This window comes from Podarcis pityusensis (assembly GCF_964106645.2).
Source record: "Podarcis pityusensis genome assembly, chromosome: 10".
In the NCBI taxonomy this organism is placed as follows: domain Eukaryota; kingdom Metazoa; phylum Chordata; class Lepidosauria; order Squamata; family Lacertidae; genus Podarcis; species Podarcis pityusensis.
The window spans coordinates 45,157,247-45,445,604 of NC_138035.1; the positions used below are offsets into that span (position 1 = coordinate 45,157,247).

At 41.4% G+C, this 288,358-nt stretch overlaps 7 protein-coding genes across 15 annotated transcripts; 1 reads left to right on the forward strand and 6 right to left on the reverse strand.

Moving 5' to 3' along the window:
* Positions 1-19,075: 19,075 nt before the first annotated feature.
* TPH2 (tryptophan hydroxylase 2) lies at positions 19,076-85,244 on the reverse strand. Its single transcript, XM_080971203.1, has 11 exons — positions 85,068-85,244; positions 77,656-77,808; positions 75,053-75,236; positions 74,848-74,948; positions 67,221-67,288; positions 58,942-59,138; positions 54,401-54,536; positions 50,283-50,409; positions 23,147-23,242; positions 20,795-20,928; positions 19,076-20,681 (listed from the first exon to the last, which is right to left on the reverse strand). Exons 1-11 carry the CDS (start codon positions 85,170-85,172, stop codon positions 20,507-20,509), a joined length of 1,476 nt encoding a protein of 491 aa, XP_080827329.1. The 5' UTR covers positions 85,173-85,244; the 3' UTR covers positions 19,076-20,506.
* A 2,585-nt stretch (positions 85,245-87,829) lies between these two features.
* TBC1D15 (TBC1 domain family member 15) lies at positions 87,830-111,247 on the reverse strand. The gene is made up of 17 exons (XM_080971162.1): positions 111,096-111,247; positions 105,694-105,792; positions 105,428-105,502; positions 103,905-104,043; positions 102,659-102,869; positions 100,574-100,667; positions 99,953-100,150; positions 99,737-99,865; positions 97,953-98,056; positions 97,754-97,848; positions 95,373-95,489; positions 94,755-94,855; positions 94,033-94,132; positions 92,490-92,587; positions 90,466-90,582; positions 89,604-89,690; positions 87,830-89,207 (listed from the first exon to the last, which is right to left on the reverse strand). The coding sequence occupies exons 1-17, from the start codon at positions 111,117-111,119 to the stop codon at positions 89,004-89,006; spliced, it is 1,992 nt and encodes a 663-aa protein (XP_080827288.1). The 5' UTR covers positions 111,120-111,247; the 3' UTR covers positions 87,830-89,003.
* Positions 111,248-114,256: 3,009 nt separating this feature from the next.
* Positions 114,257-126,526, reverse strand: RAB21 (RAB21, member RAS oncogene family). The gene is made up of 7 exons (XM_080971197.1): positions 126,145-126,526; positions 122,056-122,115; positions 121,802-121,909; positions 121,348-121,411; positions 120,475-120,529; positions 117,878-117,966; positions 114,257-116,102 (listed from the first exon to the last, which is right to left on the reverse strand). Exons 1-7 carry the CDS (start codon positions 126,310-126,312, stop codon positions 115,963-115,965), a joined length of 684 nt encoding a protein of 227 aa, XP_080827323.1. The 5' UTR covers positions 126,313-126,526; the 3' UTR covers positions 114,257-115,962.
* A 244-nt stretch (positions 126,527-126,770) lies between these two features.
* On the reverse strand, positions 126,771-135,764 carry LOC308457404 (uncharacterized protein). Of its 2 annotated transcripts, none has more exons than XM_080971202.1 (4): positions 135,319-135,764; positions 132,669-132,741; positions 130,968-131,045; positions 126,771-128,324 (listed from the first exon to the last, which is right to left on the reverse strand). In XM_080971202.1, the coding sequence occupies exons 1-4, from the start codon at positions 135,547-135,549 to the stop codon at positions 128,290-128,292; spliced, it is 417 nt and encodes a 138-aa protein (XP_080827328.1). In that variant the 5' UTR covers positions 135,550-135,764; the 3' UTR covers positions 126,771-128,289. The 2 variants fall into 2 exon arrangements, with proteins under 2 accessions (XP_080827328.1, XP_080827327.1); XM_080971201.1 differs by lacking the exon at positions 126,771-128,324 and adding an exon at positions 128,347-129,352.
* A 126-nt stretch (positions 135,765-135,890) lies between these two features.
* On the reverse strand, positions 135,891-166,322 carry TMEM19 (transmembrane protein 19). 4 transcript variants are annotated; one of them, XM_080971182.1, is made up of 8 exons: positions 165,811-166,322; positions 162,533-162,605; positions 143,243-143,396; positions 142,626-142,739; positions 141,176-141,313; positions 140,607-140,858; positions 138,881-139,090; positions 135,891-138,224 (listed from the first exon to the last, which is right to left on the reverse strand). In XM_080971182.1, the coding sequence occupies exons 3-8, from the start codon at positions 143,373-143,375 to the stop codon at positions 138,061-138,063; spliced, it is 1,011 nt and encodes a 336-aa protein (XP_080827308.1). In that variant the 5' UTR covers positions 143,376-143,396; positions 162,533-162,605; positions 165,811-166,322; the 3' UTR covers positions 135,891-138,060. The 4 variants fall into 4 exon arrangements, with proteins under 4 accessions (XP_080827308.1, XP_080827309.1, XP_080827307.1 ...); XM_080971183.1 differs by lacking the exon at positions 165,811-166,322 and having other exon boundaries at positions 162,533-162,793; XM_080971181.1 differs by lacking the exons at positions 162,533-162,605; positions 165,811-166,322 and adding an exon at positions 147,090-147,187.
* A 172-nt stretch (positions 166,323-166,494) lies between these two features.
* ZFC3H1 (zinc finger C3H1-type containing) lies at positions 166,495-201,167 on the forward strand. 5 transcript variants are annotated; one of them, XR_013976883.1, is made up of 35 exons: positions 166,495-167,241; positions 171,235-171,654; positions 172,710-172,771; positions 173,073-173,271; positions 173,411-173,637; positions 175,519-175,642; positions 176,581-176,678; positions 177,310-177,513; positions 178,020-178,184; positions 178,435-178,572; positions 180,117-180,235; positions 180,513-180,659; positions 181,467-181,641; positions 181,808-181,939; positions 183,184-183,732; positions 183,834-183,943; positions 184,831-184,962; positions 186,590-186,711; positions 187,117-187,218; positions 187,373-187,492; positions 188,167-188,350; positions 189,012-189,198; positions 190,147-190,338; positions 190,984-191,221; positions 192,444-192,549; positions 192,946-193,144; positions 193,780-193,874; positions 195,238-195,348; positions 196,120-196,224; positions 196,306-196,471; positions 197,112-197,212; positions 198,278-198,379; positions 198,736-199,027; positions 200,189-200,251; positions 200,377-200,398. XR_013976883.1 is itself a non-coding variant. In XM_080971156.1 (35 exons), the coding sequence occupies exons 1-35, from the start codon at positions 166,638-166,640 to the stop codon at positions 200,512-200,514; spliced, it is 5,976 nt and encodes a 1,991-aa protein (XP_080827282.1). In that variant the 5' UTR covers positions 166,495-166,637; the 3' UTR covers positions 200,515-201,167. The 5 variants fall into 5 exon arrangements, 2 of the variants coding, with proteins under 2 accessions (XP_080827282.1, XP_080827283.1); XR_013976884.1 differs by lacking the exon at positions 200,377-200,398 and having other exon boundaries at positions 198,736-198,812; positions 198,988-199,027; positions 200,189-200,257; XM_080971156.1 differs by having other exon boundaries at positions 198,988-199,027; positions 200,377-201,167.
* A 10,127-nt stretch (positions 201,168-211,294) lies between these two features.
* Positions 211,295-281,115, reverse strand: LGR5 (leucine rich repeat containing G protein-coupled receptor 5). Its single transcript, XM_080971161.1, has 18 exons — positions 280,564-281,115; positions 255,273-255,344; positions 248,017-248,088; positions 245,949-246,020; positions 235,480-235,695; positions 233,147-233,218; positions 232,346-232,414; positions 226,198-226,269; positions 225,229-225,300; positions 225,057-225,125; positions 224,625-224,696; positions 221,281-221,346; positions 220,375-220,446; positions 218,450-218,521; positions 216,783-216,908; positions 215,287-215,432; positions 214,090-214,173; positions 211,295-213,351 (listed from the first exon to the last, which is right to left on the reverse strand). Exons 1-18 carry the CDS (start codon positions 280,794-280,796, stop codon positions 212,261-212,263), a joined length of 2,748 nt encoding a protein of 915 aa, XP_080827287.1. The 5' UTR covers positions 280,797-281,115; the 3' UTR covers positions 211,295-212,260.
* Between the last annotated feature and the right edge of the window lie 7,243 nt (positions 281,116-288,358).

Consider the following 288,358-nt stretch of genomic DNA (forward strand, 5'->3'; position numbering starts at 1 on the left):
GTCTGAATTGCCTGGCAGTGAGCAAATGCCCTTTTGAACACATGGAATGGAACACGTTCTTTCTGTTGTTTCTTCCATATTAAGGGCCCATGTGATAGAGCAGCTAGAGTGTTGAACTGGGAGACTCAGGTTCAAATCTCCACCCAGCCATGAAGCTGGGTGTCTTTGGGCTATTCAGCCTCACACACATCACAGGGCTGCAATGAAAATGAGATGGGAGGGAAGAGCAATGGACACTTCCTTGGGCCTCTTGGAGGAGGGTGGGTTATAAATGTAGTAAATGAACTTTTCTCCATCCATTTTTGTGCAACAACACAATATAGCACAACACATTTTTGCAGAATAAGTTACCAGTGCTGTTGCACCAGTCTATCCAGTTAAGCGGCCCAAACAGCCCTTGTTGTCTCATGTAGGGTTGATAGCAAAGCTCCTGGTCACAATCATGTTTCTATGATACTACGCTGGTGTAGCTGTCATTGGATTCTGTTCCTGATGCTGGCACAGAGACCCACTGGTCTTGGACCTTGAATCCCCATAAAATGTAAGTGATCCGTTTTTGTAGGCTTGAGAGTACTAACTGTAAAGCACACAAATTAGGTGGTAGGGTGGGTGGAGGAAATTAGGCGATGTCATGATTGCTACCACTACAGTACTATGAAACAAATAAACTGCTCATTCAGCAAGAATGTGAAAAGTTTGGCTGTGGTTTTAAAAAAAAACCTATATTGTGCAGAGATCTAATAAGCATTTGTCTAAAGCTGTTAGCTCTTTCTAATTGGTTGCCATCCTTCTGTTATATGATGAGCGAAATGATAGGATGTGTTGGATGTAAAGATGCCACAAAAAAACCCATTGTCCATCTGTCCCTATGATTGTGGAGCAGGATGCCTTGATTTGCAGCAAGGACACAAAACAACATATCGGAGGGAAAATGTCAAAAAGTGGTGAAACAGTTCCTGCTCATAGCTAGCTACCACAAGTCTGCTACACTTCTAGGCATATGGTAGTCAATACGGGTTAGTTAAATAATGTCAACTCTGCTTTCTGCTTGATAATCCCATGAGCAATTTTTACAGAACCTTGGGCTGCAATTACCGCAAGGAGATTTGAAAATCAAGCTAGCCTTGTTCAATTAAATATCTCTAAGTTAAATCTCAATAGCCTTGCCATATTTAAGAGCCCCAAGGTGAGTTTAATAACTAATGAAAGGCCTGCCACTATGACAGATAGGGAGTGGGCGAGGAGGCAAGGCCTGGATGCTCTAGGGAGCCCTTAGCAGCAGTGATGGAAGCAGGTGACAAGGCTTGGCTTGGTTTTGCCCTGAACTCTGTCCTATTTACCTTCTTTCACAGAACTGAATGGGAGACTCTAATAATCTAGCATGCTGCAGCTTTGTGGGTTCTATTTCTTGGTCGTGTTAGACTGTGACAAACAGACAAAACACTGGTCTGTGGATATTTAGTATTTATACAGTGCTTCTTCTAAATGTCCAAAGCACTTCCCAAACATCTCAGTGGTTCTTATAATAACCCTATAAAGCAGGCCACCTTTTTAATCCCCATATTATATATGCACTTGGAATGAAGTCTGAGGGCCAAACAACCAAGTGCTAAATGTGTCAGTGTACTCCATTCATAGCTCCATTCATAGCAGTTCATAGCTCATACTCTGACCTAGTAGGCAAGCTAGCTCATCAACATACATGTATTTATGTGCATCCAACTTTTCCTTCAAGATAATCAAGGTAACATTTTAGCAACACAGCACTCCATGAAGTATAATCAACCAAGGGTTTTGTGGCACCTTAAAGACTAACCAATTTTATTATGACAAAGTTTTGTGGAATAGAGTCCAACCCATCAGAAGCATCTGCCCTGTGGTAGGTTAGACTGAGACATACCAAGTGGTTCAGATACAGAATTCTAGCCTTGGCTTCACATTGGTAGGTAATTAAGATAACTTACACCAAAGAAGGTTCTTGGTTCCAAATGTTTGATCATAATGTGACCAATGACTCTAAGGATTTTATTTCCCAGCAGTCTTTGTCTCTTGACTGTGACTTGGAGGGGAGGGGAGAGTTGCCCTTCCCCAGGGCAAGGAAGGGAGAAAAGTGGCTGTGAAAAGCAGTGGCAGCAGCCCCTGTCCAGGCATTCTCTACTTATTGAGCTTCTACTTGGAAAAGTGGGCTGTGGGACCACTTTGCTGGCTTGACACCGATAACCTGCTTCCTGGATATCTGATCACTGGCTATTAAGGAGACAAGGCCAACATCATGTAGAATGACCAGGGCGAGGTCAGCTTTGTGATACGACTCAACCTTTCTCTGGTCATGGGCTTGGTGCCTGGAGACACCAGAACAGGGCTTTTGAGAAAAGACTGCAAGTGTTGGTGAAATGCTCCGAGAGATGGAGTTGATTATGTCTGCAGACTGAAACCAAAGATCGCTCTAGGGTCATTACATAAGCTGAATGTTCTGGGAAAGCCCTGAAACCAGTCATTCCCCCCTTAGTAGCTGCCAAAAATGTCCCCCGTTGCCTCAACTGGGATTAAGAGAAGCCTTCCCTTGGCTACGGTAAAAGAGTCCTTTCGAGCCTGATTGCAGCAGGTGAGGTGTATTTTAGGGATGCCACAAATGGGGCAACCACCTAGATATACCAATTTGCATGGCTTGTATCTGGAGCGTATTCCTGCTTCAGCACATAATGCATAGGTCTGAAAACATTTACACATTGAAATCTGAAATGAGGATTAGCCTGAGTGGCTTCCAATTGTCAGGAAAGCTGGCAATACAGCGCAAGTCACAGAGGTGGCTTTCTAAGGCAGCCGCGCTGTATCAGTGCCCCTTGGGATCACTGTTCAGTTCCCCTAAAAGCTTTGCATTGTCAGTTCGCTTCTGTAATAGGGCCCCACGTACACCCCTGGCAGCTGGCCAAGTGACCTCAAACACAAAACACTTTGTGATTCTCATTGACAAACTAGGCAGAGGAGGGAGGGAGGCATTTCAATGCTGAACAGAAATGGAAAAACAAGTTCCCATACATACCTACACTTCCCCTCTGGATTGATATTGCTGGGGGTCCAGGCAGGTCCTTTGCCTTTGTTGCTGCGCCAGTATTGCTGTTCTGACTTCAATATTATCTGATAAGGTTTTATGGTGGGCTGCCACCTAAGTTATAATATATTGTAATTTTGAAAAATAAGTTTAAAGGTAAATTAAAGCTGTTCAAATTTCAGTTACAGAGGTGCTTAACAGGCGTGGATTCCCTTGTCTACACAAACATAATTTTGCCTCTAACAGCAAGGATTTATGTTTGTTTTTCTTATTCCGTGTCCAATCCATCCCTGTTTATAACACTCGACAGATAGGCAGGTAATTGTACTATTGCACTGTAAAACAAGGCGCTGAATGTGAAACAGGGCACAGAAATTGAAACCTTGTCAGTTGGAGTGCTAGTGAATCATCATATGAAACAAATTGTTCACTTTTTCCCTTCTTCAGTCCATTAGCTCCACAGCTAGAAAGAATTGCTCTCCCAACACTTAGCATCTCCCAATATTCATTTAGCATTTCCCTTTCTGCAAACACAGGGACATTTACATTATAGACTTAATGCACTCCTTTTGGACCAGGTTTTCATTTTTAACGGGAAGTGGGTGGGGAGGGAGAGACTGAAGTTGCTTTGTGAAATGGAGCATTATGAGTACAACAGCCTTTTCATAATATTGTGAATACCAATTTCCACCCTCCCCCAGTCTCATGTGCTACCACCTCCCTTTTTTGGTAACTGAGGAGAGGCAAGGGGAAAGACATAGCCTAGTATGATATTTCATATACTAGAATGGCTACAAATGTCACCCATTCAGATTCTCCTGGGCTTTAAAGGAATGACATGTGAAAAATGAAAACACACTGACCTTAGCACATAAATGGATTAAAATGTCAGCCAATAGTTTAAAAGCCATCCAGTCTGCCAGCCATGATGAGACTGTTTGTTATACACTTTGTGTTTATGAGGGCTGTTGGTTTTTTTAGTGCTTTCAATTGTAAGTCTGCTGAATAAACCCATTTTGTAATGCTATATTTAATTTTAAGTGAGTGTTATAAAATTACTTGCTTGGCAAATATGCTGGAGAATGCCCTGGATATGGAAGCAGATTTTTCAAAGAGGCCTACCGGGCATGTCATGAAAATGCAAGGCTGTATTGTTTTCTACCAGTTTATCAATTAACTGTCACATACTTATTTGTTCACATCCTAACAACAGAGGATGAATATCACTTTGCCATCATGCCCCACTTCTCAATAGGAACATAGGAAACAACTTATACCAAGTCAGCTGCTATGTGGACAGACAGTGACTCTCTAAGATTTCAGACAGGGGCTTTCCCATCCTCAGCTGAAGATGCCAGGAAGTGAAAATGGGATTTTCTGCATGCCAAGTGTGTGTCTGCCACAGAGCTATAGTCTTTGAGCTAATTCACTCATGCATGTGCATTTCTTAATACTAATTGCATTTACTTTTAAAATGAGTGAAAAGTGAAATGAACTTGGCCCATTTATTTCAGTTAGACTAACAAACTAATAGGAATTCCAATATATGATCTCCTCTATATAATAATTAATTTGTCATTGTTCCCCCATGAGATAAAAATGAAAAGAAAAAAACAGTTTGAAATGTCTCATAAAGGTTGCACAGAGGAGAGTGAGGTAGATTAGGCTGGGAGACAGTGACTGGCCCAAGGTTACCCAGTGAGCTTCATGGCTGAGTGGGGACTGGAATTCCTTGTTATGTGTTCAGTGGTCTGTGTTTGCCTGAGCTTGAGTCTGGACTAAGGATTCTGAGCCCCCGTGTTCTGATTCGATACATGATATCCAATCACAGAACATTTCAGGAGTTGGGCCTCTGCCATTGGCCCTTGAATTCTGAGTTAGGATTCGCAGATTGGAAGTTCAGACAGCCAGTCACGTTGGGAGTGGGAGTGGCCCAGGCTTTCAGAAATGTATATAAGCAGTTGCTTTGCCCCTGTTGTCCAGTTCTGTTAGTTCAATAAAGGTTCTTGCTGTTATCACTGTGTCTTGCCTCATGGGAACCCACCTATACTTCACTCCTAGTGCTGATTCCAAAGCTCTAACCATGACACCACACTGGCTCTCGACAGAACATACTTCTGATTACACATGGATAGGGTGGTTCTTTCATTGGATAGAACCACTGGTACTTCCAGGAGGCTAGGGAAGGATCTTGTGACCATGGTAGTCCCCAACATTTGCCCTTTGCTGCTGTCAGCCTCCTCTGGAGCAAGGATATGGTAGTCAGCTGCAGGTCACCGACTACCCGCCACGTCTGAACTGTATTTAAGCCACGATCCCTGGAGTGTGGCAAGACCAGTACCAGAAACACTATTGTTGGTTAACTTTTGTTTTTGCTTTGTATTTATGTACTTAAGCCTAGATTGTGTGGACTCTTTTTGCAAGATTGAATTTGTTCTGTGTTTGCTCAATGGTTGATTTTTGTTGTTTTGAATTATTTACTGATATTTACAGATATGTTCTTTGGGGACCTAACAACTCTGGCCAAAGCCTCTAGGAAAAGCATACTGTGTGGCTCTTTAGAATCCATTTCCTCCATCCCTGCTTCTTTAGAGGAAGAACATTTTTTTTATTTTAATGCCCCAAGAGATCGGAATAAGTTTGGTTTGGCAGATAAATTATGGCTCAGATTAAAATCCATCTCTCGAACCAAAACCAGAATGCAATGGCCAAATCTAAAAGAGCTTTTTCAAGCAAATTTTAATTTAATTGATCAGCCTTCAAAATAAAATGCATTGCGGAATATGTGCTGCCCTTGCAAGGCTGAGATTTTCATCCTAAGCACATGTCTGATTTTGAGAAGCTTGTGCTCTCATAGTTCCATAGATAATGATCAATCAGATATAATTATCAGAAGGGAATTCATCCAAATTGATTCTCAGGAGTGCTTTCTGCTGTGCCGACATATCCAATGTGTTCTTAGACTTAGACACATTTACCAATAATTGGCCTCATTAGCTATTCATTGGAATCAGGGAACATATACAAAAAGCTTTCATTAGTTTGCAAATTCTAAGGATGGATAATGCCACTGACTCAGCAGGGTTCCGAGTCTCTGCTAATTAGCAGGAGTTAATAGAATAAAGTGACCACAAGCGTGCCTTCAGGGAAATGAGGGACAAGCATTTCCACACATGCAGGAGAAGCATAAATGTCCCAAGGCAATGTAGGGACAAGGGATGCACGCACACAAATAAATAAATTCCACTTTTATAAAAAAAGAAAGAGCTAATTAATCTGAACCATGCTATGTAATTTTTACAGACAAGACTGTTCAGTGATAACATGGACCCTAACTAAGAAACTGTGCATGTGGCAAAAATGTATAGGACAAGTTCAAATATCTGCTGGAAATGTAAAGGAAAAGAATGTACCTTTTGTCATATGTGGTGGACTTGTAAGGTGGTAAAAGCTTTCTGGGAGATGATATATGATGAAATGGGGTGGTGGTGTTTAAAATAACTCTTGTTTAAAAACCAGAAGCCTTTTTATGAGGAATTACCTATATCCCAGAGGACCAGAAAAGACTTTTTATGTATGGAACAACAGCCGCTCAGATGCTACTAGCCCAGAGATGGAAAGAAGATGAAGTCCCTACCAGAGAAGAATGGCAAACCAAACTGATGGACTATGCCGAAATGGCAAAGTTGACTGGAAAACTCAGGAACCAAGACGACAAAAGAATGGGACACATTTATAAATTATTTAAAGGACTATTGTAAGCAGATGTAGCGTAACAATTGCCATGGAAAGCATGGATTGATATAATAGTTAGAGTATGGAGAAAGATGCAGTTTTAATGTTTAAAATTGGACTCGGCGGGGGGGGGGAGTCCTTAGATTTAGAGGAATCTCTGTATATATGGATATGCATTTGAAATTTGTACTGTAAAATTAAAAAAAAGGATTTCAAAAAAAAGGAAAAGAAACTGTGCAGAGTCAGAGGGGGCCGCTAGGGGCGCATTGGAAGATGGCCAACAATAACATCTCTCTGGCTCACACGAGGTACTTAAGAGGCTGATATGGGAGTATGCAGCCTCCCTTGTTACCCCAAGGAATGGGGAACACTGCCTTGCCTGCTGTTGCCATAAATCACCCCCGGATTCGAAAGAAGGGGGTGTAGGCACTAGGCACAAAGCCCTTGTGTGGGTCTGGCTCTCCCGGACGCTGTCTCTGATTGCGCAGCTAGTTGCAGCAGCTCAAAATAAACAATTAGAAAAGAAGCAAATGCACATACTTTGAGTGAAGATCGAGAGTAAAGACTGCTAATTAAAGGGATCTCTGTGAAATGGAGCAATGGGCTGGATAATAAATCAAGAAGAAGACTCATCAAAGGATTGGTATGTCGGAGTGAAACTGAAAAGGGGGGGGAGGAAAAAACTTTTCTTTTTTTGTCTTATGTGAGTACCCAATAACCCTCCCCCCCAGAGAAAGAATCGTTACAATTACTGATCACAAGCAGGAGATTAATAACTGTGTGGAAATAAATTACTAATCAAAGATATGGCTTGTGGGAACATCGGGAAAGGAATGAAAGCTTTGTGACGCAGTTATAAATAGAGACTTGTTACGGCAGACCTGCCCACAGGAGGACGAGGGGGAGGAGGACCATGGTTGGTTATTATATCGGAATGTGGGTTTGACCTGGCAGGGCCCCCTGAGAAAATTGATGACAGACTGGCAGGCCTGTGGAAATCAACGGACAGACTGGGAATGTTTTGTACGGAGGAGTGGAAATGGCGTCTGTCTTTTTTTGATATGGGTCTTGGAGAAGCGTAAAATCCACACAGGATATAACAACGTTTGTTTTCAACCCGCTTGTGGAGACTATCAGAGATCACAAAGAAAGGAATATATGATAACAACAACAAGATGAGGAAAATAACAAAGAGACTATCTGGACAGAACTGTGTAATTAAAGCAGCAGCAAAAGAGATGTTTGGATCCCTTTCGGAGCTCGAAGTATGGGTACCCCCAACAAAAATTTAAAAATTTGGCTGTGTAATTTGGAACTAATGTGATTTGGAATTAATGTGATTTGATGAATGCAGGGTTGCTCAGGGGAGGCATCTGCTAGCAGAAACCTAGTTAGGACCCAAGCCATTAAATCCTTCAACAGAGAGTGACTCCATATTATGTGCTCTGTTTGTTTACTGATTTTTTTTAGTTAGTTTGTTTTCTTTTCTTTACTAATTTTTTTGCAGGCCAGCACAGCAACGATAACACCTTTTAAAAACACATTATAATAAAACAGTTTATAATATAATGTCGCCCACTGATCTCCAAGTTGCCCAGAAAAGGCATTTTAACACCATTTGTTTTTTTAAAAAATGGTTTTAAAAACACGCTGTCTTTACAAGCAATGCTATTTTAGCACCATTACATTTGAAGATGTTTTAATTGGTGCTGAAACACTTTTTAGCCTACCCTTGAAAAATTAAATTAAATTCAAATCATCGCTTCAGTTAAAAATGACGTGAGCAGATTAAATAATTGATGGGGGAAATGATGGGGGGTGGGGAAGGAGGTGGACTGAAAAAATGGCAAGCTCATAATTGTCCCCTCCCCACCTGGACAATATGCCATGCCCACTATACTGTGGAAAGAACATAGCAAAATGACAAACTGATAAATGGTGAGGACTAAAACAGATGGAGAGAGGTAAATATAAAGGAGAGTAGGGAAGGCAGGGTAGAAAAGGGCACTTAATCCACAAATTTATTACAGATACATTTCATTTGCACAGGACCTCTTAAGCTTGGGGTTCAGTACTCCAGTACTAAAGCATTAACACAGAAAGTAGCCACAGAAAAAGGTAACTGATTAGCACTGCAATTCTAAACATGTCTACTCAGAAGTAAATCCTATAAAAGTCAGTGGGGCTTACTCCCAAATCAGTGAGATTCAGAAATGCAGTCCAGTGTTATTGATGGCTACTAGCATGGTGGCTATGTATTATCATCAGCGCTGGAGGCAGAATGCCTCTGAAATGCAATTCCTGGGAATCACAAATGGAGACAGGGCTGTAATGCTCATGTCTTGCTTGTGGGCTTCTGTTGGGCATCTGGTTGGCCAATGTGAGGACATAACACTGGACTAAATGGTCCGATTCAGTGGGGCTCTTTTGCGTCCTTTTGACTTTTCATAAGTGTGAGGATGTCCTCATACTTGGTAATGTGTGTAATGGCTCTTAGGCATGCTTAGTATGGATGGGGAGATGGTGGACTTCCCGTGTGCAGTTCATCCCTAGGTTATGCTCTCCAGAAAACACACAAGAATCCAAAGTACAATCGCAGGGGTTTATCTATGACTACCATATACAAATCTCTACCAAGCTGTAGACACATTCATAGCACACCAACTAGGCAGGATGCCAGACTTTTCATGTGCCTTGCCTTGATATGATAAACTCAAGGTCCTCCGATGAAACAAATTAGTAGGCGATTCAGGATAGACAAAAGGGTTTGTACCTTCTTCTCACAGCCCTTAATTAATTGATGGGATTTGTTTCCACAATATGTGGGCGATTGGCAATGGATCGCTTAGATGGCTTTCAATTCATGGAGGATGTGTCTATCAGTGACTACCAATCATTATGAGTAGATGCAACCTCCAGATTCAGAAGTTGTTTGTCTGCTGAGGAGCAACAACTGGAGAGGCTCTTGTCTTCGTGACCTGCTTGTGGGCTGCTCAGAGGCATATGGTTGACCCCTGTGCAGAACGGGATGCTGAACAAAGCAGAACAGGCTTTCAGTCTGATCCTCCTGCAGGGTTTTCCTTGATGCCATGTTCTTGATGCTGAGCACCTCAGTGTTTTAGATCTTCCTTCTCCTAGAAAAAGGGACACTTGACTCCTCCATATAAAAGTGACTGGCTGCCCCGTTTTGGTCTGTAAGAAATCTGAGAGTCTTTTATTGGGGAATGTGGGATTTGAACAAAGAAATCTAATTGACCTGAGGCTAGAACCTAGCTACTGGGCTTCAACTTCAGAGTTTTCTCTGGCACTGAAGGAAATAGATTTGTGCTCCTGAAATCAGCAGACATGATTGGAATTACCAAATCTTCCAGAAGATCCTTTCAAAGCCACCCTGTGAAAGGAAAAAGGGGTTTTTGTTCGCTTGCTTGTTTTGCTGGTATCCATGTAGATTTTCTTTTGCTATATCATTTCATAACGAAGTAAACAGAGACATAAAAATGGAGTGACATTGGCAAGTAATGGAAAGTTTACTCCTACTGACTTTACTTGGCTATTGATCTGGCTCCAAATGAAGAGAGCATGAATTACAGGAGACCAGAAAGGATCCAGCACAGCCCTTTAGTTTTTTGCAATGGCCCCTTTAGGTACTGTTGTTTGAAATTCCTGGGAAACGTTACAGTATTTGGATAAAATTGGTGTATCTGAAGAAGTGTGCTTGCACACGAAAGCTCATACCAAGAACTAACTTAGTTGGTCTTAAAGGTGCTACTGGAAGGATTTTTTTTATTTTGGATAAAATTGAGAAGAACTCAGGATATGGAGCTAGGGGAGCCAGGGGTACTGCTTCACAGACAACATGCCTTTTCTGGAGGGGTGTCCTGTCCAGGTCCAAGTTATAAATTAAAAAACATAAGAAGGGAGAACAGGGGCCTTGAAGTTGTCCATCAGCTGTTAGTTCCTGGATAGCAGACTGAGCAGGTACACATGTCATCTGCTCATAGTCTTCTCCACTGTGGTGAGATGTATCTTCCTTAGTGATTATTTCTAAATACCCACCTATACAGTGGTACCTCGGGTTACATACGCTTCAGGTTACAGATTCCACTAACCCAGAAATAGTGCTTCAGGTTAAGAACTTTGCTTCAGGATAAGAACAGAAATCGGGCTCCAGTGGTGCTGCGGCAACAGGAGGCCCCATTAGCTAAAGTGGTGCTTCAGGTTAAGAACAGTTTCAGGTTAAGAACGGACCTCCGGAAGGAATTAAGTACTTAACCCGAGGTACCACTGTACATATAAAGTTAGCATTTGTAAATCTGTATCGTCTCTGGTCCTCTTTCCTCCTGATACATTTCCACCTTGGCAATGTGTAAGTAGCCATCCTAAATGGATCTTGTGGATTTCATTAAGGTCTCCCGACCATTTCCCCCATAGTTCATTTCACAGGCACTCAGACGGAGAGGAGCTAAGGAGCATTGCCTGCTAATGACTTTTTCCAACAAAAGAAACAAAAACGTGGCACACCATCTCTTTGTTTGCAAATGCAATTTGGTGTGCATCCCTTTGATAATACGCCGGTGTTCATTTTAGACATTGTACGGCTGTAAACGTTGCAATCCTTTACATTCATTAAGCCCAGGACCATTTGCTATGTGCGAGCAAAGCAAGTGCCTGCCTATATCTCATACCCGTGAAGCATCCATTCTGAGTTACGCAGTAAATAAATGAGTCTGAGCCAGAAACCCAATTTCCAGAGTCCAGATCACTAAAGCTAAGTGAAACACCTTAGATAAATGTAACCTATTTCCAAAGGAATGAGAGTGCAATTTGATAACTGTCGATAATTCCCTCATTATGCCAAATGAGTTTGTCAACCAAGACGACTACTGGATGGTTGATCTTAATTTGTTAATAAAAAGTCTGAGGAGATATTGCAACTAAGATAAAACTATCTGAGTCATAAAGGCACAGCACACTTTTTTTTAAAAAGCATACTTGCCACCTTTAGAACGGTTAGTTTTTCTCTAAGAGCACATGGATAGGACTTAACATTCTGAGACAGCATGCAGGGCCTAAACATAGGTGGAAAGGTACACTTCACTGGAGTTCAGAGATCAGATCAGAGAGTCCTGGCCCAGGCTGCAATCTCATTTACTATAATGGGGGCCGAAGGGAGACGAGACAATTGTAGACTATGTTCCAGAAAGTTTGTGTTATCTATGTTCCTGTTGTTCCAAATATTATGAGATTTGTTGGAGTCAGTGGAGAACAAGCAATATTCCGAACAGTGAGCTGGTGGCCCAGGCATTTTCTAGAACAGAGTGTGCTTGAATAGTAAAACTAGGACTTGTACTGTGAAAGACAGATAAATTTCTGCTTCTCTATTTGACATGGTAGCTCAGTTGCTACCAGAATCAGAGTTATTTGTGCCTAGTCAGGAAGGATAGACAGCTAATGGGAGGGACAAAGTGCCATAATAATCAGGGACCTTGATCCCTGGGAGAGTGGGAGTCACAGATCCTGTATATAAGCCCCAATTATATGTGATTAATGTATAGCATTTGCTTGTTTGCTTATTTGTGGCCTATCTTTTACCAGGACCAACCAGGGTAGAGTACAACATAGTTCACATGCACACATGATAACAAACTCCAGCAATACCTGCCCAGAAATACAAAGAATAGAACTCTCTATATGTCTACAAATGTCCTACAGATCATTTTGAGAATTTTCCTTGTGAAATGTTCCATATTTGTGGGGGGTGGGGGATCTTCCAAGTCTACATCAGGAAAAGAGTACGAACTGCTCCATTTAGTTTATTAAATCAGATTTACACAAACACACAAAAGCAACTGCAACTAGCCTTCATTGCCCTACTGATTTTTAGCACACTGTCTGTGACTACGGCAGAAGCTGAAAGACGTTTCCATAAGCCTGCACACATCAGAAACTATATACATTTAACTGTTTGGTGAAAAAATGGTTTACAGTACAATCAGAACAATGTCTACTCAGAAGTAAGTCCTAGTGAATTCAGTGGGGCTTACTCCTGGGTAAGTGGGGTTAGAATTTCATCCTTAGGCAACTTTGTCTATCAAATATGAATTTGTCTTTGGTGGAGATAATTCCTGATGTCACAATGAAATAGGCCAGAAAAATGATGCTTGGGGAAAAATTGGTCTATTTGTACAGTTGCAGTGCTTCAATAGAATGACAATTTTTAAAAAATTAAAACTTCAGTGGAATCTTTCCTTAATTAGGATCAACCAAAATGTTGCAAAATAACCAGCAAGCTTCATATGACTCTTCCTCAGGGTAGGTGCATCACAATCAGAGCAAAAAGAGGAGGGTGTTTGGCACAAAAGTCCCCAAGGGAACCAGCATGGTGTCCTTTCAGAAATGTAGAAAACATAAATTCAGAATTAAAATAGAAACTTTTCTTTCTGCTCACAACTCACAAGGCTGTACATTAAAGATGGCAGTGTGGTAGGCCTGTGGCTTAAACTACAAATTTGAAATTTGGACCGTGGTGAGATGCCCTATTTCAGTCTTCTTGATCCTTACCCTCTCTTTTGGGTGGGGAGGGATGACTTTTGCTGCTCTCCCTCCAATCCACAAGATGGAGACATAAAGAGGGTAACAACAGCACACACATTATGAAAGGAACCCATGACATGACTAATGCTTGGTTGGTAACACTTGCATGGATGAATCCGCCGGGTTAACCCTGCACTTGCCTGCCATTTTTCGGTGCAGTACCACTCCGCAAAGCAGGGTCGTTGTTTATCCCCTGCTGAACTCCCATTGGAAGTGATCACAGCAAAGAGATAAATGACCGCAATTGCAGGGGGCAGGGAGATAGAAGATGTGGGAGGAGTCAAGCACCACTTCTGCCCCCATTTTTCTCCTGCATCATAGAGTCATAGAATTGTACAATTGGAAGGGACCCTGAGGATCATCGATTTCTCCCTCCCATCTCTCCCCCCCCCCCCTTGTTATATCATTAAACATTTGGCACCATACATTTGCCAAGACAACATCTAGTTTGGCCAAAATAAGATTGCAGTCTTCCATCTGGACGCATCCTACACGTATCATCCCTAAGCATTTGAATATGGAAAAGAGTAAGCAATCATCTCACAGCATCCCATAACATTTCATTAATTGTTATTGCATTCTAATTAAATCAAACCATTGCATTAAGTATGCTTTTTTAGGAGCAGGAATCCTTTATGCTTCCACAATGGTCCATTTTCAGTGACAACACTCCATCCTCACAGAAGACAGCTTTGTTGACTTCATCTGTCCTAAACTGTCTGTGGGATTTCAATTGCTGGTCTCTAATCCATACTAAGATTTACTTCTTAACTATTTGCAATTAAGATGTGCTACTTCTTTAGAGAAAAGCAAAAGGCTGTGGACACTTTCAGAATAGCTTAGAACGAATCCTGGCGATATAATTATTAGTCCAGGCTTTTCTTTGCATAATGCCAAAGTCACAGTCCCAGGGTCTCAGAACTGAGGGCAGCAGTACAAGGACAGGCTGCCCTCCCCTCAGTCACCAGTGAGTGTGTGGAGTAGATATTCCAGTCTTCCACACCTCATCAGCTCCTTTATCATCCCTCAAGCAGCAGCTTCTGGATTCCTCCAGACAACCTGTTTCTTGTGCATCCATCCCGATTTGCTTGCACACGGCATATACAGAGGTTATACTACGTCCTGTCTTCATTGAGATATTTTTTTTCTGATTTGCTTGTGAGAGGATTATATGACAATGAACATTTACCCTGAATTCATCCTAATCCGCTTGTGTGGTAGTCAGACATCTTCCCATTAATCATTCATTCATCCCACACTTCTCCATGCATCTCCCCATTTGTTTCCTAACTGCAAAACCCTCCAGGGGGGTGTTGATTTTTGTAAGCGGATTTGTTGCACCACCACAACAGAGCACTTTCATTTATCTTTAATGGCGCAGACCTGGGCAATTGAATCCCTGCTGCAAAATACTGAGGGTGGAATTCAACACTGTGTTAAGAGGATAGTTGCATCAGTGCAAGCATTTCCACTTGCCAGATGGAATAGTTTTCCCTCTCTCTGCATGCTGTTCTTTCTACATGCTGTCCCACCCAAGCATATTTGGGGCAGAGATGAGCAAGAGTGCTCTTGTGTTAGCATTCAACCCTGGCTCTCTGGAGGCAACCTTCCTTCCTTTTAGGACTCCCTCTGAGGCTTACAGTGGTACCTCGGGTTAAGTACTTAATTCATTCCGGAGGTCCGTTCTTAACCTGAAACTGTTCTTAACCTGAAGCACCACTTTAGCTAATGGGGCCTCCTCCTGCTGCTGCACCACCAGAGCACGATTTCTCTTCTCATCCTGAAGCAAAGTTCTTAACCTGAGGTACTATTTCTGGGTTAGCGGAGTCTGTAACCTGAAGTGTATGTAACCCGAGGTACCACTGTATAACCTTTCAGGGAGGAGTCTGAAGGCTTATAGCCTCTCATCAACCTCTACCCTACTTCACCAGAGCCCATCTATGATAATTAGTGCTGAGGCTACTCATGAGCAAGCAGCCAGCCTGCCAGCTTCTTCCTCACAACTACTTTTTAAAAGAGGAGAAAGCATCAAGGACAGCTTGACCCTAGTTGTTTTCAGAGTGGAGGTAGGTTGCTTTACGGTCATTATTCTTTTGTGTTTGATTACCTGATGAAGTCAAGTAAATCCTATTATTTCTGTCATAGAGGTTTTGAGAGCCACTGAAGTAAATCTCGATAACCTGCAATTTCCTGGTGAAGAGCTACAAGAGAGTTGTTAGGTGCTCTTTAAGCGTGGCACACAACAAAATCCGCAAAACCTCTGGCCAAGGCTCGCTTGCTCCTTTTCAGTGGCTGCTCCTGGTGTGAGGACTAAAACAGTGCTGCCTGCCACCCCAGTCTCCAAACGATATGAGATTCCAGGGGATCCAGGCCATGTTTCCTTTTGGAATGAGGCACAGCAGAGACAGTGGTGTCTTTATGATATATGGCTTACTTATACATATATAAAACCTGAGCCTACAGTGGAGGGGTTCCCAACATCAACACTCCCAAAGCATTTTATTTTTCCCATAGTCACAGCCTTGGATTCAAACAGACATCATTATTCTGTCTCTCTGCATTCTTCCAGCTTGTTGGTTCACATCTGGCCTACATCACTGCAACTCTCTACTCCAAATTCTAGCTTTGTTTGTCCACCCATTCACCACCTCACACCAAGCCCCTTAATCACCTCACCAAGAAGCTAGTTTGGCTATTCCAGCCTTAGACTGAGTCAGGCAACTGTTCCATCTAGCTCAGTATTGCCTATGTCAGCCATGCTGCCCTCCAGATGCTTTTGAGTACAACTCCCATCATCCCTGAATGTCTTGAACCCCTGACCTACCTGGCAGCAAGTCAGTATATCAAGTCCGAAGTTCAAACTCTGAGGATCAATCCACACAAGCAAAGTCCAAGGTCCGAAGGTCAGGAAACACAGTACAGGGTCAATCCAAGTAGGCCAAATATGAAGTCCAGCAGTCAGGATACAGTCCAGAGTCAAACCCAAAGCACAGTCCCATAGAGGTCCAGGAGCATCCAAGCCAAGGTCCATCAACATGGGCAGTTGAGCAGACACAGCACCTCAGCTCTGTTTCCCCTTTGCACTTTGCATGCTGATTGCAGCTTCTGTGCTTGATGAGGCAGGTGAGCCTCACCTGTCCTCAGCCTACTTCAGCTGAGGAATCACACACCTCCTCCCAGAGCTAGCAATCTCCACCTGGCCAGCTAGGGACCTGGGGTGTGGGCCCTTGCCTGCCTCAGCCTCCTAGAGCGCCCCTCTCGGTCCTCCCTCTGCCTCAGAGCCCACGGTGTTTGTGGAGACAGGGGCCCGTCTGGCTCTGGGTCCTGCTGCTCTGGTTCCTGTGCACTGACACCCATCTCCTTGCCATCCTTCATCACCCCGCGAGTACTTCCTTCCCCATTCCTCTGCTTGCCCTAGTTGCCCCAGTCCTGGCTATACCTGGCACTGGGATTCTCCTCCTCCTCTCCCACCTCCCCTGTATCCTGCCAGTTCATGACACTGAATGACTGTAGCCCAGAACATTTGGAGGGCACCAGTATGGCCTACACTGATTGGCCACAGGTTTCTGAGGTTTTGGACTAGAGTATTTCCAACCCCACCTGCAGATGCCAGGGATGTGTCGGAGCCAGCCGTTACAAATGGTGCAGTTTAGCATAAAATAAAGACACAGAGAGCCAGCAATATTTTCATGATGGTATGAGCAGCTCCTTTCGAACTTCTCTCTCCCCCATGCAGTTTCTTTTTTATCCTTTCTCTCTCTCCAGCCGCATGGCCGTTTGCCAATGTCTCACGTTACCTCATCCGGTCAAGGCTTTTATTGCCCCCATCACCATATAGGGTCATCACTGCCCAGAGGAAATACAACTCCCTTTAAGGTCAACACATTCCAATACATTGTAAAGCTCAGAGTGCTGGTCAGCCGAGGTCAGGGGGCACCCTGCAATATTACAAGCCTTTACCGTGGCTTTATGACTCCCACAGGGATGGACTTTAAGATGTATCATGAGTTTGTGGGTGCCAGTTTCCTATAATCCCTGAATCTAGCAAGTGTTAGAATTTAATCAAGGCTTGGGGTGTTAAACTAGGTGCCAGACCTCTCTAATCTGTGGATCCAGCAAGTGTTAAAATCTAATTAAGCCAGTCTAGTTTCCTGTGAGCACCTGGGTGAACGGCCATTAAGAGAACAAAGGGATCAAGAAGGCTCAGCAGGCGATGGCAAATGGGTGAGGGGGCCCTCCCTCAACAGGTAAAGCCAGAGTTTAGAGTAGAGAGGTGAGAATTAGCAATAATGTGACCTAGAAGTAAAGTAGCAAGCTAGAAAGCCAGAGAGACAGAGCATAATGTTTGTTCATTAGGGTCTTGTCAGTCTTCCCAAAAGTTAGCTGTATGGTACTAATATTACTTTTGATGTTTGTTTTAGTGCATGAGCACTTATTCTAATCTGAACAAGCAATTTCAAAAAATATCATTGATCCATCCCTGAAGTGCTACTGTTCCTACTAACCTAGGCTGCCCAGACTGCTTTCATTTCAGAAATTAGACCGCAATTGTTACAAAAAGATGACTTCCATGCTCATCCGTTTACTTGTAAGGAATCGGAATTTCCTCAGCTTTAACAGCCCTCTTTTGTGCATGTGAAAGTGACCCACTAAATAAACACCACTTACACACATCTAGAAAAATCCATTGGAATATTCTGGATAATGCAGCAAGGAGTATATGATGGCCCCAGATAATTTGCAAGCAAGAGAAAATCATGTCAGGATTTCCACAGCTAATTTAGAATCTACAATTTCTCTAGAGCCAAGTGCATTTTGTGATTAATTTGTCACATTCAATTACAAATTAAGATTTCCTTATTTATTTTTTTTAAAAAAGCTGTTTGTAGTCATAGCTTGCCCCCTGTGAAAGACAGATGCTTTCTTTATAGCTAATCATACACATGGACACACAGAGTTATCATAAATTATATCTCTTGATTTAGGCTATGATTTAAGAAGAATTTTAAACTAGCAACTAGATATCTCCTATTTAGTTGAGAAAAATTGTGCCTGATTAAACATCCTACTAAGGCGTTACTACTATCGATTGACGCATTGTAATAATTCTTTTCATATAACAATTAGTTAAGAATTACAGAGATAACTAAGTGCATATTTACTCTGAAGCAAGCTTGCTGAGTTCAAAAGATTGCAGCCTTTAATTTCTTATGTGCCATCTTTCAAGAAAAATATATGAAGAACGATGTTGTGCATCTTTTTACTATTTGGTGGGATCTATAAATTAGGGATTTCTGTATGATATGCAAGTGGAACAGGGCTACACACACAAAATGAAAAGGTGCTTCAATGTTTGGAAATAACTGTCCATTATGTATATTATACCCCAAAGGCCATTTAACAGAGACATATTATGTTCTTCACCATGTCACATAAACCACAGTTGAATCTAAAGGCGCAGGGACAAAAACAGTCATCACCAGCCAAGCAAGAAATATGTCTCCACTGAACATGGAAAACAAAAAAGATTGCAGTTCTTTGCTGCTCAAGTTCTGGTGGGAACCCAGTGGTTGTAAAAATGTGAGGGAAGAGGGGAATGTGCATTGCTAACAAAAAAGAGGAGACATTTGTTACATTTTCCTTTAAAACAAAAAACAACCACCACGTCATAAAGAAAACAAAATCAATTCCAAGTCAGGTTTTTCAATACCACATTTATGTATGGTGTTAAGGGTGGCCTCGCATATCTCTGTACATCACTTTATTACTCAACACTCAATGACCTACAGCTGAAAGTGAGGGCTGCACTGTAAAGCATTGTGGTTGAGCTCATGATGAGGTGTTCATTTGGGTCAGACATGCAAATCAACACTCAAAGCTGAAGTAGCAAAGTGATGAATGAGCGAACGTGTGTAAACCAGCTCATAAACACGTCTGAACTTCTGGCTATATCAGGGCTTTGCAGGCTTATATCAAGGAAGTATATTCTTAGACAGTCTCCTGGACCTTATTGTGCTCCCAGAGACCCAAGTTCCTTTCAGCAGCTTCATCTGTGCAACCAGTTCTAGAGGAGAGTGACGTGGCCATGGATTCCTTGATAACCTCAAAACTGGAACTGTTGTAATGTACTGTGCATGGCACTACCTTTAAGAACTTTCCAGAAACATCAACTGGTTCAGAAGGTGGCAGAGCGCTGGGTGCAGTAGTGCATCTGCCAATGTCCCCCACTGTGCTTCTCCTTGTCAAGGTTTTGGATCGCTCGGTGGCACATTATGCCTATGTGGAAAGAATCACACTAATTCCCAGTTTGTTTCAGGACACAATTTAAAGTGTTGGACTAAACTTTTAGATCTTTAAATAGGTTGATTCCCAGGTACTCTCTGCATGAACTTCCCCATTCTGGCCCTGCTTTAAGTACAGGGCCGGCCCACCCATGAGGCTAGGGGAGGTGATCATCTCAGGCGGCAGATCCACAAAGGCAGCAGATCCCAGTGTCAATCTTTCTCTCCTTTGCCCCCTGTTCCTGATTTTCACTCGTCCCTTCCTCGCTGGTGGGAAATGGAGTGCCATTTTGAGGCATGCTTGGGCCAGCATTGCCTGAGATCAAGGTGGCTGGTACAAGGGACAGTGCCTTTTTTGTTGTGGTGTCACATTTATGGTACAATCCCCTCAACTGAAGTCATCAGATCTGCCTGCTAGGCTAGTGAGAACCATTTAGTATCAGAGAACATAAACTTTTTTTAAAATGCAGTTCTTATTGTAATTTTGTTTACAGCTGCTATTGCTTGATGATGATGATGATGGATGCTTTTTTTGTCTTTGATATGTGCATTTTTATTGACGTATTTGCTTTTTATTGAAGTGTATTCATTTTATGTGCTTGTAAGCTGCCCTGGGAGCTTTTTAAAAGCTGCGTGGCAAGCTAAACATTTAAACAAATAAGCAAAGGATACATGTTCCACTTCCTTGCGGATCTGCATGTTAGCACTGGCGTATCTGAAGCTACAGTCGGATAATATCACACACTAAGGAAGTGTAACGGTCATGCAACAGAGAAGGAACAGACATCGCATCGTATAATGGTGTTAAGGTAGCTACACTCCAAATCCCGCAACACTGGATAACTCATATCCCCAAGTATCTGTTCATTTTGCTTAAAGCGTCACACACTGTGTTCAGGTCACTCCGAAGATCCTGGACAACGTTTTCAATACTTCTGGTGTCTTTCAGAATTTCAATGCTTTGGGTGTATGGGTTGAAATATACTGAAAAGGGACGGTTGATTGATTTTGCAAAGTCCCTGAAAGTTTAAAAAAAAAGAAAAGAAAGAAAATTAACTCCTATTTCTGTGCCTTCAGATAAGAGAAAATTAGATTTGGGGGTTGTTTTTAAGGGTCAAGTGAGAGAACTTGCCTCATTTTTTCTTTGGCTTCTTCAAAACTTTCAGAGACAAAGTAAGCTTCCTGGAAAGTCGTGATAAGGCATTCTTGCAAGCAGGTTGTCTTTGGATCAAATGTTTTCACATTGGCTTTATCAGACAGAGCGTGCTGCAAAACACACGACATCATCTGTTAAATTATATTACAGAATGCTCAAGTGTTTCTGTACACCCAGCTTTTATAGCATAGTATGCTCTCAAACACAGTTGCTAGTCTCACCCATTTTATGTAGAGTGGCCTTTAATCATCAGTAGGATGAATCAATTTTTATTCAAAAAATTGTTAGTTGCTGTAAGAGCCTTTCCCCCAAATGATGACATAATCGAAAACAACTAAGAGCTATCTCTGCCCCATATGCATAAGCGGCTTAAATCATCAACCTTGAAGAGACAGTTATCAATAAATATTCCAAGCAGAATTACTGGGGTAGCGCAAATTACCAGCTTCTCCAGGCAATAAACGTTTGCCCATTTTACAAGTAAAATTTAATCTTACGATGTTATTCACACAACTTATGCCATTTGTGTGACAGTCAATATCGTATCTTGAAAATGCATTTCAGTCTACAAGTGAAATAGATATATGGCGAACAGTTGATAATTTTTTAAAAATTGTATGTTGATAGAAGACATTATTACCCTTTCACACAAATACTGCTAGGGAAGGACTATGCAAACAGATAGATAGATTATAGTGATAAGAGGAAGCAAAGGAGGACATGCATGTATTTCCAAAAGAGCAATTGAACAGCATCCTTGTGATAAGAGAGAGAAATGAATTTGCTGTGTTTGGACACCATATTAAACTATAGTTTAGCGGAGCGTGAACAGGCCCAGCCTCTTTCAGGGTCCCCACAGTCTGATCCCAGATGCTCCTATGCGTGGCTTCACCACAGTCAGCAGGGCCAGAATAGTGTTTGACATTTAACTATGCTGACTTTAAAGAGGCCAGATTTGGAAACTATAGTTTGAAATTGGCTTGTTTGAAACAAAGCACAATCACTTTCATTGGTTCAGACAATACGATAAACTGTAAGCTAGCCAAAAGCGGGGCATAACGGGCTTATACATTCTCTGCCGTCATGCAAAATGACCTAGAACACAACCCCTGTGCAGATAGGGGGTTGTCTGTATATATATGTTTTTAAGTGTTCAATATCAAAGGCAGGCACACTTTAAATCAGACATTCCCACACTTGTTCCTCTCCAGACGTGTTGTTCAAAACATGTGGAGATGCAGATGGGATAGAAATTCAACTCAGTTCTAATTTAAAGGTGAATCTATTAAATTCACACTTTCTAAAACAATATGCAAACAACACAGCTATCTGTTTGCAATTCACACATACCCAGTTTTTGCAATTCAGTTCTCCAACCGATAATGTTTATAAAAATGCTTATATTAGCAGAAAGTGTGTGTTGAAATGAATATATTGGTAAAAATAGCAGCAGCACTGGCAAGAGGAATAGAGACATTCCAGGATCAAATCCGAAACTGGGATGGTTTTTGTAATTCCGGGACTGTCCCTGAAAAATCGGGACACTTAGAGGGTATTCCCAATTCCCTTCACAGAGCTACAACTCTCAGAGTTACATGTGAAGAGAGATTGATTGTTAAACCACGCTGCAAGTTGCTAGCCTCACTACACTGTAGGTTTCTTCATTGTGAGGTTTTTTTTTAATTCTGCTTAAGAAAATAAACCTTCTGGAAAAGACACACTTAAATATTGGAAGGTTGCCTATGGCAACAGGCATTTTCGGATGGCGTGTTTTCAGATTGCCAGAAATGTTTTACAACATCAATAGAATTATTTTTAAATAAAATTTAGACCGATGTAATGTTATAGATTGTTTACACAAATGGAAGGAGTTTTTAAAGATCAAGAACCCCCAAAATATATCCCCGGCCTCAAGTTTATGTCTTTTACCAGTATCATTTCAATGTGCTTTTGGCAAAAGCCCACACGTTGGCAGAGCCCTGCTTCTGGTAGAGCCTGGAAGAGAGGTATTTCTGCTTCATTCAAACACTCTCCAATGGCTTTGCTTGGAGGTTAGGACTGCACTGCCCATTTTGCCACTCTGTTTCTTTCAAATCCATGCACTTGTGGAAAAGGAATGAATGCTTTATTTGGAATCGGGCACCTTTTTGAAATGTGTTTTTCAAGCACTCCAAAACACATGTACTAACGGTTACCAGGGCCGTTTAGAAAGAGGTAAATACAATCAGCCTCGAATTACACAAGAAATATGTATCTTTATGCAGCAGAGAGCTGGTTATTAGCCATAAATAATGCAGGCTTATGTATATTTATTGTTTACATTCCTACCTTGAGTTCTCCAATGGAAGACAGAAGCCCTGCTCCGTAAGCCCGGAGTTGCCCGTCTTGCTTACAAAGGCCAAATTCAATAGTGAAAAAATAGCACTGTAAGAAAGAGAAATAGATGCCCCTGAGTCCGGATGTGTGCACAAGTTCAAAGAAAGCATGTCATCAGGGCTTTCGCTTGCGTACACCACTACTTCAGAATTTCATGTTTTTTAAATAAGTTCAATCAAGGACATACACATTTCAGTACTTTAAATGTAATTTTCCCACAAAGGGCAAAATCAGGGACGCTCTGATTTATTTCCTCCGGCTCCGTCCTAAATCTGTTTAAGAAGTGTTGCCATTAGAATCAGCATGATTCATGGAAGGAAGCACCTATGGTTGAGGCAGTACACGTGCACCTTTGTAGCAGCCAGTAAGTATGAAGTGTTTGCTTGAATATGTTAAATTATTCCAAACCATCTTCGCCCACATACACACAAAATCAACAAAAAAGGCACAGGTTATATATACATATACATACACTTATATACAGTTTTGAAATGCAGGCATATCATGAAATGCTACAAAGAAAGAATCCAAAATGCAGGCAGCTGTATTGATCCATATATATAATATTAATGCACACACACATCCAAAACAACTGCAGTGCATGGTGTAATACCCAGTTATTAGAATTAACTGACAGTCATATATTAGGAAGCTGAAAATGGCCAAGTAGTGGCTGGCTACAATGCTGAAGTTTAGGTAGGGAGTCCCAGGTTCACATCCCTGATCAGTCAAGTGGCATGGCTGCAATCCTATACGTAGTTGCCTGGGAGTAAGCTCCATTGAACTCAGTTGTGCTACCTTCTTACTGCATAGCCACCTTATGGAGCATATTTAAAGGAAAAGGTAAAGGGACCCCTGACAGTTAAGTCCAGTCGCGAACAACTGTGGGGTTGTGGAGCTCATCTCGCTTTACAGGCGAGGGAGCTGGCGTTTGTCCGCTCCACAGACAGTTTTTCCAGGTCATGTGGCCAGCATGACTAAGCCGCTTCTGGTGAAACCAGAGCAGCAAAAGGAAACACTGTTTTACCTTCCCGCCAGAGTGGTACCTATTAATCTACTTGCACTTTTTTGGCGTGCTTTCAAACTGCTAGGTTGGCAGGAGCTGGGACAGAGCAACGGGAGCTCACCCTGTCATGGGGATTTGAACCGCCAACCTTTTGATTGGCAAGCCCTAGGTTCTGTGGTTTATTTAGACCACAGCGCCACCTGTGTCCCTATGGAGCACATTTAGCTTTATTAACATATCTGCAACCTTTAGCTTTTAATTCAACAATGCAAACAATTCTGCAAAGTTAAGCTTTTACTGCTAGCAGGAAATAGTAACCCCCTAAATGGAAAAGAGTGTCGAGCCTCTGCTTGATTCTTTTCCTCCTTCTCAGAGTTCTTCTATGGAGTGACAAACAATAAACAATAGAAACACCTGAAGGCCTCAGTCACTTGCCCATGCCAGGAGGGGCCATCGCTTAGCCTGGTGCATCCTGCTCTGAAAATGCTTCCATTCCTTCCCACCCACCCTTTCCTACTCCATTAGTTTTTGGTGGCATTACTGCAACCATCCAGGGATTTTTTTCTAGAAAAAGAGGTGCCGGAACTGGTTGAGCTTTTTGGGGAGGAGCACCCCAAAAAACACCGTGATGCCTGCCACCTCTGTCATGCTGCCCCAAGCGCCATGCAGGGAAATGGCACAGCAACACTACAGAGGTGACAGAATGCAGCAAAGAGGTGCCAGGACTCAGTTCCGGTGAGTTCCGCCTGAAATAAGCCCTGCAGCCATGGAAATAATCAAGTATTGAAAGACCTACATTGGCTCCCAGTACGTTTCCAAGCACAATTCAAAGTGTTGGTGCTGACCTTTAAAGCCCTAAACAGCATCAGTCCTGTATACCTGAAGGAGCATCTCAAACTCCCATCGTTCAGCCTGAACACTGAGGTCCAGCGTCGAGGGCCTTCTGGCTGTTCGCTCACTGTGAGAAGCAAGGTTACAGGGAACCAGACAGAGGGCCTTCTCGGTAGTGGCACCTGCCCTGTGGAATGCCCTCCCATCAGATGTCAAGGAAATAAACAACTATCTGACTTTTAGAAGGCATCTGAAGGCAGACCTGTTTAGGGAAGTTTTTAATGACTGATGTTTTAATGTACTTTTAATCTTTTGTTGGAAGACACCCAGAGTGGCTGGGGAAACCCAGGCACATGGGCGGGGTATAAATAATAAATTGCTGTTGTTGTTTACCTATGTGAAAAATGAGATGCAAAAAGACCTTCTGTAGGAGAGTTGTGAAAGAACCTGCAGGTTTGAATTTGTAATCTTAGTCAAGACGAATGTGTAGGTATTCTTGAAAACCCGAAAGCCTGAATTAGCACCAGTTTATTTAACAGAATGGTCAAGCTGCACATAATCTGAAAGTTAGCCTGATAGTATAGTATGATTACCACCAGGTGGTGTTTCTGCAGTACATTAGGAAGAAACACAAGGTTGCAAGGCTGTTTTGCTGTTGATTTTAACCACCTTCTCCATGTGATCCACTGTTGGCAGGGATCCCAAAAGCCATTTAAAGCACACGTACGGGACTTGCACTAGCCAAGTGGAATAATGGACTTTTCATGGAACAGCTGACTTCCATTGCTTATCAGAAAGTGCTTTTTAGAATGCTTCTATCAGTTTGCCACGAGGCATCGGGAGCTGCTGTTTGAGGAAAACAAACCTAAAAAGTCCTCAGGCCCACAGAGCTAGTTCCACATTCTCCATAGATCATGGCCTTTATCTCCTGTGGTTTTCAAGATATAGGAATTACTCATATTACTCTGAATACAGTTGACTCACAATTTACACTCCTTTAACTGGTGCAAATTCAGCTTGTATGTGCTTGGCCAAAAATAAATTTAAAAATGAAAGGGAGTGGTTGTCATCGGGGACAATGGCCATTGCACTCATCTTAGCATCTGGAGGTACAGGGAGCGTGTGTTTTGACTCTGTGTGATTAAGTCATCTATAAACACAGGGAGACAAACAAATTAGCACAGGCTAATGAATAATGGCATATTTCTGGAGAGGGATACATGGTTGTATAGTCATGGTGTTAATTCCTGTTCTATCTGATGTCACTATTTCTGTTGCAGAGAGAATGCAATCTAAGCCAGGAATAGCCAGTGTTGAGCCCTCTAGATGTTGTACAATGACAATACACAACAGCAAAACCAATGGCCAAGAATAATGGGAACTGCGGTTCAAGAACATCTGGAATGCAAAATTGATGATCTAAGCCATCTCAGGTTTAATGCCAGCAGCCAAGGTAACTAAGGTAGGTGACAGCATTTTCTCTTCCTTTCATTTTGACTAGCCCCCTCCCTCATTTTATAGATTTTAAAGGATCTAGAAATAACATGGGCATGGGTCCTACCTAGGCTTCATCTAGCATTAGTATGCTCCCAGCAATGGAAGCAACTTCCATCAATTTCCCCTTTCACCTCTTCTGCCCTTTGAAAATCTTCTCTGGAGAGTTAGGGGACCCTCTGGAACAACACAAGAGGCCGTGCAGGAGCCAGGAGAAAAGAGAATTGGCAAATACCTCCCCCAGTTCTGTTAGCAGGATGCTAGTGATCCCAGTTCTCTTTGTGAACAGTAGAAGCCCTTCTCTTTGTGGATGCCTAGTTAAGATCCAAGCCATTGTGTGGAATAGTTTGCAATCTTCTTGTCACATCTATTCATTTGTAGAAATGGGGTATTATTTACCTGTCTGCCAAAGATGCTCTAGAATTTAATTCACTTATGCTTATGCGTAAGGTTGCCGATAACAGAGAACTAGTGGAATTAGTGTTTTAAAAGGGATGTATTCCATCACCGTATATACATGCCAAAATAACTCATTTTCATTTTATAAGGGATAACAGTCTTTGAAAAGCCTGAGTTTTGAGAATATATATATAGATAAACTAAAGATAAAATGTCCAGATGGTAAAATGTAATTTGTATCTGCCAAGTTCTAATTTTTATCAATACCGTATATTTAGAACAACTCTTCATATGAATAATAAGAAAAAGCTACTGCAAATGTAATTTATTTCCTGTATGCAGCATCTATGGTAGATTCTGATTCACAAAGCTTTTGTTAGGATAAAGAATGAAGTATCTCGCCCAATGCTGCCATCTTCAGATCATTAGTCCTTAATACAATTATTTTAACCTTTGCAGAATATTCTGTTGATTTCACTGCTTTGGAGAACTATTCTGGCAATAAATCCATTCTAATTAAGAAAAGATAAACTAAAAATAGAGGATTCACATTTTAAATAAGAATAGGCTCCCATCAGGCTTCACTCTGTTTTCTTTAATTTCTTTAACATATACTGAGTTATTCTCTGCTAAGCCTTTTAAAGTTTTTTTTAAAAAGTATTCTTAAATTAAAAGGGGGTAATTAAAAGCATTCCTCAAACCAATTCAATTATCTGAGATTCTCCTTTCTTTGGTTATATTTATTGCTTCCTTTCACAGCTACTAAAACAATGTAGTAGAGAAATAAATAGTGATTCTCAGTTTAGATGCCTTTCAACATACAAAGGTATTCTGAAATACTGGCTCCCTGTCCATCAAAAGTGCACAAACACATCAGGTGTGCAGCTCGTAGAGTTCCTATTAAACTTAATAGTTTCAGTAACTGAGATAACAGCAGATGCACCTATCATATCCCATCAGAAAATGCTTTTACAAATGCTCATTCTTGTTCCTTTAACTGAAGTCAAGGGCCTTTGCCCAAATTCACCTAAACAGGAGCATAAGTGATGCTTCCTCATACATGAAGGCATCTTTACACCTTCAAATGTCTCTTGAATATGGGCCAGTGGAAATTGCCCCATTAATGTCAGCAGGAACCAGAGGAAGCCCTAGAAATACACAATCGGCAGGGAGTTTATTCTGTCGAGCCATTAAATTGGGGCCTCCTGTGGAAATGATCAATGCAACTCGCTGGGCCAGGAGAAGCTCACCTGATAAAAGGAAACAAAGTTTCTTACTCTACTATGCATTTATTTGATAGAGGCTGGAAGGCATTTACTTGAAGCAGCATTTTGGGGCTACAGATCATTATTAAAAATATATATACCGTTGGATCTCAAATGGCTTGCTAGTCAAATGTTTTGGCTCCCGAACACCACAAACCCAAAAGTGAGTGTTCCAGTTTGTGAATGTTCTTTGGAACCTGAATGTCCGACACAGCTTCCAATTGGCTGCAGGAGCTCCCTGCAGCCAATCAGAAGCCACACCTTGGTTTCTGAACATTTTGGAAGTCAAACGGACTTCCGAGGTACCATTGTATATATGAAGATGATTATTTCAAAGATGAGTGTGTGTGACAGAAATCCACACACCTTCATAACAGCATAGGAGCTTCCCAGATCATTTACTGATTTAGTATCTATGCTAAGCATATATTCTAGAAATAAGTCGACCCACTGATATCAATGGTGTAACTTTGGGTGGAAGAGGACAAGAGCTGGACACAGTTTACAACCCCTTATGTCTAATACAAAGCTAACTGTGGCCACTCATCTAAAGATACAAAATACCTGTAATTTTAAAGCACTAAGAAACAGTAGCAATTCAATTGCTGGCATTGCCAGATCCCTAGCTCTAGCAGAATTGTGTCCCCTCCCATCCTAAACAGAAGAGGGAAGCTTACCTTGACCTTTCATGTATCCTTGGCCTCTTCCACTTTTATATCTCCACAGCATCACCCTCTCTTCTCATAGGGAGTCCTGTCTGTGTCACTTCTGAACTAGAAGCACACAGCACAAGAGATGGCTACAAACACTATTCATGCTACATTCATTGCTGAAGTCACGGAAATGGGTTGGCGCCAGTACAGCAGCCATGGTGCGGCAATAACAGCAATTCTCCACCTGGTCTCCACAGGAGGTGTTTTTTTTTGGGGGGGGGGTCAAAGTTGTAGCTGAGGCTAAAAATAATTGGTACTACTGAGAGAAAAGAAGTTTCACTGTCTTGACCATAGGTCATAAGAGAAAGCATGTAAAATACATGTGTAAGCAAATAAAAATTTGTGGCACAATAAAAAATAAATTCAATAGTATGCAATAAAGCAAATAGAAACATATACATTCAGATGTAGTTAAGATTTGCTGGGTTATCCAATTGGTGTCCCACCCTCTGATGGAAAGCTCTTTGATCCAGCAGAGCCTTCTGTTAGTGAAAGGAGGAGTGAGGGAACCTTTAGCAACTCCTTCCCCCATCACCTCCAGAGCAGGTGGGCATAGTGTAGGAGGGAGACTCACTCACTAAAGGCCTTCTTGAACCCTGTTCCACTGACAGATCACTCCATTGGATCAAAGAGTCTCCCATCAGCAACTGGATACTGTGGGAACTGCAACAGGAAGGATCATTCAGTTTGTAACTCACAAGTTAATTCTGTTATCACTGAGTGGAGGTGTTGCTTAGGCCAGTCCCAATGTGACTGCAGCTTAATAGCCAAATGGATATGCTGCTCCCTGCAAGCAACATTCCCTTCAAATGAGTAGAAACTTTGCTTATCTCTTCTATACAATATATTCTACATCAGTTCCAAATTACAATAAATATAATGTTGATACCTATGGTATTAATAGTGCCGAGACATGGTCCAAAGATCTGTTGGCTGCAATAACTAATTAACTGCTTACAAAATATTATGATACGCACATCTTTGTGACTGGAATTTACCATCTTAACATAAAGAAAACCTTTCCCCAAATGAATATAGTAGCAAAACAGATATAAATTGTCCAGAATCTCATGACATTTTACAGAGCCATGGATGAAATAGTTCATGAAGCACACACTGTTTGAGCTTAAGTGGCCGTCTACACTGACAAACTAAAGCTGAAAATGTGTAGGAGTGTTAAAAAACTCTCTTGAGTAGTATGCTACTGCTACTTGTTGAAAATCAGCCACAGTAGTTTTCTAATGTTTACTTTATTCCAATACATTTACCAGTGCCTTTAAACATTACTTACAAAAGATTATTCTCAAGTGTCTCATATTCCTAAACGTCTGTGGCAATGTCATGCTTGAACAATAATGCACACTTCTTTTGGAGAGGACACACAAGACCTCCAGAGTTACTCTGCAATCTACTCTACTATTATCTTCAATCTATTCTATTATCAGTCAGACATTACATTGTCATAAATATGACTGCCTCTCCCAAGAGTACAACCGTGTATTTTCAACATAACATTAGAGGCAGTCCTCAATTTTACCTAACATGGCTAGCAGGAATGCATGTGGCAGTGGTTTAATCATTGCTTTTCACATTAGAATCTTAAATGCCTGTAGTATTTGCATATTGAAAGGCATGTGGATTGCAGTAAAAATCTGGAAGTGTTAAATTAATTATGGGTATTTTGGTGGTTTGCATAATCATGAAGAGAAAATTTCCATACTGTCATATTGTGGAGGAAACTAATCAATACGCCATAGGTTGTGAAATATTTAAATCTGAAAAATGTGCCCAGTCTCTCTCTTTGTCTGTCTGTCTCTTACCCACTCACTCACTCACTCTGTATCTCATATACATCCAGGAGTAATCCTGAATAATAGTCATTCATTAACAGAGTGAACTACAGTGGTACCTTGGTTTAAGAACAGTTTAGTTTATGAACAACTTGGATTAAGAACGCTGCAAACCCAGAAGTAGGTGGTTTGGTCTGTGAACTTTGCCTTGGAATGAGAACATGTTTCGCTTCCTATTGAGTGTGTTCAATTTGTAAATTGACTCCCCCACTGCTATGGGAAAGCACACCTTGGTTTAAGAACGCTATGGTTTAAGAACGGACTTCCGGAATGGATTAAATTCGTAAACCAAGGTACCACTGTAATCAGAACTTGACAATATTCACTTGTAAATAAAATCACTTAAAACACAAACTTGGTTTCTAAATAAAACAAATGAAATAGAGCATGTTTTCATAACATTCTTTCGTTCAACCATTTTCTGCAAATTACTACCGTAAAAGGTGTTTAGGCTTCTTTTGTGATTCCCCAAACACAACTCATTTCGTAACAGCACTGCATTTCTCTCCATTCTCCCTCAACTTTGCACAGGGCTTTTGCTAACACACACTTTGGAAGAGTTCATTTGTTAAAAAAAACAAAAAACAGCAACCAAAAAACAGAACACTGAGCAAGTGTGGCGTTGTTTTCTTGTATTTTATAATTCAGGCGTTCAGTTGGCTACTGTGAGAACAGGATGCTGGACTAAATAGGCCACAGGCCTGCTCCAGCAGCTTCTTCTCAGACCCTCCAAGTGTCCCTATTTTCTAGGGATGTCCCTGATTTAGAGAAGTCATCCTGGTTTTTATTTGATCCCAGAATGTCCCACTTTTCCTTAGGGTGCCCCTATTTTCACTGGAGAAATGTTGGAGGGTATGGAGTTATCTGACCCCCGGGCCATCCAAAGGCAATCCTGTATAGGGAAGTTTTTTAATGTTTAATTATGTTTTTATGTATGTTGGAAGGCGCCCAGAATGGCCGAGGTTACACAGTAAGACGTGTGAGGTATAAATAGTAAAATTATCATTATGTTCTTCGGAGAAATGTCGGGAGGTATGTCTTCTTACATTCTTATATAAACAAAGCCAGAATGATTACTTTTCACACTGACATTGAAGCATGTGGATTTTTCTATGTACATACCTCTTTTTTTATCTATAATCTGTTTTAGAGTCATGTGTAACTCTCAGCAGAACTTTCCAAACTCTCATTATGCAAAAGTAATTAAAATTCTTGAAAGGAAATTATAAGGAAGAAAAAAATAAAAGATAAACACATTGGAAACTGTAACATGAGCAGAATAAAAATTGCCCATAAAATTCTGTTGACGCAACTAAGACACACGATCAACTCACAGGCCACATTCTCATGGAGTGTTTGGCAGTGGTGTTGTGTGTTCTCATGCTGCCTTGGGTGCTTGTGCACCGGGGAGGCAGGGCACGGGCTGTGGAGGGCAAACAGAGTCTGCCATGTGCCAGCCCAGCCCTCACCGCCAATGCCACCAGCGCAACACCAATCCTGAGCCGCTTTGCAAGGCTAGACTGAGCCCAGCCTTGGAAGGCAGCTCAGTGAGGAAAGCATAAGAAAGAGGCCATGCATCCTTTGATCCCAGCCTCACCCTCAAGCATGGCTGTTGGATCCCAGCCTCCATTAATTAAAAGTTTCCTGTGGAACCTCTGCTTTAATTGTGCTTCCAACTAACTTCAGAAAAGCAGTGTCGCAGAAGAGCGAAGGGACTCTGGTATGAAATGAACCATATTTAAAAATGAATAACTGGGATAGACAGACACTGTCAATGGACTTTGTATTTGGTAGAAATGGAGTGAGCTGTTTTTGTTTTGTTTTTTGTATTGTAGCAGAAGTGGGCGAGGGTAATCATTCAAACTTATTTTGATCTTTTTTTTAATGTTATTTTTATAGCAAGACTTGGTAAAATAATAGGAAAGGGAAAAGAAAGGGAAAGGGAGTTTCCATTATGCTTCTTCAGCAGAATTTCCTCCAGGTAGCTAAAACTTATATACTGGCATTAGCTATTGCTGCACAAGTATTTGTAGTGCCTCAGCTAAAGTGAAGAACAATGCCTAACATCATTTCTCAGGCAATCTTCCAGTGCAACTTCTGTTAGGAATGACCGGTGCCTGTTTGGGATAGCTTCTGCAGCTTCTAAACAATCAAAATATATATTATATAATTTGGAGGCTGATTCCCAAGTGTGTAGTATCGCATGGCTTTGGGAAAGGGTACTCACCATGTGAAGAAACCTTGCAATGAGTCTGCCCTAATGCTAGGAAGCTGGAGAAGTTCAGCAGCAGTTCTTTATGGACAACAGAACAGCATAGCAGTTAGGACTTGCTACATAGGTAAGACTAAAGTTCCAATGAATTCCCACTCAGCTACAGAGGGAGCAACAGCCAGAGAGGAGAGAGGAGTTTCTATTACATACTAGAGACATGTCTCTTAAAGAAACTAACCACAAACTATACTTAAAATTAAACAACAGGGTGCCTCTGAGCACATTATGAATTTGTTTCCAGTACCAGAACTGAACTGAGTGCATAGTTCCTTCACACAGAAGTCCACACTTTGCTAGCTTTCTTACTTTCAGCAACTTAATTTAGGTGGGGGAAAGCCATTTTGTTGTTGTCATTCTTATACAATTCAGTGTCAGAAACCCTCATGGATGTACTGCAAACCTGCCAGAGATCTCCCAGTAAAGCTCGGATCAATCTTCTGCCTGCCCCTTGGTACAACCTTCTTTTAACAAACAAACAAACACTGTGTAAAGTCAATAATGTTCCTTATTACAAGATCAAGATCATTCAGCCTATGAAAGGATGCAAAATCACAACGCAGTGGATACAACTCTCCATTCAACATGGCCAAACAGTCATTTCCCTCAACCTCAATGACTTTGAGCATGCTGTTTAAACCAGCCCGGTGACTTGGGCTTTTTAACAAAAAGGGAAGGGCTGTAGCTCAGTGGTAGAGCATCTGTTTTGTATGCCAGAGTCCCCAGGTTCAACCCCTGGCATCTCCAGGTGAGAATGTCCCTTGTCTGAAACCCAGGAGCTAGCTGAACCTGCTCTCTGACTCAGTATAATGCCATTCTCACCATTTTGGAGAGACAAAGTTGCCATACCCCTCCACCCCTGTAGGAAGAGGAGAGATGGTATCTCCTTAGAGGAGAATGTGATGACCTGAGGACGATTTTGCCCAATGGGGAGAAGTGGTGACAGGCTATTTAAGCTTGCTCTGCCCCACATGCTTTAAATATGTACAGTGGTACCTCTGGTTGCGAACGGGATCCGTTCAGGAGGCCCGTTTGCAACATGAAAAGAGGGCAACCTGCAGCAGCGCGTCTGCGCATGCACGGGTTGCAATTCACTGCTTCTGCACATGTGCGTGGTGTCATTTTGCGCTTCTGCGCATGCGTGAGCGGTGAAACCCGGAAGTAACCCTTTCCGGTACTTCCGGGTCTCCGCGGGACGTAACCTGAAAGAACGTAACATGAAGCAAATGTAACATGAGGTATGACTGTATAAGGTCTGAAGCACAAGTATACTTTTCTTAGGATAATCTGGTAATAGCCACTTCTGAGGGCCAGCACATTACATCTAGCAACTGCTGTGTGATATTTTTACAGTGGTGCCTCGCAAGACGAAATTAATTCGTTCCGCAAGTTTTTTCTTCTTGCGAGTTTTTCGTCTTGCGAAGCACGGTTTCCCATAGGAATGCATTGAAAATCAATTAATGCGTTCCTAGGGAAACCGCTTGCCAGGCTGGTGGTGCGGAGAAGGGCTTTTCTCCCCACCGCAAGCCTTCAGGACAGGTACGGGAACAGAGGGGAAGGCGCGCAGCGCTTTCCCTCTGTTCCCGGGGCTTGCGTGGGAGGAGGGTTTTTCCTCCCCACCGCCAACATTCAGAACAGCATTCTGAATGTTGGCGGTGGGAAGGAAAACCCTCCTCCCACCCCAAGTCTTCAGGAAAGCCATCCGAAGCTGGGCGGCGGGAGAAGGTGTCCCCGCTCCCCCGCCCGGCATCGGAGCTTCGTTCCGATGCCGGGCGGCGGGAGGAGGTGTCCCCCGCCGCCCGGCATCGGAGCTTCGTTCCGATGCCGGGCGGCGGGAGGAGGTCCGAGGACAGTGGGGAAGACGCGCTGCGCTTCCCCGCTGTCCTGGAGATTTCCCTATGGGCTGTCGTCTTGCGAAGCAAGCCCATAGGGAAATTCGTTTTGCGAAGCGCCTCCAAAACGGAAAACCCTTTCGTCTAGCGGGTTTTCCGTCTTGCGAGGCGTTCGTCTTGCGGGGTACCACTGTATTTTTATTATTTCTCCAATGCTTTGATTTTTAAAGGCAAAACAACTATAAGTAGTTTGGGGTTTAGCGGAAAACCTGTAGTGGAAGTGACTGCTGAGAAGAAGGGGGCATGTTTAACCATTTCCATGTCAGCTCAAAAGTGCCCCACCACTGGTGCAGGAGAAAACATTTAAAAAAACAACCTAGAGAGAATAGCAGGTGGCAGGTGCTTTTGAGTAGATAATACCTGGCAAGAAAATGAGTTACACACACATTTCCTCCTCACTCAAGCCACTCAACAATGCAGCTTCGCATTTGATGAGTGGTGGGAGGGGAAACCAGTCGCAAAACGATGTATCTGGCTTTCCTGGGCCAGACCACCCCAGTGCAGATATTTGAAAGCTTTTGTAAGTCCTGTTTTCATTCCCTAACCATTTGTTTCTTTATCTCTGTCAGGTTCAAAGATTTGGAATTTAATGTCATTAATTTATCCTGGCATTCCAAAGCAAGAACAATATGCTGTGAAAACAACTCCCCTTCCAATTGACATTAAAAAGTGTGTCACATTCATTTATATTCAAAGTTCTCTTGAGTAGCTTAAGTCGTTGCTTCTTCAAGCTGTTGCTCTAGTTTTGGCTGTCGAAAATAGTTCACACTTATCTCAAGGGAAGCAGAATCAGCCTTTTGACATTCTTTCCGGGGCTCCTAAAGAAGGGATCCTCTGAATGCCAAACTACAAAATAAAAGCAGGGTAAACATGCATCATCCTTGTCCTCCCACGCCCTTCACTGGGGGATTCTGCTTTCCATAAAATTATTGAAACATCACTTCCCTTTTGCAGGGCAGGGGTAAGAATCATTCAACTGACTTTGGAGGGCTTTGTTGCGCTCTCTCGGTTGTGAAAAATACAAGCTGCCATCGTTCCTTTCCGAGGACAACAACAATACCCCATGCAAAGTAAACTGAAATGAATACATTAGGAGCCAGAATTGTGCCTCATGAATGCCCACCCCACCCCCATTCTTCAATTTGCATTACATATATAAACCACAGAGCCTTGCCAATCAGAAGGTCGGCGGTTCAAATCCCCGCGACGGGGTGAGCTCCCGTTTCTCGGTCCCTTCTCCTGCCAACCTAGCAGTTCAAAAGCACGTCAAAACGCAAGTAGATAAATAGATACCACTCTGGCGGGAAGGTAAACGGCGTTTTCATGTGCTGCTCTGGTTTTCCAGAAGCGGCTTAGTCATGGTGGCTACATGACCCAGAAGCTGTATGCCGGCTCCCTCGGCCAATAAAGCGAGATGAGCGCTGCAACCCTAGAGTCGTCTGCGACTGGACCTAACGGTCAGGGGTGCATTTACCTTTACCCATTACCCACTCTAGCTGGCATCAATATGGAAATATAACATATAAGATGTCACCATGGGACACATTGTCATCAAGTGTTATATGTATCGCTGCCCTACTCAGCAACTACCATTGACAAGGAGAATATTCGGGGGGGGGGTTGTCACTGTTTTAGTTTCTTGCTACAAGGGCAAAGCTAGATGCTACAGCCCTTCTCATGCAACATATGAGCATTATCAAGATGCAACTCCATGTTAGGATTAAGCTTTTTAAATTTGTCAATAGGGCAACTCCATTAGCATTAACTCTATTTTGTTAATCCCTTCTGGACTAATACAGGTATCAATATGCCCCCATGCAATAGGCATGTGGGCAGGTTATAAAATGAAGGAAGGCACATACAAGAAATAAAAAATGTAAATTTTCATGGGCATTCAGATTCTACAGTAAAGTTGGTACCATCTAGAAGTTTAAGTTTCACAGTTAGGAAGCAGATGTGCTCAGACATAACTAGAGCTTTGCATATCAAACCCAAAAGAAAAACAAGGCGTTAATGTGTGGAATCTTGCCTTCACAGCCATTGTGATAGTATACACAAAACATAATAGCCATGTTCATGTTGCTGCTTAGGAAGTTACGCCCAGGGGAACAATGTCAAGAGGATTTCAGAATCTGCTGAATGTGTCACCTGACACCGGGTCATGAATAGTGAGTTCATTTGGGTGATCTCATGAGACCTAATTTAGCTGCTAACAAGGAAAAACCACCTTGTCAGTTGTTTGAGCTGCATCTTATGGCCCTGTTTCTACAAATACACGCACATTTAAAAAAAAAAACCATGATGCCTCCGACAAAAACAATATAAGCAAGTGCTCATTTTAATTAAATTTGGTAAGGTATACATTTTAATGATAAGTTCTAGGACACTGTCCAACAAAGTTGCAAGTATCAGGGTATGTGTTTATAATGGTAACATTAATCTAATCCTGTTTTAAGTAATTGCAGGTTAATTAAAATGATTTCACTTTGTTTAAACAACTGTTTCTAATATATATATTGTATCATGGTCGAGACATTATTCTTCTGGAACAATTTTTTTTATCGTTCAAACAAAATTTGATGGACTAAGTAAGGCATCTGACGATTCAAGGAGGGAGGTGAGCCCTGAGGAGACGAAGGGTAAGTGCTGGCAACAGCTTTGTGGCTAGACGCAGTAGAATGGATGGATAAATGGAAGATATTTTATCTGGGTTGGAAGCACTGCAAGTGAATTCTACTGCATTGTAAATCATCTGGAAGTACGCTGTTCCCGTTATATGCATGCTCCTGCTATATGTTTTATGCAGCCTGGGGAGGGCTTTGCTCTGAAAGATGGTAAACCATATACCATACTTTTCCATGTATAAGACTATGTTTTTTTTGCTCCAAAATTGTGTTCAAAAACGTGCCTCGTCTTATACAAGGATAGTGAATGGGGTGGACGGGTGACTGCCTGCAGCTGCAAGCAGGAGCTTGTCAGCGACAATTGTTGGCTGCTAGAAGGGCTGCTTTGGATTGGCTGCTGCTTCTCTAATTGGGTTGGTGATTGGCTTCTGCAGCAAACACTGCTGTTGATTGGCTGTCGCTGCCATGATTGGTGGCTGCTGTTCTGGGGCCTTCTGGGGAAGGGTCTGTTTGTGATTGGCTATAAAAACTGGGAGGCTTCTGGATCAAGATATAAGTTTCCTGATTTGAACCTGAACAATACATTAACAGAGTAACTCGTGGGTTGTGAGGAGAAGAGAGGATGGATCTTTTTAAATGCACCTTCTAATTATGCTATTAAGAAAATCCGCCAAACTGACACCTCTAATACAAAACATTTTTTTCAAAGAGAATTTAAAATCTGCTGGGATGTTTTTCAACAGCAAATGTATGCCTGAAATAATGTGCCATAAATACAGATTTGAGTATTTCACCATTGAGTTACCTGTCAGAATCTGTAAACATGTTATAAAGGAGCTGAACAAACAAAATAAAAAGCAAAAGCAAAGATAAGATTTTCATGACAAAGTTTGCACCTGGTCTATCATCAGTGGTCATCTCAATTATGAAAAGCAGACAGTCAAAAATGTTTCTTGAGGTTAGGAGGAGATCATTAATTTGACCAGTATTTTCATTAGTGACAATGAAAAGTCCAACATTTGAGTGTCAAGAAGTCCTGTTGAGGCAACGTTGAAAGTAGGATGAGGAGTGTTTGTATGTACCACGTTGGGCAAGTTAATGGAGTACTGTAAACTCTCAGAAACAAACAAATAAATCTTGTGGACAAAAGGATCTATTCAGTATCTTGGTAGAATCAATATCATGGGGAAACAGAGAGGTACATTTATTTAGAAAACAAATCATTCATTGGTCAGAAACTGCTATTGAGTTTCATACATTACATTTAGTCATCATGGCCCTGGGGGTCCCTTGCCCTGGCCACTCCCCAACCACCAGCACTCACCACCGAGGCTGATCTTCCATCTACTCCCATGCCAACTGGTTGCTTTGCTCTTGTCTGACCAATTTTTATTTAAAAAAAAAGAATCTTGCAGTTCGACCAAAATCAGCCCAAGCTAGATACTGACACCCTGATCTGTTTTGCACTGCTTCCCTTCATCTTCTGCCCCCTCTGTGTCCTCTTCTGGCACTGACTGGGGTAGGGACAGGCTGAAGAGTCCTATACTTACACATCAAAGTCTAGCTCTATGAGCTCCATCTCCCTAGTTTTGACGAAAACCTTCCAGTGATTCACATTTCAGCCAGCTAGGGATGTGTGTAAATGCCCCTAATGTTGTCAATTGATTGCTTTCACTCATGGTGCTGGATGTTCACACATGTGTCTCACATCATTGATTTTATAGAAACACAATGATACACAAATAACCATTCTTGGGTCTGTGTGTTTTGGTGTGCCATGAAAGGCTTAAATGTGGTGAAACTGCAAATGTTTCGGCTCAGCAACAGACAATACACACTGCTTGTTCAATATATCCATGACCAAAACCCTTCCAAGGTTCAGGAGAACAAGTCTTCGATTCGTCAAAGCATGGTTGAATTTAGGAATGGCTGTCACAATTTTTGGAGCTAGATATAGATATTACCCTTCTCTTCTAGCAGAAATATATCCACAGATCTGTTTAACTAAGCCTGCTTAATTAACATAGCATTAGGAAATAAATGCACATTAACCTGGAAAAGATAAGACTGAGAGGTGATATGATAGCTATCTTCAAATGTGTGAAGGGCGGTTGCAATGAATGGTGGCAAGCTTGTTTTCTGCTGCTCCAGAGGGTAGAACCTGAACCAATGGATTCAAATTACAGGAAAGGAGATTCCAGCTAAACATAAGGAAGAACTTTCTGATAGTAAGAGCTGTTTGACAGTGCAAGAGTCTACATCTCCTTCATTGGAGGTTTTTGAACAGAGGTGGGGGACCATTTGTCAGGGATTCTTTCTCTGTGATTCTTACATTGCAGAGGATTGCACTAGATGACTCTTGGGGTTCCTTCCAACTCTAGGATTCTCTAATTCTATGCCATGATTATCCATTAGTTTTCAGTAGTTGTATATCAGAGCCTTAAAAAAAAAACCCAGGTTTTTCCCACCTAAGCCTAAAGTGACATTCTCTCTCAGCTGTTTTCCAATGACATTGTATCTCTCTTTGCATGTTTGTAAGAAGTGAAGGCTGGTCGCCGAAGAATCAATGCTTTTGAATTGTGGTTCTGGAGGAGACTCTTGAGAGTCCCATGGACTGCAAAAAGATCAAACCTATCCATTCTGAAGGAAATCAGCCCCAAGTGCTCACTGGAAGGACAGATCCTGAAGCTGAGACTCCAATACTTTGGCCACCGCATGAGAAGAGAAGACTCCCTGGAAAAGACCCTGATGCTGGGAAAGATTGAGGGCACAAGGAGAAGGGGACGACAGAGGACGAGGTGGTTGGACAGTGTTCTCGAAGTTACCAACATGAGTTTGACCAAACTGTGGGAGGCAGTGGAAGACAGGAGTGCCTGGCGTGCTCTGGTCCATGGGGTCACAAAGAGTCAGACACGACTAAACGACTAAATGACTAAATAACAACAGGAAGAAGTTCGAATTTAAGGCACCTGCTCCAGATCATTTCAGTGCTGCGAATACCAAACATTATAGCTTTAGTAAGGTATTCTTTGCTATAAATAAGGATGTTGTGGTGCTGAGTAAGATGATAAAGCAGCTTTCTTTCAGCTCTAAAAATATATACATGAAGTTCTGAGAACAGAACAACAAAGAATGCAGGGTTGTGTTCTGCTTTCATTTATATATGTATAGTTTACTATTATGCAGCTACTAAATGTAAATGAAGATAATATTTGCTCCAAAGGGAACTCACGACAATGGCAAAATTCCTCTTTGGTTCTGGGCAGGGACAGCTGGGTTTATAAAAATTTCATTAAGCCGTTCTTACAAAGAGATCATATCACACCTCCATTAAAATTTTTGAAGATTATATTCCATTATCCATCCCTGGTGCCCTTTAATGCTAAGATGCCAATCCTTCTAAGCTGCATCATCAAATAATTAATTAAGCCATACCCTAGACAAATAGTTAGCTTTTTTCTGGTTATTATGTCCAATTTTCATTCATTCGTTCAGCTACCCAGAGAAACAAAAGCACCCTGCCCAGCATCAAGCAGAGAGAAAGAATCAGGTTGCACAAATTTGATTTGGTTGTTCACAGTGGAAAGTGATTAATACAATTTCCTATAATATACAGCAACACTGAATACTAAGAGGAGTCTATTTTCCACCGAAAAGAAAAATAGCTTTGATTCACATGGCTGAAAAGAACCATAACTGCTTGAATCTTTCTTTGCAGACCCGAATGTTTGAAGCCGTACTGCTATACAGGAATTATAAAATTATTTCTTTGGTCTGATCTCTTGTTTCAATTTTATAAGTTTTCAAACATTCACATTATTAACTCAGATGAGACCGCCCACTGACTAAAAGCAGCCACGCTCTCGTCTTAGCATTCTGTCTCTAACAAAGGGGCATAAAAAGTTACTTTCTGGATTAGTCCAAAGACAGCATCCTGCCTTTACAGTAGCCAGCCAAATGCCTATGGGAAACCTTCAAGCAGAATCCAAGCACAGCAGGGCTCTCTCTCTCTCTCTCTCTCTCTCTCTCTCTCTCTACTGGTATTCAGAGGTGTGCTGCCTCTGGTACTGGAGAAATTAAGCACTGATAGCTTCAAATCCTCCAGGAATGTTCAAATCCTTTTTCAAACCACAACAAGCTGGTGACCTTCACCATACATGGGAGAGAATGGTATAGCTTACCTATGTGCTATGTGAAAAAAGCACTTCGTTTTGTCTTTCGTGATCACTAGATGATCATGAGTTCTAGTATTTCGACTAAAGAAGGAAACATCTCTCTCGGGCTCATCCACACTTCTGCTTCTCCTGTGCCTAGAAAGCCCAGGTCCAATATGTTTCCCACTTGTCCTGTGCTTTATAGGAATAGTTCCAGGCAGTTTTTCATGTGTCCCACCACTTTCCCCAGGAAAACCTGTTCTTTGCTGCTGAATGGGAACAAATCACATTATCTGCAGAAAAACCAATTGGTGCTTGTTCCGATTCAGTGTTCAACAGTGAGTTTTCCCAGAGGGAAGCAGCGGGACAAGTGGAAGTGCAGACAAGCTCTCTCATCAGTTTCTCCACACAATGCAAACCTCTGTCATATCCCGTCTTACTTGAAAAACAACAGTCAGTGACCCTGTCAGATTAAGAGGTCTATGGGCAAGGGGACTCTGTTTCCCCACTGTGGGTATCCTTACTTTGCTGTTCATCACCCTGGCTGCTTCATCACTGCCACCTTCTCTCCCCACCCCATTATACTGGGCATCCTAGATGCTCCTTCCTCACTGCCTGGTCCTTCCACTCTTACACCTCTCCTCCACACCCCCAAGCTGGTAAAGAAAAGCTAGAAGAGGTCCCTTTTAAATAGGTAGGTAGGTAGATAGAGTCAGGTGGGTACCCTGCACCATAAAAAGTCTAGTGCTGAGGCTCCAGGTGTGCATACCATCGTAATTTCTACAGAGTCCTTCAGGGTCAGGTTCTGGGCACTGTGGGAAAATTAAGATGGCAAACATGTCTGGAGCCTTAGCAGCAGGTATTGTGCTATGCAGGGCACCTGCCTGGCTTCATTTTAAAGAAAAGGAATAGTGGAGTAACTGGTGTCTGCCCTGATATATCTGTTTCATGACAATCCCCCTCTGGGTCCACTACTGTGGTCTCCTCTGGCATTTATTTTTTGGGTGGTGGGAAGGTTCAGGCGACTGTGTCCTATGCTCTGAAGTCTAGCCCTAACATAGTCACTCAGCAGAGTCAATCTGGAGAATTCCAAAAAGGGGCAGGTTTTTAAATCCTGGAGAACAAACACATGCCAGCCTTCAAAGCAAGAGTGGGCAGCTTCCAGTTACACCGCTTTGCAAAGTTGTTGTTTCCTCTTCCTTTTTAAGTACGGCCATCCATTTTATACCTTTAAAACAGGTAAGAAATGCCGCATATTCATGTACAAATTGCCAGCTCCACTTTGGTTCAAAGAATTTATCCTGGTTTCTTTTTGACTATTTAAGCTAATCTGTTCTGGGGTTTTCTCCAACCTTCCAGAGCCGATTTGGGGACTTGGGGAAGAGGAAAGGAAGAAGAAGTTATGTTGCACAGCCAAAAGTCCTTGTGCTAGCAGAAGTACTTTGTTGCATACCGTCCATGGTAATTATAAACTCAGAATGGCTATGAACCAATACATTTTTGGTAGTTTAATGCAGAACAGTAGTTAATCTTTCATCTGGTCTTTTTCTTTTTTAAAGAGCTTGATTGTGTTAATGAGGGTCACTCTTTCACTCACACGTATTTCCTTGCTAGTTTGATATCTACTCCATATGTAACAATAGAAAACAAGCAAATGAAAACAAGGCGAAATGTTCCTACAAGAGCTGAATGCTAGGGGTATGACCTTAGTTACTCAACTAATTACTTCAGTTACTCCTGACAACTGAAGAACTCATCAAGCTCATTTTAAGAGCTTTTCTTTTTCTTTCCTCCCCTCCTCTCGCAGCCGCACTCCGACAGATCACAGATTCACAGCATGAGCGATTGAACTTCAACCGAGGGCTGTGATTGCCGATTCGGCAATTTCTTAATGATGATGATGATGCTTCCCCCTGAAAACAGCAGACATAATGAGCATGCAAATGCTTTGTCAGGCTCACATTATTCTCTTATTAACTCGAATATCAAGATCTATTGCGTTTTTGTGCCTGAAAGTTGACATGCAGGCTAATGCTCATTATAGGGGGCCCTCGGAAAACATCGCCATAAAACATCAAGAAAATGCGTGCTGAATACTGCTAAATTTCTGGGTAGCTTTCGTGTCTTTCCCCCCTGCACATCTCTCCAGTTTCGTGACTGGTGAAAGCCACTTTCTATTAGTGCAAGTGTGGTTTTAAACTATAAATAATATCACCCAGAGCTTTTAACAACTAAATGATCAAACCGTTCCTTTTGCATAACTGTAATTCCCAAACCTTGGCTGTGATAAGATGAGGAGAGCTAGATTCCAGCAACATCTGGAGGACCACAGATTCCCCAGCCCTGGTTTCAAAAAAAACTATTATTCAATAGCTGGATATCAGTACTGGCAGACTTACATGGTTGGTGTCAAGGTTAATGAGATAAAGTTATGTGAAGTATTTTAAGCATACAAAGTGCTATATAAATGCTAAGTAAGTCTACAGAATTCTGATTCACTTGACCTGGCATCTGCAGTCACTTGTGATCTGAGAAATGTTGCAGTGCCCTAGATGTTGCTTTCTGCTCTCATCTACCTGGAACTCTGAAGAATATAAATTGAGACATGCTCATCATAATGAATACATCACGCCTGCCCGGCTCCAAGTTCCAGGACTTCACACAGACTTTACAAATGATGTCTAGTTTCCATGTGCGTGGTGGACTCCTACCAATTCAAATACTGCAGTCATTACTGAGAGGATAGTATTTTGACATCAAGACTATGTCTACATAGCAGAGGAAATTGCATTGCTACAGAATAGGGAGGTTTGCCAGTCTTGGCTGTTCAACAAAAACCAATTATGTTGCCCAAATTGGAACTGGCTTGCAAATAGTGGGTTCTTCAAAAACAGATCCACTGTTGATATCTGTTCAACCTAGCCTTGAATTATCAGTCTTTTGCTGGTGAAAGGAAGCAGATGCTCTTGTGCTTTAAAGACGAAAAGAGGGGCACACTATTGTCAGGCCAAAGATCACACCCTGATACACATTTCTGAATTACATACGCTGGGATTACATATGCCAGAAACTTCCACTTCAAAACAGGGAACTGAAAACATTACAGATTTAGGGTTTACATCCACTTCTGAAAAGCCACAACAGGCACTGTAGTATAAACCCATTGCCACACACACACACCCAGACAAACATGTTAGTGTAACTGAGAACATTTACTGCCACCTGGGGTGAAAGGCCAGGGACAGGAAATTTGCCAGCAGGTAGACTGAGTCAGAAATGGCAGTGAGCAGGATCAGAACTACTTCACACTCTTGATCTCCTAGTCATCTTTTCCCTGGTGGGCAACCCTTTCTCAGCTGCTAAAATCTTCACTCCCCTGCAATTGCCATGATTATTGACTCCATGCTGTTGAGTTTGATAGAAAGAGGGGTCATTTCCATCAGAATTGAGGGAAGGTGTAAAATGTTCCTCTCCCTACAATCCCACTTGACTGGGGAATAGCAGAGAGCACTTCCTGTTTTACGCACTCTGCAGCAAAAGGCATGTTTTGGGTGGTGGTATTATTGATTGATTGATTGATTGATTGATATTTCATAAAATTTTGCATACTACTAGATAGTAGGAAAACCTCAAAGTGGTTTACAAAGAAGAAGAAGATCACTAAAAGATTTGTAACCGTCATTCAAAATGCCAGTGCTTGGATGCAGTGGCAGAATGGATGAGGGGAAACAAGCTGAGCTTGAATCCTGGCAAAGATGGAGGCATTGTGGGTGAGGGGCTCCCGGGCTGGATAATTTGGCCTACCCTGGACAGGGTTGCACTCTCCCTGAAGGAGCAGGCTCACAGTCTGGAAGTGCTTCTGAACTCAGCTCTGTCCCTGGAGAAGGCCCAGATAGCTTCAGTAGCTGCTACTAGCAAAAGCTATGGCCGTTCCTGGGCCGGAAAAGCTTGGCCACAGTAGTCTATGCATTGCTTCATTCAAGGTTGGATTGCTGCAATGGGGCTTTCTGTGTGGGGCTTCCTTTGGGCTTGATCCAGAAGCTGTTGTTAGTGCAGGATGCTGTGGTACGACTGCGGACAGGAGTCTTGTCAGCAAAGACGTGCACTGGTTGCCAATTTGCTACCAGGCGAACTTCAAGGTGTTGTTATTAGTATATGAAGCCCTTAACAACTAGGGACCAAGACTGATTTACACCGTAAACTGGCGTGGAACTGGCACTGTTACAGGTGCCACATAATACTTGTTCTCCAAAGGTGAGAAATTGATCTTTAAGTGTAGCAGCACCTGGACTTTAGAGCTCTCTGCAGGTGTCTTCCCCGTACTCTTTTCGCGTCCCCCTAAGAACATTTTTGCTCAGGCTAGCCTAGCCAGGCATGTGAAATGTTGACAAGTGTTTTAATCTGTTTTTTAGTTTATCGCTGGTTTTAGTAATTCTTAAATAATTAAGTTGCTTTTCACTGATAATTCCATTCCTTTTGTAAACCTCCTTTTGAGGTTGGCTATATATAGATATATGACATTCAAAATCATTCATATTAATAAATATGAACTTTATAAGCATTTTTTTAAACCCTCAATTTCTCCCAGCTTCAGGAGCAATTAATTTCTCCAGATTTCTGTACACAGTGCAGTGGCAAAAGAGCAAAAGTTGTTTGGTTTTCATTCCTCAGCAGTAGATTAAAATATCACAATAAATGTTACCAAGGAGAAGAGAAGACTGTAGTTTTTAGCACTTTAAAAACAGAGGTTGAAAAGCTACTTTAAAGATGGGGTGGGGGGACTTGAAAGAGTGTAATGAAACCAATTAGTTCCTGACAGCAATTCCTTAATTGGACAGATATTCAGATAGTTTTGTAACAGAAAAAGCCACAGAAGGCTTGTATACCAAATACTAACATCTTCATTTCCAGAGTAATGGGCACTGATACTTTTACCCAAATAGTGTAGACCAACCAAAAAAGGATGAAGATAGAACATACCAATCACTAAACAACCATCTTGTGAACTGTGGCAGTACACAGCAGACACTCATTTCCCCAAAATTATAAATACAGTTGTACCTTGGTTGTCAAATGCCTTGCGACTCAAATGTTTCTTTAGAACCTGAATGTCTGGCGCTGCTTCTGCAGCTTCCGATTGTGTGCAGGAAGCTCCTGCAGGCAATCAGAAGCCGTGCCTTGGTTTCTGAATGTTTTCGGAAGTCAAACAGACTTCTGGAACGGATTCCGTTTGAGAACCAAAGTATAACTGTACTGGGTGTTTCGGACACCTCATGACTCTGTGGGGCATATCCAGGCACATATATAGATTCTTCATTGCAAGAAAACACCAGTTATTTCTCGGCTCACTGAAGAAAACACTATGAAACATTTGCATGAGTGGAGTTGTGCATGTTCATCCAAGCTGCTAATTTTTGTCATGGTGTAAACAGAAAGTTCACACATCCAAATATCTAGTTTTTTGCTTGGGATAGACACAGTCCTTGTACATTAGCCACTTGTTTCCTGCATTGTTACACACTTTCAGAAATATTTCTGATTCCTCCTACCATGGTTTTTAAATCCCTTTTCTAAAACTACCTGGGAAGTAGCACTGGAGTTTTCTTTCAATATTTATAGTCTATCCAAACCCTCCATTTATAAATAACATTTTCTAGCAGCCAGTGCCATAAATTCAGCACTTAGAGGAATACTAGGGCTTTTGTCTTTATGTGAATCTCTGCAAAAAACAACAACCCAGTTTTGAAGGAGGGAGCTGCTTCTTTCCTGGTTCAGATGTTCTTTGTATAGAGCTCTGATCAGACATGGAGCTCCACACATGCAAGGCCTTTCCTCGTTCCTCATGCATGCAAATAATAATAATAATAATAATAATAATAATTTATTATTTGTACCCCGCCCATCTGGCTGGGTTTCCCCAGCCACTCTGGGCGGCTTCCATGGAAACCAAAAATACACTAAAATATCACACATTAAAAACTTCCCTGAACAGGGCTGCCTTAAGATGTCTTCTGAATGTCAGGTAGTTATTTATCGCTTTGACATCTGATGGGAGGGCGTTCCACAGGGCGGGCGCCACTACCGAGAAGGCCCTTCTGCCTGGTTCCCTGTAGCTTTGCTTCTCTCAATGAGGGAACCGCCAGAAGGCCCTCGGCGCTGGACCTCAGCGTCCGGGCAGAACGATGGGGGTGGAGACGCTCCTTCAGGTATACTGGGCCGAGGCCATTTAGGGCTTTAAAGGTCAACACCAGCGCTTTGAATTGTGCTCAGAAACGTACTGGGAGCCAATGTAGGTCTTTCAAGACCGGTGTTATGTGGTCTCGGCGGCCGCCCCCAGTCACCAGTCTAGCTACCACATTCTGGATTAGATGTAGTTTCCGAGTCACCTTCAAAGGTAGCCCCACGTAGAGCACATTGCAGTAGTCCAAGCGGGAGATAACTAGAGCACTCTGACGAGACAGTCCGCGGGCAGGAAGGGTCTCAGCCTGCGTACCAGGTGGAGTTGGTAGACAGCTGCCCTGGATACAGAATTGACCTGCGCCTCCATGGACAGCTGTGAGTCCAAAATGACTTCCAGGCTGCGCACCTGGTCCTTCAGGGGCACAGTTACCCTCTTCAGGACCAGGGAGTCCTCCACACCAGCCCGCCCCCTGTCCCCCCAAAAAAGTACTTCTGTCTTGTCAGGATTCAATTTCAATCCTTCAATGCAAAGATCTTTCAATGCAAAGATCGCTTACTATTTGATTGTGGCCCAACATGGGCACAGGAGGCAACCTGGGGGTGCAAATTGTTCCTCTCCTGCGCAGCCACCTGATGTCATCATTGCACTGGATATCTGCGCAGGAGGCTGGGAACTGCCTGTGAGATTTAAAGCCCTGTCAAACCAGTTGTGTGCTGGTTGTGGTGGTGGGAATGGTGGGGTGGTTCTGGTTGGCCAATGAGCCGACTGGCTTCAACCAGGTCTGCCCAATCTCTTTTAAATCAGCAGTGTGTGGCTTGGTCAGCGCAGTCAGCATAGGGTCTCCTCCCTCCTCTCTATAATTTTGCCTTTACCTGGGGTGGGAAGGCAGGATGTGCTTAAGACCTTGCTATGGAGCTGTTTGGAGTCAGAGATTAATTCTCTGGCAGACAAAACTGGGCCTTTCTGGAGGTTTTGCTTACCTAGTAGCAACTGTTACAACTTGTTGGCAAAAAAAAAAAAAAAAGGCATTGGGTTGGATCCTTAGCCCAGAAAAAGGGTGTAAGAGACCCCTCATCACTCCAGTCAAAGTATCAGGGTACCCCGGTAAAGGGGTCCAGGAGAAGGTTTCTGTCTGAAGGCCCAGATGAGGGTTAATGGGCCATAGAACTTCCCAAGTGGTGTCCTGGAAGGATTGCCCAGAATCGACTCTCATTGTAGAGTGATTCTTAAATCCAGAATTGACCCTGAAGGATTAATCAACTAGCAAATGGTCATGTTTATTCAGGATTTTTCCGGGGGGTTTCCAGGCCTTTCCTTCTCTGTTCAGGACCCATACCCAATGTCTATGCCAAAGCCTACTGACATCTGTTATAAACAAAGCTGTGGTTGTTTCGATCCCAAGACGCTATCCTGTTCTCATTCCACCCATCATACCCCTGTGCCCTGAGACCTTGGATCACTGCGCCTGAGGCCTTCCTCATTCTGGACAGTGTCAGATGGAACTTCCCTGAGTTCATCTCCTTGACATTCACGGTACTGCCCATGAAATGCAATAAATGAAGAAGCCGTGTTTCACAATTAGCTTGCTTTTCACCCATCTCCCCCATGTGGTATTGATGATAATAATAATAATCCTTTACGGCGATCTTTTCTAAAGGGGACACGGGTGGTGCTGCGGTTTAAACCACTGTGCCCCTTGGACTTCCCGATTGGAAGGTTGGTGGTTCAAGGCCCCGCGATGGGTTGAGCTCCCGTTGTTCGGTCCCAGCTTCTGCCAACCTAGCAGTTCGAAAGCACGTCAAAGTGCAAATAGATAAATAGGTACCACTCTGGCATTTCTGTGCGCATTTCTGTGCGCTGCTCTGGTTTTGGTGTTCCATTGCGCCAGAAGCGGCTTAGTCATGCTGGCCACATGATCCAGAAAAACTGTCTGCGGAAGCGGTCAAACGCTGGCTCCCTCGGCCTGTAAAGTGAGATGAGCGCCACAACCCCAAAGTCGTTCACGACTGGACTTAACTGTCAGGGGTCCCTTTACCTTTTCTAAAAGCACACTGAGACAAATAACACAGTGTAATGAGTGAAAACCTTGTCCCAAATCTTCATATTCTACAGGTACAAACCATTTCTGTATTTCAGAGATGTTAGGCGAAAGAAAGAGGGGAAAGTGTTAAAATCAATGTTCTCTCATTGCACCACTACCTTCAATCACACAACCACACACAGCTGTCAGGTCTTTCTGGGCCACTGAGGCTAGCCTGCATACCTCAGCCACAAACCAGTCAGAGGAGGTGTTGCCAAAGAAAGTGGGTGACTTGTTTTGTCATCACACTGAGAAACACTTCATTTTAGTAGACTTGACAGATTCTGAAGAATCAAGCAAAACTCACACTTTTAAAACTTAGTGACTCACAGTTGCAAGTTTTTGGACATCCTCATCAGAAGATCCCAGGGAGGCCAGTCCAATCTCTTGGGAAAACTGGGCAAATTTAGGGTCAGCAAGCAGAGGCACGTGCCCCAGAAGTTCATGGCATGTATCCCTGCAAGGGAATTAAGATGCAAAGTTAGTAGAAGTATAAAAGCATCACTGGACTCAGAGAACTGATGCATGCAAACCTCTTAGCCAAACCTGAAGCAGTTCAGTGGGCTTTAAAAAAAAAATGAATCTAGCTGTCATAAGTATTAAAAGGTTTGTTTACAAAAATAAAACTTTGACGCTAACTGGAGAATACTGTGGGGGTTTTTAAACTTTCCATGCAGACTCGCATTCAAGTATTTTTGGTCCAAATTTGACACTGTAAAGCAGCGCTAAAAAAAACCCCAATGTGTTTTTATTTTTGTGTTTTGCATGTTGTTAGTTGCTTTGAGCAACATCTTCAGGAGGGAAAAAGCAAGTTTGCATTTTTTTTGTACAAATAAAGAGAGCCCACTGCCTCTGTTTTCAGGCAAAACAATACTTGGAATATGTATTCCTATTTTTTTAATGCTATGCTCTGTTCCCCCATTATAATCCTGATACTGCCCATCAAAAGAGCACAGTACGTGCCTGAGTTATTCATGCCAGCCCTTCCACTATTGTTCACTGAATCACAGACATGCACACCAGGAATATGCTATGCATGGGCAGGACAATAGGAAGCAAGCAGGAGTTTCCCAGTTTGTCTGTTTTTCATATTCATATGTCTTGGACAATATGGAAACAGACATCATGGGGATTGTGAATGGAGCCGAAGTCTTAAAGACTCAGCATTCATTTTCAATTCAGAGCTGTCACCTTGCACTTCCTGTGAAAGGCTCGTCTGTTGGGAATAGGGCCACTTTGTTGCCAGGTGAACAATAATCCAAATTCTCCTGCAGGCGACAAGTTCATGTGTCAAGTTTCACATTACAATGCCCCCTTTTCACCCAGTGCCAAGCATTTCTCTAAAGAATATGTGAGAACACTCTTGAGTGGAACATGAGCGCCTCAATTGATTTCGGAACTTGACTTCCTGCTGTAACCTTTCTTTACAGGTGCAGCAGTCTCAATGGCAGAACAATTTCTTTATTTATTATTACTTTTTTATGGAACGAACATCCAACTAAGTCATAAAGTAGACCTACTGAAATTAATAGATAGAAGCCCATTGACTTCAATAGATCTACTCTGAGTATGACCAACACTGGCTTAGCAATCATGCTTTGCTGCAAGTTCAGTGTCGGGCATTGCCAGGAAAGGGTTTTCAACCAGCGGGGCTGAAAGAGACCTTTCTAAACGAGACCCTCTAAGATCTGCATGACTTGGGCAGGTCTTTCATTGGCAGAAATACAAATGAGAACCTCTTGGGAAACACCCCCAAAACAACCTAGCAAGTACTGAGCATGCTCAGCAGCCACAAAACACTGAGTGTTTGTTTGGGGCAGGTAAGTGTGGAATGGAGTGCCCTGAAAGTTGTGGCTGACTGGCTGGCTGGAACACTGAACAGGAGCACTCACACAGAGACATTTTGTTACAGGTCCCAGTGCTTTTTTGGTAAATGTGAACTCTGAAGGTCATGTCAGTTTGCATTTCTTGATGCAGAAAGTATTGATCTGATGTTTAGAAATCTTTCCTATTCTACTTAATTTAAAATGGTTCTGGAACAGCCACGGGTGAGTGGCTGTCTGGACAGAAAAGGTTCACTCAGGCAACCCAGCCAGGTGTCAGCACCGGCTTACGCACGAGCAACCCCTAGAACCATTACAGCACCAAACGTGATATCACAGAAATAACACCAATGCCAGTGCTCACTGGTGCAAGTCAAAAGACATTACAATAAAAAAGAAATAGAATAATTCAGTGCCAAAAACAGCAGATATTTCAACAAAGAGCCATCAATATTAATAGAATTCCCTTTGGGCTCATTTTCTCTATTTAAAAAAAAGATGGGAAAATAGAACGAAAGAATATTGAAACGCCAGCGAGAAAACAATGAACATGTAGAGCATGCATAGGCAAACTCCGGCCCTCCGGATATTTGGGACTACAATTCCCATCATCCCTGACCACTGGTCCTGTTAGCTAGGGATGGTGGGAATTGTAGTCCCAAACATCTGGAGGGTCGGAATTTGCCTATGCCTGATGTAGAGAATAAACAAAAAACTGTGGGCATAAGCTGAAACAATGATTGCAGAAGGACAGAGGGAGCAGCTCAATTTCCATCCCAGGTAGACTGTACATGATGATCAGTACTCAGGACTGGCGCCAGATGTGGGGGCCTATTTTTCTGGTTTTCTTTTCCAACTGACACTCATTATTCTGTGACTACTGAGCATGCTCAATCCTCATTGAGCTAAGGGTTTGCTTGCTTGCTTGCCCGATTCAGGGCTTTTTAAAAAAAATAATTTTCTGCTGCTGCAGACTTTAGAGTTCCCTTGAGCATGCTGGTACTGCTGTCTTATTTCTCAGGGTCTCCCATCTCACTCCATACCTGTTGGCTCTCACTATCTGAGTTTGCTAATAGAAGGCACTACAACAGAACCCCTTTGGTCACAGCCACACTATATATTTGAAGCGTGTTTATACCATGCCCCAAAGAATCCTGGGTACTCTAGTTTGCCCCTCAGCAAAATGCAGTTCCCAGGACTGGGTGGGATGGGGGGGGTGAAGCCATCTGAATGTTCATCACTTCCAGTCTTAAATACCAGGATTTGGTTTCAGGAAAGACTTGGCAGAGATTAATTGATCTAGAAATCCCTCGGAAGAGTTTGGAATTAGAATATTGGCTGCAAATGTGAGTCTGGGGTTCATGTAAGTCTGTAGATGGGTTTCTGTTCAGAGAAGGTGCCCTCCAGCAGTGGGGTTAGAATTAACGCACACAGAGTGACGCTCTTGAGGTGCTTGCTGTTACACAGATAAAAGCCAGATGACAACAAGCTCAAGCAACAAGGGATCATCTTGTTTATTAACCGATTGGCCTTCACAGCAGTCCTGAGCATTTGCTACAGAGAAAGAGGAAGCTGAGCGCTTTCAAAAACCCTTTACGCTCTGTGAATGTCCTGCATCCCTGGAGCCTGAGCACACCATTTGCTGCTTTGGACCTTCCCTCCTTTTGGTTAGATACAGGAAAGACACCATGGTGTAAAGGACAGGGGTCTGCCAATTGAACCTTTTCCTTCGCCAGGACAATGAGGATATTTTCTCTCCCCTCCTATACGAGAGTCCTTGGAATGTCAGGTGAGTTTCATGGAAGTTGCTTCTCTGTCATTACACACACCATTAACAGTGGCGGACCCAGAAGCAGCTGGCCCTTGCCCTGGAGAAAGGAGGCAGGTATTGTGCAAACGTACATGATTTTGGCAGGGTGTGCTGTAGCTGGTCCAGAAGCATGAAACAGTTCAAAGAGGCAGAACCACAGGCTTGAAATTAAATGGGATTTGTGGAACTGTGCAACATCTCTAACTGAAGAAGCCAAGTAGTGTTGTTACATTTTTTTTCATGTTGCCTTTCCTTTCCTCCAAGAGTTTGGATTTGATATCCCGCCTTTCACTCCCTTTAAGGAGTCTCAAAGTGGCTAACATTCTCCTTTCCCTTCCTCCCCCACAACAAACACTCTGTGAGGTGAGTGGGGCTGAGAGACTTCAGAGAAGTGTGACTAGCCCAAGGTCACCCACCAGCTGCATGTGGAGGAGTGGAGACGCGAACCCAGTTCCCCAGATTATGAGACTACCGCTCTTAACCACTACACCACACTGGCTCCAAGGGGATCAGGGCCTCTTAAGTGGTTTGCCTTTCCTTCCCATTTTATTCTCATGATAACCCTGTGAGGCAGGTTAAGCTGAGAGACAGGAACTTGCCCAAAGTCACCCTGTGGTCTTCATGGCCGTGAAACTCAGTGGGTAACCTTGGGACAGTCACTTTCTCCCAGCCTAACCTACCTCACAAGGCTGTTATGAGAAGAAAAAGTTGAGGGGAGGTAGAGAAGAGAACCATGCACCTCATCGTCACCTGCTTGGAGGAAACATGGAAAAAATAAATGTAATACATGCTAAGTTATGAAAAATTATACTCACGGTTCTGGAGTGTAGAGAGGATCAGAGCCATGGCGTATGTACTGAGTACAGTGGAAAACTCGATAGGCAAGGCCAGCTAAGAAATCACGAGGTGACAAATATCCAGCAACTGGTCTCACTGTGAATCCAGACCTTTCTGAAGTGGTAGAAAAACCAAAATTATCTGAGTATGTGTGTCAATCTACAGAAAACACAAACTATTCCATATTTTTCCTACAGAATCAAACGTCGTTTGTACCAGTTAGACATTCCTTAAGAAAATAAAATGGATGAATTGATGCAGATCATTTAGCTGAGGGGAAAACACCAAGGTTACAATGTGCCAATATCACTAATCACCTTCCTGTTTTATCTACAGCAGCAGATTAAAAGGGGAGGGGTGCAGGGCCACTTTATACAGGTTTGAACAAAGCATTTTATCTTTAGTATCCTCATAAAATTGACAACATTAAGGGGGAGCAAATACATGCTGCCAGCTGTGTGTATCATGCAGGTAGTATATGCAAAAATTATCTGAATGGCAAGCAATTTCGTGCTGGTTGGATACTTGGTGCAAACACTGATTTAACTCTATGTGTAATAGCCTCAGATCTTTCATGAAATCTGATGGCACATTATTCATTTGGAAATCATCGGCAAACATTTCTGTAACAGCAAAGAACCCTGTGGCATCTTAAAAGCTGACGATGTTATTATGGCATAAGCTTTTAAGGACCAAAGGCACAAAGTGTTATCCTGAGTGATGATGTGGGGTTGATTGTAAACACTGAGGTTGAAAGGAAAGGAAATGCCGAAAAGGTCAGATGAGGGAAGTTTACCTTATTATCTGTCTATCATTTCATTTCATTTATGAAGTGCTTCCTATAAAATTATCTCAAAACAATTTAACCATTAAAACAAATGTCATACAGCTAACAACCCCAGATCCAATACACGTTGGGATCTCCACTCAAAAGGCTTGTTGGAAAAAAGGAATGTCTTCAGCTGGCACCACTCCAAAACTTATGTTCACTTATGAGCAGGCTGGTTCTTTCTCAAGCTCTTTCTCATCTCATTAGTTACTGTTTAGAATTAAATGAGCTAAGCTTAGTCCTCTTCAGAAAAAAAATGTGACTGTTGTCTTTGGCTGAGAACACACATTTGAACCTTGGAGTGCTTTTCTAGCTTCAAGCAAAGAAAAGAAAAAGGAACTGTGTTTCAGTGCCCTTCCTTGGGGATCCAGAGAACAATGCAGGATACACCTTTGAAAGATGCAACCCAGCTCAAAGAGCAGTCAGCCAATTAATGTTAAGTGCTAGTAGCCATAAAGTAAGAATAAAGGAAGGAATGGGAGCTGGGGCAGGTTAGCTTTTCAAGCCATACACAATATTTTATTTTTGATCAGAAAAATCTTTCTCAGGTTCTTAGGACTATATTTTGCTGTGACTTTTCTGCGGTCATAGTGGGAACTTGTTTTGGTGTGGGGGCGGCGGTCTTTCCCCTGCCCCCGATTTAAACGTTTAATATTTGTAAGAAATATCGGCACTCCAAATAACTGGAAAAGGCAGCCCTAATAATAACTCCCTGAAACTCAAAAGAGATCTTCCAGGGCCTGGAACAATGAGAAGACATAAGCAACCAGGTCAAATTGAACCCCGAGATAAGGGGCAAATAAGTCTGACATCTGCCTCATCTTCTTTGACAAAAACTGTGTCAGCATCAGAGACTTCCCACAGCAATTCCTGCAGACTGCAGCACATGCGACCTCAGTGATGTTTGCCCTGGCTAAAACTAACATGCCCACATTGCATCTCCAGAAGGATAAGGGAAGAATATGGCCTTGGTGGGATCATTCAACACAGGCTGTGTCTACACACACACACACACACACACACACACACCATTTACTGTGCACCTGGTATGCTCCCACCAGTGGTCTGGGAAGCAGCGTACATGTGATATTAGCCAAAAGCCATGTCTATCCTTTGGTTTCCTATTAAATACTGTGTGTGGTGAAGTGTGACTACCCAAGCCAGTTTCAATCCAAACGGAGAGAAAGAACAGCTGCAAATAAATCCCCCTTTGACTCGTTTTAAAATGGCTTTTTACGTAGGGTTCTGGGTGCAGTCTTCCTGAGAGGAAAAAATGACTCCGTTTAATTAGTTCATCCTGCCACCTGTGTGCCTCATGCAGGGTTGCATCAAGGTCACAATGGCTGTGCAGAAATCCACCGAGAAATCCCGCATGTACACTGTCCTTGGGGTGAGGAAATATACCCCAAGGCCCTGATTGGATGATGGAAAATCTACACTTCTGTATCCAGGACTTTTAGTACAAAACCTGGTCTCTGACCTGCATTGAAGGCCTTCATTCAGATGAAGGATCATGCACTGCAATAACCTTGTGTCTGGATGAAGCTTGCTGGTGGGTTCCATGATTTAGGCAAGCTAGCTTTGTTGTTTTGTTCTGTCCTCTCATTCCCAAAGGTTTGCTTTACACTATTAGCCTTTCTTAACTGTCTTTTATTGGTCAAGGGTTCGTATTCTGTGCTTGGCCATATGCTACTGAGTAAGGGCTCATTCACACTTCCCTTTTTGCTTCATTTCTAAGCACAGGTCTGGGCTTTTCAGGTTGTGTCTGAGTGTCATCGTTGGTGTGTTTCCCCTCCAGTACTTTCCCTGGGAAAACCCACATTTTACTGCTGAATCAGCACAAGCAGCAATCAGGTTTTCTGAATCTTTCCAGGAAGAAAAGCACCAGAACAAAACAAAACAAAACAAGACACACACCTGAAAAACCCACACCTGTGCCTAGAAGAGACCTAAGTTATGTGCTTGGAGCTCAAAAGACAGTGAGCGGACTGTTTGGCTCTTGTCTTTGTGAATCCCAAGAACATCCAGAAACAACCTGAGCTTCCCTTAGTTCAGGATTGGGAGACTACAGAGATTTGGGCAGTGCTACAGGGCAGGTTGGTTTTCCCTGGGCTATCTTACATGGTTTGCAGTACGTAATGAGAATAATAATAATAATAAGAGCAGCCCACCATGAGCAAAATGCTTTACAATGACCTAGCAGTGTTTCAAGCCAGATAATGTATACACAACCACAATCAATTTATTATGCAGTGGGCTGGATGAGGAGGCAACCAAAACGGTGCCCTCCAGATGTTGCTGGACCACAACTCCCAGCTACAACCAGAGGGCACCATATTGGCTACCTCCTGCTGAGAGTGTCAGACCAGAACTGCAGAAACCTTGGTTCAAATTCCCACTTATCCATGAAGTTCAGCGGGTGTCTTTGGATCAATTCTTCTCAGCCTAATTTTCCTCACAGGGTATTTTTTTTGTTTATTTTTTATTTTTTTTATTTTTTTTTTGTGGAATGCAAGGAAGCAAGAGACTAGTTTGTCACTCTGGCCAACTTGGAGAGAGAATAGGGTTAAAGTGAAATAAATAAATAAATGAGACTCCAAAACAGAGGTCTCCAAAAGATGGATGAGGAGGAGAGGAGAGGCCTTCTGTTATTGCTCTGTAGTGCTACGGGACAAATGTCATCTCCATACTAGAGGAGTTGATGAGGATACACAGAATGCAGCTATAATTAGACTGTCTCTCAGCCTGCTCCAGTCTTGACCCTGAACTGGAAGGCAAGGAAGTCTGGTGATACTCATGGGTACGCAGTACCGGCACCTTTCCCCAAAAATGTTAAAAGTGTGGCACATACTGTAACAACTTCCTGGTGAGTACTAGCACCTTTTTTTTCTTTTTTCTTTTTTAAAAAAGCACTGCAAAGGAGCAATGCATTTGGGAGGATTAGAAAGAGAGGATTACAGAAGATGAGTCATGAGTAACGCAACTGGCAGATGATCAACATTACCATCTGAGAAGGAGGCTTGGAGCAGACCAACTGGTGCACCTTCCAGCCAAGTTCAGTGTTGTCGCTGGAAGAGTGCAAACTTCCAGATCAGTTATGACTTCAGGAAAGGCAGCTGGGAACATCTGGCGACAGGCCCATTTTGGAGGAGAAGCTTGACCCCACTACCTCCAGCTGCTTTACAAACATTCAACCATGCAAACCTTACTGTCCAGGACATATGGAGTCCCTATCTTGAAAATACAAAATGTATTGAATAAGGAGGCATTGTTCATACTCCATTTAAGATTTCAGTGCACTGGTTTGTTCCAAGCACAGAGCTGACTGCTTTGCTTTGTATTCAGATGGGTTTAGGCATGTATAGTCAAAAAGACACATGTCATAATAGAGACATTCTCAGAGGATTGGGGGTCAGCCAGGACTTTTGTGCAAAACTCCCTCAACACAGCGAGAATTTTCTCAGCTGTAACAATTCCCCAAAGGGGAGACGGTAGAGATTCATGGTGGGTATTTTTCCCCTCCCTGCATACAGATTTGTTCCATAACTACTTATTCAACGCACAGAATTGTCGTGCGAAGAATAAAGGTATAAACAGCTCTCATTACTTGGCCAATTGTGCAACACTTGAAATGCGACACAATTATTTTTACAGCACCCTGTTCCGCTAGAAGCCAGATTTGATCCTTACCTTTAAGAAACATAGAAACATCCTCCAGCTGAGGGACATTATCCTCTCGGTAGCCACAATGCTTGGTCAACAAAGGGAAGTTCTTCAAATACTCTCGACAGGCGTGAGTGGGATACAGCTTGGTCAGTTCCCTGAACACCACTCCCCAAGTTTTTATTTCTTCAGGTGTATAGTCCACTCTAGGGATTGGCTGGCCACTAAGAAAAAAAATACAAAAGACAAAGGTTTTGAAAACAATTACCTCTCGGTTATATGCTCCCACCAACCCATCATAAGCCCCTTCCAAACCCCCCTAATATAGACAGGCACTAGTACCTCAAAAGAAGGAATAACTATTTTTCAGATAGCCCATTGACAAGTTACCTCCAATGCCTGCTATTATCTCCAGCAAAAGCCTGGTGTGGCTGTTGTCTCATCCCCCAGGCATGTCCTAGTGTTAGTCCCAAAACAGATCTTAAAGTCATGCTCTCTTCAGCTAGAGCAGTGGGTCAGACGCAGAAGAAGAGTAAGGGGCAGGGGTAGAATGCAGCCCTCCAGATCTCTTTATCTTGCTCTCTCCACAGGCCACACAACTCACTGCCCTGTGTCACAGCCTTCCCAGATGCTTTTACCTGAGTGGAATGTGTCTTCCTTGAATTATGCTAATAATAAGTTTTGCTTGCTTGCTTGGATGGAGGATAGAGAGTTGCGCACATCTGGAATGCAGCCTGCTGTACAAAAGTCAAGTGTTATATCCATTGCGCCACCTACTTCTGCATCTTCCCTCACCTGCCCCTGGTATGTGGCCCCCATAACACTGTTCAGGAGGTAATGTGGCCCTTGTGCTGAAAAGGTTCCCCAGCCCTCTTTAAGAAGAATCTTTTCCCTTCCACTCCTAGTTCTTCACATAGTCTTCATGTAACAGATTCACCCGTCAAACGCACTTCTTAGAAACAGCTGGGTTTTCTGTAAAAGCCAGACATACACAGAGAGAAGGTGGAGATAAGGGCCTGCCCATGACATTTTGCTGCCTGAATCATCTATGCCCTCAGGATCTGAGATCAACTGTGAACAATCCAAAGGGGTTTTTAAAAAGTTACAATATAGAACATTTTTCCCCAAGCTGGTCTCTCTAGTTAATTTGAACTGCCGTCAGTCCTAGCTGGCATGGGCAATGGTCAAGGATGATGGGGTTGTAATCCAAAACATATAGAGGGCAAGAGGTTGGGGAAGGCTGATACAGTGGTTTTCCTACATATTTGGAGTATGCCATACACGTTAATTTCAGTAATCTCAATGATATGTACAGTTTGTAAGGCAGATCAGTATTATTACAGAGAGAGAAAGAGAAAGACCCAAATAGATGCAGGAAGTAGTTTCAAAATAATATAACACATCTGGAGCAATACATTTTAATAGAATATCTTCTTAGGGGGCAATAGATTAACATTCTTCTTTTGCTTGCTCTGAAAGGCTATTCTAATGCTATCCTTGTGCCTGTAAATGGTTATTCTCTGTTTTAAACACAAGGGCAGGATCGGAGGAGAAAAAAAAAAGAATTCTAAAACACTGACTTCTTGATATTTCCAGCTGGAGATGACCGCACTGTGGATGGATGCCATAGCTGCCAACGTTTCCCTTTTTTTAAGGGAAATTCCCTTATTCTGAATAGGATTCCTCGCAAGAAAAGGGGAAAGTTGATAGCTATGATGGATGCTTCCATACAACCCACATGGAGTAACATAGGAGAACCCTGTAGAAAACTAAAAGGGCAATGAATATTACAAGGACATGAATACTACTAGGTAGCTGGCAAAATTCGGGGGGGGGGAGGGAGGGAGAAGTGTTATGATCATAGCTGTCAACTTTTCCCTTTTCTTGCGAGGAATCCTATTCAGAATAAGGGAATTTCCCTTAAAAAAAGGAAAACATTGACAGCTATGGTTATGATTTGGTTTAGTTGGCTACCTGTATTTTGCTATGCATCTAAACAAACCAATAAAAACTATATTGTTTCCTCAAAGAATCCTGGGAGCTGTTCTGGGTGCTGGGAACTGTAGCTCTGAGGGGAGGGGGTAAACTATACAGTTCTCCAGATTCTTTGGGGAAGCCGTAACTTAAAGTGGTATAAGCATGGTTTTAGATGCATCGTGTGGTTGTGACCTTAGTCTCCTACCTAGAAAATGACATTTCTCAGAAGGCTATTGTGAATGTGATAACAATCATAAAGCACTTTGAATACTGAAAGGCCCGTTGCTGCCTAGACGAACCCTCTACTCTCCTCTCCTTTCAAGACCTTCTCTCAACTCCAGTAAAGCAGGATTTATTCAGTATGTTTCTTAGATGCAGGAACTGATACCAATCCTCACTATAGAAGCTGCTCCAATAATAAGTATCCTCTGTGGAGAAAGAATCATCTGGAATTAATGTGCTTTGAGGCTGCCTATTCAGCCTGGAAATTCTCATTAAGCACAATCGTCTTCCTTTCTTTTCTTCCCACCTTCACTTCTTTCTTTCACTAACAAACAATTACAACAAGGGTTTTGCTTAGCTGGGTGGGGGGCGGATGTTGTTAGCAAGCCGTGGTGGAACTGAATGGATAGTACACAGAAGGCCGAAATGAATCATAGAGTTGGGGGTCACAGAGCCTAAACTTCTTGCTCAATGCTCTTGTAATCACAGCATCTTTGGAAGATGGCTGCTCAGCAGCTGCTGCAATGCCTCTAGCAAAGGGGAACCTATCACCTCCTGAGGTTGTCTGTTCTGTGGCTGATCAATCCTTACCAGCTCTCCGCATGTTAGTTAGAATCTGCTCCCTGGTAATCTCCCACCCATAGATTATAGTATCCTCTGGAAGAGCAACGGAGACCAAGCCTTCTTCAGTATGGCTGTCCTTCAGAGGTTTGAAGGCATCTCTCATGTCTCTTCCCCCCACCTTTATCTTCTCTTCTCCAGGCTAAACATACCTGGGCCTTTCCATCGTACCTCCTAGGAGTTGAGTACTTCCATGCTGCCACTATTTCCGGGTGGGATTCAATTACATACCATAAAATTCAGGTCACTCAATTAAAGCTGATTGCGAAGCTATAAGCAACAAGCCCATTTCTACCAAACACTGGGCTTTTTGCAATAAAGAACTGAGAGGGGAAATGCACTGGGAAGTGTGAGAGAACGTGGTAATGCAAACATTGCCCAGCCTTCTCAACAAGAAATCAGAGTTTGGTCTGAAGCCACATGAAGCTACCACCTTGCTGAACCTAACTAGGTCTTTTTATGGCCAGTCCCTGGATGAGAGCCCTCATGCATGCTATCTTGGGTCTCATGTTGAAAGAAAGATGGGGTACAAATCAAAGATTCAACGCACAGGTTCTTACTATCAGTATAAATTCATCCAAGAAACCATTAAGGACAGTCAAAGAAGACATACTGTCCTCTAGAAATGACCAGTCACTGATGCTGATTGCATCTTATGGAGCAAGCAGAATTTCACGGCCAAAGCAACCTCAGAAATACAGTCTGGGTAAATAACAATAGCTGCCAACGATAGGCGTCCCCTACTCAGAAGCTGGGGGAGTCATGGCTCATTTGCATGCATTAATTAAGCTGAATTGCGTACACATTTAAACATTTCCCCATTTTCTTACACCAGCACAGCAGGGTAGAAGTGGAGGGGGGGAGGGGAATGGTTCGGGCTGGTTTGAAACTAGTCAAGTACAGCTGAAGCTGAGCAGAGATATGCAAAAGGTACTTGCAAAAAGGAACATTTAGGAGATCCATATCCATATAAAATGCTAATAGAACAGCAGTGATCTATCCAGAGAGAAAAACCGCTGCCTCTGCTCACAAGACACAAATGCCCTCCCTCTCCTTACTCTGAATTGATAGCGTGTGTGTGTGTGTGTGTGTATGTGTGTGTGTGTGTCTTTTTATGGGCTTTTAAGCATGCTCTTTTCCTGCCAAGTTTTACTGTTTGCTGAGGGGGAAATAAATGTTTTCATCCCCCCCCCCCCACTCCCTCCTTGTGCGCTTAGAGAACTCAAAGAAGTAGGCAGAAACCACAAACAGGGGAGGGAGGGGGAAACGAGAACTTTTAAAAAAGAAAGCATGAAACAGAAAAGTACATCAAATTAGCATGTGCCTTCTCGGGAATGTGAAGAGTTTGGCCCATTATGAGTAAAATGAGAATGTGATTGGAATTAGCTTGACTTGGAAGCTCGCGTGACAAGAAAATTGCAAAAAGCAGCAGGTATTTGTAGGTAGCGCTGAAAATTTACTAACTCCTGGGGATTGTAATGAATTCAAAATGTAGGCTTGATCTGCAAAGAATTTTTTTTAAAAAAGAAAAGAAAAATGCAAGTGTAGCATTTGGAGGTGGTATTATTAGTTACAGGGTAAGCCACTCGTGTAAAAGTGCAATCCTGTGGTAAATTTGCTCTAGCTGGAGCTCTTTAGGATTTTGGTTAGGTTCTAGAGCAGATAGGAGCTTAAATGGAAGCCAATATATAATCCAAAATGTGAAACCAATGCTCTTTTTCTAGAACAAGAAATGCTGGAACTCACCATGAACACCTCCCTTGTTCTTTTATAATGGCAATGGCATCCACCTGGGAGGTGCTGGAACTCAGTTCTGGTGAGTTCTGGCTGGAAAAAAATCCTTGTGTGGAAACCGCCCCCCCCACACACAGACAATTCTGTGAACTGAGTTAGCCTGACTCAAAGAGAAAGTGGGGAGGGGAGAGAAGGAGAGAGGAGCAGGCTTGCTCTTGGTAAGGAAAGTACATGACCTTTCATGTGGTGGCGGAAGCCATAAACCAGGGGTCAGCAAACTTTTTCAGCAGGGGGCCGGTCCACTGTCCCTCACACCTTATGGGGGGGCCAGACTGTATTTTGAAGGGGGGGAATGAGTGAATTCCTATGCCCCACAAATAACCCAGAGATGGATTTTAAATAAAAGGACACATTCTACTCATGTAAAAACACACTGATCCCTGGACTGTCAACGGGCCGGATTTAGAAGGCGATTGGGCCAGATCCCGCCCCCAGGCCTTAGTTTGCCTACCCATGCCATAAACCATTTAATGTGATTGGTGTGCCAAGCTAGCAGCTGAGGTGACAAGGCATGATAGCAACGCTTCTGAGAGTCCCACAGTGAGGGTGGGGCAAATGGTGCCCTCCCAGCTGGGTTTCGCCCTCCTAGCCCTCTGAATTTATTTCTTTTGATTGTCCTTTTAATTTGTGACATGGCAGACAATGAGATTGACCATTTTAAGAATGACATCTTGTTTGAGAACAGGAGCAATTTAGGAATAGAAGCCTCTGAAAAATTCAGTGAATAAGGCATGCTCACTCAGTACTTTCCCACATTCAGGGTGGGTTTTTCACGACAGCTACAGTTCTCCTTCATGGATCACTGCCTTGCCGTGGTGAAGGGGCTTGAATAACTCACAGAAGCTATGAACTATGCTGTGCAGGGCACCCAAGATGGACAGGTCATAGTGGAGAATTTTGACCAAACGTGATCCACCTGGAGGAGGAACCAGCAAGCCACTCCAGTATCCCTGCCAAGAAAACTGCATGGACAAAGACAACAGGCATATAAAAGTTATGACGCTGGAAGATGAGCCCCTCAGGTTGGAAGGCGTCCAACATGCTACTGAGGAAGAGCGGAGGACAAGTACAAGTAGATTCAGAGCTGAGGAAGCGGCTGGGCCAAAGCCGAAAGGACGCTCAGTTGCAGATATGCCTGGAAGCGAAAGGAAAGTCCCATGGCTGGATAGTGCTCTCGAAGCTACCAGCATGAGTTTGACCAAACTGCGGGAGGCAGTGGAAGACAGAAGTGCCTGGTGTGCTCTGATCCATGGGGTCACGAAGAGTCGGACACAACTAAACGACTAAACAACAACAACAACAACAACCCTTATGTTTGATGCATTTTTTTACATTAGTTTAATCCTGGGGGGCAGGGGGGGGACAAAGGCTGTCCTGTTCTAAAGTATGATTTCCAGGTGCTGTGCATTTGCGCTGTCTCTGAAAAGTTGCCCTTTGAACCCACTGTTCAGAAAGCTTTCTTGCGTATTTATCAAGCACTTTTGTACATTTGCAAAAGAAAGTCAACTATGCAGTAAATATTTTATCCAGTTAAGGACTTAATCTCATTGGCTCCAACAAGAAGCTTATGCATATTGTTCTCAGCATCACTCTCTCCAAATCACTCTCTCCAAATGCTCGTCTACAGTTGCATTGCAAGGTGCTCTTGCGCTGTTTCTAAACCTGCGTTTTTAAATTGGTGCTGTCAGGTTACAAGATTTAAATTGATTTTTTGAGAAAGCAAGCTGCATACTAGTTTTTAACTTCTTAGTCATAGCATAAAGCATTTTGCTTTTTTACAACTTTTGGTATCCCCTTGTTCACACTAGGATCCGTAACATCTTATGAAACAAAGAAACAAAAATGCCAGTCATTTAATTCCTGGTGTTAACTTTCTGTTAACTTGACCTTTACATAGCCCATTATGTGAGTTGACACACACACACTGCATGAAGGGGGGTGAGCAGGAAGGTCACTGTTCTTCCCCTTCCCCTGGCCCTTGCACACCTCTCTCAACCAGGTAAGCAAGAAGCATTATGAGAGTTCAAGGACACATGCTAGCTAGGTGAAAATTCTCAAGGAAGGTAATAGATATGGTTGGCATTCGTACCTATGGTACAACAAAGTAAAGGTACATAAAGGTTTTCTAAACCATGTGATTAGGAAATCTTTATATGAAGTATGGGATCGGAATAAAAACCTCCTGGAAAGAAAGACACCGTGGTGGATATCACCAACTGAGGTGCTGACAACAAAAAAAGTAAACATGGAAGGGGAAAGAGTAACATATGAGGATATTACTAGGAAAACAGTCCAAGGGATAAAGCTCAAACCATATGACCAAATTGAAAAGATGTTAACAGGGTGGCTGCAATACCATCAGATCAGTGACTTATTAAAGGAAGACAAAAAGAGAAATGGGTTCGAAGATAAAAAATTGAAATTCCAAATCGAGTTAATAGACTGTAAAGATAAAATTTTATCAAGAATGTATAGTTTATTGCTAGAATGGTATACAAAAGACAAAGAAGTAAAGGAATCAATGATAAAATGGGCAATTGATATTGGGCATAACATTGAATTGGATGCGTGGAAAAGATTATGGAAGGAGGGTTTGAGATTCACAGGATGCATGGCTTTAAAGGAAAGCTTGCTAAAAATGATGTATAGATGGCATTTGACGCCAGTAAAATTAGCTAAAATGTATAGGAAAAAAGAAAGAAAGTGTTGGAAATGCAAAAATGCAGATGGGGACTATTTCCATATGTGGTGGACCTGCGATAAGGTAAAAAAATTTTGGGAATCAATTTATAATGAACTCAAAAAAATATTTAGATATACTTTCCCCAAAAGACCGGAAGCGTGTCTATTAGGCTTAATAGGAACAGAAATTAAAATAGAAGATCAAAATTTGTTCATGTATGCTACAGCTGCCGCGAGGACCCTTCTGGCCCAAAGACGGAAAGTACAAGATATACCAACTATACAGGAGTGGCAGGCGAAGCTGACAGAATATGCAGAACTTGCCAAACTGTCAGGGAGGATCCGGGACCAGGGAGATCAAAGATACCAAAATAACTGGAGTAAATTTATTGAATATTTAAAGAAGAATTGTAAAGAGGTCAAGACACTAGCAGGATTGACATAATACCTTCAATGTATAATAGTACTAATATGAGAATGATGTGTGTGATGGAAAGAGGATAAATATACCAGTTGTGGGGAGGGAGGGGGGTCGTGACTCGGCAGAGTCAAGGGGAATGTATGGTGCTATTACAATTTGTTGGAAAAGAATATGTAAGGAAAACAATAAAAATTCACTTGGAAAATTCTCAAGGAAGGTTCAAAGCAGGAGTGTGGCTTAGGAAGAGTATAGCAAGTAGAGAGAGCCAGACAGAGAGGTTCTCCATTTCTGATAGGAACAAATCAATAAATAAAGTGATGACCAGAAGTGTCAAGGAGAAGGCTGTAGTTCAGTGGTAGAGCTCAGCCTTTGCATTCAAGTGGACAATGGCTTGATTTGGTAAAAGTCAACTTCCTACGTTCCACAACTCAACTCCAAATAAGCCCAGTTTAGAAGCTCACCCTACCAATTCAGTTGTGTAAATGGGCCAATTCTCATGGCTGCTGCTTGATTATCACCCAAGCAGATGGTGTCTTTTTTTTCTGAATCAGTAGCAATTCCACAACCACAAACAAAGTTCCGTACTCACTATTTATAATTCATGGCAACGTCGACAAAATATTTCCTTCTCTGCCGATACACATTGTCCTTAAATCCCTAAAGCAGATAAAAGAAAATGAATGCGTACCAAAGAGAATTAACAACAGAAGAAAAAAATCAATAATCAAAGTGGTTTCTAAAATAACGCTTATTAATATTGTAATTCATGCCATCTGTGGAACAGTTAGCAAACGTAATGATATTGTTACATGCCACTCCAATCTCTAAGTGGCAAGAGATTCCAGGGGTTCACGTTTCCTTTGGAAATGAGGCACAGCAGAGACTGTGGTGTCTTTATGATATATGGTTTATGTACACATATATATAACTTGCTTTGTTAAATCACCTTTCTTTTGCTCTCCATGATGGCTCTTCATCAGGTGATTTCCTGAGCATGAAAAAAACTGATTTGGCCTGTATTTTGACACTACTAAATTCAGTGTCTGGCAGCCCATCTTGATATTCCAAGCACTGATTAACTTCTAACACTTAGTAAATGCAGGAATTATTGGTGTCTTGCATCCACAAACTCATAACAAGATGTACAAGAACAGCCCTTTACTACAACAAAACTTGACTAAGACTATGCACAGCTTAAAATGCAGTTATATTGTTCTTTTTCTTATTTCCGATCAAAGCTAGTTTGGAGCGGGGAAAACATAAAAATGCAGCACTATACTGTATTTCCTAGTCAACAACAGGATAGGTATGGATTATGTGTCTGCCTTTATTAGTACTTTGCTGTGTGTGTGTGTGTGTGTGTGTGTGTGTGTGAGAGAGAGAGAGAGAGAGAGAGAGAGAGAGCCTTATGAGTGTATTGTTCATAGTCAGTGCACAAGCAGCACACATACAATGTAACATTCCATATACCCATGTAGTACAGTATTTAATTCCTTTTTTTAAAAGCAAGTTTTAGAGGTGGCTACCATGAAAACCTGTGGCTCTTTGGCAATCCCCTCTTAAGGAGCTAACATGTGTCCAAATTTCATGCACCTTTGTAAAAATACAAAAGGAGAAGGAGGAGGAGAAGAAGCTATAGCTTCCCAATGCAAGTCAGTGGGATTTCTGCAGATTTGCTTTTACCGGATCACAATCCAGATCCAGGGCTCGGGTCAGTTCAAGATTGTCTCGGATCTAAATTGGTGTATCAGGGCCCAAACTGGCTTGGTTTAACAGCAGGGATTTCCTGCTCAGGGCCAGCCCAAGGCAAGCTGAAGCTTGAGGTGAAGGACAATGTAGTCCCCACCCTCCACATACAAAATAGGATGGTCACATGCAAAAGGGGAAAGGGGGTCCCTTAGCTATAATCTGTTAAGATACCTCTTGCAGGAGCAGGACCCCATTTCCAGGCCCATGCAAAGCTTGTCTGAGGTGGGGAGTCTTGTTAGAATAAAGTTATAAACTAGAAGATGAAGAAGACAATGAAGAAGGAGGAGGAGGAGGAGGAGGAAGAGGAGGAGGAGGAGGAGGAGGAGGAGGAGGAGGAGGAGGAGGAGAAAGCGGTCAGTACATGGTGGGGGGCCTCTGGCTGGCTTAGCCCTCTGAGGCCCGAGCAAGTGTAGCCGGCTGCCCTCCCTCTCTGCACGGGCCTCCCCAATCCTCATTTACACCTGAGCACTCTAGGACAGAATCTGACAGTACAGTTGTACCTTGGTTCTCGAACAGAATGCATTTTGGGAGGCTGTTCAACTCCCGGAACCATTTGAAAACCAAAGTGTGGCTTCCAATAGGCTGCAGGAAGCTCCAGTTGGAAGCCACGGAAGCTGTGCTGGACATTCGGCTTCCGAAAATTGTTTGAAAACCAGAACACTCACTTCTGGGTTTCGATTGTTTGGGAGCCAATTTGTTTGGGAGCCAAGGCATTCAGCTTCCAAGGTACGACTATACTAGTAGTTAAATATTACTTCAATATTATCATCATCGGCACAGTACCCCACTGTATTTGAAGGCAGGAAGCTAGCTTCGAAGGGCAGGGCAGGGCAGGCCATACGGCCCACCCAGCTCCAACCTTCCAGCACCTCGCCACCACACAAGAGTAACTGATCTGCTAGTGCAGAGATAGAGAGCCCTCCAGATGTTGTTGGACTCTAACTCCCACCATCCCTAACTACTGGCAGTGCTGGCTGTGGCTGATGGGAGTCGTAGTGCAACAGCATCTGGAGGGCTACAAAAAAATCAAAGTGGAAGGAGTTTGCACTAGGCTTGTAAAAAGCAAGTCAATTTCTGAGTATTCCAAGCTTCCATTAGGCCTGGTGCTGATTTTGGTAATGATGCTCTAAATCATGAAGAGTTGGGATACCTTTGCCAGTCACAGAACAAAATCTATGGCATGTTCTTTCTTTCTTTTAATTCAATACCCATTGAATTACCAGAACGGCTTCAGTTTTCCCAAGTTGCGTGTCAAGACCCCGTAACCACCCTCTTGAAGATGAATAAAACACCAGGACACAGAATATTTGGTTAATGTTGTTGTTTAGTCGTTTAGTTGTGTCCGACTCTTCGTGACCCCATGGACCAGAGCATGCCAGGCACTCCTGTCTTCCACTGCCTCCTGTAGTTTGGTCAGACTCATGTTGGTAGCTTCGAGAACACTATCCGACCATCTAGTCCTCTGTCGTCCCCTTCTCCTTGTGTCCTCCATCTTTCCCAACATCTTCCAGGGAGTCTTCTCTTCTCATGAGGTGGCCAAAGTATTGGAGCCTCAGCTTCAGGATCTGTCCTTCTAGTGAGCACTCAGGGCTGATTTCCTTAAGAATGGATACGTTTGATCTTCTTGCAGTACATGGGACTCTCAAGAGTCTCCTCCAGCACCATAATTCAAAAGCATCAATTCTTCGGCGATCAGACTTCTTTATGGTCCAGCTCTCACTTCCATACATCACTACTGGGAAAACCATAGCTTTTACTGTATGGACCTTTGTTGGCAAGGTGATGTCTCTACTTTTTAAGATGCTGTCTAGGTTTGTCATTGCTTTTATCCCAAGAAGCAGGCGTCTTTTAATTTCGTGGGTGCTGTCACCATCTGCAGTGATCATGGAACCCAAGAAGGTAAAATCTCTCACTGCCTCCATTTCTTCCCCTTCTATTTGCCAGGAGGTGATGGGACCATCATTTGGTTAATGTTATTGGGCAAATATTGGCCACAACTTTATTGGTTACGGAATGTGAGCGATATTGGCTTAGGCATTGAATAGACCTGACTACATCTGACTCCTGCCCGTTGTGCAGGGAGTCCGATAAGGGTAAACCACCAGAAGGGACAGCCCCGTTGATGCAAACCAACTCGAGTTCCCCCAGGGCTCCCGCAGGGGTCGTGGCATGGCCCTAGCCCCGCCCCGGGCCTCAGACAAGATCCACACCCCCAGATTCCTTTAACGGAATACCCTTAAGCTTGGAGGAGCAGGTGATGGCTACACTTCCCCTCCCCATCATAAGGTCACCCAGTGCCTAACCACCACAAGAGCCCAAAGGCCCGCCGCCAAATACCCTCACACCTGCAAGCAATCCTTCACGCCCTCTGAAATATCAGCCAACCAGATATCATTTCCCCAATCGGAAAGGTGCTTGCCATCATCTCAAAATAGGGCCATCTTGCTGTAAACAATGGTGGGGTGTGCAATCACCTGGCCACCCAGCATGTGCACCTTCTGTGCCACTGAACGATTTAAGTGTTTTCAGGTATGATCTATTGCAGCTGGGCAATCACTGCCACACCAGACTGTCTCTCCAGAAGCTGTGACCAAATAAGAGTCATTTGTGGGAAGTTCAGAGCCATATAGTCCAAGTCCTTTTTTATATTTGAGAGCAAGTCCACGCCTTTCTGACTCGGCATATCGTTTTCTCCCAGCTGCAAAACCAAAGCATTGGGAGAGCTCTGCGCATCAGCCTTGGTCCTCACAATTGGCAGCATCTCCTTCCATTGCATCCCACACCTCAATATCCAAGAAATACAGATGTGCTCAGGAAAACCCAGCTGGCACCCCAGGCCTCTGGCAACCGCCCATGCACAGGCCCAATGGACGATACTGTGTCCCACGATCCAGATCTCAACACATTTTGCCCTTGAAACATAAAGTGACAGAGCAGTGTAAGCCATAGCCCTGCTGAAAATAAGGAGCTGCCACAGATATAACCTTTGTACGCATTGGATCGCCACCGCCCCATGTCTTTTATCTTGTCCACTGGCAAACCCCAATTGTAGCAGCCCCAATCCTAAATGTGTGAGTGGCATATTCCCTAGCCAGAAGACCACACGCTTCGATAACTCTCTGTATTACACGAGTAAACTGCTGTCTATCTAGACAGGTCCCATCCTCACGTACGAGGAAAGGACCTGGACGAGGGGGCCTAAGATAGAGAAACCTTTTAGCATCCTTCACTGGGCAAGGGCCCCTTTGCATGGTCGCTGGCAGCCACACAAGGGCACCCTTTCCTTTTTGGTCTGTTTTCAAGCGACGAATACAAACTACCAACTCTGTGTCAGAAAGCTGAATATCGTCTAGCTGCAAACCTCATGATGAAGGACCTGGCTCACCTTCATGGACCACTTCCCCCACTCTTAGGGTGCCAAAAAATGCAATGGAATAGGCAGCTGAAAACAATCAGGACTCGTATTTGGACCGGCAAATTGAATTTAATTTATTGCATATTCTACTAAGGAGATAAAATGTAACGAGCCTACGCCCATCCCCGCTTGGTGGTTGCAATCTACGTCAACCTTCAAGCACCCTGTGCACCACAAACTCAGCACATGGGTCCGTGAAATAAATGGATTTTGTAAAAAAGGAGATGGCAGCCGCCTGGATTCTTAAGGTTTTTGCTGCACAACCAAGGTTGCACAGATGAATCAAGTATTGCAGCACATGGTCAATTGTTGGGGGGCGTGTGATGCCTAATACCTGATGACTGCACACGATAGGCTAAGAAATTGGACCAAGCTCTTGTATAGGACCTAAGTGTAGAAGATGCAACTGAAGCCAATACTCCTTGCATCACATCTCGTTTCCAAGGCTCCAGAGATGCTCCAGGAATGGTTCTGGAACTGCTGTGCCTCTGGGGCTAACAACCGGAAGTGGTCCATCTGAAATCGAGATAGTGCATCCGCAACGTCATTATTAACTCCAGGAATGAGTTTTGCTGAAAATATAACGTTAAATTGGAGTCACTGCCAGACAAATGATCGAAGCAGAGTGGACACCCTTTCTGAGCGTGGTGATTGCCTGGCAAAAACATTGACTGCAGGCTACTTGTCGGTCCAAAAGCAGATGCGGTGATCCCTGAATTCCTCAGTCCAAAGGTGAAAAGCTACTAATATTGGGGAAAATTCCAAGAAGTTCAAATCACGGGTAATGGCCTTACCGCACCAGCTAGCAGGCCATTGCTGTGCACACCAGCGCCCCCTGAAGAATACACCAAAGCCCAAGCTTCGTCTGATTGCACCTGAAAATCTGTGGAACAGAAGCCAAACCTGGAGATCTCCTTTTACTGATTTTGGGAGGCGCGCCCTATGATGTGGTGATTGAAGTCCGGCAGATAGCCTTGCCAGCTGAGAGCAGAAAGAGCGCCCCGGCTCGCGCCTCCACTTAAATGGGTCCCAGCCACACACCCCCAGCCAGTGGATTGGCTGGCTGGTTGATGACGAGGCCAGGATCTTCCGGGCAAAGTGGGACTTCGTCCCCCGCCCCCAGAGGAGAGTGGGTGGCCATGTGGCCCACCGCAACTCCTCCCCACAGTTAAGTGGAGCAGACTTCCCTTCCTGAAGAGAGAGAGAGAAAAGGCAAGGCAAGAGGTTAATTTCCCCCAGCTTTGGAGTCGTGGCTTTTGGCAGTACGTGGGCCTTGAAGTGTGTGAGAAATATGAGCTGAAACAGTGCTGCCGTATTAAAAACAGGGATGAAACACAAGGAACCTGCATGGAGGCTGCATTCCTGCTGAGCCTAAAGGATGCTATGATTTCTACCTCATAATTATCTCCCAGAGTGTGAGCAGCTTTTCAATTGCCTTCTTCTTTCCCCTCCCACACCGCTAGGAATGCTCATTTAATATCTATATTCTTTAAGTGAAATAGCAGTGGGCATGACTTTAAGTACTCGGGTGATTTTGGAGAGCGACACTTATATGCACCATTTAAAAGGGGAGGGGGAGTAATCTAAAAGGTAAAAAAGAGGGGAAGAAAGCAATGGGATAGTTTGTCATTTTTATTTATTTATTTTGTAATGCCTTGTGTAGCTCTGTCATACTGAAAATACAGCATAATAGCTGGCAGGGGTGGGGAGCAGGCAGAAGAGGTCCATCCCAAGTCTTCTAAAGCATCTCTTTTAAGCAGAAGTTGTAGACCATGAAAACGACCTGAGTGGTTTTGCACCTTAATCTGAAATGCATTAGCTGAATATTTTTGGGATCAGCCTGTCATATCGAAGCACGTCAGGTGGCAGGACAAATCAGAGTGGTGAATCAGTCCTCACGGAGCAGAAAAGGGCAATAGCTTGTTTCCTGCTAGATCTAAGGAACTTGAGGTAGAGGATGGTAGATTTCAGCTGAACATTAGAAGCAGCTTTGTAAGAATATGAACAGGGAAAGAATGGCAGAGCAAATGCCCAGGGTCAATTTCTGGCATCTCCAGGTAGGTTTGGGAATGACTCCGGGCTAAATCCCTCTCTAGAGAGCCACTGTCAGTTGGCATAGACCACAGATGAGGAACATGTAGTTCTCCAGATGTTGCTGGAATGCAGCTCCCATTATCCCTGGCTATTGGCCATGCTGATGGGAGGCTGATTGGAGTTTCAGTCCAACAGCATCTGGAAGGTCATAGAATCTCCATCCCTGCAGTAAAAGATCATTCCCTATGTTCCTTCTAAAAGCAGTTCATCAACAGTACCATTTTACTAGGATGCTGGTGGACTTCTTATTGCTGGAGAACTCCAAGCAGAAGCTTGACAGCTCTAGATTTCCAGTATCAAGCAGAGAATTGAATTAGATAGCCTACAACAAATTTTACGACATTGGCCCATGCAACAAACTGTCATTGCAAAGGCACCGGTTCAAAGAAACTCCTGAAATATCTTCCGTATCATACGTTGTCACGAAAGATCCCTGGATTTCTAAAGAAACCCACCTCCCTCTTGCATTCAGTGAAGGTTGTTGGAATTAGCATCATGGTTATGAAATGAGCTGAAGGGATCAAGCATACCTAATAAAAAATTGCATCCAGTTCTAGGAAAATACCACTGCCTATTATATTGTACATCACATGGCTTGGCTTTGCCAACAAGACATTGTATTTCATCCTAAGCAATTTATCATTTCTACGACAGGAGTAAGTAAAAAACAACATGGGCTGCATAATGCACTGTATAACAACACTATAATGTTTTGTTCCATTGTTATTTTGTATTTTCTTCCAATTATAGTTATGGAACAGCCTTGGGTACCATTTGGTGGAAAGAAAGAATATAAATTAAGCTACTTAAGTTCTTTTGAATAATAATATTTAATAATAATTTGTTAATTATAGCAATAGTTCTAATTACTTGAAGAAGAAGAAAGTTCAGTTCTTTATCATCAAATTGTCACAAATGTTTACTTGACCAACCTTGGCTGTATTTACTGAACACTTACAGGGTGATCTGCATCCAGTTCAGAGCCGTACATTAGAACTCTTTGGGAACATTTGTCTAATTCAGCAATCTTCCTGGGGAACCAAGGAACACAGTCCAGCTCTGGAGGAAATACAGAGTGATTGGAGGCATCAGATTCTCACTGCTTCTTCACAAAGCTTTGCTAATTTCAAGATAAATTTTGAAAGAGAAAACAATAGCCTTGCCTTCCTCATCGGTCCAGATGTTTTCCGGTGGATTCAGAGTAACAATGTTCGTTTCATACTTTAACAACTGAATGAGCTCATTGAATTCTTTCTTGCTACAGTCACAGTCCACAAAAATTTCTACCTCTGAACTCCTTCTCTTGGATTTTCTTGATTCAATATGAACCATACTCACATGCTTCTCCTGTAGACAGAACAAAAGATTGGTTCATTGACTCACTGAATTCATTTAGAAGAGAAGTGGTTTAATGGGTGTTCTGAACAGGATGTAGTTTAATGTGCATATAAAGGCATTTGAGTTAAGAAAATCCTTCATCTGTATTAAATTACTTATTTGTTATTTTTAGTTCAATAAGTGTGCTGTAAAATTACGCCTGTATTAATTGCTCCATTTTATTAGATACCTGAAAACTGTAACTATTGTAGGATAATTAAAAGTGATTTACCATGGCCGTTTCTTATAAAACAGGTGTTCACTGTAAAAAAAATTATACTATTCAATGCCCAATTTATAGACAAGTTAAATTAATGGGCAAGAAATGAATTAGTGCGAAGATACAAGAAAAGTATTTATTGCAATCTACTTTAGTCTAACTGAACAATGTTACCTCAATTTGCTATCAGCAATAATCAAGATAACATGCCCAAATAGCATTCATAAACATATTACAAAAAAACAGCCACATCAACAGCATGGAAACAATATTCTGTTCTGCAACAAAGTACTTGCTTTTTCACATATTCACTTCAAGTGCCATGTGAAAAAGTTACTAATGATTGTCATGAACTGGCAGGGCAATGGGGAGGAGGAAGAGGATCCCGTCATGGGGTGTAGCCAAGACTGGGACACACCATGGAAAGCAGGGGATGGCGAAGGAAGTACTCACAGGATGCTGGAGGATGGTCAAGGAATGCAGTTCAATGCACAGGAACCAGAGCAGCAGGACCCATCACAAGATGCAGAGGGAGTAGCAAAAGGGATGCTATTGAAGGCTGAGCCAGGCAAGAGCCCACAGCCCAGCTCCCTAGCTGGCCAGGTGGAGCTTGCTAGCTCTGGGAGTAGGCGTGTGGTTCCTCCACTGGAGTAGGCTTGGAACAGGTGAGGGTCACATGTCTCATCAAGCACAGGTGCTGCAATCAGCATGCAAAGTATGAAAGGGCAGCAGAGCTAAGGTGCTGTGTCTGCTCTACTGCCCATGTTGATGGACTTTGGCTTGGGACTGTGTCTGGGTTTGACTCTGGACTGTATTCTGACTGCTGGACTTCAGACTTGGCTACTTGGATTGACCCTGGACTGTGTTTCCTGACCTTTGGACTTTGCTCGTGTGGCTTGACCCCCGGACATTGGACTTGACATACTGACCTGCTGCCAAATAGGCTGGGGGTTCAGGGCAATGGTGGAGCTAGGTGGATTGACAGCAGGAGGATATTGACACCTGTGATAATCTACAGAGTCCGCCCACCCTTGTACCTGCTGACCAAATATCAGAGGGAAAGAGCAAGGCCTCAAATGTCAACCTCACAATCCAGAAGATTCCTGCAGAAGGGGGAAGTTCTTAAAGTATTCTGTTCTCAGGCTGTTTAGAGTATTGGTAGGCAAACTAAGGCCCAGGGGCCGGATCCGGCCCAAGCACCTTCTAAATCCGGCCCACGGACGGTCCGGGAATCAACATGTTTTTACATGAGTAGAATGTGTGCTTTTATGTAAAATGCATCTCTGGGTTATTTGTGAGGCATAGGAATTTGTTCATCCCCCCCCAAAAAATATATATAGTCTTGCCCCCCACAAGGTCTGAGGGACAGTGGACCAGCCCCCTGCTGAAAAAGTTTGCTGGCCCCTGGCTTTAGAGCTTTCAGACCAGCAACAAATTGGTAGCCAGTGAAGGGAGGAGTGTGATCCAATCATTAGGCCCTGTAAAATTCCAATTGGAGACAGTCTGGAAACTCCAGAGGTATCTTCGCATATAGTAGTCTAATTGGGATATAACTACGGCATGAAAGGGCTGAAACCAGGTCTGTGTCTCTCTGAGAAAGGCTGCAGCCAGTGCACTAGGTGAAGTCAGCAAATGGCATATTTAGCTACTGGCCCCAGGATAGCACTGGGTCCAGGAGGACCCTCAAGCTGAGACCATGATCTTTCAGTTTCTTCTTCTTGTCTGGCTCAAGCTTCAAATTAACAGCTATCAATACACAAAGTGTCTTGGGATTTAAATAACCCAGGGCCAGTCCGATACATTTTGGCATGTTAGGCAAGCCACAAAATAGCAGGGGGCACCAGGGAAGAAGCGGGGAGTGAAGTTCTATATGGGGAAGACACCAACAGTGCATCCTATTCACCAATAGGTGTGGCATGAGGGGGCTTGCCATAGAGGCAGCGCACTTGGCCTCCAAGGAGTGTGCCACAGCCATCGATGCCACCACAGCGGCAGCACAAACAATACATTCCTTGGAGGCTGGGTCTGCTACCACTGTGGATCCTGCTACCCAAGGCGGTTGCCTCACCTTGCCTCATGGGAAGGCCGGGCCTGAAGTAAACATATAATAGATCCACACAATAGATTTTTCCAATCACCTGTTTTAAAAATATGGTTTTGTTTTTTTACCTGGAAAAGTCTGAGAGCTTTCACCAAGCCACCAACTTCATTTTTCAAAGAAAACACCACAGCGGTCTTTCCACCTTCTGATGTTGATTCATTCTTGCTTGTACCTTTATTGTCCTTTTTATCATCGTTTTTACCAGAACTGGTTCTGTTTAGCTGAAAGAAAATACATTGCAAAATAGAAGGGTTTCTGTGCACTCCTCAGAAAACGTTAAGCTTTCCTTTCAAGCAGACTATTCTTGCTTGATTTTAGTATTAAGATATCTCCTATAAGAGAGGTTCTTTTCCCTTTTGTAAGGTGTGCTCAGGAGAAGAATTGCAGGTTACAAGCTGACATGAATGATTACTCTTTCAGAAAAGATCAATGAAATAGCATCATGGAGCATGTTATCCTACCGCTACAACTTTGGTCATTATAATTCTTTAATAAAACTCCGGCTTGGATCTTCCAATGAGAAATCGAACTTCTCAAGCTTTGCAGAACAACTATGGTTCTTGAATTCTGCGTTATAAACTCAAATGTGAGTCACACATAGAACATTACAAAATTTCATGATTACACCTTTGCTTGATTACCTATTATTGGATGGAAATGAAAATTGCACTTTTATATCTTGTTCTCCCTTTGAAGCATTTCCACATCTGTGGGGGTTTTTTGGGGGGTGGGGGCTTTGGGTGAAGGTTAGAGGTTACTTTACAGCCCTTTTTGTCAAAAAGGAAAGTGGCACCATTTTGGATAAGCCAAATGAAAGACTAGCTATGATTTTCTAAATATAAAAAATAGTTGTGCTTTAGTTATGGCTTTGGAGTTTGGAAAGATCTTCCTCTTTAGAGCATGGAAAATTGGTAAATGGTCTAACGAGATTTGTGAGGCAAGGTGGCCTTTTGCAGTGGATGGTGAACCCTGAGAGATGCCTGCTATCTGCGTTTTGCCTTCATCTCAGAAGTATCCCTCTGGAACAATCCTGCCTTGCATATTTATGATAGTTTTGTTATTTAAATACTAATGATCCTAAGTGAAGAGGAGATGGCAGGTGAAAAGGGTTAAACAATACCAAATTATTCCATAGATATTCAATATATCTTTTGCCATCCTTGCAGAGATTCAATAGAAATGTAGCCTTATGGAGACTAAGGCTATAAATGCTAGTAGCCACAATGTCCTACCTCCACCGTCAGAAACTGTATGTCTCTGAATACAAGTTGCTGGAATCAAATCAAACATAAGAGCTTGCTGGATCAGACCAGTGGCCCATTTAGTCCAGCAATCTTTTTTCATGATGGCCAACCAGAAGCCTTTGGGAAGCCCCGCAAGCAGGACTGGACCTGAGCTGAACAACATTGTCCCCTCCCAGCAACCGGCATTCAGAAGCATACTGCCTCGGTGTCAGGAGTCCAGGTTCCCAGCTTGATAACACAGTAAGTGTAGATAATTAAAAAGGAGAATTTATTGCAGAAACAAACAGATAGCTTCAGACGCCTCTAACAAAGCCTCCAGCACCATTACTCAAGATGACCCTTCTGAAGATTCCTTCCTGTATCTACAGAATATATTGAATCAACGCTCCTTGTGTCTTTTGTTTTGTTTCCTGTCTAGAAGGCCTTCTATTCGCCGACTCCTCGGAGAGATTGGATTAGTACCAACCTCTTCCTTTTCCAGCGAACTGTCTCCTTGTGTATTCACGCCCATTTGAGCTTCCAGCGAGCTTTGGCTGTGTTCTAGCCTGCTCTCAGCTACTGTCTTATCAGCTCGCCCATCAAGGTCAGGAAGAACTAAATTCTGCAGCTGCCAGCTCTCCCTTGTCTGACTAACATCAAAGCCTCCCTGTTCCTAGCTGCTTTCTGCATTTGGCTGAAAATCTTCACTTGGAGCTGGCTCATTCCTGATACCCAGATAGTGGAGACAGAACATAATCATCAGAGTTAGTAGCCATTGACAACCTTATCCTCACAAATGGGGAGAGTGCTGCTATTGTGCTCAGGTCCTGTTTTCGGGTTTCTCATAGACCTTTGGTTGGCCCCTGCGAGGACAAGATGCTGCGCTATTTGGGCCATTTGCCTAATCTTGCAGACACTTTCTTAATGTTCTTGTGCTTACTTCTGTCGGGTGCTTCTCTTTGCCAACCGTTTAATAATCTTTGTGTGGATTTTGAAGCATCCCTTTTTCTGTGCAGGACCTAACGCAGCAAAGGAACCTGAACCTATTCACAGATTTCCCTTGTTTGATTGGGACATGTTTTCATAAAAGTAACACTTGGAAGATATATGAAGAACAGTTTTGCTTTAAAATGAGATTCCACATAGAAACATATAGCTGTTTGGGGGCGGGGCGGGGAAATCATTTCCTCACTGAAGTCAAAATAATGCAGAATTGTTGACAGTCAAGTCCTCAGCACTGAGTACTCTTCCTGAGGGACCTGCTTTGATTAAAACACAATTAACGCTAAACGTTTAATGAAGTGATTGTTTAATCATATGGATGACTTGCTAAATGTGTTTTCAGAGTTAGCAGCCTATAGCTGGAAGCTAGAAGGCACTCTTCAGGATAAATATGGAAGCAATGGCGGGGCAGCTCAGGACCTTGCTTAATTAGTCAGAGAGACACAATAAAGACTGAAATGGTGAAATTCGTGGTGATACAATTATTCAAAGCCTGCCTAACAGAGCTTCATGGCATGCCTACATGGCTGAAATATTCAGCACAGTCAAATATTTGTTGGAAGGAAATTTTAGAAATGAGGGGAACACTACTTAGCAGATCAAGAGAATTCAGCCTCACCTTTTTGCAATTGCCACTCACAACAAGAGCTTGCTGCTCTTTTTAATGCATAACATAGCTGCTAGTCACTATACTATAAACTAAAGGTAAAAGGGCGGGGGGGGGGGGGAGAACCCCTGGATGGTTAAGTCCAGTCAAAGGCGACTATGGGGCTGCAGCACTCATCTCGCTTTCAGGCTGAGGGAGCCGGTATTTGTCCACAGACAGCTTTCTGGGTCATGTGGCCAGCATGACTAAACCACTTCTGGTGCAACAGGACACTGTGACAAAAACCAGAGCACACAGAAACGTCGTTTACCTTCCCGCCACAGTGGCACCTATTTATCTATTTGCACAGGCATGCTTTCGACTGCTAGGTTGGCAGGAGAGCGGACAGATCAACGGGAGCTCACTCCGTCACAGGGATTCAAACTGCCGACCTTCTGATTGGCAAGCCCAAGAGGCTCAGTTTAGACCACAGCACCACCCGCGTTAAAATCACAACCACTGCCCACCAGATTGCAAGATTATGATGCTAGATTCATTCAAGGAGCGAAGAGGCACATATGGGAGATGTTATAATAATAAATAATAATAATTTATTATTTATACCCCGCCCATCTGGCTGGGTTTCCCCAGCCACTCTGGGCGGCTTTCAACAGAATATTAAAATACAATAGTCTATTAAACATTAAAAGCTTCCCTAGACAGGGCTGCCTTCAGATGTCTGCTAAAAGTTCCCTCACACATAGCCCAGGTCTAAACTATATGAGATTTTAAAGCTTTTAAATACTAGGCTTTAATCTAGGTGCTTTTACAACAATAGCGTAACATGCTCCACTACTCTGGTTACTACATTCTGGACAAACTGTAGTTTCCGGTCTGCTTTTAAGGACAATCCCGCCTATTACATTATACTACCAGTTAAGAGGTTATGAGGGCCTGTATAACTATGGTTATTGCAGAAGGCATCACTTCTGACATATCAGGTAAATTGATACAAAGCACTGATCATGGCTTCCAAAGAGCGGATGCAGATACAGGCTGCAAACCTGTTATTTTGTGGGCAGTGTGACTTCACCTAGAACAGTCATACATACCATGATCAACTCCTTGTTTTTGATACATCCCCTTCTGATCTCCTCCTGCCCTGTCCTATGGCAAATTTCATCCAATTCTGTTAAAGGGCTTTAAAATATATATATATCAAATTTTAAAGATGACCAACACAAATACCCCTGGATCTATTTGTCTATCTCAGCAGGCTTTAGTCCCTCTGAAAGGGCCACATGCCTGTAGATTTCAGCTAATTCTGCCAAAATGGAAAAAGTTACAACTTTTTAAATATCTTTTCCCATAATAATAAGTGGGGTGGGAATAAAGCTTCATTTTCCTGAAACAGATACAGCTTTTGACCCTGAGACAAATCAGGTAGTCTCCAAGGTGCTTTAGACAGGGGCATTTTCCAAAGCACCAAATCTGTGTTCCAGCTGAATATTGTGCTTAGCACACACCCCTACTTTGTGCCTATTTATTTTCCACTGTGTATTTATTCTCACATTGTGAAGAGAGGATATGTTGAATTAGCACTCTTTAGTGCAAGATGATAGGGATACTCAGCATCATTTAACTTGAGGGCACTCAGTAGGTTGTTTCTATTAAAGTCAATGAATGCACATTAATGTATGAGACAACTAATATGTGAAGTAGATAAAAAGCCTTAATACACTGAAAGCCACTCTTTACAATTGCTAATTGTTAGAAAATTGCAAGTATAATCAAAGAACGAAAGCAAACAAGAAAAAACACTTAATCAAAGGGTTCTCAGGGCCACATCAACCATGACAAACTTCCTAAACAGGTTATGATTTATTGTAAGATACTGTGTGGGGAAATGCTTTTACATATGACAGTGTAACAATGCTAGAGTTCCCAAACCCTCAGACTGAAACAAGTCCTAGAATCTGAGAACATAGTTTTAAGCAAAAACGGCCATATCAGAGGGACTCTGGGAGTGGAAATTTTCTGTCTATATATCGTTAGATATTCTACATGCTGTGAAGTTGGTCAATGCCCACTCTCTTGGAACCCCACCACAGGAAACACCTTGGGAATTAGAGAACTTGCCGCAACTTAGATGATTTAGCTAATACACAAACAATGACTATGTGTGGTGTGACATATAGAAAACGCAAGAGGTGTGATGAAGGTCATGTCTGGGGCAACCAGGATGCCTAAACCTACCAGGACACCTTGCTCAAAGCCACATGTGAAAGCTGCTGCTAGGAGAAATTGCTGTTGACATTTGTATATATTGGACTGTAAATGATGTTTAGCCTATAAGAACCAGCCAGGACTGAAATCAGGTGAGAGAATCAGGGAGGCATAAAAGCAGAGAGAGGAACCCTCATTAAAGGGGGGAGTATGAGCACTGGGCATTTATTTCCCTGCTCTCCACCACTGCAAAACCAAACAGCAGAAACAATGTTGGGTGTCTTTGAAGACCAGATCTAGCTTCATTTTCTGGTGCTGTGGTAAAAAGACTTGTCCCCTGTCTAACCCAGAGGGATGGCACATGATCTACATAAAATATAGATCATTTTATTATCTGTTTTCTGCTCCATGTGTTATGGTAATGTGCTAAAATAGAACGATCTGTTCATAAACTCTTGACCGGGCATTGCGTAATTTCATCTCCATTCAAGTGGGATCTAAAAGAACCTGTGGCTACTGTAATTGGCTTAAGGATGACAATACAGTTTCACTAGTAAGAGATTTTCCTATTTTGCTACATGTGCACATAATGTAGGCATGTTGAGATGCTGTGTCAAATTGTGGCTCCTCAGGGGGACCGGCAGCATATGCAGCTAAACCAGAATGATTTTCATTATTTCATGCACACAAGTGTTCTGTGTGGAAGATAGAAATTCATCACATTTGAAGAATCCCTGACAGAATGAAATGATGGAATTTGACCTACTGTACGTCTCTCTCTTTAAGTGTATCCAGTGATATTGCCACCAAACAAAACTAACAAAGGAATAAATTTTTCCTGCTTTGGCAGGAAACACATATAAGCATTTACTTTGGGAGTTTCCAGACATTGGCTTCCACTGCTGCAGAAGCTACAAATGTAAGGTCAAACTAGATTATATGTTTGCAGGTCCATTTACAAAAGATATACAGTGGTACCTCGGGTTACAGATGCTTCAGGTTACAGACTCTGCTACCCCAGAAATAATACCTTGGGTTAAGAACTCTGCTTCAGGATGAGAACAGAAATCGTGGGCGGCAGCAGGAGGCCCCATTAACTAAAGTGGTACCTCAGGTTAAGAACAGTTTCAGGTTAAGAACGGACCTCCGGAATGAATTACGTTCTTAACCCGAGGTACTACTGTACATCTACTAACAAATCACTGACACAATCAAAAAGTTATGCATTTCCAAGATCTGAATCACAAAATGTGAGTATCTCCAAAAACAAACAAACAAAAAACACTTGATAACAGAAAGGACTGACTTTCTTATATTCAATTGCTTTCGAATAACAGGTATGTATGTGCAGAATTCACTTAGATTAAGACATTTAACAGCTTGTTCTTCATTTTGTGTATTTTAGCTACATTTATTGGCATGTTCATTGTTGCAGGGGACTGCTTTGCTGTCGCCATCAAATATTCACCAGTCTTTTTAAAAAAAAGAAATCCCAAAGAAAGGTTCATTGCAGGGAAAGATGGATTACCCTTCGAATGCACAGCTATGGCAGAGACACTGGGTTGCACCTAATGGTCTTGCTTGGCTAGAGGAGCCCCAACCCTGTCAAGCCGATTACGGCTGTGCAGAGACTGCCATGAAGAGGGGAAATCGCTGAAAATAGTTTCCCTTCTCATTCCTTTGTCAGAAGCCTTACTGTCAGCTAAGGGACATTTATTATTTAAATCAGATCCTTTTATTAAATAAAAGAATTAAAGCTATGTCCACATAGCCCTAAATCATTCAGAAATTTACTTTGGTTTTAAATGACATCACCGGTGATGGCCAACAGTTATCATGCATGACATATCAATGCACCTGAACCACGACAGCTCACACACACCCTTTGAATTTCTGTAGGTATTACTGGTTTCAAAAATAAATCTAACACCTTAGTTCCATCAGCTTTACTTGGAGGAAACTCATTAATTCAAATGTGATTTCTTCTGAGCACATGTGCTTAGGATCATAGCCTTAGGCTGTCATAAGAGAAAAAAATAGACTTCACAAGTAAAAATTATTTTTAAAAAATCACCAAGCAGATATTGCAAATCCCAAGGTGAGGCAAGTGAGCTTTCAGTACAAAAGCGGATTAAATTCTGTATCTAGGCACAGAACTGAAGTCACTCAAAGGATGTATGTGAGAGACATCTCCTCCCTGCAAAGGCTTGTTTCCCATAAAATCCTTTCTTGATTACTTGTGCGTAAATAGGTTGAGCTAGCTATGGGATTGGCGGACAGGGGGCAGAAAACTGACAACCAACCCAGCATAGCTGTAGCCCGAGCAAGCAAATCTGTTTAAAGAAGAATCCTGCATGTGTTCCAAGAAGTTACTGGGAAATCCTGAAGATGTCTTAAACATCGGATTTATTCATCCTAGATTGACGCAGCTCATGATACTTACAGTTACGTTGCCATGTAGTGGGTGTTCCAGGGGCACAGCGGAATCCAGAGACAGGCCCCTTCTTGCCCAGTATTTACTGGAGAACATCATCATTGCTGGCTGCATAGTGGCCTGTGCAATTTTCTCTCTCCACAGCAGGGGGAAACGGGCTTCAAGTTTGCCTGCAGAGAGCTGTCCCCAGTTCCTGGTGCTGAACAAGGAGCAATCTCAGATTTCCCCCCTGGTGAAGGTTTTTATATGCCTAGGCAAGAACTGATGGAAGGCTGATTAGGAGAGCCTCGCTAGAGCTGGCACCTTTAAAGCCCCACAGCGGCAGGGAAATATTCTTTTCCACACACTGACCGTGCTCTCTTCCAAACGCAGGATATTAACCAGCAATCCCAGGCTGCTGGCTGCTTCTTCCAGATGCTCCTTTTGTCAGAAGTTGATAAGCTTTGAACATTAGCTGCAATGTTTTTAATAACTCATTGCAGGGTTGGAAATGTGTTTCTTTACCAAAGGAGGACAGTGCAACAAACTTGGATAAAACGTTGGTACTGGAGTTTGATATTTAAAGCAAGCTGGGGCACCTATATCTGATGCTGCCACAAACAACGTATCACCCAGATCACTCCATCCCAGAGTAAAGATTGCTGATATTTTATAAAAGGAATGAAAGGGGAAATCAATTTGCATTGTTTGTCTGCCGCTTTTCACAGTGGCACTCTCGATAGCTATATTCCACTCCTCCAAATGCTCTTAGGAACCAATTGATCTGGTCAATTCAATTAATCTGTGAAGATTAATGATGAAGTTGTACAAACAAGGCTGCTTCTCCACCACCTCTCCAGCTTGATTTGCCATGATCTTGCTACAAATGATAGTTTCAGTATGTCAATGAGAAATTGGACATTTTTTTTTTTTAAGGGAGGGGGAGATAGAGGTTTGCCATCAGTCATTATTAGACCAATGGCAGACTTTTACTGCTTTAGGATTAGCCTACCTGAAATGTAAATTGTTATCAGTTATAATGCAAGCATGCCTGTGCAAAATTACCTTCCATTATTTACATAAATGTAACACAGTCCGGAAGGGGTTGGGGGTGAGGAAAGGTTATTTTTACTCATTCCCCACCCCTCTGGCAGCTCTCTAAAAGGCTGCTCTGGAGGCCTTGGGGACCCCAGAAAAACGTGAGAGGTGTGGAAGGTTACAGGAGGGAGAATTGTCAAAACTGCCTCTCACATTATTGGCAGCAGATGTCTCACCTTTTATGACTGTTAAGTTTATCTTGTTGAATATGATCTTTTTTAATGAGGAAAACCATCCTGCACACTGTTTTAATAGGATAGACTAGTAATTTCAATAAATAACAATAAAATAAAATAAAAATAAACCCTACTGTGCACATACAAATGCTTGCTGATGCCTTTAGAAGCTCCCAGACCTGCTGTCGCACTTAGAGTGTCTAGCACATTTCTGTGAAAGTAACTTACACCAGTTCTACTGAAACTAAAAAAAAAAAATCACAACTAAGATCTAAAGAGAAATATACATACATGCATACACATGGAAGCCACACCATGTAATGCTCTCCCCATTTCCAGCAGCAACACATGTAGATATTCATTAAATTGTGTGAGGTTCTCAGTATCATAAAATGGTATTCATTAAAAAAAATTCTCAGAAGCATATTCTATGCTCTGTGTACAACATAATGCAAATGCCAAAGCTCTATGAGGGAACAAGGGCAAGTGGTTCAAAAATTATTTCCTGTAAGCAGGAAATTAAAGCCTACAGCTGCTGGGCCTTGAATTGTTGGCATTTGCAGAATGGGCTCTTTAGTTATTAACTGATAAAAGATAAGCACGCCGGTGATATTAAAGCCAAGGACTGAAGAGATTTCACCTTCTGATTTATGTGCTCATAACTGAAAGTTGCGCCAGTTCTTTCATGTTCATGCAGCAACAACTCACCTTTCTCTTCTAAAGTGACCAAGTCCATATATACAACATTTGCTTTTAACTCATTTCGGATTTTGGTTTTCCCCCCAGAAAGAGACATCTGAGAAAAACAATCCTTCACAAACCTTAGGAAGCAATTTCTGGCAATTCCCCACAGAAACATGAACACCCCTAAATCTGTTCCAGGGCCCCCACACCCTCTGAACCTAATTTTGAAGAGTTGTGGGGTGCTGTAGATGAGAGGAAAGAATTGCAAAAAAATAAGAATTAAAAAATCACATCCCTCCCCCACATGCTGATGAATTCACCTCTGGGAGAGAACTGTCACCCCTTAACATAATAATTTCCTTCCGCCCCTCCTGCAGCAACCCTGATTAGCCCAATTTACAGGCCAAACAAAGCCAAAACATGACTTGGCAAACGCAGGGGAATTCCTAGAGTCCAGTCATGGTTTGGCTTGTATGTTGTCTCCACCAGGGCTGTGATCTCTCCAGGAATGCTCAAATTAATACTCAGATTAGGCGGCTGCCTTACAAAGATGACTTTCAGCAGGAACCCACATTGCCAAACATGATGCAATTCTATTGAAATCACTGAAACGAAAGTGCTTTGGTTGCATACACAATTCCAACGATTTCAAGGGGACAAGACGATTCAACTCTCTCCTCATTTTTGCCACTGGTCAACTGCAAAGTGTTCTGCCAGAGGAAAGTTAGATAGCTCTTCACTGTATACTTGAAATCTGTGTGCAAATCACTGAAATCTAGGAAGGCTTTTCCCCACACAAGATTCTCTTAATTGTTTTAAATGAAAAACATTAAGTAATTTTTGCATTTTATTTCATAATATGTACAATGGTTCTCAGGAACAAATACAACTGAATCTATGTCAGATCCCACATTACTATAAAAATGGAAAGAATGGTATCATATAAGCATAGAGTTTTCTCATATGTAAGTCATTTATTAAGGACAATGGGCACAATCCGCCATAAGAATCTTCCGTTCTATCTGTGCCCTCCATGGGAGCTTATGCAGAACTACATGAGGGAAACACACCCAACATAATTAGTATTTTGCATTTATTTTTAACTGCTTTTATTTAATCAAGTAGTCTAGCATAAAGGCAGTTGAAGCTGATTTTTTTTAATCAGTTACTATACTAATCAGCAAAGAAACGTTATTTGTTAAGTAAGCGAGAAAGCCATTGTAAAAGTATTTCAGAACCTGAATATAGCTTTAAGAAAAAAAGATTTTTCAAAAATAGGCAGGTTTACAGTTATGTATTAAAATTCGGTCAAAATTGCCTGAATGAAAAGCCAAGTTTACTTAGTCAAAAATAGATTTATCCTTTAATACTCACAAGTTTGAATATGTATAAGTGAAGAGGTGTTAAAATGTAAAAATGTACTGTTCAGCCAACCCCCTGGATTACAAAATTCAAGATCAGGGAACTGCACATATGTAAATCTTCATTGCAAATCTACATTCAACAACCACAAATACTTAACAAGTGTTTTTGTAAACATTTGAGAAAGGACATAATCCTTTCATTTACAAAGCACTGTTTATGAAGTTAGCATCTTTTCACATAGGAAACAGTATAGAAGACTTTTGAATCTTATGATATCCAAGAACCATCCATGCTCAAGACTTCTCAAAGTCAAAGTGATACAGAAGCATTTATTTCCATGCCATTCACATTCATCTGATTTCCATTTTACCAAAAAGGAAAAAAATGCACTTGGCTACAAAAGTATTAAGGAATGTCATCTGGGGGAGGGGGGGAAGGCTACTTTGGTAGAAGAAACTACAAAAATAATTAGGTCATGTTGTAAAGCTTTGATGTAAGAGTATTACAGTACATGATCTGTTTTCCAAATCTTTAAAGCTTAATCAAAACAAAAACTTAAATATCCACCTCAAGTGCTTGAAAGAAACAAAACAGGTATAATAAAGTGTCTCTTCAAAAATGCAGACAAATAATTGTGCAAGATTCAATCTGTCAGCATGGTGGGGGTCACTTGCTCAATACTTTCACTTGTTCCATTGGCAGCAGCAACAGGCTTGGAGATATTTGGATAGGCTGGTGCAGAGTGACTTATTCCACCAGCAGTTTCATCTTCCCCAGTGTCTGAATCTGGTGTTGTTGCAGCACTGTTCTCTAATCCCAAGATCTCACAGACTGCTTGAGGCAATTCCTATGAAGAAGAAAAAATGTGGCACAGGTTGCTCTTTTAAGTTATTGCTGCTGTTCTTTGAAGTTAACATGCTAAGTACACAAGAAGCATATCCTTAAATGCATGTAAGTTTGAGCTAAAATATGCCCTTTCTTAATTCTAGAAGGAAAAGATGTTCAATAAGCAGTTTTAGGATGACTAGAAAATCCGTATCATTTAAAATTGGTATAGATAGATTTCATTTTATCTCTAGGCACAGTACCATTTTGAGTATTGCAGCAGTTTATGACATCATACCACCCTTCATTCGAAGGCATCAGAGGCGACACACACCGTAAAGGGTTTGTTTCAATAATTATCAACCTGGTTAAATCTCATTTGTTTATGCAAAGTTCATAAAATATGCTTGACTTTTACCTTGCAATTTATCATCTGCATAGAAACGGCTTCTGCTTTGCAAAGTACATCTTCAACATCCATTTTCATAGACAGTTCATTGATATGCTAAAACAGAACAAAAAGAATGACGAAGTGCAACCAAGGATGTCACGCTAAATGCACAGCTTTCTGAGCTATGGAACTTTGGCTCCTAGTGTTAGCATAACCTTAAGTAAAGAAATGCTAACTTGATTAATATACGCGCATAATTAGCATCTGGTTAAGATTGCAATATGTAAATTATGTCTGCTACTTGGATTTGTAGTTCCTCAGCACTGCACCTCCCCAGGCTCAGGGGCAACCACCCAACAAAACCACCATCTCTATGCAGCGATGCTGAGAAGAGTAGAAAAAGTCTGGAAGAGACTGCTATCTTCCTGCACAATCCTCAGTAGTCTGGGATAGTTTTGTCTTGAATTGTGGGTTGTTGTGTGTTTCTGTGTGTGGCCTCTCCTCACAACATAACCTGAAGCCAAATCACTAGGTCCAACTGGAGCTTCCTATTTCTACTGGAATCCTCTGACCTAGGATAGCTCACCGATTAAGCACTTAAAACAGCCTCAGTATAAAAAGTAAGCTCTTAGCTCTGAAAATCAAACAACCAGTCTATATAGTGTATGAAAACTCTGCTTCATATTACTTTCTCTCAACTTGATGAGTTAATAAATTACTAAGATCTACTAAGCTACACTGAGCATCTTTCATCACAGTAGAAATGTGGCCAAGAATTAACATTTGTTCCATCTCACATAAGATTGCATAATGAAATGCTAATAGTATTCAAATACAGGAAACAAAGGCTAGAACATAATTTGGATCTAGAGTAACATGCAACAGATACCTTCAGTATTTCATTGAAGCCATAATGCTTCTCCATAATTTGCTTCTTTTCGGATTCAAGGATAGCGCAACAGATGAGAAGGTGGAAGTTCTGACAAGGCAAGTCTGTCCACATTACCTAGCAGAATATTGAAGTTGCTGATAAATCAAGAACTTGAACATGATGCCACAAGTGTAAGGTACTAAAAGGTTTTAACAGTCTCCCCAAACACTTATTTTTCTGGCAACTTACAATTACATCAGAGGGGGGGGGGATAGTTTTCTAACTTATTATATATTTCAGTAGAGGTTGCCAGCTAATTAAACTATTATCTAGGCAGAAAAACATAATAGCTTGCTTAATAACTATCTATAATTAATTTCATGCTACATTCTGAAGCTCTTGACAAGGGCAAACGGTAGAGCTATGTCCTGATAGCATCTGTCACCCTCAATGAATTTCAGATATTTTGGGTGGATCCTTCAGATCTTCATGCCTCACTGAAAATCAGGATCAGAAAACCAGTACAGTCAAACCTTGGAAGTTGAACGGAATCAGTTCCAGAAGTTCATTCGACTTCCAAAACATTCAGAAACTAAATCACAGCTTCTGATTCGCTGCAGGAAGCTCTTGCTGCCAATCAGAAGCCGCAGAAGCCCCATCAGACTTTTGGGTTCCAAAAGAACGTTTGCAAACCAGAACAATCACTTCCAGGTTTGCGACGTCCGGGAGCCAAAACATCCACATTCCAGGACTTTTGGGATCCAAGGTCCGACTGTAGCAGTGCAGTGGAATAACTGGGTTGACTGACTTAACAGAATTATTCAGGAATAAGTAAGTTTTCAGGACTCTTAAAACTGGAATATGGAAATACACTCTATACTTCAGAAAAAAGGAAATACAAACTTTGCCTACAGTGACTAGGTTGTATTTGCCAGGAAACTGGGTCTGATGCCACCAGTTGATATTCTGGGCAAGTCACCTTCTTAGTGGTAGCAAAAGTGACAGACCCATGCAGTAGCAGATCAGGGAGTATTGGAGCAATTAAGTGGGTCCTAAGATTGTTATTCAAAGCTATAAGCCAGGTGTGGCTAGTTTTCTTTGGGCTAAGGGCTGCACTGATCCATAACCAACCCACAAGACTGGCAGCAATAAATATATTTTAGAAATTTAATGGACAAATTTGGGGAACAGCCAAAAACCTTTTGGCATAACAGTATCATAGCAGGGACCTATAATTTTAAACATTACTTGTAATTTAATTTTTTTTAATGGAAACATTTGAGGGGGCTGTGAGGGACCTACAGAAAGCCTTTTGGCATCATTGTGTGGGACCCATTGGAGTGGTCAATTAAAACACCATAACACATTGTTATATTTTAAAGGTAATAAATGGTGGAGGGAAATCTTGAGATGCCATGGGGAACAGACATATGGCCCATGGATTAGCCACCCTGTTGTAAGCAGAGACATTTCCTTTCACCCTGGTATGCTTTGTGCATTTTTCCAAGTTTACATGGTGCTGATAGTAATGAGAACTTGGGAACTATTATTCAATAGCACCTTATAAAATAGTGTGGATGCAGGAGAAAATCCTGAATAGGAATAAAAACATAACAGTTGAGAGGAATAAGGTGTTGCTAACTTCAAGCTGCTCTCCCTCGCTGGAGGTCCTCAAGCAGAGATAGGGCAACCATCTGTCAGATGGCATTATAATTTTTAAATTAAACTTTGCTTTAAATTAAACCTTGCAGTTTCTGCATCAAGCAGGGGATTAGACTAGTTCATCTACAAATGCTCCTCCAGTACCTAAGAGCAAACCAGAGAGGATAAGTCTCCCCTCTTGGTCAGCTATGAACTTCCTCACCCACACAGCCAGGTGGCAGACTCAAGGCCCAATAGCCACACTCTTGCCACCTCTAGATGCCACTGTTTATACATTGCTTTAACATGATTCAGTTTAGCTAAATTGTATGTATTTTCCTCCAGAACCATATTTTCAGCATTTGAGGCGGTAGGTGCTAAAATAAAAAGCTACTTCTTACCTCCCATAAGCGAAGAATATCTTGAAAACTGAATTCTCTTTTAAATCTTATTAGAAGCCACCGGAAACAAAAATAAAGGTATCCTGAATCTTGAGATTCTAAAACAGTTTTTAAAAAAGAAAATGAAAAAATACATCTTTGACAGAAATGCTGGTTGTGAATCGCTTAAAGTATGTTTAATATATTAATACATCTAACAGCTTTGCTGGCTACAATTGCTTACAAAAAGTTAGTTTGTTCTAGAGTTTTTTGGGGTGGAAAACTGAGGAAAATATGGACCATAATTTCATTTGTTTGCTTCATTTATATCCCACCTTCTTCTCCAAAGAGCTCAAAGTGGCACACATGGTTCCCTTCCTCCTCAGTGAATCCCTACAACAACCCTGTGAGGTAGGTTAGGCTGAGAGATTGTGGTCCTAGTCAAGTCTCTCTTGGAACAATAATTGTTAGTGGAAGTCTAATCATTGCTTCCTAAAGGGCTCTGAAAGTAAGGGTTAAAAACTGAGGATAGGCAAGACTGAAACAGTATCTAAGTAGCACAGAACTCTCTTTATAACAATTGAGAAAGTAATTGGTGTAGGAAAAGTATTTTAAGCAACTGGCTGTGTTTGAATGTCCCAAGTCAGCCTTTCTGGCTTACTGTGTTTACCAGGAATAGGAAGCTCCGGTTTACTGGAAATGCACACTGCCTGTTTGTTCCCATTCCTCTTCTGGCTTAAATGTGATGAACAAACCAGGAAGCCAATACATCTGAACCATGATCATGAGCCAATCTGAAGAAATTGTTTGTTGTTGGCTTGCTGATCATGGATCCCTGGTTCGGATATAATGTGAAACCAATGCTTCCTGATTTTTTTATTCTGGTCATGCCAGAGGCGAGAAGCGGGAGCAACTGGGCAGCATGCACATGCTGCTCATTCTCAGTAAACCACAACAAGCCAGAAAGTCTGACTTAACAGGCCATGCCAACACGGCCACTGTCTAGATTCTAGATAAGAACAGTGGTAAGTTTTCTCCTGGTGAAAGGTGGTTGTGGGGGAGACCCTCTGGTGCTGCAGGAGCTCTTTAGGAACTCCAGTTCAGCTCTGGAGTTTTTGAGGCAACGTGGAGCCCACACTTTCCCCCCACTTCCACGACAGCCTGATTTCCCTCGGAAGGAGAGCAATGAGCTACAGCTTTCCCTTTGCATGGCAAAACCAGAAGCCAGTGTGACAACTAAAATAAGAACTCAATATGATAAACGGCCGAGAAGTGAGTGGGGGTACTTGGGGGAATATTTACAGAAATATGACTTAAAATATAAATTCCAGGTAACTTTGTGACCAACAGCTGACAAGATTAAAGACATGAAAGCGTGGAAAATAAGGTGAAAAAAATAATGTATATGCAGCCAAACAAGATGGAAAAAGAACGGTCATGGAATGCTGGGTGGGAAGTCAAAAAGAACTACTGTATAAGAATGGGGAAATGTGTAAATGGAAAACATAATAATAATAATCATCATCATCATCAGTGGTAAGTTGTTCTGAGCTGTCATACATACCCAAGTAACTGCAAAATCCACTATCTAGCAAGCGAAGTAAAGTACTCAGATGAATCAGCTGTGTCTTCATACCCTGCATTTGCTCTTCAAAATTCTGGTGCTTGATGGGAAACAAATTGAAACAGCATCTAGAATATTTTTATTCTACATGAGGGCCAAGATGAGTATTAAATCAAAACAAATATATAATAACAAAACTAAACATTAATGTGATTTTGGTCCTGTTGGGATGCTAACAGCATTCCATGCAGCTCGCTTTAAAGATATGGGTTTGATAATTTTAATTTATTGAATTACGCAAATTAGAATAATCTGGAGTCCAATAAGACTGGACACCTTCATCTGCCCCACCTGCAATAAAATAGGTCTCTCTCATATTGGTCTCTACAGTCACAGCAGGCACTGTAATTCTTCAGCAATTTGACTTTACCCCCGAAGGCACACTCTTCCATTGTCTCTCGAGACAGATAGATGCCAAGAATAATTATTATTTACTTACCCTTCACCCTAAGGTCCCAGCACAGGTTACAACATTGAAACACAGCATTATCTTTATAATTATGGAACATACATTTCTTGCTTATATATCTGTTGCTACGCTGCAAGATAAACACTACATAAATTGCTAACAAAAGTTTAATGATAAACAGAAGTTACAGAAATAAGTTACACTTGAAACAGTAACTGAAGTTAACAACAGGAATGAAGATGAAAAGACTTACCATTTGATCCATGTACAATGCAAAGCACCAAAAGGCATCAACTTCATTCTCCATCACATATAAAATCGGAGAAAGCAGGTCACTCATTCCCTGAACATAGCCTTGTATTAGAGAGAGAGAGAGAGAGAAAGAGAAAACTGGTGATGTGGCAAACTGTACCCAAAAGATTGAAAAGTAACTACTTAGTTTCTCCCATCCTCTTCCTAAACTACCGTATTTTTCCGTGTATAAGACTAAGTTTTTTTTTACCAAAAATAGGTTTAAACTTGGGGCTCGTCATATACACGGGTAGTGCTGAGGGGTGTTTTCTTAATTTTTGGGAGTCCCCCAAAATAGGGGGTGTCTTATACATGGAAAAATACGGTATTTGTTCAAATAAGCATATGAGCAATGGAAACTTTTTGATACATTTATTTGATCTCCAAAATCAGGAGTACACAAGTACCAAAACTAAACAAGTTTTTTGCAGGCCCCACTTGTTGCAACCAATGGTAAAACACATAATTAATTTGGACGTCTAAGACAGAATGTACATCAGGTTTTCTCTGAGGGGTAATTACAATAAGTTCCACTAGATCAGATACAGTAGTACACATACATAAGTAGAATCCTACTTACCCAAATCAAAGTCATACATACAATAGGTCATCAAAATGTCATGAAGCAATATCAACCCAGGATTATCTTGACCTTCATAAAACTTGTTTGTTCGGTCTGTTCTATTTACATCTTTTTCTGAAAAACAGCACACAGATTTAATACATTTTCAAAACAGCTTCTGCTAAGCCTATATCTAAAAAATGCAGGATGCTCTTCAAATTTCCAATTTCTCAAACACTGTGCTGAGCTTTGAAGTGCCTAGTAAAGACAACTAAATTCAGAGGGTGTCATTTAAAATGCATTAAAGCAGCTTTTAAGAGTATTTAAGACAAATTCTTCCTGTCTCAAATAAGATGATTTCTTATAAGCAGATTTCCAAACACTTAGAAAACGGTATACTTTTTATAGAAACCTCCTGATTAAAATGTAAAACATTTTCATTGAATTAACACACGGCAGAGTCTATTTGAGATATGTTAAATGTAAAACGTCACTCAAATGTACTAGATATGTGGTGTTACATTAAATTTAATGGTGAGGAGTTGATATGTAATCAAGCCTTTTAAGGTTTAATTGCTTGGTTTAGCATGAGAATGTTTTAGTAGGACACTCCATTTCCCCATGTTTCTTTGTTACTGAAGTTAGTTTATCTCAGGGGTCGGCAAAGTTTTTGTGGCTTGGGCCGGTTCACGGTCCTGCAGACACCACGGTGGGCCAGTGTGTGCGCGCACACACATATGTGCAAACACTATTTCCAGCACTCCTTCTGGCGCGGAGGAGGCATGTACAGCTTCCCACTGGCTGCAGGAGCTTCCTGTAGCCAATGGGAAGCTGGCCAGAGTCACGGAAGGCGGGCCCCACTATGCTCTGCACCGGTTTAGCGCATCGCACGGGAGCCGAGCGAGTGGGCGGTGGGGGTCCCCAAGCGGGTGACGGGGGTCGTTGGGCTAGTTAAACGACCATGGGCCGCTTGTGGCCCATGGGCCTTGGGTTGCCAACCCCAGGTTTATCTGCTTAGTCTCTGAGTGTATACTGTATAGTTTTATGCTACTGTAACATCCCACAAACTATTAGAATCTGATTAAAATGCACTGACTAAGCTTCTTGTGCAAATCAAATCTAGCTATGCTTTACCAAACCTCAGAAGCATGTGAGGACACAGAGAGGATCTTGAAGCCGTTTTGCTCCTCTCTTGCCTTTTGTACTGCTGCATTGTGCTGAGCTAAACCAGGACTTTAAAGTTTGTGGTAAGTGAATGTGATCAACCATGAGTCCTGCCTTAGACTACATGCTAAGCCTAACCCTGGTTTAGCTCAGCACCGGAGCAAAAAGGACTGGACAGGAGCAAATTACCCTACTGTGCAAACTATAAGATCATTATAGTAAAGCTATGGGAGAATAAAGCTTCTTGTCTACATTCAACTCTGACACTTCTAATACGTTTTGTGTTGTATTAAAAGGCAAAAAATAAAAAAGCCTTCAAATGCCAAAGGCAAGAACATTAACTATTTCTCCCCTCAAAAGTATATCTCCAAGTTCAGTTTCAGTATTCTGAATGTGTGTCTGCTTTCAGTAGCAAAATACATGCTTGTCAGTAGGAGAAAAGTGGCTAAAGGAAAGAAATTTGGAAAAGCAGCAAGAAGGAAAAAGGTTAGATGCTCCTCCCTTTTTGCTGCTTTTAAACTAAAAATATTACTCTGCTTCTTACACTGGTGTGACTGCATGCCTGCTGTGATGCACATTAAACATACAACTTAGCTTTCTGGTCTCAAACTTTCCCTCTTGCCTTTAAGAGTTATTGCTAATGTTATAAAGCATTTTAAATGTTTGTCATTGCTTGTAAGAGCAGATAATAATAAAGTTTGATGTTAGTTTTAGTTTATAACAGGCTACTAAAGCATATGGTCAGCAACCTGTAGAAATTTATTTAAAGTGAAATCAAGTTCAGCACACACTCAGCTTTCCTTTATTTCAGTCAGCAGCAAAATAAAATTGCATCAACTACAAGGATCAGAAAAGAAATGGCTGCACAGCACACATGCTGACTTCAAGAGGAAATTAAAAACATTCCTGTTTATCCAGGCATTTGGTGACTAAAATACACTGTTTCATGGCAGCCCTGAGATCACTCGTTGAAAGAATGGTGAGTTTCTTTGTTTGGCTCATTTCTATTCATTATTAATCCTTTTATTATGATATTTGTCTTCTGTTCACAGTGTTAGGACATGAAAGAGAAAGAAGCCATGAACCTACACACTGAACCTAACGGGTCATAATTTTGTTACAGAAACAATGTCTAACAAACATCGTGGATAATTGAGGTCACCTCAATTTTTTAAAAAAGGAGTAAAAGTTTATCACTAACATATCTCTTTGCCTTCTATGTTTCTTAAAATTACCTATAAGACTTCTGTAGTCCCTCAATCTATAGTTTCTTTTTTCTTGTTCTTCACTGACAGATTTCCACTGAAGCTTCATCCTGAAATACTCATCTCTGAAGAAAAAATGATAGTAGTAATGATATTTGTAAGCAGTTGTCTTGCAAGTATGCAAAGTTTACTCCACATTATGACATTGTTTTAAGGGAGCCGTACTTACATTTTCCTTTTCTGTATATTTGTTCTTTCTTCCCTAGTACTGTGCCAAGGGTAATAACCCAAAAGAAACTTCCAGACCTCCTTTCTCAAAGCATGACAAAGGCCCTAAGTGGAACATAATAAAATAGCAATGGCAACATCAGGCGCTTTATAAGAACAACTTTATTCAAATCCTGTAGTTGTGCAGGAGCTAACATTACCTAATTTTATTGCCACTGTTTCCTACGTTTGATTTCCTCTGGTCACTTTTTTTTGGGAGGGTGGGGTTCTTTCCCCTGCTGTTAGATCACCTAGTTTCTTCAACTTCTTTTTAGGATGCTCATTAAGACCTAACCTTTTATGTTTGTTTCCCTACCTTAATATTTTTCTGCATTATGTTTATAAACGTATCATTGAAAAAAATGAAGTTATCAACCTGGAGGTTAATTAAATTACATGTTTTTCCGCAACACCTCCCTTTCTAAGCTCCCTGCCTCCTTCCCTCTCATGTCACATCTTATCAACATGCAGATTAATAGGTCTTTGGGCAGAAACTTACATTTTCTAAATTTATCTGAAAGCTTTAAGTGTAAATACTGAAAGCATTTGTCTTTTAAAGCTATTACTCCAAAATATCTATAACACACTGTTCAGGTTAAACTGAAGTCACTGTGGGAAGGCAAATCTTAGAACATTACAAGTAATTTCCAACAAGTTCTAAAGGTAGTTCTATTTGGCTTTACCTAGAGCCATCTAGAAAAGATTTAGGCAAGTGGCACTGTGCACAAGGATGCAATGTCTAGGTGTTGCTGGACTCCAACTCCCATCAGCCCCAGGCAGCATGGTCAAGAAAGAGGAGAGCTGTACTCCTACAGCAGCGGGAGGGTCATGAGTTGCCCATCTCAGCCTTAGGGCAAACTCCTTCAAGATGCCCATGTTCTATCAACGGCTATGGAGTAAAAAGCTAAGGCCATAGTGGACTTCATTTAAACCTTAAACTAAGGCTAGCACATCCTCATTTCTGTCCTAAAAGATTTGCATACTTTATTTGCTAAATTCTTATTTATGCATTGTTCACGCCAACGTATTTTCACATAACTCTGCCTTATTCAGTATTAGCCACTAAGGGACCAGTCCTGCAATTAGCAGTATCAACACACATGAAAAGTAGTGAGCTTCTCCAAACATGGCATTAGAAACCCACGGCGCGAAATCACTGCTTTCAAAACAGAACTTAAAGGGTTTATATAACAAGCATGGCTAGATGTGTGGTTGGACTAAAACTCCTATCATCCATGGTTATGGTCCATGTTGGATGGGGTGGGTGAGGGTTGGGATCCAACAACTTCCAGAGGAACACAGGTTAGCTACCCCTGATTTGATGGTCAGCCGCTTCGGAGTATTGCTATTTGAATGATTCATAATTTTAGTTAACCTTTTCTGGAGGAATAACCAAATACATGTACCTGCTAGCTACTGTCCTAGCAATAAGGAATCAAATACCGTATTGGCCAGAATATAAGCCACACTTTTTTTCCCCAAATTCCGACTGTGAAAAGTTAAAGTGCGGCTGAAATTCGTGACCTTACAAAAATTGGCTTTTAGGATATCGCTGCTGAAACAGACATATGGCAAAACAGAACAGGTGTGAGTGCCTGTGGAATTTTAAGAGAGCGGCTTATATTTGGGTATTGTCTTTTTTTTTCCTTTTCCCTCTTGAATTTTAAAGGTGCGGCTTATATTTGGGTACGGCTTATATTTGGGCGAATACGGTACAATTTTTAAAGAGATATTCTAAGATATTACCCCTCTGAATATCATTTGTTTCATGGTGTCAGCATTTAAGATTCTCCCTTCAGAATCCATATTCTTAGTCCATTCTTCAACCGACACTGGTTGTCTTCTGTTCACTTCGGGTCGCTTTCCTAAATCAATCTAAAACATGCACCAGAAAAGCTGTTAAATTATTACCAATGCACTAATTTGTATCTTAAAACCACCCTCGCTATCAAGAATGCTTACTCGTGTAATGACTTCAAATCCTGGTTCTTCCTGTTGATTTATTTTCAAGCCTGGTATAGCATCGCTAAAGAAGTCTGCCATTTCTGAGGGAGGCCGCTGCTGAGTTGCGGGGTCACTTCCTCGTAAACTATCAAATATATAGTTGGTCACTTTCGAAAATCTTCCCATTGTTGCTGTGTAAGGATCAGTCTTCAGTTTCTGAGAACAGCACAGGGGTAAACAAATTCTGAAATGGCTCACACAATTTTTTTTTGGGGGGGGGGAATTCTGATAGTACGACATTCATTCTCAAAAGCAAGCTGCCCAAAGAGTACACAACTGATACAAGTTGTGTCCAAAAGGCTACAGGAAGCAGAAAAAATGCATCTCCAAAATAATGCATTACAGCCTCTTTCACCAGTTCAGTGTTCCCACTGGGAAGAAGGGCAGGATACTGATAAGGACGTTTTTAAAAGAAATCAAATACATACTTCATTTTGTACAGAAAACATAGCAAAGAAAAATAAGGATCTGCCAGCATGAAAATTCCCAGGGTTGAAATTTGGTTTCCCTTCAAGAATTGGGCATTTTAAAATCTTGAATATTAAACTGAATATTAAACAATTAGGAAATCACACAAACCTCTAATAAACCATATGCTGGTTCATCAAGGAGATTTTCAAACGACTGTGAAATACTCTGGCAGTTCACAAGAATTCTCTTGTCCTGTGGAGATCTGTGAACAAAAACAAACCATTTCCCCTTCTAAAATCAAAGTCTTTCTTTTGGGAAATTCAACAATATAGCCATCACATTTGGGGAAAGTGAATTCATTGTGCAATATTTTAAGAGGATTATATGTGTGCATGTGCACACAGAAATATACAGAAAGAAGACATCACTATTAAAAAAGTTGAAAGTATTTGATTGCCACCTCAGGCTTATTCAGGAAATTAGCTGGTTGGATTCACTATTACTAGCTTCTGAAACAAAACACCATTACATTTATTCATTGTTACCTGGAACACCTACCACCTATTCTGTTATTAAAGATAAGACTTTTAATAAATGCTATCGCTTCCCAGTGCTGGCATGGAAAGATGCAGCATTTGTGCCAGAGGATATGAAATTCAACAACAGATTGCATCTTAAAGTCAGAAGAGGCGATATAATCAGTCTTGATGACACGGCTGTTAATAAACCAGAACTGAGGTTTGCTAATACAGCCCAGAAAGCAAAGGTTGTGATGCGTCATACTTAGCTAACCCATCAGAATAAAAAAAAACCTCTTAAAGATACTTCCATTTTAATTAAACTCATCCTGAGTAATATTCACGATAAATTAGCATCACTTTATTTGCTCTGAGCAGTTATTTATGATATTATACCAAGGAAATATGGATTTTTCAAGTAATATTAAACTGAATTTAGAGTCTTTTAAAAGAAACTTTGAAATCCTACTTACTCTCTTGTATACTTCAATTCTCTAATTAGGCATTATTTGCTTGAAATTAAAAAAGCTTCTGTCAGATTTGAGTGCCAACTAGAAAATGCCTACTCATTTAGAGTATATTTTTAAGAGAAGTTAGAAGCTGTCCAGTCATGGTCTGGGACTAAATACAAGATGTGGGCAACAATCTCAGTCAGTCAGATATTTATTGTTAGTAACCAATGACCTAGGTTTGTATTTGTTCAGGGCATCACAGAAATTCCCTCTTCCTCTCAGACCTCTGACTAGTTGGTACTGTGATCTTAGTTTATATACTACTGGAGAGCTTATCGTAGGTGAATTGTTTATTGCCAGTCTCCAAAAGAAATTATTTATTTCCTATTACCTGGATCACTTATTTTGATCCAGCAGAGCCAACAAAGAAAAATCATTGAAGAGATTAGTCCTGAAAGCAGGAAGGGTCAGATCTAGGAGATGCAAGTGGTAAGAGAGGGAAGACTTTAGGGGCCTGGTCAATTGCAAATTCAAGCCTAGCGCAGCTGCAGGGCTGCAGTGACTTCTCTATCGGATATTTTTACAATAAGGATGTTTTGTTTACAGAAGCCTGGCCACCAGCATCTGAAGAAGTGTCTCTGAACTAAGCTGCCATTCTTGGAAAACTAAGAAGTGCTGGATTTGGATTTTCTTGCAGCTTTTCTGCTAGCTACAGCCACTGGGCAGAGGGAGAAAGAATGCTGGGGTGTTGTATTTTGCATCTCACCTTCCCCCTACTGTAGACAGCCAGTAGGGGAAGGAGAATTCAGTATTTCAGGAGATTCTGTACCTGCCACTCCTTTCTCCCATATGTAGTGTTACCTGCTTGCTATAGCTTGGGCTGTCATCTTAAAATAATCTATGTATGAGTTTCTGTGCAAAATGTCAACTAAAAATGCACCTTTTTACCCTAGCTTTTGACACTTGAGGTGTTTATTTTTAATATTGTAACCTGCCCAGGGACCTTAGGGTGAAGGGCAGTTAATAAATAAATAAATAAATAAATAAATGCATCCTGTAGTAACATTACAGGTTCTTCGCAGAGTTGTGCTTGATAATTACAATTTAGTATTTCTTTTTAAAATCACAACTTGAGCCTATTGATGGGTTTAAAAACTATGACTAGAAGCATTATTTATTTACTGGCTGGCTTAAAAAAAAAGGTGATCAACTCATTATGATGGCTATGCAAACAGTAAAGCTAGAATAACTGACCAAATAGACTCTTCACAATGAATACTTACTCACAAAGCACCACATATTTTCTAAGGGAATGAATCAATAAGGTGCTGTCTCCATGATGGAAGTGAAGAGCTGGGAGGACAACATCATCCTTTAAGCAGAATACCAAATAGGACCATCCCATTCCTTCTTTGTTTTGCTTAATGGACTTCAGATCTGCTAAACTGAACAGGAAGGACCACTTGTTCTCTCCATTTGTGTGAACAGCAGCATCTAATGGGGAAAAGAGTATGTTATTTTCTTGATCTGAAGCCAATATGCAATGCATAGCACTGGAATATATTAAAACTACTTCCAAGAATAAGTGCACTTAACATCATGGTAGCACAAATTTCATCCAATACTTCAGTGTGGCTAGCTCCACCACTATTAGTGGTGGTATGCCTTCACAAAGTACCAGGCTTATTCTCTGGTTAAAAGAATTTGAAGTGGGAAGGCTGAGAAAATCCCCTGCCCAAGATCTTGGGGAATCATGTCCATTACTGTCTATCTCAATGAACAGGGATGGAGCAATGGTCTGAAAGTAAAACACAGTTGATATATTCCTATGCAACTTGACTAGGATCTGAAAAACTGAAGTATTTATTCATTCAGTTCTTCTCGCCGAACCAATAGCATATACCCTATCAAAGACATATGGTAAAAACTGTCATTATTAGAAAAGAACCGGCACTAATTTAGTTCATATTATAATATTAACACCCAAAAGGGAAAAAAACAAGTATGCTACATGCACAGCTGGCTCTGGAGGCGACTGAGAATTCCCAGGTAAGTTCCGCCCTCTATTGTGTGGGCAGGGTGGCCAAATCTCCTGGCAACGCCTCCCCAGCCGGGAAAGGATAACGGGCAGAGGTAGGCGGAGACCTCCAGGTGTCCAGCTGGGGGGGAGGCGAAGCCAGGCTGTACCGCCAGGTGCAGCATAGGTCCAGGGAAGCTGCGTGCAACCACACAAAAGGTGCCCCCATTTGATGTGGGGAGCAGTCATTACCTGCTACAGATGGAATATTTTCAGAGTGCATTATTTTACACAAATTCACCCCACTTCAGAGTGTTAAAGCCCACTACAGACAGATGATCAGCACTATCAGATGAGAGGAGCTCCACAAGCAGAACAAAAGTTTTGCAGCTTTCAGCTGCGCAAGAAAAGGGGCCCAACCCAGTGGTTTCTTCCACATGTAGAAACCTCAGTGTCTGGGATCATCCACTGGAATAGCTTATATGTTTTTATACACAGTATTCTTCATTTACCTCCATTTGACTGTGGTTTCTTTTTAAAAGAGACTGTGTTGACCATATCCCATTCTGCCTCGTAACTGTTCGGATGTTCTGTTCCTCGCAGAGTCTTCTCTTTAGGAGTCTGTGCCCACTCAACAACAGAACTGGAATCCTAAATAAGATATCGAAACAATCAAAAATAGTTTCACTTGCAGCTAGTGATTAATAAAAAAAGACACCCCCCAATATTCCTGTTGTTGTGGTTTTTTAAAAAAAAATTCTAAAGATCAATATAGGTACCTGTGCTTTTAAATTTGTTCATAAATGTTCTAGTATTAAGGGTGAGTAGTGCATTAGGCAAGCTTGCCGATGATAGCAACTTGTTCAGGGTGGTTAAAAAGGAATTATGAAGAGCTCCAAAAGGATCTCTCCAAACTGGGTGAATGGTGGGAAAAAAGGCAAATGCAATTCAATGTAAGCATGTGTAAAGTAATGTACATTGGGGCAGACAATCTATGTTTCACATATATGCTCATAGGGTCTTAACTGGTAGCAACTGACCAGGAATGAGACCTTGTGGTCATGGGGGATAGCTCAATGAAGATGATAAGCCACAGTCCAGCAGATGTGAGAAAGGCAAATTACATGCTAGGGATCATTAGGTAAAACTGTCAATATTGTTATACACATCTATGGTATAACCACACCTGGAATACGGTGTACAGTTTTTATCTCCTCACCTCAAAAAGGATTATAGAGTTGGGAAAAGATTCCAGAATGGGCAACCAAAGTGATTGAGAGAATGAAGCAACTACCCTTCCGGGAAAGATTGGGATTTTTTTTAGTTTAGAGATAAGATCAGCAAGAGATAACATGATAAATGTCATGTATACAGATTCTTAAGTTAGAAGGGGGAAGTCATAGTATAATAATTAAAGAACTTAAAAACGGCATACTCCTTGCCTTCACAGTTCTATTAAATTAAATTTAAAAACAAGAACCACCATCATATTTATCCTTCCTTATTAGGAGGGGAAGACTGGGACAAAACAACAGTATTTCTGGCGGAATCAAGGAACATGAGTTTGTAAAGCAACAGATTTGGATTGGTTATCTTTCACTGATCACTATCTAGAGAACATACAACATATTTTTATAGTTTTATACTAGCAAATGTATAAAAGTACTGTACAGGTCATAACCTACCTTCCATTCTTACTGATGGTCCCCATTAAGGCCATTTGAGCCAAATAAATGTCTCACCCCCATTTCTCAGTTATGTATATTTGCAATTTGCAATAGATGTATCTCAGCCAATACACTCAGTTTTATGTACCAATATTAATAATAGAATTTTTAAAAAGCATCCATCACATAAACAGATCAAAGATTTGTGGATCCTGTACCCCACAATCAGATAGTACAATTAGGCATTTATGTTACTTTACCATTTAACAACTATGGTTTCTGAGAATCAAAGAAAGATTTTGTTTTACTTTTTTTAAAATCAATTTTGCAAACCTTTCACAAAAGATTGCTGCAAGTTATCAACATACCTTTCTAGCATATAGTATATTAGACGAATCTAATGAATCATCCAGTGGTCTCCAATCTACTATCACCTCAGTATCCTACAACACAAATTATGCAATTATTCAAGTGACTCAATGCCATTAAGGTTTTACTTTTTTCTATTTACAAAAATAGCCTCCATTTACTTTGCACACTATGTATTTTGGTCAGTAAGACAATATCTTTGCAGGATAGAAAGGCAGAAGGTAAAGTCACAATAAACATAACAGAAAAAATATTGATTTAATACCTTTTCTATGACTCTCAGTATCCCAGATAACAAACAATCCTGATCATCACTGTTTCCACTGGAGGAGTGAATGAAAACTCCTTCCTGTTCATATACAACCTAAAAAAAAAAAAGTTAAGCAAAGTTGTTTCTTAAAAGCGTTTTCTGACAATTTGATATCCTGAACTGGTTCTGGGGGCCGGTCCAACCCAACCTGGGGACTTCCAATAGGGCAGGGGTGGGGAACCGGTGGTCCTCTATATGTTGTTGGACTCTTACTACAGCTACAGCCAATACTGATGATAGTCAGGGGTGATGGAAGTTTTGGTCCAACAACATCTAAAGTGCCACAGGTTCCCCACTTCTGAATTAGGGTGACAAGACCTGTTCTTCTCAATACGTGACACAATCATGCAAGAAACTGGGTAGGATTTCTGTTACAAGAGGCTATGGTCATGTCTCCTCATATGCTGATCCAGACAGGAGATTAAACAGAATTACATGTTTGCAATGAATACTGTATTAGAACTCAGAAACGGAGAAATAAATATCAAAATATTAATGCATCAATAACTACATCAGCTTCAATTACCTTCATTCACAAAGGGAGAAACCAATACTGGATAAATGGCAGGCAAAGTGTGGGTGAACTGGTCGCTTTTCAGATAAACCACAGATTTAGTGTTATATATAGAAGCAGCAACAAGCCTTGGACTCAAACTCCTCTTTCAAATTCTTCTCTTCCTCTAGCTCAGTCAATCATGACATCAGAAGCGTCCATTTCTACTTCTACAATAATCATCATTTTTCATTATGTTCAAATTGCAGGGAACTGCAGGGAATAGGTATAAGCTATGATTTGTTCCAACAACCCAGGATCAAACCACATTTTATTGTCCTGGCTTGTTAAAACACCCGTAATGTAAACCTGGGGCTATGAGAAAATATGCAACTCTCAAACTAACTTCATGCAGACTGCAAAGATGGGGTGGCAGAGAAACTGTACAATTTTCCAAATTCCACTCACTTTTGGCTCTGGCTATACCCAGTATTGACTATAGTCCTCCTGGTCAACTGGTCTTCATACAAAAATGTTCCACAAGCTCTGAATAGATTAAAATAATAACCAGGTGTTCTGATCTCCTCATGACCACACTGGAGGAGACAGCGTAGGGAAGTGTTTGAGTCGAAGGGTCACTATTGCTTGTGCATACAACACTGGACCGTTGCTTATATCTGAACCAGGAAACCAACAACTAAAGATGATGTGGTGGGGGAATAATGAAGGAAGGCAGGTGAGTGACTACTGAGTGTGTGAGTGACTAAGACAGAAAAGAAATAATTTTGCTGAAGCAAACTGAACAGAAGCCTGTAACAAAAATCAATGTGACTCTTCCTAAATAAACAAATGCAAAAAAAATCAAGAATACAACGTACAGTGGTACCTCGGGTTAAGTACTTAATTCGTTCTGGAGGTCCGTTCTTAACCTGAAATTGTTCTTAACCTGAAGCACCACGTTAGCTAATGGGGCCTCCTGCTGCCGCCAGAGCACGATTTCTGTTCTCATCATGAAGCAAAGTTCTTACCCTGAGGTACTATTTCTGGGTTAGCGGAGTCTGTAACCTGAAGCGTATGTAACCTGAAGTGTATGTAACCCAAGGTACCACTGTTATTTATATTATTAAATTTGTATCCCACTCTTTTTCTTCCTAAGGAGCTACCTCTATCCTATGTAGAAAAGCATCCAAAAGAGAGCCTGTTGGGCCATTGCAAAAAGCCCCAGCTTTCTGCCTACTACAAATACACACACGCACACAAATTTTTCAGCCTAGGAAGAAATCTGCATAACTCAGAAACTTGCTTATTGCCTGCATGTGACTTGGCAGTTGGTCCTATAAAGTTACTAACATACATACTGTTAACTTTGAATGTACGGGAAGGCTCAAATGCATGCTCAACTATGAAGGTCACTTTGACCAATCACTATCTCTGAGCCCAACTCATTCAAGGCAAGAATAAAATACATTTGGGAGTGAAAGACCACATATGCCACTCCAAGCTCCTTTCAGGAAAAGGATAAAAATGTAACAAATCAAAAAATAACAAGCAGAGCAAATTAAAAACACAAATTCTACAAATTTTGAAGCAGGCAGCCTCGGCTTTCACCATTACCACAACTGTATTATTTGTCACAACTGTTTTCAAAAGTATCTTTATTCTCCTTCGAAAGCATTACACTGATACTTTGTGTAACAAAACAGAACAAAATGAATCACTGCAACAATCCAGAATGGCAGTTTCAATGTAACAGTGATAGAAGGAAAAGCCAGCTTCTGCTCAAAATAGACAAATTGTCTCAAAATAGACAAATTATTAATTTAGTGTTCTTATTAAATTCACTTGCACCTCTGCTCAGGTAGGTACACTGTCAAAGCACTTGTAGGTGGGTGCATATGAACAAATATATCAGCTAATTAAACTATTCATGCAATAAACAGGAATTAAGTTTCGCTTAAACTTGCCGTTATTAGGATAGTGGGACGAACAAAGAAAATGTAGGAGACTACTTTTTAATTTCATTCTCCAGCACAAGGCACCAATCAGCTAATATACACAAGATTGCAGGCACAGATTGCAAGATAATTGAGAGTGGAAGCATGCATGCCTCAAGGAATTTAGAAGGAAAAAAGGTGTACATACAAAGAGCTAGGAAAGGTAATGTAAAATTAAAGTCCAATACAAAATTGGCCTTGGGGCAGCAAACTAAATTATACATATACCTGTACCTTCCCCATGTTTTTCAGTCTTGCTGCCCTGAGGAAAATGAACTTTTCTGTTATAATTTCCCTCATGTTAAATTAGGTATGGCAATGGTCCGATATAACATCCTGGATAAAGGTTTTTCACTAGGAAACATGTACAATCCTTTCTATCCTCTGTGTGTCTTAAACAGTTAGATCACTCATGGCTGATTCATTAAGGCAACAGGGGCACTGCCCCGCCAAACTCAGTCTGTTCTTAGCCAGCCCTACCTGCCTACCTTGTTACTTGCGACTAGTCCAGCTTATTCATTGGCACTGGTTATGATCTTCATTCTCCTTAGCCTCAGTGTTGCCCTTAGAGCAGTGGTTCCCAGTTAGGGGTCCAGGGACCCCTGGGGGTCCGCGGCACCATCCCCTGCCAGGGACTCACTTATCTTGTTAATTGCACAGTGAAAGCCACAATGGTGATCCATGGATCATCCAGCCTCTGCTAGCAACCAGTGCCTGCTTGCTGCCAGGGGAAAACTTGTGAAAGAGTTGCTGGATGGCAAGTGAGCTGGGATTACCTCTGACACAGTTTCTTCGGGCTCTTGCAATTAGAGGGGAGAGAGAGCGAGAGAGCGCAAATGGCTTGCTCCACAGGGCAGGTTCACATGCTTATTATTTTAAAAATGTAAGGGATCCCTTCCCCTTGCTCTCTACTTTTTAACGGAAAAGAACTTCTAACTGCAAATTTTATGGTCTTTTTTTTTACCTAAAATTCTTTGCTTATTAGGGGCCATCCCACATTTTCTTCAAAAAAATTGCTTTGCACAGGTAACTACCATAGAGTTATCAAAATTTTCAAAAGTAGCGGGTCTGTGGCTTAGCTTTTGAAAAATAGGGAATCCTCAGTAATTAGCTAATTGGGAACCACTGCTTTAGAGAATTCAACAGGAAGGATAAAGCAAAACTAGAATTTGCTCTGCTGAGCATTGGCTCTGGCTCCACCTACTGTCAATCTCCCTGCTTTCCATCCCATCAATACCATGGGCACCAGCCACCCCTGGGTTAAGTACAGAAATACACAGCTTTATCAATCTACAGCTACAAAAATCCTAACTTCACATCAACAGAGAGGGTCTGAATTTTGAGTGACTGATCAAGAAAGAGTTCCAGGGTTAGTGGTGGATAGCTCAACAAAAATGACAACTCATTGTGCAGCAGTAGGTTTTTTTTAAAGCTACAAATAAGAAAGGAAGTGAAAATAAGACAGCCATATCTCAATACCTTATATAGACCTACAGCACAGCCACATTTAGAATACTATATCCTTTTTTGAGACCACAATTGCACACAATAATAATTGAAAAAGTGAAGAACATGGCAGCCAAAATATTCAAGAGCCTGAAGCAGTTTCCCATCAAAAGGCTAAAGAATTTGGGGCTTTTTAAGTTTTGGGAGAAATGTGAATAATGGGGAACATTATAAAAGTTTATAAAATAATGCAGGGTATGGAGGAAGTGGAGCTATATTTATCTCACTTTTATAATACCAGAACTTACAAGTAATACAATGAAGTGAATTAGAGTAGATTTATGGTAAATAAAAGAAAGTACCTTTCCATATAACATGTAATTAGCATATGGAAGCCACTATGCTGAAGTCTCAATGCTGTCTTGGAAATGCAACACCAAATGTGTCTAAGTCACTTCTCCAAATCACACTGTTAAACCAATCATTGTGAAAAGTACATCACTGTAGTGAAAGATTACCTTCTATAAAAATGCCCCTGCTCCTTCAGTGTTTGACATCCTGACATTAAAATCACCACCAGGTCATCAACCTGCCATATTTCTCAGCTGCACTCTTGACTGCCCTGCCTCTTAAGAGCATTTCACTTTACAAGACAGCCAGTTAACCTCATGAATCATCTTACCAGAAAATAATAATGACACTGTGACAGTAAATGTCAACCACAGTAAATTTTAACAACGCAACAGCTGGTTCCTGATAACAGTAGTTCAAGAGCTTTTAGTGACACAAGACCGATTTAGTTTGGCTTCCTAATAGGCTTTAAAAAACAAAAACAAAAAAACTCCTCTTTTGGACACAGAGTACAAGAAGTGAGAAAGCAGCAAAAGGTTTGGACAGGTTCCCTCTCCGGGAATGCTGGTGTAAAGCGGCTATCTTGTAAAACAGGATTAATAATTTAAAAGTGTAAAAGGAGGAATGGCAGCGAAGGCTGTGTAAATTATTCAGCCTTAAGAGATGTTTTCTTCCGAGGAAACCCGCGTTGCCTGCCACCTCCAGACTGGAGGGTTTCACGCAGCCTCAGCGCAGTAGCACAACCCCCTGGCCTTACCAATTCCACGTGCAAGAATCTTACCTCTCTCAGCCAATCAGGTTAAGAAACAGCCCGCCTCCCGCCAAAGAAACCCCCCCCTTTCCTAACGGCCCACCGCCAGCCAAGCCAAAGGCCTTTCCCCGCACCGCCAGGCAGGAGCACCGAGTCATTCCCACCTTCTCTCCCCACCGCCCCCGTCAACTGTGCAGTATCTGGGGGTCAGCGAAGGGAGAAGCAGCCTCTCCCACCCCCGGAGCCCCTCAGGGAACCCTCCCAGCCGCCACTGCCTCCCCACAGCGGGTCAAAAACTCCCTTCATCCTCCCTTCCTCTTACCTTTCCGCTCCCAGGAGCCGCCATGTTGGCTACGAGTGTTTATGATGACGTTGCTCTCTTCACGTGCTCCCTAGCAGCTCCACAACAACTCCCCGCCCGGCCCCGCCTTGGAGGGACGCATGCGCACCGCGGCGGGAAGGGAAGGCGGGGGAAGCGGCGGGAAGGAAAGGAGAAAAGGGTTCTGCGCAGTAGGTACCGGCGGAAACTGACGGAATCCGGGCGGCGGAGGGAGGCTTCGATTGGATGACGTGGAGTGTGAGCGTTCCCTCTTAAGGCGGATCTAAAGTGTGGCTCGTATTAAGGCGGCGATCTTATCACGCGCGCTTTGGAAGCAATTCCGTGCTTTCTATGAGACATCGAGCCACACACATTCTCCAGTATCAGCGAGGTGATCCCTGCCTATTACTGGGATTTTATTCTGATTACTCGGGTTGCCTCTTTGTTTCCAGGCTCCATTTAAAAGTAATGGTTTCCCTCTTTTAATTGATTAATGGCCTGATTAATGGCCTGGGTCCATGCTGCCTTCAAAGGCCACCTGCATCATCCATATGAACCTGAAGATAAGTTTTGGAGGTTTTGCTTCCTGGCCTCCACATCGCCACGGCAACTACAGTTGGCAGGTGCCAGGGACAGGTGGCTATGTAGCAAAGATGGAAAGGGAGAGAGAAAAGAGGGCAAGAAAACCTACAAACTATGCATCTAGGGCGCCCAGAACAACAAATATTTTCAACTCACTTTCTCTCTGCCTTGCGCTAAATATTAGCAGCATGGTCATAAGCTGTTAACTAGTGCTCTGCCTAACCATTCACCTTAGGCACCTTGTTTCCTAAAGATTTGCTCAATGTGGTGACTGTACCAGGCAAGAGCCTGAACCAGTATGACATCACAAACCATGTCGCATGCTACTATCCTTTTCAGTGTGCAACCCTCCTTATCTCTTAACCTCTTCTTATAAGGCTTACTCTGCACTTTCTTCCTGCTGCACACAGCTACCACAACCCCACACCCCTCAGTTTGGCCATTCAGTAGTCCTGGTGAAACACAAAAGCACTGTACCTACCAGTAAATCAATGAACACATATTAAAATCACTAAAGATCAGCATCTAAAGATCCAGGCCTGCATACAGAGCACCTATTGTGTGTGTGCATTGTAAGTGCACACTGAAGTTGCACATCAGTGGGAAAATCCATACTACCTTCTTGGAAAATGTACAGTACATCTAAACAACCCCTTTATTAATCACAAGTGCTAGAAGTGCAGGGATCTTGCAGAATCTTGCATGGAGTATTAGTGAATCTGACACTGCTAAACTGTGTTTTTTTCAACTAGAAAATAATTACAGCTCTTAGCTGATAATAACTTGAAGTAATTATCCTGTCATTTATAGCAGCCATTTGGGTAACCTTTTTTATTTATTTATTTACACAACTATAGTATGAATGTCCAGAGTTCAATCAGCCAAGCACTCTGGCTGATGAGGTCAATGGCTATGGCCATGGCATTTATCTCTATTTTCTAAAGGGGAGAGATCGCTTCTAGAATATGGTTTCAACTTTCATGGGTCCATATTAGCATGTCTGAAGGACTTATAGTTCATGCACTTTCACACTAGAGTGTGCAGTGAGGAAGAGACTCAAATTCATTTCAGAACAGACAGCAATTGCAAAATCAAGTAGGAACATAACCACTTCTATTAGGACCTGCCCTAATTTACAAGGCAGTGCTTAATCATTCGTTTCAGAATGATTCTGTAACAGTGTATTGAACTGGGGAAAACAGGTGACTCATTTCACTTCAGCCCTGCCACTAGGACTCTAATATACTATCCTCTACTCAATTACCCCTCTGTATGTCTTTACTTCACACAAGCATGCATGACAGACCTCTTTATGCCTTCTATTTTTCCTTCCAACTGCAATGTGTTAAGAATCTGCACAAGTGAACTATTTTTGCAGTGACAAATGCCACCACAACCCCCAAATGCTATGCACAAATACAAGAGAACAGAACAAAAAATACAGAATGAAAAGTTAACATGGAGTAAACATTTGAACTGGCAGTAACTAAATTAATCTGAACTAGTGTTGGTTCCCTTTGAATAGTCCCCATTTGGTATATACTGACATTTAAAAAAACAAATAAAATTTCTAGGAAAAATAATTAATCCAAGGGACAACCAATCTGGACCCTGCATTTGTCATCTGAGGCCCTTTTCTGTGCTAAGGTTGGTGACACAAGTATGTGCCTTCTCAATGGTGGCTCCCCATTTATGGAATGCTTTCCCCAAAGAGGCACTCTTTGCACCATCATTATGTTTTTGACAGCAGGCAAAAAAGCTTTTTTATCACCTTTGCCAACATGGGAACAGACTTTCTCAGTGGTGGTAATGAAGTGGGGGGGCAGTCAGATGGAAAGCATAATAATATTTTTTAAAAATTATTATTATTATTATTAATGGAATAAAGTGTTACTGCGCATTCCTACATGGAAGCCCTACAAGTATGTAAAATGAAAAAATCTAATCAATCTAACCATTAAATGAACCCACAACTTTGTCTTACCCAATGTTCATCTGTGTTTGAGTTTGGAAAGTCTGGCACTTGTCAAAACATAAAGGGAATGCTGGTTTCTAAATTCATGCAACACTCCTGTGGACAAGTGTGATAAGCTTTGACAAATGCTTCTGAATGAAACTCACACCACCAACCAGCTGAAGGAGAGCAAGAATGCAGTAAACTAGGATCAAGGTGCAGTTATGTTAGGTGGCTCAGAATCGTACCTAAAATAGATTTCTGAAGATGGGTTCTGCTTCTGTTAAGGATCTAACTACCTTCAGGATTACAAAGACTTCCCAAACCCCAGTCCGAATTAAGTGACTGGTGAAGCAGGAAGGTGCTGCTTGAAGCATCTGGAATTATTCTTCCACCATAGGATTTTCAGACCGATACACTAATTTCTTATCCTACTTTGCAGTTTGATTTGAGATCGTCACAAGGGCCAAAGACTAACTTTTAGAGTCATTAACTTTAATGCAAATAAAGAACTGGCGGAAAGAAGCCTTACTTTCTCAAAAAACTTCAGACCCCTCTCTGTTTGAGCCTATGTCCATTTTGTTACTACCATGCTAAACAGTATCCACTAGAGAAAAGTAGTTGTAAGTAAAAGGTACTAAATATGAATATTTAATGAAGATAGAGTAGCTTACAGCAGCACATGGTTTAAGTCACAGTAACCAAACTAAACAGATGCACTTTAACAGATCATCTAACTTACAATTAAGGTCAAGGGTACAGAGTACAATGTACATATTAAATAGATTATAGCCATGTGTGGCAGCTAGTTTCTTCTCATAAGCCTCACCTGATTTTCATACAACTTGTGAAAGATAATAAATCCATGCAATGTTTTAGAAGACTAATAACCTTAAAGCTTATGTGCCAGGTTTTGGAGAGTGAAGTTAATAAGGTTGGTATCAAGTTCTCAGTGCACCTTTATTTTTAGGTTTGAATGTGAATATCGATCACTGCACTACTGAAAATTCAAAGCACCACGTGACATTAGTATGAGGATCACACAAGCCAGTTTTCTAAGGCTAAACCATGTACTCCATTTCCACACCAACATATACCCATTTACCAAATAATACCTTCAGTGAAATTTTCTTTAGCATTCTACTTTAGCTTTACTCTTCTAGTTCCAATACAAGAACAGTTCCAGGTTATTTTCCAAATCTCTGTCCCTTCAGAAGATACTTTCTATATTCTTATTTGTAATCCCTCCTATTCAAAAACCAAGTGGATTTCAACAAAGCTGATACAAAACACATTGCGTTCTTTCCAATCTGAATGGCCTATTAAAAAAACCCCCAAAGAAAACTGTTGCAGCCAAGTTATTTTTCACTTATTTTCATTTCTTTAACTGGAAGAAAAGCTTGACAAGAAGAAGCAAGGATAAAAGAACAGAAGTTTCGTGATCAGGTCTTGCTTAGTGATTATCAGATGGAAGCAGCCAAGTTTGTAAGATTCAATTCTTGTGTGACAAAAGCAGCTATAAAGCAGTTCAATATTTTAGGCATGTCAAACTTCTATTAGAAGAAACAAGTGTAGAAGCAAATCACAACATTCCAACTAGATGTTTAGACCTTATGTGTTTAGAGACCTATACTTGCCAGAAAGTTTCTCCCAAAATATGTGAACTTCAGAGCAAGCAAAAAGAATGGACATAATCTAGCAAGGATAAAAGTGAGCAGTCAATAATGAAATTTGTTTCTTTTTCACCAGCTGTTACTCACTTCACAATCACTGACAAGACTAATGTACATATTTCTGCACCTGCACTTGTAAAAGCAGATAAAATATTTAATATGTAATTTACAATTTATTTTTACCAGCATGGAGTACAGAATGAATATATCAAAGTAGTCAGACAGTTATAGGTTGACACCAACCCTGCAAAAATAGTATTCAGTATCTGCTAATTAAAAAGAAATCAATTTGCAATTTTGAAGTGATAACAGTTCAATCTACCACAAAATACAAAGGGCTGCAAAAAATGTCTCATTCCAATAGTGTATATAAGTTATTAAATAATGATCTCATTTAAAATATAAATGAAGCCATAAGTCTTTCCCACATGCAATATTATTCATTATTGAAGAACTATGTAAAAAGGCCATTGGTTTGCTTTGTTAACCATTGTAGAAAATGCCAATTCTCTGGTCACATACTCCACTAGTTTAGCACTTAATGGTACTGAATTGTTAGAAATGATTTTGAATACTGTTAATTCCGATTCTCCACTGATAAAGAATGAGACTTTGAATACGGCAGTCTTCACTAAGGGGCAAGATACACAGTCTTATACAATTATCCAGATGAGCAGCAGCCTCCACTGGTCTGAGCTGCTGGTTCATCATCAATTATCTGTACTCCCCGCCTTGCAGTTCCTGACTGACTGGAACCATTGCCTCGTGCTCTCTCATCGACTTGCGCTGTTTCTATCATTCCTAGAATTGAAGGATATTGCATTAGGTTAGATTAGTCACTCTGGTTCAGTTTAGCATATTCATAATGTTTTACAGAAGAAGCAGCAGCGAGAGACTTCTGACAGATTTGCAAGCTAGCCATCCTAATATTTATAAATGGAAGGCTAATGTTAAATGCCCAGTATGTTCTTAGGCCAAGATAAAGGGTTGGATTCAGATTAACTTATGCTTAGAGAAGGTCCACTGAAATGAATGGGACAACTTAATCATGACTATCTACTACAAAAGCGTAACCAATTCTAAATCCAACCCATAAGGTTCAGCAGCTAGGCTGCTGGAGGTTGTACAAGTTCAGATGCAATAATAGCTCACAAGTTTACCTACAAATTTATTCAATTAAAAATGCATTTTGTTACCCTGAGATAGTAAATGGGACCGGTAAATTACTATTTTACTGGAGATCACTAGCCATAGATAATTCAACACCAGCAGTCCCACCTGTCAGTGAGTATAGCAACAACTTTTCAGTATTGTTGGTTGTACAAAAAAATCCTCAGGCTTTGACTTGGGTGTCCATTGGGCATTACTTACAATACCATACCAGAGGAAAATTTCACCATCCAACTGGGACACAGTAACTCAAATATGGATGTTCTATGATGTAGAATGAAAAGTGTTGTAGCCCAGGGCAATTTTACCCAGGAAGTTGCCAACCTCCACTTTTGAAAAACTTGACTATCCAGCACAATTTTTTTTAAAATCCTGGGCCAAGAGGTGACAACACAACTTAAGTCTCAACGTTTTAACATAGATGTAGTTTTCATTGAAATACAATAATCCACCTGAGTAGGGCCCTTTACCTTTACCTTTTAGGAACTTAGATGTATAGATTAAGCAGATGTTATTTAAGAGAAAGATGGCCAATTCAATGTAGTAAGAGTTTAACATGCAATAAAATCCTACAATGTGCAGAAGTATTCAAAACTGCATAGTGACTAACATTCATGTAGCGCAAGGGTAGGGAATCTTTTCTGGCCAGATCCTTATTTCCACATTCCTGGAGACCAAATTTGACAAGTGGGCAAGGTCATCCACCTATTAAACACCCAGTGTCACAGTGGCATCAGATGCTGCTGTACTTGGAAGCCCTGACTGTCTGGACTTGTGCAACATGGGATTCTTTGAAAGCCCTTTTCCAAAAAGCCCCATGGTGCTCTATAGATTTCCAAAAGTGAGAGATTTAAACAGCAATGTATGGCTGTTTGCAAAAGGGCTTTTAAATAGCCTTGCACTGCACTCTGCAGTCCCAACAGTCAGGACTTCAAAACGGAATATCTGACATCAGCAGAAGAACAGGCACACACAGCAAAAATGAGCAGGATTTAATCTCCACTTGTCAGTTGATGAGCAGAGATTAAATCCTACTGTTTTTGCTGTGTACACCAGTTCCCAGTAGGGAAGCCAACATGCACGGTCAATGCAAAATCAAACCCTGCCCTTCTCTGCCCATCAGTCTACCTCCCCTCAGAGTGATAGCTTATTGGCAGATAGGCAGGTTTGACCCAGTGGTGGGCCAAGCTTAGCCTGTGTGCTAGAGGCTCCTCACCCTGATGTAGAGCAAAAACATCCATCTGGACAGAAATGCTGTGCTAGCTACATCTAAATAGATTAAATGTTTATGAAACACAAGTTATACCAGGTAGCCCTTTTTAATACTGGTTGCACTTGGGCTGCAATTAAAATTTCCCAATTTCACAGCAGTAACATAACTAGCAACTCAACACAAAATAACCTACTTTTACACAGGTCAAGAAAGAGTTCTTCTATGCCTTTGTTCTGTTTGGCTGATGTGTGATAGTGTTTTGCTCCCACCGATTCTGCATACCTGGAAATAAGGAAAGCCTTTAGCTCCCAACTAAAAAACAATAGCAATCTTCAAACATCATTCTACATTTTAAGGGAATGTTGTAGTTAAGTATAAAACTTATATTTCCTTCAGCATCCAGCATAGAGGAAATAGATGGAATATATGTACATTAGTAGCCTTGCAGGACATATTCAGGAGAAGAAAAGACGAAAGAGTAAACCCTACACAAATCTGACATGGAGTCCCTTAAGACGGTTGGATGGCATCTTGTATGCCTCATTCCAGTACTCCTGCAGCCAAGCTGGTGCCAAATATATTGCTCGGCTTTACGTTGGACCACATCAGCAAGACAGGGGTGGAGTGTCTTGTCATCTGGGCACCCTAGGACCTCCATACATACTGCCCAGGTTTGCGCTCCAGAGATGTCACTTCAGAGCTGCTATTGCAGCAAAAACAACATGGGAGGCATCAGTTACTGGTTTCTGCAACCACAGCGGGTGCTGTGATTCTCTGACAGCTTGACCTCACCCCCAGAGACACAGTCCATTGTCTCGAGACAGAAAATGCCAACATGGTAGTAAGTTGGGAGCCAATGTGATGTAATGTTCAGACTGATGGACTAACAGCTGGAAGGTTGCAGTTCTAATCCCCCCTCAGCCATAACACTCACTGAGTGGACTTTGGGCCAGTCACTGTCCCTCAGCCTAACCTACCTCAACAGGATGCTGTTGAGGATAAAATGGAGAGAGGGAGAAGGACACCACCTTGGAAGAATGCTGGGATATAAATGCAGTAAGTAAGTAGGTGCTGTTTGAAGTTGCAGTTAATTAATATGAAGGCTATTTGTTAAACTATCTTTCCACCAGATGGTTCTCAAAGTGACTTAATAGTAAGCTACAAAGGCTGGAACCCAACCAGCCCATGCAAAGGGACTTCCCTTTCAAACCTCCTCCCCGATCAGTTTTGGACCCATCCCCAATCATATAAAGCAGATTTTGGAAGGTATGCAGGACACTGTAGGCAGAAGAAAGAAAGGGGAAGTCCCACTGCATGAGCCAAAGCCCCATTCCATTGTGTAGTCACCACTAGCTTCAACCTAAAGAAAAATAGATATAGCAAAATGCAAAAATCAGGTAAAAACACATCAATAAAACCGATTAAGAACTACGTAAAAGCAGTTGAACAAATCATAGCATGTGGCTGCACAAGTCAGCTTACGGAGGCCCATGACCACTCTAAAAAATGGTTTTGCCGTTTGGCAGAAAGTCAGAAAAGGGGCTAGATGGACCTCTGTTGGGAAGGAAATCCAGAACCTGGAGCAGTCACACATGGGCAAGGGCTGAACTGCCAGAAGCTTAGCAAAGAAAAGGAGTGCAAGGAGCACTTAGAAAGATACAGGGCACCCTTCTGTATTATGAAGGGAGAGAGTAGTCTCAAGAACTAGGAATCCTTATGGTCAGTATCATTTGCTGAGAAATTAACATGTCAGGTCAGAGAGGCAAAGGGCAAAACAATTCCTGTTTGTTTTTATAACATAAGGCAAATGTTTACTGAATACATAAATTGTCCATACTGTGGCAAGAATGCACGCAACACTCATGGGAAAATGTGGTGGGATCTTTTAAAGTAACCCATGCTTTGTCATGCTTTATTACATAGCATGACAAAGTTTGTAATTTTATTGGGACAAGTTGCTTGTTGTTTGCTATTGTAACTATTGTTACTCAAAATGTGTCTTCTGTACCATGAAAAGTAAATAAGAACCTTATTTACCATGAAAAGTAAATAAGAACCTTATTAAAAAATTAAAAAGAACTAGAGCACTTCATCCCATGTTTCTATAAAGGAATATAAGCCAGCACTTCTCTCCCATGCCTGGGCACAGAAAACCAATAGGCTGTTGCGTTACTGTTAAACATTCACCAAAGCCAAGCCCAAAATAATTTACAGGGCAATCCTAACCATTTCTACTAACCATTTCTACTGAGAAGTCAGCCCTATTGGTCCTGACAAGTATTAACCGCTTTCAGTTTTAACCTGAGGATTGTCATTTGTCTGGTTTTAACTTTAATTTTAATTTATTTGAATTAATTTTGGGATGCATTTAATCGACTGATTGTTTGTTTTTATGCATATTGTATTATTTATATGACGTTAGCTGCTCTGAGCCTAACTCCGGCTGGGGTACAAATAATTTATTTTATTTTATTTTATTTTATTTTATTTTATTTATTTCTATTTTTATTATTATTATTATTTAATTCAATGGGGTTCATTCTCAGGGACTTGCAGTTTGGATTGCAGCAATCTGTTGAAAAAATTGATGATGCACCACAACCAGCAACATAATTTTAAAAATATATCATGGAATCCAGAAATTTAAATCTGAGAAAAACAGGAGTCACACTACCATGAAGAATACACTGTGCAAAGTTCAGGCAGAACTATTGTTAACCAAATGTAGTGCAGCTGGGAAAAGAATGATAATATCTTCAAAGTGCTATTAAAACTGAGACTTCAACTTACGTTTCTGCTTCTTGAATAGAGACATGTCTTTCCTTGTCCAAATCTATTTTGTTACCTGTCCAAAAAATGAGAAAGCACTTCTACTCAATATTTTCAGTATTTCTAGCCTCTTTTTTCCATTTCCAAGCCCATGAGACATTAGCTTCTTTGCTGCTACATCCACCCAATTGTTAGCCAGTTAACAACCTTTAGCTCAACAACCTCACACCACCCAAGATTGTTTATGAGATTGCTATGCAGTGGGAGTGGACAGAAAGATTTCAAGACCTTTCTGCAGCCCTTTACACTGCCGCTAAAAAAAGCAAAAAGCACATTCCTCCACTCTGAACAGTTTGTAGAGGCAAGAACTTTTCAAGATGCGCTCACTTTTGCAATTCCACAGGAAACTGTGGTTAATGCAACAGTGGTTGGCAGTTTTAAGGAGATACTGAAGTTTTTTACATGAAATGTCAGTATCACCTGTAGTATAATCCTACTTTTGGAAATCCTTCACCAATCTAAACATTTGCAATACTAAGTAAATTGTATCATGTTCCCAAAGAGGTTTTGCATTGTTTTCTTGGACACGGGTATCTAGGAAACAATTCCCTATCAGGATTACAAAATGTTTAGAAATGTGTCATCTTTTGCTCAAGGAAGCTTTTCGCATTATTGCTACCACCATTTAACCTTCTGCTTTACTATCACTTCACTTTTAAGGTGCACAAATATAGTTTCTTTTTACTGTGCAATAGTAAACACAACTGTGTACCCTTATGAAGCTGTAGAGAAACAGTTTGATAAGTGTTGCACAATAATTTAAAAGACAATTAGCACTTAAACTGAACAAGATTCCCTAGTCATAAAGTAAGGTGTGGAAAACCAAAAGCTTACCAACTATGCATAGACAAATTTCATTTCCCAACATTTTTCTTAATTCTTTGACCCAGTTTTTTACCTGCAAGAATGAAAAGAAATTTCTATTATTTCACTTCAGGATTATAGCAAGCACTAGGACAGAAAAGAATCTAGCATAAATCTATCTTACATTAAAATATAAGCAGGTAGAAGTTCCCATCTCGCCTGGTTTCCTACACTGAAAGCAATCCTATCCCTGTCTAATCAGCAGGTATGTAAGTGTATAGGACTGCAGCTCAAAGAGATTTTAGGTAAGTTGCACAACCGTTACATGAAACCAAACTGGTATGAAAAGTTCTTCAAATCCTACACTGTACTCATTTCCATAGCAAAAAATAAAAAAAAAAATGATTACAGTATTAGTTTCAAGAAAATCTGGTCAACATGGAAGCTTTTGAGTTTACTTCTTCAATGGAAAGGGTATAGTTACCTTCTGGAAAGAGTCTTCATCTGTTATATCATACACTAAAATAGCTCCATTAGAGTCTCTGTAGTAAATAGGACCCAGTGCATGAAATCTTTCTTGCCCTGCTGTATCCTGCATGAAGCAAATACATTTATGTTAGTTCTTTTTTAAGCTAGTAAAATTAAAGTCAGTGCTATTTTGATACGCCTTGATATTTTGGTATGATAAACAGAGTTCTATCTTTAGACACACAAGAAATGTAATCAATAAACACATACCCATATTGCAAGGTTTACTCTTTTTCCTCCAATATTTAGCTTCTTTGTTAGAAAAGATGCCTACAATAAAGAACATATGAACATTAAATACCTTATGCCAAAGTAAAACTGATTCATGATGTGTTGAAGAAATTCAGCAGAATTACAGTCATAAAAGTGCACTCAATGCATTATCTACAATGAGATAAAGATATCTATCTACTGCACAAATAGAATATAGTGAACAAGAGGCATATGTTTAAGGCAAGGCTAACAATACCAGTTTTTGGTGTTGCTAAAAACTTACTTTTTCTTCCAGGCCTTTGCTTATATTTAATACCAGCATGCCAAGTTTGTCCTAACCTGATTGCTGCTCTGTTTGTTTATTATTTATTTTTTATGTTTCATTGTTAACAACCATAATATACTTTTATGGAAGTCAATATAAGTATTTACAGAAGTAAACAGTTTTCTTACAAATAGTCAATTATGAAACTGTCATACCATGAAGACGGGTAACAGTAACAGCACAGAAAATCAGCTCAAATGGTAAAACTTCTTTTAACATTTTGTATCAGAGTATAGCTATCTAAGAAGAAAATGCAATCAGGAGCATCAATTTTAAGAGCTATACATGCATTTAAAAGCTTGGTTTCTCCACAATATACTTAGAAGCAACTCCAAAGACTGAACAAAATGTACTTGATAGATGCCCACAGCTTCACAATTGACTCCACGGGCCTTTCCTAACTTGGGGCCTCAACACATGTATGTGTTAGTTTCTGTTTGCCACTGAGGTATGCTGCTGGAGCTGTGATGGAAAAAAAATGTTTCCCCATCTCATTCTCTACCTCCTCCCCATCTCCCAAAAACTATTTTCTTCCATTTTTCCAGAAAGAAATTGGTGAGTGATATAATAATTTTTATATAGCTTGCAGCAGTTTGTATTTTTTAAAAAAAGTTAATTACAGTTCCTCTCTATTGTAGACTGATGGTACTTTTGCTTTATATATTTATATCCTGTTTTTCTGGGTGGTCTTATATTTATTCAGACTATAACCTGGGCCTTAACTGTATAAAAGTTATTGTTTGGTGTGTAAAGTGCTGCGGAAGGTATTACTGTGGATCATGCTGCTTCTAGAGATAATATTACTTAAGCCCAAATATAAGTTTTCTTTTGTTGACCACACCATCACTCCTTTTCTTCAAATGGAAAAACCCAACAGCAGTATGTTGAGGCAGGTCTGTGCAGAACTTATCTGAGGCTGGGGCAGGAGTTCCCAGTCGACTGGGAAACACAGAGCGTTCTTGGCGTGACAGCGTAAGTCTGGCAGGGCCCTCTGGCCAGCTTAGCCCTTCAAGGCCCAGGGCAATTGTACCCTGTTCCCCCACCCCTCTGCCCAGGCCAGGCCTGCCTTGAAGTAACTTGCTATTTCATCCTTGGTACAGTTGTACCTTGGTTCTTGAACAGAATGCATTCCAGGAGTCTGCTCGACTCCCGGAACTGTTCAAAAACCAAGGTGCAGCTTCCAATTGGCTACAAGAATGTCCTGCAGCCAATCAGAAGCCACACCGGACATTAGGCTTCCGAAAATCGTTCGAAAACCAGAAGACTCACTTCCAGGTTTCAATCATTCGGGAGCTGATTTGTTCAGGAGCCAAGGTGTTTGAGATCCAAGGTACGACTGTATTGTATTTTCAAATTGAAGGTTATCAGGGCAGTGTACAAACATTCCAATAAAAATACAACCTATCAATCAACACTAAATCATTACTCAAAATTACAAACCTGCCCTAAGCTCATTTATCCTGAAATGTCAGAAGCAACAGGTATGTTTTTACAGGCATTAGAAGGAGGTCAACAAAAGATTGTTGTGCCTTTAGTAAAAGAAAGTTGCAACAGAAGACAGTTCCACAACTTAGGTACCATAACTGCATCACCACAGAACAGACCACAGCCACTTATGGTAAAACCAACAGCAGGGTCTTTCTTGCTCAGCTTACAACATGGGCTAACAGATGATTAAACACTCCAACACCAGACATATTTACAGTTAATGTTTCACTAAAACCGTGACATTTACATTTAGTAACTATAGCACACAGTGCAGCTTTATATGCCAAATTATGCATAAACCATTTTAGGTTCTTAAATTGATGAAGTAAAAACAGTAAGAAAATAAATAGCGTGTCTCTTTCAATTTTCTATGTTCTCTCTACCTAGGTCTTCACTAGCAAACACAGCTGTTGAACTACAATAATTAATGTATGATTCCAAATTAAATCGTATTAGGTCAAAGGAGAGTGCAAAAGATGTACAGTATTTCCCTAACCAGAGAAACCAAGCTATCCTGGGCACTCATCTCTCCCTTGCTCCTAGTATTAATCACAGAGTAATATGAGACTACGTGGTCACATAATACTGGATTGATGGATGTTCCCTTGCTTGGGAAATAGCACTGAATCATGACACAGCTGCCTGTCCCTCTTCCCTCCCGCCCAGTCTTAACAACAGGAAACACAGAAGGTACATACCTGCAGGACTATGTTGGAAGGAGCATTTAAGCAAATATAAATAGTTTTGTTTCCCTGCTACTCACCACAAGTAGCACACTACAAAGTTACAGTACTCCCTTCAGATGTTGCTTTTAAAAGGAGGAGGCCACAAGTTAGTTCTAAGAAGTGAACTTCAAAAACCACCACTGTCAGTATGGTGGATCTTGTGATAACACATGACTTCACAGTAATTTAAGTGACAGGTTTGATCTTGCACTAATTGTACTGTAACTAAGTTACCACAAACTAATGAGTCAATGTACACGACGCAAAATATTTAAATTCAAAGGAACACAGAATTCTGGTGAACACCTCACTTGGAACTATGATTCAGCAAGTTTCCCTGGCCCTTAAAACGAGTGATTTTTTAAAGAATCAATAAACTTCTAATCAGATTTAAACCTTCTGAAACGGATGTGTTCATTTCAGAACAACAATTTCATTGACCCCCCTTCCTTTTAACTATTTCATTTTCTGTTCTCATTTGCCCCAAATACTTGTAACAAGATAGTATACAGGAACAGTTACTAAATCTTTGGGTTGTTGTTGTTGGTTGTTGTTTTTTTTGGGGGGGGGTTCCACAAAAGTTACTTTTGTTCAAAGAAACTGGAACAGCACATTATGAACCATGGAAAACACATTTCACATGTTTGGTGCACTTATGATTTACAGAAGCTGTTCATGTGACATGTGAAATCATTTCTATAAGTGATTCTGGAAGTGTATGGGGTACTCAGCCACCAAGTAAGCAGCCTTATTCAGTGTCCCTTGGCTACATATATTCTTTAAAAATCCACTGTAACCTATATGAAGACTAGATTTAAATAGGTTCAACTACGCATACAATGCTCCTAGATTTCACAACACACTGCTCTATATATAGTTAGTATATATAGAGCATGCAATGTGTTCATATTCCATGCCAGTTGTTTGCACCACAGAAACACATGCTCTTGTGGGGCACCTTAAAGACTAAGGGACTGCTTTTGTGAAGCAGAATCCACTTATCAAATATACTTCTGGTACCTGAAAAGAAAAAGGATTCCACAAGCGCCCATAAATCTGTCAAGCATCAAAGGTCCACACACACAATAAAAAAAACTTTTATGCTTCCATGTGTTCTCACTCATATTTCAGCATCACAAGAGATAACGCAAAATACCCTTCAGAGGAGAGAGGGCCACCCTGTGAATCAACACCACCATAAATTGTTTACTAGGTATTTGGTACTATTTGGCTTTGAGCTAGCTGTGGTAGGAAAAGGCTCGCGGCTTGTTCTGCGACACTTTCACGCCCTAAAAGCACCACTCCTCACTTCGGAAGAAAAGAGATTGAAGTCCCGTATAACCGAGAAGTGACAGCCCCGCCGAGGCGTACACACCCTTAGGACTCATCAAACCCAACCTCGACCCGGCAGCCTGCGAGAACTCGTGCCTGGAAAAGTGAAGCAGCAGCAGCGTCACCGCATTCAGACGAGCGTGTCGGGGTCAAGCCCCCGAAGCGGCCTCTCGCCGCCGCCGCCGCCGCCCCTCCTGCTGCTGCCGGGCTACCTACCTGTAGGGTGGTGATGTGCTTGTCATTGAACTTGTTCTCGCAGTAGCGGAGGACCAGCGAGGTCTTCCCCACGCAGCCTTCGCCCAGCAGGACCACCTTGAAGGAAAAGCTTCTCCCGCCGCCGGCAGCGCCGCCTCCCGCGCCAGAGGTCGCCGCCGACGCCGCCATCCGCAGCGAAGTGGCCGCCGACGCCGCGGCCTCACATCCGCAGCCCCGCTCCTCTCCTAGCAGGGTGGGGGAGGAGGCGAAGGGAAGGCAGGCCCCGCGCAGGAGGAGACGGGGACACCGGAGGAAAGAGACACCCACTTCCCTGTTACCGGACGGGGGGGGCGCCTCAGCCTGACTCCCTCTAATGGCGTCGCCTTCTTCCTCCTACGTCACGCGACGTGCGGTCACGCGACGCTCGCCGTTGGTGCCGCGGCCCTAAGAAGCCCCGCCCATTGTGGGTGGGGCGAAGCAGCCGGGGGCGGGGCCGGAGAAGAGCTTCTTGGGGTTCTGGCAGGATCTGCGGACGGGGACTTCCATGGGGGTGGGTGGAGGCGGTACATTGCCCCATCGCCCTGGCAGAGCTGCTTTTCAATCACGTTGATTTATAATAATAATGGTAATCTATAAATGCACTAAATAATAATAAGAATAAGTGCCACCGGCAGCAGCAGCTGCTGGGAAAGAGGAAGAGACTGATGTTTCGCTATGCGCTGTGCAGATCGTCAAGCCTCTGAACTGCATTGTAAACGTCGCTGGGCGTCTGGCTGGGGAAAATGGCGGGGAAGAGGGGTGTGTGGGCGCGTGTGTTGCATTTCTGAAACGCTTGCTCCGTGTAAGTCCAGCTGATTGTAACGAGGCGCAGTTGTAAGTACGGGTGCGCAGGATTGAGGCCATTGAAGATTTATTTCATTTTTTAAAAAAATTGCACCGCTTGACTGTAAAGAGAACCTCCAAGCGGTTTACAGAAGGAACAACAATAAAATAAAGAAAAATTAACAAAAACTTTCAAAAACTTAACAGATTAAATGCCCTGATAATAAATGAAGTTAGTCGATGAAGCAAGGAGTCCAGTCCCGATGCGGACGTTGATTCCAGCGCTAATTTGAAGTCGGTGACAAGGGGATTGGAGGGAGAGCTCTCGTGATTCATCGTTATAGCTTCAGAAGCGGCTTTTGGGATTTCGATCCTGAGGACACCCTCCCCCCCCCCCCGCACCGCTACTTCAAACGGAGATGCTGCTGCTGAAACCTGATTGCTAACGTGTGGGCAGTTAGATTTGCCTAGGACTTGTTTTCGAAGGCGCAAGCAAAATCCTTTGCCCTGTACTGCTCCCATCTGCTGCTATTTCCTACACTCCCCAAGATCTCTGCACTTGGCAAGGGGAGGACTTCAAGCCGAATTTGATCCAGAATCCACCTGTTGTCACCCACCTTTGTGATAAATGGCGGAATCCTATGATAAGTTTTGTAGAAGCCCTCTTGCATAAGAGCCAACTCTTAGAAGGGGCTTCGTCCCACCAATAAAATATTTGAGAGGGCCAGGCCTCCCCAAAGATAATGGGCATTGCCATTCAAATAGTGTGCATACGCCACGTCATGGGATCAATTATGTGGGGTGGGGCTTACCTGCCCCCCCCCTATTTTATTCAAGTTGGCACCCCTGCCCTGTCGAAACACATGTGATATAAAACTGCCTTAATATTATATGCTGGGGAGTGGATTGGGGTGGGGGTGGAGTGCAACTCTTATTAATTCTCCTGGACCTCTCAGCAGCACTGTGCCCTCCTAGGTCATGTAGCTGGACTGAGTTTACCGTACTTTTCTGTGTATAAGACTAGGTTTTTTTTTACTGAAAAATAATGTTTAAAAAGGGGGTAGTCTTATACACGGGGGCAATCTCCCCCCATTTTCTTAATTTTGAGTCTCCCAAAATAGGGGGCGTGTTTTACACGGGGGCGTGTTATACATAGAAAAATACGGTAAGTAGCATGGTATTGCAGTGGCTCTTGTCTTTAAAAGTATGGTCCTAAGGAGGAGACTTTTGCTTTGCTCCATGGTTTTTTGGGCTGCTGTAGGGCTCTGGTTCAGACCCGGTGCTATTTAATGTCTGCTTGAAATTGCTGGGGAAAACAGTACTGATGACATGCATCTTGATCTCTCATTTGCATCTAAAAGTCCCAGGGAGGCAGTGATCTGGATCAAAAGATACAACATATATTGGATGGTATTATACTCCCCCTGAAGGAGGACCACACATGCACACAGCTTGAGGCAGGAGACTGGGACCTGCCCTGCCCTAAGTAGTTTAGGGACAGCTTTTTCAAGGAGTGCCTTCACCCATGTTAACCTGGCTGTGTCTTAAGGGGGGGGGTGGAGGCAATGCTTGCTTGGCTCAGTTAAGTTGGTAGACATGAAAGGCGACATAGGAGATTTGAATCTGGCTCGTACAAAGCTGCTTTTACTGGGAGAAGAGGCGGGACTGAATTTGCTTGTAGAACTAGAATTGCCTGCCTCTCTAGTGCATTTCTTCCAACCATTTTTAGACTACTTTGTACCTTCTGCTATAAATTCCAGTATGAGTCTCTTCTGAGCTAAGACCTGGCCCTTGGATTACGTACTAATGTTCAGGTTTATCAGACCCTAACTTTGCACAGCTTTAACACCCAGCTTTTAAGCAGTTGCATCTGCTTGCTCACAGCGACTCATCTTTCTAGAGCAATATATCTATACTCACGCTTATAGAAACAAAAGAAACAGTTATATCAGACCCATCTATTTTAAATGAAAGTCATTCATCACAGAACCATTTTCAAAGCTTAAGGACCAGAAACAGATTGCGAAGAATCCATTTTTAGGAATGACCTTTAAATAATATGGTTAGATAGAACAGCCAGGTGCTCTGTCAGCTGGAGAAGCAAATTGATTTATATTGTTGCCTTTGCGCTGCATTGTTGCTAATGCGTTTTGAGAAGCAATCTAAAATGTTCCCTTTGCTACATATGGACAAATTGCTACTGAAAGAGACAGTGCATTTTATAATTAAATCTCTAATTTAAAAAATGCATTAACAAACAAGGAAAGTGCTCAAATGCCTTTGTAGATCTTTAAAAAGCCACTTATTTTATTTAAAGCATTTTTATCTGCTCTTTAGTCAAACACAGGCGACCAGAGCAGTTTGCAACTATGTGTAGTAAGATAGTCCCTGCTCTCAGATACATAATCTAAAAGACGGGACACAAAAGGAAAAGGGGTTTGATAAGGTAAGGAGGAGGAAATAAGCAAACTCAGTCAGTCAGATGACAATATCTGGAGGGCCACAGGTTCCCCACCACTGGTCTACATCTCTTGGGGGGTGGAGGTGGGGGTGGGGTGCTAGGTATGTAAAGACTAAATGGCTATGAAGTGGGGAAATGTGTCCTCAGCACCAGACCAAGGACAAATGGGTGTTAGTTTAATTCTTTATGGACAAAGCACACACTTAACAGTAGCTCCTAAGATGCACAGAACACACACACACTTCTGATGCCTAAGTAGCTGGCATCTGAGCTGGATTGTTGGAGCAACAGCAGAACCATGCCTCTACCCAAACCTAAGTACCCTTGTCTGACAGGGCAAGCGTAAGCAACCTGCAACATCTCCTACAGGGAAATTGCCGCTGTGCCTGTCACTTCAAACTTCCCCTCCCAGTCCTGGGGGACAGAGGAGATTCTGCTGACCCTCCCCTCAGGCACCACCTCTTTCTCTGCTCCTGGGCATTCTGCCTTCTTCCTGCCCCAGCTGCTGCCCCTCATCCTCCATCTCCTCCTGCTCAGACTCTTTGCTTCCCCCCAGCTCTGGTTCCTGCCTCGCAGGAGGCACAAAACCCCATATATCACTGCCCCCTTCCCCACTGCCTCCTCCACCCTCTCCTCAGTGCCCTGCCAGTCCCTGACAGAGGGGAGAATCATCTGAAAGGAGAACATTCTAAGGTTGTTCAGCTTAGGGTGCGCAGTGTTCACAGTTTCTTAGGTCTGCAATTCGAAAGGCAGGTCCTGTTCCAGGTACATGAAATGGTACCAGGTTCTGTTCCAGATGAAATGGCTACATGGCTGGAATTTGAGCCTTGAATGCTGTCTCTTTGGCCCGGGCATCGGAAAATATAGTAGCTGGTTTTCTAAGAACCCTCTTTGCCAGAATCTTTAACATGTGTTCTAGCTCACCCTGTGTATCAGGGATAGCAAAACAATGCCGTGTGCCCTTGTAGCAGTCTGGTGGATCATCAGAGATCACTACATGGCAGGTTGCCATACCTCAGATGCTCCCTGCCTCTCCCATCCACATGTAGGCCAGATTCTATAAATCTTCTATGTGTATGTAAGCTCCCTATGCATTTGTGACTATCCACAGATATGTCGGAATCACACCATATATCAGTTTGCCATCCTGAAGCAGAGAACAAAGTGTGGTACACTACTAAAGGTAAAGGTACCCCTGCCCGTACGGGCCAGTCTTGACAGACTCTAGGGTTGTGCGCTCATCTCACTCTAGAGGCCGGGAGCCAGCGCTGTCCGCAGACACTTCCGGGTCACGTGGCCAGCGTGACGAAGCTGCTCTGGCGAACCGGCACCAGAGCAGCACACGGAAACGCCGTTTACCTTCCCGCTGGAGCGGTATCTATTTATCTACTTGCACTTTGAGGTGCTTTCGAACTGCTAGGTGGGCAGGAGCAGGGACTGAGCAACGGGAGCTCACCCCGTCGCGGGGATTCGAACTGCCAACCTGATCGGCAAGTCCTACGCTCTGTGGTTTAACCCACAGCGCCACCCGCATCTCTAGTAATGAGAAGCAGAAGCATACCTGCTTTTATTCTCCTGCCAGTCAGCTTTATCCAATAACACAACAAAGGACCAAAGATCTGCAAATAAGGAAGTATCCCTGAGCAGACAAGAAACACAGCTATCAGAAGTAGGCTAGCAATGACACAGAATGCCATAAATTGCTTTAGAATCCTAGGGGTTTCAGTTTAAGATATCTATGGAGAATTTTATTTAGCTAGTTGCGTATCTATCTCCTCTGCACTATTGTTCATCTTTATGGGAATGGGAGTCTCGGCAGATGGCGGGAAATGTTCTGAAGGTGAAAATAGTTGGTAATTTCAGATAAACTGTATCACAGTTGCTATCTACAAATACAACACATAGCAGAACAAGAAGCAACTCCCAGTAAGAACACATTGGGGGGGGGAATCATTCATTTGAAAAACTCCAACTCTTAATCAAAAGCAATTTCCAAATTCTATCCAAAAATAACTGCTTCCCAGCTCACCATCTGAAGTATAGATCCAAAGTCGCTAAGGTGAAAAGGAAAAGCTCCCCATCAGAAACAAGAAGTGCTCAAGAATGTCTAATCTCCACAGCTTTTGACTGAGAAATTAATCTAAAAACCCAGAAAATATGACTGTACATCTCTCTCCAAGAGGCTAATTATGTTATTTTGAAGATTTTCACTTAAGTGCTGTTAATAATGCAGTCCTACATATGCACCTACATAAGCACATTGTTTTTCAATGGGCTTACTCCCAGGCAAATGCACGCAGGGCTTCAGCATACAATTCTTTTTTAAAAGTATATGCTTCTGACATAAAAGTGATGTATAGTTGGGCTGGGCCGGCTCCTGGTGGCGCCAGGAATCCGGCTCAGCTCCCATGGCAGCCCTGGCGCTTCTTCCCTTGTCCCTTCTCCTGCTGGGCCAGATGGTGTCTGGCTTTCCAGAGCCCGCCGTGACCCAGGCAGCCCTGGTGCTTCCTCAGCGTGTCGGAGGAAGGACAGTCCAAGCTGTAAGGTGAAGTTCACGACAGCATGCACTGCTCACCGAAAAGCTGTTTCTCAGAAGGTTGCCTTACCATGAGTGCTGTATGCCAGAGTGCAGTTGGGCAAATGTGCTCCCTTCAGCCCCAAAGAAAGAGACACGCTCACTGGGGAAATGGCGAGGTTCGTTCCAGCGTTGGTAGAGAGCGATGGCAAACTCCGTGCTCAGGTTCTATATACCTGAAGGAGCATCTTCACCCCCATCATTCAGCCCGGACACTGAGATCCAGCGCCGAGGGCCTTCTGGCGGTTCCCTCATTGCGAGAAGTGAGGTTACAGGGAACCAGACAGAGGGCCTTCTCGGTTGTGGCGCCCACCCTGTGGAATGCCCTCCCATCAGATGTCAAGGAAATAAGCAGCTGTCCTATTTTTAAAAGACATCTGAAGGCAGCCGTTTAGGGAAGTTTTTAATATTTAATGCTGTATTGTTTTTAACACTCGATTGGGAGCTTCCCAGAGTGGCTGGGGAAACTCAGCCAGATGGGTGGGGTATTATTATTATTATTAATTCTTATTCTTATTCTTATTATGTGGTTCATGGTGTCAGTATAAAAGCTGTTCTGCCCCTGCTCTCTCTCCAGGTCTTCAAATATTATGTCATCCAAATGGAAAAGAAGAGAAGGCTAGCAATTATAACTGTTTTAGGGACTTACTTATATACCCTGAACATATCCTTGGAAATAGACATTACCTTCATGTTTTCTTTGTTCTTTCTTCCTCCTGCCATCTTTCTCCAAATCAGATTGGCAGGAGGTCTGCAGAGCCTACAGGGAAACAAAGAGCCACATGGGATATGTTTATTTTCTGAACCTTGAAATAGGCCTCAAAGACAGTTACAGAGAGACCTTTCCTAAGAAACCTAGGGACTAAAATTACTTTGGAAGCAATATCTATATGCTGAAGGGTCTTATCTTTTGTGTCCTCTCAAAGAGGGGTCCACAGGCGGAAGGGGGGATTGTGGGCAAAGGGAAAGTCTCAGGGAGAGGGGAAAGTGTTTTTTTTTCTTCCCAGACGGGAAAAGACTTTTCTCAGCCTTAAAAGCCTAGAAAAGGAAATGGGGCTCACAGTTAGTACTCTCTAATGCCTCTAAGCTCAAGAGGAATTCAATATCACAGAATGCAGATGCTGAGAGAAATCCTACTTACATGTCTATCTTCTTCCTGTAACAAATGCGAAATGATCCAACCATAGCTCACCAGGCCTTTTAGCACTCTGGTGACCAGTGAGCCAGCAGAGGGAGGTGTCACAATGGCTTCTGTAAATCTGGGGCTGGTCCCTGGAAAATAGGGACACTTGGCAGGTCTCCTGAGGTACCCAGATGGGAGACCACCAGGGAACCCATGATATGGTGCTTAGAATTATACAGACAAAAAGTACTATGTAAATATATATATAGACACACATAAATGTAAAAAGCCCCACACTACCAGCATGCTATCTGCACTCTCATGCTGATCTCCTGAACAGCAGGCCCATTGTACAATGCAAAGCAAACATATTTTTAAAGCCTCGTGTCTTTTCTTTTTTCTTTTTTAAATTTATTTTTATTAAATATTTTCTTGGTTTACAAAAGTACACTCCTTGTCTCTTTTTTCAGGTTGTAGTCTTTCTTACAAATCAGTTACATTTGTTGTGAGACATAATGTTACGTACAGTATAAGGTTTCTTTGATCAAATTAGATTTCACACCTCAGTTTTCCAGCTCCAGGCCTGCCAGAAAATACATGAGAAAACCAGTAGGTGGCACTCCCCACTCTGAATCATTATAGAATTAATGTCTCTTCACAGTTTTTAAACAAAAGCATTCAATTCAACACTTCAAAAAAGGGCTTAAATCAGACCAGGGCATACAGGAAAATCAGCAATTATCAGTATTGCTGATTTTAACGCTGTTTTTATACCAGCAAATAAAATAATGGAAGTGGTATCGGTTTCCTTGGATCCTGTTTTCATTGAAGGAATGTGGTCTCTAGAACAAGTGAAATAATAAGGAAGAGGGTGCCCCAGAATAAGAGAACAGCTGGCGTTCTTCCTTGGAATCATTTGCCTCCAAAATATTGCCTCTCCTCTCCTCCTCATGCATATTTTCTCTGTTGTTCTTTCATCTCTGTCTGGTTTGTGTGGGTGTTGTTTTCCCTTAGGTAGAACATGCAGCAGGTGTGCAGTGAGAGCAGAGCAATCATGAAGAGACATGTCGAGACAGGCATGCACAACCCGGGATTAAGCAAACTAGGCACAGACCACTAGCCAAGGATTTTGGCTTCTCACATATAAGCTATTTCCCATAGTTAAAGTGAAAAATGTGCAGTCTTCCAAAATAATACTGGGAACGGGAGGAGACAGAAGAGAAGCAACTCTGCATTGTGGATGCTAACTGGTTCCCACAATGGGTGCAAGAAAATGCTTGTGTCTATTGCAGCAATCCTATTCCTGCTGCTGGAAGGCATTTTCAACTTGCCCTTCTGATATTTGATGAAGTGCAACAAAAACCTGTAAAGCCAGTTTAACAAGAGAATGTTACTGAGGGGGAAAGTGTGATCTCCATAGGCAATGTGTCTAAAGTGCAAGTTTAAAGGATTTCAAAAGCTATTATCCATCCACAAGCCAACAACATCCTAGTTTCTCTTGGGCAGGGAGTCTTTAACATAGGGTAAAAGATCAATTGGTCAGCATGCATACCCCTGAACCACATTCTCTCATTCATCATATATATGGTTATATTGAAGCAGGTTTTCAAAACTCAATGGATGCCACATAGGGTATAGGCCTATAAAAGCACAAAAAACCCAAATCCGTATCATAAGCTGACCTCATACAGTGACCTCTCTTAAATGGCATGCTGGAAACATTTCACCACTATTTAGCATTCACATGAGAGTTCATGTGAGTTCGCGAGTAGTGGCAAGGGGAAGTGACTTCTGCAGATTCCCCTTGCTCCCAAGGCCCCCACCACCTGCCAAAACTTTGGTCCAGACAGTTCCTCCAGAATAGTGTGGAACATGACACCAGCAATTGTCTCTTCCATTGGTGGAACCAAAATTCTCCCACAGGCAAGAGTGCTTCCACTAGTGGACAATGAAGCCTGGATTTAACCTAATGTTACACGTAAGTTACGGTAATATTACAAAGAGCATGTTCACAAAATGAACACAAGGGTGAAGAAAACCTTCAGTGCAAGATGATCCCAGCTTCTTCCCAACTCAGCACTTTTTCAAATGACAGGTGCGTATATTAAGAGTCAAAATCTGATTCATTTGCAAAGCATGTTCCCCCTGCCTGGCTTCTGAAAGGCTGCCTGTTTATTTTAGAAAATGTATTTATTTATCAATTCTTTAACTTACTGGCTTCTTTGTAACCTCACAAGCTACTTGCCAATCAGTACTGGGGGCAGCCATCTTCTGCAGCAAACTAACAGAACTGTTGTGTCCTCCGCATGTCTTTACCCAGACTGAGAAGCATTCCAGTGTAACGTCGTGGTATTCTTTCCATGAAGACATGCATATAGAAAATGTTATAATACTGAATTTAAAATGCACGTGACAGAACAGCTTAAAGCTCACTATACATGACATGTACAAACCTGGACTGATTTTTGTATAGATATTTTCCACTATTTATTTTGACTGTACACAGATGCAGAGTGCAAGAGAAAAATATTTTACAGACTTTAAAATGTATATCACAATTATCCATCCTTCAGAAGATAGATTTGCTTTGCTTTCCAATAATAATTTCAGGATAATGAAGAGCTGCCTTTTAAAAAGGTAAGGCAGAAACATTTATTAGTATAAAAGTAACTGATGCTGTCATATAATAATGTCTGAGTGTTCTCAAAGCAATTTGTCTTCAGTTTGGTTTTAATTATTTTTCTAAAGTTGTTGTAATGGCTAAACAATAAAAACAAAAAAACGGATTTAATTTTTAAGTCAGATTTATTCAAATGGGTATAATTTAATAAAGCAAGCTCTCATCTGGAAAAGAAATTACTGCTATATGCACTTTCAATACAAATAGCCCTATAGATCTCAAAGGAAGAGCCCTGAGGCAAAGAATATTAAAATGTATGTTCCCTCTTACGTAAAAAAAAAAAGAAAAAAGAAAATCATTCAAACTGTTAAATCTCAGCCCACTTATCCTCTCTCTCTCTCCACACCCCTTTCCTTTACAACTTGCTCACACTTTCCTGTGTTCTCACTCTTCTGACGATGGCTAGAATGTGTTCATCATCAGAGAGAGCTTTTCTCTGCCAGCTCTTTTTCCAGTTCCACCAATTTATTCTTGCCTTATTCCAAGTTCCAACTTTTAACCCCCCCTTTTTATATCTTTGCCATCTTCCCACAAACTTTAGACATCAATTATGTTGTAGTATTAGAACTATCTCGTGGCAATTATAACAAAAACAGCACAGATATTTTCTAAAGTGGACTTTTGTTGATGCATTCTACTATAAAATACAATAAATGTTTTTATCTAAGGTACCACTTTTTGCCTCCCTTTGCTGTCTCCTCTTTTTATACCTTTTCCATGTTCTCATAAAGCACAAACTTTTCACAATGGTTCTGTAACATTAGTGCAATTTACATGCTGCTTTGAGGTGTTATATTCACTTTATTGTGCCCAGTGTAATCCTATCTACACTATAAAAATCTTTCTACAATGAATGTTCACAAAGTCAAATGTCTGATTACTGTGTGAACGAGTGAAGTTCAAGGCATCCAGTGTTTTGCTGTCCAACTTTTGAAATATTCTTGTGATCTGCCTTGTAAGGCAATGACCCCTATTTTACCTTACAAGATCATGATCCCATTGACAAGTTAAATTTGTAACTACCAACTTGAAAATATTGACAACTCTGAATGGATACAGTCTTAAAAGTAGTTTGTGGGTCATAACAATAACATCCTACAGGTTTTCTTAAGTATTATATGCCAGATTGAAAGTGTTAGCATCTCTGACCAATATAAAACTGCTGTAAAACAACAAATATAAGAGTACAGAAAACACATCTGTTTGCAAACAAACTAGATAAATCAAAAGTATATTAGAGCCTATTTTACAATCATACTACCTGAAAGGTTTTCATTAGCACAAGAGAAATTTCACATCCTGAGAAGAGTTGCATTTAGTTATACAGAAGTACAACTTTTACCACAGTTCGTTTACTCTTTCTGTGTAAAGATGAGGTTTCTGAAAGATCAGAAATCCAGTTCCGGATTGTGCACCTTGCATGGTCAAGAAAAGAAACCTGCATTTATTGATGACTAAAGTGAATCTGCAGGCTGCCACCTCCTTCAGGTTTAAAAAGCAAAACATGCAACATTAAACAGAAGTAAATGAAATGAATGTAAAGAATGCTGTTTGTTCAATATGCTCGGGTAAAACCATAGCTAATAAGAATAGCTAAAGATATGGGCCAAAACAAGTCTTCTGCCAATTTTTAAACTTTAGACACCAATAGTTTAGTGTTATTAGAACAATCACATTTTAGTTCGAAGAGAAACGACACAGATTCTTTCAAAGGCTGGTTTTTGTTGATGTGTTCTATTAAAAGAAAGAAAGAAAAAAGGTTTTGATCTTATGAAGTCATTCAAACATTCGCGTCCTAACTGCCTCAACACCTTTTGATGGTGCACAGAGAAAACCACCTCAAAAGTGTTTTCCACATCCTGCAATACAATAAGAAGTTAGGAGATGTATAATGTTAAGTCCATTGCTTTGATTGTGAACACAGCTGTACTCAGTGACAGGTTAACACCTTAGTTTCCCATTTCCTTCAATAAATTACTAGATGGTAGAGAATGAATTGAGATCAAGCATACAACCTTGTAAGCAGCAGGTGAAGAAACTTCAGGCAGAACTGTATTCCATTACCAAAGCGATGTCAAATCAATACTGCCTCTTTCCAGTCTACTTTTCCTACAGTAACAGCAGCTGCTACAGAAGTGTAGCTTCAATAGCCTGATGATTCCTCGTGGCCTGTGTAGCAGTAGTAGGAAAACAGATTCCAGTCTAGAGTGCATTGTATAGACTCCTTTAGGTCATAGCTTGTTTTTATAAAATATATGGGAGTCAATGCTTTCACTTCAGCCTCTTGGCCAAAATCCCCATGCTGCTCCCGGCAACAACAAAGCAATGACTACGGAGGAGAAGAGATTCACCGCATTGTTATCTAGGATAGGTTTTCCAGATATGTGTTTTGCATCTTTTGTCTGATGGTTGACAACCATTCCAGTACTTGTGTCTAAACCTGAAGAATGAAATACAATATAGAAAACAATTGGATGGAGAAGTCCTTTTTACCCAATAACTAGAATGGGTGTCATCAAATGAACATCTACCAACACCCATAGATTAGAACTATTTGTGAACATTTATACACAACTTAAGACTGCAACCCTACATACAATTTCTTGTCCCTATTTACCTCAATGGCACAAATTGGTTTTTAGGTCATTCTGCTTCAAACAAACAAGATGTTACTCTTTTTAGGATTCAAGCATCATGTCTTGGAGTGAGTGGAACATGTTCCTTCTGGCTATGCAGTCTGGTTGTTTACATTTCCATTCCTCTCTGCCAAGTCAACAAAGGTTTACAGAATACAATTCCCCACAATATTTAATATTTCCACTGCTTATTTGTGGAATGGCAATTTCCCCAGTACTATCGTTAAATGATCTAAATTCAACTCGAAGCTGCAGAGATGAGACAAAATAAACGCACATAGAACAAGATTCTCAAAGTATGCCAAGTAATCAGAAATAGTTCAAGTCAATGCAAATGATGACATGCTTTGAAGTAAGCCTATTCTATCATTACCAAGAGCCATACCCACCCAATAGGGAAATTACAACACTTTCATACAAATCTCGAAACATTTTTTTTGGGGGGGGGGCGGGACCTTACCGCTGTATTGCATGGTTGCTCCTAAATAAGAATCAGTAATGGATCCCAGTAAACCAGCCATTCCACCAAACACAATAATGGGCCATTGTGGAGCAGATATATCCAGGTCATTCACAAACATCAACTGGGAAATGAAGTAAGCTACACCTACTGATGTGCCACCAAGCAAACTTGAGATTAGGCCCACTAAAGTAATGCCACCATTGGTACCTAAAAACAGAATTAAAAATCCAACGTAACTGGCATTCTAAACTTGTTAGAACATACATTTAATGAAGACTACAAAAACTAATGGTAGATTTATTACACACTTTTGGACTATGAGGAGAAATCTCCCCTTTTGCTTAAAATAAATAAATAAAACTGAATTAGAAATAATTTATCTTATACTCTTTTTGAAGCAGTGTTCCCAGTGTTAAAGAAACAAGGGGAAGCACAATGTTCTACAATCTGTTTAAATTACACTTATTAAAGTCGTCAGCAAACAAACTGCATTAAGTGCAGATACAACCATTGGGGGTTTTTTTAGTTGAGAGCATTAAGAGATTGGGAACTGGTCACAGGCTTCCAAGATCTCTCCCCATAAATTCTTCTCTGCTTTTCCTTGTTAGCATTAACTTGAATGTGGCATTACATTACCACCAATGTTGACAGTAACCATGGTCAGTGTCAGCTTCTAACTCTGGTTAAAAACCAACCCTGGTCATCACTGCAAAAGGAAGGATGGAATTCACATGAGGGGAGGAGGAAGCATGCAAACCAGCAAACCTGCTCCTGATCTCTTGCTATCATTATGAAACCTAGAATGTCATGTTTGTACCAGCATTTATTCTGATGACACGTTAAGTATTGTTACCTTAAAGAATCCAAACATGGACAATTTGTCTGAAGAAATAAGGGTAACTAAAATATAACTACCAAAATTCAGGGCAGATCTACTACATTTTGAACACAAAGGAAGGTATCAGGCTAGATGGAGAAGACAACAGGGCTCGCTCCATACAAAGCATGGCCCTTTTTGAATGAAAAAGTTAAGCAACTTTCATTAGAGAGGAAGAAATCAATACTGATGTCAACATTACTGTCTGTGCGACTGAACTACTGGACCAGAACCTCCCTCAGCTGTAATCTCAACTAACTGGCTAACTGGCTACTGTCATTTTCAAAAGCAGAATTTTTCAAAGCAACCCACTCTAGAATATATAATATATGCATACACAGTAAGTTCCAGTCAAGCTTAAGGAAGGACATTATTCACTTTTGGAATATGAGCATAAGCTTCAGATACTGTGCTTCTCTATCAAAAATTCAAAATATTTCCCTGTCCTAGAAGACAGATGAATTTTGAATACAGTAGTATTTCTAGTAAGGTTCTGATAAAAGACTAATGGGTTTTTCTGCAACAGGTTGCATAAAATCATGCCCAAATGGGACAGAATGACTCACAAGATGCCATAACTCTTATCATTTTTGGACAGTTTGACCAGTTACACTCAGTTGTCACTGAATCAAATGTAGAAGAATGTGATAAGAAAGGGCCAAGCTACAAATGAGCTAGCACAAAGCAGCCTTTTCAGGCCTAATTTAAGGCTACGTAAGCTATATTAAAAGTACACCTCCAAGGTTTCCCAGGCCACAAAAATGAATTTAGCAGGCTGCCCACAAACCATTCATCATTAAACTATGGTACTATTTTTTAAAAAAACAAAAGCAGAAATTTCCTTACCTACTGGAACTTTTTCCCAGGTTGTTATCAATCGGGGTTCACTACTCATGACAGTGCCAATCTCTGAAGCCCACGTGTCTCCAGCACAGCAGGCTAAAGCACCCAGTAGTGACAGGCACATCCAGGATGCTGTATATTGTTTGGAAAAGTCTATAGGAATTTCGCCTGGACCACTTTCAATCATGTATAGCAGAGCCAATTCTGCAGGTACACCACCATTGCAGAATACTTGTACCCAAGTTCTCTGCCCACCTATGTACAGAAAGGGAAGACACAAGTTCTTAAGAGGAATTTTAATATGCAATATCCTTGGAAGCACACAGAAAAAGAATAAAAGCTAGACTGTAAAGTGTTTTACATTTCAATCATTGAGGTTTTCCTTCGTAACTAGAAGTAAAGATCATTACTAGTGCAAAGTACTTCGTTCAGGTACTTGCAAGTCACCCACCAGAAAGAAAAGGGAGGCGAAAAATAAATTACATAGTGCATAGTCCGTTTATCGCCTTAATTAAAAGTCAAAATGCATTTTTTGTAATCAATTGGCTATAAAATTGATGTTTAATTCTCACCTTCTTTGTATTCAGAATCTATTTGCTTCTTTATTTCTCCTTTCCACTTGGTGAGTTTGGAGGAAGTAATAAAAAACATGAACATGGCAGCGAAAAAGCTGTAATTTGCCACAGTGAGGATAAATCCAACTACTAAACCTAAAAGAGGGAAGAGATGGTGTCACAAGTTATGTACTCTGGGAAAATTAGTTCAAAACCAGCCTAGACTAAGATGAAAATGTAAAGATAATATTGTTCTGTCTAAAGATTAAAGCAGCAGAAAAATCCCAACGATATTGCATCTTTTGTTTACCTATGCAAATGGTGAGATAAGAAAATAAAATTCCTAACATACAAGTGAAGATTGCAACAAACTGTTGCAATGTAGCCCGTGCATTTCCAGTATTCTAGCCAGTCATGATAGATTACTCCATTCCATTTCCCCTCCTGCTGCCACTGAACTTGCTTTAGGAGTGGGGTGAGGAATTTCTGCAACTCCCTGAAGTATCTTCCTCTTGTTTTTCAATAGCTTTGTTTTGGTTACACAGATAATAAACCTGAGCTCACTTTTAGTACATGAGTCCATAACTACTTCATCATCTTTGGGCAACAGGAGGAGTTTCCCCAAATATAGCACTTTTTGCATTTTTTAAAATAGTAAAGTTCTGTTCATGTCCTTTCTTCCAACTGTCCATTTCCATTCTTTATTCTCATTTCCTTTCCCTTTCTGGCACTGAACATACTGGTCACATGAGTCTCCCTCTGCCAAACCAACACCTGCATTAAATTTCCTTTCAGTTTTGATCTTCACAAGTCTTCATGCATGTCCCATCTATCAAATGTGGTTTTTTTCTTGCCTCAGTATTGCAATTTTCATTTTTCCACTTGCATAATAAATGCTGAATTGGCACAGCAGGTCAATAAATTAGATCCCATTCATACCTACTCCCTTCAGAAATCTTGGAGGATAATAAAATAGACAGTTTTAGCTTCTGCTAGATGAAATTATTATAAATAAGCACAGGACTACAGGTGCTGATTCCCTATTGGGAGTGAATCAATGAACATAAGCCTCTCCCCATCACCATCTTTTCCAGCTAATATAATCGGCAACTATTCTCCTTGGCAACCACACCTCATCAATGTTATACACCACACCTAGTCCATTGTGGGCAATAAATATACCATTTACATTAGCAAGGTTATGGTTGCTTTAAGTCAATTGGACGACATTTATATTGTTTTGTGAATGAATCTTCCCTGCAATGGAAATAACTTCAGAATGTGGTAGAGACACTACATTATTTGCAAAATAGCTCCTACAAAAAAGTAAGATGAAGTAGCACAAGAATATTAAAGCCAAAATTATGAATGGCAATACTGAACATTCCACTGAATGGGGGGGGGGGGGAATCAGGAAATTTCTAAAAATATATGTAAGCACAACCAAACTTAAGGCAGAAGAACATACCTCCTATTGCTCCACTATGATCAAGACTTTTTTTCTTAAATCCTCGTGAAGCTATTATCAGGGGAATTAAGATTGAAACAAGCCAACGCCATGGAGAAATAGGCCGCAAAGTACCTATAGAGTAGTTTAAAAACAGCAATATGTCAGAATAGCAATATGTCTTTCTACATTCTTTAGCATTCTTTTACTACATGTGTTATTATCATCTCGTTTCCTTATGTACACGACTGGACTGAGTTTTCTATAGGCTTTTCTTTCTGCACAAATATGGGTTAGGATGAAGGCTGAATAAGTAGCTGTGAGTTTTTATGCTCCTCTCCCACATAATTCCTTGCCAACATTTGGGATCCCTTCAGAGCAATACCCTGTAAAGCATCAATTGGAAGGAACTTTTACACTCCCAATTTTACATGCAAATATGCATTTCTTATCTAACAGTCACATGAAGTTATTTTTAGTTATGTAAATATGTATTAGGCAACAATCGAATTTGCTTGTGTTCTTTGAAAATGAAATATTAAGAAAATATTAGGATTAGCGACCAAGTTTAATAAAAGACTGTGTATGAGTGTTGTAAACTAAAATGTATCATGCATTAGTAGCAATCTAGACTTTACCATAATACGTGCTTGCAGTCATAGACACAATCCAAAAAGATAAAGAAATGCAAATAAGTACACTCAGTATGATAATATTTGTCATCATTTTGAAATAATCTTTGTTGGAGTCGTCCCAAGAAAACAATATCATGGAAAGTCCAAGGCTGATCACCTGTGTATAGAAGAAACAAGAACAAGCTTTCAGATAATTGTTTTTTAAAAAGTGTGCAAATTAAACAATGTGGGAAAAGGTAGCTTCCACATTCAATAAAGGCAGAAGAAGCTATAGTTAAATCAGCCAGCTTCATAAGCCAGTTTGAAGCTGGCTTCTTTGTCAAGTACCCATTGTTGGTTATATACCTGGGTTCCCATTTCAAATTCAATGGTAAGCCAAAATTCTTTGAAACGCAAAGTAATCATGGCAGGCATCCTCTTCCCAGTTAAGCCGGGGTAGAACAAAGGAAAGAGAATGCATGCCTAACATTTTGTTGGAGCTCATGGAGGCTCATCCAATACATACAAATAAATCCAATAAATAACAAATAAATCTGCATGTGAAGGCCTGCTGCACAGAATCCTACAGGCCTGACTAATGAACAATTCAAATGTCCTTAGTTAACAAGGCAACTTCTGCTGCAAGCAGCAGAATTTTGAAAAAGAGTCATTGTAAGGAGCCAGAGGGAGATATTATATTTTTTCCATATCATAGCGCCAACAGCTACTCAATAATCGTATGGAGAGAGAGTTGCAGCATGATCAGGCAGCAGTATGCCCAACAACTTAAACTCCACTTTCCTCTTCGGTGCAAAGCTACTAGAAATGCAATCAAATGCCAATAACAGGCTATTTTGTACCCAGATAATGGATTAGGAGATGAGGTAGAGCTTTAAAATAGAGGAAAGGCAATGACCTGCTTCTCTTCTTTTTTTTAAAAAAAACCCAGTGCTTCTTCACTAAATGCACACCAGTGTTACACAGTAGATGAAAAAGTATTAATGAAAAGTTTGCAAGATTGACATGGTAGGCAGGAGAACAACACTGTGTTGCGAATACTCTCAAATAAAATATCCAAACAGGTGACTGGAGCTCATATACACCAGTCAACACGGGAATCACAATGCCTGCACTTTCCTTATCTGGAGGATGTTCCATTCTTGGAAAATGCAAAGCATATGACACCCATTGTTGGAAAAACATAGTATCATTGGAACAGAGCATACTTGCAAGAGAAGTTGTATAGAGTGAACACACTCATGCATTGGCACTAAAAATGAATAAAGTGGGGCATATAAGTTAATTCACTCTTCAGCCCTCATATGGAGTTTGGCCCTTTCTGCTGCATTCTTCTTAGGTTGGTAGTCTAGCAACCAATCCTCTCATACTCTAGTAGCACATCCCAAACATCCAAACATTTTGGAATCAAGAGTATCGCTACATTTGATTGGTTTATTTGCTCTGTTCCGCTTTGCACACTACAGACATCCAAATAACAGTACAGTGGTAACTTGGGTTAAGAACTTAATTTGTTCTGGAGGTCCATTCTTTACCTGAGGTACCACTTTAGCTAATGGGGCCTCCCGCTGCCGCTGCGCCGCCACCAATTTCTATTCTCATCCTCAGGCAAAGTTCTTAACCCGAGGTACTATTTCTGGGTTAGCAGAGTCTCTAACCTGAAGCATATGTAACCCGAGGTATCACTGTACAAGGGAATGGAGGGCTAGAGCACTTATTCAAGGAGGGGTGCTGGACTGCCTTTTCAAAGAACAAGCTGAAGGAGCCACTGTTCCGTATATAACATCCACAGACATTAAAAAGAACAGGATCAGAAGGTTAGTACCTTTATAACATACTACAGACCCATGTAACTAGGACTGGAATGCCTAATCAATGAATTGCTTAGAGTGTGCCCCTGAATTGTGTTCATGCCTCTTTCTTACCTGGATGGACTATTCTCTATCACATGGCTGGAATGTACATGAGGCCAAAGGCCCATCTAGTCCAGCATCATGTTCTCATGGTAGTAAACCAAGTGTCCTTGGGAATGAAGGCCACAAGCACTCTCTCCACTTGTGATTCCCAGCATCTGGTATTCAGAGGCATATTGCCTCTAGCAACAAAGATAGAACATAGCCTTATTCCCATAATCCAGAGCAAAAGAACCTTTTCAGAATGTAAGGCTAGAACCTTAATTCTCCTACTGCCAGCCAACCACCTGTCCATCACCTGGTGTCACCATGACATCAGGTGACCCGTTTCCCCTTTGCAGCTCACCTTGACTGCAAAACACATTGCAAAGGAAGAGCCCAGCTGATGCTAGCTGGCTTGAAGTCACTACCAATCAGTTGATCAATGCTGACTTTGAGCTCTACTTTCAGCAGGGATTGGCTCCCCGCAGGAACTACAACTGGCAGCTGGGGAGCCAATCCCAGTGGGGCTTACATTTGAAAGGCATTAAATACAAGCCCCGCCTGCCAAGGAATAATCAGGAGCATATTTTAAAGCTCCTGATTGTTCCTCAACAACTGTGTCTTGCTTCATGCCCTAATGTCTTGCATGATGGTAGGTGTTGCATGGCTTAGGGAAACAACATTATGGGCCGGATTAGAACCCCTGTTGGGCCAACGGTGCCCCATCACTGCCACTGTCTCTTTGTATGCTGAGAACCATAACAGCTAGCAATTTCAAACCACAAATCTAGTGTCGCTTTAATCAGATTATTGTGGCATAAACATGGAGTATACTCCACACTTTGTGTTGATTTATTTCATTGATTTGCATCCCACCTTTTGGGGTACAAATCCTTCCAAGGGATCTCAAAAGTAAATGCATTACATAAAATAACAATAAGGAAGTATCCAACACATAACAATTCAGAAATACTGGCCCCGTGGGACAGTATGTGGTTCCTAGCCCTATACAGGTGTGGGGGTGGAGGAGAATCTGCCTGGAGGAGCCTGAAATGACCTTCTTTACCTGTCTCTCCTTTTCTGGCTCTGGAGCCAGTGTGGTATAGTGAGAGGCAGTGTAGTGTAGTGGTTAGAGTGCAAGAATAAGTCCTGGGAGTCCACGGCTCAAATCTCCAAATCAGCCATGAAGCTCACAGGGTGACATTGGGTCAGTCACTCATACTCAACCCAACCTGCCTCACAGGATTGTTGTGAGGACAAGCAGGGCTTTTTTTTCCAGCTGGAGCTCAACTCCAGCACCTCTCAGGTGGGCACCATTGCCATTCTAAGAAAACAAGGGAGAAATTCACGGTGAACTCTCGCACTCTTTTTCTAGAAAAATAGCACTGAGGAAAAGTATGTAGGCCACCTTGAGCTCCTTAGAGAAAAAGGGGGGAATCACCGAACTGTAGAGTTGGAGGAGACCCCCAAAGGCAATCTAGTCCAACCCTTGGAGGAAAATTTGGGATAGAAAGGCAGCGAAACAAACAATAGCCCACCTACTCTTGTGTGACAACTAAAAAGGTGACGTGGCTATGTATTTAATGCTTTTATACTCCGCCTTTCTCCATCCTAGAAGCCAAGGCTGCTTACACGGGAGGCTCCCTGGTGGTCTCCCCTCCAAGCACAGTTGTCACGTTTCGTGTTTTCAGACCGCCGGCCAGGACTCAGCAAACCCCCAAGACTTTGAGGCCGTGCAGGGCAAGCGCTTTCAGCCCGTCTACACGCATTACAAACAAGGAAGGGGCGAGGACCTCAACCTTGCGCGAAAACCGGACACGTCGGAAAGGAGCCGCGGGAGCTTCTAAGCCCGGACAGGGGTGCTCCTCCGGGGCTTTCTACGCACCTCAGCACCGCCGGGGCCTCCCTGCCTTCTGCTGACCGCGCTGGGGGTGTGGGAACCGCCGCATCTTCCTCACCCGCGCGCTGCCAAGACGCAGAACAGCAGCAGCGGCGGCCGCGGCGCTTGGAAGTCCCATGGCCGCCTCAGAACAGCGCCCCCCGCCCCGCGCAAAGGACGCTTTGGAGCTTGAAACCAGTGACCGTAGACTGACAACTGATAGACTGATACATGTTTTCAAGGTTCCGGGTTGGCACTGGACTGGCATTCTCTACCCGTCGCTCGCAGAAAGCAGTGGGCAAATCCAGGAGCGAGCTTAGCTTTGTGCTTAGCTGTATCCTTACATAAACCAATCCTGCACCCACTTACTTTGCACCCACTTACTGACCCTTTAAGTCAGTGGGACTTCCTTCCGCGTGGATCCGCCTAGGATTAATGCATTGTTGGGGGGGGAGGGGAATCCGACGTGCTAGCGGAAGCTCGAGGCCTCTGCATACAAATAAAACTCCGATTTTAGCTGGGAAGGATTAAGCGGACATGTCTTTGCTGTGTCCGCATTTGGAAATTCAAACTAGCCTTGGTACTGCTTTTAACCAGAAATATTGCCGGTGGATTAAATTCCAGGCTGGTCGTAAGGCACTAACCCTCTTCACTTTGCCGCATCAGCATAGTTAACAAACGAACGGCAGTTTTGCCCCAGGAGGAGGAAAGCGGGTGGGGGGGGGGGATCGAAATGAACCAGGAAGTTCTATCTCTAGGCAAAAAAACCCAAAAACCTATTGTCACTCTAAGCTTTTTCTATCTCTTTGTCCTCGAGCTCGCCACGTGTTCTTATCTCTATCCCTTAGCTCGCTCGTCTCTATCAATCTCTGAGGCCTCTAGCGCGATTAGTTGTCTTCTAGCGCGCATGTGCAACTGCTTGAGGGTTGAAGGCGAACCTCCCTTTTACTGCCCCGTGACCAGGGGCGTGGAGGTAACCGCGAGAAGCTTCTGCGTGGGCGGCTGAGCTTTGCTTTTTTCTGCCCTTGCTACAGGCACGAGTAATTACATCCGCCAACGACCCCCCTCCCCGTGCTTTGAACTCCTGCAGTGCCAACAGCTGCTTCTTGCCCACATCAGCCATGTGGACAATTCACCAATGGACGTTTGCAGAAACGCTTATTGAGCGTTCAACCCGATTTCTTCACAAGGGGAGCGTAGACAACGTTGGCTGTTGGAGCTTTTCGTGAAGAGGCTAGAGGACGTGCTGTCAACACAAGCATTGTCCTGCACTTTCCACTGCATTTTCTCATCACTTTCCTTATCCGAAAAAGGATAATTTTGGGGAGAAGCATAGTTGCTGCGCAAGAGCTCGAAGTTGGCTTTAATTGTGCATGCTGAATTTGCCAGACTATGATTGATTCACACCTCAAAATGCCAATACAGTCGTACCTTGGTTTTCGAACAGGAACTCCGTTCAACTTCCGAAATGTTTGGAAACCAAGGCGCAGCTTCTGATTGCGCAGGCATGCCAGAAACAATAGCAGAAGCCATATCGGATGTTCGGCTTCCAAAAAAAGTTCAAAAACTGGAACTCACTTCCCGGTTTCGATCATTTGGGAGCCGAAATGTACGGGTACCAAGGCGTTTGACAACCAAGGTGCGACCGTAGTCTGGAAGCGTCCGGAGACATGTTGCAGAACACAGCTGCAGAAAAGGCCCCGAGACATCAGTTTTATTAGCTGTTCTGTGATGCTTCCCCCGTACCATTGAATTGTTGCCATCTTGAGGGCCACTCTTGCACTATAGCACAACAGTAGCAGGACAAAAAAAACAAACTGGAACATTTGTAGTACAAAAAGTTGCGAGATTTCTGCAGGAGGTTACGGGACTTACACTGATTAAGAACAAAGCAGTATGTCCACCCCGAAATCTTTGCAGTTGCTACGAGTAATTGAAAGCAGGATTGCATGTAGCTGCCCCATAACATCATGAGCACAAATAATCATGAAAGCACACTGAAAAAAGACATGGAAGGACCTGCAGATGACACCTGGAATTAGTCCCCCCACCAAACAAGATAAACCCCCGCTTCCTCCACAAGCAGGAATCAATTTATTTCATGCTCTCATTTTCTTACAGCCCTGCCCTATTAGTCCTCTGTCTGCTTAGGCTCCACTGAAATCAATGAGACTCTCCCAAGCAATTGTATGGTAAAGGATTGTCTTTCCTGCTCCCCCCTTAAATACGAAAAAGCTTTGTATGTCTTGGTTTTATTTGTATTTCGGAATCTTTAGATTATCTGTGTGATCTAACATAATGTGCAAGACCATGTATCATATCTAAGAAAATTGACAATCCTGTACTTACTTACCAGTGATTAACTCAATGCGACTCAACAGTGCCTACCTTCTGTATAGTATTTGAACTTGCACTTTTATTAAAATAATTAGTATGTCTACTCAGAGGTAAGTTTCTTTGTGTTTCATGGGGTTACTCCCAGGTAAGTGGGTACAGGATAGCAGCTTATGGTTTATGGAGAAAAACAAGGTTTGTGTGCTTTGTAACAGCAGTATAGCTGGCAGAAATTCAACAGGTTAAGTATTTGCTATTATGGCAAATATTAGGAAAGCTTCACCATGGCTGTACACTTTCTAATTTTGTATTATGCTGCGTCCCCCATGGCATCTATTTTGTGACTGGTGCCCCCAGCACTCTCCCAAAATTCAAAATATGCCTTATAACCTTCACTCTTTCATGTCTATGGCAATAATGGTGGACAAATATGGTGTCATGGGGTTTTGGGGGGTGGCGGCTAAACCCTAGAAATTAATAAACGGTAGGATTTTGATTATTTGGGATATGAAGGGAGAAATACTGCAGAGGAATTCCTGAGCTAGCCTATCCAAAAAAAACAACGACCTGGTCATAGGACCATTGAGGGTCATTGGCAATGCAAGAGCACCTCTTGAGGTGTGAACAGAGACTGGGGATTTGGAAAGTTGCCAGGGTAACTGGGTGTGAGGTGACAAGTGTGCTGGGAGGGGATTTTCCCTTGAGCCCCTCCCGTGAAAGAAAATAAGAAAAGGAGAAGGGTCAAGGTGTGAATGAGGGATAAATGGTATGGTACTGCAGATGAGAGGCAAGGCCTTCACTTGTACTATGATTTCCCCCTCTTGGTGCAGAATATAAGACTTCCAATTATAATAGCAGAGGATAGGAGGAAGGCATTTTGAATGGGAATTTATTCCTTTTATGAATTGCTGTTATCTCCCCTGGACTCCCTATGATTTGGAGTGTTGAATATTTATTTGTACTGCACTCTGCTATTGTGCACTCTATATTTTATTGTGCTCTGTGGAAATTATTGTAGAAGCAATGTTTTATTTATTTAACAACATTTGCATATTGCTTACTTGATAAGAAAACCTATAAGGTTTTTATTTATTTTTGCCATGGTAGTTGTTATTGAACTGAATTATATTGCAGTTATGAAACGAATGGCTTTGAAACGTTGCAGTTATATTATGCACTATTTGTATTGGTAATATTACTAATTATTGAGTTAGCATTTATATTTGAATTATTGTATTGATGGATGTTGAGTGGTTGCTATGAAATAGTTACTGGATTTGTTTGAAACACTACTTTAGAGCAATATTTCAACTATTTATATAGTGCTTGATACCATAGTCTCTAAGCAATATGCAACGAGGCTACAAAAAAACCCACATCCCTCCATTACAATTACTTAAACATTTAAAGCTTACTTAAAATGTTGGCTGAAATGTTTAAAGCCTTCACCAAGCACCAGTAGTTCAGTAGAGAAGGTCCCTGTCTGATCTCAGTCAGGAGGAAGTTTCACAGAATTGGGCCCACAATACTGAATGCACAGTTCCTGGTAGATTCAAGCCATGTGACTGAGCCCTGGGGAGCCACTAATGTAAACTCCCCATAATACCTCAATGATGGGACAGGGATAGAAGCATAAGGTGGTCCTTAAGGGATCTTGGGCCAAAATCAGTAATACATAAATTAATACACAAACCTTGAAGTTGCATATTGGTAGCTGATACAAGTTTTTAAGTATGGGAGTTATGTGCTTGGGTTGTTTGTCTTCCTCAGCACTCTAATCAAGGTACAGTATTTTTAACAAACTGGTCTTCCAGGCAAATCCTAAGTATAGTGTCACATGTGTGCCACTGCTTTAGATAGGATGCAGTTTTTACTTTAGCTATGATGTGCTTTCATTTGTTGTAAAATGCAGCAACACTGAGTGTGGCTGTACTGCAAAAAAGCAGGATAGAAATAAATAAACTGATTGACGTGACAAATGCTAGAAATAAACCCTACTCATCATTTAATTTATGCTGAGCCTCAGGAAAAGCTGTATTATATGTAGGAAGGAATCACGGCTTCAGCAGAAAACTGAAAATAAAGAAAACCATGAGTGTGGGACTGATAACTCCAAATATTATTTCTGGGAATAGAAAACATGGTTTAGCACCAAGAGCAGAGGCTCCATATGATGGCAGATCATGCCAGTTTGTCAACCTCAGCAAGAATATGACAAAATAGTATATCACAGTGTCAGCAAAACAGCCAATAAAAAGTGTATTTCAGAGAGGTATACATGAATTGCAGAGAAGAAAATTACTAGGGAGTGTATTTTAATTATCGGGATGAGGTGTGGTTTAAAGACTTCAAGATGGGGTAGGAGACGAGGTTCTGCTTTTCCAAAGCATTTTTATAATTTCCAGGTAACCCTGCATCCTTGACACACCGCTTACAAAATATGCAGGTAAGCTTAGCTCTCAAGACTGCGGCTTAAGTCTTCAGAACCATTTTTTATTAATACAGTGCTATTGTTTTTGCTTTTGCTGTTTTTATTTGTCTGTCCTTTTAAATAGCAATTAATCTACTGGCTTATTTTGTGTGTCATTTATCAGTTCTTAAGCTTGTTTACTTGAACCGTTTTAAAGTTAATAGTTTAGACAGGAGAATTTGCAAGCCAACCTGAAAGTCATTGTGGTGGAAATGTGGGATTAAAACCTTAAGCAAAAGAAAGTATTAAATAGTAAGCATGTCATCTCATGTGTTCTGAACATCTTCTAACTTTTTAAGGCATTCAGAAATTAATATCTATAAATATTACTCTCCTATTTTTCAACATATATCCTGGAACTCCCATTGATTTTGAATGAGCTTTCAGAAGATGTGGTTAAGATCCATAACCTTGATGAAGTCCTCAGAAATCACAGCAAACTAAATTTAATGCAAATAATAAGTGATAATCAACCATGGCACTTTACGTTTCAAGTAGCATCATGCTACTTTAATCAGACACGGCTTCCCCCAAAGACTCCTGGGGGCTGTAGTTTGTTTAGCGTGCTGAGAGTTGTCAAGAGACTGCTGTGCCCATCACAGAGCTACAATTTTCAGAATGGTTTAACTACCAGTCCTTCTTCCGAGGGAACTCTGAGACTTGAAGGGAATAGTACACTAACATAGTGTGCATAGTACTAACGGGACTAAGTCACATACCCAAAATAGACCCACTGAAATCAGTGGAATTAAGTATGTATAACATTGGATATAACTCAAACTGACTGTGAGTTCATAGAATCATAGAGTTGGAAGAGACCACAAGGGCCATCGAGTCCAACCCCCTGCCAAGCAGGAAACACCATCAGAGCACTCCTGACATATGGTTGTCAAGCCTCTGCTTAAAGACCTCCAAAGAAGGAGACTCCACCACACTCCTTGGCAGCAAATTCCACTGTCGAACAGCTCTTACTGTCAGGAAGTTCTTCCTAATGTTTAGGTGGAATCTTCTTTCTTGTAGTTTGGATCCATTGCTCCGTGTCTGCTTCTCTGGAGCAGCAGAAAACAACCTTTCTCCCTCCTCTATGTGACGTCCTTTTATATATTTGAACATGGCTATCATATCACCCCTTAACCTCCTCTTCTCCAGGCTAAACATGCCCGGCTCCCTTAGCCGTTCCTCATAAGGCATCGTTTCCAGGCCTTTGACCATTTTGGTTGCCCTCCTCTGGACACGTTCCAGTTTGTCAGTGTCCTTCTTGAACTGTGGTGCCCAGAACTGGACACAGTACTCCAGGTGAGGTCTGACCAGAGCAGAATACAGTGGCACTATTACTTCCCTTGAAGTTAGTGGTGCGGTATCTACTCTCATGAAATGCCTTTACATTGCTTTGAACACAGGTGTAGGAGTGCGTTCCTATGCACATTTGCCAGGCCAGAAGCCCCACTGAAGTCTGCAAGACTTCTATCGAAATAAATAGCAATGCTCAATGGAGCTTCAGCCTTTCAAAAGGCATGCACTGGAGCAGATTAAGCACTATGATCAGAACCCTTAAGAAAGCATACTTCTTGTTATAATACTCTCCCATTCTGTTCCCCACTCCTTGCTCACTTTCCCAATTGGATAACAAGGGAGAATGCATCCTGCTTCTCATGCTAGTCCTTACACTCAACTGAAGACCATTGCACTCTGTTTCCATGTTTAATAAAAAACCTGCAAAGCCCTATCAGCTCTTGCCTTTCAGTTCCTTTAGTACAGGGAGATCATGTAGGGATATTTTAGAAATGTCCACTATTTATTTATTACATTTTTACGCTGCCCTTCTTTCGGGGAGTTCAGGGTGTGGGGTATGCACGGTCCTCCGCACTCCCATGATTCAACCTCCCAGGATTGTTGTGAAGATTAGTTAAACTGAGAGAAAGTTTAGATAGGAGGGAGGAATTTGAACTTTAGTTCTCTTGGTCTTTGTATGACATCCTTACCACAGTTTTTCCTATTCTAATGTAGGAAAAAGAAACAAGTGTTTCCAAGTATAGGAAAATAGAGAGGCTTCATTATCAGGCTATTGAAAATTGTTTTTTTTATTATACTGTACTCTCAGTCTGCATTTCACCCCATGATCCCAGGATAGGTTACAAAAATGTCACAATTAAAAGAAATGTAATTTACATTAAAAAGATAAAATAGCGAAACCAGTGACAAAATAACAGGGCAGCAGTGCTTATGAACACAGGAGAAGGGAATACTTCAATTCAGCAAAAGGCCTGGATAAGGAAACACATATTGACCAATCATTGAAAAGCATATAAGATGCATCTCAGAGGGGAGGTAATTCCACAACCTGATTGTTTGCATTACATGCTAGGATTTACCGCTTTATCACATTTGTGATCTTAAGCACATTCCCTCAAAAATAAGGGGGGGAGGGTAAATCCTCAAATCAGTGAGACTTACAAGAAACACATTCAGAATGGAAAGTGTAGTATTTTAAAATATTTTCTTGATGAGTCCCTTAAAAAGACAGATGTTCAGAACACATGTTATTATAGGCCCTTCCCAAAGATTGGAATGTTGACCTGAAATATCCTGAGTTAACACAACTCCATAAAACAGAGAGCAAGCTTCAAAGAACCTGTGCTCTGTTAAAATATGCTGATGAAAGGAAGCCAGTTAAAGCTTACTAAGAAGTATCCTATGTACCTATGCGTATTACTCACAATTAATATTTTCCCACATTATTTTTTGTCTGCCATGCAAAAGACATTTACAGTCCAATTCTATGCACATACTCTGAAAAAAGGCACATGGAATTCAGTGGAACGTGCTAACTGTACATGAGATTACAACTGCTTCCAGTTTCATTTAAAAACACAGGTGCAAATAGGAAAAAGGGAGTCTAGCTACTTTAAAATACCGTATTTTTCGCCCTATAGGATGCACTTTTCCCCCTCCAAAAATGAAGGGGAAATGTGGGTGCGTCCTATGGGGTGAATACAGGCTTTCGCTGAAGCCTGGAGAGCGAGAGGCTCTCGCTCTCCAGGCTTCAGGAAGCTCTGCGCAACCCTCCGGAGCCCGGCGCCAAGCCGCGCCGGGCTCCGAAGGGTTGCGCAGAGCTGCCTGCATTAGGAAGCCTCAGCACGCCCGGGCTTCGCACAGCTGTCCGCAAGCCTGGGTAGACCGGCGCGGCTCCCTAGGCTTGCGGATAGCAGGCTCTTCTGGGGGCTGGGGTCGGGGGAAGCTTGGGCTTCCCCCGCACCAGCCCCGTGCCTGGGGGGGAAATAATTTTTTTTCTTTATTTCCCCCCCCCAAAAAAAACTAGGTGCGTCCTATGGGGCGAAAAATACGGTACTTCAGGGATACAGTGGTACCTCGGTTTAAGAACAGCCCTGTTTACGACCTATTCAGTTTATGAATTCCACAAAACTGGAAGTGGTGTCCTGGTTTGCGAACTTTACCTCGGTCTAAAAACAGAAGCCGAAAGGTGGAAGGGCATCGGCGGTGGGAAGCCTCATTAGGGAAAGCACACCTCGGTTTAAGAACGGTTTCGGTTTAAGAACGGACTTCCGGAATGGATTATAAACCAAGGCACCACTGTACTGGGTTAAAATGCTGTAACTGGATACAAAATATCTTACTTCGGCCAGGAAGCTTTTTTATTTTCAAAACAATTTGGCTTTCATGCCTACCTTTCATATGTTTCTTGATGTTAGAATGTTATGGTTCAATCCCCGCGCCCCCCGGCAGAATTACTTCTATACTTGTAGAATTACCATTTCTGAAATAACATCTTTGGATTTTATTACTTCATTGTCTTTTCAAGACTGGGAAGTCAGTGACTGTCAGTATCTTAACCACCGGCCTATTTCTGAGCGTCTTTAATATAAATCAGTCACTATGTTTGTTTAAGCAGTAGAGCGAGAAATATTATATGGAAGAATGGGTTTAAGAACAGAGCTACAAAGCTGACAAGGATTGCTCCAAATTAACCTGAGTGAGATAAGGGAAATCTGGATTGCTTTGTAGGCATCCTGTGTTAAAGGGATTTATTGTGCATATAAACTTCCATTTAATAAAAGAGCTCACTTATTCATAAAACTGTCCTGCTCTTGTAAAGCTGATTAATCCTTATAGCACATCATGCGTGTACTGAACCATTAAAATTAATTGGGGGAGGGTGCATTTATATCAGTTGGATATTGTATGAATTCCATAGACTAGTAATATTGATGGCAGTTCTAATATTGAAGGGAACAATGCCTTAAAAAATTATGTACTTGGTCAAACTAAATGAGACCCATCCCATCCAGTTGTTATTTGCTCCACAAAGGAAAAGGATGGGATCCTCAAGCTCCCTCCCACCCATGGCTGTTATTGATTAATAAAAAGTGAAAGATCCTGATCATCATCATCTAACATAATGTGTTTTCCTTATTACATTTTGAAGTCTTTTAGTGAGCTCCCACAGACTATCTGCTTCTGATCATGCTTCCATATTGTTATCTGATTCTAACCAGGTTTACTTAGAAATAGGCCCTAAAATATTTAACTCAGACTTACTTTCATGAAAGAGCAAACACTGGGTAGATGTGATTCTACTCATGTACCATTCATTCTCTATAAAAGTGTGGGCCTAGAGCTTAGATTTTTTTGCACATTATGCACTTTTAAAATATTTAATATAAACTACATCGGAAAATTTGCCACATTACAGGGCAGAGATATGCCGTGCATACTAATAAACAACTAAGTACAAATGGTGACTCACTGCTTTCCACCCAAAGTCAGCAAGATAGAAACACATGACTGACCATCAAGTGACTAAGATTTGAATGGATGGGGGAGAGTGAAGGTCCATTTAAGGATATATTAAGAGATGCATTGCTGGTTTAGAATGTAATTCTGTACTGTCATGGACTGGATGGATGCAGAGGAGTGGTGGGAGGCAGCAGCCGGGAAACACCCTAGGGAACACCAAGGGGAGGAAGGCTCAGAGGCTGGGGATTAGTAGTGGGACAACGATGAGTGGTCAGAGGGAGAAGGAGCTGACTGGGAGGAGGAGGTATCAGCTGCAGGAGAGGTGACAGGGTTTAGTGAACATGAAGAAGCTGTGGCAGAGTGCAGTTCAGACTTTGAGGCTGAAGCAGAGGCGGGGGGGGGGGGTCAAGAGGCTGCTGAAGAATCCAAGGAGTCTCCGTCCCCTGGGTTCCAAGAATGCACAGAGAAATGAAAAGAACAGAAAACAGTTGCGAGCACAGTTTGACAATGTGTGGGGAAAACTCTGGAGGGGAGGAGCCTTAGAGAGTGGTGGGAAGGCGGGGACCTTCAGACCTCACAACAGCTTCACTGGGGCCAGACCAAGGAAAATTAACTTCACTGGCCTTGGGTGCTTTGTTTATGCTGCTGATCTACACCTGACTCAAGTCCTGACGTGTACACATTTGCATTGGAGTAAGTTTAATTGAATTCAGTTTGGACTTGTTTCCAAGTAGACATGCTTAAGATTACACTGTTAAGATTGTTCTAGTTTTTTGAACATATAGTGGCTGCTTCTTCTTGTGGTTTAACATCATACATCACTGTGGGCGGCTAGGCTGTCACTAATTACTGTACTCTGATACTGCTTCTTGCTTTCCTGGATGGAGGATAGGGAAGTCGTGTCAGGCTGTGAACAGCGGCAGAGCATGTTCCCATGGTGCCTGGGACAGGTGACGGAGGGCGAAGGAGCCTGACTAGCCAGAGAGCTCAGGGAAGGGCAGAATGAGAAATGTGCAACAGCTATGCATCCTTCAATCCCAGTATCGAAAGGTGCGTGGTACGGAGGGCAAATGGAGCTGCGGCTCGCTTCAGTGGTGAGAGCTGGCCTGGTGCAATGGGCTCCATTTACCCTCTGTGCCCCACCATGTAAACACTCCTCGCGAAGCCACCCGGGGAGGACGAGTGAGAAGAACACAACAGACACACACCCTTCGATCCCAGCCTTGGCAAGGCTGGGGTCCTTCTCTTGCTGCCCTCCCCGAGCGGCTTTGTGAGGCTGGGATCTGATCAGATCCACCCTCACAAACACACACAGGGCTGGCTTGGGGAAGGTGGCATGAGAAGCATGTCCCCCGCCCAAAATGCGTCCGGGGCAATCGCCCCAGCTGCACCCACCTAGCTACAACCCTGGCTGTCTACACACTATACCTTTAAAGCATATTCAAAGCATATCCCCACCAAGACTCCTGGGAACTGTAGTTTGTTAAGGGTGCTGGGAATTGTGGTTCTGAGGGCAATCATAGTTCTCAATATTATTCGGCATGCATTTAAAGGTGTGGTGCGTACACAGCCTCATTGGGAAGAAACCTAATGTATCAAGGTAAAATTCTCAGTTGTTGGTCTGCACTTTGGGGCCTCTGGCTGCGCCTATGACTGGAAAGCTGTCTCTCAGAAGGTGCTGCTTGAGCTGAACATGGTGCCCTGCCCCTGCTCTGCAGGTTTTGCTTTGGACAAAGCCTTTGTTACTGGTGCTTGTAAGTGGTGTTGTAAGCATACAGGACAAAATGGGGATTGTATTGGTACACTGTCCATCTGGCTGCAGCTTCCCATGGCAGCTTTGGCTCAGGGCTTCATGGCCTTCCTAAGTGCCATGTGGCTGTCCCAGTGAGTTTTAAGCACCTCAAATGTGGCAAGGTACACACTTTGACTGGAATGTTTTCTTTATTTGCCCTCAGGCAAGTTGATGGTGATCTGAGAGTGGAGTATATGTCAATGGTTCATTTGCCAAACGTCATCGTGTTTGTGTGTAAGTTGTACTTTTGAAATGAAAGTGTCTAGCCACATTCTCAGCAGTCTTATTTTGCAATATTTGAAATAATAGCTCTTTTAAGGCACTGGAGGGGGTGAGAGACCTGTGGGCATTCAGATATTCCTGGGACATAACTCCCATAATTCCTGACCACTTCTGGCTGATGATGATGGGAGCTGGAGTCTGGTAATATCACAGGCTCCCTACAGCACAGAAAGCAAGCATGCTGCATGTATCACTTCATCTGCAACAACATGGAAAAATTTTGTGCGGCAGTGGTAGAGAACAGTTGTTGGGATCTACTTCCCATCAGTTCCAACCACCATAACCAGTGGTCAGCAATCATGGGAGTTGTAATCCAATGCAATCTGGAGTGTCATAGGTTAGCCACTCTGCTATATGGTGAGACATGTGAAAAACACTTAACTGGTTCTACCATATGAAAGGCTGTACACAGTTTTTCTTTCATCTGCTTAACTAAGGTATGTTTGAAGGTGCTGTCTGGCATAAATTTGTGGGCAGTGCAAGTGTTCTAAGCAGAAGATGAATCAGGCTTATTGTATAATCATTAAAACAAATTGGTGCAAGAATACCTCCATATAGCCGGAGGGCTGCGCCTTTTTGGCAATATTTGTTGCCGGGTAAAATGAGATGCCAGGCTTTAGGAGGGAGGCATGAGGGCGCTGACAGGGTCCTAGAGTCCTTCTGCCTCCTTCCCAAAGCCTAGTTAGCATTTCCCCAGCTTTGGGAAGGAGGTGGGAGGGCTCTTGGACTTGCCAGAGTCTCATGTCTCCTTCTCAATGCCTGGTGCAGTAGGCTTTGCAAGGGCTGGTGTGTGTGTCAAATTTTAGCCTTGCCCCCCCCCTGCCCTGTGATACAAAGCAGTGTGCAGCCCATGGGTTCCATGTCAAAGTACTATTGCAGCCCACTTGGTATGAAAAGTGGGCCATCCTGACCTATACATTCATGATCATTTAAATAAATGAAGTTAATATCCTCCCATGTAGGTAAATCAAACGGAAAATTTCCATTGACTGAATTTAAGTCACTAGAAGCATATTATATTTGAAATTGAGTATCTCTTCCAATAAGCATTCCACAGCAGAAGGCATCCCAGCATTGCTTTTGAAACCCTTACCAGGGATAAGCTTTTAGTAGATTAGCTCTGATCTTCCTTTGAAGCAGATTTGAGCATGCTAATTGTGATGCATAATGCAACACTCTTTTAAATTGGCTCTGAATATGATCCAATGGCATTATTATCCAGAGAGACATCTCCCTAAATTGCACAAGGAAATGATTTGCTGTCCTGAGCACATAAGTGCACATTTTATTGATAACAACTGCTTTAAGTAAGCAGCTTTAAGTAGGGGTGCCAACCTGAATATAAAAATGGGGGGGGGGGCAGGTAAATCCTGCCCCACATAATTAATCAGAATACTTGGTGGATGCACACACCACTTGAATGGCAATGCCTATCAGCTTTTATGGGGGAGGTAAAGGGAGTTCCTAGGAGTTGGCTCCCAATCTGCCTCCTATCCCTTTTGCCTAAGGTTTAGAGCAGGCATCCCCAAACTCGGCCCTCCAGATGTTTTGTGACTACAACTCCCATCATCCCTAGCTAACAGGACCAGTGGTCAGGGATGATGGGAGTTGTAGTCCCAAAACATCTGGAGGTCCGAGTTTGGGGGTGCCTGGTTTAGAGTTAGAGTCAGCTTCTAACCATAGTGAATTATTTTCGCATGTCACTCCAATTCCAGTGATTTGGGGGAGGGATTAAAAACCATGTGTGCCTTTCACAAGGATCTATTTCATTATGGGTGTCAATGGAGAAACTTCTCTTGTAGGGAAAAGCTGTTTCCCCAAAAATCGATAGTGGGGAATATAAGTCCATACCCATCTACAGCTCTTGAAGTGACAGGGTAATTGTTGGGGGTGATCTTTATCCCACCTCAGCCTTTCGTGGGAATCCATGTTCTTTTCTTCTCCACTGCCCCACATGCCTATTGTACCAACCACAAAATGGTAAAATCTACCTTTGTAGGAGAACCCGGCTGCTACCATTCTGAAATGTGGTAGGCTTCATCCTTTTCTGAAGTAATCCCTTTCTGAATTGATTGTGCTACAGGCAAAGATGGATGGCTCTGCCAATTTTGGTTCTCTCCTTTTTCCAACCTTAAAATTCAGTTGTCCACATTTCTGCAACAATTTCTCATGAAATTCACATGAAAATTCATCAACGTGTTATTGTGAATTTCTCTCGATACATTTTTAATGCATTTTTACCTAATAAACATATTTTTGCAAAGCATTCTCCCTAATATACTGAGAGAATGCATTTTGCATGTTATTTTCACAGAAATATGCCTTTTTATGTACCCTCACAGAAATATATTCATTTTTGTAACACATTACGTAGCTGGACAACTGTATTACAAGTTTCAAAGGATGGCTGTGGTTTGGTTTATATATTGTTCTGGAAAGTGCAAATTTGATATGCACACCTGAAAATATGAAGTGACCTGAACTTCTCCCACACCCCTAGCTATGAGAACACACATGCCAAAAGCCTTCCAATTTGTTGTCAACTTACTTTTCCTAACCCATACAATCAGCAATTTTTTAAAAAAGGAATAAATTAATTTTGATCAAACACAATACAGCGCATTCCAGTTCTTCTGAAACTATACAAAAAGAGGAGAGGAAAAAACACTTTCAAAACCAAGAAAAAACAAGGAGGAAACAAACAGTAACTGATCCAATGATGGAAGAATGGGGCACCTTTGAGAAGCATTAGAGGGTGTATAAAATGAGGTTAGGGGCCACATGCAGCTCCTCAGCTGATTGTGCACTAGATGTTGCTGAACTACAACTCTAATCAACCGGCCAGCATGGCCAATGGACAGAGATGATGGGAGTTGTAGTTTGGCAACATGTGGAGGTTCAAAGTTTCCTAAAACCTGCATTATAGGATAGGATACTCTAGGAACCAATGCCAGTCCTGCTGACTAGCAAGGTGAAGCGATCTGGTTTAGATGGGGTGCACAAAGAAAAGTAGAAAGTGGTGTTTAAAAAATTCACCAACACATTTAAATGGATTAGCCCTAGGGAAAATGCTGGTGGAGACATCTGAGCTCTGCTTTAGGCAGCAAAATACCTTGGGACAGTGCAGCACTACTGGGGACTTCAATGGACAGTCAAACCTGGACCAAAACTCTATGCAAGAATGTTTCCAACATTCTAAGGCTGAGTAACCAGGCAGACCAGCCTTTGCCTACAAGATGCCCTCCAGAAGCTCTGGACTACAACTTCCATCATCCTGGACCATACTGACTGGTGCTGATGAGAGCTGCAGTCCAAAATTTCTGGAGGTCACTAGATTGGCAAAGGCTGAGGTAATCCAAGTGGCTTCCCAACAACAAAAGCAAGTCTGACAAGCAGTGCTAGCCTAGAGACTTTCTCCCAAAATACATGAACATCTGATCCCAAACCTACCAATGTTTCTAGGAAGCTTCCTAAATAGTCTGAGCAACCTACCAGGCTACAGTTGGTCTGCAAGCAACAGGCACAGATGAGGATTAAAAAAACATCAAGGGAGTTAATCTGGTAATTGCTTCCCCCAGAACGCTAGCAGCAACATTGTGTTGTCTTTCATTACTACTGCTGGACTTTGCAAAGGTTTCTGGGCACTGTAGTTTACAAAGGGCTGCTAGGAATTGTAACTCTATGAGGGGAACTACAGTGCCCAGAATTCACTGAGGGAAAGAATGTGCTCCCAATGTACTGTATAGTGTGTACACAGCTTGTGTTAGAAGGAATGTTTTCAAAGGATTCCACAGAATGCATTAAAATATTATACTTAAAAACAAAATATATAGCAAGAAATTAATAAGCCACTACACTGAAAGCGTGGGAATTAATCAGTATTCCTTACCTGTTCCAGAGAATGAATTCAGGGAGTAGAAGATGAAGGTAAAAAAAGTAACTCAAAACCACAGGTTGAAATCCTGAGAAAATATCAAAAGTAGCATATTAACTAAGCAGCCACCAGCAGTATCTTGATGGAGTAGTGGGATAGGTTTTCCGGCTCGTTCTTTTCACCCACAGAAAATTAGTTCCACTCGCCTTGTTTCAGCTACTATGTGCTGCAGAACTTAAATTTTCTCACGACTCATTTTGTTGGGGGACGGAACAGCACTGAGAAATGCAAGAAGTCAGGGCGTGCTTAAGCCTCAAGCTTCACAGCAAAGCCCTGCCTGTGCAGGCATTCTCCTCCTTCAACCTCAGGGATCCACCCACCCAGTGTCTTTTATCAGCAATGAAATACAGGAAGGTGCCAACCAATACCACAGTTCGCTTAATATTTATAAGGCAGATTCTACAGATGCTTATTCAGAAGTAAGCACCACTGTGTTTAATGCAGGGCCAACCCATCATGAGCCTAGATGAGGCAGTCACCACCTCAGGCAACAGGCTGGGGTCAGCTGGGAAGGGCAGCAGATCCAGGCCTTGAGGAGCATGCCGTTCACTGCCTCCTGTGCTTGTCACCCACCACAGCCTCCTCTTCCTCCATTCACCCCTCCGCCACGGCCTGCTCCTCTCCAGCTTCCTTTTTTCTCCTCTGCCTCCTTCAGCATGCTGGAGCTTCCCTGGGTTGCCTTGTTGCAGACCCTCCAAGGGTCCCTATTTTCCAGGGACAGTCCCAGATTTACAGAAGCCGTCCTGGTTCCTGATTTGATCCCAGAATGTCCCACTTTTCCTTAGGATGTCCCTATTTTCATCGGAGAAACGTTGGAGGGTATGGATCTATGCGACCCCTGAGCCAAGGAAATAAGTAACTATACAACCTTTAGAAGATATCTGAAGGCAGCCCTCTATAGGGAATTAAAAAAATAAAAAATATATATGTTGGAAGCTGCCCAGAGAGGCTGGGGCAACCCAGTCAGATGGGCGGGGTATAAATAAAAAAATTATTAGTATTATTATTATTATTGAATAGGATGTCCCTATTTTCATTGGAGAAATGTTGGAGGGTATACATTTGCCATAGGTTTCTGTTTTGCCTGAAACAGCAAATCAGCCTGGTTTAATGCGACTTAGCTCTCTTCTAAGTACAGTCATGCAGCATTAAACTAAGAAGGGTTTTCCAGATGTAAGGCCCAGTGAGTTCAGTGGAATGTACTAAGCAGGTTGGAACTACATACTGTACTGTATGTGATTTTCTGAAATTTGAAATGGTCCTTGCCACTTTATCTAAACACATCCAATTCAGGAAGCACACAGTAGCTTGCTACTTAATTGTCACTATACTTCAAATATTTCCTCTGAGCAAACACTTTCCTTTTCTCTATTAGATAATGATGTAAAGCAGAAACTGATACTAACTGATAACAAAGGAAAAGAGAGCTAACATAAGATTTGGGTACATTTTAGACATCTCTGCTGCAGAGTGTCCAGTATGTGGTATGACATTCTTTCAGACATAGGATTGCTCTAGTTGAAAAGTTCTTCTTTGTCTCATAAGCATTCTCCTTAAACAAGGAGAAACTTGTTCCTCGTGTTTTGCAAAATAAAGTAAATCGTTAATCAGGTTCCCACAGTCCAATCAGTATCTAGAATGATATACCAAAAGGATACCAATTGTACATTTTAGGAGAACAGTAAAAATATTCCGCTGCAGGTTTCAGTTCTAAAAATTATTTTTTATATGCATATCCCAGGATTAAAAGGACAATTCTTAGAAAATGAAATTAAATTACAAGCTCATAGGATGCATGTTTACTCAAAAGTAAGTCAAACTGTGTTCAGTGGAATGTACTGTTTCTGGAGCATGAATAGCATTGCAGTGTTTCCAAAACATTACCCTAGCTTAAGACTGATGCTCACTGTCAACTTCAGGTTTCAGAGGGCATTTAGCAAGACATTCTCCCTTGGTGAGTCTACCACTTTGTTGTAGCAGATCCAGGGGGCTCTTGTTAAAGGGCCCCTTGCTGGGCTGTGAATCCTCAGCAGGTGCCTGACCTTGCTGACCCTTGATGCCAGCCCTGTTGACGCTGTACCTTTAAGTTGTCCAGTGAAGCATGAGACACTCAACCAGCCTCATCTTCCATCTCCCGTTCTTTAGTACACTCAACTTAAACTCGACTGCTTTTAGTCCAGACCGCATGCTCAGAAATATTTTTTCTGTATTTTGTAACACAATAATTTTCTACCTGTGTTCTTGCTGCTGCATGGAATAACACATGAATCTGATCTTTGTTGTTAAGTAAAGTATTTAAACTTATTAGCAGTGTGTTCTGTTCATTGAGAGAGGGGTAGAGGGGAAGCAAAAGGTCTAAAAGCCTATATTCCTCATGCTTCACTGCACTGTGTGATTTTGTGGTTTTAAACTCTGCTGGGGGCTCTCTCCTGTTTAGCCTACACTTTGGATCTAGGGATCCAGCCTGCTTATAATCTATCAAGGCAATGTGGGTAGGTAGTGATCCCCCTCCTGTTTCTACCAAAGTGAATGGAATAAATTTTCCTTAGACCAGCATTATGGGCTGTGTAAATTCTGCCATTGTTGAGGGCACATTCAAGACGTTCAAGGTCTGCTCCTCCCTGTCCTGCCAATGTCTCCACACTGTGTGGCTGCTGCACTGGAGTTGTGTCAACATAGTGGCGTTGCATTGGTGTATCTGCACAGTTGTGTCAGCCTACCTCGTATAGCAGTAGCATCAAAGGGCTTCTGCCATGTAAGCCACTTAGCCGAGTGACTGAAGCATAGGATCCTTCCCCATACAATATTTGCTAAACTGCCACAAAACTCGTGTGTGTATTTGGAAAACGACAAAAGTAGTATGAGCTACACTGAGGTCTTGTAGCTTGACAGCTGACGCTTTTTAATTATTCCAGATGACCTTATACGCCTCTTGAAAATAACAACTTCAGAACTTTTTCAGATGGGTGAGGTATAAATAACGAAGTATTATTATCACCACCATCATTGGTAGCCGCCTCACTGGAGAACGACAACCATTTCTCTAGATTGCTTTATCCTAAACACAAAAAAATCTACTGGATTACACCAAAGCCTTTGTAGCCTGGAATCCCATTTCCCACAGTGGAGAGCCAGATGTTTATGGGATGCCCCACCATGAAGCGATGAGGGCAACAACAGCTGTCTCCTAGTGTTCTTTCTGTTATTTAATTATTATGATTAAATTAGATTACCTGGCCTTCAGCAGCAGTTCCCAGGGCAGGCTGCAACCATTTAATTTTTTTCAAAATAAAAAAAAACAGTTAAGTAACAGTAGGGTGGATCCCGAAAAAAAAACGGTGTCAAAGGTCAGGGAAAGGAGGCGCGTCTTCAGTATTCTCCGAAAGCGGGTCAACGGAAAGGGGCCTCTGATATTGGAGGCAGCCTAGAGCCATCTTTGCCTCGTTCCCTATCGATAACTTCACCCTCCGTGAATCTGATACCACATCTTACGGCAGCGGAGTCGCTTGGGGCCTAGATTCACTCTAAGCGTCACGAGCGGCGTTTGTGACGACCCTGCTGCGCCCCAAAGGAGTCGCCTCACTGTCCACTGAAACGGCCGCTCTGAGGGGATACAATTCTAGAACCAGCCCTTTCTCTTTAAACTTCTACTGTAAAAGCACCGTTATTTCTCATTCTGCTGTGTAGAACTTGCTGCTGAACAGGCAGGCGACCCCCACCGCTGCCCATTGCCGACACATAGCGGAGGACTACAACTCCCATCATGCCGTTCGACGTCCCCTTTGTGATGTTTTCGCTGCCCCTTCTCGGAGGAAAGAGAAGCGCGACGGTGGGGAGGGGGAGCGGGAAAGCGCGAGCGAGAGAAGCCGGAGCTGAGCTCTCGCGAGAGCAGGCGCCAGCAAACGGGGAAAGGGTGGTGTCTCGCGTACAAGTTTGGGGTCTGACTGGGCCGCGGCGGCACACGGCCAAGGAACCGAAAGTGAACGGTGCGCTCGCTCGCGTGCACGTCAGTTCGAAGCCGCTCCCTGCCGCGTCGGTGAGCGGCTGAGTAAACCCCCTTATGGCGGCTCCTGCGCCTGAGGGGAAGGCGGCGGCGGCGGCCTCGAGCGACCTCTCTCCGCGAGAGGAAGGGGAGCTGGAGGACGGGGAAATCAGCGACGACGACAACAACGACAGCGGGCCTCCGGAGCCCAGCAGTAGAGATGGCGGCGGAGGCACCACCACCAAGGGCCCTTACGCCAGGCGTAGGCCGCCTCCCGACCTGCGGAACAGCCTCCTCCTCTCCTCGTCTCGCCGCTTCTCCCACTTGCGCCACCAGCCTCCCCCTGAGCTCGGGCACCTCCATGGCCGAGGAGGAGGAGGCGGCTACCGACTCAAGGAACCTTTCCGGCCGCACCCGCAGCAGCCGCCGCCTCCGTCGTCTTCGTGCTCGCGGCTGCCGCCCGGCTCGCACCAGGACTCCGGCCCCAGGCTCTCCTTCTGGGAGCGCAGCCACAACGCCCTGGACCGCTTCCGCTTCCGAGGAAGGCCTTTTCGGGGCGGGGGCCGATGGGGCCGGAGCCGAGGAGGAAACCCCCCGGGAAGACCCCCCGGGGGAGGTGGGGGAGGGGGCGGCGGCGGGTACGGCGGGAACCAGGGCTGGAGGGAACCCTCTCCTCGGAAATGTATCCTTGCCATTAAGAAAAGGCCACTTGGCCTTTCTCTGCTGCGTCTCGCAGGAAGTGGGGTGGGGTGGGGTTGCCTGTCCTGGTCTCTTACAACATGGGGTAGTTTGGCCCCAGGGTGGTCCTGGAGTTGGACCGGCGGCCTGTTTTGTTTTCTCTGGTCTGGGTGGAGGCCGTAGTGACGACAGCAGAAAGGGCAAAGCGGAAATGAATGCAGAGGTAGGGTGTGTGTGTGTGTGTGAGAGAGAGAGAGAGAGAGAGAGATTTAAGGAGGTTCTGCAGAAGTGAAGTGTGTGGTCCGAGACAGAAGATGTCATCTGGTATCTTGGAAGGAGCCTCATTGGCTTTCAAATGTGATGCCTGAAATACTTGAAACACTTAATGAGTGTTTTACATTTAAGCAACTTTGCCGGCCACACAGCTGGCCTTTAGTTGTGTAACCAAAGATGGCAGGGAATATCCTAACCAAGGAATGCTTAAAGTTTGTCCTCAACCGAGAATATGTTTTTAATTTTTGTCTTTCTGTTTTTAGGATGATAAATGTAAATTTCCTTGAAATGTTGAAGGCATAGGGGGAATAGTTCCCCCTTTATTTTGAGGGTGAGGAACGGAAACATGCAATTCTTGCATCAGTTAGTATACAGTACTATGTACTAAAATGGTACCTTTAAAAAGTACTATTGAAGTAAGTTATCATTTTCATCCAATTTTTAAAGCATGTTTACTTATGAATAATGCCCAAAAGATTACATTCATTCTGATGGCCATCCTAGGAGTATGTCCCATTGAACTCCTAGGGCTTATGTTCGAAAAGATTATGTTGTTCGTTGTGTAGCAGGGTGCCTGTGCTGTAGCTTTTGAGAACATAAGTGAAAATGTTGGCCACAGGAAAGCCAGGTGAAAGGACAGAAAATGAAGTATATTTAAATAAGGCTGCCCAATAACATTCTCAAGCTGTCCGGCAATTTAAATACTATCAGAGAACAGCATACTGTCTAAAATTTCTGGTGGAGACAAGCTTAAAGCCAGATGACAAAAAATAAAATAAAACCCACAAAAATAATTAGTACAATCACATTTTGTTTGTGAAGGCACAGGGAAAATAGAAGTTTATTTACCTGGTGCCAGAACGGCAATAAAGAATATGCTAGGCCTGCATGAGCCTCTCTGGGTAGAGTGTTCTACAGTTCATGGTTGCTGCCTGTCTAAATGGAGGCACCTTGAGCAGGACCTCTGAGAGGGATCTTTTGGTTAGCCATGTTAACTGAGGTGCTGGGAAATGGAAGCCACCAACATCTGGAGGGCCACAAATTTCCCATGTCTGGTCTAATATTTAAAAACAGCACTTTGATCCCAGAAACTGACTTGGAGACAGTACAGCTGATAAAACAATAACATAATTAACACGCTAACATATCCCAGTCAAAAGCCTTGATGTCCTATTTTGGACCAGCTGCAGTTTCCAGACCCTTTCCAATTGCAGTAATGTAAATCGGAGGTTACTAGAGCATGTGTAACTATTCCCAGGCTGTTTCCATCTAGGTATGGCTGCAGGTAACATAACAGCATAAGTTGATAAAAGCTTTTAGTATCTCCAGACAAGACCGAATGGAGGCAAGCGGAACTTACAAGCAATGAATGTACTGTATGGTCGTGTCAGAACTGCAGTTAGATAGCAGAAATTCGAGAGTGCTTATGTTTGCTATTAAATTTAAATGTATATTCAAGGACTCTGTTGCTTGAGTGGCTTATCATTGTCAGAATTTCCATCAGTGATTAATATCTTTCACATTTATTATTTGAACAAGTAACTTTTAAAAACTGAATTTAAGTTCACTACTAGAGTCATATTCTTTAGTTACACATTGTCTAGGGCGTGGTTCTTGTCCAGTTTACTAGTTTCGGTTTTGCCCATGAACTGAAAGAATAAAAAAGGCATATTGTGGGGGCATACAAAGAACTGTTTAGTTTGTTCTGTGTGAGCTGCATGTAGTAATTTCCTCATATGTATCTCTGTGTCTTTATGGAATTATGCTAAAAGAGAATAGGATAAAAGCTGAGGCTTCTCAATTGGTGCTACTGTATATTTTTACTCATCTCCCAGTTTTATTATTCTAAAGATGACACAAGGAGTTGCTTTTGTTTCTCTTGGGTTGCATTCTATTTAGAAGCAGATAACTTGCTTCAATGGCCAAATTAAGCTTGTGGTATGGTAGATATAGTGGTGGACTTGGAATGTTGACACTGCTTAGTCCAGATCGTCCTGGATGGTGAGTTGCTGTCTTTTCAGCTTTGCCTTATCCTGCTAAGTGGTTGTGAGAATAAAACAGGACAACCCAATGTATTCCTTCTTGTGATCACCGGAGGAAAGAAACTTCGGAAAAAGAAAATGGATTTTGCCTTCCAGTCTCTGCATGTAACTCTGTCACTACAAGCTGAGTTCAACATGTTGCAATGCAAGCCTATGACTGGCTCAGTGTGGAAGTCTGTTTTGGCTAGCTTTTACCCCTTGACGGCTATTGGTTTTCTGTTAGAATTGCCCAACCTGGGGCTCTTGTTTTGGACTAACTCCTATTAGCTCCTCAATGCATAGCTGGCGTAACACATGAGTAAGCTTCTGTTTTTGAAACACCATTGGATTCTGTTCCAATGTATTTTAGGATGCTTTCCAATCAGAGGCAGTTGTTCAAAAGAACCACTGTAATGAAGTACTGTGTAGGCAGCTAATTAAAACCCTGAAGCCCTAGTTCTAGGGGAATGAAGAAAGCACATAAAATGATACTGGCCACAGAATTTAGCTCCCTGAGTATATGGAGTTTCATTTAACAGAAACAACTTTCTGGTCTCTTATCCTTGTGAAGACATATTTGAAAGTGTATAGTGAAATCAGAGGCCTGTGATAGCTTAATACTGCTGGTAGTTAGAGGTGAGCAGCTGTGCCTGCACTACTGGTTGCCCATATTTAGGGAAAACCAGAACATTTGCAGATAGAGCAGTAGTAGAATAAAGTATAAAAAGAAGAGGTCTATATATATACAAATCCAAATAATTTTTCATATGCGACAAATGGACTCAATTATTTTTAGCACAGAGTGCACACAGCCTTAAGGTATATCTGTGTCATAAATGAGGGCAATTTCAGTGGTGTCCAGATCTTTTTCAAAGAGGGCCAGATTTGATGAAGTGAAGGGCCTTGGGGCCGACCAAAGTTGTTGACCTTTTTACCTTTTTTTAGGATTGAAGTTGTTGAGCTTCTTTTAGGATTGAAGTTGTTGAGGTTTTTTAAGAATTTTACCCCAGGAAATAAACTGCCACATGGATGGAATTAAATCAACTGGCAGGCCAGATTAGGCCCCCAGAACTGACTTTGGACATGGCTGCTTCAGACTCTGCACTAGAGGCTGTCATGTCAAGCAGAGGTAGAGAAAGTTCCATTGCACATCCAGAAGTCCTTGTGCTAGCAGAATTGTGTAGTTGGATACTGCCTAAAATATCAAAGTTCACCAAATTAGGTTTTTTTGACACCTTATACTTAAGTAGATCTGCCACCAGCTTATTTAAATAGGAAAGAGGCCAGCCAGAAGTATTTGTGTATTGCTAACATTTAAGATTGTGATCAGAAATACTTTAGGGGAGGAAATCATCTGGGATGTGTATAATGAGAGTTGACGTGTCCCAGGAGGGAAATAAACCAAACTGGTTGTGGCAGTGGAATTGAGGTCAGGAAACCTCTTCAAAGGTGTGGTTGCAATGCCTGGCGTCAGATGTTTGGGAAGAGGACAAAAGAATGCCGCTTCACGTACTGCAGAATCTTGTAAGGAAGCACTGTGTGAGTAAACATGGAAGTTGTATGTATTATCTCCTGCATGTTGAAACATGATTGAATTGCTGTTTGGAATGAAAGGTTTCAGTGGCTATATGCTTTTGATCACTTCCTTACAATGGTGCAAGTGACAAATGTTCTCTAGACCATTTTCTTAATAAATAAATTAGCCAAAAGCTTTGGAAAATCTCCATCTAGAAAGCAGAACTATTCATCTAAGAATGATAACTCTGTTGAAGAGAGTTTTGAGGATCTGTTGTTGAAATATAAGCAGATTCAACTAGAACTTGAATATATTAATAAAGATGAGAAACTGGCTCTGAATAACAAAGAGGAAACTGCTCAGCAAGGCAATGATGAAATGGCCAGTCCTGAGGACCAAGTATCTACAGAAAATGTCAGTATTACAAAGGATGCTGTAAATGAAGTGTCTCCTGAGGAGAAGAATAAAGTGTTAACCTTTCAGGCATTTGAACTGAAGCCTCTCAGGCAAAAACTGCCAACCCTAGCTGAGAGGAGCAAGTTGAAAAAAGTGAAAGATGGAGTAAAGCAAGTGTCACAGAAATCTGAATTACTGGATGCCAGTCAAGGTAATTGTTCTTTATGTGTAATAAACTCATGATTTTATCCTTTCTGTAATTTTTAAAACTGCTTTTTCTTGTGACAGAGTAGCTCGCATTTTTACAGACATTGTAATGTTGGCACAGATTACAGTTTGTTGTTTTTATTTAACTTTTATTACTGGTAAACAGAAGTGCTTTGAAAATGCAACATTTCTTAAGAATGTTTATATCTTGTTTTACTAACAGAATATAACTCAAGTAAACTCAGCCAAGAATAAAAAGAGAATCAAACAACAATCTAACATATATTAAAAGTACATTGTAAAAATAACGTGTAGGGGGAATTCCATGCCCTCATTTGTTTGATAACTTTGGCACGCACTTCTGTTTTATCTTTCCATTCCTGGACCATTGTTTGCCTGGGAACTTGGAACAGATTGAATCTAGAGTGCTGTTTAGTACTGGAGAATAATAGAGTAGTATCCTCTGGCACCTCCTGTTTTGTTTGAGATGTTTATCTATTTTTCTACCTTTTTGCTGTTCGAAATGCTGCATGTTTCATTTGAGGGCATAGCAGGCATTCTTTACAATACTAGTGTGGACAAATCAAGCCTGGACCTGACTGTAAGAGTAGATAGTTTGGAATCTGCAGTGTTGCTCTATGAGTTGAGGTCTTGAGCTGATCTTGATAATGAGTTTGGGGGTGCCTCTGCTTGAGTTTCTCTTACACTGTGATGCTGATGCTTCTAGGCCTTCAGACTGGGTCACAGAATTAGTGGAAGTATTAAGGTGACCAGGGAGCATGAGTTTTCCCCAGTATGAAGTACACCTCTTGTGTAATGTAATAATAAAAAAAGAGTCGAAGACAGGAACTTAGGAGAATGTATGCTTGCTTTTGCACACTGGGCAAGTATAAATTGGGACCATGGCAAGATTAAAAGAACCAGGCATATAGATTTTGCAGCATATTCTGCTTAATATACATGTTAGAAATTTATGTATAATATGACTATTCCTTTGCATGCTTAAATTCATTTACTTTGTCATTGTGCTTGATAAAATATATCATTTATCTTTTTAAGCAGTAGATGAAAAAGAGCAAGGAGAACAACATCTTAGCCCATCAGGTGCTGCAGTAGAGAAGGTAAGTGGAGCCACTTGTTTTTCCAGCTGCAACATCAGTCACTTAAAATTTAGCTCTAGCCTAATATATACTTACAGTGCAATCCTATGTGTGTTGTTTCAAAGCAAGTCCTACAGTGTTAAATGTGGCTGATGCTTGAGTAAAATGTGTTTTAGGATTCTGTCTGTAAAGTTTGAAAACCATCCTTCTGTAGCTAGTGTTTTGCATAGAGTGATTTTTTTTTAGTCAAAACCTTTTTAAAATATCAGTTTAATGATGAATAAAGAACTGAAGTGTGTTTGTGCTTTTCATTTTACAAAAGAAATTGCTTGATGAAGAGGAGGAAGTGTCAGAGTTGCAGCTAAGACTACTAGCTTTGCAGTCTGCCAGTAAAAAGTGGCAACAGAAAGAGCAACAAGTGATGAAAGAAAGCAAGGAAAAACTTACAAAGGCAAAAAATGTACCACAAAAGATCAAAACCAGCACAAAATCGCATTCGGCCAAAAAAACCAGCACTGCAGGTAAATGGTTAAATTGGTGAGCAGTGGCTTTCCAAGTTGAGATCTGTAATGTTCAATATTTGACAGCTTACTTTCTCCATAGATTTGTTGTGTGTCTTTGGAAAAATTAAGTGTAATTAATCAATACTCTTATTTAAAGCTAAGCAAGCACTGAGGAAACAGCAAACAAAAGTGTGGAAAAAACTGCAACAACAGAAGGAACAAGAAAGGCGTCAGAAGGAAGAGGAACAACGGAAACAAGAAGAGGAGGAGGAGAGAAGGAAAAGGGAAGAGGAAATAAGAAAAATCCGTGATCTTTCAAATCAAGAAGAACAGTATAATAGGTTTATGAAGCTGGTTGGAAGCAAGGCAAGATCAAGAAGCAAGGTAAATTGACAGGCATGGAGTATGGCTTTAACATGGATGTACTTGTGTAATTAATTTGCTGTTGGGGGTGGGGTGGGGTTTGCTCATCTTGGTGACCCATGATCTGATAGGATTAGATTAGGACTTGAGGGTCTTAGCTCTCCATGGATATGGACATACTGGTCCTGGACAACTTGCTGTCTTTCAGCCTGTTTTCTGTCAGAAATACTGACCACCTTCTCTAGTTTGCTGGGCTTTATGAAATAAGGGTTGTAAAACCTTTGGTAGTGCTATGTAAGCAAAAAATGCTGAGCGATCTGGAAAACGAGAACTTTTTAATTCAAATATACACATTAAAAAACAAAGTCATTAACATTGGGTGTTTTTTCTCAACCTGATGGTTGTGAAAGGAATTACAAATGGAAATTGATACAGATGAGTAGGAAGACCAAATTAGGCATAAAATTCTCACTAGTAAGTAGTGAGGCCTTAAAGATTAGTGGCAACTGTGTTGAGGCACTGTAAATATTAAACTCATTTTGTTAGTCATGTTTTTAAGTTGATTAGGAATGGTGGTGTAAATATCCATGATTTGAGAATTTTCTGTTGTGAGCAGTGCCACAAGCACTTGTGTAAAATTGCATCCTGAAAGCACAAGGGATAATTTCCACTTGTGTTTTCATTGGGGAATAAAAGCAGCAACTGGCTGTGCAAGGTGTTGTAACAGTGAGAAATTGCAGAAATTCCTGAATCCCTCCAACTATATTTCTAACTGTAGCACATTCTTCCCCAGAGGAGAATCTGAAGTAGTTTTAAGTTCATTTTGAGTCCATAATACGAATTCATGGCTGACAGTGGCGTTCAAGTCCTACAACTAGGTTTTCGCAGGGTCAGATACAGGTTTGAGACGCTCTCTGCCAGATGCCCTCTGCAGACCCCCCCCCCCGCCCCCGGCAACACAAGATTGAGGATGAGGAACTGTCACTTAAGTTACTGTGGGCACCAGCAGAAAAGGAATGCCTCCTCTGGGGCCTGTTCCTTTTAATTTTCTTTATTTCCTGGTGCTCCATTGAGTGTTTGGAAAGAGAATTTAATTTTGAGGGATTGGGGACCCTGGAGGAACACAGATAGCAGTGCTTCCCCTGCCACTAATGGCTGACCACCATGACAACTTCTCTCCTTACCCAGAATACCATAGTCAGTCACCTGGATTAGGAGCAGGGGGAAGCAGCAGTGGCCAGCCAGCAACAGAGGAGAAGCTCTGCACTCTGTACTACTCTGGGTTTCCTGGCCTATTTCCACTGATGGGCACCTGCCTAGGATTGTCAAGGCATTTCTCTGTCCATGGCTCGCTCACTTTCTTGCTGCCAGTTGGGCCTCACACCTGATGTACACCCCAGGGAAGGAAAGGAGCCCGGGGTCATTGGAGACAAGTATAATTACAGTAGCAGCAGCTGTAGCTGCTTCAATCAGCGCTCAGTGATTTTTAAAAAAGAGGCTGACATTAGCCTTGTGATAGGCCATGCCACATGCTGACGCCAACTGTACCATTCTGTTGTCATGACCTTTGGGATCATAATTATTCATTTTTTTGCAGGTTGGAAATGGTTGGGAGATTTGCCTTCCCACACACTTAAAAATAATTAGAGTATGACTTGGTAGCTTTGAAAAATGCAGTGTTTTGTAAAAACGAACTGTTCTGCTGCTTGCTGTCCCTTACTGAAACCACAGTTGTTATGAGAGAAGATCCAGCAAATAGGAGTCAGTAGTTTGCCACTGCTATCTTTCCTATAGCTTTTCTTCCGACAACTGGGCAGCTGTTTGAGGCAAAACAGGCAGCATTGCATGTGTTTAAGAAAGGAAATAAAATATATCTGAGGCTAACAAAACTTTTTTGTGTAGTCTTCAGATAAAGACTTGAGACGGTCAATAGATAAGCAATCTACTGAGAGTGCAGGAGGAATCTATCAATATGATAATTACGATGAAGTTGCCATGGACACAGAAAGTGAAACTAACTCTCCTGGTAAGTGTTAACTTACCTAATGTGTGGATTACAACATTTTATTTTTGCTAATTTTCTAAAAAAGGTAAAGGTACCCCTGCCCGTACGGGCCAGTCTTGACAGACTCTAGGGTTGTGCGCCCATCTCACTCAAGAGGCCGGGGGCCAGCGCTGTCCGGAGACACTTCCGGGTCACGTGGCCAGCGTGACAAAGCCGCATCTGGCGAGCCAGCGCAGCACACGGAAACGCCGTTTACCTTCCCGCCAGTAAGCGGTCCCTATTTATCTACTTGCACCCGGGGGTGCTTTCGAACTGCTAGGTTGGCAGGCGCTGGGACCGAGCAACGGGAGCGCACCCCGCCGCGAGGATTCAAACCGCCGACCTTTCGATTGGCAAGCCCTAGGCGCTGAGGCTTTTACACACAGCCCCACCCGCGTCCCCTAATGAACCCGCGTTCCTAATGAAGCCATAATTAAAGCTTGTGTTCCACTGTTTTGTTTACTCATTTACCTAATGTTATGGCTGCTACATGAAAAATAAAAAATTCAATAGCTGACCCAGCATAAGAGCAGGAGCAGTATGTGATGAGAGAAATTACTGCTTATTCTATTGTTTGGATCTCGATAGTTTTCATGAATTGAAGTACAGTTGTACCTTGGTTTTTGAACAGCTTAGTTCTCGAACATTTTGGCTCATGAACGCCACAAACCCAGAAGTGACTGTTCTGGTTTGCAAACTATTTTTCGAAGCCGAACATCTAATGGGGCTTCCGTGGCTTCTGATTGGCTGCAGGAGCTATCTGCAGCCAATCAGAAGCCACGCTTTGGTTTTGACAGTCGAATGGACTTCCGGAACGGATTCTGTTCGACTTCCAAGGTACGACTGTATATAAAGGTTATATAATTAAAATCTTGCCTAGTGTAACCTTTTGTTTTTTGCTTTCCATAATCCTTTTGTAGCATCATCTCCAGTGCAGCCTCCGTATTTTGAATGCCCTGCTGGATACTTTTCTCCTACCATTCCACAAATAACACTGCCTCTTGCAGCACAGATTTCAGTAAGTGCTTTTTCAAGATGGTCGTTTTGAAGTAGAAACATTTGAAACCAGAAATATTGTTAGACCAGCCTATCTTTAAATTATGATGCGCTTCTCTTTTGTGTGCATCCCTTCAGGCTGTCTTGGAAGTTATTTGTTCTGGTATATATTGAAATGGGACTTGGCCTGGATCAAAATTATTTCTAGTCCCACTCTTATTACTGATTAATGCTAGTACTCATACTCACTGAGCTTCTATATCCTGTGCTACCTATTTCTTCTACTGGAAATATAAATAAAAAATCCCCAGTCATTATATAGCTACTTACTACTAAACTTTTGTGCGTTTTTAGAGTTGTGTTGCTTAAATGTTATTTAAGGAACTAAAATGAATAATTAAAATCACTTACCTGGGAGTAAGTTCAACTGCTTAGTGCAGTCTAGTACTGGCGACTAATGGTTTTGAATAAGCAAGTCATTCTCTGTTATTTTCTGTCTTGGAAAATCTTGATTTTCAACTGCAGTGTCTTGGCTTTTGGAGTTGCTGATGTTTTGTATTGAAGCGTAGCATGAGCCAAATGTGCTTGGCACACTATTTGTGAAGGTCAAGTAGTAATTAAGCTATTTCTCTTTTCCTTTCCAACGTTTTAAGGCTTTGCCACCAGGTAGCCAGTTGTACGTGGAAGGTATTTCAAGTGCTTCTCTTGAGCCACTACCACCCCTTCCTCCACTTCCACCTGAAGAACCTGAACAGCCACCCAAACCGCCATTTGCAGATGAGGAGGAGGAGGAAGAAATGTTGCTGCGAGAAGAGCTACTTAAATCTCTAGCAAACAAACGAGCTTTCAAACCGGAGGTATTCATCACTTCTAAATATAGCCACTAGATGTCAGCCTTGGTGCATTATGATCTGCATCACACCAGAAAACTTTGTTGTGTTACTTTGGAAAAACAAAAGTGTGACTGGACAACTTGAAGGTGGCATGCAGTTCTTTAACCAGCGTAATCTGTTCTTTAACCTTAAAAGTTTAAAGTTCTCTTGGTTAGGGTTAAATTTGCTGTAAACTGAACAAGTTGCCTCCCACTTGTTTGGTATTGTCCTAGCTATTTCAGCTGGATCATTAGTAGGATTATGACATTTCACATGGTTGAAATCTGAGCAACGATTACTTCACTTACCACTGATGTTGGCCATTTCCATGCTCAGTGGCTTCTGTTGTCGTTAAAAATCTATGCCTTCTAAAATGGCAGCTTCTAACAGGTTGAGCAGGCTTTGTTTGTGTTACGTTTTTGCAGCATTTGTGTATTTAAATATTTAAAAGCCTTTCACAGTGGCTTTTCTGATTATTTATTTATTTATAGGAGAACTCAAGTAATAGTGGTCCACCTTCACCGCCTTTCCCCAATAACTCCCATGCCGTGCCAAGAAGCAATCTTTCAGCCGTCAGTATTAACACTGTTTCTCAACCTCGTGTAAAGAACACAAAGATTATTAGAGTACCAAGACTCCCACGAACAGTGATTACGGTAATGAAATATTTTTTACTTGGCTTCATATAGAAAGGTGCATCATGTTTGAGGTTAACACTGCCAAAGTAGGGCAAGAAACTAACATGCAAAATCCTAGGTAGTTGGCTTGTGCTGATTCGGCAGCTGGGAACAGTAGCATTTTGGAGGTGGGTTAGGTTGGTTCCTGTGTACTGTTTCAAAGAAGAGCAAGGCCACTATTCTTAAGAGAGTTGCTCACTCAAAATTATTTAACCTTTTATTTCTTTAGCTTCCAAAGCACAAGTCAGTCGTGGTTACACTGAATGATTCAGATGACAGTGAATCGGATTCAGAACAACCCATCTCTGCTGCTAGTGTGTTTGGTGGCCTAGAATCTATGATCAAAGAAGCTCGAAGGACTGTAGAGGTAAATAAAATGGATGTGGATGTGGAAATGACATTCTTTGAAAAGAGCACATGAAATTTAGTTTTTAAAATCTTAACCTGCATTTGCTGTGCACTGCAATGGCCAGCTGTGTAAAACAGACTTCCTTGTCTATAGGTAGGAGAACAGGAAGGACAGACCCTCCAAGTGTCCCTATTTTCTAGGGACATCTCTGATTTAGAGAAGCTGTCCTGGTTTCTGATTTGATCCTGGAATGTCCTGCTTTTCCTTAGGACGCCCCTGTTTTCATTGGAGAAATGTTGGAGGGTATGGCATTATCTGACCCCCAAGCCGTCTGAAGGCAATCCTGTATAGGGAGGGTTTTTTAAAAAAATGTTTTATTATGTTTTTATATATGTTGGAAGCAGCCCAGAGTGGCTGGGGCAACCCAGTAAGATGTGTGGGATATAAATAGTAAAATGATCGTTCTGGAATGGGACATCCCTATTTTTATTGGAGAAATGTTGGAAGGTATGGGTAGTCTTAATTGGTTCAGAAGTTACGAGAAACAAATTATTCCTTTCAGAGAAAAGTTCATCCCAGTTCTTGGGCCCACCTTCTGACAAGGAGTGAAAGTCATTGCCAGCCTTTTATCTTTAAGTACATTTTGTCTTATTTTCCTTCCTGCACCTGATGTGAAAGCAGGAGCTTAGTAATTGTTCGCACTGATCCCTTTGGGTAGCTATACAATAAGCAGATCACCTGTCAGAGCTCCGGGTCTCCTTTCTCATGTTCTCATTCAGTGAAGGAGGTCCTGTTTCACACTCTTGCTGGTGAAGACTGCTAGTTGAGCACAGGAGTCGGCAGCACGGCACTGCTTTCTTGTCCTGGCCCTCATTTTTAATTGGGGATACGAGATAGTCAATGCATATTTACTTTGGGCTCCAGCAGTGTGGCAGCAGTGTGCCTCTTTCAGTAGGTGTGTGCCACAGCGGGTTTTCCAAAGAATTGCCCATAATAGTCTGTTTACTCTGGAACCCACTGCGGAATGTGGTTCTGCTTCAGAGTATCCTTGTTCTGCCTGGTCTTCTACCATTAAATGAAAACAAGAAGTTGGACATAACTTTACAGAAGGAATCTTCATAGCTAGGTAGGAGAGCATGTAAGATCTTGCCAGCACTAGAGAAGGATTTGACTTTTGGGTGGCTGTGGGGGCAAGTTGCATCCTGTTAAAATAAGCTATAACTTGGACTCATAATATCCTTTTGAAAGTGTTTTTTTGCTACTTACTTTTCCCTTATATTTCTCTGGATATTCTGGTTCCTTTGTGGATGGCTCATTTTTTCCCCTCAAGTCTTACACTTAGTTTGTTATTACTCAAGTTTTTTTTCCCATTCCAAAACTGGAAAGGAACTCTCCTTTTAAAAGAAGCAAAGTTGGTTGACCCTGCTTTCTGAATCAGTAGAGTTAATCCTGTCTTCTAGATAGAAAGAAACTTTGTGGTAAATCCAATTTCCCTTTCTTCAATAATTTCAGTTTTTTATTTCGGTTCCTATATATAACGGTGTTGGATTCTTCTGTTACAGGCTTCAAAACCCAAAGCACCTTTAAAATCTGAAAAAGAAAACAATCCTGTAAGAACCCCAGAGGCCTTACCAGAAGATAAAAAGATTGAATACAGACTCCTAAAAGAAGAGATTGCCAGGTATTTGGGCTTCACACAATGAAAATCAAGAAAAGCACGAGTTGTTAGCCAAAAACTGACTGATTTAAAAATCAGTGGCCTGATGTAGTCATCCATATTTTTTAATTATTCTATTTTGTTTATTTAAAGCCTTGGTTTTATTTATAAATTATCTTGTGAGCTGTTCTAATTCAAAGTGGTAGTGATAACAAATCTGATTTTACTTTCTTGGAAAATAAGTTTCAGATTTTTGTCTGAAAACTAAAGTTTTGAAAATAATGTGTCTTGAATATTTTAGCAGGGAGAAACAACGCCTGATAATATCTGAACCCTTGAAGACAAGTTCATCACCAGCAAACTCTGACGTTGAAGTTGATGGGGTTGGTAGGATAGCAATAGTAACAAAACAAGTTACAGATGCAGAGGCAAAACTCAAAAAACACAAGTAAGTCCCCTCATCTTAATGGTAACCCTCCGTAGCAATGGTTAGTATGTGTTGTTTGTGTGTTTGGGACACTTCACTTTAACTACATGCAGGTCCCACTATCTGCCCACTCGTTACGTAAAAATTCCCTTATCTGAACATGAGAACTTTGCATCCGTACACATACAAGCTGATTTAGATATCGAAACAGCTGGACCTGCCTATGAACAAAACACTATGAGAGAATGACTTTCCTTAATCTCAGTGAAAATAAAACAACAGCTTTAAAGCAGCTCGTTTAGTCCTCTTCTTACTTGTTTGCCTTTTGCTGGTTGGGGGCAGCCTGTTTGGGTGCTGTGCTCGCTGATCCTGGCTCCTTAGTTTTCATTCCCGATGCCTCTCCCCAGCAGCCATCCTCGCTCTACCCTTGACTCCGATCCTCCCCTTAACTTGTGTGCAGAGAAGTTGCTCATGAAGGAGCAGCACCATGCATGATTGGAACTTCCTGCTAAGCAGAAGGATTGGATCTTGAATGGTGCTGCTCCTTCACAAGCAGCTTTCCTTGTCTGCTGGGAAACTGCAGTGGTGATCTCCCCACCAGCTCTCTGCTTCTCTGTGTTTTTCTGCCTGTGCCTTCCCACCCCAGCATAATGCTCACTGCAGCTTCGCAGCATTAAAAAATCCCCCAACAATAACCTTAATATGAACTGTATTCTTAAATAATACCTAAATACTTTGAACAGTTTAGATGGTGGCTCTAATTTCATACAGCTTTTGTATATAGAAATGAATATAGGTGAAATTTGAACTCCATTTTCTTTTCTTTAGACTTCTCTTGATGAAGGATGAATCTGTGTTGAAACATCTATTGCAGCAAGAGGCAAAGAAGAAAGAGTCTGTTCGTCTTGCTGAAAGCAAGATTGCAAAACTTAATGAGCAGTTGCAAGCAGCAGAGAAGATATTAAATGCTAATAAAGTGTTCTTGAAGAAGCTTCAGGAACAAGTAAGTTGTCATTTTCTATAGCACTATAAAACATGTTTGTTTAACCATAGTGTTGTCGGACAGTCATTTTTTACTAGACATATTTCAGACTAATTTGTTAGCTTATTTGGTTTATATCCATGCTTGGGTTCAAATGTGACATCTGAAGAATGCATAAATGTTTCAGATCCACAGAGTACAGCAACGAGTAACAGCAAAAAAAGCGCTAGCATTAAAATATGGAGAAGAGCTTGCTCGAGCGAAAGCACTGGCTAGCAAAGAACTTGGAAAACGAAAACTTGAATATGATCAGTTTGGAGTAAGTATAGCCTTGAAAACTATAGACCAGAAAACAAGAATATTAACCGAGAGTTGAAATGAACCTCCAAACATACCTGTGCTTTATAATACCAGTTTTCAGTTATTGGAGAAAGCATAAGAGATTGTTGCATTATGAACATTGGCCACAATCCAAGTAGCATTCTACTTTTTCTGCTTGCTAAGGAGGGTTTGGAGTTCTTTCTCAAAGGGCACCCGTCCTTGCCACATGGAATTTGAAAGTGAGATTTTCAAATTCAATTTGTGATCCGGCACAGGGATCTTGGTGCTCATATATTATCCTTACTATTAAAAAGTCAAATATCCCATGAAATGCGCCTCATCTGTTGGGTCCATTCTGGGAAATAATAGCTTTCAGAGATCATGTTCAACAGATTTGAATATTAAAACTTACGCTACTGTACCTAAAAGCTTGTTAACACTTCACTTTATGCTGAGCCTCTGAAATACAGCATGATGTCAGAGACAATCCCCCTCTGCCCATTTCAGACCTAAGGTTGGAACTGGGGAAGGCAGTGTGAGGGATTCTGAACAATGTGAAAACATGCCCCTGCTCTCTATGTAGTACAGAGCTCAGCAGGATAAAGGCTTGCCTAGTAAATGCAAAGAAAAAGCTGTCATTATGTATTCAAGGCCGCACACTTCTTTCTGCCAGCTCAGATGGACAATAGGAGGCAGAGCTGGAGGCTTGGCTTAAAGTTTGTCAGGTGCTCAGAATATCCCATTAGAACAGAGACAAACTCCCATCTGCTCCCACCAGCTTGGAGCTGCATGGAGGATGCAGAGACTGGCTTAGTTTGTGCCCTTGCTGGGAAGCAAACAGATCAGTTTGGAGGTTGTATCTGTATTTGTAGGCCAAGTGCACATGTTCCAAGCACCTGACATGCATAGAGTCAAAACAAATTCCAGGCTGGACTTTGGATTATCCATCCCCTCTCCCTGCTAGTCTAAGTTGGGGGAGAGCCTGGGGTATGTCACCTTTGCTAAGGACTGAATGAGCTCTTCCCACGGAGAGCAAAATTGTGGGTTCTCGGAAATATATTTGAAATGACATAGATTAATTGAAACACTAATAGTTATACCACTGGTAAATTATGTTCTGTTTTTCCCATTTGTATGTGTGAATTGTCTGGTAAGAATTTAAACTACAAAGCTAGTGTTTTTATTTATTTATCTTGTCTGTAAATGTGAAGTACTAAGAATTTTGAGTGTGTTTCTTGGCAGCCAAACAAAATATTGAAATTGGAGAAATCTCCTTCGTCGAGCCCCAAGAAACATTCAGCAGAACTGATTGCACTGGAGAAAAAAAGATTACAGCAACTGCAGTATGAATATGCTCTAAAAATTCAGCAGCTGAAGGAGGCCCATGCACATCAGACTAAGGACCGATCAAATATTCTTCCCGTTACAGAAGAGGAACCTGAATTTGCACTACCTCAACCTTCCCTTCATGATCTGACACAAGACAAACTGACATTAGATACAGAAGAGAATTATTGTGATGATGAAATTTTGTCCAATTCCACCAGAGAACGAAGGAGGTCTTTCAGAGAATCAAATTCTTCTACTAAACCTAACCTTAAGCACATTGACACCCCCAAGCAAGAGACTTCAAGCAAACTTTCTAAAAAGATACTAGAACAACCCGAGCTCTTTTTGGGTCTGAATATTGATGAACTGAAAAAACTTCATGGGAAAGCTGATGGCTTAAAAGATCTCTTGAGAGAAAATACTATGCTTACGGTTTCTAATGAAGAAAACTTACATGGGCAGGTAATTCAGTATACTAATTAATACTAAAAGATCAAGAGTTTTTTTAATGAATTACTGTGGCTTGAGTCTCTGTATGGTTATATATTGTATCTTTTCCCTAGGAAATAAAAGTGGATGTAGACCCTTTCACAGCTCCAAGTAAACAAACAGAAGGGAAGCCATATCCATTTGGACCTTATCATAGCCCACTTCTTGTTTTTAAATCTTACAGGTATGAATACTGAGTTGAGTAAGGATGCTATGTTGCATAGCGGCTTTGAGTATGGTTGGGGATTTCTGTTGTAAACTCCTTTATATGAAAGGATGGTGAGCTTTGAAGTAGCAATGGAGAACAGAGTTGTAGAACTATAGCTACATTTATGATTCTTGAAGAGGAAGAGCTCTGCAGATGTGAGAAATTAGAGTTTGGTAGCAAATGTTGCTAAATCGCTCTTGTACAGTGGTGCCCCGCAAGACGAAAAACTCGCTAGACGAAAGAGTTTTCCGTTTTTTGAGTCGTTCCGCAAGACGAATTTCCTTATGGGCTTGCTTTGCAAGACGAAACGTCTTGCAAGTTCTTGAGAGTTTGTTTCCTTTTTCTTAAAGCCGCTAAACCGTTAATAGCCGCTAAGCCGCTAATAGCCGTGCTTCGCAAGACGAAAAAACCGCAAGACGAAGAGACTTGCGGAACGGATTAATTTCGTCTTGCGAGGCACCACTGTATTTGTAATTATTGGACTTTCATTTAGAACATCAAACACCAAACTGTAGACAATTTAAATGCATTACATGAAGAGGACACATACACATGTAAACAAAAAACAAAAACAGCTACAAAATACATATAGAATACAGTTCTCTCTTAAAAGTGGGTGGTAAGAATTAAGAACTACCAGCTGACTTGGTCTTAAATACTTTCGTGGATGAAAGAAAAACAAGCTTCTATTCCCTTTTGGGATGAACAACAGGTGATGCTACATATCTGCTTATGGTTATGATTATTTTTGAAAAGTGATATAGCATTCAATTTTAGTATCGTTAGTACATGTTCGTGTGTTAACCATGAGCTAATTGTATTGGCCTGGAAATATTAACATCTCATGTTTTTACTTTGCTTAGGTTTAGTCCCTATTTTCGAACAAAAGAAAAGCTTTACCTCAGTTCAGTATCCTACAGCAATATGATTGAGCCTAAACAGTGTTTCTGCCGTTTTGATCTAACGGGTACATGCAATGATGATGATTGTCGATGGTGAGTGATTCTCCCTTTCACCTCATACTTCTTTAATTGAATGATCTCTACTGCAGAGGCTATTGCCTTGGGTTTCCAAGCAAATTTGTCATTTGATTAAGAAAGATTTTTGTCTGCTGCAAACCAGTTGCTTATGTTAAAAGAAAAGGAGTGTTCATCGAATAACCTGTTTCACTTTTGTATCCTGGAAAGGATGGGAATGAGGAGAAAGGTACACAGATGGCTTTTTTGGCCATGGCAGTGGAGGGAATCCCTGACCTTTGCTCTACAAACAGATGCAGGAAGATGAGTTCCAAAGTGCCTTTTGCAGAGTTTTGAAGGCCTCTTAATACAAGCTGGGGGGGGGGGATTTTGCCACTATTTTCTTGAGCATCCCTTGAATATACTGCTCCAAGAAAAATAGATCATTTTCTGCCCAGAGCAGAAGGGATTTAGCTTCTATATGAAGGCATCAGAATCTGCCTGTTCAGGTGTGGTTTTGCTGTAGTGTGTTTGTGTCCTGCTCTGTGTGTAAAAAGAAATGAACCTGGGGTACATTTAAAGAAATCAGTACAGTGGTACCTCTGGTTACGAATGCTTCAGGTTACGAGCTCTGCTAACCTGGAAGTAGCTGCTTCTGGTTGCGAACTTTACCCCAGGATGTGAACGGAAATCATGTGCGGAGGTGTGTGCACAGCGGGAGGCCCCATTAGCGAAAGCATGCCTCAGGATAAGAACGGTTTCAACTTAAGAACGGACCTCTGGAATGAATTACCGTAAGTTCATAATCAGAGGTACCACTATAATGGTAAGAACTTATATACCCAGGAGCAATAGACAGTATTCTGAACTGCCGGCAGCCAAAGCCCCAAAGCACGTTCTCATTCACCCAGCCAAGAAATAATATGCATGGTTAAATGCCCAGCGATCCTTTCTCCCATAGTTAGGGTTTTGAAGCAAGGCTCTTGGAGAAGCCTTAATCAATGGAGTGAAGTGGGGTGGGGACACCTACAGGAAAAGAAAGTCATTGCTATTTGTGTGTGTTTGCAGTCCTTTAGAAGGGTTAGAATAACCCATTTAGTCTCCTCATCAATTCTCATTTTATACACATTCTTCAGTTTTGATGTTACATGGTATTTGAAATCTATTATTATTATTATTATTATTATTATTATTATTATTATACCTGTTCGCTGGATCGAATTGGGAATTACAAACTGGTTGCCTGAATGGCTGGACCCTGCCCTCAAAACACTTGTATTCAGCTGCTTGTAGCCGTATCATATTGACATATCTGTGTGACCTTATTTAAACTCAGATGATAGCTAACATTTGAACGTGAGGTACAGTATGTCGGAGATGCTCTTCAAAGTTCACTTTGCTTTTGAGTAATAAAAAGTTTGAGATGTGTTCTGTAACACACTGGGATTTCTGAAGTCAGTCCTAATGAGTAATAGTGGCACCTGAGTATTAGGTGGAGTGCATATGTACACTATCCTGTCTTTTATACACTTGGCTTGCAGCTGCACACTTCTTAGAGTTTCTGGAAATGTTTTAAATGCTGTTTGAAAATAACATTCACTTACTTTAGGTATGATGTTCACAGAGTCCTTGGCTGATTTTTAAGTGGGATTATTTTTTATTTCAGGCAACACATGAAAGATTGCACTCTCAGCCGAAGACAGCTGTTTGAAGATGTTCTTTCATACAATTTAGCTCTGATAGGCTGTTCAGAAAAAAGCACGGATGAAGAGATAAGCACTGCAACAGGTATGTTGCTTGTTGGTCTTGCCAGCAAAGCAATTTAGTTCCGCAATTAGGTATTCTGGTTTCATAGCCAAAAGTTAAGGAAGCAAGCTGCTTCCTAATGCATGCTTTCACTCTGCACTATATTAATATTAAACAAAGTGTGATTCCGCCTTCTGCTGTCATGTGTAAATCTGTAGTTGCTTTGTACTTTTCACCTGTGTAAACTTTCAGCAAAAGATAATAAAAGTGAAAAGTATTTGCAGTTGTATTGATGGACATTGATGCCACCATTTTGAAACAATTTGTAGTGTTAAAAGTTTCATCAGAGTTCTGTGGATTTGGTCATAGATATACAGTATGAATACATATAGTTGTAAACTACTGATAACAATATGTGTCTTAGATATTGCTACCATCTTATTTCAGAAAAATATGTTGAAAAACTGTTCGGTGTGAACAAAGATCGCATGGCGATGGATCAAATGGCTGTTCTTCTTGCTAGTAATGTCAATGAAAGCAAAGGTCACAGTAAGTAACTTTTAATATCTCAAGATCCGGTCTATAGCAGTATTCAGTGGGTTTAAAAAAAAAAATGTAGCTCGATAAGCGAGATTTGCTTTGATGATAAAACACGATGCAAAGAATTTAATGTATACTTCAATTTAATCTCTTTTGCAAATAGCCCCTCCGTTTACAACTTGGAAAGACAAAAGGAAATGGAGACCTAAGCACTGGGGAAAAACTCATTTGGACAGTGATATCAGCAGTGAAGAGGAACAGTCTTCTGGACCTATTAAATATGGTAGCATTAATTATTAAATCTGGAATGTTAAGAGTAATTTTGAAAAAGGGCAAAAAAATGTACTCGAACACATTTACTTGCCCTGTAATGATAAAACTGATATAGGCATATAGAGCTGGTGTCACAGGTAGGTGGCACCATTTCCATACAGACCCAGTGAAACTTAGGTTTGAAAAAATCATTCTGTTGCCTACAATGGAAGACTTTTTTGATGTCTAATTTCAGCAGGGGGCGGGTTGTTATAGGATCCTGCTGGAGCTAGGAAAGGCCTCTGCAAGTATACATGTGTCTGTAGGCACTGTGTTGGCTTAGTTGTCAAGAGTCCTGTGCCTGAGTCAGTCAGTCATGTTAATTGGAGGAAAGTGTCCTGAACGTCTTGCACTGCTGTCACTCATGATTCAGCATTGACTCACGTAACGATAAGAAAAAAATCAAAATGTTTAAATAAAATTCTCATAGAATATTAGACAAAAGTAACTCAGTTTATTTTGCCATAACAATTACTGTGTGCGCGCACACATACATACTACTGTTTATCAGTGTGTTTGGCTTTTAGTAGATTGCTTTTTATTCACACTGAAGTCATAACTTGCTGCAGCTTAAAATGAAAGTTGGATTTCAAATCATGAAAGTTGTGACAATCCTTAAAAAAAGAGAATTGTTTTTATTTGCAGCTCCCGCAGTACAGAACAGAATAAATCTTCCTGCTCTGGATGCTGTTGTGACGCCGGATGATGTTAGGTATTTTACAAATGAGACCGATGACATTTCAAACCTGGAAGCAAGTGTACTTGAGAACCCATATAACGTTCAGCTTTGGATCAAACTGGCCTACAAATATCTGAATCAAAATGAAGGGTGGGTAATTCTTTCTTTGCAAACAAATCAGTTGCACTTTTTGTCTCAAGCTTCTCACCTGTGCTGTTGGAAGCAAGCTTTGTCGCTAGCATCAAAGGACTCTTTGTTTCTTTGGCCAGTGTACAAATAGGTTATTGTTTTAAAGCAATGGGGAGTGGAATTGATTTGCTCTTTTGTTGTGCACAGTCCAGAGTAAGCATAATAAATTATTATTATGCTTTAAAGTGCTTCATTTCAGCATGGAAATAGTAAAAAGGGGTTTCATTTTAAGAAAAATGAAGGATACAATTGATTGGATTTCTAAGGTTGGTTTTCTTAATTCATGATGATAAAATGGAAAACTCCTTAAGCAAGATGGTAGAAGTCATTTTCAGATGTTTTACGTTTACATCAGGAACCAGCAGGTGTCTGAGAGTATTGGCAACAAACTGCAGTTGTACTTTACCATCCACAAGTGCCTTAGAGTTACCGTGCAAGTTCCCTGTTCTTCCTCTCACTGCTGCATTTCAAATCCCTCAAACTGTTTTAAATACAGAAGAGAAAAAGGTGTTGTATGAAGTGCAGAGAGCCTCTGAAAGGGAAATGCATGTGCATGCCTTGGCATTGTACCATGAAACTGAGAATGTGAAAATGAATATATTGCTTTCCTTTCTTATTGAAGATCATCCTCCGAACGCTTGGATTCTGCTTTAAATGTCCTGGCTCGAGCACTAGAAAATAACAAAGAAAATTCTGAAGTCTGGTGTCATTACCTCAAGCTATTTTCAAAAAGAGGAATAAAGGAAGAGGTGCAAGAAATGTGTGAGACTGCAGTGGAATATGCTCCTACTTACAAGATTTGGTGGACAGTAAGTTTGATCACTGGAAAAACTATATGTAGTAATTATGAAGTTAGTACACATTTGCACACTACATCTCACTTCCATGTATGTTTCATTTGAAGGCTTCCACTAAATAGCTTTTACAGCTCAAAAAGAACTTTTACAAAAACTTCTTAAACTTAGGATTTCCTTTTTTCTGCCACAGGGAATATAGAATCCCATAAAATGTACCAGGCAAATGGATGCCCGTTTGGGGTTCCTTTCACATTACCTTGCACCCAAACTTTCCCCCCAACATCATGCCTCCAGGATAATATGTGATACAGTGCAATTGGCTGTAGTTGAAAGCAAACCAAAGGTGACTACAACTAATCCAGAATGCGGCAGCTAGACTGGTGACTGGGAGTGGCCGCTGAGACCACATAACACCAGTCTTGAAAGACCTACACTGGTTCCCAGTATGTTTCCGAGCACAATTCAAAATGTTGGTGCTGACCTTTAAAGCCCTAAACGGCCTCAGTCCAGTATACCTGAAGGAGCGTCTCCACCCCCATTGTTCTGCCCGGACACTTGAGATCCAGCGCCGAGGGCCTTCTGGCGGTTCCCTCATTGCGAGAAGCCAAGTTACAGGGAACCAGGCAAAGGGCCTTCTCGGTAGTGGCCCCCACCCTGTGGAATGCCCTTCCACCAGATGTCAAAGAGAACAACAACTACCAGACTTTTAGAAGACATCTGAAGGCAGCCCTGTTTAGGGAAGCTTTTAATGTTTAATAGACTATTGTATTTTAATATTCTGTTGGAAGCCACCCAGAGTGGCTGCTGCTGCTGCTGCTGCTGCTGCTTCTTCTTCTTATATCTCTGAAATGTCTCTGTGCATACACAGAAGCACTTTAGACATTTGCACACAGCTATTTAGATCCCAAAACAAAATGAGATGAATCCTCAAACGTTTTATCTTTCTTAACTGCCCTTCAGTTTCTAAATCTGGAAAACTCATTTGATGGAAAGGATTATGTATGTGGGAGAATGCTACAGTTCCTGATGGAGAGTCCAAAATGTGAAGAGAATCTGGATCTTCGGTCCTTTCACTTGCTGGAGATGTTGCTGTATAGAGTTCACCTAAGCCTTTTTACTGGGAAATATCAAAATGCTGTTGCGTTATTCCAGGTACTTGCTTATGTATATCATGTTACGGTGATTTTTTGGCTTTGGCATCCATTGCTGTTTTGTCCTATATATCTAGTTTGAAGGTAATGTCCCTGCTGCACTATTCAGTAGCAGATGAGAGCAATTTCATACAGACCAGAGTGTGCTTCCCTACAGTTATGAAAAAATGCTTGTAAATATGTAAGATCACAAAATCTCCACCATTTTTACTGGGTCTTCTAGGGAGCAGGGACTTCAGTAGTCTATAATACTGTCTGTGATTAAATGTTCCTCTGTCACATGGTCTACCAGTGTAATATATGGCCGTTGCATACAGTTTTCAACGTTTGTGTCTTATGCCATCTCAGTCCTTGTAGAAATAGTTTTAACTGCAAATTTATTTATTTCACAACATTTATATGCTGCTTAATTGTAATACCTTAAAGCATTTTTTTAAAAAATGTGAGACTTGGATACAGAACAAATTAGGCCAGGCAAATTTCTAAAACCTGGAATTCCCCAATTGTGACCATGGGATCTGTTTAGTGAAACAAAACATTCAAGCTTGATTGCTAGAATATATTTCTATGACTAGGCATAATATAGCAAGGTTGCCCGTTATTTAAGCTGTCAGATTTAATCATCATATAACTTTCTTCTCCGCAGAATGCACTGAAGTCAGAAAGTGAACCGGTTTTGGTGCAACATCTCACCATAAGTGACCGCTGCTTAGCTTGGTTATCCTATATACATCTGATTGAGTTTGGCGATCTCCCCATCAAGTTCTATGATCCTGCCAATAGCAACCCTTCAAAAATAATGAAGAAGGAGCCTTTTTTAATACCTTGGAAAACAATTGAAGATGTGAAAGCTGATCCTGATACTTTGTTAGCGGTGTTTGAAGGTGAGGTTACCCATTTAAATTCAGCTGTGGTTTATTTCTTGAATTAATATTGATAGAATATCTAAAATAATTGTGCTATGGTTACGTATGCAGTGGACTTTTGCTTTTCAGTGTGTAGTCTCTTGTGGTCTTCATTGATTCAGAGGCAGTTTGCTTATGCTTATCATGTATAGGAGAAGCCATGACTTCTGTCCTTACAAGTCATCTGGGACCAATCCCATGGAGCTTGCTTCTGAGTAGAATCCATGTATTTTGCAGCAAGACAGTTTATTGTAGTGGATTGTGCAGACTGGCTTGATAATTTCTTCCTATAGGTTTAAAAAACGTAACATTTGCAGCATTGATAGCCATACAAACTGCAGCGTGAAGAACGGCAGGCTGGTTGGAGTGAGCTGTTGAATGGATGCTGGGAGGCCCTTCTTCTTGAAGTTTAGCATGCTGTTGGGGGAAGTTCCTTCTCCCCCTCCCTTAAATGCACCAGCAGATAGGCTAAAGGAAAGGGCCCTTTACCTTGTTTTTTTTAGCAAGCAGCTGGGTGAAGGGCCTCCCCCTCCTTCCAAAGGGGGGAGGGCTTGGGGGAGCTGTGGAAGGATAGGCGGGGGGGGGTGTAAAGGGATGGAGGGAGGGGGGTTGGTCAAGAATGTGGGAAGGGCAAAAGGGGCTTGTGAGCGCAGCAAGCAGGGAAGGCAGTAGTAAATAATAGTAAGAGGAATCTGTTTACAACAAGTAACTGAACTGAGACACAGCTTCCTACTGTGATCCTGCATGTTCAGTAATGCACATGTATGTACACAAAGGAAATTCTTTAAATGTTCGTAAAAAATAATTTTGCTTTGAGAATAATCAGTGATAATTGGAAGACTGGCTTTGTTGCTTTCTTAACAGTTTGGAAGAACTCAGATCTTATTTTATCTCTTCCGGTTTTTAAAATTATTTATTATTATTATTATTATTAGTTGGTATTTTTGTAATGGGAATTTAAAACTTAATTTTGTGTGCTTGGATAATTTACATCTTCACCTCTTAAAAGAAACTTTGAAATTATTTCATACCTAACTAAAGCACAATGACTGAAATGAAATGCATGACTACATTGTCTCCCCATCCCCCCCAAAACCCCACCAAAATACAGGTGTATTTATACATTAACATAAGCTTTTTATGTGGTAATGCTTTTGTATTTGTGAATGTGTAATCTTACTTGATGTTTGCTTGTTTTTAGATGCCATCCAGTCATGCACCAGTGAGGATTCTGCAGCTGATGAAAGAGTAGTTCTCTGTCTTCCGCTATATAGAAACATGGTCATTTTGCAGCAGCTGTTAGAAAGGTAAGTCACTTGCAAAATTGCTATTTTTATATGCTGTGTTAAGCATTATGGGTTATATTCAACTAGGTTTTACTCAGAGTAGAACCACTATAATTAATTGCTGCAAGTTAGCCAAGGCAATTAATTTAAATGGGTCTCCTCTGAGTAAAATTTAGTTGAATAGAATCCTTTGTACAAAAATGCATGGTGAGTGACAATTTCCCATTTTTCTGGTATTAACACAGATGAATATATCAGCACTAAGAAAGGAGGTTCATGCCCATTGTTATGATTAAAAAAGAATAGGTAATAGGAAAGAGTGTAATAGTTCACAAGATTGTCTTGGAAGTTCTTCTAGGTCACTGTCTTTTTAAAAATAAGATAAGTAATTGCTGTTTTTCACTGTTTTCATTCAAGGTGGGAAGCTGCTATTGAGCTTTGTAAATCACTCTTGAAACTAAACCCCATTGACTGTCGGCTGCTAGAAGCACTAGTTGGTTTGTACTTGCAGACTGGCCAGATGGAAAAAGCATGTGACGTGTGGCTTACAGCATTTGAGAAAAACCCTCAAAATGCCCAGGTTTTCTACTTTATGTGCAAATTCTTCATTCTGCAGGTAAAACACCAATGACTTTATTCAGCTTTTTGTAACTGGTTGGAGAGAAACCCAAGTTTATTTAATATAAAATGGTGACAGTCAGAGTACATTACAGTGAAAGGATTTGACCAGGAGTTTGATTTTCAGACTTTAAGCAGCTGAGTTTTTGTTTTGCCTAAAGTTGTTGTTGCCCACAAATGCTAAAAACAAAAAAAGCTGGAATGTGAATCTGAAGGGAGTGGTTTATTGGACGATGCAGAACAGCCTTCTTCAGATGATTGGGACTCAACTGTTATCGGCTCCAGCTTGGGTTGGTGAGAGCTGTAGAGGAAAACATCCGGTTGGGGCACGCTGGCGTTAGAATGTGACACAGATGTTGCAGCAGTCGTGTGTGACTCTTTATCCTTCTTTTGTAATGTGCAAAAGGGTGAGCTGATGAATCTAACCTATGGAGAGATGAAAAAGTTCATCCTTGAATGTTAACCATTTGAAGCACTGCAGAAAATTTAGGTAGCATTCTGCTTTTGGGTAATGTCTGCCCACCATCTGCATTCATGGTTTTGAAAGAGCCATTAAAATGTATTACGCAGAAGTTTGATTTGCTCTTCACATTTTGTAACTTTAGTCCAATGTCACTTACTCTCTCATGACAGAATAGATCAGATAGTATTCCTCCACTGTTGCAAGCCTTCGTTGCAGCATTCTTTGAGTGTGTGACTCGAGACAACAGTCCTGTGGATCTGTTACGGTAAGTCTGGCAAGCAAACTAATCATTCCATGCTGCTATGAGCTCAGTTTATGTGATGCGTTGCTCGGTTCCGTTTATAAAATTTCTGTATGGTTACTTGTAAAAACGCTTACGTTACACACTGCCATTTTGCACAAACCTTAGTTTCTTGGAGAACTTTATGGCGATGCTGTCCTTAGATTTCTCATTACAGTGAAAAGCAATTCACATGTTACTTTATTATTTGTCAGTTTGTGTGTTGAGTGTAAGGCAACTAGTGCTTGTGATATAAAAGTAGACAAATACTTTTAGGAAAGTGGTGCACAGCTATGTCGAGAGAAGCTATTATTTCTTGAGATATTCTTCCAGAATCTTTTAGCACCCTGTAATTATTGGCACAAACCCCATTTACATATGAGGTAGCCAGGTTACGTAGCTGAAACTGATGCTGCAAACAGGTAGATAGATTTCTGCAACACCTCAGGCTTTTGAAATAAGCCTTGCAGCACCCTATGTTGGGGTTGCTATGGGAGCCTATGTTACCTTATGTGTTTCTGTAACTTAATGAAAACACTGCATTTGAGGTAAAAAGTTTATTAGTGGGTTGCACATAGTGCAAGGCTTCTTTATTTGCCATGTTTATATAGGTATGTATATGTCCATACACGTAAAATACAAGTTTTGAAAGGAAAACAAGCAAATAAGCATATACCGTAATAATTGCACAATTTTCAAAAAAATACACCAGATTATGACTAAATTTTAAATAAATGTTAATATTTTAATTCAGAATATTATGAATAAACAAATAAGGAAAACACAGGGGGGAACCCCAACATACTTAATATATTTAATATAGTCAATAAGGAGAAGATATTTATATATTGATAATATTTTGCTTGAGAGACATTATTTTATTCTTATTATTAAAATTGGTATACCGCCGTATACCTGCAGGTGTCAGGGCAGATCACACATATTTATATGTTCTCATAAGATTGTGAAAGGATTATAACAAAGCCTTCTTCAGACATCTCTTTAAAAGCATATTAAGCATAGCTTAAATACATTTCTTTGGTATCTCCTTCACTGTTTTGTTTTCACTTGGAATCAAACTAGATACCACAGTAATCCTTGGCGCAAGGGAATGCAGAAAATCATGATTTTGAAACGCAGCTATGCTCTACACTACAGATGGGGAAACTAGACAAGCAGCTACCGTTTTCAGTGGCTGCCATACGCTTCTTCCAAATTCTAGTCTGGCTCTTACTCGCTTGGTGATACACATAGGTGGTGTGTCCACTCTTTGCTCAGATTGCTTCAGGTTAGGATTGTTTCGGTGTAGTGAACATTTGTCACACTGAATGAGGACTCTTTGTTCTAGATATTTTTTGAATTTCCCAATGCCAATTGAATTCACACCGCCTATGTATAAGGGAAGCTTTACAGAAGAGCTTTTAAACCAGCAAATTCCTTATTTGTGGCAAATATACTGGTGAGTTTTTCCAAAGTCTGATAATTTTTTAAATATTGCAACACTTTCTAACTAGGGAACTACAGATTGTAGAGGAGGCAGCTAATCTTGTATTATATATAATAAGAGCAAATATAAGGAGTGCCATGGTTGTCCTAGTTTCTGCCAGTATCCTTTAGGATTTTGGTATTTCTGTCATGAACATACACCATGCACTGCTTTGCTTGCCCTTTCTTATGCTATTTAGTTTGCAGTTTGGTGTTACAAACATCTGTTGTAATTTTTTTACTTAAAACACCATGAAGTTGGCTGTGTCTAAGTTTAAAATCAGAAGACAGATGTGCTGCTTGAGCCCTGTGTCCCACACTTTAGTTTTGAATTATATATAAATGGAAGAGAGAACTTCTTAGAAGTACTTAGGCAGCTGCCAAAATCCCTTTATTCAAGTGCTTAGATTCATAAAGTGTAAGGAATTTCTACTAAAATACTCTCATCATCTGCATTGTTGGCCGCAGTATTCTCTTGCAGACATTCAGTCAAAATGAGATGAAGAGCTGTTTTGCTGACTTACATTAATTACATTAATTACAGTATTAATTATTGCCTGTTAACCACTGTGAATAGTTAAAGTGTTGAAACACTTTTAAAATTAGGAAACATTTTGTACCTCTGATCATTTTTTTTGGCTTATACTTGCGTATAATGTCAAGCTTCTCCATTGCCCTTTTCTTTCACAAAAGGCATGTAACAGTTTCAAAAAAGCTAACGCTGTTTTCTTTCAATGAAAAATAGCTTATACCAGTCTCTTCATGGAAGTTCTGGCGATGCAGTGGATGCTTATGAGGCAGCTCTGGGAGCAGTTATGCAAGAGGAAATAGTTCAGCAGATTTGGATAGAGTAAGTTTAAATGACGAGACATTATACCTGTAAAAGTAATGCATTTGGAAGTGTTAACACCTGGGTTTCTTTCTTTTTCAGTTACCTTGTTTTCATCAATGGCAAGGTTGTCAGATCTAACAATCAAGTTCAAGAATTCAAGCTTTTTACAGATCTTGTGAACAGATGTCTTGTTACAGTCCCCACCCGTTACCCTATTCCATTTAGCACCGCTGATTACTGGACCAACTATGAATTCCACAACAAGGTATAAGTGTTTTGGTAATTCAGATACAGGACTCTGTATATAAAACACGTTATGCTAAAATACATGTAGGGTTTCCTTAGCATTTTGTTCAACATATTGCGCTAAAATACCAGTTCTGTAAGGGAAATGAGAACTGTACACATATACAAAAGCTCCTTGCTGCAGAGTGTGTGTGCACATCTGTGCAGTGGCTAAATTTGTAGAGTATCAACTTCTCTAAAATGTTTTCTAGGCTGGGGATTGGCGAACTGTAGAAGCCTAGTGTTGCTGTATAGGGAAGGGTTGTCTGTCTCACTTTCCTTTCAGAGCTGACCTCCTTCAGGTTCCTTAGGCTGCTTGGAGATCATCCTTGGCTAACACCTCTGAAATGCTGCGTCAGCTGGTGTCTCTTCCACCAGCCCTCCCTACTTTTTGAAGGACTCCAGCATTTGCTGGAAAAGTGCAAATTCCCCTGTTTTCTTCTTGCTGTGGTTCATCTTTGGGGCCACTGGTACCTGGAAGAGCTATTTGTAGATGCTGCTACTAACTCAGTGCCACTGTCTTCGTCATCAAATTCAAGAGAGAGTGCACATCAGTGTTGGATTTGTGAACAAAGCAGGCAGCTTGAATGATCTAACTTCTTGAAAATTAACCTTTACAGGTTATTTTCTTTTATCTGAGTTGTATTCCGAAGTCTCAGCATTCCAAAGAATTGGAAAGATTTTGCTCTACCATGCCTGCTAATCCTGGACTTGCATTCAGGTAAGAGAATATTGGCGGAAGCATTTAGAAGCAAGTACCTGTTTTCCCCGATGCCCTTTAAAAAAGTTACTTGCCATCTTCTAAGCTGGATGGCTGAGTGGGGCTTTCTTTGAAGAAAAAAAAATTTCTTCACAAAGATTAGATCTGGAAATAAATAGTCTAGAGCAGGGCTTGGGTCTCCAGCTGCTTTTGGACTACAATTCCCCTCGTCCCTGACCACTCGTCCTGCTAACTGAATGATGGGAGTTATAATCCAAAAAGAGCTTGGAGACCCAGGTTTGGGAAACCCTGGTATAGAGCAAAGAGAACTAATACATAATATGATTTCTAAGCCTTCCTACAAACTGAAATAATACTTGTTAACAAAAAAACAGGAGGAGAGGAATTTAGTGTTGCTCTTATGGCAGAGCTTTCCAGACTTTCTCAACACTCCTCCCGGGACTGGAAAAGGGTTAGTTTGCTAGTAAAACTCAATTACTGCGTCACAAAATGATGTGTGTCTAAAAAGTGTGTCACCAACATGAAAAATTTGGAAAGCCTTGCTCTAAGGTGATCATTACATTAGGGCAAGCATTTTGGTTTGCCAGATAGAACAGTCTCCCCTTCCCCCCCTGGCATTACGTCTGGGTTTGTGGGACTCATTCTTAGACCAAGTATTCTACAGTAGGTTTATAAGAACACTGGACAGAGAGGCTTCACCTGTTATTCCAAAGTAGTATAATTACAACTATTATTGTGAAAGTCATACAGAAAACGATTATTTCAAGTTATTGATGCTAAAGGTGGTTCTTCAAGCTATTGAGTGATAAGGTGTACTTAGTTTTTCACACATGGCTTCTCCATTTGGGCTTTATTTTTGTTAAATAAACCATGATACAATATGATGTCCTGATGTGTACAACCACAACAGAGGGTGTACTTTCTTTTCCCCCTAACGGCACTCTCACTTGCACCTCTTCTCCCACCTCCCCCCACCCCTGTTCAAGCTTTTAAAAGAGCTTAGTATTACTGCTTTACATTCTTATTCAGCACTGCATGTTTCCCTTTGCTCCTTTGTCACTGCAGGCTGCTTCAACAACACTGGGAAGAGAGCAATGTCCAGATTCTGAAACTACAAGCCAAGATGTTTACATATAATATCCCAACATGCCTGGCCATCTGGAAAATGTAATTCAACAGTCATACACCTGTTAACATAGATAATTTTTTTTAAAAAATAAGGTTTGCTTCATAAAGCTACATTTGAAGTAGGCCTTCAAATTTGGTTTTATGCTAGAAAGGTTTTTCATTATTGCAGTCTTTCCACAAACTTTGGTTTAGACAGATTCCTGGCACTAATGTTGTAAAATGAGGACTGTTGCTTCCCATACAAAAAATATTTCAGAAGTAAGTATGCCTTGTGTGTCTAAGTAAGGAAAATGTGTTGATGAATTTTATTGTTGCTGCTTTGGAATGTTTACCATTAAATTATTGACTTCTGTTTCCCTCCTCCTTTCTACCCTCCCCTTTATATATCATAATAGCAATATCCAGTGGTGATGAACTGATCATTGTCTGCAGTGTTTGTACATAATGGGAACAACTGAAATGTCTTGCTCATGTAAGATTGTTTATGAAATGGATCTTTTTTGTCTCTTCACTATAGATTATCATCATTGGGAGTTAGTCTGTTACTTTCCAGGACTTTTATAGTTCCATCCCATACTCAGTGTTCTTCCCATAAAGATATTCGGTATTCTGCAAAAAAATAAGTCATTTTTATTTCTTCCCTTCAGAGCCATTGCTGCTGAGTGCTTTCTAAAGGGACAGAGAGAGGTATGTAAGAAAAGCTTATTGAAATAGCCAGTTGCAAAGATACTTAACTAGCCTCACCCCTGGGTTTAATGAACTAGTCCACAGCTTTAAAAAAAAGAAGAAGCTTGAGAACAGTGTTCTTGCTAAGCTAGCTTTAGAGTAAGAGGTCTGCTCCTCAGAAATTGTGTCTGTTATCAAATGAAGGCAAGGAGGAAGAAAGGTTCTGGCTAAGTCTTTTTTCCTTTTAGGTTAATTCTGTCAGGTGCTCAATGTGCTAGAGCCAGACTTGGTTGAAACAGACTTTGTGCATTCCTGCAGCTTTCAAACACAGTAGTGTGCCAACACAAGGACACTTAGGATGTTAATTTAACATACTTAATTCTTCCCACTTGTTCACATAATGCTCATTTACTATGCAATCCTGTACATGTCAGAAGCAAAACCTGATTATTTGAATGAGGCTTAGGTCCCAAATAGCTGTCTCCTTCCCTACAAACTAGATAAGTGTCCAAGGAGTGGCAATTTATTTGGCAGTCCCTGAGCTACAGAAGTGTGTCGGACATCTTCATTCTGTAATTTTTCACATGCTGATGAAGGCGCACCTCTTTACTCTGTCCTTTGACGCCTAAGATATGTATTTGGGACCTATCTTGTTCCCTTCAGTATAATCTGTTTTTTTAGTGGATGTCAATGCTGTATTTTTATATAGTTACACCATGGGTCCTCACTGTGAAGGGTGGATAAGAAATCAGAACAATTAATTCCTCAGTAAGTGGTGTAGGATTGCAGAGCCTTTAAATAACAAAAGAAGCTTAAATCCAACAAAGGAGTCTTCAGTGATCAGTACAAACTTTTGAATATATGGCACACAGAAACTTGTTGATGTAGTAAACCAATTCAGTCAATTTGAAATAGGGACAGATAGGACTCTCCTAACTTGCTTCTATGCATTTACAATGTGATCATCAGGCTTCCATGTCTCCTCTACAGCCTTAAAACTAAGCACTTTTTGAAGAATGTAAAGCTCTTAAATCTAGCAGTAGCCCTCAAGCATTTCCCTGCCATAGCTTCACCATTCCTAACCTGTGTTACAGGCACTTAAGACAGAAAAAGTGCATGTTGCGCAACAAACATAAGTTTTGTTGGGATAACATTAGATTGATTCTTGTCTCTTCTTTACAGGTCCATCACTTATATCAGAGAGCCTTTCAGAAGCTACCTCTTTGCGCAACCCTGTGGAAAGATGTAATGTTTTCTCCTTATGTTTCCGTTTAAGGTTTCATTTCAATTTTCTGCATATCCCATGTCCATTGATGTGGTGATATTCCAGCTCTGGCTAAATCTTATGTCTGCTTCACCATCTCTTACAGCAGCTCCTGTTTGAAGCATCAGGAGGAGGTAAAACTGATAACCTGAGAAAACTAGTTTCCAAGTGCCAAGAGGTTGGAGTCAGCCTAGATGAGCTTTTAAATTTAAACACTTACAGAACAGAAAGCACGAATCGCTGAACACTGGGTGCAGTCAGTGCTAAGTCCTATTAAATGCCAAAATCATTTGAATGATTCTCCAGGCTGATCTCTGGCTTTAGGCCTCTGAAAAGCAGATGCGCAAAGCTGAGCATATCAAGTCTCTCTCTGGCCTGCTTTCCTTGAACCTGGAAACAATTGACATGATCGCCTCCTTGGATAAATGAATGTCCTCTATGGCCTGCTTCTGGGCCCTGCCAGACTCTCATAACATCATGTACGTAAGTATAGTTCATCCCAATGACAGACTTTAAATGTGTTAATTTTTATATTTTATTTTCGATTTTTCATTTTCTTTTGTGCGGTTCCTGATTTCACTTGACGCTCGCACTGATGCCTGAGAGATCTGTGTTTGGGGCTAAAAATATGGGCTGAGTTTACAGCAAAAACTATCGGTCCACTTTGTTTTCCTCCCAACCCCACCCCACCCTCTTTCCCAATCCCTTTTTGTTTCGTTTTGGAGATTCGTTTTCATTGCAGGATATAAAAACAAAAGCAGCCGCTCTTAAGGAAAGTAACTGCCATGGCCACAAGTATGCTTTTTGCACTTGAAGGCTCATTGAGGGTGGTTTCCTGCCCTTTCTGCATTCTGGACTTGTGGCAGAGACTTAAACTTGAAGATTAAAGATACAGTTGCAATTGCCAGTGCATCAGAACCTAAGAGTGGTCAATTTATTATGTGCAATTTTTTGTAAAGAAATTTTAATTTATAATAAAAGTTTAACAGTTAATAATATTGAACTGATTTGTATTAAAATACTACTCTGTAGTATTGCCATTGTTTATACAAAGATATTTTGAATATAAGTTTTAAAAAAATATCCTGTTTCCATTGTCTTTAATTAAGCTGGTGCAAATGTGGGGGTCGGTTGGTTTTGCTTGTCGATACAGGCACAATAACTGTAGGCCACTGGACGCATTTCCCATGAATTTCCCCCCATTGATAGGAGCATTGATGGTTAAAATTAAAAACAAATACACTGGAGAACCGGAGCTAACTCTTATCTACTGCACACCCTGGAGCCACAAAGTGAAACAACTTACATGGGCTAATCCTCAACCACAGTCACACATTGGGAAGGGGGAGAAGATTTTGTTAATAACAAGAGAGCATGTTGCATCAAGCCACTGGTCGATCTAGTCCAGCATCTTGTTCTCAGTGGCCAACCAGATGCCTATGGGAAGCGCCAAAGCAGGACCCAGTCACAAGAACACACTCCACCTGCCCTTTCCGGCAGCAGGTATTCAAAAGCCTACAGCCTCCGACGCAGCGCATAGCCATGAACGGCTAGTTGCCATCGATAGCATTTACCTTCCACATATTTCTCTATTTTAAAGCTGGTGGCCATCCCTGCTTCCTGTGGCAGCAAGTTCCACAGTTTATTTATTTTTGGTATCCTGGGTCTTTCAACGTGCAGCTTCATTGGGTGCCCATGCTGCCTATGAATTCTCATGTTACGAGAGACAGAGGAATAACCTTTGTCCACTTCATGGCATGCAAGATTTTATACACTGAGGTCATGTTGCCCCTAACCCTTTCTCCAGGGTAAGAGTTCCACATGTTGCCGCCCTTTTCCCATAGGAGGTGGGGTCACGTCGTTAATCTGTACCCCCACTCCCCAGTTGGACTGTGCATGTAGTTCGCTGGTTTTCCTGTCGCATCACTTCCAAATTAAAGAGAAATTGAACTAGCCTTTGGTCCAAATACTGTTCTTTGTTAGCAGCACCAAGCAACGCAATGATTTATTTTATTTAAGCCCCGCCCATCTGGCCGGGTTTCCCCAGCCACTCTGGGCGGCTCCCAACAGAATATTAAAAACGTGATAAAACATCAAACATTAAAAACTTCCCTAAACAGAAGGAACTATTGTGATGTAGTGGTTAGAATGCTAGACATGGGAGACCAGGGTTTGGACCCTCAGCTGTGAAACTTGCTGGGTGAACCTGGACCAGTCACTGCCTCTCTGCCTGACCTACCTCACAGGGTTTTTGTGGGAGTTAAATGAGAAGAGGGAAGAACCACACAAGCCACTTTGAGCTCCTTGGAGAAAAAAGGCTGGGTTATAAACGTGGGGGTGGGGGTGGGAGAAGACCATGCCTGCCCTGCCTATTTAGGCCATGATTCTCTCAAACTAGATTAGAGAAGCTGGCGCTAAAGGGAAATGGTGTGTCCTGAGGTCGAATGCTGGGTCTCTGGCAGCAAACCTCTTTTTGAGGGATAGCACATGAAGTGAGGACAAAGCAAGCGGATGCCAGAGAATCTTCATTTCATGCCTAAATAGAAAGAAAACAATCTGCCACCAGCAATTGAGGAGAACCAGCTATGGACAAAAACCATGCAGTATTCATCTGGCTGCTACAAACTTGTTACTCACTCACTCTTGCACAGTTCTCTGCTTCGATTCTTCATAAGTGGGAATAAACCGTTTCATCCTATTTGGTGTTTCAGGGCAAACACCAATAATACCAATCACTTTTTCCATGCTACTCAAGCTGTATGTGGAGTGAAGACAACTGCAATAGTAGGGCATTTTATTTTGATAAACGCAAGCATAGCTTCGTTCTTTTATAGACTTTCTGTGGGGTAAGTATCATTGAATCCACTGACAAGAAGTAGAGTGTGTTTGCTTTCTTAAATAAGAGGTGCCTTTTTAGTCCTGAGGTGGGGTAAATATATTAAGCAAAGTTATATATTTTACTGAGTACATAGCAGACACAGGCGTGGCATATTCTCTATCCAAAAAAAGGAATTTTTCTTCCTTTTTGCAGGTAGCTCCCTGACTGGAAAAAGTTATGCAGATGCAACCTTTTCACATCAGGAGCATTCCTGTGACACTGATTCAGCTGCTAACTATTGCTGGGAGTTTTTATTCCTCCTATACATATTTCTGGGCACCCCTTCCACTGTGGAGAGATTGGAGAGGTGTGAATTTGTGGTTCTTTATTCTTTTTTCTTAGTCTCTTGCACCTAAAAGGTTGCAGAGCGACTTGCGTTCAAAAAACATACATGTAAGTGCATTGTTAACTGTAAGGAAAAAAGTTATATGAAACATTAACATTTCATACAACATGTAAAAATGAAAACAGCCCTTCACACCCGGTAACAGCGATGGACAAGGTTTAGCACCACACTAAAAGCAGACAATACAGTCTTTCAAAGGCCTGGAGAAAAAGTTCCGTTTCTACCTGGTACTGAAAAGGGGTGCAGAGATGGACCGGGCAGACCTCACTGGGGAGAGCATTCGGCATGATTGTATTTCAGTGGTGGAATACATGCTTTGCATGTGAAAAGTTTATGAGCTTCCCCCTACTTTCAGGCATTTGGTTCCTTTTAATTTGGTGCTGGAGAAATCCCTTTAAAAATAGATACTAGTATTTATACTGGAATACACACAGTTCAAAAACACGACGATGCTAAATTGTCACAACCAGATTTCCTGTGTCAGAAAAAGTCATCTCTTCCAGACTTAAAAGTTGAAAGCGAAGATGGTATTTCGCTTAATTGGTTTAACTCATGAAGGCATTTCAGCTAAAGCAACAGTGATGCTAAGAAAGGAAGTTGTGACTGCAGATGAGGCTGTTCAATTGCCTTGATAGCCTCTTTCCTCTATATTTATATGTTTGCAGTAGAACTTCTGCCAGAAGTAATCTTAACGGTCCTGCCTGGCTGTCGGGCACAATAAAGACTTACTGCAACCGAAATCAAAGCTTGTGAAATTGCTGGCATGGAATGCTGAGATTTATTTGCTTTTCCGTTAAAGAGGAGTGTACTCCTGGATCATAAAAGTTTTTTTCACACTTGCACCTGTCGGTTCAGAACAGTCCCGGGCAAGAAGAAAGGGCAGCTTAAGGCCTTTCCTGTATAGGTAGAAAGAGGTCAAAGGAAAGCAAGCAGGATTATTATATTTTTAGCTGCCTTCCTAAGAAGTGTGTGCATTTGAGCTTTCCGTGCTGTTCACAGGTGGCTGCTTCCAGTATTTTTATATTAACAATTTGTGTGCTTTGAGCGCTGTATTTCCATCTAAAGATGAAGTAGTTGAGCTGGTGACTCACTCCTCTGAAGCCCCACAACCCCTCCCCAGTGTTGTATCCATGATATGGGTGTAGTCAGGATTTTTTTGGGGGGGGGTAGCCAAAGTTGTTGAGCTTTTCTTAGGAAATCAAAGTTGGGAAATACCCCAGGAAGAAGACATTATAGGGGGCAGGCTTCCGCTGCGGGAAGAACCTCAAATAATTGAGTCGTTTCAATGCTTTCCAAAAATATTTGGATCCATGGGGCTGGCTTCCTCCTAACCTCTGGACCAAGGTCACCCAGTGAGCTTCAAGGCTGAATGGGGATTCAAACCCTGATCTCCCAGGTCCTAATCCAAAACCCTAACCATTACGCCACAGTGGCAACTTCAGAGCTGATATTGGTCTCTTTTGGGGGCTTTCTGCTGGGAGGAGATAATTGCTATGATCTGAATGGAAAATTGGAGCCTTAGAACGTATCGATTGTAAAAATAAAAAATCCCTGTGTCAAGATTTGTGGACTCATACTGCAGAAAACGGAATATCCCTTGGACACGTTCCAAGATATAAGCAGCAACTTAATTCATAGAGCCTACACGAGTCAGTTGAGGACTATAAAATCCAAACTGGCACATGAAACTCATGTTTATATCCCTTGTTCAGGGACATCATCAAGGAGCCTCACAGTTAGTAGCTTTTTGCTGGGGTTTATCAGGTCAATTTAGATCAAAGTGTAGGTCGCCTCTACAGAAATACAGCTGTTGACTAACTTCATCTAAGGATTGTCCTGATTTTTCCACAAAATTGTGTTGAATCTTTCTGAGCTCTTACCTATTTGAAAAATGATGTTTACTAATATTTCTGCCACTTATTTTAATCTTGTAACTAGCAGTGTGATTGAAAGTTTCAGCTTCCAGCAACCAATCAAGGTGGCGATCCTGCCTGCCGTTAAAGAAACCCAAAGATTATTCCTACCTTAGTTAAATGAGCTCACATATTATTGTACTTAATATAAGCTGGACTGACACGAGAAGGTTAACAAAACCTGATCCCTATGCATATGCATTTAAGGAACCGGATAATTGTATAAATGACCCACACCCCAAGGGACTTTGCATCCTTCCCGCAATGTGATGGCAACTCCGTAGTATTCAACAGTATATTTCTGATGTATGCACACACATTCTGTCCTTGAAAAGTACACACATTTACTGATCAATGTCTGTAATACATCTTCCGGTTTGACTTCATTTGCTCGGTGTAAGTAGGTTCCTTGTATTCTCCGAAAAAGTGCATTTTCTCCATAATTCCCAGTGGTTGTTTCGTTCACATTCAACTCAATATATTGTTACATTTGGTTCAGATGCTGTGGAAGTGCCAGGGACACCGCTTGCCTGAGCTTGGCTTCCTTTGGAAACAGCAGTCAACAAAGACTTAAGGATTTTATGCCAATTTTGAGTTCATTTTCTAAAATACAGGTTTTGCAGCTAAACTCCTACAAATAAGCAGTCCCCAAAAGACATTTTCCAGAGCTGCAAGCCTGCATTTCTTCCTCTGCTTCAAAACCGCTACTTCCCTCGCTCTCTGGCCCCACCTACCACTTGCAGTGCGGCCCCTGGAAGGTAAATCACGAGGGACAAAGTCTCCCATCCTTGTTTGTTAGGGCTTTTTATTGTTTCCAAATGGTGCCTTTAATGACTTAAGGAGTGTTCCCTGAATGATTAGGGATATGCTTAGGTTCATTCATACAAGTCTGCTCTGAGCATAGGACAGAGATAATGAATGGAAGAGAAAATTTTCTAGGAAGGTGATTGGCCATGAATTTAACCCCATGCACCTCTTTTCGGTTAGGCCCACAGTAAAATTTACATCCACTGTACCTCCAAGAAATATTGAGTAGGAATTATACTCTAATTGCAAGAGTTCTATCATCTGTCATACACATTCTGTTTCCAGTCATGTTACACTTACCCAAGTTCCCTAGGGACAAATATGCCCTTTGTGCATTTAATAACTGAAAGAGGATGTGATTAAAAAAATAAATAAATATGTAACATACTTCTTGAAAAGCCTTAGACCCAGGCATAACAATATATTGATTTTGGGGGGTAGTGGTGGTATGATGATGAAGATCTAATTGTTAGAAACCATTCTCTGAGATTCTTTTGCTAGCCAGTTAAGGTCACCCTTGGCTGGTGCACGGTTTAAAATCATAAATGTTAAATGTTTCTAAATGTCTTCCGTATGCCAGAGGAATTTTGGATGGAAAACTGGAAGCAGAGGGTTGCCAGGGAATTTAACTGGGCAATCTCGAACTGGATAATAATTTCCTAATTACTCTAATGACTTTCATTATCAAGAATTCTCAGTGTGTCCCCCAGGAAAATAAAAATGATGGAGTGTTTAATTTCTAAAATGTGAGGTGCCAGAGATCAATTGTGTTTGTGCCATGTATTTTTCTCAGTGGGCCATGGCTTCTGAGCAGCGAGTCTCCGGTCTGCCTATCTAGCTTTGATCATCTTTCACCGACGCAAGGTGAGCAGTTTACAGGAGACTCAATAACTCACATCAGCTGCCTGTTAGGGTCAACTCAGCTGGCAGAATTATTTGGCTGCCCTCAGCCTGATCTCGGAGATGGTGGCCATCTGGATTGGTTTGGGATAAAAGAACAAAGCTATGTCGAAATTACCATTTACTCTGGCTCCAGTGCACTCCCAACACCTGCCTCAGGTAAAAGACATCCCCACCCCTACATAGCCCAAGTTAGGAACACTGTGGGAGGCTGTTCTCCAAACAACTAAAATTGCTGAATTTTTTAATTACATTGTTGGACTCAAGGGCACCCACAGTAGTTTTTCCAGGGCAGGGGGGCAAAGTAAGAGGGAGTTGGGTGGAGCAGGCTCGTAGGAAGACAATGATGTCCCCATTTTGTCTCATTTCTACGTTTCGCCTCTCTCATACTCTCTCTCTCTTAATGAAAGCTGGGAATCTGGTGGCTATGTTTAGTTGGGGGAAGGAAATTGTGCCCTTTGCACTCATCACATGGACCACCACAGTTGGACAACAGTCCAAACTCTTGCGCTATTTCACTGCTCCTTCTGTTTGCACACAACACAAAGTCTGAATGGAAAATTTTCAGTCTGGTTCCTGCTGATCTCCAGACAATTGAGGCAAGGGAGGGGAGTCTTTTTACAGGGAACCAGGCAGAGGGCCTTCTCGGTAGTGGTGCCCACCCTGTGGAACGCCCTCCCACTGATGTCAAGGAAATAAACAACTACAGTAATCTGACTGTTCGAAGACACCTGAAGGCAGCCCTGTTTAGGGAAGTTTTTAATGTTTGATGTTTTATTGTGTTTTTAATATTCTGTTGGGAGCTGTCCAGAGTGGCTGGGGAAACTCAGCCAGATGAGCAGGGTATAAATAAGAAATAAGAAATAATAATAATAATAATAATAATAATAATAATAATAATATCCACCTTCTGCAACCTGCTCTCCTTCAGGAATCCACAAACCATCATTTATTTGTTTGAAAACCTTACACCTCACAAAGAAATTCAAAGCAGCTTAAAGCAATGAAATATACATGCAATAAAAAACCAACAAAGCAAAATGCTTTACAGGCTCATGCAGATCAGTCCTTTCTTCTCCATTATAAACAGACACTATCAACATTCCCGTGGCTCAACTACTCCAAGTCATAGGCTCCACTTGTAAATTCACACAATCTGACTGACCTCTGATTCCTCTGACTGTCCTCTCCTCCCCTGACAGATATGAGACATATTGAAAACAATAGAGAAACCTAGGATCTTAGCATAGCTGTGATTGGGCGTCAGGATGACACCAACCAAACAGGGAAGCAGCAGAGACTGGAGGTTTTGGCTTTGACTTCACACAATGGGATGAGTTACTTTAGTATTTCTTATCTCCCTTACTCATTCTGGAAGCTCTCAGGGTGGTGTTTGTGTGTGTGTCAAAGTAGTTTACAGTAAAGCAAATTAACAAATAATAGTACAAAACACACAACATAAAATGGAAGGCAGCAAAACACAACCCATCCAGCAGCAATAATAAAGCAATAGTCAAACAAATGGGTAGCCCAAAGCAAAAACAACAGGTAAGTCAGCAGAACCAGCCATCAGCAGAACTATCAGCCTCATTCAAAGTCTTGCCTGAGTAGCCAAACTTTCATTAGGCATCAAAATGATAGTATAGGGCTGTGTGGGTTTTCTTCAGAGGGCATACCTTACAATCCATCCCATAACTAAAACCATCTCCCTGGTCTTTGTACCCACCTACCTGGATTAGGCGCTTGGCTGTTGATTGAAGCATGGTGTGGTATGTACAGAGAAGACAGTACATTACGTACCTGCATTCCAAAATGTTTTAGGCTTTTGGTAGCACAAGGATAGAGAAAGCTGTGGCCTCTCAAGTATTGTGGGACTCCAACTCTGTCAGCCCCAGCCAGTGTAGCTAATGATCAGGAATGAGAGGATATATAGTCTAGCAACACCTGGAGGTCTACAGATTCCCACCTGAACTCGTTGTGGGATAACCAGCTTATGTAGCCAACATGCTGAAGTCTAATTAATCCATGAAGGGGTTAATACCATAGAGTAAGCAGTCCTACCTAACTTAGCTATGTTCACTTCCCCCTCACCTTGAGAGGAACAAGGTAGTCAAGCCTTTGGTCTCTTCAGTCTGCCTGAGCAGCTCAGCGTGTAAAGAGGTTTGAGCTAATTGCTACAACTCAGACTGCATGGTTTTCACAAGCCACTCTTGAGTTCCTATACCAATAATTTAGGAGCATTCACCACTTTGTAACTAAGTTTTACTGCCTGTGTAAGTTTTTCTGAATGCTGTAGTGCAGGCATGTCCAACCAGTAGATCGTGATCTACTGGTAGATCCCCGGCTGATCCTCTTATCGATCGTAGGATTAAATAAAGTTTATCGAAAGTTAATAAAAGCTGAAGAACTCTGGGCAATCCTATCCCCCAAAAAGCTCAACAGCTCTGGGCAATCCACCCGCCCCACGCACACTCCTCCTCCTTCCAATGACAATGGGTAGATCACTGCCAGTTTTTTTTATACTGGGAGTAGATCAGTCTCTTGGGAACTGGACGTGCCCACTGTATTGAAAAGCACATGACTCTGACCTTTGGTGAGTTTGTAAGTAAAGCGTTTTAAACTTACTTTTGAACTTAAAGGGCATATTTTAAAAGTCTAACAGCCTATATTTCCACACTTTACTTTGCTGCATGTTTTGTAACATTAAATATCTGTTGGGGTTGTCTCACTCAAGAGTACTTGCCCCAAACTTGGATATTGGCGTTCAATAATTCTCCTTTCTATATGTATTATTTTCCCTCAAATGAACACTAGGAACTTAAATTGTGTCTAGAAATGAGCACGCAATCACAGGCTCATACAGCATCTCAGAAATAAACTCTAGCCAACCTCAGACCAAAAAAGTGTTGTGATATTTGCACTAATTTGATTTTCTGGATGCTTTTCAAATGCAGTTCCACATACAACATGACAATCTTAGTGATGAAAAAATATTAATGGCATTGTTTATTCCTTCTCGTTTCCATGCATGAGTATACCAAAATGGGAAGAAATATATTTAGTACTTTTTTCATAAATTGGCATTTTCTATTAAAGCGGGGTATCATGAAAAGCAGCACAAAATCTCTCATAATTTGAAGTCAGATTTCTTCAAACGTAATGCAGAGCCAGCTTTTATTTCGAGACTGGAGGTTTTAAAAAACTTTTTACATGCTAGATCAGTCTGTATCTCAAAAGGAAGTTGCATTATTGTTGGCTAAATTGCTGGTCTACATCCATCAATGGATGTTTATTGCCCAAGGTCAAATACCCAATAATAGGCTACTACAAACAAATGTAAGTATTGGTGAGTGTGGAAAAGTTTTCTTAAGCTTTCTCTGATTACTTTCCTCCTCACTACCTCTAATCTTTACCTCTTGGGGAGCCTTTGTGTTGGCAACTGTAATTCACCATTACTGGCTTATTCTAAAATTATAGCCTTTCATGCAATTCCTCATGAGAATTTTGTTAGGGTGACACAAACTTCCAACATTAAAAGCTATAGGTATGTGACATGCAAATCCCTGGACTATAATGCCGATACCTCTTATATGTGAGAAACATTAGATTAGGTAAATTGTAAACGTTATGAGAGAAAGTATTTTAGGTTTATGTTTTTGTCCTCTGTGAAAGAGAGTTACTTGCAAGTTCTATTATCATGAGGTGGTAAAAATGTTCTGGAAATATTTGGAACTGCTGCCTATCTTCTGGGAGTGTAAGATACCGAAGCACTCTTTCTGCTTAGCTGCAGGTTTTATTACAAATTCCATATATTTGAAACACCAGTAGAAAAGAAAGCACATCCTCTATTTACAATCACTACACATTTACATATATTATGTACAGATAGCGAATTTAGTCAAATATATGAGAAGAAAATAGAAATCTAGGAAATATATCAGTACAAAACTGTACATGGCTTACTCTCATTTTTAGTATGATTTTACTTTAATAATAAATACAGTTCTATATTTACAAATCGTTTTTTTTAAAAAAAGCTTCTCAAATGAATTTTATTATTTTCCCATTAAAATATCTCAATTATAGCTTTCAAACTTGCTTATGAAAATAGTATGCATAGTGGCCTGTTTTTGTTCTGAAGTTCAATTTTTAATATAAAAGAATCTTTATTGAGCCAGTCTTCAGACTTATTCTTTTACTTCTTGTATACAAAAGAATATATATTCATGTGAGGAACAGTTTCACTGACATTAAGCAGCACTCCATAACCGAACCGCAGTAAAAGTAAAGCTAAATAAACATTGTAGTATGTATTGTGCCATGGTCAGATGATCTCTTGTTTAATCCAAAGTAGTTTTAAGAACAGAGCTCCAGTTGCACGCTGCATTGCTTCAAAATCCAAGGAGACAAAGGAATATGATAACCGTGCAGCCGGCGTTCGGGTGCATACTTTCCGCATTTGTTCATTTTCTTTCCCAAGGATGCATGTGTCAGCTCAGAAAAGTGATGCTGGATAAATCTGAAAACAATTCAGGTCTCCCAACCTATAGTATTCAATGTGGTTATTCCAAAGCAGGTCTGCTATTGCTAATGGGACTTCTTAATGTAAAATTCTAACTCAAATGCCTATAAGCTGTGCTATGTTCAACCTCTTTAACCAGTTAAGAGCGGCTCTTCACTTTCACGCTTAGTTAAACAAGAACATTGAGGCCAGTTCATGTGTAAATATGTATTGTGCAACTAGGAGTGGTACATTTTCCATAAATACTTCCAAGATAATCTCATTTTCTTAATATTTGAAGTCCCATTAAAATAAAAAAAATCAGCTTAGTGGAAGTTTCATTGTGACCATTAAAAGATTCATGAACGGACAGTGAGAAATGTTGATCTATTTTGAATCACCAGAGCCAGTGCTGTAAACATCAATGGCTTTTGGATTTTTTCTTGAGTCTGAACCTCAGCTGATTCAAGAGTGGTTGTCTCTAAACCAGACTGAGATGGTATCTGTTAGGCTTTAGGATGCCAATTTTCATTGTCGCCAAGCCTTTGCCACTCAATAGTAGTAGACAATTATTTTCCTCTTACTGCACCCATTTAATAAACGTGTGATTGATAATTTTTAAACACAGGTGACTCTGAGATGAAGCTAATGACATGGAACAAATGTTACTGAAGACAGGTTACAGCTTTCACTCATTCGATACGATGATGGCACTAGTGAATTGTTGGCGGGAATATCATATGATATTCTGGTGCTTGCAAAGGTTACGAGAGCCTGAGTTGAATCACATGACTGTTTTTCTGCATCCTCTGAATTAACAGAGACCAGGCTGGCATGCTTGGATGCTTTCCATGAAAAAGTCTGCTTTCGAAGACTTCCCAGGTCTTCCTTGAAGTGTGGGTTGAAAAGTATGTAGAGAAGTGGGTTTAGACATGCAGGTAGGGGGACAATTACTAAAAGTATTGGTTTAATTACTTCTGGGCTAATAAACGTAAGGTTTAACAAGGAAGAAAATGATAAGATGGCCACAGGACAATAAAGAATGCAGTTAGTAAAAAGTAGCAAAGCAATATGCTTGACCATGGAACAGTCCCAAACATTATCCAATTCTCTCTTATCCAAACTACAGTAGAGTTTTGTATAGGCTATTGTCATTATAAGAAAACAGAGAGAGTTCAGCAAGACCAGTGCCACCATGTAACCCACAGCAGTTGGCTTCCCAAAAGGCAAAGGTATGCACAGAGGGGAAACCCCATACTCACTTCCCCCAAGTACTGGAATCACTGCAACGATTAAGGCCAAGACAAAGCAAAACAAGATGGCTACCCTCATGCTAGCAAGAGTGGCACTGGTCTCAAACTTTGTGGTGTGTTTCACGGAAAAGCCGCGCTCAAGAGCTGCTAGCGTCAGCAAGAAAACGGAAGCCTCTGAAGCAAAGATGAAGAGAAGTCCAACCAAGTGGCAACCAAGTCCACCTTCCCACCAAGCTCCGTACTGAGCAAAGACTCCAAAAGTTAATGCATCCATGCTGGCAAGCACGCTGCTGGACACACCCATGAGTGTGTTCACAATGGCTATTAGTCCAATCAAGAGCTTTATGGAGGAAATGAAGAGCGGGAATCTGAAGATCGTTGCAACCACCAATGCATTGCAAACAAAGGCCAAAACCACGATGGTCCAGACTCCAATTCGGATTAGCCAGCTCCCGAAGAGGTAGTCACAAGGCTTGAAGGGTCCTGCAAAGGCAAGACAGGAAAGATGAGTGCTTTTAGCTGCCGTGGCAACAACACAGGCCTTCTCTTGGACACTTTGCCCAGAGTGCCTGAGCCCTAAGAAGACACCCTTTCCTCTGCCAGCCCTTTCGCGGAGCCCAGGAGAGGTGGTGAAGAAACTGCCAGTGTTGCTGCTGCTATTGCAACAGTATTATTATTATTATTATTATTATTATTATTATTATTATTATTTTAAGGGAAGAAGGAAAGGGGATTGTGGTGGTGCTGGTGCCACTAAAAGAAGAATGCAGCACAGGAGTTTCTAACAGCAGGGCATTGGCAGAGGCTCCATAAAGCACAGCCCTGGGTTACATGCATTTTGTCTGCTGTTTCAGAGAGGTGGTGGTTTGAGCATTGCCTTTTTTTTGTTCTGTGTAATGGGTTTTTTTGTGGTGCTCACAACAGCTGTTTAGATTTACAAATGTGCCCCCAGGCCCCTAAAGGTTGGGCAGTGGCTCTCCAGGGCTTCCGCCAAGAGTCCTGCATAGCCCTACCTGCATAGCCCTACCTAGAAAAGCCAGGAATTGTATCTGGGATCTTTTGTGTACAAAGCACGCACTGAGTTGCAGTCATGCACACCATGGAGCACTGCGCTTTTTCATAGCTCCTTTTTCTAGAATATAGTGCAGAGTCTGCCAAGAGAGGAAGCGAAGGAGTTTTGAAACCAACCAACCAACAGATTGGATGTAGCTAGATCAATACCTGGAGAGGGAGAGCATTGCACCGAATGATGAGCTTTCAAATCTTCATCAAAGTCAAGAAGAAAATCCTCAAAGTCGCGGTCATCTGTAAAAAGATGAGAACGAGGAATGAGAACAAGGTCGGTGCCAGTCTTGTCTCACTTGGAAAGCAGTTCCATAGCCGGGGGGCAGCCACTGAGAAGGTCCTCTCCCTCGTCCCCGCTAAACATACCTCTAAGGGTGGTGCTACCGAGATGCACTTTCCCTGAAGATCTCAGAGCAAGTATATGGTCCTTCAAATAGCCTGGGCCTAAGCCATATAGTCATGCTGGCCACATGACAGGGAGCTGTACACCGGCTCCCTCGGCCAATAAAGCGGGATGAGCACTGCAACCCCAGAGTCAGCCACGACTTGACCTAATGGTCAGGGGTCCCTTTACCTTTTTAAGCCATATATCATTAATCTCTTAAGCATTCAGACAAAGGGTGACAGCTTATCCATTACTTCAGTATTTCCAGAAGATGCCTTACAGTAACTTAGCCAGTAACTAACTCTAAGGACACCTAACTCAAATAAATAACAAATTCTATCCCAGTTTACACCTACTTCCCTCCCTTTCGTCTGGGCTGAATTTTAGATAATGCACTTATTGGGCAGACATTTGTCCTCTTGTAGTCTCTAAAGAAAAGAGGCAATGCTAGATTAAAAAAAAAATCAGTAAGGCATTTTGTGTTAAATTCAGGAAATTGATTTTAACGACAGTAGCAACAGTAGATTCTAAGGCAGAGCTGGATCTACAAATTTTGTCACAGAAGGCAAAAGTCTGCATTGCTGCCCTTGCTCTCTTGCAGATGTGGTCCCCCCCCCATTCCACACCCCTTCCCCTTGGAGTGGAGAAGCCTTGCTGGAGCTGGGAGTGGGAATCAAGAGGAATTCTAGATCCCCAACTCACCAAGCCCTGGATCCCTCTCCTTCACCACAAAAAAAACTTGAATCCTGCAGCTCCTCACTACCAATGTCTGCCCACAGAAAGCTGGGGAGAAAGAACCCAAGAGGAGGTAAAATTTGAAAATATTACTTTGCAAGGGTAAAATAGGCATCTTATTGGAGGCTCATTTGTACTGGCATTTTATTTTAAAGGCTGAAATCAGAAAGGCATACATTCATTTGATTACTGGTAGCCACATTCCAGTGGCCTCTTTTAAAACTGATTCTTACCATGTGTATGGAAAACGCCAACATCTTTCCTTTGAAATTCCTCAGCACTGCTGTTCTCATCCTTGTTCCACTGGTTTTGGATTTTGTAGTGGCCATCGCAAGCTCCAAATGCACAGCACTGATAAGCATAAGGCATTTCAATCACCCTTTAGAATTAACAGACAAGATTATGAACATTAAAACATCTCAGTGTACTCAACCTACATCCTTTGCAAAGTAAACGCACACGGCATTAGCATCAAACTGAAGCAACAGAGAGGCAGAGCTCTGACTCATTAAACAAATATAAAAAATTAAGGGAAAGCACATTCTTCCCACATCCCTGTACATTTCAGATCATTGTACACATGCCATAATTCCTTCTATTTTCAATGTTCAGGCTGTGAGCACTGTTGCTTATGTAGCTACACAACACTGCTGATGAACAAGAAGGAATTATCAGCAGATGTGTGTGTAAATCCTAAGAATTACATTAAAAAAACCAGAAAAACTCTAAACGGAAAGGAAACCGAAAAATATCCACATGAGGACTATTCAATAACTATGGAATAATGTCTGCAGGGGGTGAGAATCAGAAAACAAGTGGGGAGTCAGATTGGAGTGGAGTGGCTATGAACAGAATAATGATTTATATGACCTGAACAGGAAACATAACTTGGATATTTCAAATGTGATGCCAAACTATAGGTTGTTGGTTTTTTAAAATAATCCTTGCATAATCCTTAGCTCAATTACATTGCTTATTTGAACCTCACACTTTTGATCTTGTAGACTTATGTAGATACAGAAGCTCAGAATGGCTTATGCTGACATATTGACCTTTTGTGCTGCCTCCAGGCTGCAGTTCCATGATGGCAACCAACACTGGTGCATTGCATCAAATTTTGATGCTGTTCCTGTTTGGCATTGGTTGAGCCTGACTGGTATCTTTTTACATGCCAACTCCACCTCTCAAAAGAACAGACCACCAATAGCTCTTCCTCAGATGTTCTGGTTACAGTATTTTTGCATTAAGTCAATATGGCAAAGTATTTTACTGCCACCCTCAAACCACCTACTTGATTCAATTCTTTTCTTTTTGTTTGCAGCTATATATTCCCTACATTTTTCAAAATGGGGGTAGTTTATAAAGCAATAGTCAAGTGCTCGCTTTGGCAGCACAAATGCTAAAATAAAGCAACGGTCAAATGAAGGGAGCTAGCCACTATAAAACACAAATTAGACAAATTTTAACAGAGGCTGTTTATTTGCGGGGGGGGGGATATTGCTGAGAAGCAGATGTGTTTTAAAGTGAGCAGCTACCAGGGTGTCCAAAATCAATCATATTTTCTTGAGATAAAAAGGATGTAGTAAGTCTATAATTTTACCATGTATATCTTTGTTTCAGTGCTGTGGTTCAAAGCCTCTGAACAGGAAGTAACTCACATTATACAGTGACACCCCTCCCACTGCACATGAGCACAAGTGTGCCTTATTAGTTTTAATGAGGTACTCACTTGAGTTCTGGAAAGTTTTCAGATGATATCAAACTTTGTAGTGCATGATTTCCTGTTAATTTTAGATGAGTTAAACCATATAGGCCAGTTACAGGAAAAGAGGACAAAAGGTTGGATGACAGATCCCTGCAAAATTAAAGGGGGGGGGGGACCAGTTTACTATTCCAGAAGGGTGGGATTTTTTTTTTTTTTTTTTTTTTGCCTGAGGGTATTTGTTATTGTCGCAGAGTATTCAATTTTGCAAACGATAAAACATAAAGACGATTCAGCTGACAAAAGATGCACAATGGGTCACTGGTAAATTTGCTGATTCACCTCAGAGCCCAATCCACTTGAAAGGTCTCTTGTACAAGCCACATGGAAAGGAATAGGACTGTAATAACATGTTATTGGATTCTTCCCTCCGTTTTTATTGTTGGCAACTCTTTGATGCGTAAAGGACCTTTACTGAAGTTATGTGTACTTGGATGTCAGTGTGCTTACAACCTAACCAGATTGTCTTGCTTGGATTCTGCAAAATTGGTCAGCATCTGGGATATTAGCAACAGCAACCACAGAATTAAAAAACCAGCCATTGTTACTTATACTGATGCCTTCTAGCACAGGGTTGTGTCCAACTTTAGTCCTCCTCTAATGTTGATCTAGAGCAGTCCTAGAATTAAGGGACTCGACTAACTTCAGGCCATTAATTTTACTCTGAGTAAAACATAGTTGGATACAGCCCACAGTTTTTAAAGAGCAGGCAAACTTTTCCATGGTATGTTATTTGTATGTAATCATCGTTGACCTGGTTCACATGCCACACTAAGCCAATCTATGGCTTACCAGGAGAATATGAATGTGCAGGCTCCTGGAGACAAGCTCACAGAACCTTTGCTTCTCCCTGGTCTTTCTTTAAATTATTTTTTTACTCCTGTGCTGTGTTGAACCTGGGCTCATCAAAACTGACTCTCGTGGTTAAACTCTCTCCTCACTAACCAAAAGTTGTAGCCAAGGTTTGCTCTTAGCTTTGGCTTATTGTGTTGTGCAAACCAGCCACTGTCGTGTCAAAAGCCAGAACATAAAGTGAGAGAGAAAAACTTGCACCGTGCAAGTCATGCTGCTTACTCTACATAGTAGAGCCCACCCTACTCCTGGTATCTATGCACGCTGCCAAGAACATGCACAGCGGCACCTACTGATGGGATGCTATGGTTCCAAGCACCTGTGCAGTTACCTATAGTCACTTGAAGGCCTCATGCCACAGGACATGTAAGTCGTCCTCGCCACTTTAGTAAACTAGGGGAAATGTGGGACAACATGGAGGGCTCTAGTTAAATACTGTGGTAGGCAGGAGCTGACTGAATCTAATTAGATTTAGAGCCAGGCTCCAGAGTGATCTGGGTCTGATCCAAATTTAATCATGTGGTGCTAGACATTAGGCATCTGCTGCCCAAGCTCTCCTGTTCTGCATTCTCTCCATCACTAATTGATACCATGAAACAATGCAGAAATGCAAGACCACTATGGCTGGCCAAACAAAGGCCAAAGCTACTTTGTTTTGCATTTTGTTGTTCATTAAATTGTCATTCCATCTTACTCTGCACTGAATAGAGCTTTTTTGCCACTGGGTATTTGAATGATCATAATAGGACAGCATCAGACATAAAAAAAAGCAGAATACTTACAGTTTAATCAGAGACAACAAAGAGGAGAATGCATTGGCATGAATGACTGATATTTTGTTCCAAGCTAAATCCCTGCAGAAAGGAAGAAAATTATATATGCTTAAAAATGCATGGAGATTTACTTTGAATCTTTTAAATTAAACAACAATTAACTGCATGAAATCACTTCCAGTAGGCTAATTTTAGACCCGTGTTTGGACATTATGATAAGCCACAAGTCATGGCTTACTGTGAATGAGGAGCATGCTACTGCACACAGCCAGATTGCTTCTCCCTTTGTTGACCTGGGACCAACAAACCACTAGTCTAGGCTTAGTGTGCTGTATGAACCAGTGCTCACAGTTTGTTTGCCTCCAAGGTTTGTTCTTGGCTTACCTACTATGGTTTGTTTGGAAGAAACAAACCATAAGCACTGGTTCACACATCACACTAACAAGGCTCATAGTTTTTTGCTCTTGGCTCAAGAAAGGGAGCACAGCAGAAGAAGAAGAAGAAGAGTTTGGATTTGATATCCCGCCTTTCACTCCCTTTAAGGAGTCTCAAAGCGGCTAACATTCTCCTTTCCCTTCCTCCCCCACAACAAACACTCTGTGAGGTGAGTGGGGCTGAGAGACTTCAAAGAAGTATGACTGGCCCAAGGTCACCCAGCAGCTGCATGTGGAGGAGCGGAGACGCGAACCCGGTTCCCCAGATTACGAGACTACCGCTCTTAACCACTACACCACACTGGCTCTACACCACACTGGCACCACACAGCAGGAGCACATTTTATGACTTACTGAAATGTACAAATATTTTGGGTTGCAAATTTGAATGCACACATCTCTTCCCCTTGATCCAGGATCTAGCTACCTAATAAGCAAATCATGGGATGATCTGGTTCAGATAAACTTCTGTTTGAACAAGCCATGGTTTATTGGGGGGGAGTGTTGGGTTCTCCTCTCACTCCCTTCACTCCTCAGTTACATTCAGATTGAGACCCAACTACTAAATCACCATGACAGCTGAATGAGGAAATGTAGGCAGTTTTAAGTTTACAATCAGCATCAAACCCTGATTTGTAATCCTGGTTCACAGGCTATATTTAAACCATAGCTATCTAGTTCAGATGTTACAGGAAATTGATTTTATAAATCAGAAAGTGTCTCCTCAAACTAGGCATGTGAAAGGATGGCAGAAAGGGAGGAAGACTGCTCTAACAAACCATGGTTTGTGGAAGTGTTAAACCTGAAATGAACCTTTCTCTGTTATCTACTAGCTTTTCAATAGACCTTCTTCCTCTTTCACGACTGCTACTTCTCTCATATGCCAATTTCTCTGTCTTTCCACCCTTTATCCCACATTTTCCCTTTCATATCTCCTTCTGGATGCATGCTTTTTTTTTTGCACCAATGCTTCATTATAATAACAGCATATATAAGAAGAGTCTGCTGCCTGTGGAAAACCCAACATAGGATAATACAACACTGAATAGAATATTATAGAAACGGATCAATTATTACTCCCATTACATGAAGTGTGGCCGTCAATTTTTGTACATTTACCCACTCTGCTCCTTGCTCTTTCCTATTGCCATCTGTATACAATTCACTCAGCTTTTCCATTCAGCAGTGGATTTTGAAGTGTACCCATAAGAGGCTTCTATATGAGTTAAATCAAACTTCCTATTTCTTCAGAGAAGTCTGCAAGCGGAAGCTATTTCAGGGTTGGGGTTTTTTGTTGTTGTTCACGGCTGTGTGAATTCATTGCTGGAAATTTTCAACGTCAGAATGTTTGTTTTGCTTTGGCAAATCTAACCTGGCAAGCTGAATGATCAAAGGGGGGAAAATGGAAAGCAGAATATGTAGGAGCAGGCAGAGGAAAGGAATGTGAGCTTCCATGTTTCTCAGTACCAAGGTAAATAGCTCTTTTATGGCTATACTCACAGCGAACGTAGGGCAACCAGCTGCTGAAACGTGCCCACTTTGATTTCATATATTTCATTGTGGTGTAAATCACTATAATGGCAAAACAAAAATGGCTTTAGAGAAAACAACTTCTAGAGAACTTCAAATGCTGCCCAGGATCCCAGAACTACTTCAGATGTCCCAAGAGTTTGAGCATATCTAGTGGGACTTCGACTGCCTCCTCCTGCCCCTGAACTTCCAGTCCCTGTACCACATCACAAACTGATCTCTCAGATGCAAAAGTTGCTTGGTTTACGGTACTTGGGGCTGGTTATCAGGAAGCATAGGTACAAAGCCCCCTTTGGTTGAGTGTGCAGAACTAGTTGTATGTTTATTTGAATCCTGGCCATTGTTTAGATTTCTTTTAGAGCTATATGTTACACGAAAAACAGAATTTCCAGTCTTCTCATGCATAAGAAACAACTTGCACTCCAGAAATATGTATCCTATCCATCCTGTCTCTTTATCCAAAAGGAAGAGAGCAAGGCTTAAGGAGCTGTGAAGGCGTCATAAGACGCAAGCTAGATGGGAAGAGCATCATATCCTGGATCAAAGTTAGAGCTTATCCACTCCACTGAAAACTCCACGGACAGAGTCATCTAAAAATTGAATCATCAATCCTCCCCACCATCAAAAGCCCCTTATAGTTATATTTTTTATTATTCTTCCACATTAAACATGCAAAAGAAATGGGTGATATTATGGGATACATGATGCACCAGACCTCACCAAATGCTTCTCCCCCTAACCCAAAACTATGAGTTTAAAATACAAACAAAGGTTCTGACTCATATATACAGGTCTACTCCCTGCATTGGAGGGGATGGTAAAACCTTCCTCATGGGCACATACATTATTATTTTATTTTATTTTTGGTAACCTTACACTTTCTGAAGATTTTCACAAGCAGTAAAATGAGGCAAGTCACCCAGCTGGTTATACGAGAGGTCTCTGAAATACAAATACAGAAAAATATAAGGTGCCTAATTCTGTTAAATAGTAAAAATATATTTAGGGTTATTGCTTCTTTCTGGATTCAGTTTTCCTTCAAAACACAACTCTTCTTTTAATTGTTTAAAATAATCTACTAGATACTTGGTTTTAAACCATTTTTCTAGGTGGATCTGATCTTTCGAACTACAATCACAGTGAAATTTAATTAGCTTCCCAGACTACACTTTAAATTAAATAATCTTGCCTCTGACCTTTAGAACTGCCATATCTTTAACTGAGGAAAGTGGTTTGAGGAACTAGAACTAACTTTGAAATCAATCACTACGGGGTGGGGGTGGGGGGAAGAGAAAGCCCTTCAAATGATTTGAGCCAAAACTCAACAAATTGCAGAATAACTGAAACATCTGGACTCATTTATAGTATAATATAGCTAATCAAAAACAAGCCATGGTAATTTGCAGAAATTGTAAAAAGAAGAAAGAAAAAAAGGAAATAGATTTGCATCCTGTACTCCTTTGCGCAGGGGAAACTCCCATCAGGCTTAATATGACTTTTGCCTCTGTAAAGAAAGAAATGAGAGTGGACACAGGGACATGTCCCTTGGTTCTGTTTTTTAACCTTAGATGGTAAGGTTTTGTCCCTGGGCTAATATTCTTTAAAATTAACTTACGAAGTTAATTTTAAAGTTCTCCTTGTATGGGTGCGATGGGAAAGCTCCCCGCCTAAAGAGCATTTACTTCTCGTAGGATCGATCTCCACTCATTGGGAGAAGGGTATCAATGCCAAAGTCAAAGGGCATGCTCATTTAGCAGGAAGTAAAACACAATAGCTGCACTTGTAACCTCATCAGGTGTAAGTTGCAGAGGCACAAAAATGGTAAAGTTATAGTAGGTCATTTTGGCTACCAGTGTGTGTGTGTGTGTGTGTGTGTGTGTGTGTGTGTGGAAATTCTATCCCAAGGGTAACGTAAAGTAACTGTAAAAATGGTCAATACAACAAAACCACAAAAAGCAGAAACACTGGAGGAAAGAACTGTCAGGCCACCCTGTGGATGAGGAACGGTAATCTTTGCATGTCAGGTTCCCTGGTTTTAAGGACTGGTTGCTTCAGATATTGAAGATTCTCATGGAAGCATATGGCCCACTGCACACACTGCACATTTTAAGCCTGTAGACAATTATCCTCCTTACTCAGATATGGCTCTACACTACAAGGAGAGGCTGCAAGGAAACTCTGCTTAGATGCTTTCTCTCCCACCCCCCCACCCCCCAAAAAACAACAGGTGGGCAGTAGAAGGAGGAGTGGAGGGGACATCATAATGCCAGGGCTGGAACCAGCAGGCTTGCGTGATGGTTAATTGCATGAGAGGAATGCCGAAATAGAAACAAATGAGAAACTTGCAATCTGAACAAAGAAAAATATTCCGTAAGTTGAGCCAACATTTCTGAATGATTTTGTTTATACGTAGGCCTTTTCTGCATTTAAAATAAAATTGTCAATGCTTACCCCCTTTAAAAAAACAACAACCCACAAATGTGAATTTAAATCAGATAATTCTATACATATACAGTTGATCTGTGATGGTAACAGTGCTGTCAGTTGAAACACCTTTACTGAGTTTGGTCCTATTCTATGCTTTGCAGGAAAAGATACTTCATTTTGCTCCCAAAGCCAGAGGAGCAAAGGTAGCTCATAACCAGCAATATTTAATGTTGCTGTGATAGAATTAGTACCCAACTTTCTAAGAAGTGCCCACAAGAGCCATTTTGGCACTATGATTGTATGTTTTTAGCTAGTGTTATTAGAACGTTGGCTAAGCAAACTAATGCCAGATACATTCATCATGATGTAATCATTAAAGGAAAGTGCAGTTGGCCCATTCACAAAGAAGTAGACAGAATGATTACTTTTGATAGTGATTAAACTAACACTGCAGCATTCTTGTAAGCTACAATAATGTATTGGTTAATCATTAGAAGGAAACAGGTCTCCCATACATCTTGGAAATAGTGTTCAAAAATCCAATTGAATAAATATGCCTTGGAGAGAAAATAAAGGTATGGAACATTAAGGTATAAGTGAGGATGGAGTCTGTCCCCATTTCGGTGATTATCGGAAAAAGGAAAACCTTTAACAGAATGGAAACTGGGCTTCCCTGGCCCCTTGTGTATGATTTCTGGACACGGGTGACTTTTAAAAATTATTTGAAAAGTAGGAGGAAGCTTGCTTAAATCCATACATTCTATAAATCCTATACATTCTCAATTTTCTCCCTCTTATGGTCACTGCAATCAGTTAACTGAGCATATTCTGACTGGTGATATTGCTTGCTCATCTCATTTTGCCAGGCCGTCCCACCATGTGTTTTACTTTTCTAGCATTATAAAGACATTGTCTCTCCACCACAATCCTGTGTATCAAGTACAGACTGTAGGCACTGCAACTAGGGGCCATGCAGCATTTACGTTCTGTACTCTGCTTAATGGGACACGGGTGGCACTGTGGGTTAAACCACAGAGCCTAGGACCTGCCGATCAGAAGGTCGGCGGTTCGAATCCCCGTGACGAGGTGAGCTCCCGTTGCTCGGTCCCTGCTCCTGCCAACCTAGCAGTTTGAAAGCACAAAGTGCAAGTAGATAAATAGGTACCGCTCTAGTGGGAAGGTAAACGGCATTTCTCTGCGCTGCTCTGGTTCGCCAGAAGCAGCTTAGTCATGCTGGCCATATGACCCGGAAGCTGTACGCCAGCTCCCTCGGCCAATAAAGCGAGATGAGCGCTGCAACCCCAGTCGGCCACGACTGCACCTAATGGTCAGGGGTCCCTTTACCCTTTACCTTTACTCTGCTTAATACACCATTAGCTCTGGATCAGTGCTGGATTCATTTTATTTTATCTTGCCCTCTCTGCAAGGGACTTAACATGACATATAGTTCTTATCCCACCTGCCCAAGAGCCTTGAGAGATGGGTTAGACTAAGAGACAGCAACAGGTCCTGGGTCACCTAATGAGCTTTGCGGCTCAGTGGGGACTTAAGCTCAGTCTCACCAGCCCTGGACCAACACACTAAGCACTCACCATGCTCAATCTAGTGCTAGTACTAAGTCTTTACATAATGCTGCAATATTGTTGCTAGGCTCTTTGTTATGCATCTATTTTTACTCTTGAATTACAAGGGCTAAATATGTGAATTTCCATGGTGATGATATAACACATTTCTGAGAACACTGTATCTTGAAAGTTCCTAGGAGTTAACGTAAATATGTATTTTATACTTACAGTACTTGGAGGTTGGGTAGCTGATCACAGATTGTTTCAGGAAGGTATGTGATCCGAGCTCCTGTAAGGGTCCTGTTAAGAAATTAGGCACATCTCCTTAGAATGATTCATGCCAATGCCCACCAGGGAGGAGGGACTGAGAGAAGATCCCGTGAATTGGGCTTATGTGAGAATGGGCTTCTGAATGGAGTATGGAGCATGGGGAGGGGTGTTCAGTTGTTTCTCCACCATGCAAGGAGTAAGAGCATGAATCAGATCTTAGTGTCAATAGGATCAAACTAGCTCAAATCCATGAAATTTGAATTGATCACGGTTGCAGACTGGGTTGAACATGACTGGTTGAAGGACAGCTTCATTAAAGCAAGTCAGCATCGGCAATAATTAATGCCATCTGCGTTCGGCAGTAACATGAACTATCTGTCTGATACTTACAGGCTTTCCAGACTTGTTGTCCCAGTCAGATCGGGAAACTCTGTTATCTGTGAAGCACCATTTAGTGTCCTAAAGTTACAAACACAATGTAATTAGTGGGATTTTTATTTTTTTATTTTTATAGAAAGAGCAAAGGAGTTGTTGTTTTAGTGGTGAACTTATGGATACATACAAGGTTCTGAGTTCGGGTAAGTGCTGAAAAGCAGACTTTTCCACAATCTGAATAGGGTTGTCATAAAAATGGCTGTGAGGAAGAAGAGGAGGACACATTTAACACTCAAGATTTATATCTTTAAATACTTTTGCAATAAACTGGCGGGGGGGGGGGGGGCAGGGCAGGACGTTTCTTATTGAAGCTTTGAAGAGCTAGCTTGCAATCTATTCATTACCCCTTCTCCTCTGGAGTTACTTCTTTTAATGTGCCACACCTTTCTCCCTTGCTTTTTGAATTTGCTCCCCAGATTACAATTATATGTTTAGTTTGATTTAGACCAACTGTATGATTATACCTTAGTGTGCATTACTGACAAAATGTGTGGCCTAGGGACATCAGAGTGAAGGGCAGGAAATGAATGAATGAATGAATGAATGAAGGCAGGGATGGAATTGAACACACCTTACACATTCAGAGTAAGAAAGGAATAGGAAGATAGTGTTCATACTAGCCTAGCGAAACTCTCCTATCTTGTTTCCACACTAACATATCTCAGTTTATTAAGCAGAGATATGCACAAGACTTGTGCCAGCATGCTCTGTTTTCCAAATGTGGAAACTAGGGTTATCAGGTTACGGAAAAAACAGGATCTGAAACCAACGTCAACCTGGTAAACAGTTTCCTGGTTTGGATATAAAGAGAAACTATGTAAGGCCTTTTAGACAGGTAACTCTTTATAAAATGGCATTTTATTCACTTTTTCACCTTCCACATGCCATTGTATCATGTATGTGTCTGTTGGGAGCTGGAGCTCAAAATTTGGATTCCCCAACCTTGATTTTAATGTGTACAAAGGGGGGGGGGCACAAGATTTCATAAAGTTTGAGAAGCAATGGCCTGCTCACAGAAAGCAGAGAAGCAAGATACACAACGAAATTTAGTAATTAATTCCACATTTTCTATTAAAAGTGAACTGATACTACTTACATTGCTATGAGGGATGGATTGCCCACAAATGCCTGTCCAGGTATTGACTTGATATTATTACTATGAAACCCTCTGGAAAGGAAACAGAAAGCATGATACACATACAGTGGTACCTTGGGTTACATACGCTTCAGGTTACAGACTCCACTAACCCAGAAATAGTACCTTGGGTTAAGAACTTTGCTTCAGGATGAGAACAGAAATCATGCTCTGGCGGCACAGCGGCAACAGGAGGCCCCATTAGCTAAAGTGGTGCTTCAGGTTAAGAACAGGTTTCGGGTTAAGAATGGACCTCCGGAACGAATTAAGTACTTTATCCGAGGTACCACTGTACTCACAAAATGTGAAAGAAATATGTGAAAGGCACAGTCTCTTGGGATAAAAAAATTCAAATCTGTAGAATGCTAGGAGGTGTAATAATGGAGGTCTTCTGTTTTCTAGACTTTACGGCAGTAAATGGGGATAGATGGATGGACAATCAGGATGGGTGGGGAGGGGGAAAATTTTGCAACAGCACCAGTCTTTCTTTTTATTCCTAAAAGCTGCAGGAAGTGAACTTGCCCATTCCCTCTAGTAGCAACATGAAGAAATGTTTCTGTGATACACTGGTAAAGTAGTGTTTATGAACAGTTTATGCTGAGCGACATTTTTTGTTCATGAGATTTGCAGCCAGAGCTCGCATACATGTTTATTTTGGAGGTAGGTCCCACTGAACCTGTCCTCATGCAAGCATGCCACTCTTCTAAATATCTTACTGGACAAAGTTAACTAAAATAAACAGGACCAGCTCCCAAGAAAATGTGTTTCAGATCAGGGTGCTAATGAATGCGAACATACATAAAATCCCAGGGCATCCTGTACATTTTAGGCTTTCACAATTTCTTTATGAAAAGTATTTTAGATGAACAAGCTAAAAAGGACAAGCTAAACAATGTAATTGCTGCCATTTAAGAAGGAAGCAAATTGTCTCCAAATTAATTACAGCATTTTATTCACATGAGTAATAATCTATTGTCAGAAACAAAGGCATCAATGAAGTGTTCAGCAGGAACAGTAATGATTTGTGTGGGAAATGTTCATTTGTTCAGTCAGGTATGAACAAAGCTTCCCAGATTTACACTGAAGCATGGCTTGGGCAAGACCATCAGCTGCTGCTATTAGTAGGTTGGCTCAGAATACTGGCTGCGCAAGAAAATTATCTCTAGAGCAGAACCCTGAACAATTAAAGTTGAGGCAGAGCACAACACTAATTATTATTATTTTTTAAAAAAAGATTTCTAAGCTACATATAAAAACCCAGACATTTCCACAGTGCTTTATCCTCTGCAACATCATATCATGGGAGGAGGGGGGAATGTAAAGGAGAGTTTTTCAAGATTCAGGCAGTGAGCATGCCTACTGTAGAAGTTAGCTATTTGTTCATTAATGTTGTTTCAACATACAGTAACAACCTTACATTAACTTTCTGCCTACCATGACAATTTTGAATGTGCAGTTGCATGGCCAGGTGAAAAAAGAACAGGCATCCTCTTGCATATTTAAGTTGCGTAGAAGAGGCCCTTTTTAGTAGATGGAGCTTTTTTCTGATTTCCCTACGTGCAGGATGGAATGGTACAGACCAGATGTAGAAGCATCGTGTCAGCCTCCTGATTGCGTATTTCAACCTTAAGCAGGTGGGGGGAATAGCTTAAGAAAGGGTTGCAGCTATTCCATGCTGTAATAGAGTAAAGGCACATACCCCTTACTCTCTTATAAATCTCTTGGTGAGGAAAGTTACTGTTGTCCATGATCCCCAAAGGAAGTCAACTCATAGCACAGTGCTTTTCCCAGCGCAGTGGCTGAGTATCTCATCTTGTGAGCATACTAAATCTGAGAAATTCAGATTCTTATTTGGTTAGATGCTGGCTTCCTCTATGTCAGCCTCCCCATCTCTTGGGGACAGAACATAAAAATGTATCATTTTGAACACGGTGTTTTGCCTTGATCACATGAAAATTACTGAATCTATCCTTGAGGCACCAGCCATTTAGAATCAGTATTACTGTTATCTTTTATTTTCCTCCATTTCATGTATTCCCTGATCCAAAGACTTTAATAAAAATGCTTTCAACCATAAACCTTGCATTGACTGACTTAGGACCTGCCTGACCCACAAGTTTAATTTATGCTATAGATTAACTAAAGAGGGGAACGTGGGAATATCCAAAGTGAGTCCGGCTGGCAGTGACCAACAGGTCTGAGAAGCATTGATACGCTATTCTTAAAAAAAACTCTGTAGATCTCAACAACCTCCTGGCTTATGAGCAGGGGTACAAAATGGGAGGTGGTGGTGGCAACTAATATTTACAGAGGTTCCGCTCCCCTGAGAGTGCATGCACACAAACACACCAGATATAGGAGTGGCAAAAGGTTATGATGATTTCAAATCCAGTTCCCTAATGTGTATGGTACACAAAAGCATGCTACTAAAAACAGATATTATGGTCCCCTTGCACACAGCCTGAACAGTTGGGAGTTCTTAGTCAAAGGGGAAAGATGAAAGGAGAACTTTAAAAGTCAAAGATGGAAGTTTTTAAATCTTAGGCAGCGCATCACAGAGTTCAGTATATGGACTTAAGAGGAGAAATGAAACAAAAGGTACCCTAAGAGCAAAAATGAGTTTAGCAGGCTTGGCTGGGGAGCTGTCATGGAAAGAAGGATGAGAAGAAAAGGCTTTACTGGCATCATCTTGTACAATTTGTGTTATAGATTTATATTTAGAGGAAACTCGAACCTTTTGTTTAAGCTAGGGGTGGCTAACGTGTGGTCCTTCCAACTCCCATCAGCTCCAGTCAACATGGTCAGTGCCCAGGTCTTGCAGAATTTGGACTTCAGCAACATCTGGAGGGTTACTAGTGACCCAGCCCTGGTTTAAGCATTAGCCTGGTAGCCAGAGGCTACAAGGGATTGCATGTAGGCAAGTGAGTGGACTGACAGAAGATGGGCAGAGAGCAGAAATATAGCTGGGTGCTGTTTGAAGGCCAGAACTCTCCCAACCAGGTGAGTATTTTTTATTTATTTTTGTGGATTAGTAACCTTCCGGACTGTATATAAAATACTGTGATAGTTCAAATGCTGTCTGCAAAGCTTTGGCAACATTTTCAATTGCTAGCAACTGTCATACTAGAGACATGCCACTCTTGAAAGAACCTGCTCTTTTCTTTGGCTATTACTTATGAATCACCATGTAAATAAATGAAGTCATTGCTGAGGATTTTTGGATTATAGCTGTGTGTGTGTTGCCTGGATTTTGGGATCTGAGAGCTGCTTGCTGAACAGGGGGAAATGTTGTGTGTGTGAAGCAGCCCTAACCTCATTGGAAGCCCTTCCAGATGATATCACAATTTATGTTCAAAGGCCTTGGGATTGATAAGGTCTGTTACAAGTGAAAATATCATTCATCTTGATTATAATGATTTCTTTTTGATGTCTACAAGATGCACTTTTGGCCATTCTGGTAGCATCTGGAAATACATACTTCTTGTGGCAGTAATGGGCAAAATTCAGATGAATTTTGGTCCAAATAATTTTTAATATGGAAAACGTTCCCATATGCTAAATGACACTCATAATGTTCATGGAGGTACATATAATGGGGGTGGGGGAATCAGTACTGGAAATCTGCTTGTGGGATGTGCCTTTGTGGAGTCAAGGCAGCAGTCAGTCAAACAACCAGGGAAAGAACTGCAGGAAAGCTTTGATGCCAATGGCTGCCTTCTGACTCTGGAATGCTTTGATATGGCTTTCAACCAAATGCAGGAACATACAGTGCAATCCTAATTATGTCTACTTAGAAATAAGTCCTATTGAATTCAGTGGATCTTACAAGGTAAGCCTCAGGCAGCAATGTGAAACATACATGCTAAGGAGTAAGGAGTAAACCCTATTAAATAAGGAGAAATTACTTCTGAGTAAATGCATAAGACTGTGCTGCGATGGTATGGCAAAACACCATGTATACAACTGGGCAAAAGTTAGCCTAGACTACTTCCCACTGAAATCAACGGAACTAAAAATAGTTGTGACCATTCAATTCTGTTTCTTTCAATAGTGCTAAATTCTTAAGCGGGGAGAAGCCAGCTTACTTCATACCTGGACTTGCTCAAAACAAGGTTTTATAGCCTAATTCCTATGCTTTTAATTTTGCTGCTTATGGTGGTATTTTGAAACCCTGTTCAATTCAAACACAGGGGTGCCTGGAGGGGTAAATTGCAATAAATAAATCCTCTCCTACCCGTTAAAACCCATCTTACAAGTTCAAAAGGTTAGACATGATGACTTGGAAATTACCCCTATAGCCATTTAATTGTTCTATGTATTTTGCCACAAGGAAACGAGGTGAATCAGTCTCATTCCAGGCCCCTTTTCACCTTACATTATGAATTCCCAGAATTTAGGACATTACAGTGCTGTTTTCACTGAAGTTCTTTCGATGGCATTATAAACAAGGGAATCAAGAATCCTTGTTAAACCACAAAAATGGTCAATTCTTTTTTTAAAATAGCCAGTGAAAATAGCAAAATATTTTCATTATCAATATAGGCCTTGTGATATGGTTCCAATTGACCTCCAGATCTGGAAGAAATTCTGTGGGTAATTTATAAGTCTGATGGATGATGCTTCAAGGCTAAAACTGCAGACACCTCACCGGAATAATGCAATTTATTTAATATAGTGGCTTGGCTGAATAAGGCTGAAACACTTGACAACCTTTGAAATAAAATAAACTGCTGTGCAAGAGCTGAAGATCAGTCCCCCCCACCCCATACCAAAATAAACTTGATGGCCACAGAAATCTACTCAGGTTGTAGATATTTTTGCAGCAGGTGCAAGAAAGACTACCACCACTCCCAGGGTTTCCCTACCTGAATTCCTAAAGCATCTGGACCACAGACCCAACTGAGGAACATAGGTCTTCCTAGGTTGGAAGTACAGGCAAGATGACCCTCACTTTTAAGTGAAAAAGCTGTGTGTGTAACACTACAGAGGTAAGTGGGGTTTCCCCCCACCAAAATACTTGTCCTCTCTTAATAGGTCGGCACCATTTATTATTGGTTGTACTACCAGCAAGCCACATTTATCTTTCCTATACTCCAAGTTGATATTAAGAAGGCGAATAAACCAGACATGGTCAATAAAGCCAACTTATCAAGAAATAATTCTTTTTGAATTTGCTTGAGTACATTTTACACAAACGTTTGGGAAGTGGCACCTCCAGAAACAACAGCACAATACAGAGTGCCTTGAAAGCATCTCTTGCCTATTGTATCTGAGTTTTGATGGGACCAATCGTGGTGCCATGCCATCAAAATGTAAAGAATCATATTCCCTACTAATCTACCCAAATACAACAGAAACAAAATCTGCATGTTAGTTCCAGAAAATCCTCATAACTATGAGGATCAATAAAATAATAATGTCAGGAACTACCTTAGAAGTATACTAGAAAGTAGAATGTCTCCACTGGGTATGAATAGTGTCGCATTCAGTATTTACATATTGCCTATATTCTATATACAATCAATTCAGTCTTGCCCCAAGCACTACTCAACAGTAGACCAATTAATGGCCATTCATTCATTTCAGTGAGTCTACTTTGAGTGGAGTTAATGTTGGACACAACTCAATCAATATACCAAAGTTCAGGTCTGTTTGGCTGCTATGACTCTTGGAATGGCCATTTTGCAATCTCCCAGAGTAGACTAGTTAGTTCGTACTGACCCTTGGGCTACATAGCTGCCCTAGTTTCATCTTCAGAAGTATGCAGAGGAGGGTCCAGTAATAATGCAGAAGTGTTTAGGATTCTATCTTTCACCTTTCTTTCACTGGTGGTCAAGTCAAGCCAAGTGAGGCTCTGAGTCCTGGCCATGAGAAGAAGAAGCTTCTGTAGAGCTTCTGTAATACTACCAGCTCAGGCAACAAAAGGTGCACTTGAAGCTGGAAAGCCAGAATGATTTTCCCCCTCCTAGGTATGAACGATGTGTTGCTAGTCCTGGCACTTCTAGCAAACATGGATATACAGTTATGCTAGCAAAGCAATTAGCATTTGAAACAAAGCAATCTACAGGAGGAAAAGGGGATTCTAAGAAATTTTGCATTCAGTACTTACAGTTCTTTCAGGTTTCTGAGTGCCCTGACAGAGACGGGGAATTCATCCAGATTATTGTAATTTAAATCCCTGGATGTTAAAAAAAATCAAATCACAATAGCTGTATTAGATATATGAATGAATTATACTGAATTTGCAAGGAAATATATTTATCTGCATTGTATTTATAGGTCTATAACTTCATAGAACTTCAAGAATAGGAGATGAGTAGGAAATGTTTATGAGCATTTGTAAACACTCCATCCACAATATTTATTACGTCGTGCTTGGTTAATCTATTCCCAATAAATAATCTTAGGTCCAGTTCCCCAACTGAGCATGCCAGAGTGACAGCTGAGCTTTACAAAACATGTCAGCTTCCTAACTTACTCTTACTGGAAAACACACACACACACACACACACACACACACTTTTAAAAAAATGCAAAACCAAAGCAAGAACACTGTTGTAGGCATCACCAGTTGTTGCAAATTAGAATTGTGTGTATTTAAATCTGCAATAGCAAATATAAACCAAGTGAAAAGTTTAATCTGGGCAAAAATCTGCCAAAATAGACAATTTAAGAATATGCAAAGATCGATAAGTAAGTTCCAATGTCACTGTTATGTTCCATCGCCTACTAATCGGAAGAAAACAATTTAAAAATGTAGATACCAAAATTTACTTTTATAGTGTCATCACAAATGTTCATCCTGAACCTGTAGTAATCCCAAAATAATGTTTGCCTTTTATTTTTTATTTTTGCATAATGTCAGTGAAAGCACTGAAAACAAAACACAACAAATAAAAGGTCAACTCACAAAGTCTCTAGGTTGTGGAGACCATCAAAGCATTTCTTTCCCAGGGAGTAGATTCTATTGTTATGGAGATGCCTGCATTAGAACATTAGGAACACAAGTCAGAAAAACAAGCTATATGCAGTAGACATAAAAGAAAACATTTTGATGCTTAAAAATCTAAAAGAAGTTTTGTTGTTTTTTTAAAAAGGCTGGCATGATTTATATGCAAGTCCTGTTCTCACAAAGGTAATAATGAGAGGGAATGCTTTCTACCTCTTACCTTTCTGCTAGCTTTCACTTGGCCTTTGGCTTTAAAAGCTGATTTAAAAATTACAGACTCAATTGGTATAGTTGCAATAGTTGCAAAACCAATATTTAAGTGTCTGTTTATGTATACTGCAACTAGGCAGGTTATGTTTGTAATTTAAAACAAACTTCTAGCACACGTATCTAAAATAATGTTTAGGTTGGGAGAGAAGGAATAAAGAAAATTTAAAAAATTAAGCATGTATGACACAAGGAATGTGCATGTAGACCCGCAAGAATGTTTGGATAAATTAATCAGCTATTTGTTTGTACACAGTGCAGTTTAGCACAGTTTAATTTATGCCGTTAGGTTCCACGGTTTACAATGTCTTTGTATCTGGGAGGTTTCTCTGCCTGCTGTTGAACTGGAACTGCAACTACACACTCAAGCTATCTTGAGCCAAGCTAGCCATACCCAAGTTTTGTTTATGTTTCCCCCTCTTCTCCTAGTCTCCCTCCAGCTGAAAGTGGGGTGGCGGCAGACGTTTTGCTTTTCAATATCTTCTCTGTTATCATTCCCATTTTATCATATGTGCTGCTGAAGTGAGCACATTCTGCTTTTATATAACTATAATAGGTGATTGTGTGTTTTGTTACTACAAATTCCATGGGAAGATGTACCGTACAAATTTTGCAGAAAAATGTAAACCCGAGTAAAACTACTGAAACCTAACAAACCACACCCACCACAACCTTGATGGAAAATAGGCCTGCCTCCCATATTAAACATATTCTCTCCCCAAAACAGCATTGCCAAAAGCTACTATTACATTTACATTTTTATTGACAGTAGGCCCAGTTTTACTCCCATTGAAGATGGTATCAGATTTCACACTGACCTGAAGTTTTACATAACTTGCTAAATTACGCAGGCTTAAACTGCAAAGTAACAGGGCAGGGGGGAATTCAGCAATAGCTCTTTCAGAGGGGGGGGGAGCGCTATATGTGAATTATACATACGAAAGGATAGTGTCAAAAACATGCATAGTATTTGGGTATATGACACAAAAAGAACAATATATTCATTTTTTTAAAAAATAACTATTAGCATAATCACAGCCCATGAATTTTGCATGTTAGCCATGCCCATTCTGTATTTTGGAGAAAGAAAGGGGGGTAACCAGTACTTTGCAGAGCCTCACGCCCCTCCCCTCCATTGCAGGAGGGGATTTTGCCTCAGACGCCCAAATGCCTTGGGCTTGAATCTATTCAAGAACGAGAGCATCAGAATCATGCTTTCCCATCACCCCCTGGTGTGCTTGATTTTCTCCCCGAGACTGCATCTTGAATTAGCACATTTATATAGCAGCCTATGTACATGGAGTCCAACACACGTAGGCTGAGGCTAGATGTTTTGCTGTACTATAACGCTGTAGTATCAAGATTGCCCATCTGGGTCTACACATGATGACTGTCACCATTCCTCAGAGGCCTGCATGCAGTTATTGGGTGATGGGACAGGTACACCAGGGAAGACCAGACTCAGAAAGCTCAGTCTGGATCTTTTCACCGGATGCAGACTCAAATATCTACATATGGTTAATAATTTGTATCATTCTATTTTGTGCTTCTATAGGTGATGGGAGAGATCTTTTGGTAACCCATATTAAATTGTTTTTAAAGTGATCCAGTCAAGTGACAGAGACTGGATCCCAAGTGTCTATCTACTCTACTGAAACAGCAAGTGCAATCAAAGCTTATTCGCCAGCAATTTGTTTCAGTACTGCAAATGGCAATGAATTCGAATTTTGTATCTTTTTACATGGGCAAAAGAAGCCATATTATTCAGATGGGTGTATGTGTGTGTTAGGATTCAGGAATAAAGGGAAGAATGAAGTATTTACAATCTCAACCTCTATTTCATTCAACTAGCCACATTAACCAATTGTTAACCAATTTTTGGCTCTATCAATCATGTCACATTTTTGCTGCTCGCATCTACTGAAAGCACATTCTTTCTCTCTTATTCATATTATATTAAACCAACTACTTCAAGATGCAAATAACAAGGTTCAAATGTTACACTTTGAAATGCAATGAAAACTTACAGAACCACTAAACTGGAGAGGTTTCCAAAAGCGTAATCTGGAATGTGGTATATTTTGTTCAGAGCCAGTGTCATTGCTTGAAGTGCTGGCAAACTTCTGAAAGCTTGCACCGGAATTTCTGTCAGAGAGTTGTCATCTAACCACAGGTGCCTCAGTGAAACCAAGCCACTGAAGCAGTTGGGGGGCACGAGGCTGATATGGTTAGCATCAAGGCGTCTAAAAAAAATGCAGAAACGTTATTATTATAATTATTTTGCGGGAGAAAATCTGCTAATAAATGAATCTAACAGGGAGCAAGTAGCAAGTTTCTGCTTTTGAGAATAATAATAACCCAGTTTTTCATTACTTTCTTTTATCTTCCCTTTTGTATGCTGCAAACAACTGTAAGCATTTTATCACACTTTGATTAAGGTCTGCTGTGGGCCAGATATGGAAGAGAATTACTTCATGGACCATAGTCAAAATAAAAAAAATCCTTCCAGTAGCACCTTTAAGACCAACTAAGTTAGTTCTTGGTATGAGCTTTCGTGTGCAAGCACACTTCTTCAGATGGACCATATTTAGCTTTGTGGGCCATTTCTAGCTTGAAAGCACATGGGTTAAGAATCATAAACCATTTTGTAAGCTAGAAAGGGCTACAGAAAAATAAAAAATAAAAAAGTGACTTGCCATTCTTAGCACTATTATAAATTGCCTCACTGAATCGATGTTTTAAATATAAAAGTGATGGCCCATTCTCCATGTGTGGTACAGGGCAGCTCTACCAGTGGTAATAGAAACTTAAATGTGTGACAGAATGGTTCTGGAGGGGTACTGAATCATCCTTCCTCATATGTTTTCCAAATCCAAGCTGCAAATAAAGGTCCCTTTTCAGTTATCAAATTCTTTATTTTACCTTAACTCAATGTTCTTCCTGAGGTGAATCTAAAGGCACAAAAGAACTCCTAATTGCTGGCTCTGGTTGTTTTGGCACCCTCCCTCCTCTCGCCTTCTGTTTTGCACATTCTCTCAAGTGCACTACATTATAGTTTTGTGCCCCCTCAGCTTGCCGCCCTGTGTGGGGGAACCACCTGCACCCCCCACTAAATCCAGTGCTGAGACCACTTAACTAATATAATTGTAGAGTTCTGAAGAAAAGCAACAGGGTTTATTCCACAATGCCATAGTGCAGGTGTCACCAGTTTCCTTTAACAAACAATGCAGGGTTATAGCAAAACCACAAAAGTCCTCAATGCACAGTCTATTTGTTACTGCATAAGGCAGTCAGCACAGATGTAATTTCTCAGCACTATTTAGCAGCTAAGATAGATTCTTTGGTGGTTTTGAAACAAAGGTTCCAGCACAGTGTGATCAGCAGATCCTGTTACCTCACTTGCTCCTAGTTCCATTGCTTTTGCATCCAAACCTTTAACAGTCTTTCGCTTTCCTGCACTTGCAGGGATGGAAAAAGAAGAAAAGAGACACAAATCCAGGGCTAATCTCTTTAAACCTGGCATAGGGAACCTGTGGCACTCTAGTTGTTGTTGGTCTATAGCCCCATCAGCCATGCTGTCTGGGCCTGATGGGAGTTGGGAGTCCAACAGCATCTGGAGGGTCAGAGGTCATATCCCTCTTTAAAGGAATACAGAACTTTTTAAAAAAAAATCCATCGTCTATCTTGTATCCGCATCAATATTAATTTTACTGGATTTCATAGATGTATTGGATAAGATTGCTTGGAGAGAGAAAAAGGTGTTATAGCACAACCCAAGGACCCCAAACCAAAATGCACTGGGAAGAATATTTGATGCAACATTACAGCTGGAAGTAACTGCTCCTTTTAAAAGTATGTAGTAGTTTTCTTTCATAGAGTCATGGAATTGTAGCGTTAGAAGGGACCCCACAGCGATCCCTGGGTGGGCTCAAACCACCAACCTTCCGATTAACAGCCGGACACACTGACCTACTGCACCATTGGGGGCTTTGTTCTTTAGATTAGCGTTCTCGGAAATGAACCACAAGAAATGGATAAGCCCAATAGGAATGAAATACCTTCAATGAATCAACTAAAAGGGTCACAGAACAGTGAGTTGGTTACCTTCTGAGCTTCATAGAATTGAAGCCTTCCTGGGCAAGGATGAAGGAACCCAGAGCTGATTTTTTTTTTATCTGGTACTTGGTTGCGTAGCAATTATTACTGAATTTTTTTGTGGTTTTGAGATTGGATTTAATTTGAGGATTATAATTGAAATATTGTTTCAGTACTTTTACATGCTAGCAACGTTGAGTTCCTCAGAAAGTAAAGGAATAATAAACAAACTAGACAAAGAAAGAAGAAAAAGCAACACTGTGAGGTGGGGTATTTCTGGTAGCAGCTGCAAGTTTTGCTTCCATTTTTGATCAACAGCAGTTTAGTGTTACATTCCAACTTTACACTGTGGTTCAAGCCCATGGCCTGAAGTTACTTTTTGTCAAACAAGGCTTAGTCGAGATTAACCACACATCATCTGCTTCAGAAAAAAAATGGCAAGCTGCAGTTAATAAAATAATGAAAGCAAAAGCTTTTGGTCTTCTTCTTGCAGCCATACTGGTCGGAGGTAGGTTGTTGATGCACAAGCCCAAGGCTCATTCTGAGTCATTCCCATCTCAACCATGGTTTACAGTGATGTCCAAACCAGCTCCCTTGTTTAGGAAATACTTTGCAGGCTAAATAGGTTGCTTCCAGATAAATTATACAAAAAAAGAAAAGAAAGATGAAGTAAAAATATGCTTAAATGTTTTCTTTTTTCACTGAACAAAATGAAAATGCAAGCAGACTAAGTAATCTTGTACAAGGCAAAGCTAGCTCATTTGAAAGAAACTGGGCTTTATGGCAGGCCTGTTAATCTCTTTATTTAAAGCTGCTTCTTCATTTTCGCTCATGTAAAATGTCAGGTCCTTTCTATCTACTTGTTCACAGTATTTCTACCTACTGCACGAGAACAAATAACAATTTCTGTGGCTTTATGCCAGGCTGGCAAATAACTGAGACAAGGTCAGTTGGAACAAATTTATAAAAGTTCAGTGTCAAAGCCCTTTTACAATTAAATTTTCAATATGAAAACTGACATAGCAGGCTGTAGGGACACAGCTTCCAAAACAGCTCACAAGGTCTGTCAACAAATGGGTAAAGCTGGAAATGTTTAGAAATACCCACTCTGCAAGGGCAACAAGAATATTTTGTGCTACGTTTCCAAGTGAGATATACTTTGAATGGAAATACAAAGTTTCTTTGCATTTAGTCAGAAAGGCATTTCTCGTCTGTGTGACGTTTCAGTCTAAGCCAAGGACTTTAGAGTTCACCAGTTTGACAGTTACACTGATTAAAGCTTCTTTTTAAAAACCTTTTCTTTAATCAATTCGCACGTGTGTGTTTTTCTCCAGCAGGGCTAACATCCTGCCTTATATATGACCTAGATCTTATAGCTCTTTCTTCTAGCACTGCTGCTTATATTAGTTGGGATTGTAGGACTTTAGGCATAAGCCTGCATGATATGCCTGAGCAGCGGGCGTACTCTGCACCAAGGCACCAATAAAATCAAGATTTAACCCCCTTAAACAATAAATGATGGGCTGTCTGCATTTTACAGCAATTTACTTCAGGGCCAGCTCCAGCGTCATCTGCAGTGTCATCAAGTGTCATCTTGCTGAATGGAATGGTACTTTATGTGCACAGGAGTGATGGGTGAGAGGAGGCACCACCACACACCTGACCTCCTGGCAGTGACGTCTCTGCCACTTGCTAGGAGAAGGTGAGGTGGTCATTGCTGTGTGAGTGCGTCCATGTGCCTACACAACATCCATCACAGCACCCCTTTCTCTCCTGGTAAGCATCAGAGCCTGCTGCTGGGAGGCCAGGCGTGTGATGCACTCCCTCCTCACTGACTGCTCCTAAATGTGCACAGACCTATGAACCATTTCCACTGAAATATTCCAAGTTATGACTTGCAGAGCAATCCAAGCCCTTCTTACACCAGACTTGTTGGGGGGCGGGTGGGTGTCGGATTGAGTGGTGGCACCTTTTGGCTAAGATCTACCAGCTGAGTCAGCTTCCTGTTAGCCTCTGACAGGAAGTGACCCAAGCGATGCTCCATGGTTGCTGACCTCCTCCATCCACATGCTGGAGTATCAGCACCAGCAGAGTCCATCGCAAATGGAACATTCTGAGGAAGGAGCAGAGGCGGGGCTGAGCTATTCAGAGATTCACTGGATCCTGAGCTGGTCAAGGAGGTCATAAAACACGATAGGGGTACATTTGAATTTGCAATTAGGTGTAACAGGGACAATACAGATATAGCAACAGTTAAAATATATATAAATTAAAACTTAGTCACTAACATATAACCTTAAATTATCATTTAAGGCCTTAATCATTATGATAGCATAGCTTGTTCCCTAAGTTTTATGGCAATCACACAGAATTTGGCTACCCTTAGCATGATCTCAGGATCCTTGTCCTCTACAAGGGATTTTAGATGTTGAAGTTCAGATTCATTTGGAGATTTTTGCATAGCAGGGGTAATAAATACCGAGCGTATATCCCTGTAGAAACAGCAGCGTAACAAGGCATGAGAGATAGTTTCTACCTCCATCAAGCTGCAGGGACAGACTTGTTCTGCGTATGGTTTACCCTCGAATCTGCCCTGCAATAAGGCAGATGGCAGCATGTTGAATCTAGTGAGGGTAAATGCCTGAGCTGGTCTCTCTGCTGTCAGGAGATGCCATTGGGCCAATCTTGACCCAACAGCTGTGCCTGTCTAGAGCTGTCACAGGGGCTGGGCCCAATTGCCCTCTCCCCACTTTCTGCTGTCATGAACAGTAGGGTTACAGATGTGGCAGTGGCTCTGCTGCCCCGAAGGGTCTTGGCAGCAGCAACTTTGGATTGTGCCTTAATTGCTCTATTGGTGGTGGAGGTATTGTTAGTAAGAGCACCAGTGGTCAGCACAGCATCTGGTTGTAAGCAGCTACAAGCCATTTTACATTTACATTTCCCATTTACAATTCTACAGAATCAGTAGAGTTGAAAGGGAATATGCAGCTGTCCCATATGGGGATCAAACCTGCAACCTTGGCATTATTGGCTCCCCACACTAACCAACTGTGTTATCCAGACTGTGCGTCAACATAGCATTGCAGGAATCACTTCTACCATAAAGTTTCAAGGTGATTTATATATTGGAACAGAAAACGTAATAAAAATAAAAGTAGGTAGGATCAAAAAGAATCTCTGACTAAAAGTGATCCTATATAAATTCAAGACAAACAAAACATCCAACGGCCACTGCAAACATTAGTATAAGCACTATTAAACAGCCACTAACAAAGCCATCAAACCTCACAAAATAAAAATTAACAGCTAAATGTCTGGGTGTGGAAGTACATTTTGACCTGGTACTGAAAATATATCAATGTTGACAACTGGCAGGTCTCCCTAGAGAGAGCATCCCACTGTTTTTTGGAGGGTGGGCACTCTGCAGGCCCTTTGGAGTCATACATCTTTTTGAAAAAGGTTTAGTTCTGTGCATTGACTTTTAACCTTTAAATGTTACAGGGTATATACCTAAGCTTATGGCAAGCATGCACTACACATCTATGCAGAAGTAACTATACTAATTTCCCATTCAAATCCAGCAAAGTTAATTTTTAACATGCCACGCTAAGAAGCTACTGTAGCATGTACTACTACAGAAAATGCAACCCAGTTAAAGAGTTCACAAAGCAGTCTTAAAACCTACCGCCACAAATGTTCCTTTGTTATCTAATCTTTTCTTTTATTCCTAAGTACCATTTTTCTAGTTACAGATAATAAAACTTTTCATTAGTGATTGTGCTTCCTGTCATAATGTAAATAATGCATGCTGATCTATAAAACATGCAATGAAAACCTTAACGTTTTCATTCAGTTGTTTTAGTTGTGCTGATCAAAGTTTTGGCACTTTCAAAGCTAAATCCATTAGCTCATAAACTGTACCTTATTTATAATTTAAAATATATGGCTAACATGTGGAAAGTTTAAAAGCAGCTATTGTGCTCAAAAGTGGGCCAATTTAGGGATACTTTTTTATTATTTCCTACTATAGATAGCATATAAGGAAGCATATAAGGAAGAATATAACATGAAATTGATCATGAACTCACTTAAAATGTCCAAATCCTTCAAGGAGAATTCACGAAGCATAAGGAATGCAACCTAGTGTCACTTTTAATAACAAATTGTGCGTGCTCTGGCCATATGCTCTGCAGCTTATGTAGAAAATATTATACTTTAAGAGTTATGACAATCAGTCTTTCTCATTTATTCTTGTTATATCTAGGAATAAAATACTGATTCCTTATGCTACTACAGTGCACTTTCTGGGACACAGCCATGAAGTACATTCACCTCAGAGAAAATACAAATACAGGATCTGTGAAGCCATAAAGGGCGTTGAAAGAGGAAGTAATGAATGAGAACTAAAGACGCTCAGAGGCTATTCTGAGCTTTCATCTGAGGCCTAGATGTCAGTTTGGGGCATTCCAAAGAGATGTATAGGCAGGATTTCCTCACAATCACCTTCATAGGTGGTTTTTTAAAAAACCTTTCATATTATTTGTGAATTTTTAAAGAGATGCTATACAAAATCTGCACATGTGCATCTGACACTAGAAAAAAATTCCACCGTGAATCACAAGGAAAATACTCCAGGAAATAGCCTTATTGGTCGGTTGCAGTTTGAGGATAAATCAAATGCTCTATGGTGTTGCACTTTCATGTGCAATAGTCTGCTCAATGAAGTCAAATATAGTTTTGTTTAGGCATGCACTAAGAACCAGAGGAGTAGCTAAAGTGGCAGAACTAAAAGCAGTGTTTTCCATGATACAGTGGTACCTTGGTTCTCGAACAGCTTGGCTCCCAAACAAATCGGCTCTTGAACGCCGCAAACCCAGAAGTAAGTGTTCCGGTTTGCGAATGTTTTTCGGAAGCTGAATGTCTGATGCAGCTTCTGCTTGAATGCAGGAAGGTCCTGCAGCCAATCGGAAGCCACGCCTTGGTTTTTGAACCGTTTCAGGAGTTGAATGGACTCCCAGAACAGATTGAGTTCAGGAACCAAGGTACCACTGTGCACATAATTCTGGATGTCTCTCACATTCCTGACTGAATAACACTGTTGTTACCTGTGAGGAAGAGTTCCATGTGGACAGCTAAATACATAGGCATATGTTGCATCAGAATTCACAAATATTGAACCCATTTCAAAATCATTGTTGAGCTCACAGGAAGAGTCTTTTTGTAAATTACCCCACAGTCCAAAGAGCATGAACACCAGTCTGCCTCCAAACACACAGGTGGAATCTAGACATATATAAAAAATGTTCTGGAAATGCTTCTTGAAAAATAGATTGAATTTGCCATAGCTCACCATCACGATCTAGTGTCACATTTGTATAATGCACTTTACAACGTTCTTAAAACATTTTATTTGCAGCTGTGTAGCTGAGCCCACAGACTGCTTAGAAGTTCCCCCAGAATTCTTCCTCTTGAGTAAATCAAACAGCCCAGTTCCTGAGCCTTGGGATTTTTTTTACACAGTTCCCAGTCCATTTCGATTAATTCACAGGTTTAGTCTTTCTGGGGCTCTCATATTTCTTCTGGGTCTATCCCCTAGTTGTGGGTCAGAAACCCGCTCCTGCAGCTGCTTCCAGACACAATTTCAGGATCCCAGCTGTTTCCTCTCTGGCACATGGGGAATCAAGCATCCCTAATGCACAGTGCTCTTTTTTAGCAGGATGCAACTTCAAGCAGCTCATGAACTAAGAGGCCATCCCTATTTATTAGCCCTTCTGTGCTAATAAAATTCTTGCTGCAGTTGTTGCATATAGGAAAAGCTTAGTATCTTGTCTGTTAATGTCTGTACCTACAATTCCCAGCAGAAAAGCTTCCGGTTTTTTTAGTATATGTATATTTCAACATTTTCTTAATTTCATTATATATCATATCCCAGAAGCATTTCACTTTCTTACAATCCCACCACATATGATAAAAGGTACCTTCTTTTTCCTTACATTTCCAGCATTTATTATCTACCTTACAGAGTTTGGCTAGCTTCACCGGTGTAATATACCATCTATACAGGTCAATAGATTCTCGTGGCTGGGACAAGCAAAGTCAGGATGGGCAATGAAGAGATGGGCTTGCAACCATGGGAAGCCAGTGTCACATTTGGGAACCCAGTCTTCCTAAATGTTGTGGGGCAGGCAGTCCCAGCATTTCAGCACTTGCAGAGGAAGATATATACAAATCAGAATAAGGATGCAGTTAGTAGAGGGCTTTCAAGTGAAGGAGGAACAGAGCTTGACAGCTCGACCCACCTTGCCTCATACAGAATCTCATTGCAGCACGTGGCTGGAGCAGAGGCTACAGACCGAATTTGTATGCAAAATGAAATGTAATATTAAACATTAAAATGGTTTGTTTAAGATCTATGTTCATTATGGGGAAGGTCCATAGAGTAGACCATCTGCTTTGCATTCAGAGGTCCTCAGGTTCAGTTCCACGCCTGCCCAGGGAGGGCTGCAAGGGAAACCAGCATGAAGCCCTGGGGAGATGCTGCCAGACTGTGCAGACACTACTAGGTTAGATGGACCAATGGTCAGATGTGGTATAAGGTAGCTTCCCATGTTCCCAAGAGATATTTTAAAAAACCAGTACCCTTCATGCAAATTCTGTTTTATAGGCTTTATCCACCTGTCGAAGTGGCCCACTGGGGGCAGGGAAAGCAGGATGAGACCCGCCAGCTGGGAAACGTTCCCTACCCCTGATCTAAATAAGCACTGCCCATTAATATCTAGGACATAAATGCCTGGTGGTTTAAAGGAATAGGCTACTTATCCTACTCATCCTAGTCCAAAATGCCCATCATCCTCTCAGATACTGGTAAAAGGATTTGTGGGGATGGGAAGAAAACCTGTTTGCCCCATGGTGATCTAGTAAATTAATTCTGCATTAGGGAATAGAATGTGTCTTTTCAGGGCAGGGATAGCTCTATTTGTGCTAGATAGAAGAATAGACATAGCTGTACAATTCTGGGTAACCTGTAGACAAGCAATAAGATGGGCACATGAGCAAAATGGGACAAAGCCCTCAGAATTCAAATAAAACACCTTCGAATGAACTAACTTCTAAACCATGTCATACCTTAAAAGAAAGCTCCCATTTTGTAGAAGCTCCTAGTTGGCTTTTAAAGCTTTCAACTCCTCTTTTTAAAAAAAAAAAAAAAAAAAGAGGTTTCCCGGTTTTGAATAGTTTCAAAAGAATCCTCATTGTAAATCGGAAACCAAGACGCAAATCACCTTATGGATAGAAAATTACTAGGTTGTATGAAATGAGAAACTAAATCTATGCACACCTTTATCAGACGGGCACTAAGTCATTTGGAAGAAACAAAATAATCCTGGTTTTCTTTTCCTCAAAGAGGTCACATTTGCCAACGATCCTCTTTCAACTGATAGCAGCCTGCTCTGTACATGTACGGTACTTATCATTCCTATCTGCTGTCTGCTCCACAGCTGTTTAAAGTTCCTACTGACCACTCTCATTCTCTTTTTATTTTAATTTTGTCACCAAACACCCTTACACAGTCAACACAACCTCTCAGTTTTCTCTCCTTCTTTCTCCTTCGCCTCCTCTTTTCTATCTTCTAGAAAGGCATTTGCAACAAAGAACGAGAGATAGCGAGATAGTTTATTTAGAAACTCTGTTGAAAATTCAACTCTCTTTCAACACCACAAAGAACCCTTTGTTTATATGGCTTATCATATAAATAAACACTATTTAGGTTGTTGGAGGAAGCAACATAGGTTAGCCTGACACACAGACTTAAAAATCACTAAAATTGAAATGAAAGTTTCTTTTTGAAATGCATTTCTGCTGTAGTATTCATTGGGTCTCGTTTGTCAGATTTATTTCAGCAATCATGTGGACTGTAGGCTTACTTTCATTTAAAGTAAAATATTGGATCAGACAGAATTCTAAGTTGACACACAGGTGCAATACATTGCTCAACCCTTGTTCTGCAGCCTTTGAAATACAAGAGGAAGAGAGATTATGCCTTTGTGGCATAAAATACTAATTGTATATTTATTATTTTAATATATATTAAAGGGGACACTCTCATTGGAGGGCATTAGTACATCTGAATCTGTTCTATCTGAAAGAGAGACCAGAACGCTCAAGGAAGCAATTCCTTATTCAACTATTTTTTTGTTTAAGCAGTAAGAATTATACTTTGAAAAAAGTTGTGATCTTGTGCTTCATTTGTACACTCTTATTTCTGCCATCTAGTGTCACTTTGTACTTCAGATTATGCTATTTTTTTATAATTAATGGAAGCAGAGGTTATACAATGACATACTTTGGCATAATCACCATTAACAACCATGTAGTGTATTATAGGGTATATGCATATACTTACAGAGACTGGAGAGAGTGCAGGTTCTGGAGTGCTTCAGCAGGAACTTGCTTTAGCAAATTATTCTGAAGCATTCTGCGTTTGGAGAGAGAGACAGACAGAGAGAGTGAGTTAAACAATTTTAGCCTACAAACCAGAGGCCAGTGTTTAGTATCTTACACTGGTATAACCCGCCCAGAAGGAAAATGGTTAGTAACATGGGTGTGAGATCTGGTCTCCAAAACAGAGTGTACCACCTGCTAGTTACCAATATTTTGAAACCAAGGTTTAGAGATAAAACCAAAACTTTGTATAATTTGAGAGCCAGAGTAGCATAGTGGGGATAGCCGGAAGACTCTCTCTTAGCCTAAACTATCTCACAGGGTTGTTGTTAGGATAAAATGGGTAGGAGAGAGAAATACATGGAGGAAGGTAGGATATTAATGAGATAAATTAATAAAATGTAAGTGTGTGCCTCTTCTCATCATTTAAAGAGCTGTCCATATTGTGGATGAGTGGTTCCAGTCCCACTTGGATGGTTGTTTTCAGAAGGTGATGCTTAAGGAATGCTCTTCTGCCCTGTGGAGTCTTCAATGTGGAGTTCCTCATAGTTCACCTTCATTCCCTATGCTACATGAAAGCACTGAGCGGGGTAACCTGGAATTTTGGAGTAGATTGTCAGCAATATGCTGATGACACCCAGCTCTACTTCTCCTTTACATCCGCAGGTGAGGCACTTGTATTGTCTCTGCAACAGACTGGATGAGAGCCAACAAACTGAAGCTTAATCCGGATAAGACTGAGGCTCTTGATGGGATTACCTTCCCTCTGAGGGAGCAGGTATGCAGCTTGGGGGTTACTCTTAGATCCTTTGTTGTCACTTGAGGCCTTGGTGGTGCTGAGTACCTTCCATCAGCTTTGGCTAGTGGCCCAGCAGCACCCCTACCTAGACAGGAATAGCCTAACTTTTGTTGTCTATGCTCTGATAATCTCTAGGTTAAATCATTGCAACACATTATACATGGTGCTGCCCTTGAAGACAGTGCACAATTCAGTGGCCACTTTCATCACCAGAGCAAGATGGTTTGAGCATTTAATGCCAATCCTGGCTTGAACGCACTGGCTGCTAGTTAGTTTCTGCAACCAATTCAAAGAGCTGGTCTTGAGCTATAAAACCTTAAATGGCTTAGGACCACAATACCTTAAGGACCACCTCCCCTCATATTAACTTACCTGAACCCTGTGATCATCATCTGAAGCCCTGTGCCATCTACATTACATATATTTAGGCACCAGGTGAAAACACTCCCCTTCTCCCAGGCCTTTGGCTAACTAAACAATATATGGCCTTTTGAACTGTGTTATGTGTGTATTGTTTTTGTTTGTTACTATAGCATGTATTTTTGTGTTTTTATATTGTAAACTGCCCTGTGATCCTCGGATGAAGGGCGGTATAGAAATCTAATAAATATTAAATACTTAACAAAAACATAACAACTCAGAGAATAAAATGCAGCTTAGAAAAAAACAATCTAGAAAAATAAGAACGAAAACTGGAACTACACATTTGCAGAGGCCTTGCTAAATAAGTATGTTTCAAGGAGGTGTCAGAATTAGGTTTATCTTTAACTGACGACATCTACCAAGAAATAACATAAGATATGGGCGTAACGTTTCTTAAATACTATGATGTTTGAAGTAATTAATCTACTCATTTTGTCCATCTTCCCACCCATATAAATAGATATAAAAGTGACCTCCTTTTTTCCATCCTCATTATAAATGTCTCTGAACTTTGAGAACTAAAACCTGCCCTTCTGTAGGATGTTAAAGAAACAATTATAAAATTAGATCTTTATTTGATATTATACAGAGACATTAACTTTATGAGTGAACTCATTTTGGGACATCACTCATCTTTCAAAGTTTCAAGGTTTAATACAATGAAGCAAATGCCTTATTTTTCTAAAAGCATTAACCATCTTTTCCTGGTCATACTCTGATCAAAATGAACAATTCACTTAAAGTGTTGCTTTAGTATTAGGCCCTGAGATCTTTTAAACAAACCACATAGAAATGTTGGTTTACTTACAGTACTTTAAGGCTGAAAAGCCCAGAAAATGCTCCTTTGGGGATGTGTGTCAAGCCATTTCCTGCCAGACGTCTGCAGGGTTAGAACGAAAAAAGATAAATAGATTTTATTTTATGTGGAATTAATTTGGATGTTAAAATACACAGGACAGTTATATTGGAAGCACCAGGGCTAGAAGGAGTTGTTTAAGATCCTAGTTTTGTCATCATTAACATTCCGTGTGAAACATTTCATAAATACACAGTCCATTTACCGTCAGCTGTACAAATGCATTTGCTTCAATAAACCTGGCTTACAGTGCACGCCTAATTGTCCAACCTGTTCTGCTTCAGTAGCAAACAATGCAAAATTACAGAATGCAGATTGGCTACTATTTTCATAACTTTACATTTGCCCCAGTAGACATGAATTTTCCCCAGCAGACATAGAAAGCACACAGATAAATCGCCAAGCTTCATTAGCTACAAGAGAGCACATGGTTACAAAAATGGTGCACGTTCCTTCAGAGTGTTGTGCTTTAAAAAGCCGACTGGTCGTGAATGGATAGAAATTCCATGTGGAAATGAGCTGATGATCATTTGCCTTTCTGTGTTACACATGTGCTTCTTAAAATAATGTTAACTGCTGATGTCAACCTGAGCAGAGTATCAGAGGAATTTGATAAGTGTTATGTCAACTTTTATTTCAAATACAGTGGTACCTCTGGTTAAGAACTTAATTCATTCCGGAGGTCCGCTCTTAACCTGAAACTGTTCTTAACTTGAAGCACCACTTTAGCTAATGGGGCCTCCTGTTGCCGCAGCGCCGCCGCTGCACGATTTCTGTTCTTATCCTGAAGCAAAGTTCTTAACCCGAGGTACTATTTCTGGGTTAGCGGAGTCTGTAACCTGAAGCGTATGTAACCTGAAGCGTATGTAACCCAAGGTACCACTGTACATCACTGAGAGTAGCGGGATAGCAAGGAAGAGGCACTTCCCACCTGCTCTCTTAAAAGAGAAGCACGGGCTGTTTCAAACAGTAGTTTTGAAAAGCACCTTAAGCACCTGAAGACAGCCTCCAGCACTGAGCAGGATCACTGCCCCGCCCCCCCACTAGCTGATGCAATGTGGTGCATCCACATTATGGCCATTTTTTCCACCAGGTAAAGACCTTTTAATTCAGCCAGCCCTTTAAATTTTAATTATTTGCTTTGGTGCATTTAAATGTGCATCCAAATTGCTTTCCCTTAAAAATAAATAAATAAATAAATAAATAAATAGCTAGCAAAGGCTGATCTGGTTTGGGGGAGGGGTGCAGGATACTTTGTATTCTAGATTCTGTGTAACTATCGAACCACATCTGTGTGTTTTATTGATTTTTGTGAATGTCCAGAGAATTTTGGTCTACAGTAGTCCAGAAAAGTTAACACCAATGTTATTCCATGAATTGTTCACTTTAGTATAATTTGTGTCAGTGGGACAAAAAAAAAAAAGTTTCAACCATGGGTTCACCTGGTTTTATGTGGTCATTATTTTATTTTAAATCGCTGCTACCCATCTGGTATAGTGAAGAAATGAATGAAAGACTGCCATTGAACTCATTCATGGTTCGGGCTGCAGTTGAGGTTCTCCTTGGAACAGCCAGGATTGCCTGTACTTCTCTCTGCCTTAGGTTTTGAATCTCATGATTTAATCGATTTTCAATAAAATCAAAGCATATTTAACTCAGAAGCAAGTTCCTACTGCTATGAGAATTACAAGGTCTAAGATATAAAATAAATGTTCATAAATGTACCAGGCAAACACATATATAAATATACAAACCACGTGTCTGAAACAGTACAGGAAAACAGTCCTAAAGCCATTTTGACTCTTCAGTGACCTCAAATATTCCTCTGCAATCTGGATGGAAATGGGAAAAGCCTCCCCATTGTCTCTGTGCTCACAAATCCTGCATTATGGGTACAACTGGGTATGACTAGGGTGAGCTTGTGACCTGGACTCAGGAATTAAGTATTTATCGTGACAAAAGAATGGCCAGGCTGTCCAGGTAAACCCATTAACAGGTTTCCTGCCAGACAGGATTCTGCTGTAGACCGCTCCTTCTGTGATGTATGTATGATGTATTGGAGGTGGCCTTGAGCTATAGGGTGGCAATTTCGAAAATCTATACAGTGGTACCTTGGGTTACATGCGCTTCAGGTTACATATGCTTCAGGTTACAGAATCCGCTAACCGAGAAATAGTACCTCGGGTTAAGAACTTTGCTTCAGGATGAGAACAGAAATCGTGCTCCGGTGGTGCGGCAACAGCAGGCCCCATTAGCTAAAGTGGTGCTTCAGGTTAAGAACAGTTTCAAGTTAAGAACGGACCTCCAGAACGAATTAAGTACTTAACCCAAGGTACCACTATATAAGGGCTTGCACACCTTTGTTCTGGGTTCCTCCTCCCTCCTGCATGGTGGGGTGAGCACCCTGTTGCGACAGTTTAATAAAGGTCAGACTTACTAGCTGCTTTGCTTCTCAATATTTTCTGGTTAGCCTCTGTTATTTTCTCCTACTGATAGAACCTACATAAGGATTTTATATGGGCTCTTGGGTACCCCATAAGGGAAAAGAGCAGTTTTTTCTTATAACACACTAACATCAGTGTGAATTACTCTATAAGTAGACAAACCAATTTCTAACGTACCTTTCCGGGTACAGGGCTGTTTGCAGATTTATTTAAAACAAACCAACCCAAACACATACAACCATCATAAATGTATGCTGCAGAACAATTGCTGGAGGAAGTGAGCCCTTGCAAGCATATAATGCCTGTGCTCAGATCTGCACAGATTTGCTACCGCGCCAAGCTCAAGGTATTTACTATTGGCATATAAAGCCCTTAACAACTTGGGACCAGTTTACCTACGAGATCGCTTTACCCCACATGCACTCACTTGACTGCATCGATCAGTGTAATTGGCACCACTATAGGTGCCACATAATACCAGTTCCACATTTGTAAGAAGTCAGTTGTTTAGTGTGACAGCAACTGAACTTTGGAACTCGCTGCCCATTGAGATCAAGCAGGTGCCTTCACTGTATTCTTTTCTGCACATGCTAAAAGGATTCTTGTTTTCAACAAGCCTACCCATATGCTTAGGAAGTTGAGGGAATTTTAATACGTTTTAGTATTTTAACTTCTGTGTGTTTGAAAGTAGGGTTGTATTTTTTATTTTTTAATTGTTTTACCTTTTTGTAAACCACACTAATTTTTTAAATCAAGCGGTGTATAAATTTTATGAAACAAACAATAAACGCAATTTCAAAACCATGCAAATTCCCAAGTTGCCTCAATTTTTGTATAATCAAGATAGTCACTCTGACTAACACAACTTCTACAAGTTGAAAATATAATAAATTCTATTGATTTTTAACGGTTGGGTAGTGGCAACATTGTTCCCCAAAGTGCTATACTAGCAGCAGCGGAAAACTATTGCTATAAATGCTTCAGGATATGTCCAAAATGAAGCAATGCTTCCATTTTTAAATAAGCAACACGACAGAAATCTAAACCATAACTTGCATTTTATTTGCTTGGCTGCATCTCGTCTGAGACAACGGAGGAGCAAATGGACTGTAAACAGGAACCTTGGTTAAATTAACTAAAGGACAGGCCACTGAAGAGGCTGAGTCAGACTTTACAGCTGTCTGAACAGCCGTATGCATGAGAATTCAAATACATTTGGATATCCAGTTTATTATTGCTTTGAAAATAGTTAGCTTTTATAATAGTTATTGTTGCTAGAATAATCCTCTGTCAGAAAAAGCCCATGCACGAAACTAAGAAAAGTAATACTTTTTGGCTATTAACCCAAATAGTTATATGAGAAAATACATCGATTTTAAAATGCTGTGTTCTGCTGAGCAGGGCTTTTCTATTCTAACTAATATTGTGGAGTTCTTACTTCATACCAATACTGTCTTGTGACGGTGGAATTTATTATGTGTCACTGGCTGTCTGCCAACCTGGAGGCATGCATGTCTGATCATACAAGCTACTATACTGTACTTTGAATACAACTATTATAATCTTTACTTTGCATGTCCCTTTCTACACAGGATTATAATATGAACTGGGCAACTTCCAGAGGTATCTGCACACCAGCAGAATGACTTCAGCTGGTGAGACAGGACTTCCCCTTCTTTCCCCTCCTCCCTGAAACCCTCTACACATACCCCAATTCTGCTCTGGAGGGTGTGGTCAGATAATTTTTCTGATGTTGCCTGTTTTCCAAAGTTTATTTACATCACTGCACTACACAGTTACTCAGGCATGACAATCCTTCTCCATGGAACAATGGCAAGGCTACATTTATCTGCTCTACAACAGCCATTTTCATATGCCTCACCTCATTCAGATATGACTTGTGAGAGATTATGCTCCTCTAGTATTGCTAGGTTTTGCGACCATATAGAAGAAGAGTTTGGATTTGATATCCCGCTTTATCACTACCCAAAGGAGTCTCAAAGTAGCTAACTTTCTCCTTTCCCTTCCTCCTCCACAACAAACACTCTGTGAGGTGAGTGGGGCTGAGAGACTTCAAAGAAGTGTAACTAGCTGAAGGTCACCCAGCAGCTGCATGTGGAGGAGCGGAGACGCGAACCCAGTTCGCCAGATTACGAGTCTACCGCTCTTAACCACTACACCACACTGGCCCCTCCAGTGTATAGGTATACGCTGATACAGAGTACTGGCACTTTTTATTTTTATTTTTTGCTGTTCATAGCAATTTATATTGCTTACCCACCACACTTGTATAAAAAAACCCCATAAAAATAGTGCCAACTGCACGTAACAAACTGAGTGAGCCAATTCTGCTAAGGGTAATAGGTAGCATTTAATCTACTCTGTTCCTTAAGTCCCGCCTTCCAGGTGAATATAGAGGAAGTACTGCTTCACCCCCTCTCAGAGCACCACAACTGCAAGCGAGTTTTACAGGTTGGCTTCAAAGGACATCTTTATCCTGGCAGCAGGTCCAACGGTTCTGAAAGGTATTGCATCTACTCCCTTCACCTTTAAAGGTACCCAAGACTGGTCACTGAACCTTAACTGCCTATTAACTTCCTGAACCTACCTGCCAATGTTGCCAATTAACTTATTTAAAAGCAACCATCCGATAAGGACATCTGCCGGAAACCCAGTACAGAACAGGTGAAATAAACCAGCCAGCAAAGCCAACCAGCTGACATGCAAAAGATTTCTACTCGCCCTCCTGAAAAACAACCAGCTAATGTCCATACTGGATAAAAGGTGCAGATGTTTTGCAGTGCATGGGCACACAAGAGGCTGAATGCCCTCCCTAAGTGGTTGCAAATGCCATCTGTCGCTACTGCTTCAGGCACAGTGTAGGTAATTGTTCGACATCTACTGTTAAAAAGCTAGCATTTTTCTTCTGAAAATTGTAATTGCATTCTTTTACACTTGTGCTGTGTCTTTGTACTTCATTATGGAATTACCGAATAGTCCTGGAAAGATTGTTCTCACTAATGCCCCCCACCAATAGATTAACAAAACTGAAATCACACAGGAGTCACACATATTTGTCATTTTTAAAAAAGGCATGAGGCTTAGCTTGTTGGTTTGTACCTGTGACTGAGACAGAGCTAACTTTTAAGGCAGCTTTGTCACTTGGTTGGCAAAATGGTTGTCACCCGAAACTAATTCTCAAATCATTCTGTTGAAAGGGAGAGGGGAAACAAAACAGACAACCCAAGTGAACTTATCTGTGCATTATTCTACTAAGGGCACCTGCTGTAAAGTTGTTGAGCAGTGTACTAAAAACTGCTTGGAGCTTTGCCCACACTGCTTTTGTTTGCAAAGCCCAATTTTTCAGTCTTAGAAAGGAAACTAGATATGTCTTATTCAATGATGCTGTAACTAGCCCCAGCAGCCTTCTGGCTTTCTCCTTTAGAGATGTAAAAGCAATCATGTGGCTGCAGGTTCTACATAGTTTGTGTAATTCACTCAGTCATAGGCAGTTGTAGGAGACTGGATGGCGAGACTGTAAAACAGAACAATGCACTGGGCATTCAGAGCACAGATGCTGCAGTCAATAAGCTTAGGATTCCCATCAGGACATCCTCACACGAAGCTATGCATCCCAGTGCAAGTTTGGACCCTTGTCTAGACAGAAAGTGTGTTATAATGAGAATAGAGGCCATCCCAGTATCAACTGATCAGGTCTCACATTTGGAGCAAGATCACTAGATACGATCGCCCTTGCCCCCGTGTTTCTAGACAGTAGCTCATATTGCATGACACTACTAAGTCAGGTAAACTCTGGGTATTCAGGAAGAGGAAGTGATACATTGATTTGCATAAACAAAACTGCAGCTGTCCACAATATGTGGGTTTTTGTGGCTTGCCACTAATTAGATGCCACAAGTGAGTATCAGAGGGAAGAAGCAGAGGTACAAACACTTTGCTTTTAGTGAACCTCACCAGGATACCTGTGCCTTGAGTTACTGTTGATATGAAGAATGAAAATCCAAAGCATTTTCAAATTCTTAGTTTTGTGGTCACTGTTACATATAGTCTTATGTGCATAGAGTGGTTTCCTCTTCTGGCTGGCCATCATCACTGCTAATCAACATTCCACTTGTGATCCTGTGTTTGATTAACTAGTTTTTATAGCATAGTGTTTTTTCTTTTTTAAAAAAAACCAGAAAACACCAAATAGAACAAATTAAGCTATGCAGGGTTCTGTGTTTCATAGCCAGCCTTGAGGGATGCTAAAAGCTAAAGAGTAAGGAAACAGTAATTAAAAGTGATTACAACAAGACGACTTAGTACCATGGAATGTGAATGCAAGTGTCCTTGACACAGGCAGAACCAGACAGCAGGTTTTGGTTTTGATTATAACTTCACTTACTATTTTAATAAACATGAGCTGGTATTCAAACTTTTAATATCCTGCTGCTTAACTATTTCCAAATAGCAATCCGGCTCTTTTAAACAACCCTTAAAAAAATTAATTTCTACAGCCCTGTCTCTGCTTAGAAAAGTTGTAGCCTCGTGGTAACTCGTTTAGGGTTTTTAGGGGGTTTTTTTTTGGTAAGTGTATTTCTAGAATCACAAGCAATTGGTGTGTGTTTTTTCCAGCTAAGTGTTTCCGCATGTGCCAAACGTGTCAGAGCTCACAGCTTTTTCTGTGCTGTGTTATCTGGTTCCCAGAGAAGTGCCTAAGAATGTTCTCTCAACTATGTCAGTCAAGAATACAAAGATACGTACAGCTCTTCCAGGAAGCGGAGATTGTGCAGCGAGTTTGAGGACAGTCTAGTGATGTTGTTCATACTGAGATCGCTGAGGAAGGAAAGAGACAGAGTCTTAATACAGGATACGTAACTGCAGTATACAGCTGTTTGTACATTTTAAAGTAGCACATTAACAAAACAACAAACAAAAATAGGTCCCTTTCAAAGTCAGATGAACCAGAAGTATTTAAGCCATTTATTCCAGATGATCCCACAAATTTCTATGGAATTGCTTTGAAGCAAATGGTTTTAGAACAGCAGATGTGGTTTATTAAATACAATTTTTAAACTACTACCACATATTTTTGGTTGCCTTTTCTTATTATTAAGCTACCGATTTCAATACACCACAGTAAGAAATTAAAATAGTTGGCACAATCAGGTTGCTTCTTGCTTTCTTACAGGAAAATTGATTCCTATGGTAGAAAAACTGCAACATGATAAAACAATATTTAAATATACTTTAAAACAATGTAGTAACCTGTATTTCACTCTTGTTAGTTGTAGATTGCAAAACAAAGGAATTTTGCCCTATATTACTGCCCTAATACTATAATAGCAAATATTTTGACTCACAGAAAACCAAGCACCCCCTACATTTCTCTTTTTAATGGGCTCCCTTTGCAGATTCTCAAGTTGCATTAAATAAGTGAAATGAACCACAAAACAAGGGTGCAATCTGATCCTGCTTGTAGCACACTTCCTGGTGGGGTTCCACAGTAGTTCCTGGCACAGGAAACCAACAGGTTTTCCTAAGTCACATCAACCTCACTTTTATGCAGTATTCCACTTAATTATACTTTTAAAAAGCCTGTTTCCTCCTCATGCTAGCACAGTGTAATTACTGTGGCTTCACTGCGAAGGCTTCACTAAAATACATGGGAGCTATACAAGACATTAAAAAGGTTTGTGCCCACTGTGGGGCTTTCCTGCACAAGCCCCATATGAATGGGAGCTATCCAAGCAAATGGACCTGTGCACATGTTATTTATTTTTTTAATGAACCACTTCCCATAAAGCATCCTGAAGCAATTTGAAACATCAACAGTCACACACACACACACACACAGAGAGAGAGAGAGAGAGAGAGAGAGAGAGGTCTTTCATGGGTGGGGGGAGAAGTGAAGGGAGAACACCCCCCCCCAAGCAGTCCAGTGAAGACTGATCATCCACAGTGGCCATGGAATGCTGACTGATTGCTTGAAGTGGGGTTGGGGAGGGAACAGAAAATACTCCATTGAAGGGGAGAACGGAACAGAATATTAAAGAACAATACATGGCTGACTGGCTTGAACCCTGAACAGCAGCACTCTACCCAGCACCACATTTTGCAGCTGCCACTTGTATACCTCACTTATTTTATTATATTTCTATATTACCTTTCTGCAAACCACCAAGACTGCGCGCAACAGATCAAAACCAATAAAAAAGTTAAATGAACAATAAAGAATAAAAACATTGCAAACAGCAACACTATTTTTTTTTAAAAAAAAGACCAAATTAAGAAGTGTAAAATCATTAACTAGTAGCATAAGTATTGCTACAACCAAAATCAGCATATATAAAATACAAACAATTGCTCTAATCACCATTTTTATTTTTAGGAAAGTGACAATTGTCCTGCTATACTAATAGTGTGCACCGTAATCCAGCTACAGGGGAACACAAGTTTGAGCCACTGATTGTATTGGAGGAAGTCAGCCTCAGACTTAGAACATCTCGCTTCAGCGGACTCAGGTTGTAGACCTGGCAGCAAATGATACTTAATACAGAACATCTTTCATTTTGTGGGAAATGTTATTTTAAGCAGGTGTTCTGGGTGTGCATTTTAAGTTCTTATCATGCTGATTATTCACACCAGAGTCTCACACTGTTTTTAGCCAACATTTTAATGCAGAAATACATTTTACTAGTTTACAGCTATTCATTTGACAGCATACAGTTACACAGGGCAAACCTGGAAATAAATGACAGTTTTATTGTTAAGAAATATTAACAATTACCCATTTTCAACTCAATGTGTTGTTTAGCAGTCACTTCAAAAGCTAATTTATTAAACAACACCAGAGTAGTTATTAAATTCCCTCTTTTGTTGTAATATTTAATCATGCCTTTCTTTCTCTTCAGTAGTTGGCTACTACCCCCTTTGTTTTGGCAAAGGAACAAAAGATTTTCTTTGGCAAAGGAACAAAAGTACAGCAAATGAAATCCCAGTCAAATTAATTATATTTTAATGGACAATAAGATAAAGCCTTCGGGTGATGACGTATTTTGTACATATACCAGCAACAGTGCTTTTTAAAATGAATACAGTGATACCTCGGGTTAAGTACTTAATTCGTTCCGGAGGTCTGTACTTAACCTGAAACTGTTCTTAACCTGAAGCACCACTTTAGCTAATTGGGCCTCCTGCTGCTGCCGTGCCACCACAGCCCAATTTCTGTTCTCATCCTGAAGCAAAGTTCTTAACCTGAAGCACTATTTCTGGGTCTTTAACCTGAAGCATATGTAACCTGAAGCGTATGTAACCTGAGGTACCACTGTACTACACATTTGAAGGGAAATGTTCTGAATAGGGCCAATTTCTGCAAAAACAAAGACCCTGCAAATTTGTACTATGACCAATATTGATACGTACCTAAGAAATTAGTGTCCAGTTTGCAGATTTTTATATAAAAATCAGATCGGGCTTAGGTAAAAAAAACAAAAAACCCTGTTGCAAAAATCACACCTGGGAACAACTATCACAATCTCACTGCTGCTGTGCCCCAAGTTGGCTGTGGGTGGCCTTTGGAACCAATTTGGGAAGGCGAAGTCCTGGCATCTGGCTTCATGCATGCACTTGCATCCTGCTATGGTTGGACGCTGCACTACTTAAGCCCACCCCATCTTCTCCTCAGGACCAGACTTTCTCCCATCACGAGTTGTCATTCTCAGAGAAGATTCTTCTTCTTTGGAAGCTCCCTCAACTTCTGGAATCCGGCATTCACCAACATACCAGTCCTAGAAGTGGTGGAGATCAGGAGACTTTCCACCACTGATGTAGCGCAGCCCTCAGAAACTCAGTGTTATCCTCCTCGACTGGCAGGTGACCTCCATTAGGAAGCTGGGTCCCAAGTACTCACACCTGATATCAGCATTCAGTAGGCTTCTGACCAGTGAAGCAACAGTCTGAGCTACTCAAGGGCTGAGCTACATCATGACAAAGCACCCCCCCCCCAAGTGTACTTAAACTGGCTACTTTTACTGTGAATAACAAGCAGATTTTGGATGTCAGTCCAGAACATGTCCCCAATCTGGTTCCCCACCCTGCACTCCAATTTGCCCTAAATGTGCTGTTACACCTTTGGGGGACAAATAGCTTTCAGCAGGGAAACATACTCCAGATCGGGGCTCCAAGCATGGTTTTTCTTCAAAATAAAACATAGTCTATGTATACTTTTTTTAAAAAAAAGGATTGTTGCTATAACATGTAGTTTCGCTCTTAGCCTCACTTGCTAGCTTTAACTTTGTCAGGTTTATTGTGTACTCTCCAGGGTCCTGATGCTGTGGGCACCATTGCAGGTGCCTGACTAGTATTGTATGTTCATTTCTGCTATTCTCATAGCATTTTACCCACATTAACCTGGTGCAGATGTAACACTTCTTTTAGCCATAGTTAAGAAATCAAGGAAAGCGTCTCAGGGTTCTGAATTCGTTGTTTCTATCCTGCATGAAATCTTCCCTCCTTCTTTCAGCAGTGAATATGATACAGTGCTATATCCGCAAAGGCTGCCCTAATTGTGGTTGTAATGATAGGTCGAAACCGTGTAGCTGAAATTGGTTTGCAAACCATGATTTATGTTAACTATAGGATTGCAGAGCTGGAAGGGATCCTAGGGGTCATCTAGTCCAATCCCCCTTCAATGCAGGAATCTTTTGCCTCAAATCCATGACCCTGAGATTAAGAACCTCATGCTCTTATCAATTGGTTTGCACTAGTACAAATGCAATGTGGTCTTGTGCCTTTAGCAGCTGTGGGGTAGGCAGAAATTTAACAGAGTAAACCCTTTCTAGTACTGAAAAATGATTATGGGGAATGCTTCATATGTTTACATTCTGTTAGACATCTTACTACTTGTATGTGGGTCCCAATGTGCCTTTGGTTCCTCTGCAAAAGAGGGCACAAATTTGCATATGACAAAGTATATGCAATTTTTATGCAAATGTATGTCTTCTTTTGTGAGTGCCTAATCCACATACTAGGGACGTGGGTGGTGCTGTGGGTTAAACCACAGAGCCTAGGACTTGCCGATCAGAAGGTCAGCGGTTCGAATCCCTGCAACGGGGTGAGCTCCCATTGCTCGGTCCCTGCTCCTGCCAACCTAGCAGTTCAAAAGCACGTCAGAGTGCAAGTAGATAAATAGGTACCGCTCCGGCGGGAAGGTAAACGGTGTTTCCGTGCTCTGCTCTGGTTCGCCAGAAGCGGCTTAGTCATGATGGCCACATGACCCGGAAGCTGTACGCTGGCTCCCTCGGCCAATAAAGCGAGATGAGCGCCGCAACCCCAGAGTCGGCCACGACTGGACCTAATGGTCAGGGGTCCCTTTACCTTTTAATCCACATACTGCTTACTGAGCCCAAAAAATCCTGGCAGCACCCCTGCTTGTGTCCATAACACTAAACCATGGTTTAGCTTTATAGGTGAACCTTCCTGCATCCTCCCAGGAGCTTAGTGCAGCATATAGAATCATAGAATCATAGAATCATAGAGTTGGAAGGGACCACAAAGGTAGAATCATAGAATCATAGAGTTGGAAGAGACCACAAGGACCATCGAGTCCAACCCCCTGCCAAGCAGGAAACACCATCAGAGCACTCCTGACATATGGTTGTCAAGCCTCTGCTTAAAGACCTCCAAAGAAGGAGACTCCACCACACTCCTTGGCAGCAAATTCCACTGTCGAACAGCTCTTACTGTCAGGAAGTTCTTCCTAATGTTTAGGTGGAATCTTCTTTCTTGTAGTTTGGATCCATTGCTCCGTGTCCGCTTCTCTGGAGCAGCAGAAAACAACCTTTCTCCCTCCTCTATGTGACATCCTTTTATATATTTGAACATGGCTATCATATCACCCCTTAACCTCCTCTTCTCCAGGCTAAACATGCCCAGCTCCCTTAGCCGTTCCTCATAAGGCATCGTTTCCAGGCCTTTGACCATTTTGGTTGCCCTCCTCTGGACACGTTCCAGTTTGTCAGTGTCCTTCTTGAACTGTGGTGCCCAGAACTGGACACAGTACTCCAGGTAAATGTATTTTAAATGTATTTTAAAGCAATATTGATGTGGCTATAGTGCATCCTCAGATATGGATGGCTAATCTTTTCACATACGGTATATTTTTCCATTTTCTACTGAGAGGGCGTAGGAGTGACCAAATAACCAGAGATCTCAAGAAAGTGAAACTGAAGGGTCAGATTACATATATACAATGGTGAATCAATCAAGCAACTAGTTGACTTTTTATTTTCAGCGGTAGGAGTATTCTAAGCATATTAAGTATACTGACACAATGTTATGACTCTAGAAAATTCAATATTGTGAGCAATATATTAACAGGGCAGCTTCAACCCCCCCCCCCCCCCACAAATTCAGATTTTTGGCTAATAGTTTGCAAGATATAAATATCAAACAATTACCTTATAGTAATGGGAAAGGATGGTGAAGCAACTGGTTATCATTAAATCTAATGTTTCTGATATTATTTACATTAGAGACTGGGAGTGATCCTGTCCCCACAAAATGGACAGCACAATAGGGTTTGGATAGGCAGAGATACTAGCAACTTCTGATTACACTGCTCCTTGGAATACCTCCAGGTACCCTACCTGTCTTCTCACACAGTATACTGTTGCCAGGGTAACACATGTACAGAGAGGGTAGTCTGTACTGCTTGACCACTGCTGCTGAGCAATAAACAATATGAGACCAGGACATTGGTGCTACTATGAACTTAAGAGGCGAGAGTGAGGGAGAGGCAGGCAGTTAGGGAAAAGGGAAAAATGAGAATAGGAGAAACAAATGATGGGCCTTTTCCTACCTCACCTGACTGGTGCCATGTCATCCAGGATGGAGAACAACAGGCCTAGAGGGGTGGCGTATCTGAAAGTTGTGAGAGTTTGGCTGGAAGCTGGAGAGACAGTGACTTGTCTTGCTATGTGCTAGATTTGGTGCTCCCCTGGAAACCGAATGGGGAAATAAGATCTGTTGGAGTGGTAAAACTGTGAGCTCCTTTATCCTTTGCTCAGGTTATATATATGTTTGGGGGTGCAACTAAAGCTACATATCCTAAAGATACCACAGTATCTTTGACCACAGTAAAGGTAAAGGGACCATTAGGTCCAGTCGTGGCTGACTCTGGGGTTGCAGCGCTCATCTTGCTCTATTGGCCAAGGGAGCCGGCGTACATGTGGCCAGCATGACTAAGCTGCTTCTGGCAAACCAGAGCATCGCACGGAAACACCGTTTACCTTCCTGATGGAGCGGGACCTATTTATCTACTTGCACTTTGACGTGCTTTCGAACTGCTAGGTTGGCAGGAGCAGGGACCGAGCAACGGGAGCTCACTCCGTTGCGGGGGTTCAAACCGCCAACCTTCTGATCGGCAAGTCCTAGGCTCTGTGGTTTAACCCACAGCGCCACCCACATCCCTTTTGACCACAGTACCCTGGGTCAATATAGGAACCTCTGAAGCCTCTCACTGCTTAGAGACTTGGGTTGTGCGTAACACATCCATAAAAGCAAACAAGGCTATTTCAATGCTGAAACCTAGCCATACTGTAATAAAGATAATCAGAAACATGAATTAATACTTATCTCAATATCCCCTGGTAGTATTAAATTAATTATATTTTTTATTCTCCATACAACTCACAAGAGCAAAAGTTTTTTGGTTTTTTAAAAATGAATTTATGAATGACTTGTAATTGCTTTTCTTCCTCTTTTCTGCACCAAAATGTTAACAACTTGTTTGTATGGGTCATATTTGCAGAAATGCATCTGCAAAGGGCATATACCACATACATATAAATTGGAGTTTGACTAGCTGTTAAGAAAGTTGAAAGAAAAACAAGCTTCTCAAACTTCACACAGGTTAAGATAAAGGTTTAGGACAAGGTTTCAGATTCGACAAAATTCTTGACAAAATTTATTCCGCCACTCCCATCCCCCACATTAAAAAACTATTAGCAGAAAGGCTATTGAAAGCCTGTCCATGATCCCAGAGACTTTTCTGGAAACAGTTCTGTTTAATTCTCATGCCTGCACAATAGCAGTTTGGCACAATCAGTTATATACAAATGTCTCTAAAAGGGGCCTTACCTCCTCTTTTCCAAGGTCACTTGTTTCAAGGGTTCCAAATAGCAAAGAAAGTCAGTGGAGGGTATGTAGGGAAAGCTTGGGGTGGGGGGAAGAGAAGGAGCTTCTGCTGAGATATTTCAGAGTCAGGTCTCTTTCTATAGTGGGAGGGTTTCCCTTTAAATCTTTTTCAATAGGTTATTGATGGCTTTGAAACTTAAATGGCATTTGTCAACCATCAGTAAATCTTTAAAACTTTTTCTGCAAATAGCCCAACTCTAGGTCTCAGCTTTTCCCATTAATCTGTATGTAAGGCCACTGAAGGCTTTTTCAGAGTTTAGATAATGCCTAGATTAAAAGGTCCATTCAGAAGGAAAAGCTTTAGCATTCACCTTGTGTACATAGCCATTTCACCAGTGGTATTCATGGGTTGTTATTTCAACTCTGCATTTGTCTTGCAAACAAGACATACGCCACAAAGGCTTGGTAGAGACATTCTTTAGTGAATTATCGAAATCTATTTGCCTATTTGTCATGGCTTGTTATTTTTATTATGTATAATCAGTTTGAATCAAGGAACTTTAAACTGACAATTGTTCAATTATGTTGCTATTTTAAAAATGAAAGGTACAATTCAGCAATGATGCTGATAAAGGACAAATAGGGTGGTTTGACTTACATTTTTTTTATTGTTCCCAGATGAGTTCCAACATCTTAGATGTTGCATTTGATGCAATTAAAAAGACCTTTGCAAAAATTGTTTTAGTATGTTTTGTCTTTTCCTTGTTTTATAGACTTCCATTGTTTATTCATTTTGTTCCTTTCATAAAAAGGATGCAAGAGGCAAAAGATTAAGACACTTTAAAATAGCTGGAAGCACCTTCTTCCTGCTCTCCAAATCACATAAACTGAAAATATTTCAAGATTGAAAGATTTGCGGCACTATTTGAGACGTCCTTAGAGTTAGCCCCACAGTTCCATGTGAAGGTTCCACTGCTCAAGATCTTTAAGTGGACTTTAAAGACCTTTTTATTGCTGCTTTTAAAGGTTAGACTGAGTCTGTGTTTAGATTTCTGGCATGGCCATGCTAGTTCATGCTGGTTTTAGTAACATTTTGCACTGTTCAAAATTTAATAATGTCTTTTTAATCTGCCTTAACAATTGTACAGTTTAAGCCGTGACACCTGAGGGACAACTGCTGCTGGAGAGCCAGCCCAGTTCCTCAGATAAAGTTGAGCAGAGAAAGAGAGAGATCCCCGCCACCACCAGCTATCAAATCATTTCGTGATTCCAGGATTGCGATTAATAAAGTTGTAGAAAACCCAAGTTTGGCACCTGCCTCATTATTATTCCACAGGAGACAACAGGAAGAAAATGGAGCAGGGCCCCCAAAGCAAACGGGGGTAAGGATAGGGGGAAACACAAAACGGGAAAGTTGAAATGAGGCAGGGGAAAGCAGAGACTTGGTAAATGGAGGTTAACAGAATCACAGAGAAAGGGGAAGCAGGGAAATAAAGAAGAGGATGCTAATGGGTTGAAGAAGAACAAGTATCTTATTCCATTTCCATATTTATAAGTTTCACTCCCCCCCCCCCATGTCAGGTGTCTAACTATAAAACAAACTACAGTACGTAAACCTCTGCATGCAACTAATCCAGGTGGGTCCAGTCATTAAGTCCCCAAAGTACTTGACAACATAGAACTATTTAGTTTGATACATGACCTCAGAAGGAAAGAACCATCAAGAAAGACTGAGTTAATTTGTATAAGGCAATAAAAACTAAGCATATTTCCATGTGCGTGTATAAATAAAAAAAATTAAATATGATTACTATAAGTAAATGGTATAAATTAACAAATGCATTTGTTAAATAAAATACTAACTATGGCTGACTAGTAGCACACTATCCATATTCCAATCACTGGTAATAAATTTACGGAACTTAGGAAAATACAATGTTATATTCCAACCAAGACACTTTTAATATTTAAATACAGATAGCAGAACCTGTATTCAGTGATACAGATGATAATAGCTCGACTGAAGTCTTGTTTTAGTTTCATAATCTTATTCTTCCCAATTTGAAACAGAACCATTAGTTAAAACCTATCCTATGTCAGCATCGTAGTATGAAATAAAGTATTCTCTGATGATTTGAAAAGTTATACAGTACAGTACTATGCTCCCAAAACTTACAGTGTCTGCTGTTCCATTCCATATTCAACATGATACTATTGGCTTGTTAATTACTTTTATCCAGAAGAATATTAGTTTTACCTTCTGAAGCAAAACAAATTAGACAGATCATGGCTGATTAGAATGCAACAGTAAAATCTCCTTATACTTTCTATTCCACTCCATTTCTCTCCAAAACAGGGGCGATGTCAAATACATAGGTATTTCCCACGCCAGTCTGGACTCTGTTTCTAATAAGTGCTGTGGCTGGAACAATGGTTCTTACACAGCGACTGAAGTTCTTTAGTTCAGTCATTGTGCACAAAAAGAACAGAGGACTCCTTAGCAAGCATTTGATGAAACATCTAGATTTCCATATTTCCCTAATTGCATTTTCTAAATGTGTGTGCATCTTATCTGACCAGAGTTTAAATGTTTTCTTTATTTCACTACTATGGCAAAATAAGAATGTGAAGGACTGGAATGATAATGATGTCTCAATTTATACACTTGAGGAGGGGAAATGATTTAAAAATAAATAAAAGTGGGCGCCGGGAGTCCTGATATTGTGTATCCCATAAATGTGTTATTTGAAATAGTGGCTTTCTAAAATGCTTCAAAAGTTCTGCTTTAACTCTAAATGTTCCACCCTGTTAATGTGTTGCACTCTTGTTTTTTTCTGTTCACAAAACTCTGCAAATGTGTTTGTTTCTTCGTGAAAAGTTTTCCTAAAATTTGTGTGCCACAGACAAAACAGATGAAGTTGGCTGTGCTATTCCTTTATTTATTGTCAATTACTATATGTTAACAGTAGATCTTGTATTTAGATCCATTTAAACTTCACTATGCAGCTGCCCATTTGAAAATAAAATGGTTGCCTTCTTTCACTTCAGTGGGCACAATACAAAACATCCATTGAGCTTTCCCTTTATTGCAGCTGCCAGTGCCCAGCCGACTTTTAACAAACCAACCAAGCGGAATAACAATGCAGCTGTAACATTTTATGGTATTTCTGTTAGTTCTCTTTTGAGACCGAAGGTGTTAATTAGGAATCAAAGAATAATACCCTGCCAGCCTTCTTTCACAATCTATATACTGGTCACTGCAGTTTTCAGAAGAGAAAAATAAATCTAATAAAGGGACAAAAATGTTGTTTGTCACACCAGTAACATGTACTTAATATGCTTTGATCACAAGCTTTTTATGCAGTCTTGTCAGACAGGCTGAAAATATTTTTCCATCTCCCTCCAACTTTTTGTTGTCTTTCCTGAAATCTCATTCTCAAGTCTGAAATGTCTGGGTGGGAGAGAAGAAGCTTTAATAAGAGTTTGATTTGCTGGTGAAAATTGATGGTCTTGTTACAAGAACATTATCAACAGCTCTTCTATTAAAACATAAACTGTTCTTAACAAAACATAGTTCTCTCTCTGCCAGGTATTGAAACTAAGTGTCAGGCTGTCTGGCATTACCTATCAGGTATGACTCAAAAATTTGGAAAAGATATTGCTTAACAGATTACAAGAGTTTTGCTTCAAATAAATACGAAAAGTCTAATGCGGTAGAGTAATAGGTAAAACTTCCTTGTTCATATTCCAGTTAGAAAGGCAGCTTTTGCACTACATATTTGATAATGGTGTTCATGTATTCCACACTCAAAGGTATCAGCATGAAGTCATTACCTTTAATCTTCCATCAAACTTAAAACCTTGAAATAAAACTTTATGAAGTCAGCACTGCTGGGAATTAGTCAAGCTTCCTAGCTCTCCCAGCAAGAGCTTTTACTGTTAGATGTCCCAATCATGCCAAAATCCATTAATCTTGCTGGAGGAAGACAGAAGGAAGCTCAAGTTGTTGATTTAATGTTAATGGATTGAATGGACTTCCAAGGCAGCCTACTGAGTTGTCTAAACTATAAAGCAAACAAAGCAATTTAATTTAATTTATATTTGAAATGTTAAAAACAAATTCATAGTGTAGCTTTGGGAAATAAAAAATGACAATATTTTATGAAACATGTTGACCAGTAAACAGGTTGAGGATCCTGTGGCTATATCTAGTAAGGTGAGATGACAAGGAAGCAAGGATACTTCTAGGAGACATGGGGAAAAGTAAACAAAATGAAGACAACATGTGACAAAATGAAGAACGAAACAAGTCATTAGGCTGGTCCAGAAACAAGGGCCAACTTTTGAAACACTTTTGGTTTGTGACAGATATGTAGTTCAGCAAGGACATTTCAGCTTCCAATTGTGCAACCAGAAGTTGATCTGATCATGAAACAGCTGGATTCAGTTTTTGGATTGGCGTGCAAAACAACAACAACAACACTCACTCCATGGTGGTGCAGCCTATGTCAACATATAGCAGAAGGAAATATGGACAGAAACCACAGCTGCCATGGATTCAAAAGGCAGAGTGATAAGATCCTAATTCAGTTTTGTCCCCCAGGTAAGTTACTGGATTTGCATATGGCAGAACTGGGTTCAAACTGTATACTCTACCACAAGCTCATGGGGGACCCTGGGCAAGTCGCTATCTCTCAGCCTCAGTTTCTCCAAGCACAAGTTTGCCTACCTTTCAAAGCTATTGATGGATGGGATAAATAATCTATAATACTTTACAGAGGGAAAACTGGGGCGTGAAGTTGCCACCCATAAACTGGTAGGCGGTGAGACTCAAAGCTCTGTTTCCTGCAGGGGCGGCTGCATGACCTTAGGTAGTGAAGCTGATCTAGCAGGCTTGAAGTCACCACCTATCCTCTGATAGCTGGTGATATAAATCCTTTGCACTTTAAGAGTCTGGATTGTGCATTGGAAGCTTTATCTATACTTAGCCCACTCCTGACATCAGATGGGGTAGGTGGCATGGTTTTGGGGAAAATAGGTGGCATGGTTTTGGGGGAAATAGCCTCATGACCCAAAATGAGATCTGTGGTGATTCATCACCCCTGATCTATATACATATAGTCGTCCGTCCGTCCCGCCCCCCCATTATTTTTTTTTAATGAATATATTCAATTACTTCAGCACTAACACAATAAGAACTTTGGAGCTCTAAGTCCTTAATCTTCATCAGTTTAAGAATTAGCAAGGACATATTTGGTTGAATGTGTTAAGAATAGAAAACCAAGCTACTCATGTACCATGATCTTGGGAATTGCTGCTAGCAAAGGGACCACGTGCAAATGCTTCAAACCAAGTAGTTTAACCAACTGAATTTCTTTAAAAAGAAAAAAAAGAAAAAAATCATAAACACTTCCTCTCTAAAGCAAACAAAACTGGAGAACTGCTTCAACTAACATTTCCTGTATTTCATGGTATTTCACTTGCCTAATTGTTATGAGCCAGATAGGAGTTCCCATTCAGCTGCTCACTTTTGCAGGGAGATCACTTTGGAAATAAGAAAGGAAATGTTTGTGGAAAGAGTATAACAAGTTCTATGTCATAAACCAACTCTAGGTCTGCCACTTTTTTGCCTAAGAGAGAGACTATGTTTTAACAGTTACATGACTGAGTTCAATGAGACCTTTCCCCAGGTAAGCAGATATAGACTCATAGCCTCAGTGTGCCACCATAACCCTAAAATAGGCTGGAGGTCATTATTCTGAGTCACAATTTGTGATGGTGGATTCTTATAGTTAGTCAGCAAGTGATGAATCCCTTTAGGAAACAAGCAAGCAGCCTGCTATGTGTTACTTGGGTCTTGAGCATCTCAATCTTCATGTATCTATGATTCAATTGTGAACAGCAAAAAACTATCAATCAGTTGCAAATACTCCCTTTTTGGGGGGAAGGTGGTTAAGAGAGTTACGGAGAGGCAGCTATAAGCATTTTTTGATGGCAGGGATTATATAGACTCATTCCAAACTGGACTGGTCCATGGGACTGTGTCATCCTCGGTCACCTGATGGATGAGCTTTAAAGAGATTAGGACAAGGGGAGTGTGACCTTGCTCTTTCTTCTGGATCTCCCTGTGGCTTTTGATGCCACAGACCATAGTATCTTCCTGGACAGACTCTGTGGATGGGAACTGGAGGCATTCTGTTACAGCTAGGGGTGCCAACTTGAATAAAATATGGGGGGCAGGGAAGCCCTGCCTGCATGATTTATCACATGATGTGCCATACACACACCATTTGAATGGCAATGCCGATTAAGTGAGCCCCCCCCTCAAATATTTCATTGGGAACAGTCTCCTATGGTTCCAATCTTACCTATAGGGCTGAATCCAGACAGTAGCATTGGCAGAGTGCTTTTTGCCCCCCTGGCAAGTCTGCTATGGGGTGCTGCAGGATACTATTTTATCCCCAATACTTTTTAAGATATCTGTGTATATGAAGCCTCTGAAAGTCTTTAGGCATTTCGGAGCAAGGTGCTACAAATGCACCGATGACACTCAGCTCTGTTTCTCCATAACATCTGAATCAGGGGATGCTGTATGGGCTCTGAACTGCAGCCTGGATGCAGTTGGTGGGATGGATGAGAGAAAATAAGCTCAGCTTAAATCCTAGTAAGACAGAGGCACTGTGGGTGAAGGGTTCCTGAGTCTGAAAAATTGGTCAACTGCCTGCCCTGGATGGGGTTGCACTCTCCACGAAGGAACAGGTACACAGTCTGGGAGTGCTGCTGAATCCTTGTCACTGGAGACCCAGGTAACCTCAGGGCCTAGAACCACCTTTTACCAGATGTGGCTGATATAACAACTCTGGCTGTTCCTAGACCAGGAGAGTTTGACCACAGTAGTTTAGGCACTCGTGACTTTAATATTGGATTACTGAAATACGTTCTGTGTGGGATTTCCCCTGTGCTTGGTCTGGAAATTTCAGTTTGTACAGAATGCTGCAGCATGGATGCTGAGAGGAGTGAGACTCTGTCCAACATCTAACACCTCTGATCAGAGACCTGCACTGGTTGCTGACTTGTTACTAGGTCAAGTTCAAAGTATATAAAGTCCTCAACAGCTTGGGACCAGGAACTTACAAGATCCCCTTACCCCATATATGCCCATTTGACTGCTTCAGTCTGTGGAACTGGCACTGTCCAGGTGTCACATATTTGCTCTGCACTTAGAATAATAAAATTGTAGAGTTGGAAGGGACCCAGGCTGGATCTAGACACATAAAAAAAAGCATTTCAGGAAAACGCGTTGTAAACCTCAAAGTGGGAAACCACGTTGGCGAAAGACGGAACTCCAAAGTGCCACCTAGTGCCACAGTGTTAAAAAGGTAAAGGGACCACTGACCATTAGGTTCAGTCGTGGCCGGCTCTGGGGTTGCGGTGCTCATCTCGCTTTATTGGCCGAGGGAGCCGGCGTACAGCTTCCAGGTCATGTGGCCTGCATGACTAAGCCGCTTCTGGCGAACCAGAGCAGCGCACGGAAACGCCGTTTACCTTCCCGCCGGAGCGGTACCTATTTATCTACTTGTACTTTGTGCTTTTGAACTGCTAGGTGGGCAGGAGCTGGGACTCAGCAATGGGAGCTCACCCCGTCGTGGGGATTCGAACCGCAAGCCCTAGGCTCTGTGGTTTAACCCACAGTGCCACCCATGTCCCTTGTCACAGTGTTATAATGCATATAAAACACTTTTTCTTTAGTAAATGTAGCTGAGTCCCCAAAGATATGAACATTTTAGCATATAAGTACAGTGGTACCTCGAGTTGCGGACAGGATCTGTTCTGGATGTCCGGCCAGATCCTGAGGTTTTCACAACTGGAGAGACCGCTTCTGCGCATGCATGTGTGGCAAAACCCCGGAAATAAACTTCTGGGTTTGCCGCTCACATATCCTGACATTTATGTAACCAGAGGGATATGTAAGCGGAGGTACGACTGTACCTACACTTTGTAACTCCCTTTTCATTCAGATAAGCCTATGCAGATATGTAAAAGCTGACACGTGGCAACTTTGTTACATATCTTTAGGTACCTTTATTCTTAGCCTTTGGCTAATTAAACCATCTATGGACCATGTGTGTGTGGTGGGATACTATTGTTTGTTACTATGCTATCTATTTTTGTGTTTTTATATTGTAAACCACCCTGTGATCATCGGATTAAGACGGGTATAGACATTTAATAAATAAATAACAAATAGCCTGTTTTTAGCTTTTTAGCTTTACTGTTGATTTTAATTATATTATGAATTTTTAAACTTTGCCTTCTATTGATTTAAATGTTTGCTTTATTTTTGTAGACTACTTAGAGCTTATGTTTACAATCAAGCTGCATATAAATGTTGTTAAATAACTAAAAAGAAATCAAAAGTATGTTCTATGTAATGGAGTCCCAAACTATCCATATTTATTTATTTAAAATAATTCTATCTTGTCTCTACTGCATTTGAGGCACCTTATGACACAATAAAGACAATTATAAAACATTACGACCAGATAATTTCACAGCAGTATCTTCACACTTAAATTTCCATCAGCTTTGAAAGGCTGTCTTTAAAATATAGGTCTTATAACCCTATTTTTAAAAGTTGTGAAATGACTCTGAACTGATCTTGAACAAGACCACCAGGGGTAAAGCTCTCAACTTGTCTGGTCCTGGTTAATAATCTTGATGCCCTGTCCTGAACTAACTGAGGTTTCTGGACCATTTTCAGTTGCAGTTCCACATATACTGAACTGCACAGATCCAAACACATAGAAGCCACAGCATTTATGTTTTAGTTGCTGTGGCAATGATGGTGGCTAATAGCTGGGCTTTGAAAACAATAAATGAATGAATAATTAAGTGCAATATTTGATTTTTCATTTGTTTTACACAGAGGTCATAAAGCTTTGTCTTGTCCTTTTCAGGCAATTATTCACCCCTGGGTATAATCAACAAAATGGCCTGCCCTAAGTCAACACAGAATGCTTATCCTCAGTGAACAGCAGGCATACCTGCAGACTTCAACTACCATGCCATGAACAGCCAGGGTTGCTATAAATTAGGGTGAGGGAATCTCAGGCCCAGGGATGGCTGAGACCCTGCAGACTTGTCTGTCCAGCCCTCTGAACCGTACCCAGGCCATGTACCCCTCCACAATCCCTACTTCCAGGACCCTGCTCTGCACTAAAAGTACTTTGGCCCATTTTGAAAATATCCTTTAAATATTATAAAGCCTCATGCTTACCTAGATGAAGAGAAGTTTCTGTATGCACACATGCATATTGGGGACATTTGCGTAGCACCCCACAGAACTGATCTGACCAGCTGAGTTGTAGTCCAGACCCTCTACCGCTTAAGTTCACTGCATTATTACTGAAGGGGGTTAATCACCCAGACCTTAGCTGTTTCATGATCAGTAGTGCAAACTCAAGCTTTCTCAGTTACCATAATCCCAAACCCAAAGAATTCTGCTCTGTTTGGCAGCAATGGAACTCGCCTCAAGACCTCAGCAATCACGATAATACTATTCCTTATATTAATAACAACAAGGAAACATAAATGGCATTTTTAAATGCCTGCAAACAATTAACATTCCCTCCCATCCTCTTCACTTGGATACAAATCCCACTGATTTCGGTGGAAATGATTACAATTGCAGTCTTTAAACAATAACGGGCAGAGGCTGCCGAGAGTATAAAAGGAAAGCTTTCCAAGTTGCTCCGGATCTGGGTAAGCAATTTTAATGGTAAGCATTTGAAAGACAAACTCCACTGGGGGAAAAAGGCCAAGTTAACAAGGGAACACTTGAAGGAAGTCTAATCTCAGTTGGCATGTTGACTGGGAAGGTCAGCTTCACGCACGCGTTCACAGCTGGAGTCGGGCTCCCTCTGTCAGGCCAATTGTCCTCTGCACTCCAGATACTAAGCCAAACTGAAGGTGCCTTCACTCTGCCAGGCCCTTGCATTTCACTAGTTTAAAGGGAGTTTCCTTCCCCCACCACACCACCCTGTCAGTTTACATATCACTTCCACAGGGCAGTCACCACAAAAAAGGAATACCGGGTGTATGCTATGCAATGACTTTTTCAGGCTCTCCCCTTAAAGTCACACAACCCTGACAATGCATATAGATTTATCAAACAGGGAATGCAACACGTTAGTTTAGTTGTGCTTTATTTAAGTACAAGATCGCCCACTATTTAAAAGCAGCATAGTTTGCCAATCTATACGTGTCAAGGAAAAGAGAATTGACTAAAATGTATTTCTATAATGCTAGCATCCTTGAGCTTAGCCACCGTGATCTAGATAACCTTACCATACAGGGCCATTCTAATTAATAAGAATATCATAAACCTTTTATGACATACGGTGAATTTATTTACTTACCTTATACTATTAAACTTTTGTTGTGTGGTGATCTGATGACTAGATACAAATAAACAAATCTGATCTATCATGATTTATTAATTGTAAACTAGCCAAAACAGTGAATGTACAAAGGTGTTAATCGGATATAGAAACTCCTCACTTTACTGCACCTTTTTGATATTTTTTCACTCAGCCAGAATTTTCCTTAGATTATACATTATTCTTTCACTGTCTTTTTAGATTTTTGGTTTCAATGGCCCATATAACAATCTACTTTTTAACTGTACTTAAAAAAGTTTTTAGAGAAGAATAAATGTTTAAACAAAAATGAGAAGAAGTAAAATCTCCCATCACACTTGCTTCTTTCAGCTATGCTTAGGACTGAAAAGTATATGGATATGGGTTTCCTCCAACCCAGAAGGATATATATTGTCACCCTAAGGACAGCACTTAAATCCACCTCAGAAAAGTTCAGTCTAACAATAAAAATGTTTTGGAATTGTTCTTTCTATAAGCAATATATAATTAAATACAGTATATATTTAATTATATGGTTTGCATGGTATTCAACTCTGAGCAGACAAACTGAAGTTAATGGCTATGGCCGGCAGGGTAGATCTACACACAGGGGAAAAAACGCCATGTAAAAATTGCACATATTTTCCCCCCTCTCCTGCGCCATCTGGTGTTGCAGGTTTATAACACATTAAAAACATTGTTTTTTTATTAATGTAGCTGAGTCCTTAGTTTCATTTATTTCCGTGGGTCTACTCTGAATAGGACGTGGTTGATTACAAACCTTGGTCTCCCTTTTCCACTGCCCTTGATATACATATAGCTCAAATCAGTCTGCCCATTGGCAACAGCAAAAACACACTTTTGTTATATATATCCAGGTTTTTTTGGGGGGGGCGGAGATGCAGTGGTACACATACCCCTAAACATTTTGTGAATCTTTGTACTTTTGTCCATTTACTGTATTTATTTTTCCCAATTTGAACTATAAAATGGTGATTCTCTTGAGTCAAAATGAGAGTAGCCCTAAACTATTCTGGGATGCTAGAACTAGGATCACAAACCACAGTTAGCCACAAAACCATGATGGAAACCTTCTTTAACTGTGATTTGGCATGTAGTCTGAATTGAGCCACACTACTGATGCTTAATGTTATCTGAAACACTTGAGACCAGATAGCAATCAGAGCAATCCGAAATACTATGGGGATATGAGTGACTGTGAGCTATTTCTTATCACACCTTCATGCACAATATTTTAGTATTCTAAAGGTACCAGCATCACATTTTTAAACAAGACGTTCAGGAGTTTTCTAACCCTATCTTGTGTCTTTTAGTCATCAATGAGAGTTGGCAAATGGGTTAGAGCTAAGCCACTACATAATTAGGCAAACTTCAGTTTAATCACAACTTGATGCAAATAGCAAAGGGTTATGTCACTGGATCCTGTTATTAAGCATTGTGCAGGATGACTGAAATAATGCAGACAACCTATCTTGAAGGGCATTTCCTGTCTCAATTTTTTTCAACTCTTCAAAAGCAAAAAACACACACTTCAGAATCAGCTATGCTTTAATATAGCTAATTACTAGAAAGCTACTTTTGAAAAATAAGTTGCACAGTTCATAACTCCAGCTTTCCCCATCCTCTGGTTTTAACAGTTCAGTCCTGGCCTGCAAGTTTTATGTTACTAATGCCAAAATCCTATCACACTTATTTGGGTGTAAACCCTATTGAACTTAGCAAGACCTACATTATTTGCTTAATGTATATGCACACCATTCTTCAAACAACTGGTCCCCGGGGTAGCTATAGGTTGATCCTATTTTAATTTACTTCTGACTAAATATGTATAGTTCCAACCTATACATTCACTATCCTTGACTCCAAACAGCACAGATGAAATACTTTACAATAAATGTGTTTTGCCATGTTCTACAGCACATGAAAGAAAGCAGTGTTTTATACATATTATCCATCAAGTCTCATCTGTAGGCTGGATAGGCTGACGACAGATGTCTGAGGCAATACAGTGGTACCTTGATTATCAAACTTAATCCATTCTGGGAGTCCATTCGACCCCTGAAACCATCAAAAACCAAGGCATGGCTTCCGATTGGCTGCAGGAGCCTCCTGCACTCAATCAGAAGCCGCAGAAGCCACGGAAGCCGCGTTGGACTTTCGGCTTCCCGAAAACATTTACAAACCGAACACTTACTTCTGGGTTTGCGGCATTCGGGAGCCAATTTGTTCTACAACTAAGCTGTTCAGGAACCAAGGTACCACTGTACCTGAATCCTCAACTTTCAGGAAGGCAGATACCTTTGCCACTTGGCTGCTATGTGTGTCCTTCTGCCTGTCCCTGTGGTGCACAGCATCAAAAATTTCCAGAGGAGTAGTTGTGTTTGTTGGTTTCAGCAAAACAATCAGTCTTGTGGCAACTTAATAACTAACAAGTTTATTCTGATTTATATATTTTGCCACTCTTGTTTCCAGTGAGGAATTGTTACATAGAATGAAGTTATTAGTCAATAGCTTTACTTGGTTAACAACAAACAAAACATTCAGCTAGGAACAGTAATTTGCACCAACAGTGGAAAATAAGGAGGCGAGACACAAGGTTGTGTGAAATAGGCCACGTTTATTCATTTAAAGGGACACGGGTGGCGCTGTGGGTTAAACAACAGAGCCTAGGACTTGCTGATCAGAAGGTCAGCGGTTCGAATCCCCACAATGGATTCCCACAATGTAGGTGAGCTCCTGTTGCTCAGTCCCTGCTCCTGCCAACCTAGCAGTTTGAAAGCACATCAAAGTGCAAGTAGATAAATAGGTACCGCTCCGGCGGGAAGGTAAACGGTGTTTCTGTGCACTGCTCTGGTTTGCCAGAAGCGGCTTAGTCATGCTGGCCACATGACCCAGAAGCTGTACACCGGCTCCCTCGGCCAATAAAGCGAGATGAATGCCGCAACCCCAGAGTCGGCCATGACTGGACCTAATGGTTAGGGGTCCCTTTACCTTTAACTTATTCATTTAATATGGACCAGCGGTGGGGGAAAATGGTGCGGGATATTAACTGCATATGGCAAACTGTGGTCAAGCCAGCCCTGCTAAGAATGAGGATCAGCATTTCATCTACCCCTTTCCTTATGCCCCATCTTTCAGTTGAGTCGAGAGGCTTTGCTGCTTCATAGGTTGGCCCCAAAGGTGCTCCCTACCCACAGCCTCAAAGACAAATCTCAGGACTACATCTGTTACTCTTAAAGGTGCCTAAGGAGGCTTAGCAAACCTTAATTATTTTGGCCTATGTGGCCAATTAACCTATTCAATGGTTGCCACCTGCTAAGAGCATCAGCCACCAAATCAGTACAGTATAGGCAAAAAAGTCAATCAGCAAAGCCAAAAAATTCCTACTTGGTCCCAGAAGACAACTAGCAATGCCTATATTGAACAAAGAATAAGGGGTGGGTGCCAAGGAATGGAAGAGGCTGTAGGAGAGGAGAGGAGGCTTAAATAGTCCAACCTTAGCCCCACCATCTCCTTTAGCCTTAACATGTGTTAGGACTCTTGAAGCCTCCTAAAGGGCTGCAAAGGTTATTCACCACCACTGCTTCAGGCAAGGCTGCAAGGAGATTTGTCATAATGGTTTGAAATAGCATTATTGGCTCTATGAATAATGAAGTTGACCTCAATAGTAAAGTAAAAAGATACTGGCTTTAAATGGAGAAATTTCACTACCAAGAATTACTACGATGACCGATAACGCAAAGCAATGTTCCAAACAATGGTTGAAGTTGAGAAAGAAAAAAAAAGGGTGGTAATCACAAAGTTTCACCCAATTATCTTGATGTCATGATAATAGCAACAAATTGATGTTTCGTCTATTCACTTTCATGAAAAGTAGCACTTTTCTCGAAGTCATACAATTATTTTAAAAGTGCAGCAATAAACCTTTAGCCCATTGCATCATGCCAAAACCTATACAAATGGAGCTTGCACATTTTTCAAGCATTAAACTGGGTGGATATAAATGTGACCTAAAATCCACAATACAGTGGTGCAACATCACCTCCTGTTTTGGAAGAACAGTTTTCACATATCAAGGAGGCCTCCAGTATAAAAGTCTCATACTCTACTGTGTCCAAATCTGTTTTGTCTTGAGGGGGGAAAAAGATATCCATCATGTTCAAATGCCTTTGACCTTCTACCCAGTAGCCACACCAGAGAAGATTGGGGGTGGGTATCCAATGTCAGATCAAGTAAAAACACTCTAGTTTATCACCAGGTTTGATAAGCGGCATATAGACAGAGGTGGGGGACCTTTTCCAGCTTGAGGTCCACATTCCTTCATAGGAAACCTAATGGAGGTCACATGCCTACAGTGGGTGGAACACTGAATGCAGAAGGCTACGTTGCTGTCCACATGCAGAAGTCAGATATTTCTTCACACAAACAAACCTCTCCATCCCAGCAAGCAAGAGCAACTTCCCCAGTTGAAGCCAGGCAGAGGCACTCAAGAAGGATCTGAGCAGAGCCAGAGAGCGGTGTGGCCTGGGCAGGGCAGGTCACAGCTTGGAAAGCATCCCAAGAGCCAGACAGAGATGCCTGAATTGCCACATCCTCCCCTCAAGTCAAAGCTTCCTTATCTCTGACATGGAGACTACAATTTCCTTGGCTAGACTGAGTAGTAAATCCAAAGGGAAGATTGATCTGCCTTCCTGGGCACCTGCTCTGGTCTTAGGCAGAGATCAGTTAAAGATTAAATAAAATACTGCACTTCAAAGCCATGCCTTGGGAAGCGAAGGTAAAGATAGCATCCAGCAGTGCCAACTAAGTTTATGCTCTTGCTTCATTTTTAACTACTCTGTAAACAATGCATCATAATTATATAGTGGATTGGTATAAGTACCCAAAAGAACATAAGATAGGGCTGCCATATTTCAAAGAGTAAAAACCAAGACACAACAAAAGTTGTTGAGCCTGGCGGATCAGGCCTGTGGACCATCAAATCATACAAGATACTTGTATATATGTACCTTGTACCTATTTTGAATGGACAAAAAAAAAAAAGGATTTAAATGGCTTATATCCTATTTTCTAATAAACAGATGTTTAAGGCTGCAATCCTATATAACCTCTTATCTGGGAGTAAGCCCCATTGAACTCATTAGGATTGCACTATAAAGCAACATCTACACAGGTGTTTTGGCAAGAAATTGATTGTTTTTCTAGGTTGCCCCTTGTAGTATGGTTCTGAATGCATACACCCCCTAAGTGTGCATGGATTTGGCTTTGAAGTGGTGTCTCTGTGCCACCTCAAGGTATAGTAGAGTGAAGTGTGATAATCCAGTACACCTGTATTGCGGTGCCCTAGCCTAGACAGCAGCTTCTCAGTGAATGTACAACAATAAAACAAACCATGCAGGCTGTGGTTGTAGCTTAATTCCTATATAAAAGCACTTTTCATGTATAAATTTTGTTAATCTGAAAGTGTATTCTCAACCATACTTTTTTTTCTACTCAGGCTCCATAAATCCACAATTAACACATACATATTTTACATCTTTGTACCAAACAAAAAGAAATAAAAATCTGCCATGTACTTTGACAGCACAGCAAGATACTAATATAAACATACAGCGCGCACGCGCACACACACACACACTGAGCCTCTTGGGCTTGCCGATCAGAAGGTCAGCAATACGAATCCGTGTGACGCGGTGAGATCCCGTTGATCTGTCCTAGCTTCTGCCAACCTAGCAGTTTGAAAGCACACCAGTGAAAGTAGATATATAGGTAATGCTGCAGCGGGAAGGTAAACAGCGTTTCTGTGCACCTAGCACTCATCACAGTGTTCTGTTGCACCAGAAGCAGTTTAGTTGTGTTGGCCCCATGACCTAGAAAGTTGTCTGTGGACAAGCGCTGGCTCCCTCAGCCTGAAAAGCAAGATGAGCACTGCACCCCATAGTTGCCTTTGACTGGACTTAACCATCCAGGGGTCCTTTACCTTTACCTTACGTGACACTGTAAATCCTGACTGTCTCTGCTAAGAAGTAACCCACTGAGTTCAACCATACATACTACCAGGCATGTTTCTATAGGACTACAGCCTTAAATATATTTCACAACTCTACCATCTCCATCCCCTGGTACCTTCCAGCTCAGAATATACAGAAAAGTGTTGGAGAGCTGTAACAAGTACCATGGCTCACTTAGTTTGCAGTAGCCCCACTGAATGTAATAGAATGCATGATTGCAGCCTACAGATTTGAAAGTGACATGGATCATGCTCAATCCTAATGTGTGTATTTTTACAATAATATTTATATCATAGCTCACGATGCTGGTTGCAATGCTGAATCAGATTTTTTAGCTCTTGAGGATGGTTCCCAAGACTCTGTCAGGCTCCATGGTGCATTTGGATTTTTGTTGCCCGTTGGTAGTGGAAAACAGGCACATCTGTCTAAAATTGGAGTGCCTCAAACTTGGGAATTACACAGTGCTGCCCTTCTCCGTTATATCTGATGCAGTCAGAGTGGTGGACAGACACAAGACTGTCAGATAGCCCCACTTTTAAAGAACTGCCTCTGATTCCATGTCATGTTAGGATGTGTTCCACAAAATGCAAATGTGTTGTTGGCAACAGTACAATCTATTGGGTTTACCATGGAAAGGTTAAATCCCAGTTAAATGCATAGGCTGGCATTTTTATGCCACTGATATCCTGAGGGTGCTGTGAAGGAATTGCATACGTGAGGAGTGCTGATCCCACAACACCCATAGGGTAACAAACCTATTGAGATGGACTTGTGAAAGTCCACTGCTCCTAAAGAACAAACTCAAACTCCACAATGTCCTTAATTGTTTTTAGCGCTCACGCAACAGTCTCTCAGAGCAGCTCATCTGCATATTTTATTAAAAAAGTAACCGTAACTGTGGAACAGGATCACAGGAAAAAACAACCATTTTCACGAAGTTCCCTTTGAGAGGGACAAACCTAAACCAGTAGACACACCGCAGGGTTTTGCTTAGGTTACTAGATACCCATCGCTTTAAGCAGCATGGCTTATTTCGGATACCGCTGTCCCCTGCTTAATCCAGGACATCACGTCCTCTGCAGAACATGGTCTTGCTCTGGCACGGGCGACCATCGCGCAAAGGACTGAGATCGGCGAGATCCTTTATCCTCCCCTAGTTCTTATACCTTATTCTAACTAAGCCAAAGTCTGCGCAGTTGTAATAGAATCACAGAGCCCTCCTCGCATGTCCCCCCCTTCCTCCGTTGTTTCAGTGGGTCTCAGATTGTAAACCCTCGAGGTAGGACCTGTCTTACCTGTTCTTCGTAAAGCACGCCGATGGCGTAATCATAGCATCACCCTCTATCCCTAGCCTCACCAACGACTAAGGTAGCGGCTTTCTCCTTGCCCTGCCGCCCTGCCTCCCTTCCTCTTCGTTCCCACAGCTGCAAAAAAAGGGCGCCTGCCCCGCGCGCCAAAGCCACTTACAGGTAAGAGGTGAAGACGCTGAGGTTGGCGGGCACGCCGGCCAGGCCCAGGTCCGAGCAGTCCACTCTCACCAGCATCCCGTCTTCCTCGCAGTGGCAAGCGGCCGGGCAGCTCCTCGGGCGCCCTCCGAACGGGCTCCCTCCGCCGGCAAGCGACACCACCGCGCCGAGGAGCCCCAGCAAGCTGGCAAGGAGCAGCGCGCGGGCGGCGGCGGCGGCAGAGGAGGTGTCCATGGTCCCAAGGCAGCGCTGAGGGGGCGAGCGGCGAAAACGGCGGAGCTCCTTTCCTGAGAAGCCGAGGGAGCCGCTGACATTCCCCCCTCAGCTGTACGGCGCGGGGGCTTGCCGACGCTCGGAGGCGCGCGCTCGGCTTTTTGAGGTGGGAAGGCGACTCTCGCTCTTCTGTGAATGTATAGCCTCAAACTGGGCGAGAGAGGGGACGCTTAGAATGGCTGGCAGCTCATGAAACTGCAGTTGGAGGGACTGCGGCGGCGACTGCTGCTGCTCCCGTAAGCCCCAGCCGCTCTTTGTAGGAGCATCTCAGTTTACACGCTGTTTTTAAAGAGCTGGAGTCTGAACCGCGCGCGCCCGCTGACGTCGCCCCGACGTCGCCTCGCCGCCGCGCTCCCTGCTCCTGCCAGCGCCGGGGATGGGGGGGGGGCGTGGTTGCGTGAGCGACAGAAAGCTCGCGAGGGGGTGGGGCTTGTGCGCTCTCTTGCCAGAGCCCGGCGGGAACAGAAGCTGGCCAAGGCAGATGCGAGCGCCGAGTGGGAGTTTAGGCGCGCTTCGCTCCCTTCCCGCCCCTTCTCCTTGCTGCTGTTTGGTGTGCCAAGCGGGAAAAGGCCAGCTTGGCAGCGCCTCAGAGCTGCGAGGCGATAGTCCTTGACGCAACTAAAGCCCGGGACGGCCGTAGTTTTCCCCTCGACGTACACAAACCCCGCGCAACCGAAGCCCCTCACGTCAAATGTCAGCGGGAACTTTGTTCTTACGGAAGTCACCATTCCCGCCGCCCCACGAACATCTCACCTTCAACCGCTCCATGGTGGCGGGGATTCAGCAGGTGCAGCTTTTCTGACCACCCTGCAGCTGTTAAAGACACGTGTGAAGCGTCTCTTCAGTCCCCGTTCCCAAGAGAGCGTTTTCTTTAAGCAGCCTGCTAATTACATATAAATATACGTTCAAGGCATTCGCAGGAAGGTCTGTCTGGTGGCAGTCATAGCCAGAGGTGGGCAGTGGGTAGGGTTACTAATCTCACCGAGGTGTCACGGAGCGGCTTCAGATATTTATCCCATTGTGATGGCGACCAGATCGGCAACATTATGTCCTTACTGCAGAAGCAGGACTATAGTTTTGTCTCCCACATCTACTCTTCCCCAAGCGTAAGGCAGGGTTTTTCCCCCACACAGTCTAAAAACTTAAGAGTTGATGGGGGAAAAAACAACCACAGTAGAACAAAGTCTACTTGTTAATTATCAAGTTTTTTAAAAATATATAACGTTCAGTTCTATCCCTGATGGGCAAGTTGTGCATCAACTTCAATCTGTTAGGGAGGACCATTTGAGCCTGCAAATCCTGATTCATTTCAATTGTTCGGCACTGGATGAAGTTTTATCCTATTTCTTGGCTAAATAGGAGGATTTGACCTCCTCCCCAACTATAAACAAATAACGCTGTGTATTTTTGTGGGTCCGGTATAGGATCTTGGATAGGAATGCAGGAATCTGAGGGGAAGTAATTAAGCAAAAGAAAAGAAAAGAAAAGAAAGAAGGAATCTCTTGTTCCCTACGAGATTACATATTTATGTTGAATATATATCTTCCCTTTCCTCAGGATGGCATACACAGCCCCTGTCTCCTACACCAGTTTTAGAAAAAGCAACGGGCCAAAGGTCACCAAGGGAGTTTCATGACTCGGTGGGGATTTGAACGCTCGTCTCCCCAATCCTAGATAGACACACTTATCAACCACAGAGAAATGGCAAGTGACATCTGAGGGACTCAGATGTCCCAGTTATCACAAGCAGATATAAACCAAATGACCTTCAGAAGGAATATGCACCGCTGCAAAGTAGTTTTCAGGTATTCAGTGGTGCTTGTACAGAATGCAAACATTTCTCACCAAACTGTGGGAATTTCTGAGAAATCCTCAGTAACTTGGAGTAAACGGGACACTTGCAGTTCCATTAATTTCTAAAATGGCAGTTGCCTGAATAACTGCAGTTTGTCTTAGGCAAGATGGCAGCCCCATTCATTGTGTGTTCCAACAGTCATCTATGTACTTTACCAAAGAATACCACGCCTGCATAGTTTTAGTCAACTGATAAGTAAATATTTTTCAAACATATGATTAAACACTATTTGCATTCTTTGCTGGGTTGTTATAGGCATATTTAATTTGTTCCAAAAGAGTATAATGTCCACTGTTTACCTTGCTCTTTTCATGCTGAGGAAATAATGCTTTAGGCTTGCTATCACTACTTCCTTTTGATAAATGCAGTTTGATTAATAATTGAGAGGGAGGGGGAAAATGATATTTTGCTTGGACATTATTTATTTTTTATGCATATGTTTGATTATCTAATAGGCCAGTGTGCAATATTAACATATCTTTATTTAGTTGCTGCTAATACAAATATTAACCTTTGAATAAGTCTAGTGTTGGGGTAGGTTTTTTTGTCCTTATTGGAAGCAGGATGTGATTGGATTGGAATTCTTTATTTTGTGCTGCATGCCAAATATTTGTACTATAATCAGACCATATGCATCGTTTGAAGTTCTATTTATGTAAGACCCCCCCCCCCCACAATTCCACATGTATGAAATTACACTATTTCCACTCTCATTTAAGACATTATATGTTGGGGACGCTCTCCTGGGGTTGCTAGCAGTGTGATTTGCTAATTTTTCTGGAGTAGACTTTTTATGTGTATGGAAGACACATTACATAGATTGCTTCCCACCAACCAAGCCAGCCATGGAAACCCTTTTGTGGGTTATTCCACTATCGGAGGTGAGGGGAGAAGACACTGGGAATAAAGGTTCCCCTTTGGTAATGCTAAAGCTTTGCAACTGCCACCCAAGAAAGTTTGCTTGGTATTGAGTCTGTTGACTTTTTGGTGCTGGGTAAGTCCTTTTACATTTTCCCAGAACAATTATATCTGTTGATTCTAACTCTGCTTTTGCTGTTACTGTTGGGGTTTTTACTTACTGATTTATCGTTATTGTTAAAATTATTTTGAATTTTAAGCCACTTTTGGTTGGCTTTGGGAAGAGGGGTAGCCAGTTAATCAAGAATAAATGCAGAAGAGTATTATTATATGGTTGGGCTAGATATACAAATGGATCATATGACTGGGATGTAATATGCAAGTGTATCTCTAGCCAATGAACTTTCTACAAACCTAAGGAATTTGGCTTGCCCAGGAAAATACTGTATGATTGCTTTGTTAGCAGTTCATTTTGATTCCTGTTTTTATTTAACATTTCCTATAACATTTCCTGTGAAAATTGACATATTGATGCCCAGAGGATATGGTTTCCATCCTGTGTGATTCTTTGTAATGCAATGGTCAGGGGAAATGGTCAATAAATATATCAAGTTAAACTTTATTTATTAATATAAAAAGTGCACACCCTGCCCTTCTGGTGCCTGTGCACCACTCAGGGTAACTAACAACAATTAAAATCAACCATGCAGTGTATGATACAACAACCCCTCCCCTAAAATACAATATAATGAGAACAGAGCAGGGAGGTTGTTGAGTGCATTTAGTCTGATGATTCCCATCACCTTGTGTTAGGGGGAAATAGTAATTATTCCTCAGTTAAACCTGATGGGCAGCTGAGTAGAGTTACCCCACAATGGTGAAGCGCAGTACCACAGAACAAATAACCACCAGCTTAGTGATACCTTTGCACTGGTAGGATTCTATCACCAGCTACATCATGGCATGGGCAGAGTACTACCATGATGGTGCAGCAGCAGGAGCATAGCAAGGGAGAAATGCAAGTTCAGGAGAGTGCTAGAGTTCCCATTCACTCCAGTGGTGTAACATATGCCTTAAAACAGGTATCAAAACATTGCTATATAAGTCAATGGATTGCCTTCCTCTGCATTCTCCTCCCTTCTCCAGTCACAACAGGGAATAGGATTCTGTTACAGCCAGTCTCAGGAGTATACATGACCCACTCGAGGAATCCTGATCTCATATATCCAGGATTGTTGTATGATCTTTCTTCATCTGTCTATAGAACTTAGAGCAGGGGTCAGCAAACGTTTTCAGCAGGGGGCCGGTCCACTGTACCTCAGACCTTGTGGGGGGATGGACTATATTTAAAAATATTCCTATGTCCCACAAATAACCCAGAGATGCATTTTAAATAAAAGCACACATTCATCTCATGTAAAAACACTAGACAGGCCCCACAAATAATGCAGAGATGCATTTTAAATGAAAGGACACATTCTACTCACGTAAAAACACGCTGATTCCCGGACCGTCCGCAGACCAGATTTAGAAAGGTATTGGGCCAAATCTGGCCCCCGGGCCTTAGGTTGCCTACCCATGACTTAGAACATGCAAGGGAGAGCTTTAGTGATGTGTATGCCAGTGAAAGCGCACTTTGGTTTCAACAAAATGGGAAGCTTCCAACGAAATGGGAAAGCCTTCCTGCCCATGCCTGTCTCTTCTGTGCCCTTACAAGGACTACACAATCATAACAGGCACCCCAAAACTATTGCTTTAACTGACTAGGGCCAGATGCGCAATGGGATGGGGGATGCTGTGGTGTAAGCGCCTTGTGAATAAAATGCCAATGTATTGGTGCCCCCTTTAGTTTTGCCACTCTGAGAGACCCAGATGCCGCATATAAAATGCACCTGCAGTCCTCCAGACCACACACATGTATAGTTAAGCTCAATTCACTTTTCAAATGCCAAATAATATAAACCTATCAGCAAATTCCAGTGGGTGATAAATGCCACACCTTGAGAATTTGAAACACTGGAATCCAAAAGCCCGATACATTTGAGCCTATACTTGCATTACTTTTATAAGACTACAACGTCTGATCTCTGAATCGGGCTCTTTGAAACAGTGTGTGTTTAATCAGGTTACTCAGTGAGTCATTCTGGGTCATATCACTAGCTCTTCCTCAAGCAAGAAGCTGGGGGTGGGGCAGGGATGTGTCCAAATACAATATGAATTGTATTGTAAGAAGTTGGGCACTGATACACACACACACACAAACACACACACACAAGTATTTGCTCCAGTACATTTCCTTGGTTGAAATGCAGAGCGTTCACCTTAAAAAAGCATTTGAAGTTTAAATTTTAAAATGTTTTACATTTAAATAATTACAACTTGCCCTTTGCAGTACTAGAAGTGGAAGGAAAAGGAAATGGGATGGGTTCCTTCCAACTTCATGTCATTAATTAAAAAACAAACCAACAAGTTATTTGCTATCATTATAGTTGGATACGTCTCACCATCCACTCTATCAGAACATTAGTATTCTAACAAATTCAGAAGTATGCCACCACTGCAATAAAGTTGCATTTCCCCCATCCACATGAAACCACCGAAGTAGAATACCAGTGCTGATTTGCAAATAAACTTTCAAAGCTGTGGCAAGGGCTTGGGGTTTCCCCTCCCTCCCCTAAGCCAGTTCTGAGATGATTTCTCCAAGTAAGCTACAGTGCTCCAAATTGCAACAGCTAGGTGAGAGTTCTTGTTGTACTCAAGTGGAACCCCTTAGCTCAAGTGAAGAAAGTTCAATCAGATTGGGGAGTCATTTTTCACAGAACAAGGAGCCTTTCATATCTATTCTTCTTCCTAGTTACCTAGAATGCATATTATTTTCTTAGGAAACACACCAAGGTTCAATAGTGATAATACTGGCTTGTCAAATTTAGTTCAGACTACATAATGATGATTTTTTTTAAAGAAGCTGGAGAAAAGTCCCCTAACCTTGATTTGGGACCTCCATTGATGCTTCCTTGGGACACACTCTGTACTTGATTTTACAGTCTTCTGCTTCCTTCTCAACCTATATTTCTATGCAGTTAGTATAGGTGTTTCTGTACTCTCTGTCCACTAACAAAACTGAGGCTGTAAATGCCACCCTGAAAACTTGAATATTTAAGCTGTTTAGTTTTTAATTCAGAGCTAGAGAAGTCCAATATATTACCAGTCTTACAAGCTATATATATTTAACTTCTACACATATGCAAGAAGTATGTGTGTCCAGATTTTTTTAAAGAAACAACAACAATAATTTAAAAGGCTTTTTAAAAAAAGGAATTCTAGAATTTGCATGTGAGGAAAAGGAAAAAAAGTTGAAAGCATGCGCTCCCTCTGCTGGCCAAATAGAAATTCTGAGTTACATATTGTAGTATAAAATCAGCCTACTCCAAAGCCTACTCTGGAGTAGGCCCTCAAAATTAAGAACATGATTTAGAGAAAGAGGGTGATGGGTTTAGTCCGGTCAGTTTTTACTGATGTCATTGTAAAGGTGGCCTATAACATTCATATTACTAGTGGGGATATTTAAATTCTGAAATGCTATTTTTTGTGTAAGAGTGCTGAAATAAATAAACAAAACCCTAATAAGACCTATATCTTCACACAAAAACTACATTTTCTACATCCCTAACATGGAAAGAAGACTTTGCAGAAGTCTCCACTTAAAAAAAAAAGACAAAATATTCCCACCTCATAGTTTGTTTCAAGTGTGAGATGATTCTAGCAAAATGAAAAAGATGGATCTTTTAAGATGATTCATACACAACCTTTGAGGAGCAAAACTGAGCCTTCTTTCCTTTTCTCCTAAAATCTACTAAAATATTTTTATGATTTTGTGTTATGTTGTCATAGCTATTACCTCTATATGGACATAATCTCAGAGAGTTGAACATGAAATAATATTACTTTTTCTGCCTTGTTACCTGAAGCCAAAAATGTTGCTGTGACTTTGTAAGTGCCATGAGAAATGTTTCTCGTCTCAACCCTTTGCATTTCAGTAGATGCAAGCAAAACATATAGGCAAAGAGGCAGAAAGTGCTGCTGCTTCGCAGTTCCTATTTGCAGGCTCTCTCTTCTCTCTCTCTCTCTCTCTCTCTCTCTCTCTCTCTCTCTCTCTGTGTGTGTGTGTGTGTGATTGTGTGCTCTTGCTTTGATCATCTTTGCCTTAAAGTCATGGACAGCAGTGGCAGACAGCAGCATGTTAAGCATACTGGGAATTGCAGCTCTGTGAGGGCAAACTAAAGTTCCCCAGGAAACTTGGGGGGAAATCACGTGCTAAATGTTCTTTAAATGTATGGTGCGGATGTTGACCACAGTGGGTTCCACCAGTATGGTGGTTTGAGCTTCTCCATGCAGTGTGGCATAGAGCCAGTGTCTTTCAAGCATGGTGACACACCAGTGGGGCAGCAATACACTGCAGAAACTGTTCACATAAGTAGGTAGCTGGGTGAGAGATGGGGGCAACTTGGATGGTAGACAAGCATCCAAGCTGCTTCTTAGCTCCCTTTGCAACTTCTTCCTACTTCTTTATGTCGGGGTACTGGGAGGCTGGGACTAATCAGGGCAGGATGCAGACAGGTAAGATTGGTTTGGTTAACTATTTAGGATAAATTACTGTGAGCATGGTCGAACCAGTGGAAGATGATGATTTCATTTATTGCATTGTAAAGCAAGGCAGCGGGATGCAGGCGGTGCTGTGGATTAAACCACAGAGCCTAGGACTTGCCAATCAGAAGGTTGGCGATTCGAATCCCCACAACGGGGGAGCTCC

Excerpts from the sequence above, each read along its gene's own strand:
- ZFC3H1 (XM_080971156.1), top strand. The coding sequence starts at position 166,638 with ATGGCGGCTCCTGCGCCTGAGGGGAAGGCGGCGGCGGCGGCCTCGAGC. Across the intron at positions 181,940-183,183 it reads TTGAATATGATCAGTTTGGA|CCAAACAAAATATTGAAATT; the intron begins GTAAGTATAGCC and ends GTTTCTTGGCAG. Across the intron at positions 187,493-188,166 it reads TTCTGGACCTATTAAATATG|CTCCCGCAGTACAGAACAGA; the intron begins GTAGCATTAATT and ends TTTTATTTGCAG.
- LGR5 (XM_080971161.1), bottom strand. The coding sequence starts at position 280,796 with ATGGACACCTCCTCTGCCGCCGCCGCCGCCCGCGCGCTGCTCCTTGCC. Across the intron at positions 248,089-255,272 it reads CTCCGCTTCCTGGAAGAGCT|ACGTCTGGCAGGAAATGGCT; the intron begins GTACGTATCTTT and ends CTAACCCTGCAG. Across the intron at positions 226,270-232,345 it reads CTCAGAAACCTGAAAGAACT|AGGGTTTCATAGTAATAATA; the intron begins GTAAGTACTGAA and ends TTTCCTTTCCAG.
- TPH2 (XM_080971203.1), bottom strand. The coding sequence starts at position 85,172 with ATGCAGCCAGCAATGATGATGTTCTCCAGTAAATACTGGGCAAGAAGG. Across the intron at positions 54,537-58,941 it reads TGTTTCTATGTTTCTTAAAG|AAAGGTCTGGATTCACAGTG; the intron begins GTAAGGATCAAA and ends CTACCACTTCAG. Across the intron at positions 20,682-20,794 it reads GAAGCCAAAGAAAAAATGAG|GGACTTTGCAAAATCAATCA; the intron begins GCAAGTTCTCTC and ends TTAAACTTTCAG.
- RAB21 (XM_080971197.1), bottom strand. The coding sequence starts at position 126,312 with ATGGCGGCGTCGGCGGCGACCTCTGGCGCGGGAGGCGGCGCTGCCGGC. Across the intron at positions 122,116-126,144 it reads AGCACATCACCACCCTACAG|GCATCTTTTCTAACAAAGAA; the intron begins GTAGGTAGCCCG and ends TCTTTATTGTAG. Across the intron at positions 116,103-117,877 it reads CTTTCTTGACCTGTGTAAAA|GAATGATAGAAACAGCGCAA; the intron begins GTAGGTTATTTT and ends CTTCAATTCTAG.
- TMEM19 (XM_080971181.1), bottom strand. The coding sequence starts at position 147,149 with ATGGGACTTCCAAGCGCCGCGGCCGCCGCTGCTGCTGTTCTGCGTCTT. Across the intron at positions 141,314-142,625 it reads TCATAGTGGAGCAATAGGAG|GTTTAGTAGTTGGATTTATC; the intron begins GTATGTTCTTCT and ends TCCCTCTTTTAG. Across the intron at positions 139,091-140,606 it reads CTGGGAAAAAGTTCCAGTAG|GTACCAATGGTGGCATTACT; the intron begins GTAAGGAAATTT and ends TTCTGTTTTTAG.
- TBC1D15 (XM_080971162.1), bottom strand. The coding sequence starts at position 111,119 with ATGGCGGCTCCTGGGAGCGGAAAG. Across the intron at positions 94,133-94,754 it reads CATTGTACATGGATCAAATG|CACCAGAATTTTGAAGAGCA; the intron begins GTAAGTCTTTTC and ends TTTCCCATCAAG. Across the intron at positions 89,208-89,603 it reads TGCAGATGATAAATTGCAAG|GAATTGCCTCAAGCAGTCTG; the intron begins GTAAAAGTCAAG and ends TCTTCTTCATAG.
- LOC308457404 (XM_080971201.1), bottom strand. The coding sequence starts at position 135,549 with ATGTCATGTATAGTGAGCTTTAAGCTGTTCTGTCACGTGCATTTTAAA. Across the intron at positions 131,046-132,668 it reads AGAACAAAGAAAACATGAAG|GGATACTTCCTTATTTGCAG; the intron begins GTAATGTCTATT and ends TTGTCTGCTCAG. Across the intron at positions 129,353-130,967 it reads TGGCAGGAGAATAAAAGCAG|ATTATGTATCTGAGAGCAGG; the intron begins GTATGCTTCTGC and ends CCCGTCTTTTAG.